Source organism: Scyliorhinus torazame, chromosome 22 (assembly GCF_047496885.1).
Source record: "Scyliorhinus torazame isolate Kashiwa2021f chromosome 22, sScyTor2.1, whole genome shotgun sequence".
Classification (NCBI taxonomy): domain Eukaryota; kingdom Metazoa; phylum Chordata; class Chondrichthyes; order Carcharhiniformes; family Scyliorhinidae; genus Scyliorhinus; species Scyliorhinus torazame.
Window position 1 is genome coordinate 73999261 of NC_092728.1, and position 246878 is coordinate 74246138.

Consider the following 246878-nt stretch of genomic DNA (forward strand, 5'->3'; position numbering starts at 1 on the left):
CCAGTATTAAGTATTTGAAGGTAAGCTGAAACATGTGAATATTAGGTATGAAGGCTGATTGTTAGAGATTGCTGGAAGGTCAGTGATCAGGTGAATTGAAGAGTGTCTAATTTTTTAAATAATCTTTATTGTCACAAGTAGGTTTATATTAACACTGCAATGAAGTTACTGTGAAAAGCCCCTGGTCGCCACATTCCGGTGCCTGTTTGGATTCACAGAGGGAGAATTCAGAATGCCCAAATTACCTAACAGTACGTCTTTCAGGACTTGTGGGTGGAAACTGGTGCACCCGGAGGAAACCCACGCAGACACAGGGAGAACATGCAGACTCTGCATGGACAGTGACCCAAGCCGGGAATCGAACCTGGGACCCTGGCGTTGTGAAGCAACAGTGCTAACTACTGTGCTACAAGCTGAGCTAGTGGCGCAGTTGGTACAATTTGCCATTTGAAGATGCAGTCAATGACCGTGACCACTTATTGATCTTTTTGCAGCACTGCATCGAGGTCCGTTAGGGTTTGAATTCTTGCTATCTGCTCTCACTGCCTTTTTAACCTAGAGGGTCTTACCCCTGCAGATTCAGGACCTCTCTGTTACTTTCCAGATCCTCTGCCAAAATCTCCAATGCAGCATATAAAATCCTTGGAACCCACTTTCTCCCACCTCATGTCAATCCTCACTCTTTTCCAGATCAGATTCTACTCAACCATGACTCCCAGCACCTGCTCCAGCCACGTTGCAGCTTCCCTTTAAGAGGTGCAGGTTACCTTTATGCAGTGCAGGCAAGCTTTAAGTGTTGCCAGCCACAAACAATATTGTCCCATGCTTATGTGGCGAGCCAATCAACAATAACACAAATACCCCGGCGAGACACCCTGCATTGCAGTCAACAAGCAATTATTGTTCATTACAATCCTTGCACCTCTTTTTAGCCCCACATTAATTTGAAAGTCATGGCATGCCTCTCGTCCTGGAGAATTCCTTGCAAGGTTGAACTAGGTGCCAAATAAAATATGTATTGGAGGTCACTGGTTTTAAATCTTCATTTTAAATATGCGTGACTCAGAAACAGCAGAACAATGAAGTGACCTGTATGTGAAATTTTAATTAGACACTTATTCCATTCAATTTCTTCTGTTCAAAAGATTCTTTAGGACTCCAAAACGGCCTCATTGAAATGAAAAGATAAATGGACTTCATTATGTAGCAACCGGAGCAAGAAAAGTTAAAGCAAAATAAACAATTATGATTGTCCTTTAACAAGGACATTTTCTAAATTAACATCAAATAAAATTTTGTGATTGTGGCTTTCATTTTCTGAAGTTAATTCTTTGTGAATTACTTCTGAAATAATGGATACAGAAGTGAGATCGAAGCTGTACACCAATGCAGAAGTACGGCACAGTTGCACAGTGGTTAGCACTGCTGCATTACAGCGCCAGGGACCCAGATTCAATTCTGGTCTTGGGTGACTGTCTGTGAGGAGTTTACACGTTCTTCCCGTGTCTCCATGGGTTTCCCCCGGTGCTCCAGTTTCCTCCCACAGTCCAAAGATGTGCGGTTAGGTGGATTGGCCATGCTAAATTGCCCACTCGTGTGTAGATTGGGTGGGGTTACGGGGATAGGGAAGAGCCTTGATAGAATGCTCTTTCAAAGGGTCGGTGAAGACTCGATGGGCCGAAAGACTGCCTTCAGCACTGTGGGAATTTTATGTATGTATTCTCTAATTAGGTTTGAATAATTTTAAGTAAACTGCAATTTCATAGCACTTAAATATAATATGGGAACATAGTCTAATTTTTAAATTTATCATCTTTATCTTGGCATCTCTATAATCTCGGTAATCAATATGTAAGCATTAGTGTGTTCACAAAAGCGTTTACAATATATGCAGTTTTCAGAATTCAGACTGATCTGTCGAAGTTAGAGTGTGCTCCAGCTGCATTGCCTTTCTTCAATCTTCTTTTTGGATTAACTGAAACCTTTCCTCCAGTACTACATTGCCTCGCCTCGTTATTATAAAAGCCATCCCTGTCTGAATTTTCTCGAATGTCTGTCTGCCTAATACTGAAACTGCGGCACGCATATCCAGCTCCAAATCCAACAGGTGGTCGTTTACCTGGACAGATATTCGGAGAGAGGCAATCTGCAGCGTGGCAAAGCAATTTAGTTACATGCACCCATCTTCAGCAGGCTGTTCCAGGTGGAGAGTCCTGGCTCTGGGCTGGTGCCATCCTTGGGTTTGCTGGCTGACCTGTGGTTTCCTATCTCTGTGGCTTTGCCCACCACAAATGCCGCACTGCCTTGGATCATCCTCCATCGACTCCGATACTCTGCTAGTTTGTGCAATCACGCCAAAATTTCAGTAACAAACTTCCCTGGGGTTCCCTCGGCCATGTTAAATTGATATCTTTGCACAATGACTGATGGCTTGGAGTCATGGTGGTTTGTTGCGAGCACCACTAGCTCTTCGAATGTCTTGGGGTCTGGGGCTGCAGGCTATGTTAGGCTCTTTATGACACTAAAGGTGAGGGCCCTACAGGTGGTCAGAAGAATTACCATCTGCCGATCATCCCCAACGATAGTGTTTGTCTTAAAAGAGATGCACATATAACCTTTTATTGTCACAAGTATGAAGTTACAGTGAAAAGCCCCTAGTTGCCACATTCCGGCACCTGTTCGGGTAAGCTGGTACAGGAATTGAACCCGCACTGCTGGCCTTGTTCTGCATCACAAACCAGCTATTTAGCCCACTGAGCTAAACCAGCCCTAATAGCTCCAAGTACTGAGCCCAGTCCTCTATTCCCACATTGAATGTATCGAGTCTGTCAAAGAGTGGCATTTTCATAATGTTGCAAAATTTATTTCTTTACGAAGAGAGGTGGCTGTATTCCAAATGGCTAGCGGCGCCGACTGAGGTTCCTCTTTATCCTCGTCACCAATATGGTAGTCAATGAGAAGTCTGGAAAGGTGAGTCAAAAAAGGTCTATTTCCAACCCTTGGTTTATGAAAAGTACATGCAAGCAACAGTCCAAGCCCCAGCTCGGACTATTCTGGAACCTCTGGGGTGGGTTTTATCCTATCAAATTAATGAGCCCACTGAGGGGAGCGCATATTCCACGAGGCTCACAAGGAGATTCAACGGGTAGTCCCCGTGGGTCTCGTGGAGCTTATAACATTAAATGTCAGAGTGTATTTTGGTCCTTCTTGCCGTGAATGTTTTTGCCTTTCTTTTAAGTTAATAAATATTATTTATTAATTGTTCACATAACAACTGGACTGTTGCTCACTGAGTTGTACATCGTTCCTCACATAATACCAAAGAACACACACCACTATGAATGATTTCTCCAAGTTACACTTCTGGGTTTTGGGATACTCTTGCATTTAACATCAACGTGGTTCATAACAGTGGGAGGGTGTAGTTTGGAGGTGAGGAAAAAAACTAAATTGAGTCAATGTGTTTTTCCAGGAGGTGGGATGCCAGCGCTGATGTTTACCCTCATAGCAGTGGCAGATAGCCATTTAGACCACGTAATAAGACAATTAGTCCCTATTGTGGAACTGGATCGCAATTTTTCTGAAGGGCCCTCCACTCTGTCAGGAGCCCAGAAATTGAGTGAAGGCAGCTCCACAATGGGAGGACATGCCCCTCAGCAGTGCCCATACTGTGAGGGCAGCCGGCAGTCCTCCCTGTGGGCCTTACCGAACGTACAAATTAGGAGCAAGAGGAGGCCACATGGCCCCTGTTCCATCATTCAATAAGATCATGGCTGATCTGATTGTAACTTACCTGACTACTCCTGGTAACCTTTCACCCCCCTGTTAATCAAAGGTCTATCCAGCTCTGCTTTAAAAATACTCAAAGATTCTGCTTCCACTGCCTTGTGAGGAACAGAGTTCCAGAGACTCACGACCCTCAGAGAAAAGATTTCTCTTCATTTCCATTTTAAATGAGTGACCCCTCATTTTTAAACAGTGATCCCCAGTTCTAGATTCTCCCACAAAAGGAAAGACCTTCTTCACATTCACCCTATCAATACCCTACAGGATCTTAAAGGTTTTGATCAAGTTTTTTAATCTTTGTCAATTCATGCACCAGGACACCCAGATTCCTCTGCATCTCAGAGCTCTGCAATCTCTCACCATTTAGATAATAAGATTTTTTCTATTCTTCCTGCCAAAAGTAGACCTTCTGCTGTTGGAACCCGGCCAACATTGCAAATTGGATGATAACGGAGATAATTTCTTAATTGACCACCTACAAGAAAATTGTGCTTGACATACTATCAAGGTCACTTTCGGGACCTTGATCGGGACCCACCTAGGGAATTTCAGCCCCTTTTAACTCTGCGGCTGCTTGATTTAGATGACCAATTGATGTGCCCCAGTGCAAACTCCATATTCCTCAGTAATGAGATGTTAATTCTTAATGCAGAATATCTGGTTGCACATAGTCTGTAATTCAGTTCTGAATGTCCTACTATGCTGGTCTTCTTTAACATTGACTTGTGAATACATCCCTGATAATGTACCCAGTATGAGGAGCTAAGTCTAACTGTGTAATATGCTAATCAGACACTATGTACATCATCACAGGAAGTGATGCAATGTCACATGATCCTGCTTGCTCTTATACAACCTTGTAGTAAGATGGTGCTCACAGTTCCAATACAGTAATTGTTTTTCTTACCTCAGCGGAATGCAAATATTCTGTATTGGCTTAACAATACCAAAAATATTATAATGCATGGGTGTTGCAGCTTTGAACTCTTGTTGTTTGTATTATTCAAAGTTTTTTTCCCAAATTAACATGCTTTTACTTAGCATTCCTTGACTGTACCTTGGGATCTTGCGAGTCACTTCTTGATCATAATTGGGCAACAATCCCATTCATACAATGGAAATAGTACATAATGCCACCTCCTTCACTCCATGTTCTGCACAAGTTGTCATGTGAGAGTACCTTTAAGAAATGTACCTTTAAGAAATGGGTGTTTATCTGTGATGTCAGAGTGTGGGTGGAGCTGGGCTGTCTGTCAGCTTTTTACTTTCGTTTTAGGCTATTTGCTGCAGGGTGTGTTTTAGTTTTGTTTTCAGTGTTGGATCTGAAGCCAGATAGAGCAGGTGTGCTGTTGATCTCTCTGCCATGAAAAGACTGTCTCTTGATCATTTGGTGAATTCAGAATTATAAATGTTCTGAGTAGTGACTTTAACCTAACGTGCTTCTGTTAAAGGTTATATTTTTTGTAAGTCTTCTGGATGTTAAAAGGACAGCGTACGCATCACTTAGTGTTGTATTCTTTGGGGGTTGTATTTGAATTAATGGTTGCTAAGATGTTCAGTATGTTTTAAAAAGGTTAACTTGAGTTCATAGAATAAACATTGTTTTGCTTAAAAAATACTTTTCCATTTCTGCTGTACCACACCTGTAGAGTGGGCCGTGTGCTCCCCATACCACAATCTATTAAAAGTTGTGGGTCACGTGAACTCCATGATACACTTTGGGGTTCTCTAAACCCTGGCCCAGAACAAAGTAAATATAAAATGAATCAGTAATCCTAATCGTATTCCATATTGTGGTGGCTCGAGGCAATACTGTGGAGACTTCCAGTATAACTAAACAAGCGGTTATTGAAAACAAGTCAAATGTAAACTATTCACAGGCACTGAGTAACTGAACAAGTCTTCACTCCCAGGCTCCCGGGTCCACGCTGCCTGGGCTAATGCTTCCCGGGCCCTGTACCTTTCCCCCATTGGTTGGGGTTCATGCGCTCCCATATGATAGGCCCTGAGCTGGTCACCTGGTCCGCGAGGGCTCACATCTTGAAGGTGCTGCACTACCACACATGGGGCGCGATTCAACGGAATAATTTCTGAGTGTCATTTTGGGTGCATTTGGTGGGGTGTTTCTTGACGGCTGATTTGGCGAGATTGTGGCCTGTATTCAACAGCGCTTAGACCACACAATTCTTACCATTAATGGCTGCCTCACCGTCTGATTCGTCAGACTCGCGCCTCATCTTCCCACCATCAATGAGAGGGAGCTGCTTTTAAATGCCCCCCTTACCACTCACACCCATATCAAGCATGGCAGCGCGCAGATCTGCTCCTCACTTTGGCGGTGCCGACCTCACAAGGCTTCTCAACCTGAGGGGGTAGGAGGACCAGCAGCAGGGTCAGCAATGCCACCTCAGGACACAGTGGCAGCGGCTATCAGTGCAGGCAGCATGACCAGGAGAAATGCTGTCCAATGCCCCCAACCCCCTCCTCCCTCCCCCCATTTTCCTCTTCCCCCCCTACATTCTCCCCTTCCCCTCCCAGGGCCTGCAGAGGGAGGGATAGGCTGTTTGATCAAAGAGGGGGCAAGGGGGAGAGTGGGGGGTGCTGGGTAGTCAAAGGAGTGGGAAGGGGATGGGGGTAGAGTGCTGGTCAGCAGGTTTCAGGGCTGAATGGTTTACCGGGGGCGGCCAAGCCCGGGCGTGCAAAGCATGCCGACGAATCGATCATGCCTGACCCTAAAAGAAGGGGGCAGTGCAGAGACCAGCCCCCCCATCAGGAGAGTTATTTGGAACGTGAGGGGGCTCATGAGCCCAGTCAAAAGATCCCGAGCCTTCTCCCATCTGAAAAACCTGAAAACCGACAAAATGTTCCTGCAAGAGACACACCTAAGGGCCAAAGATCAGATGAGGGTAAGGAAGAGCTGGGTGGGACAGGCATATCAATCAAATTTTGACACAATGGCAACAGGGGTGGCAATCCTATTGAATAAGCCGCTAACCTTTATGGCAGCCAACACAGTGACGGGCCCAAGGGCACAGTGCATATGGTGAGTGGGGTTCCGGAGGGGACTCTGGTGGCACTGGTGAACATTACGCCCCAAACTGGGATGACGCAGAGTTCATTAAGAAAACACTGGCGGCGATCCCCAACCACGGCTACCACCAACTGATCAAGAGAGGCAACTTTAACTGTGTCCTGGACCCGAGGTTGATTGGTCAATGAATGAATGACGAATCAACTGTGCCTACATGGAACAGATGGGGGTTAGACTCCTGGTGGTTTAGCCACCCGAGGGAGAGGAGCTCTCCTTGTTCTTGCATGTCCACAGGGCTTACTCACAAATAGAATTTTTGTTCTTGGGGAAATCGGTATTTCAAGGAATGGTAGGGACCGAATACTCAGCAATAGTGATCTCACACTATGCAACACACTATGCGGATGTGAGGTTGGAGACAGGATGGGCCCAGCACCCCCTGTGGAGGTTGGACACAGTCCTCCTTTCCGGCAAGGCACTGGCCATCAACAACTATGTGAGTTGCAACCAAAATGGAGAGGTATCACCCTCCACATTCTGGGAGGCACTGAAGGTTGTGGTCAGGGGGGAGATATCATACAGGATGTATAGGCTAGGGGGTAGAGGGCAACTAGACAGCGATACCATATTGGAGGTAGATCGGCAGTACTCTGCAGCCCTGACTTTGGAGCTGCTAGCGGAGAGGAAAAGACTACAAATGTAGTTCGAGTTGATCTCAACCAGTAAAGCGGTGAGCCAGCTCACCAGAGTATGGGGGACCTTTTATGAATATGGGGACAAAGCCAGCAATCCGGGAAGTCGCCAGAATCAGATGGATTCCTGATGGGCTTCTACAAAGAGTTTGAGGTGGTGCTGGCTCCACATCTGGTGGGGATGTTCAACAACTTGCTGTGGAGGGGGACCTTGCCACCCACATTGGCACAGGCTTCAATCTCATTGATACCGAAGGACAAAGACGCATTGGAGTGCAGGCTATACAGATCTATCACCCCCCTGAACACCGACGCAAAGGTTCTACCGAAGATTTTGGCAAGATGACTGGAGAGTTGCTTGCCAGAAGTGATTGCGGATCATCAAATCGGGTTTGGCAAAGGCCGTCAGCTATCGGCTAAAATCAGACGACTGTTGAACATGTCCCCACCCAGGGAAGAGATGATTTCCTTCGATGCAGGAAAAGCTTTTGACCAGGTGGAGTGGAAATGTCACTTTGTGGTACTGGAACAGTTTGGGTCAATGTTCACCTTGTGGGTGAAACTGCTGTACAACGCTCACATGGCAAGCACCACAAGCTCACAGAGGTTCGAGACAAGGATATCCGCTGTCCACGTTGCTCTGCTCTGGCAATTGAGCCACTGGCTATAGTGCCCAGGTCATCAGACGGTTGGAAAGGCAGTGAGAGAGTAGGCAGGGAGTACAGAGTCGCTCTCTCTATGCGGTGACCTGTTGCTCTACGTCTCAGACCCTCTAGCCAGCATGGAAAAGATTAAGGAGATTAACTCATGAGGGAGTTTGGAGCCTTCTCCATATACTAACTAAACCTGAGTAAGAGTGAAATCTTCTCTGTCAATCCCTCGGGAGGAGAGGCGGAGCCATTCAAGTTGGCCCAAACTAAGTTTAGGTACTTGGGGATCCAGATAACCCACAACTGGGTCCCCTCCATAAATTGAACTTAACCAGTTTGGGGGAAGGGGTGAAGGCGGATCTGCGAAGTTGGGACTCACTCCTGCTCTCCCTAGCGGGGAGAGTGCAGATGATAAAAATGAACGTTCTGCCAAGGTCCCGGTTCATGTTTCGGTCGCTCCCGATCTTCTTTCCAAAATCATTCTTCACCAAGGTAGACAAGCTGATCTCAGCCTTCGTCTGCGCAGGGAAGAAGCCCAGAATACAGAAAACCATCTTGAAGAGGGGACATCGCTCAGGAGGCCTGGCACTGCCAAACCTCCTCATAGACTTTACAGTGCAGGAGGCCATTCGGTCCATCGAGTCTGCACCAGCTCTTGGAAACCTACGCAAGCCAACACCACCCTATCGCCAAGCAACCAACCCTAAGGGCAATTTTGGACACTAAGAGCAATTTAGCATGGCCAATCCACCTAACCTGCACGTCTTTGGACTGTGGGAGGAAACCAGAGCACCCGGAGGAAACCCAAGCAGACACGGGGAGAATGTGCAGACTCCACACAGACAGTGACCCAGCCGGGAATCGAACCTGGGACCCTGGAGCTGTGAAGCAATTGTGCTAACCACTATGCTACCGTGCTGCCCTACTGTTCTACTATTGGGCAGCAATTGGGCCTTTACCTGATGTACTCTGTGGTGCTCATCAGATTGTTCCCTAGAGGCCTGTCCACTAATGCGCCCACAGAGGTGTATGTCGCTGTGTTAGTGGAAGATGCGGGTGACAGCTGTGATGCCTTGCCGATAGTCTCCTCAGAGCTTTCCTCAGAGTTGGTCTCTTGGGCGGCGGGGGGTACAGCTCCAGATGGCCTGGCCTCACCATATGGAAATCCTGCAGGTCAATGAACATGTGGTCAGTGAGAGGGAAGGATCATTTTGTCTGACATGAACATTAACTTGAGACAGGTCATCTGGGTGAAGGGCAGTGGATCCTCAACTCTCTGGCACAGGCCAACCTCGCTGTTGGTAACTGCCCTATCCTTGGGCAACTCCACAATTTCCAGGGACCTTTCCTCATAAGACTTGAATCCCTAAGATTTCCCCCCCCCTCCCCCCCCACACATCTTGACCCTTTTCCGTTTATTATTCTGGCTTCTCCTGCGGGGACAAAGAGAGGGCATTGTGAGCCGCATGGTTTGTGTGTCAAGGGAATCTACAGCTGCTGGCAGATCTGGACATGAATGAGTTGTGCTGATAGGTGCCAAGGGGTTCTGAGGAGCAAGCGTGAAGATTGGATGTTGGGGGGGGGGGAGACAAGGTGTCGATTGGGGGGGGTAGGGGGGGAGGAGGTGGGCCGTGGGATTTTATGGGGTAGCAGGCGGGACTAATGCCAGGAGGTAATTTACCCTTGCAGCTCATTGGTCTTCTACCGACATTGGACGGCGTTCCTCCTGGTCATGCTGCCCACACTGACAGCTGCGGCCACTGCCTCCCATGCGGCATTGCTCACCCTTCTGCTGGTCTTCCGACCCCCTCGGGGGAACAGGGTGTCCCGCCTCACAGCGTCAAGAAGCCTTGTGAGGTCGGCATCTCCAAAGTGAGGAGCAAGTCTGGGCGCTGCCGTGCTTGTGTGTGACTGGTAGTTATTGGTGAGCAAGCGCTTCGAAGCAGCTTGCCCTTGTTAGCGGCAAGCTGCTGAGGCGCAAGTCGGGCGAATCGGACGGCGAGGGAGCCTGTATTGACGAGAATCTCGTGTGGTCTTATTTTTTGGCACTAAGTGCGATTGAATACAGGCTGCGATCTCTCCAACGTGACCGTTACGAAACTCTCCGCCAAACGCGCCCAAAAACGGATCTTTACGTAAGTCCACTACTTCATGCTCACATTCAAAGAAACTTACAAAATGGCCATTACAAATGGTGCAAAGGTATTTAAGTTTTCTACATAGATCAAGTTGCACTCTGAGGTGCTTCAGTACAATTGTGATACATGTAATATTCACTGAGTACATTCAATGTCGTCCTGGACTTTGGAATGTGCCAGTCTGCAAGACTCAGTCAGGGACAACTCTTTGCACCACAACACCAGCAAGAGCTCCTTTCACCGAGTTGATGATCCTCCAGCAGCAGGTGATGTTTGCTTCAGTGTGCATCCCTGGGAACAGCCCCTAGAGCGCTAAGTCCTGTGTCACGGAGCTGATCGGGATGAACCTCGACAAAAAACACCTCATCTCTCTCCAGACCTTCTTTACAAATGCACATTTCACAAGGTGGACAACAGTCTCTTCCCTTGAGGGCAATGTGTATGCGGATGGGGTGAGGCTCCAGGCATGTAGGAAGGATCTGACAGGAAGGGCCTTTTTCACCATCAGCCAAGCTAGGTCTTGGTGCTTGTTTGAAAGTTCTGGTGCTGAGGCATTCTGCCAAATGATCATAGAATTTACAGTGCAGAAGGAGGCTATTCAGCCCATTGAGTCTCCATCGGCCCTTGGAAAGAGCACCCCACTTAAACCCACACCTCCACCCTAACCCCATAACCCAGTAACCCCACCTAACCTTTTTGGACACTAAAGGCAATTTAGCATGGCCAATCCACCTAACCTGCACATCTTTGGGCTGTGGGAGAACCGGAGCACCCCGAGGAAACCCACGCAGACACGGGGAGAACGTGCAGACTCCGCACAGTCACCGAAGCTGGGAATTGAACCTAGGATCCTGGAGCTGTGAAGCAGCTAACCACTGTGCTACCATGCCGCCCCAGACTTTGACAGTCTGCTCAGGAAACCATCCGACAGGATCCAGCATATCCTTTCCCCATAGGATCTCAAGGCAGACCACTGCCTGATGGACTACTGTTTCTCTACATAAATCCTTCCATAAGGGACAGGCGGTATGGCATGGTCCAACTACTTGGAGCTTTCCACAGCAGCGTGGCCAGACAGTGTCTACCTCATCTGTGTTCACAAATGAAAGTGAGTAAGGATCCCAATTTGGCCTCTTAGGATCAGTGTTTTTCCACGGCAGCGTGGCCAGACAGTGTCTACTTCATCGGAGTTCAAAATGAAAGTGAACAAGGATCCTAATTTGGCCTCTTAGGATCAGTGTTGTCTCCTTCGCTCCACCACTTTTCACTAACTTCAAATTGTTGCTCAAGACAATTCAATGCTATTGCAATCTGTGAGTGGGATTTCCTGCAGGCTCACAAAATCTCAGCCATCAAACGTAGTTATAACCAATTTTGTGAAACAGAGGAGATGGAAGTATGGAGATTTGTTTTTAGGGAATAATGCTGGGTTCTGTGTGCGTGTGGTGCAAGGTTTGTGGTTGGGAAGATAATGATCCAAACCAACTGCCCAGCATCAAGACACAAATGTCTCAAAACCAGCTCCGGGATATATAGTTTATATGCCTGACACAAGACTCTGGAAGCAACTGCTCTATTCAGAATTAGGTCACGTTCAGAGACTCTCAGGAAGACGGTGGAAACTACTCAAAGTATCGCTGACGAGGTTAAACATCCCTACCAACCCATAGGAGTCCTTGGCTTGTGACCAATTAAAATGGAAAAGGGAGGCACCAAACCCATCGATAGATTTCATCGGGAATGTGCACAGGTGGGAGGTTGAGATGTCAGACGAACCACGCTAACCTCCACCACAACCCATCTACCCAAGCTTTCAAGTACCACCTGCTCCACATCTGGCACAGTCTGCAGATCAGGATTTGGACTTATCAGCCATCTCAAACCCATTGAACAGGAGTGGAAGCAAGTCTTCCTCAATCCCGAGGTTGCCTAGGAAGGGGTGGGGTGTGGTCAAGACTGGCAATCTGATCACGTAAAGACTACCATTGTAAGATTAGGCAATGCAAGTCTGCCAGCTGGAACAGGAAGAGGTGTTGAGCCTCATCTTAAGCTGGAGAAAGGAAGAGAGAATGTCAGTTTGAACTGAAAGGGAGCGGGAGGATTGCCAGCATGAGTTGGAAGGGAATGGGAGAAGCGTGCCAGTGGAAGGAAAGTGTTAGTGTGAACAAGGAGGGATGACCCAAGGAAGGAGTGTGTGAATGTATAAACAGTTCTGTCAGAGCTGGAAAACAGCAAGTTTGCTAGTTGTTGAAGAACTAAGCAGTTTGTACTGGCCACCAAAGTGATTTTGCATCACAATCTTGTATCTTCAGTCATTGGCAATGACCTGAATAGTAAGTTGACATTTTAAAAACCTGGCAAATGGTAATTGTTTTTTTGTTATATGCCTTGTGATTTCTACACCTGGAGTCTTCTTGCACCTGTTTTATAATCACAGCACAGGATCTCTAAAAGATATCAAATATTTAGATTGTTATCAAAACTAAGCATGCTAAAAAAATCATTTAAGAAAATATTTAGATAGCTGTTTAGTTGGAAAAATATGGTTAAATATATATGACTGCCTCAATTTTTGAAAAAAGCTTCATTATTAAGGTACCATATGTTTACAGCAAAGGTGTGTTTTTCATCCATCCAGGCAGTCTGTTCTTTTCTCTTCTTCAACTTTTTTTGCTTAAATAGTTTATCCATCTTCCCCTAAAGACAGGATTGCCGTGGCTATTTAAAGGGTTTCAGCAAATATTTATGAGATAGGACTTTTGACAGAATAGAAGGAATTCCAAAAGCAAAGTGCTGTAGATGCTAGAAACCTGATAAACGTTCGCAGACCTGCAATATGTATTTTGTATCTTGAGGTACCCTCAATAATGATGCTTAGACATTAAACTGTAAAGAAGGCTTTATTAGACTAATAACTATGCTACAGCTATGGACGAGAGCTGACTGCTATATAGACCATGAGGCAGCCCTTTATGTATGGCTCCCAGATGGGCGGAGCCAGAGGCGGAGTCCCCAGGGTTCCAAGCCCAGTCTTAAAGGGGACATCACCTTACATGATGATAAGGCAGTAACCGTTCATCACATTCACCCCCTGTTTAAAAAGGAGTCCGGCGGGGGTGAAGTGCCATCATAGGTCCATCCGTCTCGGTGGCCGGATCGTCCTCCTCGACCTCCTCAATTCAGGCGGTGGTGCGGCGGGCACGGACGTCCCGGTTGAGGGCACATCCGGGAGCACAACGGTCGGAGCTTCAGTCCGGGTCGGGGCAGAGGAACTAGGCATGGCCGGGGGTAGCGGAGCCGGCGCCAGCGGGGTGTGTAAAGGGGGGGGGCGCAAGGGGGGGGCTCACGGTAGGAGCTCACCAATGGGTGGTAGGGCCGGAAGGGGGTGTGTTGTAGGGGGCGACGGGTCCTGCAGGGGAACGGCGCGGGAAGGGGCGTCTGTGGTGGAGGATCCAGCGGGCGCCAGATCCCGGAGGGAAACCGTATCTTGCCTGCCGTCAGAGTACTCCATTTAGGCGTAACTGGGGTTGGGGTGGAGCAGTCGGACATTTTCAACTAGGAGGTCCGTTTTGTGGCTCCTCGCGTGCCTCCGGAGAAGAACAGGTCCCGGAGCCATCAGCCAAGGTGGAAGCGAGACCCCGGAGGTAGACTTCCTGGGGAAGAGAAACAATCGGTCGTGAGGGGTCTCATTCGTGGCCGTGCAGAGTAGTGACCTAATGGAGTGTAGGGCATCGGGTAGGACCTCCTGACAGTGGGTGGTTGGGAGATTTCTCGACCGCAGGGCCAGAAGGACAGCCTTCCACACGGTCGCGTTCTCCCTCTCCACCTGCCCATTTCCCCGTGGGTTATAACTGGTCGTTCTGCTCGAGGCGATGCCTTTGCTGAGCAGATACTGATGCAGTTCATTGCTCATGAACGATGTACCCCGGTCACTGTGGATATAAGCAGGGAAACCGAACAGGGTGAAGATGCTGTGCAGTGCCTTAATCACCGTGGCTGAGGTCATGTCGGTGCAAGGAATGGCGAATGGGAAACGGGAGAACTCATCGATTACGGTGAGGAAATAGGCATAACGGTTGGTGGACGGGAGGGGCCCCTTGAAGTCCACGCTCAGTCGCTCAAAGGGGCCCAAGGCCTTCACGAGCCGAACCTTGTCTGGCCGATAGAAGTGCGGTTTGCACTCCGCACAGACCTGGCAGGCCCTGACCATGGCCTTGACCTCCTTGGTTGAGTAAGGTAGGTTGCGGGACTTGATGAAATGGACAAGCCGGGTAACCCCCGGGTGGCAGATGGCTTGCAGGCGGTCCTCCTGCGCGTTGGCGCATGTGCCGCGGCGGGACAGGGCATCTGGGGGCTCGTTGAGCTCCCCTGGACGATACTTGATATCGTACGAGTAGGTGGAGAGTTCGATCCTCCACCTCACAATTTTAGCGTTTTTTGTTTTGCCCCGTTGCGTGTTATCGAACATATAGGCGACCGACCGTTGGTCGGTGACGAGGGTAAACCTCCTACCGGCTAGGTAGTGTCTCCAGCGCCGCACAGCCTCCACAATGGCTTGTGCCTCCTTTTCGACTGCAGAGTGTCGAACCTCGGAGGCGGTGAGGGTTCGGGAGAAGAATGCTACTGGTCTGCCTCCTTGATTGAGGGTAGCAGCCAGGGCGATGTCTGATGCATCGCTCTCTACCTGGAAAGGGATGGTTTCGTCCACCGCGTGCATGGCGGCCTTGATGATGTCGGCCTTGATGCGGTTGAAGGCCAATTGAGCCTCAGCCGAGAGGGGAAAAGTGGTGGTCTTTAGGAGTGGGCGGGCTTTGTCCGCATACTTGGGGACCCACTGGGCGTAATAGGAGAAAAGCCCCAAGCACCGTTTGAGGGCCTTGAGGCTGCGGGGGAGAGGGAGTTCCTTAAGGGGGCGCATGCGGTCGGGGTCGGGACCTAGGACCCCGTCTTCCACGACATAGCCGAGGATGGCCAGCCGGGTGGTGTGGAAAACGCATTTGCCCTCGTTATAGGTCAGGTTAAGGGCTCAGGTGGTCTCGAGGAACTTTTTGAGGTTAGCGTCATGGTCCTGCTGATGATGGCCGCAGATGGTGACATTGTTCAAGTACGGGTATGTAGCCCGCAAACCGTACTGGTCCACCATTTGGTCCATCGCCCTTTGAAAGACGGAGACCCCATTTGTGACACCAAAGGGGACCCTGAGGAAGTGGAAGAGCCGGCCGGCTGCTTCGAAGGCAGTATAGGGGCGGTCTTTTGGTCGGATGGGGAGCTGGTGGTAGGCAGATTTGAGGTCGACCGTGGAAAAGACTCGGTATTGGGCGATCCGATTTACCATTTCCGCGATGCGAGGAAGGGGGTACGCATCAAGCTGCGTGAATCGGTTTATGGTCTGGCTATAATCCACGACCATCCGTTTCTTCTCCCCGGACCGGACTACCACCACTTGCGCTCTCCAAGGGCTGTTGCTAGCCTCGATGACCCCCTCTCCCAGTAAACGCTGGACCTCTGACTTGATAAAAGCCATATCTTGGGCACTGTAGCGCTGGCTCCTGGTGGCGACAGGCTTACAGTCAGGAGTGAGGTTAGCGAATAGCGAGGGGGGTGCGACTTTCAGTGTCGCAAGGCAGCACACCGTGAGGGGGGGCAAGGGTCCGCCGAACTTCAGTGTCAGGCTTCGGTGGCTGCACTGGAAATCCAGTCCGAGCAGTAGGGGGGCACAGAGGTGAGGGAGGATATAAAATTTGAAACGGGTGTATTTGGCACCCTGGATCGAGAGATCCGCAATACAGTACCCCGTGAATTTTACCGAGTGGGACCCAGATGCGAGGGCTATGGTTTGGGGTGCGGGATGGGTGCGTAGGGAGCAGCGCCTTACCGTTTCAGGGTGGCTAAAGCTCTCCGTGCTCCCGGAGTCGAAGAGGCATGCAGTGTCATGCCCGTTGACCTGGACCTGCATCATGGAATCTGCAGGTGTTTTGGCCGAGTTTGATCGAGGGTGATCGCATCCAGTCGCGGGTAGTCGGAGGCGTCAGCCGAATCGGACTCGTAAAATGGCCGCTGCTGTCGGTCGCACGTGTCGGGTCGAGAAGATGGCCGCCGACCAGATGGCCGCTCCCATGATTCGCACGAGGCTGATGACGCGACAGAAGAGGGCGTGTCGGGTCGGTGTGCTGCAGCATTGCGAGGCCTGCGGGCCTGATTTTCGGGCCGGCTGTTCTTTGTCTGGGTCTGGCCAGGCAGACCCTCGCAAAGTGCCCTTTCTTCCCGCAGTCGCTGCAGATCGCGGAGCGGGCTGGGCAGTGTGGGCGTGGGTGCTGGCCCTGCCCGCAGAAGTAGCAAGGTGTGCCCCCATGGTGAGCGGGTCGCCGCGTGGCGCAGGCCTGTAATACGGGTGAGTCTGAGGAAGTCCGGGGGGGGGCTGGCAGAGTCCGCGGGGTACGTACCCAAGTTATGTCGGGCCACCTCCAGCGAGGAGGCGAGCGTTAGCGTCTCCTGGAGGTCTTTTGCCCCGTTTTCGAGCAGCTGCTGCCGGATGTAGGTCGAGCAGATTCCGGACACGAAAGCATCCCTGATGTGCAGGTTCATATGGACTTCCCCTGTCACATCCTGATGGTCACAGTCCTTGGCCAGCGAGGTGAGTTTCTCAACAAACTCGTTGAGCGATTCACCCGAGCGCTGCCGGCAGGTAGAGAGCAGATGCCGGGCGTGCACCTCATTGACGGGTTTGACAAACCGCTTGCGGAGCAACTCGATCGCTTCCTCAAAAGTCGTCGCCTTTTCGAGCGTGGCGGAGATTCTGTGACTCACCCGGGCGTGGAGTAGACGCAGTTAGCGTGGCCCCAGGATGGGAGTCTCTGCTGAGTCCAGGTAGGCCTCAAAGCACCGCAGCAAGTATTAAAAAATTTCCTTTGCCTCCAGCGTTCGTGCTTCCAGATTGAGCTTCTCTGGTTTTAGGCCTGCGTCCATCCTGAATCTAGTTTAGTCTAATAAATTGAGGTACCCTCAATAATGATGCTTAGAGATTAAACTGTAAAGAAGGCTTTATTAGACTAATAACTATGCTACAGCTATGGATGAGAGCTGACTGCTATATAGACCATGAGGCAGCCCTTTATGTATGGCTCCCAGATGGGCGGATCCAGAGGCGGAGTCCCCAGGGTTCCAAGCCCAGTCTTAAAGGGGACATCACCTTACATGATGATAAGGCAGTAACCGTTCATCACATATCTTCTGTATCTCCAGTTTCATCCGGACTTGCTGAGTATTTTCAGCATGTTCTGTTCTCATTCCAAGGGATAACAGCCATGGACGGCATTACATTAGAGTGCTTCACAACCAACATTACAAACTTTTTGATGTATCTGGCTTGCTCCATCAAGCATAGCAGAGGAAAATTACACTGGGTTGCTACTTCAGGCACACCTCAGAGAACAGCTATGATAGAACATAGCCAAGCGGGTGAATGTTTCCTGGATCTTTAACTTGGCTGCAAGTGTGAACGGAGGTGGCAGACCCGAGGTAAGGTGTTAGAGTATCCAGCGTTTCCTACACCAAGTAATTGCCCAAGTTCTGCATGTCACGAAGTGTGTTCTCAGAACTGGCCACTCTTTCAGTTGGCCTGTCAAGGGCAGTTATGTAATGCTGCAAACTTATGTTTTGATCTTTTACCCTTGATGCCAGTTTGTGCTTCCAAGTGAGACTTCACTCCTTCAATCATTGAGTTTGTACTTCCTTTGATATTGATGTACCTTTGGTTATGCATGAAAGATAACAAAGAGGAAACTTTTGTTTACCATGCTTTGGCTATTGTTCTTATCCCTGTCTCCACAGGATCCTCCTCATGGCTTTAAACCCAATGTAATATATTGAATAAATGAATAAAGTGGCAATATAAATATATATACATATGTTTTATCTATATATATATATATATATTATTTATTGATTTAAACTAACAACTAATAAAGTTAATATAGCTTGTAACTGTATACTATCATGGAATGGTAAGATGCTATTAAAATTAATGTATTGTTTTTTTGCACAAGTAAAATCAAACTGCCATGAATTTTGGAAAACCAGGTTTGGGCAACAACTAAAAGAATGGGGAATAAGGTGTTCTTTGCAATTGATACATTTAGTAGTCACAGCTGCAAGCCAGAAAGCAGGTCAGTCACAGATGAGGTCTTGAAGGAGCAACATTGAGGGATAGGGGCAGCCAACCTCACGAAACAGCTCAGCTGGAGATGAAGTGCTGAAGGCAAAAAGCCAGTTTGTGCAAAAAGGTTGTCTTCTTCGCTGAACCGAAGACCATTCCCAAGTCCTGGTCACTTACGCTTAATAGTGTGGTAGGCACTGGCTAGATTTGACTAATAGATTTATGGTTGTTGTTTGGGAAACAAAGGGGTCTCATAATAGAGTTTAGGATTATGGGGGAAATAGATGCTTTGGGGTTTTCAGTCTTCGAGAGACTAAGTGCTTATTGTTAATGCACCGAGGTATAGAACAAAGAACAAAGAAAAGTACAGCACAGGAACAGGCCCTTCGGCCCTCCAAGCCCGTACCAACCATGCTGCCCGACTAAAGTACAATCTTCTACACTTCCTGGGTCCGTATCCCTCTATTCCCATCCTATTCATGTATTTGTCAAGATGCCCCTTAAATGTCACTATCGTCCCTGCTTCCACCACCTCCTCCGGTAGAGAGTTCCAGGCACCCACTACCCTCTGTGTAATAAACTTGCCTCGTACATCTACTCTAAACCTTGCCCCTCGCTCCTTAAAACTATGCCCCCCAGTAATTGACCCCTCTACCCTGGGGAAAAGCCTCTGACTATCCACTCTGTCTATGCCCCTCATAATTTTGTAGACCTCTATCCGGTCGCCCCTCAACCTCCGTCGTTCCAGTGAGAACAAACCGAGTTTATTCAACTGCTCCTCATAGCTAATGCCCTCCATACCAGGCAACATTCTGGTAAATCTCTTCTGCACCCTCTCTAAAGCCTCCACATCCTTCTGGTAGTGTGGCGACCAGAATTGAACACTATACTCCAAGTGTGGCCTAACTAAGGTTCTATACAGCTGCAACATAGAACATAGAACATAGAAAATACAGCACAGAACAGGCCCTTCGGCCCACGATGTTGTGCCGAACCTTTGTCCTAGATTAATCATAGATCATTGAATTTACAGTGCAGAAGGAGGCCATTCGGCCCTTTGAGTCTGCACCGGCTCTTGGAAAGAGCACCCTACCCAAACTCAACACCTCCACCCAACACCAAGGGCAATTTTGGACACTAAGGGCAATTTATCATGGCCAATCCACCTAACCTGCACATCTTTGGACTGTGGGAGGAAACCGGAGCACCCGGAGGAAACCCACGCAGACACGGGGAGGATGTGCAGACTCCGCACAGACAGTGATCCAAGCCGGAATCGAACATGACTTGCCAATTCTTATACTCAATGCCCCGGCCAATGAAGGCAAGCATGCCGTATGCCTTCTTGACTACCTTCTCCACCTCTGTTGCGCCTTTCAGTGACCTGTGGACCTGTACACCTAGATCTCTCTCACTTTCAATACTATCGAGGGTTCTACCATTCACTGTATATTCCCTACCTGCATTAGACCTTCCAAAATGCATTACCTCACATTTGTCCGGATTAAACTCCATCTGCCATCTCTCCGCCCAAGTCTCAAAACAATCTAAATCCTGCTGTATCCTCTGACAGTCCTCATCGCTATCCGCAATTCCACCAACCTTTGTGTCGTCTGCAAACTTACTAATCAGACCAGTTACATTTTCCTCCAAATCATTTATATATACTATAAACAGCAAAGGTCCCAGCACTGATCCCTGCGGAACACCACTAGTCACAGCCCTCCAATTAGAAAAGCATCCTTCCATTGCTACTCTCTGCCTTCTATGACCTAGCCAGTTCTGTCTCCACCTTGCCAGCTCACCCCTAATCACGTGTGACTTCACCTTTTGTACTAGCCTACCATGAGGGACCTTGTCAAAGGCCTTATTGAAGTCCATATAGACAACATCCACTGCCCTACCTGCATCAATCATCTTTGTGACCTCCTCGAAAAACTCTATCAAGTTAGTGAGACACGACCTCCCCTTCACAAAACCATGCTGCCTCTCACTAATACGTCCATTTGCTTCCAAATGGGAGTAGATCCTGTCTTGAAGAATTCTCTCCAGTAATTTCCCTACCACTGACATAAGGCTCACCGGCCTGTAGTTCCCTGGATTATCCTTGATACCCTTCTTAAACAGAGGAACAACATTGGCTATTCTTCAGTCCTCCGGGACATCACCTGAAGACAGTGAATCCAAAGATTTCTATCAAGGCCTCAGCAATTTCCTCTCTAGCCTCCTTCAGTATTCTGGGATAGATCCCATCAGGCCCTGGGGACTTATCTACCTTAATATTTTTCAAGACGCCCAACACCTCGTCTTTTTGATCTCAATGTGACCCAGGCTATCTTACACACCCTTCTCCAGACTCAATTCCTCTACCAATTCCTTCTCTTTGGTGAATAATGATGCAATGTATTCATTTAGTACCTCGCCCATTTCCTCTGGCTCCACATAAATTCCCTTGCCTATCCTTCAGTGGGTGAACCCTTTCCCTGGCTACCCTCATGCTTTTTATGTACATGTAAAAAGCCTTGGGATTTTCCTTAACCCTATTTGCCAATGACTTTTCGTGACCCCTTCTAGCCCTCCTGACTCCTTGCTTAAGTTCCTTCTTACTTTCCTTATATTCCACACAGGCTTCGTCTGTTCCCAGCCTTTTAGCCCTGACAAATGCCTCCTTTTTCTTTTTGACGAGACCTACGATATCTCTCGTTATCCAAAGTTCCCGAAAATTGCCGTATTTATCCTTCTTCCTCACAGGAACATGCCGGTCCTGAATTCCTTTCAACTGACACTTGAAAGCCTCCCACATGTCAGATGTTGATTTACCCTCAAACATCCGCCCCCAATCTGGGTTCTTCAGTTCCCGCCTAATATTGTTATAATTGGCCTTCCCCCAATTTAGCACATTCACCCTAGGACCACACTTATCCTTGTCCACCAGCACTTTAAAACTTACTGAATTGTGGTCACTGTTCCCAAATTGCTCCCCTACTGAAACTTCTACCACCTGGCCGGGCTCATTCCCCAATACCAGGTCCAGTACAGCCCCTTCCCTAGTTGGACTGTCTACATATTGTTTTAAGAAGCCCTCCTGGATGCTCCTTACAAACTCTGCCCCGTCTAAGCCCCTGGCACGAAGTGAGTCCCAGTCAATATTGGGGAAGTTGAAGTCTCCCATCACCACAACCCTGTTGTTTTTACTCTTTTCCAAAATCTGTCTACCTATCTGCTCCTCTATCTCCCGCTGGCTGTTTGGAGGCCTGTAGTAAATCCCCAACATTGTGACTGCACCCTTCTTATTCCTGATCTCTACCCATATAGCCTCACTGCCCTCTGAGGTGTCCTCCCGTAGTACAGCTGTGATATTCTCCCTAACCAGTAGCGCAACTCCGCCACCCCTTTTACATCCCCCCCTATCCCGCCTGAAACATCTAAATCCTGGAACGTTTAGCTGTCAATCCTACCCTTCCCTCAACCAGGTCTCTGTAATGGCAACAACATCATAGTTCCAAGTACTAATCCAAGCTCTAAGTTCATCTGCCTTACCCGCAATACTTCTTGCATTAAATCATATGCACTTCAGGCCACCAGACCCGCTATGTTCAGCAACTTCACCCTGTCTGCTCTGCCTCAGAGCCATACTGTCCCTATTCCCTAGTTCTCCCTCAATGCTCTCACCTTCTGACCTATTGCTCCCGTGCCCACCCCCCTGCCATACTAGTTTAAACCCTCCCGTGTGACACTAGCAAACCTCGCGGCCAGGATATTTATGCCTCTCCAGTTTAGATGCAACCCGTCCTTCTTATATAGGTCACACCTGCCCCGGAAGAGCTCCCAGTGGTCCAGATAACGGAACCCCTCCCTCCTACACCAGCTGTTTAGCCATGTGTTTAGCTGCTCTATCTTCCTATTCTAGCCTCACTGGCACGTGGCACAGGGAGTAATCCCGAGATTACAACCCTAGAGGTCCTGTCTTTTAACTTTCTGCCTAGCTCCCTGAACTCCTGCTGCAGGACCTCATGCCCCTTCCTGCCTATGTCGTTAGTACCAATATGTACAACGACCTCTGTCTGTTTCCCCTCCCCCCTTCAGGATTCCCTCTACCCGTTTGGAGACATCCTGGACCCTGGCACCAGGGAGACAACATACCATCCTGGAGTCTCTTTCATGTCCACAGAAGCGCCTATCTGTGCCCCTGACTATAGAGTCCCTTATGACTATTGCTCTTCTGCGCTTTGACCCTCCCTTCTGAACATAAGAGCCAGCCGTGGTGCCACTGCTCTGGCTGCTGCTATTTTCCCCTGATAGGTTATCCCCCCCGACAGTATCCAAAGGGGTATACCTGTTCGAGGGGGACAACCACAGGGGATTCCTGCACTGACTGCCTGCCCTTTCTGGTGGTCACCCATTTCTCTGCCTGCACCTTGGGTGTGACGACATTTATATAACTGCTATCTATGACGCTTTCCGCCACCTGCATGCTCCTAAGTGCATCCAACTGCTGCTCCAACCGAACCATGCGGTGAGGAGCTCCAGTTGGGTGCACTTTCTGCAGATGAACCCATCCGGGACGCTGGAAGCCTCCCAGACCTTCCACATCTCACAGTCAGAGCATTGCACCCCTCTAACTGACATTGCTTCAATTAATTAGTAAATTAAAGTTAAAAGTTTAAAAAAAGTTACTGTTAACTATATGTTTCCTAGCACTAGATTTCTACAATAAATGTGAATGCTAAATATAGTACTCTCCGATCTCTGGCTTATATACCCCTCTAAATTATAATTAAGTAATTATGTTTAATTAGTTTACCAATGCTTAATTTTTTTAAATTTAGTGTAGATTCCCAACCAGCCAATCAGGTCACAGCTTTTCTGTGATGTCACTTCAGTCCCCCCCCCCCCCACCCCCACACACACAATTTGATCAGGTAATGAAAGTAAAAATGAGTAAAAATCACTTACTTACCTTCTGAAGGTCTCAGATGCTCTCAGGTTCTCTCCCTGCTGATTAAAAGTTACAGGCCAGAAGAAAGAGAGAGAACAAAACAGTAGGGAAAAAGCACCTTCTCCCACTCTGCACAGAATTACCTCACTGCACCAAATTACCAAGTTTCAAATTCCCACTCTGGATGTGTCTCACTCACTCAGGCTGTGTCTCTTTGACCTGCGCAGGTTGTTCATTACCTTTCTTCTACTTTAATGTTTAATGAAAGAGAGGTTTGAGTTCTCACTATTTAGGCAAACATTTCTCGCCAATATTCAAAAAGAAATACACCACACAAAACTAGTGTTTCAGTTTGGAACACACTCGCACGTAACTTCAGCGGGGTTTCGTAACATAAATTGGGGACTCAAATTGGAAAAAAATAACTTTTACATACATAGCTTTATTATGTTCTCATAAACCAAAGAAGCATACCTGTATATGATTAAATACATTTTGTCAGAGGCTCTATTCTGACAAAACGTTTTATCATAGACGCCAGCTCATACTGTAAATTCAATATCCTGGGTCCACAATATGTATCTATTTAATACATCTTTGAGTAGCAAATTGGCTAATTCTGCAGATTTTCCTGGATTGAAGTGGATGCATTAAATTTTAGTGCGAAGGTAACCTTGACAGTCAAGATGCAGTTTTGTTATGGATCCTTGCAATAGATGGCATGGCTAAGTCTGTGGAAACATTTCTTTTACATCACTGACAGAGAACCACACCAGGATCTATAGACATGAAGCAAGATTTTTCACTTTTTGTCAGTGCCCGGATGTCGGGCCAAATGGGGCTCACAACCTAACACTTGTGTAGGGAACAGTCAGCTGACAGTGATTTACCTCAGTTGGCCAATTAATGGCCAGAGAGTGAGATCACCATTTAACTAAGGATGATGGGTCTTGAAGCGGAAGAGCCAATAGGTGACCCTCCAGTATTGAAGAAGCGGTAGGCTGTCTTTCCAGGAAAGAAAGAGGGCGTCTCCATCTCTTCTCTCCAACATTTTAATATATTTCAATAAAGAATTTCCTTAGCTGCAGACTGTCTTTGTGGAAGGCGGACCCTTCTACAATGTGACCTGTGGCTGCAGCTGAAGCTAGGTAGGCAGTGTTGCTCATTTTAGCCTTAGTTTAATTGCTCTTGTTCTGTCACCTTTGCTCGAGTCGCCAGGTATCTTTCTGATACCGCCACGTGGTTGAAGTCCGAGTAATGATCAATAATCCAACACACCGCTTAGTAAGAGTTAAATCAACACACATTTATTATAAACAGTAATCAATACTTATCCATTAATTCTACTTCTAAGCTACTTCCTACAACTAACAGGCCAATACTTAACTTTAGAAATGGCCCACCAGGTCAGGGAAACGAATGGCCTTTCGTATGGGTTCTGAGCCTGCGGGATTCAAAGCTGGTACAGGTCGATAGTCAGGAGTGCCTATCTTGTAGCGAGCGTTGGAGTAAGACTTACTATTTCTTGCGGCTGTTGTAGAAGGTCAGCAGAAGGATCTCGAAGGGTGCGGGAGGATGGAGAGAGGAAGAGAGCGATTTGACCTTGGACTCTATTCTTATAGTCCCCAGGGGCTTCCCGCCTTTCGGGGCGGACCCTGTACCTGGTTCCAAGTGATTGGACTTGGTCCTAATCACTTGGTTTGATATTCTCCAATGCTGGAGCAATTCCTTGATCGATGGGCGGTTTCGGGGTGATCATTCACCTCTCTTTGTGTAAGCTCCTGCTGGCGCCAAAAAGTCTGGGTTGGCTTTGTGTTTCTAATTTGTAGCATATTGTTCCCGGGGATTGCTACTTAATATGCAGATGGCTGGTGTGTTGTTGTGTTGATGGCTGCAGGTATCGATTCTGTCTGGCTTCCCCAGATGTGAATACACTGTTTTACCTGCAGCTGTCTGTTTGAGACCTGTTGCCTGATTTTCCCATCAGCCTCTTCCGTTCGCCATTTTAAATCGGGGTTTGGCCATTCTAATCGGGAGTTAGCCATTTTACATGGCTACATTCCCTCCTTCACGCGAAGCGTGAAGGATCACATCATGATTGTTACCTTCCATTCCCTGACCATGGGGGACACCTCCTACATGGCCTCTGCACTGACATAGCTATGCACAAAAAATTTTAACTAACAATTCTAAGGGCACTATATCAGACAGGGACATGCATTACAAAACAACAAACTTGGAACCTCTAACTTATCCTTAGTATACTGCACTTGCTAAACATTCCATTATCCTACCTTCCTCAATTATACAACAAAATCACAGCATTTCATACAGTCTTTCCTGGCTTGGCAGTCAAGCTCAGGATCATACAATTTTTGCTCATGAAAAAGTTTTTTTACATCTCTTTATTTACAACGACAATAAACGCAAGTGAATGCACTTTATTATTTTATAATAGATCGCGGGGGTCGGGGTTCGGGGGTCTGGTCGTAACCGAACATAGGGGATCTGATCCTATATACCGGGGTTCGAGCGCGGTAGGCTCTCCTTCTCCATTTACGTAGGCGCATAGTCTGCATTACACAGCAGAGTATCGCCAACGCTAATAGTGTTTCGATCACATAGGACAGGGAGTACCAGGTTATGAACCTGGCACACCAGGATGATGCAGTGTCGCTGGTGACTGGGCTCTGGGTACTGCGGGGCAGTGAAACATTAACGGCGGGGGGGTTTGAAGTCATGGGGTTCGCGGTCACGCGCAACCAAATGTCCATAAACAGTATGTTGATCACGATGAAGGAAGTCCTCATGGCTGTTCTCTTTTCTTCTCTTCTCTTTATTTTCTCCGGTCCTGGAGCTTCTGTAGAAACAAGCATAGTATCTGTAAGTATCTTTGTTTAATATCTGGTATGCCAGTGTGTCTGTCCTTTGGTGCCAATTATTCCCTTTATAATTGGTCACTATGTGTGACTCCCTCATTTTTTTTTGCAAAATACAAATTTTAGGACACGGCACACTTCCCAATCATGAACCAGTGCTGATTTACTATCCAAATGTTCCAGGATGGAAATAGCAGATGGCCGGCAACCTAAGGGTTACCTAAACAAACAAAGCTTTTTGAAATGAAAAATGCCAAATGAGGTGTGTATGGGCCGTGACGGGTAAGATTTGGATGGAGTCCCCGGGTAGGATGGCTACCAATGCCGTATCTCCCCTACCCGAGCGTGATTGACCAGCGGGGGGGTCCCCAGGCAGGGCGGGTCTCACGCCGTTTCTCCACTGCCTGAGCAACCGACAAGAACGGACAAAAATATAGTCATCGTGGTGGGGCTGCCGTAGTGGTTCTATCCTTCGAACCAGAAGGGCAGTTACGATCGGGCGTCTGATACCCGAACAAGTATCAGCTGAAAAGCTAGTTCCTCTGAACAAGCGTGTGGCAACGGTGGGTCTCTTGACCAGTCTCTGCAGACAAGCTAGTTCCGCTGAACAAGCGTGTGGCAATGGTGGGTCTCTGAGGGCAATTGCTCAGAGATTTCAGGTGAATGGGCGTGTGGCAGTGAGAAAAGATTCTCCTGTCAGACATACAACATGTAACAAACTTACAAAACAACATAAAACATTCTGCAGGTTCCATCAGAAAGGACAACACTTTTCCCAAGCGGTTCCTTTTAAAACATCATCTGGACACCTCAGTTCTCGCTTGCGAACAGGGTCGCAAAGGGGTTGGCGGTTTGGGAGTCAGACCCAAGGTCGTCCTCTTCTCCCGGGTGCCAAACTCTGGAGTGGATTAGGGCTGAAGGGGCTGCATGGTGTGAGTTGGGGTTGCTCTCATCGTTGCGGACGAGTCGGTATGAGTTGTCACGGTGCCAGTAATTGGTGTCAAGTTGTGTGGGGACAAAATCGGGGTCATCAGTGTGGTTCGGTGGTCGGTGGTGGGGTTTGTTCAGAAAAGTGATCAGGAAGGGATCACTTGGATCGTAGTCGGAGTCGCTGGGTGTGGGTCCGGTTGCATGGGGATAGTAGGGAGGCGTGCTGTGGCTATCGTCTGAGTCACAGTCGCTGTCTCTGCTACTGCAGTCTGTGGGCGTTCCGGGGTGGAGTGTATATTTTGGGGGTGGAGTCGAGGTCGAGTCCGTGGCTGGGCTGGACGTGGTGGGGTTGGTAGGGTTACGTTGGCTGTGGGCGGGGTGTGGTCTGCTGCGTCAAGCATGTCGTGGAGTGCGTGGTTCGACGGTGTTCCATAAACATTTAACTGGTTAATATGAAACCACGCAGACTTACCATTGGGGTACTTTATTTTGTAAACGGATGGGCTTACTTTGTCCGCAGTGGAATACGGACCTGAGTATTTAGGTGACAGGAATGTGCTGGGGTTATATACAGACAGCATCACTTGCTGTCCGATATTGTACTCAGTCGCATGCACTGTCTTGTCGAAACAAGCCTTGCTCTGTTTCTTTTTGGTGCCCAATTTTACTGCGGCTGCTAACTGAGCCGTTTTAACATTTGCAACTAATTGCTCCACGGCTTTCTCGTGTGTGAGGGTCGTTACTTCGGGGCTGGTCAGGTCTAAACCTAACAGATATTCTGTGCCTTTCATGGGGCGTCCGGTCATGAGGGTGTGTGGGGTGTAACCTGTGGATGTAGAAATAGTGTTATGCAAAAACATCAGCGCAAAAGGGAGGACTGAGTCCCAAGTGGTGTTGTTCTGCTGGACCATTTTTCTGAGGATGGTTTTTAGGGTCCGATTAATGCGCTCCATGATACCACTCGACTGTGGGTGGTATGCTATGTGGAATTTTTGGGTGATGCCAAATATCGTGAGGACGTTCTGCATGACACGTCCTGTAAAATGGGAACCTTGGTCGGATTCAATGCTGCGGGGGAGTCCCCATCTTGTAAAGAGGTGGTGGGTTAGAATCTTGGCTGTGGTTTTTGCAGTGTTTGTGCGGGCTGGAAATGCTTCCACCCATTTTGTAAATGTGTCTATGACCACAAGTACATATTTATAGCCATTCCTGCAAGGGGCTAATGGACCTATTAAATCTGGAGGTTAGTCCAGGGGCCATTAACAGGTCGGGTGTGGCTGAGTTGGGCTTTTTTGGCATATCTGTCGGGGTTATTCTGTGCACAGATAAGACAATTTTCTATGTAATGGCTTACATCTTCCTTTAAATTTGGCCACTGACAAAGCTGTTTGAGATGGGCTGTAGTGGGATCGATTCCCTGATGTCCATGACCGTCATGGAACAAACAAATCAATTGGTTCCTGTCCTGTTCAGGAACCACATAAAGGGTGTCCTTTAACACCACACCGTCATGTGTGGTCAGTGTATTTCTAAACCTCTCGTAAGGATACTTTCCTTTTACAATCTCCGAGAGATTGCTGTCCTGCTTCTGGGCCTCTACTAGATCCTCGATTCCAGTCTGTGTGACCTGAACTGCACTCACTGGCGCGCTTTCGGGGGGTTTCCAAAAATACCCATGTCTGGAACCTGCCTTAGCCAGTGCGTCGGCTTTTACATTTCCAGGGGGTGAGGAACGATGGTGGCTGCGGACTTTGATGATGCCAAAAGTCCTGTTCTGGGCCTTTTCTAAAATATGGCAGAGCAATGGGGCTGAGGGGAGGGGGTTTCCCATCTGTGGAAACAAATCCTCTTGCTTCCCACAGGAGCAGAAATTCCTTAAGGCTGTTACAGACATAGAGGCTGTCCGTATATGTCTGCTGGGCTGGGGAAGGAATCTGGGTGCTCAACTATATATGCAATGGCCGCAAGCTCTGCTGCCTGCGCGCCTAAGTGTCCGGGTAGTTTCAACGATATTTCCTCGAGGGCGCGTCCCTGCGCGTCCTCAACATAGATCCCACAACCTGTTATGCGCTGCCCATCCAAGACTGTGGAAGATCCATCCACATAAATCTTAATGGGCTCACACGTGTCCGTGTGCGGGGGGCACTGAGTTGAATTATCTATCTTTCTGGGGGGGTGTTTTAGCGATAAAGCGGCCTGTGTTGTGGTGTGGAGAGATAATCTCACATTCATGGGGGGTTCCGGGGTACTGTAAATTGTCGGCTAAGTAGGTGTGTGTCTTTGTCCTTTTCACTGTGATGTCCCTGCAAGAGAAGGGTCCATCTAGCTGCTCTTATTTGGCTTACTGTACCGTCCTTGAGTCGTCCGTCCAGTAAAAGTTGGGTGGGGGGGGTGTTCGGTCAGAATTGTGATGGGGTTCAGTCCGGTAATATATGAAAAGTACTGGACTGCCCAGAAAACTGCGAGCAGTTGCCTCTCACAGGCTGAAAATCCCTGCTCCACAGCATCTAAGATTCTGGAGGCATAAGCTACGGGCCTTAACTGGTCGTGCCGTTCCTGGAGGAGAACGGCTGAAAGGGTGCGGTCTGTGGTCGCTACCTCTATGGCATAAGGGGAAAGCCTTGTAGTGCGGGGGCTGCTATGAGTGCCTGTTTTAAAGAGTCCACCGCATCCGTATGCTGCGGAAGTCATTCCCAGGGGGCTCCTTTCTTTAGGTCTGAGAGGGGCGCTGCCTTGCTGGCGAAACCGTCAATGTGGATTTGGCAGTAGCCAACCAGTCCTAAAAACAACCGGAGGGCTGAAACGTTCTGGGGAAGGGGCAATTTAGCAATCGAGTCAATCCTTTTATGCTTGATCTCGCGTTTACCGTGCGTGATAATTGTTCCCAAATATATCACTTTTTCTTCCAAAATCTGGGCCTTTTTGGGGTTTGCTTTACATCCAATTGAATGTAATAGTTCCAGAGTTCGGACAGAAGCTCAATGTGCTCTTTCTTGGTGTCTGTCTGCAGTAGTAGATCATCTACATACTGTACCAGGCATTCGAGGCGAGAGAATTTTGCTAATCCATTTGCCAGCTGTCGGTGGAAAATGGATGGGGAGTTGTGGAATCCTTGTGGCAGGCATGTCCACGTGTACTGCTGTGCTTTAAAGATGAAGGCAAATTTGTGCTGGCACGCCTTTGCCAATGGAATGGACCAGAATCCATTACTGGTGTCCAAAACCGTGAAGTAGCAGGAATTGAGTCCCTGCTTGAGCATGGTCTCGGGACTTGTTGCTACGGTGGGGGCTGCTGCGGGGGTGACTTTGTTGAGCTCCTGATAATCAATGGTCAGTCGCTATGATCCATCGGGCTTTCTCACTGGCCAAATCGGGGCAATATTAGTGGAGGCTACTGATCTAAGTACGCCCTGCTCTAATAAGCTCTCTATTACTTTTAAGATTTCTCCCTCTGCCTCTTGGGGAAATCCGTACTGTTTTTGGGGTCTAGGGTCGGGTCCTATTACTTGTACTGAGCCAGTCATCCGTCCACAGTCGTGCTTGTGGGTCGCAAATGCTGCCCTGTTCTTTTGCAGGACTGCCCTAACCTGCTTGTCCGTGCTAAGCGTGGTCGGGTTGAACCAAAATTTGCCTACGGCGCTAATTTTGTTCATATATTCGCCTATGTTGAGCGTTGCGGGGGCTCTTGCGGATTTCGCCATCTTCCAGGCACATTGGTTGACTGGATCGAATGAACGGTGGTGGGAATTCATGAAATCAATTCCCAGAATGTGTTCTGCTGTGTGGGGCAGGTCAACTAAAACCACGGGGTGCTTTGTGGTGATGTTACCAATTTGAATGGGTACAGGGGCTGTGATGTGTCCCTGCTGTGAGCGGCCTGTAAAGCCGCTGAGGGTGATAGTGGCTGTAGTGGGCCATGTGTCTTTTTGCAATAGGGTGGAGGAATTTATGGTGGTGCGGGGCCCTCCTGTGTCCCAGAGAAATTCGATAGGCTGTCCCCGAATTTTCGCTGCAACTACGGGTCGTCCTGACCTATCCCAAAGGGTGTCGCAGACCCAACTGGGGGAGCCCGTACACCGTCAGTCCGTTCCGGTCAAGTCCGTCTGATCCGAACGGGCGCTAACGCTATGGATGGGCTCTGTCTTTTTCTTAATCAGAGTGCCTGTCTGTTGGGCTCTCTGTGTTTTAGGGGCATTGCACTCTTTGGCGAAATGTCCCAACTGTCCGCAGTTGTAACACTCTTGTGACTTGGGTGGGGGGCTGTTCTTTCCCTCATTTACCCAGGCGGGGTTGTGATGTGTTGCTTTTACTGCCTGCATGTCTGCGGCGGCCTGCTTTTCTTCGGTGTTTTTAACTGTGGGTTTACTCTGAACAGACTGCTCCCAAACGCGGGACAATCTTTTCACTACCCACTTCTCGTTATGGGCCTCCTCTGAGGGATCATAACTCGTACAGGCTTTCTGTCCTGCATCTGTGGCATGGGAGATAAGGGTGCGGGTCCATTTGGCCATGTTGTCTGGGGACAAATGGGCACGGTCTACGTCTCCGAAGACTGCTGCGAAGTGAATCCAGAGGTGTCCAGCGAACGCTGTGGGGTGCTCAGATTTCTTCTGCCTACATTTATTGAGGCCATCTACGGGGTCACCCCGGTTAGACCCGATCGCATCCAGGATCGCGGTATGCATTTCTGCAAGGGTGCCTCCTCCTACATTCTGTGGGTCGGGAAGGGCTGCTGCTACCGACGGATCTAAACTTAAAACTATGAGCTTTACATGCTCTCGCTCATCCAGGCCGTACATGTTCGCCTGATGTCTAACTGTGGCAAAGAAATGGTGGGGGTCTGAGGCGGGGAGGAATGGTGTGATGTTCTCGCACGCGTCCCGTAATTGGGTCACTGTTAAGGGGGTGGAATATAGATATTCCGCATCGTCTGAGGTGGCTGTGCGGTGGGTGGTTACAGGGTTCATTGGAGCCTGAAGTATCTGCTGTGTGGGGGGTTGGGGTGCTTTTCTCTTTTGGGGCTTTCCCTGTGCACATGTTCCCTGAACATATGTCTGCGCTGTTTCGTGTAACTCTTCCCAATCAGGGCCGTCTTCCTGGTCTAACTTGTCCCCAAAGGTTTCCTGAAAACCCTTTTGAACAGAAAGCAGTGATTGCAGCTCTGCAATCTGCTTCCGGCACTTTGCATGATCTATGGTGCTCTGTCTTTGTTCTGTGGTGGCAGCGTGGAGTGCTCTTAATGCTGCTTTTAGATCGCTACACTGTCTCTGTAACGCTTCTACCCGTTTTTCTGTTTCTTCTCTTACCAGGACTGCATGTTGCGTGTCCTGATAGGCCTTTTCATATTGCGACTGGAAACTGCTTAAATGCGCCAGACAAGACAGGTGACCCCGTTTGGCATCAGCCACTTCTCCATCTTTTGCTGCCAATTTCCTCCTTAATTCTAAATTCTCTTTTTCAACTTCGCTTACATCGACTTTACTCATCCGATGTATGCCCTCAACTTTTATGAGGAGCGTCTTGACGACCTCCTCTGCGCCTCGCAATTGTGCCAAACAGGACACGATTGCCATCGGCTTGTGAGCTTTTCCCAAGCTCTTTTTGTGTATCTCGCTCAGGTTCTCCCACAAAGTATGCCCTATACTTCCGGGACCTGATTCCTCATTATTGCAGAAATCATTCCACAGGGACCATCCTTTGCCCTGGAGATATTTCCGGATTTCCTCCTCCCAAATGGGACACTGTCCCACTCTACTTCTGCTGGTCGCTGCGACCGCAAATTCCTCAGGGTTCATGAGGCGCTGCATTGCCTGCATGGCCATCTTTCCTATCCGACTGCTTCTTCTAAATTTGGAACAGGGGACTCAGGCGGTGTTGTAAATGCGGGTACGGCTTTCGCTACTTTCCAAAAATACAGACTTCCGACAGTTTTGACGCAACAAAAATCTATCAGTTTTACCTTATAGCCCTTTTGTTACGCATGCATACACACACTTCCGAATTATGTCTATTGATCAGAACTGCTTGAACACTTGTGGTTTTCTGTTTCCAATTGGGTTTCTAATTCAAATTTCTTGGGTTCTCCCGGAGTGATTTTCCACTTCTAGATCGGGTCCCACCAGAGTCGCCAAAATGTTGCTCGTTTTAGCCTTAGTTTAATTGCTCTTGTTCTGTCACCTTTGCTCTTGAGTCGCCAGGTATCTTTCTGATACCGCCACGTGGTTCAAGTCCGAGTAATGATCAATAATCCAACACACCGCTTAGTAAGAGTTAAATCAACACACATTTATTATATACAGCAATCAATACTTATACATTAATTCTACTTCTAAGCTACTTCCTACAACTAACAGGCCAATACTTAACTTTGGAAATGGCCCACTAGGTCAGGGAAACGAATGGCCTTTCGTATGGGTTCTGAGCCTGCGGGATTCAAAGCTGGCACAGGTCGATAGTCAGGAGTGCCTATCTTGTAGCGTTGGAGTAAGGCGGCTGTTGTAGAAGGTCAGCAGAAGGATCTCGAAGGGTGCGGGAGGATGGAGAGAGGAAGAGAGCGATTTGACCTTGGACTCTATTCTTATAGTCCCCAGGGGCTTCCCACCTTTCGGGGCGGACCTGTACCTGGTTCCAAGTGATTGGACTTGGTCCTAATCACTTGGTTTGATATTTTCCAATGCTGGAGCAATTCCTTGATCGATGGGCGGTTTCGGGGTGATCATTCACCTCTCTTTGTGTAAGCTCCTGCTGGCGCCAAAAAGTCTGGGTTGGCTTTGTGTTTCTAATTTGTAGCATATTGTTCCCAGGGATTGCTTCTTAATATGCAGATGGCTTGTGTGTTGTTGTGTTGATGGCTGCAGGTATCGATTCTGTCTGGCTTCCCCAGAAACGAATACACTGTTTTACCTGCAGCTGTCTGTTTGAGTCCTGTTGGCTGATTTTCCCATCAGCCTCTTCCGTTCGCCATTTTAAATCAGGGTTTGGCCATTCTAATCGGGAGTTAGCCATTTTACATGGCTACAGCAGGAAGGACTTAAAACATGTGTGGATTGTTGGCCTCTGGGTCTGCCATCAGGAAGCTGCCTCCACATAAGATGGCGTAGTCCTTTAAACATCAGGCCACTCAGAGGTTGACTGCAAAATTCCAGTTGGTCTTTGACAGTAGGCCCTGAACTAGCCTTAATTAGCTATCCTTTGTTTGTGATGTTTTCCTCAGTTACATTTATATTGTTTAGCTGTCTTTTCTGTCTCCACAGGATCCTCTATCCCACCTCTGGGAAAATAGCTTGAGGGGTGGGCTGATGCCAATGGCATTAATTTCCAAGCTTGATACCTCTCTACCCACCCCCATTGGGGTCTAAATATCTACCCAATGTTTTTTGTCAGAATGCTGAATGCCTCAAATCTGTACCTGGTGCACTCGGAACTCCTTGGCAAACCTTTGTTCTACTTCAGTTAACACATGAAATCCTATGTCAGGAGAACACAGAACATAATCTTCATAATTTTCAGTTTAATGGCAGGAGTCTGGGTGGCGGGTGGGGTGCTCCAATTAGAGGTGCTTCCTCACATCTCTCTAGGATGTTATAATTCAGTTCCGCTACCCAAACAATAATGTCAACGATTCACAGAACCACCACATGTTTGAGAGGTAGACAACTATTCCCCTGGGTTATTGCTAGTGATAATGTACTGTTTATGGGCCATGTTTAATGTGAATTTGGTACAATTCCATTAAGTTTGTCACAACCCTAAAAAGATTTTATGCACGTTTTTAATATTGAAAAGGCAGAAGGGCCTAATAAAAACATCAATTTAACTCCCTTGTATAAATGTGTTTAAAGAAACATAATACAACATTCTGCACAATTCTTGAAGAAATAAAGCATCACTACCATCTTCTTATTTTTTTACATAAATTTAGAGTACCCAATTCATTTTTTCCAATTAAGGGGCAATTTAGCGTGGCCAGTCCACCTACCCTGCACATCTTTGGATTATGGGGGCGAAACCCACGCAAATACAGGGAGAATGTGCAAACTCCACACGGACAGTGACCCAAGGCTGGGATCGAACCTGGGACCTCGGCACCGTGAGGCAGCAATGCTAACCACTGCGCCACCATGCTGCCCACTACCATAGTCAATGTGATATCTTTCTGGCTTCTGCAAATTGTACAATGTAGTGAATGAACTGTTTTAAAAAGGTTTCTAACAATCACATATTTTAAATAGTCAATAGATACAGACCCATATTTCATCTGTTAAGACAGGGCTTCCCAAACTTTTCCAGCCACGGCACCCTTTTGACCTCTCAATACTGAAGGAATCCCTGAGAAACATTCTTATTGTGTTGGAGCACCAAATCACAAAACAATTATTGTTTTCAAGCAATAGGTTCAAACGTAGCAAAATGTAATTTATAGAATCTTTTCTATTTCTTATATGTATCACTTTACGAAAATTAAAAATTTCCCCGATTAAAAAATGTACTGGTACCGTAACTTTTAATCATGTTTAATGCGATGGGTGTTGCTGCTCCTTCAGTTCAAATGGGAAGAATGCTGCTGGAAAGCTGGATTTTCACACATTCATCTCTTACATGCACACTCATCCCTCACACACATTCATCTCTCTCACACACTCATCTCTCCTTCACATTCATCACACGTGCATCCCTCACACTAATTTCTCTCACACATACTCATTTCTCCTTCACTCATTTGTCTCACATATTCATCTCCATCTAACACTCATCTCTCACACACATATTCAGCTCCCTCTCTCACACATACTCATTTATCCTTACTCACTCATTTGCCTCGCACACATCACTCACCTCTCACTCACTCACCCATCCTCATCTCTCACACTCATTTCACTCCAAGGCCCATACCCCCTCTGCTCTATTCCCAAGGTCCGAATCTCTCTCCTCCAATCCTTAAACAAAGCTCAAAATCTCCGGCTCCTTTCACAAGGCTCAATCCCCACTCCCCACTTATTTCCTAAGACTCAAATCCTCCCAATCCTTTGCAGGCGCTCCTCTTCCCACTTTACAGCCCTGGTCTCTCGTCCACGTCAACTCCCCTCCCAGGTCCAGCTCCCATGTTCATAGGCACCACTGTTCGCCTCTCGCAGGCCCTGCTCTCCTCCCCCCACTTACAGGCTCCGCACGCCTCAACCCCTTCTGTCGCACAGGCCCTGCTCTCCTCTTCCCACCTTCGGGATCCTGCTCTCCCCACCCCTTTATAGGCCCCCATTCTTACTTTCCCCCGCCACCTGACGGGCCCTGCTTTGTCCCTGCTCTCCCCGTTGTGTCCCTAAAGATCCCACTCTCCACCCCCTGCACGAACACTGCTCCCACCTGTTCACCTTCTCGCCCTCCACAGGCCCCACCCATTCTTCCCTTTCCCAGCTGCCCCCCTCCTGGTCGTTCCCCCTCGCCTTTTGTGGTCCCTCCTACACCCCCTTGAGTATCCATGCCCCTTACGCCCCCCACCCCTCCACAGCCCCCTTCTTCTCCCCTTCCCCCACCCCAATTTGCCCACAGAAACTGGTTTTCAGAAGTCTGTATCAGTTGTTTTTCAGAAACTATAAACGGGATCCTAACACTGCTTGCTCTGCACTAGAGTGCTACTTTGAGCAGTGTAATACTGGGAGGCAGGAGGGCGGCCCCTTTCTTTTTCTATCTCCAATAGTTGACTTTTGCTTTGGTACAGGGGATGGACCTGATTGGTGAGTAACTGGTAAGTTATTCTACTTATCATAAATTACTTTTAAAGTTATGGTATGGCAGGTCAGCTCAACCAAGTCGAATGTACATCCTGTGACATGTGGGATTTCATGGATGCACCATTTGTCCAAGTTGAACACACCTGCAGAAGCTTGAGCTCCAAATTTCAGAAGTTGAGCGGCAGCTGGAGTCATTGTGGCGCATCTGCAAGGCAGAGAACCACGTGGATAGCCTGTTTAGGGAGGTGGTCACATTGCAAGTTAGGAGTGTGCGGGCAGAGAGGGAATGAATGTATGTCACGCAGTTGAATAGAGCCAGGTAGGTACTGTAAGAGTACCTGAGCATATCTTGCTTGCTAATGGGACTTGAATTTTGGATTCTGATAAGAGTGATGTTTCCTCAACTCTGCAGCTCCACGGGTGGCTCAGTTACTTGGGAGGAGAGGAAGAGCAATAGTGATGGGGATTTGATATTCAGGGAATAAGAGAGGCATTTCTGCAGCGTGACTCCAGGATGGTGTGTTGCCTCCCTGCCAGGGTCAGAATGTCCCAGAGTGGCTGTAGGACATCCTTTTGGGTGAGGGTGAATAGCTAGAGGTTGTGATTCACATCAATGACATAGGTAGGATGAGTTCCTGAAATATTTTAGGGTGTTAGGAAGGAAATTAAAAAATAGGACCTCAAAACCAGTAATCTCAGGATTACTCCCAGTGTCACGTTAGTGAGCACAGGAATAGGATTGAGCGACTGAATACGTACTGGAGAATTTTGTAGGAAGGAGGGCATCAGATTTCTGAGGCATTGGGACAATTATGGTGGGACCTGTACAAGATGGATGGGTTACACCTTAGCAGGATTGGGGCTAAGAAATAGCAAGGCGCAACAAATATGGGGTGGCACAGTGGTTAGCACTGTTGCTCCACAGCACCAGGGTCCCCAGTTCGATTCCTGCTTGGGTCACTGTCTGTGCGGAGTCTGCATGAACTCCGTGTCTGCGTGGGTTTCCTCCGGGTGCTCTGTTTTCCTCCCACAAGTCCTGAAAGGCGAGCTTGTTAGGTGAATTGGACATTCTGAATTCTCCCTCAGTGTACCCAAACACGCGCTGTAGTGTGGCGGCTAGGGGATTTTCATAGTAACGTCACTGCAGTGTTAATATAAGCCTACTTGGTGTTAGGTAATGGGTTAAGAGACATTGCAATTAGTTGTCTCATTTATGTTAAGTATCCATTAATTGACACTGATATGTAATGGGGTTTCAGGTGGCCTCTGTCAGGTGATGTATAGTGAGAGTTTTGTGCAAAGGCTGTTGGAAGGAAATAAATGTGTGTTTGTGAAAAAGGAACAGAACTTTAGACTGTTCATATCACAGCAACTAAAACGTCTAACACTTGGCACAATAATAAAGATTATTATTATTGTATTGGTGGGAGTTGTTTAAAGGTCACCAAACAGGAATCAGAAGATTTGAGAAGCATGTAGCACAGCTAATAGAGTAATCATGGGTGATTGCAATCTGCACATTGAGCACTAATGTTGTGGAGGACAAGTTTCTGGAGTGTGCCAGGGATGGTTTTCGAGAGCAGTATGTTTCGGAACTGGTGAGAACAGGTTGCTTAAGATCTGATATTATATATTAAGAATATCCTAATTAATAAGCTTGTTGCAAAAGAACCACTAGGGATGAGTGACCATAATATGGTAAAATTTTACATTATGTCTGAAAGTGTGGTAGTTCAATCTGAAGCCAGGGTGTAAAATTTGAACAAAGGAAATTATGAAGGTATAAGGGATAAATTGGCTCAATTGGATTAGAAAAATGCATTAGAAGGTACAACAGTACACATACAGTACAGAGGACCAGAGGGACCTTGGGGTGCCTCCACAGATCCCAGAAGGCAGCTGGACAGGTCGGTAAGGTGGTTAAAAAGGCATATATATACTTTCCTTTATTCGCTAAGGCATAGAGTATACGAGCAAGGAGGTTATGGTGGAGCTTTATAAAACGTCCATTAGGCCACAACTAAGGTATCTAAGAAGGATGGGATTTGCACTGGAGACGTTGCAGAGAAGATTCATCAGGATGTTGCCTGGGCTGGAGCGTTCAGCTATGAGGAGACACTGGTTAGGTTGCGGGTGTTCCTTTGGAGTCGAGAAGGCCGGGGGAGGACCTGATCAAGGTGTACAAAACTGAGGGACATAAAAGTCGATAGGAACTTTCCCCTTAGTAGAGGGGTCAATAACTAGGGGCACAGATTTAAGGTAAGGTGCAGAAGATTTAGAGGGGATGAGGAAAAACTTTTTCACCCAGAGGGTGGTGGGAATCTGAAACTCTGCCTGAAAGGGTGGTAGAGGTGGGAATCCTCGCTTCATTTAAGAAGCATTTAGATGAGCACTTGAAATGCCATAGCATAAAAGGCTAAAAATGGGATTAAAATTAGCTAGATGGCCCACGCCTAAGGGCCTCTTTTTTTGTGTTGTGTGTAAAACCATATAACTCTATCTCTGCTCTTCTTCAAAATAGTACCATGGGATCTTTTTAGTCAACCTGAGAGCAGGTAGGACCTTGGTTTAATATCTCATCCGAAAGACAGCACCCTCTGACAGCTTGGCACTCCCTCACTATTAACTGGTGTCAGCCTTGATTTTTTGTGTGGTTTGAACCCAGAAGTTTTGATTTGGTGAATGTTACTAATTGAGCCATACATAGGTGAATTAACTAGGGAGTTTTCTTGGCATCCAAGAATGTGGCTTATTATACTCTGAACATTGGAAGGCAGGAGATGATATTTCCAGAATGAATGTTATCATGGCTCCCACTATTGACAATCTTCAATGTTCTTGGTTTTATTGGACTGCCTCCATTTTATAGTCATTACACTGCTTTTGCTCTGCACCACAAATTACAGCCACCTTTCACTTTGAGGATGATTTCTTCAGATTTTCTTGAGCAATTTTTGGTTCTGTTGTTTTGTGTTACCTCACCTTCTCTGCCACAATTACTGCTACTAATTAAGCAATAGCAACAGACTTTGGAACTGTGCCACGATCACATATGCCAGAAAGTTTTACATGATTGGTTGGTTCACTTTCATTCAAAACATACTCCCCTCCCCCCTTCCAGTCAGCAGTTGGTGCATAAGTTGTGTTTTTATCATTTACAGTTATTCTTTATTTATCCTATTACCACCCATTTTCTTGTGCAGATCTTTTGTCATTCCTGCCCTGCCAAGCGACTTTCCCGTCTCTGTATTTGCTCATGAACGGTTAGATCTCTAATGATGAACGGTAGTGGTCCTGAAACAATTTAACTCCCGTTTCTTCCGAGACGCTGTCCATTTTGGATTTTAAGTATTGAAAATATTTTGGTTTAGACTTAGGATGGGAATAATGTGTCGGTCGGATGAGATGAAGAGAGGAGGCTGCCGTGGGGCAGAAACGCCAGCATCAAGTAGAGTGGTTTTGGCTGCCTCAGATTCACGGGTAATGTAATCCTACATTGGAGAACTTCTGAACGACTTCTGCAATCCTCACATTGGACTGTTGTTTAATTACTTTCCGGCGGTTTCCAGTATCCTCTGTGCAAACAGGGAGCTACTTCTTGCCTCGTACACCCGAGTGGCTGCGGCAAGCAAACAGGAGCAGCACTGAACACCTTACTAATGATTCCCAGCCGAAGTCAAAGGGAATAAAACGAATTCATCCCCAGATACCGAATGTTTCCGACGTTTTCTTTTGCTTCGGGTTTCCCCAACTTTCTGCAACCTTGGTTGAAGTCGCTGAAGTGCGTGCAACCTCGGCTGCAGCGCGGCGAATATACTTTTTTGGATCGCCTTTCTGGACGACAGGATTTTTAAAAAAGGAGGAATATGGGTTGGTCGAGTGCAAACAGGGAGAAAACCTCGGATCAACCTTCGCCACAGAAAGAGCGCGCAGCCGAAGGAACCGTTAACTGTGGCCGGCTCCCCAGAGCACGCGCGAGCCCCTCGCGTTCTCTCTCCACCCCCCACCTCGGAGAGAGACAGGGCAAGCAACTTGTCTGAATCACGTGGGGCTACCTCAACCGCACGCGGATTGGCCAGATTCGCGCGTGACGTTCTAGCCGGCGGCGGCGGCGGCAGGCGCGCGCGGGCGGCGGTTAGGCGGCCATTTTCCGTTTCCGGAGTGGGTTCGCCACCAAACGCTTGTGGCGGCCATTTTCCACTGGAATGGTCAGTATTCAACCTCGGCACCGTTAGAGCATACCTGATTTTCTGCGCTCGCTGCCTGCGTTTATTTGGACATTTACCCTCTGACCAAGGAGAAGTTGTTTCCCCCCCCCCGTGGGGAGCGGTGGCCTCCGCTGTGTTAATGAGAGGAGTTGATTTGTGCTCTGTGCAGTCTCATGGTTGGCCAGCGCCCCCAACCCTCTAAACACCTCCTCCTCATCATCATCATTCCCCCCTTCGGTGATGTAGTTCTGAGAATCGTTGCAGATTGAGGCTGCCCCAGATCTGGGATTGTGATGAATCTACCGTAAGATGAAGGGAGCCAGCGCTTTTTACGTGCAGCCTTTCATCTAGCCAGCCACCGTCTCTTTATTTATCTACACGGGAGGGCTAGCGGACTCGCCGCAAAAGTGTTAACGCTCTCGGGGGCGGGGGGTGAAACCTGTGGCTCGCTGTAATTCCACAACCACACCAGCCTCATCACCATCTCCCGGGGAGATTGATTGCGTTCCAGCTGCTAAGAGTTCAGTTCAAAGCCACATGAACCACATAAGCTGCATACAGATGAGGTAATAAGAGGGTACACAATTATTTGCACTGTTTATTACAACAAAGGAGGGGTATGTTGCATTCAACATGCAGTATGATACTGAGAATGTGGCCTGATTGCTGCACATACTACTCGGTGCTGTGTGCGTTTGATTAAGATTTGAGATGCCACGGAATGAGTGCAAACTGATCGTAAATGTCTAACGGGGTCATCCTACTAAAAAACCGAATATAAGCTTCGTGTGTAGTTTACGAATGGTTAGTTTATTTGAATGCCTTTTTGAATTAATGAAATCCCAGGTGTGGAAATGACCTCGTTTTTTCCTTTTATGCTGGCCTGTCATGGACCTAGTATAATATGAAATATTGCAAGAATTGCCGGGCAGGAATATCGGTAAGACCCAGTTACATTTTTGGGAATGGACAACAGAAGCGACCACTTTACAGTATGATGACTGTATGATGTGTTGATTGTTGTTTTTTTGAGGCTCCAGTCCGGCCTCAGTTACACTGGATATTTTGGGAAAGGAACTATTTTGAAGGAAGCATTTATGTATTTCAATTTGGAAAACAACAGCAATAAAAACTTAAACGTGTAGTTCTGATGCTCCATTAGAATAGTTTATGCAAGTTTCAGATCATCAAACGTTTCTCTTTAGCAGGTGTGGTTTTCCTAAAGAAGCTGCAAATAGGTAAATGATTTAATCCTCGAATAACTTTTTCCCTTTACTGGTCCCCTGCTGAGTTGATTTATGACTGGATGCCAGTTTCTTGCTCACTTGACTATTATGGCACCAGTGAACCTTTCAGACTGCAGATGGCATCACTGCCAACCCAACCTTTGTGTACTTTCAGCACAAGTCTCTAGAAAGTGACCAAGAGACCTAATAATTCTCCTGTGTCTCTCTTCGCCCCCCCCCCCCCCCCCCCCCCCAGTTAAGGACCATAAGGCCAATTATAGCACCAAGATTTGAGTAGGTTGCTTTACATGGCCTAGGGATTTAACATGGAGCCTGTCATTAATATGGCTGTGCTACTTTGACTGAATTAGCTGAGCGTGAATGTTAGGAAGATTGTAACAGTGCTTTCATTTAGCAATATTGATTTGGATGACTGACTAGCTGGAATTGGGTCAGTTGTGATTACAATTGATAAACCTGCTTATCTCAATGAATAAATCACAAAGTATTCACCAAACTACTTACCAAACTGGCATTCTGTGTCTGGTTGTTCTCCGCTGCAGAGTAGTAAATTGCAGTAACTTCATTCCAGTGTTAATGTAAGCCTACTTGTGACACTAATAAAGATTATTATTAAAATTTCTATTAGTAACCGACTACTAGTTTAACTTGGGAATGTTGGATATGTCACTTGTTCAGCCTACTTAACTGTAAAAGTTATTCTCCCTTTCTGCAGCAGACTGAGTATAGAGCGATCATCTTGATTTGTAGTTTTCACGAGAAATGGGTGTAATTGTGGAATATGACTGCGATATCCTAAGTTGACATCACTTGTAGTAACTGAGAAACTTTCATTCACCATGAGCCAGAAGAAACCAGTGGCCTTAATTACAAATAGACGGATAGAGTTCGTGAAATCTAAAAGTGTTGATTCCTTTTAAATACATTAGTCTGAGTAATTTATTTTAAAAGTACTGGAAATACTCAGCACATTAATGAGCATCTGTAGAGAGAAACAGAGTTAACACTTCAGGCCAATGACCCTTCATGAGTAATTCGATTTTTTTTTTTTTTTGTAACCACAATGAAGGTAGAGCAGTCTTGTTGAGCTCTTGTGACGAGGATTGGAAAGCTTTGAGTTCTGTAAAGTTAAAGTTCCTGCCAGATTATATGTTGGGGATGCTTGATATGAAAGATTTGTTGTGGGAAATTAATATAGCTGCTTCCATTTCAGATGCTCTTCAATCAGTGTTAATATAACTTATTGACCCAGGTTTTCCAGAGGATTTGTGACCTGTGACATAGGAACCCTTAAATGGCACAAAGGCAAAGGGAAATTCTGGAATAAGTGATTTACGGTAATACACTCTTCCCACTTTATTTCCTGGAACCTTTACGCTGCTCTCGTTACCTTTGCTGAAAATAAGGTTATTCTGGCTCCATTATAATTAGTGGTAATAACTTTACTGTGTTTAACCAGATTTTGCAAATGCAAGAAAATATGGGTAAACTATGAGGTAGGCAAGATTGTTGCAATAGATGGCATAATTTATGCACATCGTCATTGAGAAAAATATGGGTTATTGTAAATCTTGGGAGGGGATACATGTTATAGAGGAGCAGAACATGAAATAATTTGCAACTGACCCAAGTATTGCAGAATAAGTAATGACTGCACTGCTTGACATGCGATAGGTAAATTAAGTTTGTAAGACAGCAGTAGGAAGTTGCAAAAAGGTAATTTGAGTAAAAACAAATTTTATAAATACTCATTTGTGATCTTACTAGTCAGCCAACAACCTGCCAATTGAGTCTTGTTCATTATTGTCAAAGGCAACTGCAACATTAATTATTTCAACATCACTTGTCGAGTAGTGAGATGGAGGATCAGCCATATTGAATGGAGTAGCAGGCTCGAAGTGGCCTAAATGGCCTATTCCTATTTTCTATGTATCTTTGGCATCAATATTTTCTCCAGTGTGCAGTATTTTACATGTTGTCAAATCAAATGCTTTGTCCACTTACAAATTCTGTCCAGCTCATACTGTAATTTCTGAGCAGTTCGGATTCCAGTGTACCTCTTAGTTTGATATTTTAAAATCTGATCAAGTACATTGAGATTCTGAATCCCAAGTCAAACCAAACGATTTTCCAGTTGAGATCCCTGCAGTGTCCCAGTTAGCACTTCTACCAAACCCTCCTCTCCCCTCAACCCATCCCCAACTCCATACCCTCTGACAAGTACCAGTTTTTTCTATTCCGCTAATCTCTTGTCCATTCCCAAAATGTATTCTGATCCCTGCAGCTTTTGAGCATAATTAATACCATAAAAACAAAATGTCGTGGATGCTGGAAATCTGAAATAAAAACATAAGGTGTTGGAAATATTGAGTAGCTCTGGCAGCATCTGTGGAGAGGGAAATTGAGTTAACATTTTCAGAATATGTCTCGTCAGAACCGAAGGAAGGTAAACGTGATGGGTTTTGTTAAAAGTATTTTGATTGGAATTTTGTAAAATAACTTTGGAAAGATCTCAATGGAAAACACTTTCACTGTTGTCTACAGGTGTTGGAGATAATTACATACGCAATAGTTTGTGTCCACAGTCTAACAGAAAATTCTTAAACAATGCGGTGCTTAGATTTTAATATATGGCATTAAAGTAACTAGCAACTGATTTTGACTTTCGAGTGATGAAGATTAAATAATTTGGGAATTAACTGCAGAATTCATGGTCCTTTATGTTGCGATTGATCATATTAATATAGATTCGAGGCACATTTATCAATCAAAACTTTCTAAAAAAGTGTGTTTTTTTTTTTGCTGCCGCAAGTAGCAAAACATTTTCAAACCATCTTGTCAAGTCAACCTTATTTTTACAGAATGGATCAACTCAAAAGGCAGCACGGTAGCACTGTGGTTTCACAGCACCAGGGTCCCAGGTTCGATTCCCCGCTGGGTCACTGTCTGTGCGGAGTCTGCACGTCCTCCCTGTGTCTGCGTGGGTTTCCTCCGGGTGCTCTGGTTTCCTCCCACAGTCCAAAGATGTGCAGGTTAGGTGGATTGGCCATGCTAAATTGCCCTACGTGTCCAAAAAGGTTAGGAGGGGTTATTGGGTTGTGGGGATAGGGTGGAAGTAGGTCGATGCAGACTCGATGGGCTGAATGGCCTCCTCCTGCACTGTATGTTCTGTGTTCTAATCTTAAATTCATGCTCTTGACTTGTGCATTTCCTGTTTGAGTATGAGAGTAAACTGCTTGTAACAGGTAAATTTGGCTGTCTGGATACAGAATTGACTGGCCGAAAGAAGACAACGAGTGGCAGTGGATGGAAAGTATTCCGCCTGGAGGTTTATGACCAGTGGTGTCCCACAGGGATCTGTTTTGGGACCTCTGCTCTTTGTGGTTTTTATAAATGACTTGGATGTGGAAGTGGAAAGGTGGGTTAGTAAGTTTGCCGATGACATGGAGGTTGGTGGAGTTGTAGATAGTGTCGAGGGCTGTTGCAGGTTACAATAGGACATTGACAGGATGCAGAGCTGGCCTGAGAAGTGGCAGATGGGTTCAACCTAGATAAATGTGAAGTGATTCAATTTGGAAGGTCGAATTCGAATGCTGAATACAGGGTTAAAGGCAGGATTCTTGGAAGTGTGGGGGAACAGAGGGATCTTGGGGTCCATGTACATAGATCCCTCAAAGTTGCCAGCTAGGTTGATAAGGTTGTTAAGAAGGCGTATGGCGTGTTGGCTTTCATTAACGGGGGATTGAGTTTAAGAGCAGCGAGGTTTTGCTGCAGCTTTATAAAACCCTGGTTGGACCACACTTGGAATATTGTGTCCAATTCTGGTCGCCTCATTATAGGAAGAATGTGAATGCTTTGGAGAGGGTGCAGAGGAGATTTACCAGGATGCTGCCTGGACTGGAGGGCATATCTTATGAAGAAAGGTTGATGAAGCTAGCTTTTCTCACTGGAGTGAAGAAGGAAGAGAGCTGACTTGATAGAGGTGAGCAAGGTGATGAGAGGCATGGATAGAGTGGATAGCCAGAGACTTTTCCCCAGGGTGGAAATGGCTGTCGCGAAGGGACACAATTTTAAGGTGATTGGAGGAAAGTGAAGATCCTTTATTGTCACAAGTAGGCTTACATTAACACTGCAGTGAAGTTACTGTGAAAAGCCCATAGGGGAGATGTCAGACATAGGTTCTTTACACAGAGGGGTGGGTGCGTGGAATGCACTTCCAGCGGAGATGGTGGAGTCAGAGTCATTAAGGACATTTAATAGGAAGATCGGCAAGAGCTGTGCTGCAGCAGGAGACAGCATGGCCGAGGATCGGACCCCTGGGCTGTCGGCGCAGCGATCAACAGAGTAGTTGATGCAGGTCATCCAGGACGGCTTTGCCAAGCAGAAACTGGACTGTCTGGACCCGATTAAAGAATCGGTTGATCGGCTGGAGCACAGATTGGATGCACAGGATTGGGCGATCCAGAAGGTTGAGAAGGCGCTGGCTGAGCAGGAGGAGCATCAAACAGCGGTGGAGCTGGAGGTGGGGATGCTGCGGGACCAGCAGAAAAGGCTTCTGGAGAAGGTGGAGGACCTAGAGAATATGTCCCGCCGGCAGAACTTAAGAATTGTCGGGCTCCCGGAGGGAGCTGAGGGAGTGGATGCTGGGGCATACGTAGTGGTTATGTTCGAAAAGCTGCTGGGGAAGGGGGCATTTCACGACCCTTGGAGGTGGACAGGGCGTATAGAGTGCTGCGAGAGGGGGACCCTCCGAGGGCAATGGTGGTGAGATTCCACAGGTTCCTGGACAAAGAATGTATTCTTCAGTGGGCCAAGTGAACGCAGAGCTGTAAGTGGAACAACAGTACCCTGCGGGTGTACCAGGACCTGAGTGTGGAGGTGGCTAGGAAAAGGGCAGGCTTCAACCAAGTTAAGTCAATCATCTTCAAGAAACAGGTGAAGTTTGGACTGCTGTATCCGGCTCGTCTTTGGCTCACATATGAGGACCAGCATCATTATTTTGAGTCGCCCGAAGATGCGCTGGACTTTGCTAAAAGAATAGGACTGGTGGTGGGCTGAGAATTCTCGAACTTTGATGCAACTTGTTGGCTTATATTGGGTCTCCTTTTTAAAATTTGTTTTTTCTCCTCTTATTTTTTTCTCTCCTGTTTTTGAGTTCTGTTTAAGAAAGGGTGGGGGGAAAGTTTTTTCGTTTTCGGGTTTTCTTTTCGGTGGATGTTGGCAATGTCTTTTTCGTTGATGTGCACTTTTGTGGGTGGAGACGTGCTTGTTTGAGTTTCGGTGGGTGGTGTTTTTTGTTTGCAGCTGAGTGATTGTGTGGGGATTGTTGGATGCGGGAATTCGTTTGTACGAGCGGGGGGGCGGGGAGGGGAGCGAGGCAACAATAGGTGGGAGAAATTTGGCGGTGGGGCCCACCAAGCTAGCTGGGTGAGCTCGCTGACGGAAGCGCAGTGGGGTGTGTGCATATGTTTAGTTTACTATATGGGTTAGGTTTTAGAGTAGTGGTGCTAGGGGAGGGGGGGGGGGAGTGGTTCTGCTGATGAGGGAGGGACTTCGGTGGAGGGGCAGTGAGGAGGTCGGTGGCGGGGGCTGCCGGGGGGCGGGGTGGAGGAGACGTGGCGCAGGGTCTGGAGGCGGGCCCAAGAAAGGGGATGGCTGATCGGGGGAAGGGGGGGGCATGTTGCCCCCAACTAGGCTGATCACCTGGAATGTTCAAGGAATGGGCCGGTTAAGAGAGTACTTGTGTTCACGCATCTTAGGGGACTGAAGGCAGATGTGGTAATGTTGCAGGAGACGCACCTTAGAGTAGTGGACCAAGTTAGAACAGCAGAGTTCTATAAAAAGTTCTCTGGAATATTGGGACCGGTGTTGATGAAGGTGTTTAACGAGGCAAGGGAAAGGGGGGTTCTGCCCCAGACGATGTCACAGGCCACAATTTCGCTTATCCTGAAGCGGGACAAGAACTCAGGGCTATGTGGGTCTTACTGGCCGATTTCCCTGTTGAACGTAGATGCCAAACTGCTGGCCAAAATTTTGTCTTTGAGGATTGTGTGCTGAACGTCATTGTGGAGGATCAGACGGGGTCCGTTAAGGGTAGGCGGCTGGTGGCCAATGTAAGAAGGCTGTTAAAAGTGATCATGATGCCCCCGCAGAGTAGGGAGGTGGAGGTAGTGGTTGCGATGGATGCGGAGAAAGCTTTTGACTGGGTTGAGTGGGATTATTTATGGGAGGTTCTGGAGCGGTTCGGATTTGGGAGGGGCTTTTTTGACTTGGTCAGGTTGCTGTACCAGGCTCCTGTGGAAAGTGTACGGATGAACAGGACGACTTCGGACTATTTTAGACTGCACCGGGGGACGAGACAGGGATGACCCCTGTCCCCGCTGCTGCTTGCGCTGGCTATAGAACCGCTGGCAATTGCTCGGAGGGCCTCAAGGGGCTGGTCCGGTGGGGGGGGGGGGGGGAAAGGAGGAGGGGGGGGGCAGGAGGAGGAGGGGGGGGGAAGGAGGAGGGGGGGGGAAAGGAGGAGGAGGAGGGGGGGGGAAAGGAGGAGGAGGAGGAGGAGGGGGGGGGAAAAGAGGAGGAGGAGGAGGAGGAGGGGGGGGGAAAGGAGGGGGGGGAAAGGAGGAGGAGGAGGGGGGGGAAGGAGGAGGGGGGGGAGAAAGGAGGAGGGGGGGGAGAAAGGAGGAGGGGGGGGAGAAAGGAGGAGGGGGGGAAAGGAGGAGAGGGGGAAAAGGAGGAGGGGGGGGGAAAGGAGGAGGGGGGGGAAAGGAGGAGGGGGGGAAAAGGAGGAGGGGGGGAAAGTAGGAGGATGAGGAGGAGGGGGGGGAAGGAGGAGGAGGAGGGGGGGAGGAGGAGGGGGGGGAAGGAGGAGGAGGAGGGGGGGGAGGAAGGAGGAGGAGGGGGGGAGGAAGGAGGAGGAGGGGGGGAGGAGGAGGAGGGGGGGAGGAGGAGGGGGGGGAAGGAGGAGGAGGAGGGGGGGGGAGGAAGGAGGAGGAGGGGGGGAGGAAGGAGGAGGAGGGGGGGAGGAGGAGGAGGGGGGGAGGAAGGAGGAGGAGGGGGGGGAGGAAGGAGGAGGAGGGGGAGAGGAAGGAGGAGGAGGGGGAGGGGAGAGGAAGGAGGGGGAGAGGAAGGAGGGGGAGAGGAAGGAGGGGGAGAGGAAGGAGGAGGAGGGGGAGAGGAAGGAGGAGGAGGGGGAGAGGAAGGAGGAGGAGGGGGAGAGGAAGGAGGAGGAGGGGGAGAGGAAGGAGGAGGAGGGGGAGAGGAAGGAGGAGGAGGGGGAGAGGAAGGAGGAGGAGGGGGGGAGGAGGAGGAGGAGGAGGGGGGGAGAGGAAGGAGGAGGAGGGGGAGAGGAAGGAGGAGGAGGGGGAGAGGAAGGAGGAGGAGGAGGAGGAGGAGGGGGGGAGGAGGAGGAGGGGGGGAGGAGGAGGGGGGGGGAGGAGGAGGGGGGGGAAGGGGGAGGAGGAGGGGGGGGAAGGAGGAGGAGGAGGGGGGAGGAAGGAGGAGGAGGGGGGAGGAAGGAGGGGGGGAGGAGGAGGAGGGGGGGGAGGGGGGGGAGGAGGAGGAGGGGGGGGAGGAGGAGGGGGGGAAGGAGGAGGAGGAGGAGGGGGAGGAAGGAGGAGGAGGGGGGGAGGAAGGAGGAGGAGGGGGGGAGGAAGGAGGAGGAGGGGGGGAGGAAGGAGGAGGAGGGGGAGAGGAAGGAGGAGGAGGGGGAGAGGAAGGAGGAGGAGGGGGAGAGGAAAGAGGAGGAGGGGGAGAGGAAGGAGGAGGGGGGGAGGAGGAGGAGGGAGGGGGGGGAGGAGGGGGGAGGGGGGGAGGAGGAGGGGGGGGGAGGCGAGGAGGGAGGGGGGGGAGGAGGAGGAGGGGAGGGAGAGCACAGAGTCTCGCTGTATGCGGACAACCTGCTTTTGTATGTTTTGAATCCAGTTGAGGGGATGGAAGGAATTATGGGAATGTTAGGGGAATTTGGCCGGTTTTCGGGGTATAAGCTTAATATGGGGAAGAGCAAGATGTTTGTGAACCAGGAGAGGCAACTGGGGGAACTGCCGTTTAGAGTGGTAGGGGACAGTTTCCGGTACCTAGGTATCCAAGTGGCGCGGTATTGGGACGGCTACATAAATTGAACTTGGCCCGGTTGGTGGATCAGAGGAAGGAGGATTTCCAGAGATGGGATACGCTCCCGTTGTCTCTGGCGGGCAGAGTTCAAATGGTGAAAATGGCGGCCCTCCCGAGATTCCTGTTTCTTTTTCAGTGTCTCCCCATCTTCATCCCACGGTCCTTTTTTAAGTGGGTCAATAAAGTTATAGCGGGCTTTGTATGGGGGGGACAAGTCCCCGCGAGTGAGGAGGGTTATGCTTGAGCGGAGTCGGATGGGGGGCGGGAGAGGACGGGCTGGCGCAGCCGAACGTTAGCAATTATTACTGGGCGGCTAATATAGCCATGGTTAGGAAGTGGCTGGTTGGGGGAGGGGGGGGGTCGACATGGGTGTGTATGGAGGCGGCTTCTTGCAGGGGCTCAAGTCTGGGGGCGCTGGTAGCTGCGCCTCTCCCGTTCCCGCCGGCGTGGTACTCCACCAGCCCCGTGGTGGTGGTGGGCTTGAGAGTCTGGGGGCAGTGGAGGAAACATGTGGGAGCATCGGTCTGGTCCCCAATCTGCGATAATCACCGATTTGCCCCGGGGAGGATGGACGGGGGGTTCCGAATTTGGCGGAGAGCGGGGATTGAGAGGATGGGGGATATGTTTATAGAGGGGTGCTTTCCGAGCATGAGGGCTCTGGAGGAGAAGTTTGCATTGGCGGGGGGAAATGAATTTCGATATCTGCAGGTGCGGGTCTTTCTGCGAAGACCGGTGCCAACCTTCCCACTCCTGCCACTAAGGGGGATTCAGGATAGGGTGGTTTCTCGAAGATGCATAGGAGAGGGGAGCGTTTCTGACATTTATAAGGAGCTTATGGGATCGGCAGACCGAGGAGCTGAAGCGGAAGTGGGAGGAGGAGCTGGGGGGGAGAGGGCCTTTGGACGGACGCGTTGAGTGGAGTCAACGTGACTGCGACGTGTGCCAGGCTCAGCCTGATTCAATTCAAGGTCGTGCACCGGGCTCACATGACAGTGGCCCGGATGAGCAGATTCTTTGGGGTAGAGGACAGGTGCGCAAAATGTGCAGGAGGACCGTGGAACCATGTCCACATCTTTTGAACATGTCGAAAGCTATGGGGATTTTGGCAGGGGTTTGCGGACGTCATGTCCAAGGTATTAAGTACAAGGATGGCATTGAGTCCAAAGGTGGCGATTTTCGGGGTGTCGCAAGATCCGGGAATCCAGCAGGAGAAAGAGGCAGACGTTCTGGGCTTTGCTTCCCTGGTACCCCGGAGGCGTATATTACTCGCATGGAGGGACTCAAAGCCCCCGAAGTCAGAGACCTGGCTATCGGACATGGCTGGCTTTCTCTGCCTGGATAAAATTAAGTTCGCCATGAGAGGGTTATTGTTAGGGTTCGCCCGGAGGTGGCAACCATTCATCGACTTCGCAGAGAATTAATCGTCAGCAGGAGGGGGTAGGTTAGCGTAGAGTAGGGGGGGGTTAAGTAATGGTGGGACCTGTGGGGGAGGGAGGCGGTATTTGCACTATGTTTATATTTTTATGTACATTGTTTATATTGCTGCTGTTACAATGCCCCAAAAAAATTCAATAATGTTTCTTAAAAAAAATGCTCCAGAAATGCTAGGGAACCAAGGATCTAGTGGGAAGGAGGAATTGAAGGAAATTCATCTTGCTAAAAAAAATGCAGGATAAATTAATGGGACTGAAAGCCACTAAATCACAGGGCCTGAAATCTGTACCCCAGGGTATTAAAGGAGGAGAAAGCAATGGAAATAGTGCATGAATTGGTTGTCATCTCCCAAAATTCTGTAGATTTTGGAACAGTCCCTGTTGATTGGAGGGTGTCAAACAATCCTGCTATTTAAAAATGGAGGGAGAAAATGGGATTACAGACCAGTTAGGCTAACCAGGTAGGGACAATACTAGAGTCAGTTATGAAGGATGTGATAACAGGACAAAATATCAATGGGATTAGACAAAGTCAACATGGATTTATGGAAGGGAAATCATAATTGACAAACCTGGAATTTTTTTGAGGGCATATCAAGCAGAATAGACGAGGGTGATCTGGTGCATGTGGTGTATTTAGATTTTCAGAAAGCTTTTAATGGCCCACAATAAGAGGTTAGTTTGCAAAATTAATGCACATGGGATTGGAGGTAATGTATTGATATGGATTGAGAATTAGTTAGCAGACGGAACAGTGAATAAATGGTCCTATTTTCGGAGTGGTTCTTGGGGTCCCTCAGGGATCAGTGCTTACATCAATGATTTAGATGAGGGAACCAAATGTTATATTTCCAAGTTTGCTGATATGCAAAAGTTTGTGGAAATGTGAGTGGTGATGCTTCAAGCTGATTTAGACAAGTTGAATGAGTGAGCAAATACATGGCAGATGCAGTACAACCTGGATAATTGTGATGTTATACACTTCAGAAGGGATTCAGAATGGCAGAGTATTGTTTAAATGGGGCAAAATTGGGAAATGTTGAAGTATGAAGGGGCCTGGGTGTCCTTGTACACCAGTCACTATGCAAGTACAGCAAGCTGTTAGGAAGGCAAGTGGTATATTAGCCTTCATTGCAAGAGGACTCGAGTACAGGAACAAGGATGCCTTACTGCAGCTGTACAGGACTTTGGAAAGACTGAACCTGGAGTATTCTGTGCAGTTTTGGTCTCCTTATGTTAGAAAGGATATACTTGCCATTGAGGGAGTGCAGCAAAAGTTCACCATAGACTGATTCCTAGGATAGCAGGATTGTCGCATGAGAGATTCGGCCAGCTTGGCCTATATTCGCTGGATTTTAATGAGAGGGAATCACATTGAAATGTATAAAATTCTGAAAGGCCTGAACAGACTTGGATGCAGGCATGTTGTTTCCTCTGGGTGAGGGATGTATAACAGGAGTCACAGTCTTTGGATACATTTAATAATAATCTTTATTAGTGTCACAAGTAGGATTGCATTAACACTTCAATGAAGTTACTGTGAAAATCCCCTAGTCGCCACACTCCAGCGCCTGTTCGGGTACGCTTGAGGGAGAATTCAGAATGTCCAATTCACCTAACAAGCACACCTTTTGGCATTTGTGGGAGGAAACTGGAGCACCAGGAGGAAACCCACGCAGACAGGGAGAACGTGCAGACTCCGCACAGACAGCGACCCAAGCCGGGAATCGGACTGAGATGAGGAGAAACTTCACTCAGGATGATGAACCTGTGGATTTCTCTGCCATAGAAGGCTGTGGAGGCTAAGTCACTAAGAAGTGAATAATAGATTTCTCAACTCCAAACATGTCAAGAGGTATGGGGAAGATAGCAAAAGGATGGCGTTGAGATAGAGAATTAGCCACGGTCATATTGAATGGTGGAACAGAGTTGTAGGGTCGAATGGCCTCCTGTTGTCTATGTTTCTGTTCGGGGCTTGGGCTTTGAAAGTTGTCTCAAGTTTGAAGCTTGATCTTCTGTTTCGTGTGAAGGAGTAAGGAGTCTTCTAATAATTTATTTTTCTTTGGGATTTTTTTGTCCCAATTATTATTGAATTAAGAGATCTGAGATGTTGTTGACCTGGGTTAATATCCAATCACTGTATATTGATGCATTTAAAAATGAGCTGAATGACTGACTATTAGCTGGACCACAGTTTATAGAGATTAATATAGCGAAGTCAAATACTACGTGGAACATGATTCTTGTATAAATGTGGAATATTCTAGAGTCTTGATTGCCTTTGGAAACTGGCTGAAATTGTAAATATAGAAAGATCTGTAGAGGGAACATGACGCTGTAGAGTTTACATGAACTATAAAACAAATTTGTTTATATATAGGCCAACATTTAAGCGAGGGATGCTCCCCCCAACGATGTCACAGGCCTCGATTTCTCTCATCCTGAAGCGGGATAAGGACCCGGAAGAATGCAGGTCTTACAGGCCAATCTCCTGTCTAAAAGTAAACGCCAAGCTGTTGGCCAAGATCCTGGCCTCGAGAATAGAGGATTATGTGCCGGGGTGATGGGGAAGTTCCAGACGGGGTTTGTGAAGGGGAGGCATTTAGTGGTGAACATTAGAAGGCTGCTAAATGTGATTATGGTGCCCTCCGAGGGAGGTGGATGTGGAGAAGGCCTTTGATCAGGTGGCGTGGGAGTATCTGTGGGAGGTCCTGGGGCGATATGGGTTTGGGCAGGGTTTTGTGGACTGGGTCCAGTTGCTGTACCAGGCACCGGTGGCGAGCGTGCGGACGAACTGAGTGAGCTCAGATTATTTTAGGCTGCACCGGGGGACGAGGCAGAGATGTCCACTCTCCCCACGTTGTTTCCCTTGGCTATAGAGCCACTGGCGATGGCGCTGAGAGTGTCAAAGTAGTGGCAGGGGATTTTACAGGGGTGGGGGGGGGTGGAGCACAGGGTCTCGCTATACGCAGGTGACCTACTTTTGTATATTTCTGACCCGCTGGGGGGGGGGATTGGCGAGATTATGCGGATCCTAGGGGAATTTGGCTGTTTTTTGGGGTACAAATTGATTATGGGCAAAATTGAGGTCTTTGGATTCAGACGAAGGGGCAGAAGAGGAGATTGGGGGGGATGCCGTTCAAGGTGGTGGGAGGGAGCTTTCGGTATTTGGGTATCCAGTTGGGGCGGGAGCAGCTACATAAACTGAGTTTGGCTCAGTTAGTGGAGCAGATAAAGGGGGACTTCAGAAGATGGTACATGCTTCCGTTGTCACTGATGGGAAGGTTGCAGACGGTAAAGATGACTGTTCTCCCAAGGTTTTTGTTTGTATTTCAGTGCCTGCCTATTTTTATCCCGAAGGCTTTTTTTAAGAGGGTGAACACTGTGATCTCTGGGTTTGGATGGGCGGATAAAACCCCGCGGGTAAAGAAGATGCTGCTGGAGCGGGGTCGAGGGGAGGGAGGGCTGGCCCTACCGAATTTCAGGAATTACTACTGGGCGGCGAACATAGCAATGGTGAGGAAGTGGGTAGTGGGGGACGGGTCGGTGTGGGAGTGGCTGGAGGCGGCCTCATGTCAGGGCACAAGTTTAGGGGCACTGGTAACGGCACCTCTGCCGGCTCGGTACTCCACAAGCCCGGTGGTAGTGGCAGCCTTGAGGATGTGGGGATAGTGGCGGAAGCACATGGGAGTGGAGGGGGCGTCGGTATGGACACCTATTTGTGGCAGCCATGGGTTTGCATGGTGGGGTGGTTGGCTGGGGGGTTTCGGAGGTGGCAGCGAGCTGGGATAGAGCGGTTTTGGGACCTGTTTATTGACTGCAGCTTTCCGTGCTTGGAGGACTTGGAGGAGGAGTTTGAACTGCCCTTGGGAATGGGTTCCGCTACCTGCAGGTGAAGGACTTTGCATGGAGGCAGGTTTCGACCTTTCCGCACCTACCGCCCCAGGAGATACAGGACAAGGTAGTGTCAAAATGGGAGTGGGGGAGGGGAAGGTCTTAGAAATTTATAAAGAACTCCTGGAATGGGAGGGAATCCTGATAGGGGGAAGGTGTTGGGTAAGGAATTAGAGGTGGGATTGTGGAAGGATGCCCGGAGTAAAGTAAACGCGTCCTCGTCGTGTGCCAGGCTTAGCCTGATACAATTCAAGGTGGTCCACAGGGCTTGTACTGACCCATATGAGCAAGTTCTTTGAAGGTGTGGAGGATAGGTGTGGGAAGGCCCGCAAATCATGTCCACATGTTTTGGGCATATCAAAACTATTCCGGCAAGGATTTGCCAATGTCATGTCCTCGGTATTGAAGATACGAGTGGTTCTGAGTCCAGAGGTGGCGATCTTTGGTGTGTCGGAAGACCTGGGAGTCCAGGGGGTGAGAGGGGCAGATGTGTTGGCCTTTGCCTTCCTGGTAGCCCAGAGGTGGATCTTATTGGTGTGGAGGGACTTGGGAATTGAGGGTATGGGTCAGTGACATGTCCAGGTTTCTCAGGCTTGAGAAGATCAAGTTCGCCCTGAGAGGATCGATGCTAGGGTTCGCCCGGAGGTGGCATCCGTTTATTGACTACTTTGGGGGAAATTAAACTGTCAGCAGATATCGGGGGAGGGAGGGGGGATGCGGTTGGTTGAGGTGGGAAATGGGGATGGGGGAACTGTGTATGTAAGCCACATTGGCTGGGTCTGGTTTTTGGGTGGGTGCTATTTGTTCTGTTGTTTTTTTCCTCTTGAAAACATTGTTAAAAATTATATATGCCTGAATAAAATATTTTCAAAAAATAAACATAGGCCAACATTTCTTGGCCATCTCTAATTGCCCTTGAGAAGGTGGTGATGAGCTGCCATCTTGAACTGCTTCAGTCTATATGGTGTAGGTGCGCCCACAATGCTGTTAGGGAGTTCCAGGATTTAGACCTGACGTCAGTGAATGAATGGTGATATTTCCAGTCACGATGGAGTATGGCTTGGAGAGAAACTTGCATGTTCCCAGGCATCTGCTGCCTTTGTCCTTCTAGATGGTGGAGGTCATGGATTTGGAAGGTGCTGTCTGAGGAGTCTTGTGTGGGTTCCTGCAGTGTGTCTTGTAGATGGGTGCATGCTGCAGGTAGGTACATGTTGCTACCATTATTTATCAATGGTGGAGAGTGAATGTTTGTGGTGAAATGCCAATCAAGCAGGCTTTGTCCTGGAGGGTGTCAAATCTCTTGAACGTTGTTGGAACTGCACTCATCCAAGCAAGGGGAGTATTGCGTACAGCCTTTGGGGGTCAGGAGGTGAGTTATTCACTGCTGGATTCTTAGCCTTTGACCTGCTCTTGTAACCACAGTATTTATAGTCCATTTAAGTTTCTGGTCAATGTAACCCCCAAGATGTTGCTAGTGTGGGATCCAGCAATGGTGCACCAATGAATGTGAAGGGGTGATAGTTAGATTCTCTCTTCTTGGAGATACCTGGCACTTGTGTGGCACAAATGTGACTTACCACTTGACAGCCCAAGCCTGAATATTGTCCAGGCGTTGCTGCATTTGGATATAGACTGCTTCAGTCTCTGAGGAGTCGCAAATGGTTCTCATCTTTGTGCAGTCATCAGCGAACATCCTCATTTCTGACTTTATGAAGAAAGAAGGCCACTGACGAAGCCTGGAACTGAGATGATTGACATCCAACAATCACAAAAATCTTCCTTTGTGCTAGGTATGACTCCAACCAGCAGAAACGTTTCCCCTGATTCCTAATTATTCTAATTTTGCTAGGGCTTCTTGATGCTACACACGATCACATGCTGCCATGATGTCAAGGGTAGTCACTCTTGCCTCACCTCTGGAGTTCAGCTCTTTTCTGTTTTGTATTTTTGTGATGTATTGGGAAATCAAGCTTTATTTATAACCCACCATTTTCCATCTGCATGTACATGAAAGTGCAGTTTCCCCGATTTTTTGCTTAAGTTGTCTGAAATTTGCTGGGTGGTTGCCATATTAATAAAAAGCATGAGAACTGAGGATTGTGTGCCGCAGATAATCCATGAAGACCAGACGGGGTTTGTGAAGGGGAGACAGTTGAACGCGAATGTGCGGAGGCTTTTGAATGTTATCATGATGCCGGCGAGGGAGGGGGAGGCAGAGATAGTGTGGCGATGGACGCTGAGAAAATCTTTGATAGTGTAGAGTGGGGGTACCTGTGGGAGGTGCTGAATAGGTTCGGGTTTGGGGAGGGGTTTGTCAGGTGGGTTAGGCTGTTGTATGAGGTCCCGATGGCGAGTGTGGCCACAAATAGGAGGAGGTCCGAGTACTTTCGGTTGCATCGAGGGACGAGACAGGGGTGTCCCCTGTCCCCCCTGCTCTTCGCACTGGCGATTGAACCCCTGGCTATGCACTGAGAGAGTCGAGGAACTGGAGGGGGTTGGTGCGGGGTGGGGAGGAGCATAGGGTGTCGCTTTATGCGGACGTCCTGCACTGAGAGAGTCGAGGAACTGGAGGGGGTTGGTACGGGGTGGGGAGGAGCACAGGGTGTCGCTTTATGCGGACGTCCTGCTGCTGTATGTAGCGGACCTGGTGGGAGGAATGCCAGAGGTAATGAGGATCCTTAGGGAATTCGGGGACTTTTCGGGGTACAAGCTCAATATGGGGAAGAGTGAGCTGTTTGTAGTTCAGCTAGGGGACCAGGATAGGGGGATTGGCGAGCTCCCACTAAAAAGGGCGGAGAGGAGTTTCAGATATTTGGGGGTCCAGGTGGCCAGGAGCTGGGGGGCCCTGCATAGGCTTAACTTTACAAGGCTGGTGGAGCAAATGGAGGAGGAGTTCAAGAGGTGGGACGTGTTGCCGCTGTCCCTGGCGGGTAGGGTGCAGTTAGTCAAAATGACGGTGCTCCCAAGGTTTTTGATCCTGTTCCAGTGCCTCCCCGTGTTTATACCGAAGGCTTTTTTCAGGCGGGTTAACAGGAGTATAATGGGGTTTGTGTGGGCGCGAGGGACTCCGAGGGTGAGAAGGGTGTTCCTGGAGCGGAGTAGAAATAGGGGGGGCTGGCGCTGCCCAACCTCTGTGGGTACTACTGGGCCGCCAATGCGACAATGGTGCGCAAGTGGGTGATCGAGGGGGAGGGGGCTGCATGGAAGAGGCTGGAGACGGCGTCCTGTGTGGGTACGAGTCTGGGGGCGCTGGCAACAGCGCCGCTGCCGCTCCCTCCAAGGAGGTATACCACGAGCCCAGTGGTGGTGGCGGCCCTCAATTTGGGGGCAGTGGAGGCGGCATGGGGGGAAGTTAGGGCCTCTGCGTGGAGCCCATTACGGGGGAACCACCGGTTCGCCCCAGGAAGAACAGGTGAAGTGTTTTCGGGGTGGCACAGGGCAGGCATACGAAAGTTGGGGGACCGTTTGTGGACGGAAAGTTTGCGAGCCTGGGTGAGCTGGAGGAGAAGTACGGGCTCCCCCCAGGGAACACCTTCAGGTACTTACAGGTAAGGGCGTTTGCCAGATGGCAGGTGGGGGAATTCCCACGGCTACTGCCACACACACTGCAGGACAGGGTGCTCTCGGGGGGGGGGGGGGGGGGGGGGGGGGAAGAGTGGGGAAGATCTCGGAAACTTACCAGGTGATGCAGGAGGAGGAGGAGGCCTCGGTGGTGGAGTTGAAAGGTAAGTGGGAGGAGGAGTTGCGAGAGGAGATCGAAGAGGGGACGTGGGCAGATGCCCTAGGGAGGGTGAACTCTTCCTCTTCAAGCGCGAGGCTCAGCCTCATACAGTTTAAGGTGCTGCACAGGGCACACATGACCGGGACAAGGATGAGCAGGTTCTTTGGGGGTGAGAACAGGTGTGTTAGGTGCTCAGGGAGCCCAGCAAATCACACCCATATGTTCTGGGCATGCCCAGCGCTGGAGGAATTTTGGAAGGGCGTAGCGAGGACTGTGTCGAGGGTGGTAGGATCTAGGGTCAAACCGGGCTGGGGGCTCACAATATTTGGGGTGGCAGAGGAGCCGGGAGTGCAGGAGGCGAAAGAGGCCGGAATTCTGGCCTTTGCGTCCCTGGTAGCCCGGCGAAGGATTCTCCTTCAGTGGAAAGATACGAGGCCCCCAAGCGTGGAATCCTGGATCAGCGATATGGCAGGATTCATTAAATTGGAGAGGGTGAAATTCGCCTTGAGAGGGTCGGTACAAGGGTTCTTTAGGCGGTGGCAACCGTTCTTAGACTTTCTGGCCGAACGATAGACATTGGTCAATGGCAGCAGCAGCTCGGGGGGGGGGGGGGGGGGGGGGTTTACTTTATTTTTGTTTATGTTATTTACACTGGAAGGGTCTGAGGGGGTGTATACACCTGTTGTGTTAAGTCGGGGTGTTAATGTTAATTTATTATTTAGGTACGGGGGGGAGGGGTTTGGGGGGTTGCTTTTTTGAGATTGTGTTTTGTGCTTAACCCTGTTGGGTTCTTTTTTTTCTTTCTCATTTTGTTATTGATATTTTATGAAAACCTTTAATAAAAATTATTTTTAAAAAAGCATGAGAACATAAATGTGATATCACATGTGCTTTTGGTGCAATCCATAAAGAGAATCGAAAGAGAAAATGCTGGAAAATCTCAGCATCTCATCTGAAGGGAGAGAAAAGAGCTAACCTTTCGAGTGCGATGAATCTTTGTCAAAGCTGGTAATTTGCTTTTATCCATAAAGAGAATGTTTAATTTTGGACCATGATTTTTTTTTCTGAGATAGAAAACTAGTTAATTTTAGGTCTATTTCAAGAATTGGATCCTGTTCTCCTGCCTTCGTAACTAAGTGCACCAGCAATGTGGATTAGGATACAAAGACCAGTAAAGTGCCTTGTCTGATGGCAGGTCTGCTGAAGCAGCAGACCGGGAAGGTGGATTAGCCATGGTGTCCCTAGACCAGTGGGGTAAATCAGCTAAACCTTATGTTGTTAAATTCCATGAAGGACCTCTATTCAGTTTTTCTGATATGAGGAAAGGAAAGAAGTTTGTACTCAGTCATGTGGGTGATAATAGAGTGCTTTGAGTGCATCTTGTCTTCATCCCAACTTGAGTTTATGCTTTAAGTGAATGTGGGCAAGAAAACTAATAAAATATTACTTTTAATAGACTGCGTGCTTTACAGTAACTACATTTTAATTATTATTTAATTTCTGAAGCATCCTCACAGGATTGGTCAACATCACAGTCAGTAATAGTTTTTTTTAACATTTGGAAATATGCAACAATAAACTGTTCTCAGTCCAAGGTCCCATGCTCAGGGTTGTGAGCCAAGGCCAATGGCGGAGCTTGGGAACTTTTCACAGTGGTTGCAGAAACGCGGGAACCTCGAGGGACAAATGGCTGCTTACAGGCAGAGGATCCTTTGGGAAGAATTCCTGTGTTTCCTTTAAGCATAATTAATGAGGAAGGCAGCAGGAAACCACCGTGTATTCTTTTCCCTAGTCATATTGCTCATGGTTGACAAATATAAGATGAACGATGTAACTGGGACCAACAAAATGCTTTGTATTGCGTCTGGCTGGGGGGAAGCCCTTTCAGATCAACAACATGCAAAATCCTTACTGAAAACTGGCGAGAAAAGGGATGTGGAATGTAAGGACATGATGAGAAGGGGAAGCTTGAAAATGTTGAGACAAATGGCAAGGTATAGCCTGGCCATTTACAGAAGTAATATGGAGAGATTGTGATAATTTTGAAAGTGATGATATAAGAGTTATTCATGCAGGTGGTGAACCGAACCAAAGAGACATCGCTATAATGTTGCCTAATGTCAGTGTGATGAGAATTGACCAACACAGTGACAGACTGCTGAAGGTGGTTCTCCATGCTGATCTAGTGGTGTTATTATAAGCACTGTACATGTCCACATCAGAGCATGTGGATGAAGTGGACATGCGAGTACCAAAACTAGAAGAACTAATTAAAAAAAGAAAACATCTTGGCGCTTATGGATGCTGTAGTCAGTGAAGGCAGATGTGGAAAAGAAATTGGAAGCCATAGACAGGATTTCAGAAACCAGAGGATGTTGAGTTCAATTCCTTTTAATTTATTTTCCATACGTAAATTCATTTTGGGTACATGGCTTGTTCAATAAAACATATAAATGAATATTAACATTCAAAAGAAAATTAGCCTGTTAGAAACTTTAATTAAAATATATTTAAAACCATTCCAATATGTTAAATAATCAGCCAGAGTTCCATCATGATATCCTCCTCCATACATCAAATTCCTGTTAGAGAACAACAAAAACGAGTTTAAGAACCTGCTAAGGGATTGTAGCCTTTTTGCTGAACATAACAACAGTAATTCTCATAATGTTCATAACATTCTTCACTTCATAAAAATTATTCAAGAACAAATTTTCTCAAGAAAGAGCTGCTCGTCAAAAACCCTTCCTGCCTGATTGAATAATATATGCACCATGACAGCATCTACTTTTATAAGACAACACTGCCAGGAGAGACATCCAGCAAGGATGGGGCACTCTACAGTTGTGTAGAAGAGTTTCATGATTGTGGGATCTGCACGAAAGATTGACTGAGATGGTGTGCGTATCCCGTGACTACATTGTTGCCCCAATTCGGCTTATTCGTACTTGATACCTAGATACTTGTACCTGGTAAATATTTCCGTATCCCCATCATGAATCTTCACAGGAACAATATCATTAACTTTCCTAAAGCCTATAACTCATTGTTCCACCTTTTCATTCAGTTTAAGAAAATGATTGCATTATTTTACAGACTTCTACACTGAGCTCCTGTAGGTTACTTTGTTCTTCGATTAGGCCGAAAAGTACCATATCATCAGCAAAATTTGGGATCATTAGGTCGTGTGCTCTGCTTGACAGTCATTCGTGTAGAGGATGAAAAGCAAAGGTGTAAGTACATAGCCTTGGGGAATCCAGTATTTGTTAACATTGGCTCTGAGTAGAACCCAAAGACTTGATACCTGTTGGATGCTGATGTGAAGGAAATCACTGGTCCAAAGTAGGAGAGTAGGATTAGCATCCAGATTTTTCAATTTCTCAATCGCTTAAATGGCTGCATAGGTATACAAAGCTGATGGGAAATCCACAAAATTAGCGTGAACATAGTTGCCTAATCTATTAAAATGCCGTTGGATGAAATGGATCACCGGTCATATCAGCATTTCCCACTGATCTATCAGGTTGATAGGCAAACTAACTGATCAATATGTGGAACAAGAGGATCCAAAAGATGCTTTGATAACAATCCACTCAGCACTTCATGACAACTGATGCAAGAGCAACTGGTGGGTAATCGTTCAGCTCAACAGGCCATGATTTAGCACCCGGAACAATGAAAGCTGATTTCCAACAGCAAGGAATATATGCATGCCAAATGATTTCTGAAAGACCAGAGAGAAAGGAACTACTAACTGACGAGCACATTATTTCAAAATTTTTCTGCTAGTCTTATCTGGGCTGCATGCTTACCTCGGAATTCACACATTTGAATTGCTTCTCTACCTCCCATGTGTTGTTGATAACAACTAATTCATGAAATAGAAGCCTACTGAAAAATCACAAGTTCCTCAAATTCACCATTGGCTAAAATATCTATTCCATTCATTCACAACACCATGAGGATTGTTTGCGGACAAAAAAAAAGTAATTTTTCTTTAGTGTAATGCTTGACATTTTATGGGATTATTTGTCCTAATACAATTATGTAGCTTGTCTCTGTACACATCTTTCATATTCTGGACTTCCGTTCTCACTTTGATTTTTAATTTAAGTTTGTCTTGGCCCCCAACATTAAATACAATTTGTCTTTTCTCCATGATTACTTTTAAGTCCTTTTGTAATCTAAGATTTCTAGTTTAGATAAATCTTAATTGTTTTCGTTTGGACAGTAAACTGTTTGCAAAAGATAACAATTTATATTATCTGTGGTGCTGTTTTTTTCATCCTCCATAAAAATGTATCCCAATTCATGTTATCAGAGCAAGTTTGCAGATCTTGAATCGCCACATTATCCTAAACTTTAATCACATTCCTGGCATTTTACGTTTTTGTTGATATTTAAGGAGGAAGAGGCACAATGTTTAGGGAGGCCAGGTATGACATTATGTAAAAGATGGAAGGTACATTTGACATGTGGCTCAAGTATAATAGAGGAAACAGGACACTTGGAAGTCACCTGTGGATCTGAAGAGGTACCAAATTATTCTTGTCAATCTGCAATATTGAAATAGTATAAATTCCTGTGTCTACCCAGGTGCAGACACTGAAACAGATCATAGTTTAGTTGTCATGAAAGTAATAATTCAACTGAAAAAATTAAGATGAGAAATCAAAAGCTTAAGTGGGATAGAAAATGGAGGGCTCTGAGGGATTAACTTTCATGAAGCCATAGAGAAAGCAATTGCCAAAGTCAGTGGGATAGATTAGGAAGTACTAGAAAACATTGATACAATAATAATAATCTTTAATAATCTTTATTGTCACAAGTAGGCTTACATTAATACTGCAATGAAGTTACTGTGAAAGCTCCGAGTCGCCATATTCCGGTGCCTATTCGGGTACCCAGAGGGAGAATTCAGAATGTCCAAATTACCTAACAGCACGTCTTTCGGGACTTGTGGGAGGAAACCGGAGCACCCGGAGGAAGCCCAAGGGGAGAAGGTGCAGACTCCTCACAGACAGTGACCCAAGCCGGGAAACGGACCTGGGATCCTGGCACTAATGCTAACCACTGTGGTTATAGGGAAAAACCATGGATCTTGGAAGAATTGCTGAAGAAAGTGGAAGAACGAAAATGCTAATGAAGGTAAAGAACTCTATAGCAAAGTAAACATTGAGCTCAGAGAGACTGACCCGGCAAGAGAATTGGTGGGGAGAGCAGTGCAGAGAATTGCAAGAAATATGAAAAGACAAATGGATACTCTGAGAAAATATAAGAATTGACTGGGGAAAGGAGAGCAAAGCAAGTGCAAAAAAGCAATTGATAGTAAAAGATGGAACACTGCTTATAGAAACTGAAGAAGTAAAAAATGGAAAGAGTACATTAAAAAACTATAAGACAAGGAAAGCAAGCCAACAGAACCATAACCAGCAAAATAAGTCATTTCCCAGGATGATTTAGGATCCGATTTCTTCTGGAGTGCGCCAAAGAACAAACCAGTAAAAGCAAAAGGATGTGCTGTAATCCCTGTTGAAGTGATAAACGGACTTGGAAAGAAGGCAACAAGAGAATTGATTAACTTGTTTAAAGTTATGAATAAGAAGGGAGAATGGCCAGAAGACTTGAGCAACACATTGGTCTCATTTGAGAAGAGGGCAGATGACCACAAAATGTGAAGCGCTTCGCACCATAACTTTGATTACATGTGCATCCAAGATCATATTAAAAATTGTACCAAATAAATTGGAAGCTAAAGCAAACTATTACACTGGCTGTGATCATTTCGGTTTTCGGAAAGGTTGTGCAGCTAGAAAGGCTAAAGCAATTAATCGAAAGAAGCAGAGAACACCAGCAAGCAGAGTAGACTTGCTTTGTGAATTATGAAAAAGTTTTTGACCGGGTGAACTGGCAAAAGGTGTTGAAAGTGCTGGAGACATCAGTGGTGATTGGGAGATGTGATTGTGGCTCTTGGTACATGGAACTGCCTTTTACAATCAGGACCATATGGTGACACTGAACCTAGTGTAATTGAATGCAGCGTGAGACCAGGCTCTTTCCATTGCTCTTTAACATGCAGCGTGAGACCAGGTTCTCTCCATTGCTCTTTAACATGTACATGGAAACCAGGATCAAACAGGCAGATTAATCACAGAAAAGTGTCAAAAGTAGGAGGACAATAGGTTGAAGGCATTCAGATTTTCAGACGACCAGGTCCCATTATAGCAAAAAAAGCTACACATACTAATGGATGGAATGAACGAAGCACATAGTACATAGAACATACAGTGCAGAAGGAGGCCATTCGGCCCATCGAGTCTGCACCGACCCACTTAAGCCCTCATTTCAACCTTAACCCAATAACCCCATCTAAACTTTTTGGACACTTAAGGGCAATTTAGCATGGCCAATCCACCTAACCTGCACGTCTTTGGACTGGGAGGAAATCGGAGCAGCCGCAGACACTGGGAGAACGTGCAGACTCTGCACAGTGACCCAGCAGGGAATCGAACCTGGGTTATGAAGCAACTGTGCTAACCACTATGCTACCGTGCTGCCACGGTAAGATGTTGCCGCATCTTAGCTGACGTTGTCCAGGAAATAGGTCACACTGAGCAGTATTTAACATTAATAGCTTCTCCTTGAGGGGTTCTGTGGCAGGGTTTGCCCGGAGGTTGCAGCCATTTATCGACTTTGAGAAGATGTCAATGGGGGTGGGGGGGGGGGGGTAAAATGGGGAGGCTGGGAAGTGGGGGGCAGGATGGTGGGGTATTTTGTTGAGATTGTTAATTGCAATTTGTTAATTTGATTTGTGATTATGTTTGTTGTGTTAAAATATAAATGCCTCGCTATTTTTCAAAACAAAAGGTGGGGGATGTTTGTGACCGTGTTTGAGGAGCTGTTTATTGTGGGGGAGGGAGGGGAAGAGGGGGAAAATGTTGTACAGACTACATAGTTGATTGCTGGGAAGTGTGTTTCCCGAGGTGTTTATTTGCTATAACCTGTTTTGATACATGTTTGTAATAAAATCGTTTTAAAAAAGAAGATGGCAAATGATATGTCGGCCTTCATAGCGACAGGATTTGAGTATAGGAATAGGGATGTTTCACTGCAATTGTATAGGGTGATGGTGAGGCTACACCTGGAATAGTGTATGCAGTTTTGATGTCCTTATCGGAGGAAGGATGTTCTTGCTATGGAGGGAGTGCAAAGGCGATTCCTGGGATGGCGGGACTGTCATTGGGTTCGGATTATATCAACTGGCGTGTAGAAGAGTGAGAGGGAACACTTGCGCCCAGAATCTTCCCAATTTTTCACAACCCCAAAACATGTGCACGTGATTCGCTGGCCCCTGCCCACGCCTCTCACACTCATCTGCTGTACCCTGAAAAACCCACTCCTTCTCGCCCGAATCGTATGCGCCCTGTGCACCACCTTAAACTGTATCAGGCCCATCCTTGCACAGGAGGAAGTCCCATTTACCACACACAACTCCCCTTCCCATTTATCATTTGCCTTCATTACTGCCTGCTTTACTTGCGTGCTTACTTTCAACGACTGATGGACAAGGACACCAAGGTCTCGCTGAGTATCCACCACTCTAAAATTTATGCCCATTCAAATAATAATCTGCCTTTCATTTTTTGCTACCGAAGCGGATAACCTCATTTATCCACGTTATACTGCATCTTCCATGCATAAGCCCACCCATTCAGTCTGTGCAAATTCCGCTGAAGCATCTCTGCATCCTCCTCCCAGCTCATCCTCCCACCCAACTTTGTATTGTCTGCAAATTTGGAGATAATACATTTAGTTCCCTCGTCCTAATCATTAATATATAATGTGAACAATTGGGGTCCTAGCAGAGAGCCCTGTGGTACCCCATTAGTCACTGTCTGCTAATTGGAAAAAGATCCATGTATTCCAACATTTTGCTTCCCACCTGCTAACCAGCTTTCCAGCCAGCTCAAGACACTACCCATAATCCCATGCGCTTTACAATCTGCTATGTGGGATCTTGTTGAATGCCTTCTGAAAGTCTAAATAAACCACATCCACCGGTTCTCTCCTGATGAGAGGCTGAGTAAATTGGACTTGTATTCTCTGAAGTTTAAAAGAATGAGGGGTGATCTCATCGAAACATAATTCTGAAGTGGCTCAAGAGGGTGGACGTGGATATAGTTTCCACTAGCTGGGGAATCTAGAGCATGGGGACACAGCCTCAAGATAAAGAGCCAATCATAAGTGATCGAGGTGAGGGGAAATGTATTCAGTTAAAGGGTACTGAATCTTTGGAATTTCTCTACTCCAGCTGGTTATAGATGCTCCTTTGTTGAGTATATTCAAAATCAATTGAGGTTAAGTACTTGGTGGAGGGCATTGATTGGATGGCTATTTAAGCACACATCAAGAGACATTGACTGACGCAGGTTTAAAATGGAGTCAGGAGCTATATACCTGCTACATTTCATTGTGAATAAATCTATTCCAGAATTAAAAGTCTGGTTCTTCCTTCACCAACGAGCTACCAGGAGTATAACGATGGGGGCAGGTGGGAAAGTGGAATTGAGGTAGAGATCAGCCATGATGGTATTGAATGGCGGAGCAGGCTCAAGGGGCATATCTTTTACTTCTATTTTTTCATATTACAATTTTTGATTTCTTTTTACTTAAAGAAATGGATAAAAGTTGTTCATTGTTCACTGTGTTAAGTGCAGTTTAGTTAACAGTAGTTAGGTGTTTGCTGAAACAAAAGAATGTATACGATTTGTGTCTTGACTTGTGTTCATTGTCACATTGAGAAGCCACTAAATAAGCCAGTTTTGATGAAAGATGTGGATTAATGGAACAATAGGATGGAAAGCAAGATGGTGTTTTGTTTTGACGGAAAGACATCCTTTCTCGGGGGTACTTTACAATAACACGTGCTATGCCATTATTAAGTATCAGCGATGGTGCTTGTGAGAAAAGTCTTAATGTCTAATAGAATCAGGATTGAACAGGAACAACAGCAATGTTACAACTCCACCCAGGGAAAGAAAACATGGTACTATTGTTTATTTCTCTGATAAACATATATTTTATCTGCTGCTTACATATATTTTGTCTGTCTGGCCTTGGTTGAATAGAAATAAACAGATTTGTTGCAAACCATATTCTGGTTTCGGAAATCAAATATGGCAAATTATAACATTAGTTGCATTGCTTTTCTTTTCACTTTCTCCAATGATTTGTTGAATTTCAGAACCCAGTGCGTATGATTTGTTTATTTGCATGCTAAATATACACCTATGCTGAAGCCCATGTTAGTTTTCCTTGTTTAGATTTTATGGGCCTGTGCACAGTAGCACAGTGGTTAGCATTCACAGTGTCTGGGTCCCAGGTTCGATTCCTGGCTTGGGTCACTGTCTGTGTGGAGTCTGCACATTTTCCCTGCATCTGCGTGAGTTTCCTCCGGGTGCTCTGGTTTCCTCTCTCAAGTCCAGAAAGATGTGCTATTAAGTAATTTAGACATTCTGAATTCTCCCTCCGTGTACCCGAACAGGCGCAGTAATGTGGCGACTAGGGGCTTTTCACAGTAACTTCATTGCATTGTTGATTTCATAGAAATTTCATAGAATTTGCAGTGCAGAAGGAGGCCATTGAACCCACTGAGTCTGCTCTGGCCCTTGGAAAGAGCACCCTACTTAAGCCCCACGCCGCCACCCTATCCCCTTTATCCCCATAACTCCACCTAACCTTTTTGGACATTAAGGGCAATTTAGAATGGCCAATCCACCTAACCTGCACATCTTTGGACTGGGAGGAAACCGGTGCACCCGGAGGAAACCCACGCGCACACGGGGAGAATGTACAGACTCCACACAGGCAGTGACCCAAGCCAAGAATCGAACCTGAGACCCTGAAGCTGTGAAGTAACTGTGCTAACCATTATGCTGCTGTGCTGCCATTAGTTGCATCGCCTAATGCAAGCCTTAATGTAAGCCTACTTGGGAAACGCTGCTTTAGTGCTGTGGCTTCATTGTTCCAATTCTGAACTTATCCAACAAAATTTAAGTATCAGTGACTTATGCAGGCTAGTTAATGATGACGTGAATTATTTAAACATTGTGTTTAAATAATTCATGTCCACATTGCATACCGAAGTGCTGCACAAAAGTTAAAGGCTTGGGTACACCTGTTTTGAGGAACATGTGCCTGATAAAAGTCAAGATTTCCTTTTTCCTATTCTCTTTATGGAGAGTGGAATTTCTCCCATTCCCATCCTGTCAAGGACTTTGCTCCTTTATTTAGAGCCAAAACGTTTCCTCTGATATCCGGCTCAACTGTGCCTCAAAGTGCAGGAGGCCTATCAATCCTAAATTACTTAGCATCCAGGTTTTGATTGAGAGGAAGCACTGATGATTTTATTTTTCCTTGTGATCCCTGAGGTTAAGTTCACAGCTTCGACTGCTGGCTTACCTGAGATCAATACAAACCAGACCTGCAACCCTACTGGTTTTTGATTCAGTTACTTGCTGAACATTTCTGTGGTGGGGTGTATGAGTATGAGAGCCTCTTTAAATATAAGTTTAAAAGAAAAACGGTAAAAAAAAAGAAATCCATGCATTGTATGGCTGGATATTTCTGGTTTCCTTTCAGATAAACTTGGGAAAAGCAGTTTGAGCATTTATGGAACTATTTATTCAGTTTAAATGTTTGCATTAATCCAACGTGCATGTTAGTTTGGCTCAGTTGGCAATGCTCTTGTCTCGGATTCATAATCTTGTAGGTTCAAGTTCCATTTTAGGAATTCAGCACTTGATGTATAGGGAGGGAACGCTACATGATCAAGGACTTTCTTCAAATGAGACATTCAAGACGTTATCATTGCACCATTTGGCAAAATATGCAACACAGCTTTGTGGATGAGGGAGACCTAGGATAAAGGTGCTTGATACTCATTTCAATCATCCAAAGTTTAATGTGAACTTAGTAAAGGACAGAGATGAGCTTTCATCAATGGGAGCAGAAAACCTCCTTGGACATCATTGTTAAGTTGAAGTAAAGTCACCATAGTCCTAGATGACCACAGGCTGCTTTCCCCATTGAGGGGGGAGAGCTGACTGGTGGTGATTTAACCTGAAGATCATCACACCTCAGGCGGCACATTGGCAAAGTGGTTAATCCTGCTGCCTCACAGCTCCAGGGACTCGGATTCAATTCCGGCCTCTGGTGACTGCGTGGAGTTTGCACTTCCTCCCCGTATCTGCGCAAGTTTCCTCCCACAGTCCAAAGATGTGCAGGCTAGGTGGATTGGTCATGCTAAATTGTCCCTTAGTGTTCAAAAGGTTAGGTAGGGTTACAGGTATAGGGTGGAGGCAAGTGTTGTCGCCTGTGTGTGTAGTGTTTGTAATGTGCGAAGTTCTTGAGCCACGAAAGGGTGGCAAACTACAGTGGCCTCATGTTCTATTTATAGACTAACAACAGGGAGATGATGGCAGTGTCGCTGGATTAATAACCCAGAGACCAAGAATAATGCTCTGGGGACATAGGCTCAAATCCCACCAAGGCAGCTGGTGGAATTTAACTTCAATGAGCTATTCTGGAATATAAAGCATCAATTGTTGTAAAGTGCCATCTGGTTCACTAATGTGCCTTAGGGAAGGAAATCTGCCATCCTTAGCTGGTCTGGTCTTCATTAGACTCCAGATCCACAGCAGTGTAAATAGACACTCTTAAGTGTCTTCTGAAATGTTCATGGGCATTTACGGATGGGCACCAAATGTTTTGCCAACGATGTCCACGACCCATGAAAGAATACAGAAAAATAAACATTCCTCTCACCATGAGCAGAAAATATTTATTGCATTGCTGTGAATCAAAATTTGATGTGTGCAATTGTATATCACGTTTGTCTACAGAAGTCACTGTCCGCTGAAGTAATTCATTGTATCTGAAGTGCGTGCGTGTGAGATATATAATTTGGGTGCCGTTTCATTTTGAATCATCTTTTCATGATCTAAATATTTATCTGTAAACTTAAAAAACCGTTTCTCAGTTGTCTCTTCATAAATTTTCTTTTAGCAAATCTTGAAAAAGTTCTTGTGCTTAAATTAGTATGAACCCAGATCTGAAATTAGAGCTCCTGAAACTCAGTTTAAGGCTAAGGCTGGGATCTAGTAGAGTTGTTGTTCTGTGCCTGACTTTCCTCCATTTTACAAATGGAATAATTCTGGGAGTAATTCTCATTCACTCTAGATTGGGCCTTGTAATTATATTTGTTATTAGACTTTAAGGGTTGAAATTATGAATCCAGTGGGGACATTGACTGCAAGCTCACAGATGTCAGAAGTTCCATTCTTTTGTTCATACTGCTTCCCCATCCCAACACAATAGTATTTAGATTAATCTCAGAATATCAAAGTATACTGTTTGTTTGAATTTCAGCAGTAACTTTTATTTATCATAAATTTTCTGTCCTTTATTTCCCCTGAAGACTCCCTGTTGGGTTGTAGTTCCATGAGTCCACGTGATCTTTACTCATGCTAGTTTTGACAGTGCTTACCCCATGTCGGATGAATATTTGCAGCAAGGCTCACTACGTAGCAGTCAGGAGGTGGAGATCTGAGAGACATAGGCTAATGTGTGGTGTTGCCAGTTAAGATAACTTTCACTGACTCAGAATTTAAATTTCGATCTTTCGCAGCTCTGAGTGGTGAACAAAATATCGAATAATTTTGTCTTGTTCTCAAATTGATTTGTTAATTTTTAGTAGCAGAGTATCCTTGTATATTGTGAACAGTAAGAGCCACTTATTGTGGTTACACAATTGTGGTTTAAACTCCTAGTGTTTTTAAATGTTCTGTTTTTTTAAATGTTCAATTTACGCTCAATTTACTTTGGTCCTTGCATCTAAGGCAAATTACAAATGACTATTTTTAGTGATTAAATTGTGCTGCAAAATAGAACCTGTGTTATCTTGCACAGTAAAACGTGGCAGCTGTACGAATTTGGCACATTGAATATGACTTCAGCCAAATAAAAGCCATAATAATTCCATTTATGATCAAGGCAAGTGCCTTCTAATTAAATAATGCAAATTCTATTTTATTGCATAGGATTCCAGTACCTTTAGGAATATTTTTGAATCAAATGTCATGACTTGGTTCACTTTTCATGGAAAATGCAAACCAGTGGCTAGGTTGCAGCTTTACAACCAAAGATACTGCCTTGCTTTTGTCAAAATCAAGGCTGCATGATTGTTGCTGTTTTCGATTTTCCCAATTTGGAAGATGTTCAGAAATTTTGGCAAATGCTTTTAAAAGATGTGCAGGGTTGTATGACCTGCATTTTACTTCATAGAATTCAAATTATGGAATGGTTAGAAAACTTGTATAATTTTAAAATCCCATGTGGGAGTAACATGAGAACAAAAGTAGTTCAGTGCTGAATAAGTGAATAATGAGCAGTGTTGTCACTAAGAGTTCAGTAAAGACTAATGGCAGGTATGAAATTATGTGCGAAAACAGTGCATTACATTTCATTCACGATTTTTCTCCCTTCCAAATTTGTGTCTGGAGGACTTTATGAGCTTGAATGAAGAACTGATATTGACTGATGTTTTACTTTTGGGAGCAATTAAGATCATAAACTAAGAGCTGTTACTGTTTGGGCTTTCTAAACATACGTTTCTCATTCAAATGGACTGAAAATGTACATCATCCCTTATGATTTGAAATCTGTATCTATTGCTTGTCGTTGACCCTGATTGTAGTAACTTAAATGGTCATTATGTATTGAAATCATGGGCGGCAGGTGGCACAGTGGTTAGCACTGCTGCATCATGGCGCCAAGACCCGGGTTCGATCCCGGGTCACTGTCCATGTGGAGTTTACACATTCTCCCATGTCTTGCATGGATCTCACCCCCAAAAGCCAAAGATGTGCAGCATAGGTGGATTGGCCCACTAAATTGCTCCTTAATTGGAAAAAAAAGAATTGGGTACTTTAAATTTAAAAAAAATGTATTGAAATTAATTTCTGTAACTTCTACTCCCTAGTGGAGAATGATCATTTACCAAACAAAAATTTCCAGCAGTGTTAGTGGCTCTAGAAAAAATGCTTAGTACTTCAGGTTCTTCGTATATTTCTATACTGAAGTGTTATTTTGGCATCAAACTTCAAGGGTACAGGACATAGGAGTGACAAACAAGTTGGATGAGTTAATATCTTACTTATTGATCGTAGAAAATGATGAATGATGTGTTGTTGGCTTCCTTTTATATTTCACTCTAACTGGGAAGCAGTAGGCTGCAGAATACATATATTAGCATTTGAAGATGATGAGGTTGATTCAGCCCTATTTAAGAGAGAACCTTTACCATAACTAATTCCTGATCAATATAATCTTTGTTTTTACATTATATTGATAACCATCTTGCGGTTAGTAAATCCAATATTATATTTATTTTTATGGAGACCTTTTGAAAACATAACCAGAACAGGATCAAATTTGTATTTGTTTTGAAAGCATCACACGAGAAGTGTGTCAAACAACTTCTAGCAGCCTATTTTGTGACTTCAATGAATTGGTACCGATGTACCCAAAAGTTCACAGTAAATGAGCAGAGACAAATGTAAGAAGTGGAATTGAGAAATAGTTCTTTAGTATTAAAATAGTTATTGTGGATTCAGTTATATTCTTAAGCTAAGATTTAAGTCCTGTATTGCAGTGTCTGTAAGCAAGGAGGCACGTTAAGTGAGCTATTAGAAACATTTTGTGCAGTTTTAATAATTAGTTGCTTGAGCGAGATTAATTTATTAAAAAGAACTCATGGATAACTCTTGCATGTTAAGTATTTTTTTTTCATAGAATCCTTATAGTGCAGAAGGAGGCCATTTGGCCCAGCGAGTCTGCACTGACCCTTCGAAAGAGCACTCTACCCATGTTCGCTCACCCATCCACCCAGCCTAACCTGCAACCACATCCCTGGACACTAAGGGGCAATTTTATCATGAGGAATCTGCCTAACCCGTACTTTGGACTGTGGAAGGAAACTGGAGCACCTGGTGGAAACCCATGCAGACACGAGGAGAACATACAAACTCACACAGACAGTGACCCAAGGCTAGAATTGAACCCGGGTCCCTGGCGCTGTGAGGCAGCAGTGCTAGCCACCGTGCCGCCCATAAAATATGCACTCTCCCTGATATACTGACAATTATTATGTACTTTTTTAAAAGAGGAATTAGAGGACCTAAATGTTTTCTGTTTCACCAGCTCTTTTCAATACATCATTTGAAAGCAATCATGACAATTTTTAATGTGTCGAGAGGAAAAATCTACATTGGTCTTCCTATAAGTTATTCATATTTGTCTTGATGACTTATTAGAACATTTAGGGAAGCTATTTCGGGATTAAAATAATAGGTACATTTTTTTTTCCCGCTATTTGCGATAAAGGAATACCACTGTCATAGGAACATAAGGATAAGGAACATGCCATTCTTTCTTTTGAATCTGTTCCACCATTCAGTGAAATCATGGCTGACCTGGTTCTGGTCTGTCTGTCTTCTCTCTTTCCCCCCCCCCCCCCCCCCCCCCCCCCCCCCGGCCAGTACTCTTGACTCCCTTGTCTATCAAAAATCTGACAAACTCTGCCTTGAATAAATTCAGTGACTCAGCCTCCACTGATCTCCGGGTAAGAAACTTGCATATAACTAACAACCATTTGAGAGAAAAAGATTCTCCTCATCGCCATCTTGAAAAGGAGACCTCTTATTTTTAAACTGCGTTTCCTCGATCTGGTCTCCCCCTGGATCTAGTCTCCCCCACAAGTGGAAAATCCTCCTGATGTCTGTGCTGTCAAGTGCCTGCAGGAAATTTTATGTTTCGATAAAATCACCTTTCATTCTTCTAAACAACCTGTTCAACCTTTCTACATAGGATAAGCTCTTCATCATTGGAATTAGTCAAATAAACCTTCTCTGTACTGTTTCTAATGCAGCTATATCCTTTTTCAAATAAAGAGATCAAAATTTCACACGTCCAGATGTGATCGCACCAGTGCCCTGTATAGCTCAGGTAAAACTTAAACAAAATTTAGAGTACCCAATTCATCTTTTTCCAATTAAGGGGCAATTCAGCGTGGCCAATCCACCTCCCCTGCACATCTTTGGGTTGTGAGGGGTGAGACACACGCAAACAAGGGGAAATGTGAAAACTCCACACCACACGGACATTGAACCAGGGCTGGGATCGAACCTGCTAACCACTGTGCCACCGTGCTGCCCAGCTCCAGTAAAACTTACCTACTTTTATATTTCATTCTCCTTGCAATAAACTTCAACATTCCATTTGCCTTCCTAATCGCTTTCTTTACCTGCATATTAACCTTTTGTGATTCGTACCAGGGTACCCAGATGCTTCTGTATACTGCTTTCCTATTCTTCTGCCAGTGGACAAGTTAACATTTTCCCATGTTATACGCCATCTGCCAATTTTTTCCCACTCACTGTATGCTTTTCCAGATACTCTACTCTTGACAGCTTTCTTACCTAACTTGATGTCATTGGCAAATTTAGCTACCATACATTTGGTCTCTTCGTTCAAATCATTGATATAAATTGTAAATAGTTAAGGCTGCAACAGTGATCCTTATAGCACTTCACTAGTTGTAGCTTGCAAACCTGAAAATGACCCATTTATCTCTACTTTCTGTTAGCTAACCAATCCTTTATCCATGCTAATATGTTAGCCGATGCCATCTGCTCCTATCTTGTGTAGTAACCGTTGATCTATCAAATTCCTTTTGGAAATCCCCTAGAAATCCAAGCATATCACATCTACACGTTTCCCTTTATCCACCTTGCACACTATTTCTTCAAAAAATGAATAAATCTCCCTTCCACGAAGCCATGTTGACACTGACTGATCACATTATGATTTTCTATGTATCCTGCTGTAAGCTCTTCAGTAATAAATTCTAGTCATTTCCCATAGACTAACTGACCTTTTTGTGTCTCTTTTCTCCAATAAGGATGTTATGTTAGCTATTTTCCATTCCACAGGGACCCTTCCAGAATCAGGATTTTTGGAAGATTAGAACCATTGAAATTACTATCTCTACAGCCTCTTTTAAGACCCTAGGATGCAAGCCATCTGATCTTGGGGACATGTCAATCTTTAGGTCAAATAGTTTTCCTGGAATATTTTCTCTCGTGATGGTGATTAATTTAATTTATTCTCTCCTGTTCACCTTTTGATTTTCAATTGTCTTGTAGAAGTCTTACAAAATTTACCAGTGAACACAGGCACAAAATACCTGTTCAACGGCGCTGCCATTTAATTGTTTTTCATTATCAATTCCCTAGATCCCTTCTCTAGAGGACCAACACAAGCTTTTAGTTAATCTTCCTATTTGCATACTTGTAGAAATTCTCCCTTGTTATTCTCTTTTTAGTCATTCTTTTGCTGGTTCTTAAAATCTGACAATCTACCACAAATCTTTGCACATTTGTACATTGTTTCTTTCAATTTGATACACTCCTTAACTTTATTCAACCATAGATAATGTATCCTTCTCATCGTCTTTCTTATGGAGATAAATCTTTGCTGAGTTATTAAATATCTCCTTAAAAGTTTGTCAGCCAGCTCTGCTGTTCTACCTTTTAAACTAGTTTCCCAGTTCACATTAGTTAGATCTTCTTTCATACCCTTATAATTATCTTTAGTGAAGTTTAAAACACTAATTTTAGATCCACACTTTACAACTGGAATTCTGTCATGTTACAATCGCTATCACCTAAAGGCTCTTTTGCCATGAGGTTAATTATTAACGAAGGAAGAGGGTGGAGCTGCCATGGGGTAGTGAGTTCAGGTATCTACAGGTTTGGGACTTTGCACGAAAGGACCCTAGATTGTCGGGATTCACCCTGCTGGAGCGACTGCTACTTCCGGATGTGGAAGTAGAGGGAAGAATTGGGGATATATATAAGTGGCTGGGGGAGCAATGAGCTTAGCTTGAAAGAAGCAAGACGTGGAATCAAGTTGGGTACAGTTAAGAAATAGAAAAGGTAAGAGGTCACTAGTGGGACTAGTTTAAAGGCCCTTGAACAATAGTTACACTGCAGGATAGAATATACAGGAGAAATAAATGAGGCCTGCAAGAAAGATACCCCAATAATCATGGGTGACTCTGAACCTCAGCAGAATATTCATTTTCAATATTTTTAAGAAAGAGATAGATAAATACATGATGAGCAAGTAAGTGAAAGTTTATCGAGGGTAGATGGGAATGTGGAGGTGAGGTTACAATCAGATCAGCCATGGATCTTTTTGAATGGCAGGGCAAGCTTGAAGACAGAGAGCCCTATTTCTCCTAATTTGTATGTTCCTGTTTCATTACTTATTACCCGGTCTAGAATACCCTGACCTCTGGTTGGCTCTAGAATGTACTACTCTAATTGTCTTGCGTAAGAATTCATTTTCCAGGCTACCTTTGCCAATCCGACCCTGCTACAGAGGCAGAGGCAGCAGGGGGGGTTGGCATAGCCAAACTTGCTTCATTATTATTGGGCGGCGAATGTGGACAAGGTGCAGCGGTGGTGGGAAGGAGAAGGGTAGAGTGGGTTAGGATGGAGGAGGAGACTTGTAAGGGGTCTAGTTTGAGGGCTATGGTGACGGCACCATTGCCAATGGCTCAGAGTAGGTATTCAGGGAGCCCAGTGGTGCAGTCCACAGTGAAGATATGGAATCAGCTGAGGAGGCATTTTAGGGTTGAAGGGATGTTAATCACAAAGCCTGTTTGATCTTCTGCAACCACCCCCAGGACACAATCCTCCATCCTCCCCGCCAACAACTTAGCCAATACTTTCACATCCATGTTCACTAGTGATATGGGTCGATACGACCCACATTCCACCGGATCCTTCCCTTTTTTGGGGATTAGTGTGATTTCTGCGTCTAACTGCTTTTTAAACGACTACATTGTACCCGCATCTACCATTGCCTCTGGTAGCCCTTTCCAGATGCTCACCAGCCTCTTGTCAAGAAATTTCCCCTCTGGTCTCTTTTGTGTCTCTCCCCTCTCACCTTAAACCTATGTCTTCTAGTTCTAGACTCCTCTATCCTTGGGAAAATATGTCACTGTGCAGAGTCTGCAGGTTCTCCCTGTGTCTGCGTGGGTTTCCTCTGTATGCTCCAGTTTCCTCGTACAAGTCCCGAAAGACGTGCTTTCCTCCTACAAGTCCGAAAGACGTGCTGTTAGGTGAATTGGACATTCTGAATTCTCCCTCTGTGTACCCGAACAGGCACCGGAATGTGGCGACGAGGGGCTTTTCACAGTAACTTTGCAGTATTATTTAACACGTTAGCACTGTCACTTCACAGCTCCAGGGTTCCAGGTTCGATTCCCGGCTTGGGTCACTGTCTGTGTGGAATCTGCACGTTCTCCCCGTGTCTGCGTGGGTTTCCTCCCACAAGTCCCGAAAGACGTGCGATTAGGTAATTTGTGCATTCTGAATTCTCCCTCTGTGTAACCGAACAGGCGCTGGAATGTGGCGACTTGGGGCTTTTCACAGTAACTTTATTACAGTGTTAATGTAAGCCTACTTGGGACAATAAAGATTATTATTATTACTTGGGACAATAAAGATTATTGTATCAGTATTAAATGTCGTGAAACACCTGGGGGCTATATGACAGTTTGGGGAGATATTGCAGATAGTTGTGGAACTTGAAAGCTGTGAGGCAGTCTGGAAGCCCATGTGCAATAGAATCACAAAATAACCATCCAATCCTTGCATCACACAAAGGGCTGTAACTGTTTCTCCTGAAAGTAAGTGTGATAATTGATATTCCCTTGACTTGGTCAAGTCCCAAGAATTCATCAAATTATTCTGACCCCAAACTTTAATACAGTTTACGTACCAATAATCATGGCTGTATCAGTCTATTCTTATTGCATGCACATGTGTGATAAAATGGTGCAATCAGTTTTCTAAATAAATTTATTTTTAAAATTTCTGAGATGCAGAACTTGGAACCAAAAATATAAAATGTGTGATCAAAGTTCTCTGAAGTACCTTCAAACATTAATGTGTGTGGATTTCATCAAGGACTCTTTACAGGAATGAAATATTTCTGCAATTTAGTGGAATTGATTCTGCATTTTAATTTTTTTTTTTGACCACTGCATGGCCTGAGGATGCCAACACACGGCCCCAATCTCATTAATCTGCCAGCATTCAAGCTTGCTTTCTGTGTTTGGGAAATGCATGAGCCCTGTCCTCAGCTGCTTCTCCGACGTGCAACCTGCAGAGCTATCTGAGCAGAAGACCCTACGCTGAGCCATTTTCCTGGTGCCACATCGGGTTGCATGAGTGACTGCCACTGATGGAGAATGGCTGGATCAACTCTAACAATTCAAGGCCCCGTTACGGACAGAGCGACTCGATCACACTCCGACTGCAACCTCCTGCTCGGCTTCAGGCTCTAGCCCCAAGATGAGGGAGAATCCAAACAGCCGCAGTCTCATTCCACCCTCCGTTTTCTGCAACTGCTGACTAGATCTACTTGCAACCCTGACACTACCCAAATGCCCTGTGATCAAGGAGGCGGCAGTCCCTGGCCTGCCGGGGTCTCAATCCCAGGGCCCTGACTCCTATCCCCTGGAGAGGGGGCTCACCTTTCCTGGCAGTGCAGATTTTAGAGTTTCTTGCTGACGAGGTGTCGCAGCAGCCCACCGACAGGTGACTTGAAGCTGAGTCTGGGAAAGGTGGAGAAATCCGGTTGGAGGAGGAGGGAGGGAATTATAGAATGGGATGTGTGAGCGGGCCTGGGTGCGGAGGCAGGGAAGACTGACTGAGAAGCTGAGTCCTGGGGGGGGGGTGGAGGGCAGAGTTAGTGATGGGAGAGAGTTTGGGAAGGGGCTGCTGAGTGGATGTAGCGGTAGGTGGATTGGGAAGAGGGTGGGTGTGCATGAGAGAAGTTTTCTGTCACCGTAGAATATGGAGAGCTTGACTGAAACCTATGTGGGTGTGGTAGACACCACTCGTGGTATATTGTATGTATTACGGCACTGCCCGTATATTACAGGTACGACGGTAAATCCCTGCCTGCTGGCTCCGCCCAGCAGGCGGCGTATAAAAGTTTCCATTCTGGTTCCAGCTGCGGGAGGCACAACATCTTGTGTAATAAAGCCTCGATTGTTTCACCATTCTCATCTCGTGGTAATTGATGGTACATCAATTTATTGCACAAGATTTTAAAAGATGGATCTCCTAATCATGCCGGATCGCCTGCAGCTGAGCCCTCACGCAGCCAACGCCACATCTACCTTCGACCACTGGCTAGCCTGTTTCGAAGGCTACCTCAAAGCAGCCACTGAAGAACCCTCGGACTCCCAGAACCTCCAAGTCCTCTACTCGCGGGTGAGCCCTGAAATTTTCCCCCTCATCCGGGATGCGCCCACCTACTCCGAAGCGATGACGCTCCTAAAGGGACATTACGTTAAACCGGTGAACCAAGTGTATGCCAGGCATCTCCTGGCCACGAGACGGCAACTCCCCGGGGAGACTCTGGATGATTTCTTGCGGACCCTACAGATCCTCGGCAGGAACTGTGACTGCCAGGCAGTTTCGGCAGTCCAACACACCAAACTTTTAATCAGAGACGCTTATGTCACGGTCATGCAGTCTACGTAGGTTTGTCAGCGACTACTGGAAGTGGGTAAGCTCGATTTACGGAGACTCGGCAGCTTGCAAATTCACTAGAAGTGGACTCCCGTAACCTGGAGTCCTACACCCCCGACCGCGCGGCACCATCGTGGGCCCCACCAGCTGCCGACTCCAGCTCATCGCAAGCCTGCACGGCAGCCAGTCAACTCTGGGGGTCCCAAGTGTTATTTTTGTGGACAAAGCAAGCACCCAAGACAGCGCTGCCCGGCGCGGAGAGCGACCTGCAATGGGTATGGGAAGAACGGACACTTTGTTTCTGTTTGCCAGGCCCGATCGGTCGCCGCTGTTTCCAGGCCCGGCATTTCTACACCACCCCCACGTGCGACTCGGGGGCGGCGCCATCTTCTCCTCCGCAAACCACGTGCGGCCCGTGGGCGCTGCCATCTTTCCCACCGCAAGCCACATGCGGCACGTGGGCACCGCCATCTTTGATGCTGCCCGCCATGTACGCCCCGTGGGCACTATCATCTTCGGCACCATTTTGGACCGCACTTCAGGACCCCGGCTCGTCTGGCCATTCGATGCCTACTGCTACCTCCGCCACCACTGATCAGCCAGGGACCTCGCAACATCTTCCGCAGCTCGCCTCCTTCACCCTGGATCAGTCTCGACCGTTAAGACGACGGTGAAGATCAACGGGCACGAGACAACCTGCCTCTTTGACTCCGGGAGCACAGAGTTTCATCCACCCCACTACGGTAAGGGGCTGCTCCCTCCCGGTACACCCAGTCACCCAGAAAATCTCCCTGGCCTCCGGATCCCATTCCGTTGAAATCCGGGGGTACTGTATCGCGACCCTCACCGTCCAGGGCGTAGAGTTCAGCAACTTCAGGCTCTACGTCCTCTCCCACCTCTGCGCTGCCCTGTTGCTCGGCCTGGATTTTCAATGCCATCTCCAAATCCTTACTTTGAAATTCGGCGGGCCCTTGCCCCCCCCCTCACAGTCTGCGGCCTCACGACCCTTAAGGTCGATCCACCTTCACTGTTTGTGAACCTCACCCCGGACTGCAAACGCATCGCCACTAGGAGCAGACGGTACAGTGCCCAGGACAGGATCTTCATCAGGTCGGAGGTCCAACGGCTTCTGCGGGAGGGGATTATTGAGGCCAGCAACAGCCCCTGGAGAGCTCAAGTAGTGGTGGTGAAGACTGGGGAGAAGCACAGGATGGTCATTGACTACAGTCAAACCATCAACCGGTACATGCAGCTCGACGATTACCCCCTCCCACGCATATCTGACATGGTCGATCAGATTGCGCAGTATCGAATCTTCTCTACAGTAGACTTGAAGTCCGCCTACCACCAGCTCCCCGTCCACCCGGAGGACCGCCAATACACTGCATTCAAAGCAGATGGCCGCCTCTATCAATTCCTCCGAATTCCCTTCGGCGTCACCAATGGGGTCTCAGTCTTCCAGCGCGTGATGGACCGAATGGCTGCCCGGTACGGGCTGCGGGCCACCTTCCCGTACCTAGATAATGTCACCATCTGGGGCCACGATCAGCAGGACCACAACGCAAAGCTCCAAAAATTCCTCCATACCGTCAAACGTATTGGAAAATGGAGTCCTAGGGCCCAACCCCGACCGCATGCGCCCCCTCCTGGAACTCTTCCCCCACTGCCCCAAGGCCCTGAAACAATGCCTGGGGTTTTTCTCGTATTATGCCCAGTGGGTCCCTAATTATGCAGACAAGGTCCGCCCACTCATCAAGTCCACAGTTTTCCCCCTGACGGCTGAAGCCCGCCAGGCCTTCAACCACATCAAGGCGGACATCGCCACGGCCACGATGCACGCGGTCGACGAGTCTCTACCCCCCCCCCCCCCCTTCAGTTGGAGAGCAATGCATCGGATGTGGCTCCGGCCGCCACCCTCAACCAGGTGGGCAGACCCGTGGCCTTGTTCTCCCGCACCCTCCATGCCTCCGAAATTCGGCACTCCTCTGTCGAAAAGGAGGCCCAAGCCATTTTGGAAGCTGTGCAACATTGGAGGCATTACCTGGCCGGCAGGAAATTCACTCTCTTCACTGACCAACGGTCGGTTGTCTTCATGTTTAATAATACAGTGGGGCAAGATCATGAATGATAAAATCTTGAGGTGGAGGATCGAGCTCTCCACCTATAATTATGAGGTCTTGTATCGCACGGGGAAGCTCAACGAGTCCCCTGATGCCCTATCCCGCGGTACATGTGCCAGCGCACAAGTGGACGGGCTCCGGGCTCTCCACTATGACCTCTGCCACCCGGGGGTCACCCGGTTCTTCCATTTTGTCAAGACCTGCAACCTGCCCTACTCCATTGAGGTCAGGACCGTCAGCAGAGACTGCCAAGTCTGCGCAGAGTGCAAGCCGCACTTCTACCGGCCAGATAGAGCGCATCTGGTGAAGGCCTCCCACCCTTTGAACGCCTCAGCATGGACTTCAAAGGGCCCCTCCCTCCACCGACCGCAACGTGTACTTCCTCAATGTAATTGACGAGTACTCCTGGTTCCCTTTCGCCATCCCGTGACATGACTTCTGCCACGATAGTCAAATCCCTGCATAGCATCGTCACTCTGTTTGGTTTCCCCACCTACATCCACAGCGATCGGGGATCCTCGTTCATGAGCAATGAGCTGCGTCAGTTCCTGCTCAGCAAGGGCATTGCCTCGAGCAGGACGACCAGCTTCAACCCCCGGGGAAACGGGCAGGTGGAGAGGGAGAACGGGACGGTCTGGAAGGCCGTCCTGCTGGCCCTGCGGTCTAGAAATCTCCCGGTCTCCCACTGGCGGGAAGTCCTCCCCGACGGGCTGCACTCCATCCGGTCGCTCCTCTGCACTGCCACTAATGAGACCCCTCACGAACATGTGTTTGCCTTCCCCAGGAAGTCCACCTCCAGGGTCTTGCTTCCAACATGGCTGACAGTTCCTGGACCCATCCTCCTCCGGAAGCATGTGCGAAGCCATAAATCGGACCCCTTAGTCGAGAAAGTCCACCTCCTACATGCAAACCCGCAGTACGTCTCCGTGGCACCAAGACACGCTCCCTCCCTTGCACCTGCTGGGTCCCCACCAACGACCCCCGACCTGACACCGCTCCCCCTCCCCCGGTTGCCTCATTCACCCCTGCGCCACCCACCCTCCCACCAGTGAACCTCACCGCAGCCCCCACCCCAGCGGGATCCGTCCTCCCACTGGATTCACTCAGGGATGACGAAGACGAGGACAACAAACTCCTGGAGTTGCAGGTGACCATGTCAGCGCCCACATCACCACCAGGACTGAGGCGATTACAGCGGAGGGTCAAAGCTCCCGACAGACTTAATTTGTAATGTTTTCGTCACCCCCGCCGAACTTTTTTTTAAACAGGGGGTGAATGTGGTAGACACTACTAGTGGTATATTGTATGTATTACGGCACTGCCCGTATATTACAGGTACGATGGTAAATCCCTGCCTGCTGGCTCCGCCCAGCAGGCGGCGTATATAGGTGTATGCTCTCCTGTGCTGATTCCATTCTGGTTCCAGCTGCGGGAGGCACATCTTGTGCAATAAAGCCTCGATTGCTTCACCATTCTCATCTCGTGCTAATTGACGGTACATCAGTGGGTACATAAGTTAAATTTTGCAAAGTTTTTAAAAAAAGAACAACCTGATTTTCATATTTATATTGTGATGTGTGAATATCAAACAATATACCAAATGTTCCTATGTGTGTGTGTGTTGCTGATTATCCTTGAGAAGCTAGTAGCAAGTTGAATGGAGTCAGATTGGAAAATGGTTTGTCAAAGCACTGGTATACATACTCCTTTGCATTATATGTGCATAATTCATCAAGGTCATGTATCTGTTAGTATGGACTTCATCTTATTACATGCATCAACTGCATTGAATGCTAAGGTCTCTATGGTGGTTTTCTACAAATGCATTGGTCCACAGTGTTGACGGTATAGAAGGTAAACAAGGAAAAACTCAATTTTCTACCCACTTGAAGTCTAATAACTTCACTTTTGAAGTGGCCTAGAGGTATTTGCACTTAATACGATCATTAAAATGTTCTATAATTACATGATTTCTTGTCACAATGTTTCTGACCTTCTTATGACCACTCTCACCCCGGTTCCTTTTGTGGCCTTTTATTCAAGTGGTGTATTATCTATTACAATTTTTTAGCTGCAGAATAGTTGTAAAAGTTGAGGCAGATTCAAGCAAAGACGAATGCTCTGTTTTATAAATTAGAAAAACCAAATTGGGGAATAATATCAAGTGGACTAATAACAAGGCAGCTGTTAAACAATTGTATTTGTGCCAGGAATTGCAACACAGAATTTTAATGAAGGGTGAGAAGTATTACTGTTGTATTTTTAAAATTAATATTTAACCAAACTTGACACTGATCCAGTGTTTCTCATTGACAATGTAACATTTAATTCAGAAGATTAAAGGAGCAGTAAAAGGTCCTGCCTTCACGAGGAATGTTTGAGGAGGTTTTTAACCAGTGCTTCCCAAACATCTTTCCACTGTGACCACATTTTAATGCTTTTAAATTGGCATGACTTCAGTGTCGGGGTGTGTATGTAACTTGCACTGCCTTCAGGTTGGTTGTAAATGATGTGACCCAAGTTTTGTAAAGGCTTCATGTGATGTGGTTTGCTGGTGTTCATGAATCTGACAAATTAGATGCATTGTTACACCATTTTTGCCTCATAACTGTGCTAACTTGGACAACATCATCTATCCTTAAAACAGTGACCCCTGCCAGCAGACTAGCTGCTGGAGCACTGCAGAAGCAGAAGGAGGCCATTCATCCCATTGAATCTGCACCGGCCCTTGGAAAGACCACCCTACTTAAGCCCACGCCTCCACTCTATCCCCGTAACCCAGTAGCGCCACCTAATCTTTTGGACACTAAGGGACAATTTAGCATGGCCAATCCACCCAACCTGCACATCTTTTGACAGTGGGAGGAAACCGGAGCACCCAGAAGAAACCCACGCAGACACAGGGAGAAAATGTAAACTCCATACAGACAGTCACCCGAGGCTGGAATTGAACCTGGGGCCCTGGAGCTGTGAGGGAGCGGTGCTGATCACTGCGCCACCATGACACCTTGCTCTCTGCATAAAGTGGCAGTGTAAATTTCTGTTCCAGGGGCTCAATAGGTTTTGTGCACTAATTGAACCACACATGGACATATTTGACAAAGGGCTATATCTGAGCACGCTTGCTGTCTTGCTCCACATATAAATGCACAATAAATTAAAGAATGCACCCAAGAGAATGGGCAGTTAAAATTGGGACTGCAGTGTATTCTAGCGGTACCTGTAACAGAAACATAACTGCCTCCCTCCTACTCTCCAGCCCTGTTGCTTGTTATATCCTTCCTGACGAATACTGCTGATCAAATTTGTGGCAACAGAAATGGAGGCCTGCTCCAGCAGATCTCTCAATTACCAGCCAGACACTTGCCATCGAGCAGACAAAGGAGCTGTAGTTCTATCACAGTTGCCCAATGCAAGAGTTTCATTCGGCCACCCCACGGCTGTCTACTGCCTTGGACTTTGCAACCCTAAAATTCTGTCCTGCAATCCCATTAGCGATCCAACCCACGGTTTGGAAATCCCTGTTTTTAAGCATTGACCGTTGCCTGGGAGCCTAATTTTTCATGATCTCTAGGTTAAAAACAAGGATATAAGAACATAAATCTGATTTTGTTTAGGGTATAAAGATTTGCAAAATTTGAATGTTGTATTAATAGTGTGATAGCTCCTAAATGGGTTTGAAATTGTGAAGAGATGTGATGGTTATTAGGAGCTATTTGACATGCAAATTTGGCAGATACCTTGCTGGAAGGAATAGGGAATTTTTAAAGGAGCATTTGATGGCAGAAACAAAAATGAGATATTGCTCAGGATATATTTGTCTTGCCCAAATTATCAGTTGCTTTCTACATATTTTGATAGTTCAGATGTGTTACCCGTAAGATATGGCAAAATGGTTATATTTTAGTTCTATTTATTATACATTTATAAAAATTAAATTGCAAAACATGTCTAATTCTTCTGGATGTAATGCCGTAGGAAAAGTTTGTTTTGACATTTCCTAATAGAAACTTTTGATTTGAATTGCGTCGATAACTCTGTGTGTTTAGCCAGCAATCGGCTTAATCTCGTAGATGAAGGAGGGCCCAGATTTAAGCTGAGATCTCTGCTGAGTAGACGACTTGAGCCAGAGTGGCAATAGAGTTGTTAGAATTGGCTTTTAGGTTAAATTTGAGTAAATTAAATATGGATTCCATTTCTGCTTGTGGTCCAGGTAGTGTCTAGGGATGTCTGTTGAGAATGGGATAGGGGTTAGGTGTCACATTCTGTGTTTACATGGCTTGTTAATGTGCATATAAAGTCTTTGGAAAGTGCCTGGTGCCAGGAAGTAGAGGTAGTTTTAAGTGATCCTGGTAGTATTGTGTAGATATTAGAAATAAGGTATAGAAATTAGGGTCCTCGGTTTGATTCTTGCTTGAGTTACTGTCTGTGCGGAATCTGCACGTTCTCCTCGTGTCTGCGTCGGTTTCCTCCGGGTGCTCCGGTTTCCTCCCACAAGTCCCGAAAGACGTGCTGTAAGGTAATTTGGACATTCTGAATTCTCTCTGTGTACCCGAACAGGTGCCGGAGTGTGGCGACTAGGGGATTATTATTAGATGTAAGTGAATTTAATTCAGTTTTTCTGTGTAAGAAAGTTAAAACTAATTAGATTCATGTTAAGCAGAGGTGTCTGCATTGTGTTTGGGGAGTTTATGACGTGAAAGGTAAACAAGAGCATTGGAATGATGCTCAGCAACCAGGGGCACCTTTAGTACAGAAAGGCCGTTTGAGTTTAATTTTAGCTGAATTCATAGCAGATGGAGCTAGGAAGTTAGAGAGAGAACAGCTCTCTCAGCTCTGCGGAAGCAGGACATGTGAGCTTCAAAAAGCAGATTTGCAAAAAAGGACACCAGAAACTAAATTACAGCAAGTTATGAAAACTAGAAAACGAAACGTGAAGTTTCCAGGAAGATTGAAATAGAAAGGAAACCTGGAACTGGAGCAGGGTACTGTTCATTTGAAGTCACAGACAGAACTGGGAAGTGCAGAGTTGATGAGGTTGGCTAGCGAAACCAGAGATATGCAAAGTGTCATGGGAATGTCCCTTTAAGAAAGATTTTTGTCTTATCACATGGTTTAAGTGATGTCATTTTGTGGGTGGAGCTGAGCTGTGGCTAAGCTTTTTTTGAGTTTCACTTTCGTTTTTGACTGCTGTGGACTACAGACAGAGAAAATAAGTATTTTGGCATGTTTCTGTCATATTTTCATTTCAAATACCTGTTCCAGTAAAAATCATCTTGCTTTAGATATAGTTTGCTTTCTGGAAGGGTTTAAACCTGCTGGTGAGATGGGGTCAGAGTCTTGGGGCAAGCCAGTCTTATTCAAGTGGGAATGCAGAGTGCTGGGCCACAACCTTGGAAAAGGGTTTTTGGTTTATGGGATTTTGTTTTTGAATTGGAACAGTTAAGGGGGAATTCATTAAGTGTTATACATAGATTACTGTAGCTGTGTGGTGTCTCAATGTTCGTAATTGATAAAAATTCTTGCTGTGATTTTATAACTAAGTTCTTAGAACAAAGCTTATTTTGTTTAAAGTGCCCAGGAAGACTGTTGAATCACACCTGAAAGGAAGGCTCTTGTGCTCATCCTAGCCAAATTCAACATAAAGATTGTAAGTCAGGTGGACTTCATAATATACTTTGTAAGATATGGCCCATAACAAAAGTAATTCTAATGTTGGTGATATGTTGGTGAATGGATAATGTTGGTGAAGCGTTGCGCAGGTCAAAGAGACACAGCCTGAGTGAGTAAGACACATCCAGAGTGGGAATATGAAACTTGGTAATTTGGTGCAGTGAAGTAACCAGGAAAGTGACGTCAGAGGGAAGCTGTAATCTGATTGGTTGATAGCAAATCTGCCCCAAATTTAAAAAAAAAACACCGCTAATCTCGTAAATTGAAATTAAACTAATTAATTAATTAGAGATGGCCGGTCAGGTGATGTGCTTGAGCTGTTGATGTGGGAGCTGGCAGATCCCATTGCGAGCTGCAGCGACCACATCTGCGGTAGGTGTTGGCTGCTCGAAGAGCTCCGGCTCAGAGTTGATGAGCTGGAGTCTGAGCTTCAAACACTGAGGCACATCCGGGAGGGGGAGACTTACCTGGACACTGTGTTTCAGTAGGCAGTCACACCTGTCAGAGTAAGTAGTTTAAATCCTGCCAGTGGCCAGGGACAGCAGGGTGTGACTGCAAGTCAGGCAAGTAAAGGGAACCAGCAGTCAGGAACTCAGGAGCCTCAGCCCTTGACCCTGTCCAACAGGTATGAGGCACTTACTCCCTGTGTGGATGGCGAACAGGGCTTCAGGAAGGATGAGTCAGCTGACCAAGGCACCATGGTTCAGCAGGCCATTCAAGGGGAGGGAGTAAATAGGCAAGTTATAGTTGTAGGGGATTCTATTATCAGGGGGATAGATAGTATCCTTTGTGAGCAGGATAAAGAGTCCCGCATGGTATGTTGCCTGCCCGGTGCTAGGGTGCGGGACATCTCTGACCAGCTTGAAAGGATACTGGAGAGGGAGGGGGAGGATCCAGTTGTTGTGGTCCATGTCGGTACCAACAACATAGGCAAGTCTAGGAAAGAGGACCTGTTTAGAGAGTATAAAGAGCTAGGATTCAAATTAAAAAACATGTCCTCAAGGGTCATAATCTCCGGATTACTGCCCGAGCCACGTGCAAATTGGCATAGGGAGGCAAGAATAAGGGAAGTTAACACGTGGCTGAAAGAGTGGTGTGGGAAAGAGGGGTTCCTTTTCATGGGACACTGGCATCAGTTTTGGGACAGGGGGGACCTATACCGTTGGGATGGTCTCCACCTGAACCGAGCTGGGACCAGCTCTGGCGAAAAGAGTAAATAGGGTGGTCAATAGGACTTTAAACTAGAGATTGGGGGGGGAAGGGAAAGTCAGGGAACCAAGAGGTGAAGTAATCAGTGGGAAGCGTAGCTGCTTAGGAATACAAAAAAGCACGAAAAGACAAAACTCAGGAGAGGTTACGATAGTCCCCATCCCACAAAATATGACACAGTGTATGGAAAGGCTCAGTAAACCAAGGTCCCCCACACTAAGAAAACAAAAAGGGACGGTCAATAGAGAATGAAAGGTGCTATATTTAAATGCGCGCAGTGTACGGAACAAGGTAGATGAGCTTGTGGCCCAGATTGTGACTGTCAGGTATGATGTGGTAGGCATCACAGAGACATGGTTGCAGGGGGTTCAGGACTGGCATTTAAACATCCAGGGATTCACAACCTAGCGAAAAGACAGAGAGGTGGGCAGAGGGGGCGGGGTTGCCTTGTTAATTAGGAATAAAATTAAATCAATAGCACTAAACGACATAGGGTCAGATGATGTGGAGTCTGTGTGGGTAGAGTTGAGGAACCACAAAGGCAAAAAAACCATAATGGGAGTTATGTACAGGCCTCCTAACAGTGGTCAGGACCGGGGGCACAAAATGCACCACGAAATAGAAAGTGCATGTCAGAAAGGTAAGGTCACAGTGATCATGGGGGACTTCAATATGCAGGTGGACTGGGTAAATAATGCTGCCAGTGGACCCAAGGAAAGGGAATTCATTGAATGTTTACAGGAGGGTGTTTTGGAACAGCTTGTGATGGAGCCCATGAGGGAACAGGCCATTCTGGACTTAGTGTTATGTAATGAGCCAGACTTGAATAAAGATCTTAAAGTAAGGGAACACTTAGGAGGCAGTGATCATAATATGGTAGAATTCAGTCTGCAATTTGAAAGAAAGAAGGTAGAATCAGATGTAAAGGTGTTACAGTTAAATAAAGGTAACTACAGGGGCATGAGGGAGGAAGTGCCGAAAATCGACTGGGAGCAGAGCCTAGTGGGAAAGACAGTAGAACAGCAATGGCAGAAGTTTCTGGGAATAATTGAGCACACAGTACAGAGGTTCATCCCAAAGAAAAGAAAGGTTATCAGAGGGGGGATTAGGCAGCCATGGCTAACAAAGGAAGTCAGGGAATGCATCAAAGCAAAAGAGAAAGCCGACAATGTGGCAAAGAATATTGGGAAGTCAGAAGATTGATTGGGAAGGCTACAAAAACAAACAGATAACAAAGAGAAATAAGGAAAGAGAGGATCAAATATGAAGGTAGGCTAGCCAGTAACATTAGGAATGATAGTAAAAGTTTCTTTAAATACATTAAAAACAAACGGGAGGCAAAAGTAGACATTGGGCCGCTCCAAAATGACGCTGGTAATCTAGTGATGGGAGACAAGGAAATAGCTGAGGAACTAAATAAGTACTTTGCGTCAGTCTTCACAGTAGAAGACATGAGTAATATCCCAACAATTCAGGAGAGTCACAGGGCAGAGTTGAATATGGTAGCCATCACAAAGGAGAAAGTGCTAGAGAAACTAATAGGTCTAAAAATTGATAAATCTCCAGGCCCAGATGGGCTACATCCTAGAGTTCTAAAGGAGATAGCTGAAGAAATAGTGGAGGCGTTAGTTATGATCTTTCAAAAGTCACTGGAGTCAGGGAAAGTCCCAGAGGATTGGAAAATCACTGTTGTAACCCCCTGTTCAAGAAGGGAACAAGAAAAAAAATGGAAAATTATAGGCCAATTAGCCTAACCTCGGTTGTTGGCAAGATTCTAGAATCCATTGTGAAGGTTGAGATTTCTAAATTCTTGGAAGTGCAGGGTCGGATTAGGACAAGTCAGCATGGATTTAGTAAGGGGAGGTCGTGCCTGACAAACCTGTTAGAGTTCTTTGAAGAGATAACAAATAGGTTAGACCAAGGAGAGCCAATGGATGTTATCTATCTTGACTTCCAAAAGGCCTTTGATAAGGTGCCTCACGGGAGACTGCTGAGTAAAATAAGGGCTCATGGTATTCGAGGCAAGGTAGAACAAAGAACAAAGAAATGTACAGCACAGGAACAGGCCCTTCAGCCCTCCAAACCCGTGCCGACCATGCTGCCCGACTAAACTACAATCTTTTACACTTCCTGGGTCCGTATCCCTCTCTTCCCATCCTATTCATGTATTTGTCAAGATGCCCCTTAAATGTCACTATCGTCCCTCCTTCCACCACCTCCTCCGCTGGTGAGTTCCAAGCACCCAGTACCCTCTGTGTAAAAAAACTTGCCTTGTACATCTACTCTAAACCTTGCCAGTCTCACCTTAAACCTATGCCCCCTAGTAATTGACCCCTCTATCCTGGGGAAAAGCCTCTGACTATCCACTCTGTCTATGCCACTCATAATTATGTAGACCTCTATCAGGTCGCCCCTCAACCTCCGTCGTTCCAGTGAGAACAAACCGAGTTTATTCAACCGCTCCTCATAGCTAGTGCCCTCCATACCAGGCAACATTCTGGTAAATCTCTTCTGCACCCTCTCTAAAGCCTCCACATCCTTCTGGTAGTGTGGCGACCTGAATTGAACACTATACTCCCAAGTGTGGCCTAACTAGGGTTCTATACGGCTACAACATGACTTGCCAATTCTTATACTCAGTGCCCCGGCCAATGAAGGCAGGCATGCCGTATGCCTTCTTGACTATCTTCTCCACCTGTGTTGCCCCTTTCAGTGACCTGTGCTCCTAGATCTCTCTGACTTTCAACACTCTTGAGGGTTCTACCATTCACTGTATATTCCCTACCTGCATTAGACCATCCAAAATGCATTACCTCACATTTGTCCGGATTAAACTCCATCTGCCATCTCTCCGCCCAAGTCTCCAAACAATCTAAAGCCTGCTGTATCCTCTGACAGTCCTCATCGCTATCCGCAATCCCACCAACCTTTGTGTCGCCTGCAAACTTACTAATCAGACCAGTTACATTTTCCTCCAAATCGTTTATACATACTACAAACAGCAAAGGCCCCAGCACTGATCCCTGCGGAACACCACTGGTCACAGCCGTCCAATTGGAAAAGCATCCTTCCATTGCTACTCTCTGCCTTCTATGACCTAGCCAGTTCTGTATCCACCTTGCCAGCTCATCCCTGATCCCGTGTGACTTCACCTGTTGTACTAGTCCACCATGAGGGACCTTGTCAAAGGCCTTACTGAAGTCCATATAGACAACATCCACTGCCCTACCTTCATCAATCATCTTTGTGACCTCCTCGAAAAACTCTATCTTTAGTGAGACACGACCTCCCCTTCACAAAACCATGCTGCCTCTCACTAATACGTCCATTTGCTTCCAAATGGGAGTAGATCCTGTCTCGAAGAATTCTCTCCAGTAATTTCCCTACCACTGAAGTAAGACTCACCGGCCTGTAGGTCCCTGGATTATCCTTGCTACCCTTCTTGAACAGCGGAACAACATTGGCTATTCTCCAGTCCTCCGGGACATCACCTGAAGACAGTGAGGATCCAAAGATTTCTGTCAAGGCCTCAGCAATTTCCTCTCCAGCCTCCTTCAGTATTCTGGGGTAGATCCCATCAGGCCCTGGGGACTTATCTACCTTAATATTTTTTAAGACGCCCAACACCTCGTCTTTTTGGATCTCAATGTGACCCAGGCTATCTACACACCCTTCTCCAGACTCAACATCTACCAATTCATTCTCTTTGGTGAATACTGATGCAAAGTATTCATTTAGTACCTCACCCATTTCCTCTGGCTCCACACATAGATTCCCTTGCCTATCCTTCAGTGGGCCAACCCTTTCCCTGGCTACCCTCTTGCTTTTTATGTACGTGTAAAAAGCCATGGGATTTTCCTTAACCCTATTTGCCAATGACTTTTCTTGAACCCTTCTAGACCTCCTGACTCCTTGCTTAAGTTCCTTCCTACTTTCCTTATATTCCACACAGGCTTCGTCTGTTCCCAGCCTTTTAGCCCTGACAAATGCCTCCTTTTTCTTTTTGACGAGGCCTACGATATCTCTCGTTATCCAAGGTTCCTGAAATTTGCCGTATTTATCCTTCTTCCTCACAGGAACATGCCGGTCCTGAATTCCTTTCAACTGACACTTGAAAGCCTCCCACATGTCAGATGTTGATTTGCCCTCCAACATCCGCCCCCAATCTAGGTTCTTCAGTTTCCGCCTAATATTGTTATAATTAGCCTTCCCCCAATTTAGCACATTCATCCTAGGACCACTCTTATCCTTGTCCACCAGCACTTTAAAACTTACTGAATTGTGGTCACTGTTCCCAAAATGCTCCCCTACTGAAACTTCTACCATCTGGCCAGGCTCATTCCCCAATACCAGGTCCAGTACCGCCCCTTCCCTAGTTGGATGCTCCGATTGGATTGACGATTGGCTGTCAGGCAGAAGGCAGAGAGTTGGGATAAAAGGTTCTTTTTCGGAATGGCAACCGGTGACGAGTGGTGTCCCACAGAATTCAGTGTTGGGGCCACAGCTGTTCTCTTTATATATTAACAATCTAGATGACGGGACTGGGGGCATTCTGGCTAAGTTTGCCGATGATACAAAGATAGGTGGAGGGGCAGATAGTATTGAGGAGGTGGGGAGGCTGCAAAAAGATTTAGACAGTTTAGGAGAGTGGTCCAAGAAGTGGCTGATGAAATTCAACGTGGGCAAGTGCGAGGTCTTGCACTTTGGAAAAAAGAATAGAGGCATGGACTATTTTCTAAACGGTGACAAAATTCATGATGCTGAAGTGCAAAGGGACTTCCTAGTCCAGGATTCTCTAAAGGTAAACTTGCAGGTTGAGTCCGTAATTAAGAAAGCAAATGCAATGTTGTCATTTATCTCAAGAGGCTTGGAATATAAAAGCAGGGATGTACTTCTGAAGCTTTATAAAGCACTAGTTAGGCCCCATTTAGAATACTGTGAGCAATTTTGGGCCCCACACCTCAGGAAGGACATACTGGCACTGGAGCGGGTCCAGCGGAGATTCACACAGATGATCCCAGGAATGGTAGGCCTAACATACGATGAACGTCTGAGGATCCTGGGATTATATTCATTGGAGTTTAGGAGGTTGAGGGGAGATCTAATAGAAACTTACAAGATAATGAATGGCTTAGATAGGGTGGACGTGGGGAAGTTATTTCCATTAGCTGGGGAAACTAGGACCCGGGGGCACAGCCTTAGAATAAAAGGGAGTCACTTTAGAACAGAGTTGAGGAGAAATTTCTTCAGCCAGAGAGTGGTGGGTCTGTGGAACTCATTGCCACAGAGGGCGGTGGAGGCCGGGACGTTGAGTGTCTTTAAGACAGAAGTTGATAAATTCTTGATTTCTCGAGGAATTAAGGGCTATGGAGAGAGAGCGGGTAAATGGAGTTGAAATCAGCCATGATTGAATGGTGGAGTGGACTTGATCGGCCGAATGGCCTTACTTCCGCTCCTATGTCTTATGGATATCTTACTACATACAGCCTGTGAAGTAAAATGTTGAAAGCTATTGTGAAGCAATTGGTGGCTGGCTCCATGAGAGATTGTGCGAAAATTTGAAAGCTCCTGGCTATTCAAGACAAAGGAATAATGAAAGGATCTTTGGGAAAACCTGGAGGCAGATCCATGCTGAAAACAGCTGAGGGAAAACATTGTTTGTGAGAAGATTCTGAAGTATGTTTTTTGAGAGTGGAGTTTGGAAATTTTCATGTGACAATCCTCTGGGGGAATTTGAGGAGAAACCCACATGTTATTCTCAAAATCTGTACATTTATGAAGCTAAGTGGGAACGGAGGAGCGTTGTATTATTGTCAAACTTTTCATGTTTAATAATTTTTGTTGTTGTTCAGTGCTAATTGGGATTCCTGTGATTGCATCCACGTTTTCCAAAAAGAAAGCAAACGTTATGAGCCAGTGTTCCATTCTGGGATCCTGAAATGAAATGAAATGAAAATCGCTTATTGTCACAAGTAGGCTTCAATGAAGTTACTGTGAAAAGGAGTAAGATCAACTGAGATTCTTACACTGGTGCTGGTGGCAAGGAGTCAATGATGCAAGAAAAGGAGAAAATTAAAATTTGAGGAGGTTGAAAGAGGGCCAGAAACATAGGAACAAAGTGATTTCAATTTATAGAAGTCGCGACTGTTAATTATAGAAAAGGGTGGAGGGCATTCATTAGATGATTGCTTGCGCACATATAAAGAGGCATTTATTGACATTGATATGGGCTAGTAGAGTTGGAATCTATGCACTTTATTGGGCTGTAGCTCCTGAGCTCTCCAACTATGTATTGGGGATGGGGTGTCCCGAGGATGCGCTGGGGAATCCCCTTTGGAAGGTTCACAGGTAAGGTTTGAACGGCAATTGCCCAGAAGCGCACACCTCCTCTGGGCAATTGCCCTCCGCATCCAAAATTGTGATTTGAAGTTGCAAAATTCGGATAATTCCGATTGAGTTACACCAATTGTTACCTAGAAACAGTTAGAAGGATTAAATCCACTTCTAACTTCTGGGTAACTATTATACTGATTCAGACTAACCCTCCAACCTACTTCAGGTGCTCCGCCCATACCCTGACCCACCCTGGGAACTCTATATCCCAATTACTGTTCGGAAACCGCCACACACCTGAACTCCGCGGTGAACTCTTCCACCCGGACAATCACCCAGGCCGAACTGGACCCAACACCTTGCCCCAACTCACCCCTTGACATCTGATCCCTATTCCCTCCAGCCTCTTACTCCCTGACCTCCGGAAACCCCCCAGCCCCCAATCCTATCAACTTCCCTTAACTTTATATTTCAATGGCTCTTCACTTAACTTACCTGGTTTATGGCAACCAGTGCCCCAAAAAATCAGAGGGGCCTCCTTAATTTCAACTCTGCTGGGCATTGACACAGGCCACAAGGCTGCGCTGCACTGCCTGGATCTCCCTTGCCCTGAGTTGCAAGGTTGGGCGCAATAGTATCAAAAAGATATTGAGATAAGTAATTTGGCACGGAGCAACAATTATCATTCTGATTAAGTTGAAGCCTAATGTTTTGATTTGTGAATAAATCTTAAAAACTAGGTAAAGGTTGACTTCTGGTCTCCTACTTCAGGCAGTTTACCAGTCACCTGATTTAATTGTTTTTGTCTCTTTTTTCATTAAACCTTTATGCTAAGAGTATGTTTGGTTCCTTTTTGAATGCTCCAACGGAGCTAGCATTTACTAGGTAACAGTTTTTACCACTCTTCAGTTATCATCTAATTTCTTTGAAGTTTCCAAATGCAGCTAATGTGGGCAAATAGAGCAAGCCTTTCCAGGACGCTGATGTTCTAACAAAAGGTATATTGCTCTTTTAATTGGTGCAACAAAATATTCTACCTCGGCTCAGTCATCATCAATTATTGACAGTGTGCTGAGGAGGAGCTAATAGCTACAAGGCCAGTTTATTAACAAAGTTCTAATTACAGTACAAATAGCATGTGATCACAAAGCATGGCTTGACAAACATGCAAAAGCATCAACAGCTTAAAGGCTTTATGCACTATAGTGAAGCAAGATCATTTCCCTATATATTCCAAATCTCCCTGATAATTTTGGTAGACTATAAAGCCTTTCTGTAATCAACTGAGAAAATTAGACTTGAGATATTAATATTTGCTGAAAATTCAATATCCTTGTCTGATCGCACCACAATATGAAATTATAACATGTGGTAACCTAGAGCTTAAAATTGAACTTTCTCTCAAAATTTGTTCATTTTCTAGAATGCTTTAAGCTATAAAGTGAAATCATCCTCTATTTATTACTTTGCCTTGCCGTGAGCGCTGAAATTCAATTTCCTGCTGCCTATTCAAAGGGAATTTTCTCATGACAAAGGGAAGAGGGGTTGCTTAAGAAAATAGCTTGCAAAAATTCAAAATCTAATTTCTGAAAATTAGCAAAAACAATTGAGATATTGCTTTTGCTGTTACATATTTTTGATTTCTGAAAGAGAACATCCCCAACGTTGCATAGTAAATTACAGTCGACATTATAACAGCATTGTATAGCTTGGTTTATTTTCATGAGGATAAGAGTTAGAAAATGGGATATTGTCCTTAATTTCATCACTGCTTTTTGGACATGCATCAAACATGATCCAAGATCTGTGGCGAACCAGTCTCCAGTATTTATCCTTTTTGAATGCTTCAACTGAGTTTGCATTTACAAGGTAACAGTTTTTAACCATTCTTCAGTTGTCAATTCATTTTTTAAAGTTTCCAAATGTAGCTAATGTAGACAAAGAAAGCAAGGGCACTGATGAAACAAAAAGTATATTGTTCACACCAAATTCAGGAAATGAGAATTAACTTTTGTTTAGAACAAAGGCAGGGGTTCAGTTGTAGATTTTTGCCCACTGGCTTGCTGTTTGATGTTATTATCTTGTGAAGGGCAGCTTAATATAAGAAAATAAGAACATAAGAACTAGAAGCAGGAGTAGGCCATCTGGCCCCTCGAGCCTGCTCCAGCATTCAATGAGATCATGGCTGATCTTTTGTGGACTCCGCTCCACTTTCCGGCCCGAACATCATAACCCTTAATCACTTTATTCTTCAAAAAACGATCTATCTTTATCTTAAAAACATTTAATGAAGGAGCCTCTACTGCTTCACTGGGCAAGGAATTCCATAGATTCACAACCCTTTGGGTGAAGAAGTTCCTCCTAAACTCAGTCCTAAATCTACTTCCCCTTATTTTGAGGCTATGCCCCCTAGTTCTGCTTTCACCCGCCAGTGGAAACAACCTGCCCACATCTATCCTATCTATTCCCTTCATAATTTTATGTTTCTATACGATCCCCCCTCATCCTTCTAAATTCCAACGAGTACAGTCCCAGTCTACTCAACCTCCCCTCGTAATCCAACCCCTTCAGCTCTGGGAGTAACCTCGTGGATCTCCTCTGCACACCCTCCAGTGCCAGTACGTCCTTTCTCAAGTAAGGAGACCAAAACTGAACACAATACTCCAGGTGTGGCCTCACTAACACCTTATACAATTGCAGCATAACCTCCCTAGTCTTAAACTCCATCCCTCTAGCAATGAAGGACAAAATGCCATTTGCCTTCTTAATCACCTGTTGCACCTGTAAACCAACTTTTTGCGACTCATGCACTAGCACACCCAGGTCTCTCTGCACAGCAGCATGTTTTAATATTTTATCATTTAAATAATAATCCCTTTTGCTGTTATTCCTACCAAAATGGATAACCTCACATTTGTCAACATTGTATTCCGTCTGCCAGACCCTAGCCCATTCACTTGGCCTATCCAAATCCCTCTGCAGACTTCCAGTATCCTCTGCACTTTTTGCTTTACCACTTATCTTAGTGTCGTCTACAAACTTGGACACATTGCCCTTGGTCCCCAACTCCAAATCATCTATGTAAATTGTGAACAGTTGTGGGCCCAACACTGATCCCTGAGGGACACCACGAGCTACTGATTGCCAACCAGAGAAACACCCATTAATCCCCACTCTTTGCTTTCTATTAATTAACCAATCCTCTATCCATGCTACTACTTTCCCCTTAATGCCACGCATCTTTATCTTATGCAGCAACCTTTTGTGTGGCACCTTGTCAAAGGCTTTCTGGAAATCCAGATATACCACATCCATTGGCTCCCCGTTATCTACCGCACTGGTAATGTCCTCAAAAGATTCCACTAAATTAGTTAGGCACGACCTGCCCTTTATGCACCCATGCTGCGTCTGCCCAATGGGACAATCCATCCAGATGCCTCGCTATTTCTTCCTTGATGATCGATTCCAGCATCTTCCCTACTACCGAAGTTAAGCTCACTGGCCTATAATTACCCGCTTTCTGCTTACCTCCTTTTTAAAACAGTGGTGTCGCGTTTGCTAATTTCCATTCCGCCCGCACCATCCCAGAGTCTAGTGAATTTTGGTAAATTATTACTAGTGCATTTGCAATTTCCCTAGCCATCTCTTTTAGCACTCTGGGATGCATTCCATCAGGGCCAGGAGACTTGATTTTACCTTCTCACCCTCCATCTGTATTTTAAATTCCACCATATTGTGATCGCTCCTTCCGAGAGGATCCCTATAACTATGAGATCCTGAATCAATCCTGTCATTACACAGGACCAGATCTAGGACCGCTTGTTCCCTCGTAGGTTCCATTACATACTGTTCTAGGAAACTATCGTGGATACATTCTATAAACACCTCCTCAAGGCTGCCTTGACCAACCTGGTTAAACCAATCGACATGTAGATTAAAATCCCCCATGATAACTGCTGTACCATTTCTACATGCATCAGTTATTTCTTTGTTTATTCCCTACCCCACCATAATGTTACTATTTGGTGGCCTATAGACTACTCCTATCAGTGACTTTTCCGCCTTACTATTCCTGATTTGCACCCAAATGGATTCAACCTTATCCTCCATAGCACCAATGTCATCCCTTACTGTTGCCTGGATGTCATCCTAAAATAACAGAGCTACACCACCTCCCTTACCATCCACTCTGTCCTTCCGAATAGTTTGATACACTCGGATATTTAACTCCCAGTCGTGACCATCCTTTAACCATGTTTCAGTAATGGCCACTAAATCATAGTCATTCATGATGATTTGCGCCATCAACTCATTTACCTTATACCGAATACTACGAGCATTCAGGTAAAGTACACTTATGTTGGCTTTTTGACCTCTGTTCTGAATCTTAACACCTCGATCAGTAACCTCTCCTAAGTTATATTTCCTCTTAACCTTTCTCCTAATTTTCCTTGTCGTTGAACCCATACCTTCATGTAACAACCTGCCATGTCGCTTACCATTAATGTTTTCACTTCCCGTTTTATTCCTTTTAGTATTCCTGGTCCCATTCTGAGCTCCCCTCAGTCACTGTACCTTGTACTGTCGCCCATTTTGATTTTTGACTATGGCTTCCCTGCCTTACACTTTCCCCCTTCCTGCCTTTTGTTTCTGTCCCTGTTTTACTACCTTCCAACTTCCTGCATCGGTTCCCATCACCCTGCCACATTAGTTTAAACTCTTCCCAACAGCTCTAGCAAACACCCCCCCCCCCCCCCCCCCCCCCCGGCCAGGACATCGGTTCCAGTCCTGCCCAGGTGCAGACCATACAGTTTGTACTGGTCCCACCTCCCCCAGAACCGGTTCCAATGCCCCAGGAATTTGAATCCCTCCCTCTTGCACCATCTCTCGAGCCACACATGCATCCTATCTATCCTGACATTCCTACTCTGACTAGCCCGTGGCACTGGTAGTAATCCTGAGATTACTACCTTTGAGGTTCTACCTTTTAGTTTAACTCCTAACTCCCTGAATTCAGCTTGTAGGACCTCGTCCTGTTTTGTACCTATATCGTTGATGCCTATGTGCACCACGACAGCTGGCTGTTCTCTCCTCCCCCCCCCCCCCCCCCCCCAAATGTCCTGCAGCCTCTCCGAGACATCCTTGCACCAGGGAGGCAACATACCATCCTGGAGTCTCGATTGTGTCCGCAGAACCGCCTGTCTATTCCCCTTACAATTGAGTCCACTATCACTATAGCCCTGCCAGTCTTCTTCCTGCCCAGCTGCGCAGCAGAGCCAGCTACGGTGCCATGAACCTGGCTGCTGCTGCCTTCCCCTGGTGAGCCATCTCCCTCAACAGTACCCAAAGCGGTATATCTGTTTTGCAGGGAGATGACCGCAGAGGACACCTGCACTGCCTTCCTACTCTTGCTCTGTCTTTTGGTCACCCATTTTCTATCTCCCTCAGTGACTCTCACCTGCGGTGTGACCAACTCGCTAAACGGGCTATCCACGACGTCCTCAGCATTGCGGATGCTCCAAAGTGAGTCCATCCGCAGCTCCAGAGCCGTCAAGCGGTCTAACAGGAGCTGCAACTGAACACACTTCTTGCACGTGAAGGAGCCAGGGACAGTGGACGTGTCCCCGAGCTCCCACATCGCACACGAGGAGCATGACACGGGGCTGAGATCTCCTGCCATGTCTTAAACCTTCGGTTAACTTCAACAATATGTGATCATTGCTATTCCTCACAACTGTAACATAGTAATACAAAGGTTTCTGCTGGCATTCATAAAGTTTTCAGAGACGATTTTGCCAAATTCCAATGAGAAATTATGGGATTTGTCATGTTATTTTCAACTACAAGAATTTGGATTTCACCACGAAACATCACTTTGCTGAGGTCTTCAGGGTTTGCTATGAAAATCAGCACCAAAAATCTCACTTAAGCAAAGCTGTTTATTCTGTCTCAATAACTGTGTCAACATATTTTGTATATGCTTCTTACAAAAATATCAATATCCATATCATTAGCTTTAGGAGTCCAAAAGATCAAACAAATTTCATGACTTGCTAAAATTTGGATTTGATTTGAATTGCACACTGAAATGTCTAACGATTTGGAATATCTCCAGAAAAGTTCTGTGGTGCAGTGCCGATATCTTGTGCAGTTGCATTGAAAACAATTATCACAATTATAGCTTATTAGAAATGTACTGCAACAAACTTTCTTAGAATTGCCATGAATATTACAAAGTTTATTGTGCTCTGCCAATCTCTGCTGCCTTTGGAACTGATTTGAGAAGTCATTTTGAGCTGCTATTGTTGTGAGCAAGCTGGTGAATTTCATGGGCAAGTTTTGTTCTGCTTTTGTTTTGTTTCAAGTTTTTATTATGGCAGGGATGAACATTCTAATAATCTAGTTATTTAAATTGAGCAGTTTAAGTTTAACAAAATGTCAGCCAGTTTTTGCATGTTCAGTTTGGATTAACAGGTATTTTGAATTAAGAGGATTGACCTGTATATATAAATTCTGTACTTGCTAAAAATGTTTGCATGCACCTGCTGTTAATCTTTGTCATACATTTCTGTCAATGTTTTGCTATTAAAAATTCCTGTTTCTGTATCTGATGCTTTGCCAATATAAACTTGTCACGCTATTATTATAAAAAACAGACCTTTTTCCACAAGATTTTTGAAATCCTTTCTGAAAATGTCTTATGAGGTCCCAGTTTGCATTTGCACTGTTCAGTCAGTAGTCCTATTTCACCTCAGCCATTTTCCAAATTGAAAGAAAAGTTAGAGAAGATTTTTCAGAACCTTCAAGTGAAATTTATGCCAACTTTTCTTTAAAACGAAGGGAGTGCAGGACCCAGATTTTCAGACTTCTGGAGACTTTGGATCTTCCAAATGGCAGACGGACAACTAGTGTTAATCTATCATCTTTAATGCAATAAAATGTCCCAAGATACTTCACCGAGGCATTATAAAACAAGATATGATATCGAACTACATAAAGAGGGCGGAATTCTCCCATTTTGAGAGCAAGTGCATTGGCAGGGATAGAAAAATGGAGTGTTTACTGCAGCGGAGGCTGAGGGGAAAACACTCCAAATCATCCAGCCCCAATCTCCTTCATTATGCACCCGGATGTTTTACACTGTATTCAGTGGTGGCACCTAGTGCACCAAATGTCCCTGATCCACTATTGAAGAAAGAAGGTGGATCGCAGACAAATGAAGATGGTCCTCCAGGAATACTGAGACTGGAAGATGGCCACCGAATCTGGAAGGTCCACCTGAAGTTCCAGAGTCTAGAGTTGCAGACTGCCTCCACTCCGAACTCCAGAGGCAGCCGCAGGCATTGTTCAGATGAGTCCCAGTACACACTATTCCAAATGTGTCCTGCCAGCTTGTTTTCCTGCTGCCATCTTGAAGTGTGACTTGGGCCTTTCTCTGCATCCCATTAATGGGATACAAATAAAGTTCCTGCCAGCCTCTGGCGGGGTTTCCAATTTTCCATGGCAGGCACCAATAGAAGATCCCACTGTAAATTCCCGGCATGTGAAAATGATTTCTGGGCCCTCCACCATATTCTCCTCGCCATCAAACCCAGCGATGAGAATTCCGCTTGAGGATTCAGGGCACATAATCAAAATGCTTTGGGGGCATCGTAAAGGAAGAAAGAGAGTTAGAGAGCTTTAGGGGAAATTCTGTAGATTTACAGTCTAGGCATTGAGGAAATGACCACCAATGGGGACAGTGAATACCAAAGATGTTAAAGAGACCATAAGATATAGGAGCGGAATTAGGCCATTCGGCCCATGGAGTCTGTTTCTCATCCCCATTCCCCTGCCTTCTCCCAGTAACTCCTGATCCCCTTGTTAATCAAGAACCTCTGCATCTCTGACTTAAAGACACTCAAGTGACTTGGTCTCCACTGCCTTCTGCGGCAATGAATTCCACAGATTCACCACCCTCTGGCTGAAGAAATTCTTCCTCATCTCGTGTTTTAAAGCATCGTCCCATCAGTCTGAGGCTGTGAAGAGACAAGAATTAGAGGAAAGCGCATATCTCTAAGGGTTGTAGGGTTGGAGTAGGTAGGAGTAAGGACAAGGAGAGATTTGAATCTGAATGAGAATTTGAAAATGAAGGCATTTCTTAACAGCAAGCCAAGGAGGTCGGTGAGGACAGGGGTGCTGGGTGAACTGGATTTGGTGCGAGTTAGGGCACAGACAATAGTTTTGGATGACAAGTCTATGGAAGATGAAGTCTGAAGGTAATAAAGGCATGGATGAGAGTTTCAACAGCAAAAGAGCTGAGGTGGGGTAGAATCAGGTAGAATCAGCAGTAAGAGGTGGAAATGGGGTAGAGTTAGCAAATATATGTCACTGAAAGCTTATGTCAAATAATAATCTTCATTTTCACAAGTAGGCTTATATTAACACTGCAATGAAGTTACTGTGAGAAGCCCCGAATCGCCACATTCCGGCACCTGTTCAGGAGCACTGTGGGAGAATTCTGAATGTCCAAATTACCTAACAGCATGTCTTTCGGGACTTGTGGGAGGAAACTGTAGCACCCGGCAGAAACCCACGCAGACACGGAGAACGTGCAGCCTCTGCACAGACAGCGACCCAAGTCGGTAATCGAACCTGGGACCCTGGCGCCGTGAAGCAACATTGCTAACCACGGTGTTACTGTGCCACCCATTATTTCACACTGTCTGCAGGTGTTTTATGTTTTTAAATAGTGGGCTGATCAACTTCATGCTATGTGCTGACTGATATTAACTTAACGCACCATGATACCATTTCTTGAATTTCCAATTCTTATTGAATTTGGCAGGAAATGCACATCAGCCATTTTATGTAAGGTTGTGGGACTCTTTAACATCCTTGGCAATGAAGGATACTCGTTACTCACAGTATAAATAGTTAAATACATTCTGATTTGAAAAAGACGTGTTCTTATGAAAAAGAAGCTTAAACCTTTGTTGTGACTAACCAACGAGGTAGAATAGAGAGCAACCAGTTCATCCTTCTCACCTGGTAATGAAACTGAGGGCTCGTGCCTGGGATTGTTCTGACGGACTGATTAAAGAATTGGGAGGGGGAAAGCAAATTGTTCCTGCAAAAGGCTTTCTTGGTCTGTAGTGCTCCTAAACTGCCCACTATCTATGTAATACTTTCATAGGACAGGAGGAGATAATTGGCGAAAGTTTCAAGGCACTGTCCTTGGAAGAATTAAAAAGTGTATAAGATGTGGTGTTCTCCCTGAAAGCCAGAAATACTGAAATTTTAAAACGGGTAGTGCAACACCTAAGATCTAATTGAGGACACTGAAAGAAATTAAGATTGGCACAGTGGAAATTGAAACTGGAATTTGAGGAAGGGGAAAAAGAGAGAGGCTGGAACACAGGAGAAGAGAAATGCCAAGGAAGGGAAATTCCAGGGAAGGAAAAGCGGATTAAATTAAATTAAATTAAATTAAATTAAAATTTTAATTTTAAATTTATATTAAAACCATTATAGAGCTTGGAAGGAATGATCCCACTGTGCCGATTGAATGTGTTCCTGGTGAGGGAACCACCTGTAGCTCAGACTTGAGAGCTGAAGTATTCAAGTTTGACCAATTAATACCAAAGTTTGATGAAACAGAGGTGGAGGCACCACCTTTTATCTTTTTTGAAAGTTGAAAGGTTAGCACAGTAGCTAAGTATCCAGCCCAACACTGGTCCCTACTTGCCAGGAGAGTGCAACAAATTTGAGATGGCAAAAAGGAATGTTTAAAATGTGTACCAGTTTGTGCCACAGGCATGCCGTTAGAAATTCCATACCCTGAGGAAATGTCCTGACCGACAACCTGGAATTTGACAGCTTAAGCAGCTCACTTTTGACCAGGGAGCATGGGTGCTTAAAATTGAGGTCACCTACGAAAACCTTTGTGAAATAACTCCTTGAGGCATTCATAATCTCCATACCTTTCCTGCTTGGAACCCTCATAGATAAACAGAGTAACAGGGAACCAGGCAGATGACAACCGTAGCTTATGACAATGAGCTTGTCCACAAACCATCGTCCCAAAGAAAACCCTTCCCTAGTTACCCCTAACCAACTGAGAAGAATAGAAGGCGGGAGAGTGATTAGAAACTGAGCACCCATGCGAGAGAAAGGGCAATTAATAATACAAGAAGCCCTCAGCCCAGAAAGGATGGTTCTGAGAAGAGGTGAGGCCAAGAATCATGTTTGCTTTAACTGCTACAAGGCATGACACATTTCTGCTGATTGTTGGAGGTTACCGGAAAAACCCTTGGGATTTGTTGGGACACACAAATCCTGTGCAGAAAATTGAAGTCAGAAAGAGAACATAGAGCATGCTATGGCTCTAACTGGCAGCAAATCCCTGTAGAGACACGACTGAGACCATGGGTGAGTTTCTAAAAAAAATCCTGTAAGTTACAAGGATTTTGTATCAGAAGGAAGAGTGGCCACATTTCCCCAAAGTGAGGGTAGTAAACCTATAATGAGACTCCAGGATATATGGGCCAATCAAATCTTACTGCTGGCTGACTTTTCCACCAAAGGGTGCAGGAGGTGCTAATGTTTTGGTAAAGGGTATTGAAGGATGGTACATACCACAACCCCTTACACCAGGTGCACCTGGAATGCATCCTTGTGTCAGGACAGGTGATCGTGGGAGTCTGGTTGACCTTCTCAGCGATGACAACATGGAATCAAAAGTGATAGCATCCACTGTGGTCTTGAGAAGCCAATCAAAGTCAGGGAGATGGAACAACTGCAGGACAAAGTGCCTGGCATTTTCCCAGCTGTTTGGTAATCAGGTCTATGGTCAAACAAACTCTCATTGGAAGAGGCTGAAGTGGAACTGCAGACCGATTACCTTTGGTCTCATTATCTGAGACCCTTTTCGGGAGTCTAGAGGACCCTGAGAAGATAATAAGTGGGTCTTCCCTAGTTGAGACGCAGCAAGCTGATCCATTGTTCAAAAAAGTTTGTTCTGGCTGCCCAAGCTGAAGCAGAGGCAATCCCTGAACATTACAGAATTAAAAATGAGGTGCTGATGAGGATGAGGAGACCCCTTCACAGACCTGCAAATGAGGAGTGGACAGTGATCCACCAGGTAGTGGTGCTGCTGTGGTACCATGGGAAAACATTATAGCTAGTATATGCAATCCTGATGGCTGGGCATGTTGGTATACAAAAAAGTCAAGCCTGCAACAGCCAGTGTTTTTAGTGAACACACCTCCATAAGGATGTAGTAATGTTTTGCAGAACCTGCCACACTTTCCAGGTTATGGGGAAAACCCCAACCTGTAATAAAACCTGCAACTATGATTTTGGTGCTGAGGGCAGCATGGTGGCGCAGTGGTTAGCACTGCTGCCTCACTGCGCCGAGGTCCCAGGTTCAATCCTGGCGCTGGGTCACTGTCCATGTGGAGTTTGCACATTCTCCCCGTGTTTGCGTGGGTTTCACCCCCACAACCCAAAGATGTGCAGGGTAGGTGGATTGGCCACGCTAAATTGCCCCTTAATTGGAAAAAATGAATTGTGTACTCAAACTTTTTTAAAAAATGATTTTGTGCTGGATTTTGAGGAACTATTCAGCAAAGGGCTAGTGGACTTTTCCCCAAACCGTAGCATCATAGATGTGGCTACCTGCTTCCCAGAGGCCATTTACCTGAGTGCCACAACTGCCAAAAGAGTGATGGGAGAATTAATCCAATTCTTTACCTGGTATGGACTGCCCACTGAAATCCAGTCAAATTGGGGCTCAAATTGCATGTCCTGAATATGTCAAGAAGTCATGGGCAACTTGGGTGTGACCCAGCTGGAGTCCTTAGTGTATCACCGCAGGCGCAAGGAGTGCTAACTTAGGGGTTAAGAGGAACAGTGAGGATTAATTGGAGGGAGATGTGGGTGATGCCTACATTGAACCCCATTGTCCAGCTAACAAACACAGAAATTCTAGCAAATATTCACCCACTTAAGAGTCCTCTCTTTTTACCCTGTGCGAGAATGTTTAACTCCTCTTGGTCTTCTAGGGTATAGAGAACATGTGTAGTGAAGTAACTCTGGATGGAGGGTGGCAGAAGATGAACAAGTGGAGTAGGAAAAGGTGTGCAGGCGAGGAAATGATGGTCAAGGGAGTGAAGCCCTTTCCGATTTGCAAATGTAGCTGGCTGTTCCCAGCGAGCCCTAACAGCACATGTGCTCATTCGATTATACCCGGTTCCTCTGGGAACCGTGCTATAGCTAGAAAGTCAACTGTTCTCATAGCCTGGACATTAGCATCTGTAGCTAGGGCAGCATGGTAGCATTGTGGATAGCACAATTGCTTCACAGCTCTAGGGTCCCAGGTTCGATTCCGGCTTGGGTCACTGCCTGTGCAGAGTCTGCACATCCTCCCCGTGTGTGCGTGGGTTTCCTCCGGGTGCTCCGGTTTCCTCCCACAGTCCAAAGATGTGCAGGTTAGGTGGATTGGCCATGATAAATTGCCCTTAGTGTCCAAAATTGCCCTTAGTGTTGGGTGGGGTTTCTGGGTTATGGGGATAGGGTGGAGGTGTTGACCTTGGGTAGGGTGCTCTTTCCAAGAGCCGGTGTGGACTCGATGGGCCGAATGGCCTCCTTCTGCACTGTAAATTCTATGATTGACAATCTTATAAATCTGTTGGCCCTTCTGAACATGGGATTACGTTCCAAGGATGCCACACATGACCCCTGAAATGAGTCACTGGTGCAGAGGATTAGGGCCACATTTGTTGAGGGCAACTAGCATGGAGTTCCCTCCAAAGCCATGGGGCTGCAGGTCTTGTAGGAGTGTGCGCAGGTCAGTAATGACTCCCAAGAAAACCTTAACCATCTATGATGCCAGACATCTGGATGTAGTGTGTGTTTGGAACACACTGACATGCCAATCCTCATCTGTAATGAAAACAGCCCTGATTAGGTTCCTGCTGACATCCCTCCTCCTTTGTGCCAGCTGATGGCCTTGTGGCCTCTGCTGCTGTATTGACCATGGCCCTTTTCTGGTGAATCCTCTCTTCCACCTCCTGAGGTTATTAAGAGTTTGTGTGTATGACACCCATTGCAGATCCACAAGCTGAACTGTGAAGAAGGCAGGTAGTGATGTGTTAAATATGGCTTTCATTCCTGCATTATCAATGGGAATGCATGACCCTCTCATGGGCTATACACTCAAAACTACTCTCATCTGCAAGTGGCCTTCTCCCACAATAATTGAGCAAGTGAGCGATTGCTGCAAGAGAGTTTTAAATTGTTTTATTAATGGTACTGCAATTATCCTGCAGACATGAAAGACCCAGATTTGTTAGCCTCGATGTCCTAGTTTTTTTGTTTTAAGAGAGATGTTTTGTTGTCTTCCTTACGTCCCTAATTTTGTTTTAAGCAATTTTTGACCATTTTCTCATTAAGGATTTGAGAAAAGTTACTTTCCATGTTTCCCCTGAAGCAGGGCCGGTCACATTTTTAGAAATGGAAACATCGTGAAAGCTATATCCCCATGGACGATGAAACCGTGAAATCAATAATTGATGAACACTTTTATTTGAGGATGTTCCTGATTCTGGTGCCCGAGCTGGGGTATCTGGCAGATTTTTTTTTCTAGCTCTAAACTAGGGAAAATTTATTAAAAAGGAACAGACCTCGGCAGTCAGGACTAGCTGAGTAACATTTGCTGGGCAAGTTTTGAAGCTGAAAGCTTTGAAGCAGTTGGGCTCAATACAGGTAAAAATGCTGAAATTATTTTGTTTGGCAAGCAACTTGATACCTGATGTCAGGAAGTGTAATGTGTTTATTTTTACATTATACAAAGCCAAGTACCAATTGAAATAGGTGATTCTGATGTATGTTCCTTTGCTGTGAAATTAAGCAGTTTAACCATTTGAAAAGATTTCTCGAACAAAAAGCCTAACCTCCCTGATCATATGGCATCAGAAACCAGAATCTTTTGAACATGAGTGAGATAGAAAATAAGTGTTTTAGTTATTGCCTTTCCCCAGGAACTTGAGCATTTTCCTCGAGCAAAAGGACCAGAATAATACTACCGAATATTTTAACTGAATGTTTGCATTGCTAATGTTATTACAAAACTCTGCAAATCCCTCTTGAGAAAATCTTTGCCCTCCCCATTTTTTAACTTTGAATAGCTCCCTATAAATGATTAGGTTATAAAGTGTCACAGTCACTACCAGGCACTGCATATTCCTCCTCCTGTCCAATTCCTTGATGGATAATCTTAACAGTTATCTTTTTGTCACCTGGAAAAAGAGTACAGCGCAACTTTTAATGGAAATTTGATTGAAATGTTCACAATAACCAGCTGATCGGCTTAAAATCTGTAACAGCTGGATACATTTATTAAGATATTGTGACTGATGTAATTGAGTTGCTTTAACTGTTGTGTAATGTTGAGGCATTTTTCAAAGATTAGGAAAATGCTACCGGTGTCCTCAAAATCAATGTCTTGCCAGAGATTATAAATAATAGGAATTGTATCCTTGATTTATTTGTTCCGTTCAAAGTTGCAAGTGATGATGATCAGTAAAAAACTAGCAGAGTAAGTCTGCTAAGTTAGAATTGCGTTAGAAGCGGGCAGCACGGTGGCGCAGTGATTAGCACAGCTGCCTCACGGCGCCGAGGTCCCAGGTTTGATCCTGGCTCTGGGTCACTGTCTGTGTGGAGTTTGCACATTCTCCCCGTGTTTGCTTGGGTTTCGCCCCCACAACCCAAAGATGTGCAGGGTAGGTGGATTGGCCACGCTAAATTGCCCCTTAATTGGGAAAAATGAATTGGGTACTCTAAATTTATTTTTTTAAAAAGAAATGCGTTAGAAATGCAGTGGCAGAAAGCAAACAGGAATAACTGGAGAAAACATGAAACCTTGTGGGAAATGGAAAGGATCAATGCATCGAAAGAAAAATGTTATTGCAGAGATAGTATAGAGCCAGCAATATCAATGTCATATCTCCCATGGTGTAGTTCACAGTCAACCCGAGCTAAGTACTAATGTATAGAAATGAAAGGCAGGAAAATGTCAGCTGGATTCTCAAGCATACTGTACATGACAATGATTCAGCCATCATGACCAGTTCTCCTCTTTTCCCCTTCTTGCTGCCCCAACCTACTCCCACAGCTATACAATCCATTAGATGAGGCAAAAAAAAGTATTCTGGAATTCCTCTCTGACCCCCTGAGATGCCATTCCAGAAGATCATATAATGCTGTGTGTTTCCTATGAAGACACTCTTTCTTTCCATGTGATGCAATCTTCTGGTCTAGTCAGGAACGAGTTTGGCTCCCTCTTGAAATCTGTTTATATGAACAAAATCCCTTTTGTACTCGGTATATACATTTCTGTAACTATTTTAAATGAATTAAGTAATGTGAAAAAATCCACTCTGCCTGTTTGTAGGGAAAATGATCACTTAAAATATTTCCTGTCAGAGCTTATTTCAGGAAACGTTCCAGTTGATTCTGAGAATGTGGAAAAGCTAATTCCCTAATTGTTAAAAGTCTGAGAAAGAATACACTTGGAATTGCTCAGGTGTTGACCGGTGCATAGCAAGAGATTTTGAAAAGCAATACATTTTGCACATTGTACACAATATTACGATCCCCATAGAAACTGATAATGTTTTTTGCTGAGACAGCGACCAACAGAAATAACCAAAGGACAGGATTTCACATTTTAAGATTTTTGCTTTAACAAATGAATTATAACCAAAGGACAGGGTTTCACATTTTAAGACTTTTACTTTAACAAATAAATTATAGACTAAGTACTACTTTTAAAAAAATATATATATATTTTTATACTCCTTTTTCACATTTTCTCCCACATTTACACCCATCAACAATAAGCAATAATCAACAAGATGTGTCAATCCCCATAATAACAACGATCCCATCCGCCCACCAACCCCCAAACATCAGCCCGCATGTTTACATAAACAAATGACAAAAAGGAATCAGGGATTACCTGTAGTCACCCTTAATCTACACAGCCCCCCACCCACCCACCCCCCCCAACTAATGTTCGATGTTATCCAGTTCCTGAAAGTGCATAATAAATAGTGCCCATGACTTGTACAACCCCTCCGAGTTTCCCCTCAGTTCGAACTTAACCTTCTCAAGGGTCAAGTATTCCAACAGGTCCCCCGCCACGCCAGGGCACTGGATGGAGAGGCTGCTCTCCATCCCAGCAGGATCTGCCTTCGGGCGATCAATGAGGCGAAGGCTACGATATCTGCCTCCGCTCCCGTTTCCAATCCTGGCTGGTCCGACACCCTGAATATGGCCTCCTGGGGACCCGGGTCCAGTTTCACACGCACCACCTTGGAAATTATCCTAAACACCTCCTTCCAGTACTCCCCTAGCCTTGGACAGGACCAAAACATATGAACGTGATTCGCGGCCCCCCCCCCCCCCCTCTCCTGCAACACTCACACTCATCCTCTACTCCTTCAAAAAATTGGCTCATCCTCGCCCTCGTGAGGTGCGCTCTGTATACCACCTTAAGCTGTATCAGCCCCAACCTCTCACATGAGGTGGAGGCATTCACTCTCCGGAGCACCTCACACCAGACCCCCTCCTCTATAACCTCTCCCAGCTCTTCCTCCCACTTTGCTTTGATCCCTTCCAGTGGTGCCTTATCCTCTTCCAAAATAGCTCCGTACACCGCTGACACTGCCCCCTTCTCCAGTCCCCTTGTCGTCAACACCTCCTCCAGCAATGTGGAGGCCGGTACCTCTGGGAAGCTCAGTATCTCCTTCCTGGCAAAATCCCGAACCTGCATGTACCTAAACACTTTTCCCTGCTCTAGCCCAAACTTCGCTTCCAGCTCCCTCAATCCTGCAAACCGACCCCGAAGAAACAAATCTTTTAGCGTCTTAATCCCCTTCTCTTCCCATTTCCGAAAACGTCCATCGCACCTCCCTGGCTCAAATCTGTGGTTCCCCCGAATCGGCATTTCCCTTGACCCTAAACCCAACCCAAAGTGTTGGCGAAACTGCCTCCAGATTTTCAATGAAGCTATTATTACCGGACTCCCTGAATATTTCCCCGGAGCTATCTGGAGCGGCGCTGTTGCAAGTACCTTCAGGCCCGACCCCCTGCACAAACTCTTCTCCATTCTGACCCACTGAGAATCAACCCCTCTGACCCAGCTCCGCACTTTCTCCACATTCGCCGCCCAGTAGTAGTACAACAGGTTCGGGAGACCCAAACCCCCTGCCTGCCTTCCCCTCTGTAGCAGCACCTTTCTCACTCTGGCCACCTTCCCTCCCCATATGAATGAGGTAATCCTTCCCTCAATCTCCCTGAAAAAAGACTTTGGCAGGAAAATCGGTAGGCATTTAAAAATACACCGAAATCGCGGCAACACATTCATTTTAACCGCCTGTACCCGACCCGCCAGTGGCAGAGGAAGGCCATCCCACCTTGCCAGATTGGTTTTCACTCTCCCCACCAAACTAGTGATGTTGCACCTGCGAAGCCTCCCCCATTCCCGGGAAACCTACACTCCCAGATACCTAAAATGAGTCCCTGCTCTACGGAATGGGCAGCCCCCCCCCCCCCCCCCCCCCCCCCGGCCGAGACACCACAAAGTACTCACTCTCGTCCAGGTTCAACTTGTACCCGAGAAAGACCCAAATACCCGCAGTAGCTCCAATATTCCTCCTATCAACGCACTCGGCTCCGACACATACAGCAGCAAGTCGGCGGCATATAAGGACACCCTATGCTCTATTCCCCCCCCCCCCCCGCACTATTCCTTTCCATGCTCCCGAACTTCTCAATGCGATAGCCAATGGCTCAATCGCAAGTGCAAACAGCAGGGGGGCCATAGGACATCCCTGTCTCGTCCCACGGTGGAGAGAAAAGTGTCTCGAACTGATATTATTTGTGCGGACACTCGCCTTCGGTTCCTTATATAATAGCTTTACCCAGTTCACAAACCTTGGTCCAATCCCAAACCGCTCCAGCACTGCCATCAGGTGCCCCCATTTTACCCGATCAAACGCCTTCTCGGCGTCCAATGCCACAACTACCTCTGTTTCCTTTCTTTCCGCCGGTGCCATAACAACGTTCAAAACCCTCCTAATGTTCGAAAACAGCTGCCTTCCTTTCACAAACCCCGTCTGATCCTCCCCTATCACCTTCGGAAGGCACTCCTCCAGCCTACTCGCCAGTACCTTCGCCAACACTTTTACGTCCACATTCAGAAGTGATATGGGCCGATACGACCCACACTCCGTCGGATCCTTTTTTTTTTTTAGTAGCAGGGAAATAGATGCCTGCCCCAAGGTTTGCGGCAACACCCCCTTCCCTATCGCCTCCTCAAACATCCCCACCATCAGGGGTGCCAACCTATCCTTAAATTTTTTATAATATTCCACCGGAAACCCATCCGGCCCTGCCACCTTCCCCGACTGCATCCTCCTAATTGCATCCTTTATCTCCTGCTCCACTATTGCTCCTTCTAATGTAGCCCTGTCCCCCTCCCCTAGCCTCGGGTACCAACCCATCTAGAAATTCCTGCATCTCACGGTCTCCCCCGAGTGGCTCTGACTTGTACAACCTCTCATAAAACTCCTCAAAAACCTTGTTAATCTGCACTGGGGCCACCACCAACTTCCCTGCCCTATCCTTCACCTGAAGAATTTCACTTGCCGCTGCCTCCCTCCGGAGCTGACCTGCTAACACCACCTTCCTGGTGGACAGTCGGTCGAAGCTCGCCTGTAGTTCCTTCTTCTTTTCTAGCTTTGCCGGGTCCCCATCCCCTGCATTCCTCCTATCTACCTCCAACATCTCATCTATTACCCTCTGCCACTCCAACCTCTCCTCTTTATCCACCCTGGCCTTAAACAAAATTACCTCACCTCTCACCACCGCCTTTAGAGCCTCCGAGCCGACTGCCTTCGACACCTCACCCGTACAATTGAAACCTAAATATTCCTTAATTAGCTTTTCAATTTTCTCACAGAATACTTGGTTCCCCAAAAGCCCCACATCCAGTTTCCACCCCGGTCTCTGTGCTGCCCCCTTCTCTAGCACCATATCCACCCAATGTGGAGTGTGACACTGCAATTGCAGAGTATCCCGACTCCTTGACTCCAGCCAGCAAAGCCTTCCCCACCACAAAAAAGTCGATCCGCGAGTATACCTTATGGACCGCTGAGAAAAACGAACACTCCCGTTCCCTTGGGTGCAGGAACCTCCCAAGGTTCCACCCCTCCCATTTCCACCATTAGCCCAGCCAGCGCCTTCGCCCCCCCCCGATGGGACCAGCGAGCGCGGCAGTGATCTGTCCAACCTTGGCTCCTGCACCAAGTTCCAGTCCCCCCCCACAATCAGCTCATGCGTGTCCAAGTCGGGAATAGCCCCAAACACCTTCCTTGCGAATCCCACATCATCCCAATTGGGACAGTATACACTTAACAGTGCCACTAATCTCCCCTCCAGTGCCCCTGTCACAATCACATATCTACCCCCCTGATCTGCCACCACCTTCTCCATCTGGAAGCGTACCCTTTTGCTGACCAGCACCACTACCCCTCGAGCCCTTCCATCAAATCCGGAGTGAAACACTTGGCTAACCCAGCCCTTTTTAAGTCTCACCTGGTCCTTCACCCTCAAGTGTGTCTCCTGTAGCATTGCTACATCGGCTTTCAAAATTTTAAGATGTGCAAGCACCCTTGACCTCTTGACCGGACCTCCTAGCCCTCTCACGTTCCACGTGATTATCCTTACTGTGGGGGTCTCTCACCCCCCCCCCCCCCCCCCCCCCCCCCCAACCTTTCTTATCCACCATCACCATACCACCGGGCCCTGCCCCATAAGCCTGACCCGCCCCTGTCCATTGTTAACATCGAACCCCTCCTACAAAAACATCCCCCAATATCCATCCCTCCACCCCCTCTTGCTCGCCTCGTAGGCCCATTGAAGCCTGCTATCAGGGCTCCAACGTCCGCAGTCCTCCTCTCACCTCACCCCCGTTCACTAACTGACTTTAGTTAGCTAGCGTGGGTGGCTCCCCCCGCCAGGACCTCTCGCCCCCTTCCGCCCAGTCCCAGAGAAAGAAGCACCAAAACAAACCCAACAGTCCAACCCCTACAATTCACTAACATAACATTTAACCGTCGCAACACAGAACGCCATTAACTTGAACTCTGTAACAATGCAAAGAGAAGTAAATTTCAATACAAATCAGTAAAAAGAAAGTTGTAACATTTGTACATTTTCCAGCCGCTCAAACACAGTCCACAGTCTCTCTTCCAGTTCCGCTCTTTACGTCTGTCCCAAGCCTTCTGCCCTCACGAACACCTCAGCCGCCTCCGCTGTCTCAAAATAAAAGTGTTTTATGTGTTATATGTTATATGTTACTATATGTTATATAGTTTTGGTGTTATATGTTACTCTCAACTTCGCCACACCAAATCGCACCCCCTTCTTGTACAAAGCCGCCTTCACTCGCCCAAAAGCCGCTCGTCTTTTTGCCAACACCACCGTCCAGTCCTGGTAGATCCGAACCGCAGTACCATCCCACAGCACCTCATGCTCCTGCTTCGCCCAGCTTAATACTTTCTCCTTCATGTAAAACTTATGGAAGCAGATAATTACTGCCCTTGGCGGCACGTTCACTTTGGGCTTCGGCCTTAATGACCGATGAGCTCGTACAGGGTGGGGCTCTCACCCTCCCCCATCAGCTCCGTCAACTTCTTAGCGAAGTATTGTGTTGGCCTTGGGCCCTCTGTCCCTTCGGGCAAGCCACAATTCTCAAATTGTGCCTCCTTGAGTGGTTTTCCAAGTCTTCCAGCTTTGCTCGGAGTCCTCTGTTAACCTCCCACCACCCTCCGCAGCTCGTCCCCCATCGAGGTGACCTGGTCGCTGTGTCGTGTCACGGCCTCCTCCACCTCCTTCATCTTCTCGCCCTGCTCTCTCACCTCGGCCAATGCCTTTGCCACCTCCACCCTCATCGGGCCGATTGCCTCCTCCAACAATGACCTCAACACAACCGCCATCTCTTTCCCCAGGACCTCCATGTGCCTCACCAAACGTTTTTCCAGCCCCACCACCATCACCTCGGTCATCTTCTCCACCGTAGGTAGTGCGGCCCCACCTTGCAGTTCGGCTTGCGCCATCCTGTCAACACTTTTGCTTTTGCTCGTCTTCTCCTTCGGCGGCGAACCCACGTTTCCTCCTTTCTTCGACGTGCTTTTCGCATCCTTTAGCGGCTTATTGTTTTTTTTATCTTCTTTCCTTTCTCCTCTCTCCCCCTTCATCCTCCTGCTCTTCATCAATCTGACATTCTTCTTTTTTGAAAAAAAAACCTTTCACCAAACTTCCTTAAATCTTCTTTCTTTCCCCTCTACATTCACCTGGGACCAGGCTTCAATCTTCTTTCTTCTTCCTAGGTGGGAGCCATCCGACGTGGAGCACCCTCCCTACATGGCACCCTGGCCTTGGGCCTGCCGCCTCGGCCTCCTCTTAGCTCCGCCCCCGTTGCTCTGATCTGCCGGGGCCGGCGCCTCAGCCCCCACCGCCTGACATCCGCGCGGGGTTCTTCGGCGGTTTTTAAACCGGCCCCGCTGGCTGCTCGTGGCGGCCCCAAAGGCCGACGATAGTCGGGGAGTGCGTGAGGACTCGGGGATTTCCCTGAAATCGCCGCGAATCGCGGCCACCGGCGGGAGCTCTTGTTATTGCTGCTGCCCTGCTCGCCCACGCCACCGGAAACCGACTAAGTACTACTTAACAGGCAACTAATATACCAAGTTAAAGAAAAGGTGCTTTCACATTAACAAATTGACATCTGCTGTGCAAAATATTTTTAATGTATGCCATACTTCTGGCGCAAGGGTCATAATCTTGTATTGCTACATAAAATTAATCTCAGCATTTTTGGCTCACTTCTCCCTGCCACACCAGGTCGAATCTTCCAGTGTCCTTCAAAAATCATTCGGTCTGAGTACTCCAGAACCAACTTCCACCAACAAGGCCCACCTCAGTAATTCCTTCATTAAATCTACAAAATACCTGAATATCCCATCCTCTTCAAAATAGCGAACCAGTTATCACTAGTATCCTGCTTGGTTGCTTACAGGTTTCCCCCCCCCTGCTCTTTACAACAGTATCTGTTGCTTTTCCCGCACAGCAGTAATTCATTTATTTCCCTCCAAAAACAGATGTACCACCTGTGTCCAGATGCAAAAACTGTCACTTAATTTGTGATAGGTTTATTTCCTCATAACAACCAGATCACATGGGCTTATCTCCGCGGAGGCAGACCTTTAGTGGGACCTCCATCCCCACCAGATCATCTGTTTCACCTTAAAATAAAGGAGACAATTTAAAACATAAAATGCTTCCATTTCCCTTTTAGATCCTACCTTGTTTACACCTCCATCCTCTTTAGATACACTCTCATTCTGCAGCATCACCCAAACATTTTCTGCACCTTCAATACTATCCAATCCTAAGAGCGTCAACCGTGGCCCAGTTGGTAGGACTCTCTCGCCTCTGAGTCACAAGGTTCTGCTTCAAAACCCATTTCAGGGCTTGAGCATAGAAATCTACACTGGCAATTAATTGCAGTGCCAAGGAAGTGCTGTATTATTGGCGGGCCCTTTTAGATGAGATGGTAAGCCAAGGCCTGATCTGCTTCTTTGGGTGGATTTAAAAAGAGCATGGAATTTTCAAGAGCAGGGGGTTTATGGTGTCCTGGCCAATTATTTAAAAATTTAAAGTGTCAAATTCTCTTTTTTTCCCAATTAAGAGACAGCTTAGCGTGACCAATTCACCTACCCCGCACATCTTTGCATTGTGAGGTGAGACCCTTAGCGTGACCAATTCACCTACCCCGCACATCTTTGCATTGTGAGGTGAGACCCTTAGCGTGACCAATTCACCTACCCCGCACATCTTTGCATTGTGAGGTGAGACCCACGCAGATACGGGGAGAATGGGCATACTCCACACGGACAGTGACCCAAAGCCAGGATCAAACCCGGGTCCTCGGTGCCATGAAACAGTAGTGCTAACCACTGCATCACCGTATCGCATCTACCTGGCCAATATTTATTGCTTAGTCAACTTCATACAAAAAAACGATTATCTTGCATTATCACATCATAGTTTGAGAGTTTGCTGTGTGCAAATTAATTTTGCAATTCCTACGTTCCAATAGCTATCATACTTCAAAAATACTTCATTAGCTGTAAAGCACTTGAGACACCCTGCGATTGTGAAAATGCTAAGAAATGAAGTCTCTCTTTTTAATTTTAACATAACTGAAATGTTGCCTGCTCCAGAGTTGAAAACAACATTTAGCGTTCAAAAATTTAGATGAGGCAAAAGGGGATTGCAAAACCGGTGGTTTTCTCATTAAAAAGCTAAAGCTGTAAAGATAATTTAGTAATTCGCAAGGCCATGCGTAGGCAGCAGAAGTGGAGAGGCAAGGTAATGGAGAAGGATGGGTGATGGGGAAAAAGATGGGGATTTGGAAGGAAAAGGCTAAGGTGTGTGTAGGTATAGATGCAAAATTAGTGAAAGGAAACATATTAAATTAAAAATAAAGCTTGACACCAAAGGGAAAATTGGATGCAAAGCAAAGTAACAGGCAGACCTGTTTTTTTTACCCACAGCATCATCTAACGTTGGGAGAATTGAAATGTTTTTGCAACTAAAATTTGCATAATATTAAATCGTATCACATCTCCTTTACCATACTGTGCATTCAGTCGTCTTCTTACAAAAAACTGTATAGTTATAACTTTATTTGATTACGTTTGTTCTTGCCTTCAACCTCCTTAAGCAATGCCTGACAGCATTTTGGCTACCAGCTACTTGCGGTGCAGTTTTAAAATAATAAAGGAAAGTATTTGCCTTTCAATTCTCTTTGATTTTTTCTTTGCTCAGATTTTACAGTCTTAGTATTATAAATGTGTTCAAAGATTCATGTTTTTTTTCCATACTCCTGGTAAATAAGAATTAATGTTCTGCAGTTTTGGTTGTTGCTGTGTGTAAAATATGTAAGTATATCATTTTGAGCTTTACAAGAGGCTTTGAATCCTTTTGATTGTCTTTCATCTGCTTTGATTTTATTGCTTGCTGCCTTAAATGTGCCTCAAGCTTTCCCCATGTTTTATGGTCTCAAATAATTAGTGTTGCAACATTTTTGCTCCCGGCTACTTTGTATGTTTTTAAAAAACATATTGGGAGCCTTGCAGAGTTTTATTACTGCTCTGATTGCACAGTTATTGTAACTTTATCAAAGTCAGGGGTTGCAGTTATATTTCTGCTGGTGAAGAGATCAACAAATTACAAAATTTGCTACCAGTAGTGTCATAAAAGGCAATTGAAGAATAAACCCATGTGATCTGTAGTAGCAACACCAGATGTAAAAAAAAAACTCTTCTGAGATGATGCCAATGAGATCTGTTAAGGACTGTTAAAGGATATGGGTCATGGTATTCATAAGTTCCATCATTCATGGATCAACATTTTTCCACAATAAATTCCCTTTGTTTACTTATGTGAAGTTGTAATTGCATCCAGTTTCACTGTTACCCATGCCTCCATTCCACATCTAGCTCCTCAGCTTGTACTGTAGAGAAATCTTTGTTAGAATCAATTCTACTTCTGTAGATTGTAGTTAATTTTAACTTGTGCAACACCATGGCAGATGGATCTTGGAAAGATCTGTATATTGAACAGTTCCTGTCGTCACACTTCAGGTATCATATTTGTTACACACACAAAAATGATTTGAAACCACAGATTGTGTGCAGAGGAACTCTAGAAACAGAAAATACAAGACTCAATGTCTGCAGCCTGTTAAGTGACCTTACTTATGTGCATTTATAAAAAAAAACAAAGCCATAGTTGTGACATGCAGCCTGAATAATGATTAAACTTTGAATGAACTTCCTTAATGTTTACTTAACAGTTGTTAGGTTTCATCGGTTTTGAGGGGCACCACTTCATCTTGTCAGCAGAATAATAGAAGTTATAGTGTGTCTGACATGAAACAAAATCATGACTAGCCTGAAACCGAAGTCATGGAGGAGACTTGCAAGTAACATTAAAGCAGCATATTAGTATGCATTGGTGCCATGCCTTGTTACAATTATAAATTACACCAAGCTGCAACCCAAAATCCATAAACATATTTTGATTTTTTTGGGTTGCCTCAACAAGTGCCAGTTAAATTCACAGTGGCCTGAGGCTGTCTTTCCTTGAAACAATTAGAACTTCAGCCTTAAATATAGCTGTGCCATAGCAGAATATTGCACAATATATGAATGCTCCTCTTATTAAATAATGTGCCATCTAGTTTAATGAGCAGTGTCACAGGAATGTTTTGCACTGTAAAATAAAAAAAATTAAGTGTGTGTTACTATAAGACTGCTTTCTTAAATGAATAGTACAGTCGGTTGGAGGTCAAGCTGAAAGCCAGGTTGGAGAGATTTAATTTTTGAAAAATATTCTTATTTAATGTTTTTACACAAACCGAACCCGACTACCACTTGGCAGCAACCAGGTCTCCAAAGTGCAAAATGAACAACCCCCATCTCTGGTGGAACCCCTCATCTGCTCCTCTCAGAGCAAATTTTACCTTTTCCAAGGTCAAAACCTCTACAGGTCCCCCACCATGCTGACCTCCACCCCTGCAAACGATCGACGAGGTGAAGGCTAAGGCGTCTGCTCCTGCTCTCGTCCGCAACTCCGGCCAGTCTGACACCCTGAATGTGGCCTCCAGGGGACCCCATTCCAATTCCGTACACAGAACATATGACATGGTGTGAAAAAACAATCCTTAATATCTCTTCAACTTCGGGCAGGACCAGAACATATGGACATGGTTGGCTAGGCCCCTCCCACACCACTCACAACTTCCTCCACCCCCTCAAACAACCGGCTCAACCTTGCCTTCGTTGAGTGTGCCCTATACACCAGTTTTAGCTGAATCAACCTCAGCCTCACACATGAGGTCGAGGCTGCTTCGCAGTTCTTGGTGTCATAATTCTTCTTTTAGTCCCATCCCCAGCTCTTCCTCCCACTTGGCTGTAATCCCTTCTATAGACTCCTTATTTTCCTCCATAGATCGCTGAGATAATCCCACTCTCCAAACCCCCGACAGCATCTCCTCCAGCAATGAGGAGCGAGGAGATCAGTGCCATCTGGGAAACTCTTGCAAAATTCCGTACCTGCGTATACCTAAAGCCTTCCTCACACTGCAGCCCATACTTCACCTCCACTAAACTTGCAAATCTCCCCTTCAGAAACCGATCCGTCATCTCCTTCACCCCTTTCTCCTTCCATCCCTCGAACCTCGCATCCATCTCCCCGGCACAAACCAAGATGATTCCCCACTTATCGGCAACATCCTCAACCCCATTTCCAACTTGTAAGTGCTGTCAAAATTGGCCAGATCCTCCGCGTGGCTACCACTACCAGATTTCCAGAATACTTCCCTGGGGCTAGCGGCACCGGTGATGTTGTCAGTGCCTGCAACCCGATCCCTTAAAGACCTCGACTCCATCCGCACCGACAAAGCTTCCGATTCCTTCCTCCAGCCCCGCACTTGCTGCCCAATAATAGTGCAACAGATTCGTAAGAGCCAATTCCCCCCCGACTGCTGCCCCCTTTGGAGCAACGCCTTCCTTATCCTCGCCATCTTCCCTGCCCACACAAACGACAAGACCAGCTTATCCACTCCTCGAAAAAAATGCCTTTGGAAAAAAGACCATTAGACACTGGAACAAGAACAAAAACCGTGGCAAAATATTCATTTTGAGTGGCTGCACCTGGCCAGCCATCGACAAAGAGATTATCCCACTCCCCTTATCCTCCTTCACCTTCTCTACCAGACTTGTGAAATTGAACTTACGGAGTCGCTCCCAGTCCCATGCTATCTTCACCCCCAAATATCTAAAGTGAGTTGTCGCCCCCCTAAATGGCAACCCTGCCACTCCCGTCCCTCCACCCAAAGGAGACATGACAAAACACTCTTCCCTAAAATCAATTTCTACCCTGAAAACACTCCAAATTTCCCTAGCAACCCGATTATGTCTCTCACTGAAGAGCCCGGGTCCATGATACTCTAAGTCACGAACAGCACTAAGTCATCTGCGTACAGAGACACCTTGTGCCCGATCCCCTCAGCGCAATCGGCAAGGGCTCAATCGGCAATGTGAAAAAGAGGAGAGACATGAGGCACTCCTGCCTCGTTACCCAGAACAGTGGGAAGTACTCCGACTGCGTCTCATTTATCTGCACACAATCCTTGCCTGCAACTCCTTCCACCTTACCAACAGCTCCGGCTCTGGATCTTCCACGTATCTACTATCCACATCAAAAATCCTTTTTAACAGCCGCTGCTGCTCCTCCTGTGCCTCTCGACCCACCTTTGCCTTAAAATGACCTCCCCCCTCACTACCGCCTACAATGTCTCCCAAACCACTGACGACAAGACCTCCCCATTTTGATTAAACTCCACATGCTCTGCCATCACCCTCCCCATCTTGATGCAAAAGTTTGGGTCTGCCAACCAGTCCACATTCAGCCTTCACGCCGGTCTCTGGATCCATCCCTTCTCCAAGACCACATCCACCCAGTGGCGCATGATCAGATATCATGATCGTTGAGCACTCTACCTTCTTTGCCCCCATCAACGAAGCCTTCCCTACCACAAAAAAGTTGATCCTTGAATATACCTTGTGTACCAAGGAGAAAAACAAATACTCCCTGTCGCATGGATGAAAAAACCTCCACGGCGAGGCCAAGACCCAGCAATCCCCCCCCCCCCCCCCCCCCCCACATACCACCAACCACCACCACCCATTTTCAGCTGTGATGTGGCTGCTAACACCCTCATACCAACCCTGTGTTGTCCCAGTTCAGGGCATACACGCAGACCAACACCACCAACGTCCCCTCCAGCGTCCCCTCCAGCGCACCCATCACTATCATGTACCTGCTCCCTTGATCCACCACCACCTCACCCGCTTACTCACCAGTATAGCCACATTCCGTGCCTTACTGTAGAAGCCAGAATGGAACACATGGCTCACCCAGCCCTTACTCAGCCTTACCTGGTGCTTTACCCTCAGATGGATCTCCTGTAACAGCACCACATCTGCTTTCAGGCTTTTCAGATGTGAGAAAACTATGCCATCATATCGGCGAAGTGTTCTGTAGCCTCTGGCCCTCCACTCCTCCGGGTACCCCCACAATCCTCAGGTTATGCCTTCGCAACCTGTTCTCCAGGTCTTCCAACTTGGCTCTCAGCCCTCCGTTGATCTCTGCCACCTCCATAGCTCCTCATCCACCAAGATGAAATGGCCACTATGCTGTGACGAGGCATCCTCCATCCTTTTCATTTCCTCTCCCTGCTCCCACATTGTCGTCGAAGTTCTCACCAACTCTTCTCGAACCTCATGGGGCTGGTTTAGCACAGTGGGCTAAACATCTGTCTTGTAATGCAGAACAAAGCCAGCAGCGCGGGTTCAATTCCTGTACTGGCCTCCCTGAACAGGCACCAGAATGTGGCGACTGGGGCTTTTCACAGTAACTTCATTGAAGCCTACTTGCGACAATAAGCAATTATTATTAACCGAGGCAAGGGTCTCTCCCACCCACGCCTTAAATGAGGCCATCATCACCTTCTGATGCGTTTCGAAATGCTTCGAGAACAACCGTTCAAACTCCCCAGCTATCACCATGATGGGTGCGGCCCCACCTGACTGGCTCTCTCCTGCCATCTTTCCTTCTGTGGCACTCCTGACAACAGTCGTCGGCGGACTTTTGCTCATTGCCTTCTTCCCTGGATGCTTCTTGTCAGTTTTCGACATTCTCGACCGCCCCACAGTTCCTCACAAGCAAATCTTCACCAAAAACCCGACTTAAAAAGGCCATTAAAAAACGCTCTGGTAGGAGGCACCAAACATGCGATGTCCACTTAAGTGCCACAACTGGAAGTTCCAGGTTGGAGATATTAAAGCAGGTATTTCCTTATAGCGAGGGATCTCGGATGCAACCAATATAAATATTGCATCTGTCAGAAAGTTGTATATGTACTCTTTGCTATATTTACACCTCTCTTAATCTCTGTTGTTAAATTGTTTGTAGATTGTGTTAACTTGCTTGGCCTCCTGAATTTCTGGCAAAAGTCAGGATTAGGTCAATCATGTGATGGAACCAACCAATCAGAGGTGAGCAAAATACATTTTGGTAGATTGAGATACGTTTGGGGGCATTGTAATAGAAGTTGTGGAAAATCTGTTTTTTGGTAGTAAATTTGATCCATTAACCTGCCCCATGGCCTTTCCACAATAATTTGGCTGACCTTAAGTTGCATAGTGTAAACAGTAATTCTAGTAACCACCAGTAAAGGAGGATAGGATCATGGTGATTCCATAATCTAAGCAAATTGCAGTCATAGTAATAATTGTTCGAATCCAGAACACCAGTTAGTGAAGTAGAGCATATAAGGCAATCCTGATATGTTTTTATGTTCATTTACAGAGTAACCTATTGCAAGGACTATGGGACACACTTTGGATAAGAGATGCTTGGGTGGGTGGGGTTGGGGGGGGGGGGAAGAGAGGATAACGCAGCATGGTAATGATCGAGAAAATGTTACCTACGTGGGTGGTGGATCAATGAGAGACAATTAATGTTTCTTTTTAAAGGAAATTGGTTTAGCATGGGAAGGGAAATAAACTTGCAGGGCTGAGAGTCGGGTAATGGGACTAATTGAATTGATGTACATAGAGCTGATATGAGCTGGATGGGTGAAATGGCTTCCTTCTGTTCTATAATCAATTTGCCAGTGACTGCGAACCATACAACCACCACAATTTTTGTCTGTGTCTATTTATAAGGAGTTCAAGTAAATCCTTAGCTAATGCCCACCACCTGTGTACTGTTAAGGACAATTAATATACAATTAACAATAATCCCATCTCTTACAAAAAAGGAGATAAATGATTGAGAACAGATTGGGAGAAACGGGATAGCATGAGTGAAGCCCAAGACAGAGGGAAATCAGGAAACAAAGTGACATTGGAGCAGAGATTAAGATTAACATAGAATAGTAAAAAAGCTAAATCAATGGGAAACATATCATTGAAAATAAATTGGGGACAAATGTGGAATAAACACTTTGGTGGCATAGAGGCAGACATCTCAACTAAGTCAGAAATCTGACAAATGGATGAGATTTAGAAGGGTAGAGGGATCCATGCAAAGATTGTCAAACAAAGAGGAAAACTTCAATGTCACAGTTATGTATTAGTAAATATTAACATTTTGAGAGCATAGCAGTGCTTTCTGTTGTGTTTTGTTGCAGGAAGTGAATATCCAGCCCACAATTGAGCAAAATTGTCAGTTTTGTTGAATGAATATTCTTTTGTCATATTGCTTGAAAGAAAATGAAACACTTAATGTAAAGCGCACTTTTGTCTGAATTTGCATGTAACTGTTAGCACATAGCTCTTTGAGGGCAATTAGCTGAAATAAAAAGTATTGAATTAAATGATAATGCAGTTAATAAATCCTAAGATCTGTTTGACTTTAACAGTGATACGATAATGTATAATTAAATAGTTAATTTGCCAGGACATGACATGTAAATGTGTTCCATATTCCTACCTCTTGCTAATCTTTGATCCTTCTGGAGCTTTTCATAGCTATTAGAAATAAATTGAACCCATTTTAAAGAGTATTCCTGTGATCATGATGAAATTAGACTTTCCTCTTTTAATAAAGTCTGGTAACACTGACGCATTGAAGTTTTGACAGTGTTGCAAAATTGTATGGTACAGTAATTTAAATGGTTTCCTCCCATTTCATATTTTGTGACTGTAAAGTGTTATCGATTGCAGCAACTAATTTGTAAAACTGGCTGCAAGATGTGAAAGGACCACTATTTTCCATCCTCAGTGGTTAAACACCTGCCTCTGCCCAGCTGTTTGGTATAGTAACTGAGGTGGGATCAGGAACTTGTTACAGGTGGGAATCTATTATGCCAACACTAATCCTTATCATTTATAATTGTTTAAGGTTGATTGTGTTAGGAAATACCGTCGCATATTCAGACCTGAATACTCTTTGAAAATGAAATGAAAATCGCTTATTGTCACAAGTAGGCTTCAATGAAGTTACTGTGAAAAGCCCCTAGTCGCCACATTCTGGCACCTGTTCGGGGAGGCTGGTACGGGAATTGAACCGTGCTGCTGGCCTGCTTGGTCGTCTTTAAAATCCAGCGATTTAGCCCAGTGTGCTAAACCAGCCCCTGAAACTTTATGTAGGTTGCACAGAACAATGAAAATATTTTCAGATTTGGTTACCATTTGATTGATCAATATGGAGATAAACTTGAGTGACTTCAGATTTTTGAAGAATTTTCTAAAATTCTCGTTGGATGCATGTGTAGGGGAAATAATTTGCAATCTGCGATGTTGTGTATGCCATATGTAAGTTGCTATATTTCTGATTGTAGCCATGCTTTGAGGTTTTAAGTAGGAGGACTATCTTCTTATTGGATTAGCAGCAGTTGAGATGTTCTGCTGTAACCCCCAAGAGGCTGGCTCAAAAACAAAATTGACACAGGTTGCCAATCATCATTTGTGAGAACAACATGCCATTTTTTAAACCTCAATCTACAGTCCAACAGCACCCTATGAATTATCAGACTTGATGGATCCTTAATTACAAAGTTTGTTATTCTGATCCTAAGTTTTAAATTGTATTGCAAAAACTAATTGGTTCCTTATTTTCATGCAACTCACGAAGTTGAGTATGTAATAGAGGGACATATCAGATGCCTGATCCGGCATGCAAACATGAGTTCATATTAGGGATGAACCAACATTTTTGTATCTTCCTGCTTTTAGACATGAGCATATCTAAAATGACATATGAGTTGAGGGGATAATGATTTTCGAAGAGTGCTAATGGGCCAGATTTGCAGATTCACCCCTCACCCCCCAAGTTTGTAAGCGGTGATATGTTAGGACAGGAATTTTACTTAATTGGTTGTGACATGAAAAGTTTTTTCAAAAGACATGCAGACTTTTTCTAATATATCAGGAAATTATTGTTATTTTGTGGGAATGAAGAAAGTCTTGATGAATAGAGTGATATATTGGGTAAATAGGTAGAGGCAAGCAATTTTGCTATTCTGCTTTGCTACCAGTTTCTAATATAGAATCCTTGCACTGCAGAAGGAGGCTATTCGGCCCATCAAGTCTGCACTGACCATCCGAAGGAACACCCCACCAAGGCCTACACCATGCACACCTTCTGAGCTGTTCCCCTGCAGGGTGAATTTGTAATGTTTTTCTTTCTGTGATCTGCTCTTGTTGAGCCTGATCTCTTGTAGGGATGCTGTATCAATGTTCAGCCTATTAATTTCCATGTCGATTGCAACTGCAAGTTGTTTGTTGGGCCATGTGCCTTTCTGGTTTCCAGCTTGCTAATCAGAACAGTTGGTATCTTCTTGGTTGTTTGCCTGGTGCAATGGAGTCCATCCACTTGCTGAACAGGAACTCTCGACTACAAATATCCATTGAAGCAGATGGACTGTGGCAGTGTCAGCATCTTACTAGCCTGACGCAGCTGACCAGTGGGACACGATGGTTCTCCCCTTGGAGTTGGGCTTGTCATTTGTAACTGCTGTCTCCCATGTTATGTTAGTGCTCTGCAGTGAAACTAGAGTGTCCTCTGCAGGATGCAAGCCTGAGCAAAATATATGAAGACCCTGGGCTCCCCAAACAGCAGGGTCCCTCTCTTGACCTCTCCAGTTGAATCCAATGGAATGCAAAGGACTATGTTTGGCGGCAGCTTGGCTGGAAAGATGACCTATTTAGACATCAGCCTGCCTTCGGACTCCTCCAGATTTTTTTGTCAGGATTTACTTTGTTAGTCTTCAGCTCTGAGATATCCACAAGGCTGTGGAGTAATCTGCCCATAGCTGGGAGTTTGTTTCATGAGTGCTAGGGTGTGTTCACCCGTCAGTGGGCCTTCACACTGCATGCCTGGGGGACTAAACCTCCTCCGAGTTTCTCTGAATCTTTAGCTTGGGGCCACGAGGGCCCAAATATGTGTCACCCTGAGGAGGCACAGCTGAAGACTTGCCAATGGAGGAGCTGTATCTTGAGAGGGAGAGCCTTGCACATTTGGCTCTCTTTTTTGCGTTGCTGCGAGCCAGTAGTGTGGGCTGAAAATGAGCAAATTAGAATACACAAGCAGAAAGCACACTAACTCTTCATCCACATCACGTCAACTTGTTACAGTTAATAGGGCAAAGAAAATGTTGAGAAGATTAGGATGTTGGCAAACAACATTCTGTTATGTGGCGAAAAGTATTGTACAGATAAAGAAAACTTGGCAATATATCTATCCCGCAAATATAGTTGTAAAGTTTCCGTTTTTCTCTGTATTTCATGTTAATAGACGGACTTTCTCCCCTTAATTTTGAGCAAGATTGACACAATCATGATAAATATGTATTAGTGTGATTTCACTAAACAGTATGGGTATGCGCAGTTTTGTTTACTTGGCAACTGGATGTTAAACCTCTCTCAGGTGAAGGTGGAGACCAGAAGTCAGTTTTACTTAATTTTCAATTTAGTCACAAAGTGAAACATTACAAATATACAGTTCCTGCGATCTAACATGTTATGCGATATGGATGCTGACTTATCCATGACTGCCCACAGGAGTTCCCAACCATTGCCTCTTGGGGTATATTTTTAGAGCATTGGAAGGGAAAATGGGAAACAATTCACTCACGGCCACATTGTTCTCCCATCTTACAATGGAAATGAGTCACAAACATATGCTTCAGTTGTGAATACTGTGAAACATGGGGCTTCGAAAGAGCAAACTTGTGTAAACGCAAGTAAAGCTTAGATTAAGAATTGGAAAGCTAAGAATTTTGTAAAAAGTCTCACACCAGGTTAAAGTCAACAGGTTTAATGAAATCATCAGGCTTTCAAATAAACCTGTTGGACTTTAACATGGTGTTGTGAGATTTCTTAAACCAGGTGTTGTGAGATTTCTTACTGTGCCCGCCCCAGTCCAGCGACGGCATCTCTTACATTAAGAATTTTGTCATGAGACGATGGTAATACTTTCATTTGAAATATCCAGATAATATTGTGAATGAGCAGAACTGTACGGAATGAGTGTTGCCAACCACAAAGATTTGTGTCAATGACACTAATAAAGCAATCATAGAACCATCATAGAATCACTACAGTGCAGAAGGAGATCGTTCGGCCCATTGTGTTATCACTGACCCTCCGGAAGAGCACCCTTTGTTTTCACATTGACTGAACTTTCGTCATTGGGTCAGCATTGCCATTTCTAAACTATGACTTGTCTTCAGCAAATAATTTATTTTTGGTAACTTAAAATATCCTGGTTTTTAGAACTATTGAGAACTATTTGTTAAGCAGTGCCTCGAATATTTAGAATCATAGAATCTCTCAGCACAGAAGGAGTTCATTTGACCCATGAGTCTGCACCAACCTGGAAAGCACTCTCTACCTAGGCCCACACCCCTAAATGCTTAGCACACCCAACGCAGCAAACATTACACTTTTAAGTATGTAAGTCTCTTTTTAGAAAATATGTCAAATGACCTTGATCAGATTTTGCAGCAGCTCTATGTTCACTGAATAATCACTACAGTTGATGATTTTGCATTGGATGTCTTAAATGGACAGCATTGGTTGATTATTAAAAATCCCAACTGTGCTACAGTCCCTAGACTACCTGTGAATAATGGCAGGGGACATTTCTAGTAAATAACTGTTTAATATTTAACGTAAGCAGCATCTAGAATAAAAAGGATAGCCGCCTGTAATAAATTAAGACTATTCTATTTGGGCGGCAAGGTGGTACAATGGTGAGCATTGCTGTCTCACATAGGGGACCGGTTTAGCTCAGTTGGCTGGACAGCTGGTGTGTGAGCAAGCCAACAGTGCAGGTTCAATTCCCATACTGGGTGAGGTTATTCATGAAGGTCCTGCCTTCTCAAACTTTCCCCTCGCCTAGATATGGTGATCCTCAGGTTACATCACCACAATTCAGCTCTCCCTGTCAAAGGGGAAAGCAGCCTATAGACTATGGGGACTTTGCTTACTCACTGCCTCACAGTGCCAGGGACCCGGGTTCGATTCCGACCTTGTGTGACAGTCGGTGTAGAGTTTGCACATTCTTTCTGTGTCTGCATGGGTTTCCTCCGGGTGCTCCAGTTTCCTCCCACAGTCCAAAGATGTGCAGGTTAGGTGGATTGCCCATGCTAAATTGCCACTTGGTGTCCAACGATGTGTAGGTTAGGTCAAGGGATTATTGGGATAGGGTGGGGGAGTGGGCATGGGTGGAGTGCTTATCAAAGAGTCGGTGAACACCTGATAGGCCGAATGGCCTCCTACACTAGGGATTCTATAATTCTATAAAGGAACATTATGATTTCAAATTAGGACATAATTTGTACATAGCCTGGATACTGTGAAGAACTCAGCATGCAAGACTGCCCTCTCTTGGAAGCAAGTGTGATATATTTTTCAGTCGTGTAGCTGGGGAAACATTTATATTTGGGTGTCAAGGTTATCAATCGAGTGATTGGAAATGATAACACCAGCAACGGGTCTCTCAGGTTTGATCGCCACAGTCACAATTTGAGCTGTTTCTCCTGTTCAACATGTGGAAAAAGTGGCCACATCAACCCTGGCCCATCCTCAAGAGTGGGAAGTTTAAACCTGGGACTTTACACATTTGTGTTATTTACCAGAATGCTGTTGGTGATGTTTTCAGTCAGCCAGGAACCATCAAGAGGTGAGGCTGTCATCAGTTTGTAGTGTGTACTGTGTGTTTCAATAGGGGCTACAGGATTTCATTTCAGTGCATGGTGCTTTTTGAAATCCTGTGCCAATGGGAGAGCTTTGTTCATTGTCAGTTGGTGTTCTTGGAGGAGGATACATTCCCTGTGGACGTCGAGGTTCAATTTGTGCTTGCATTGAAAGCCAGTTGAGTTGCATTGGGCTCACCATTCCAGAAATGATCTTCATGACTTCCCGGAGTTGGATGTTTACCAACTTTGTATGGCAGCTCCTGAACCTTCGTAACTCACGCCGGCCGGCATTCGCGACCCACCATTTTCTCTTACCTTTAATGCGAGAGAAGAGCCTGCTTGGTCCTCACGATCTCGCTCCAATCAGGTTCCTGGGAGGAGAGGGCTATGCACATATATATTGGGTGCAGGATTCAGTCGGTATCTTTGTGCCGTCTTCATCTTGTGAGGACAGAAAATCGAACCCCTCACATGGAGGTCATTGTGAAGGACAAAAGCAACAAAATGCTTGTTTTACTTAGCTCTGGATACTGGCAGTTTTGTTGACTTGTATACAGTATTTAATGTGCTGCCAAAAGCTGAGGCGCAGAAGTTCAGTCGGCTTCATTTGGAGTCGGGCTTGCCAGTCCATTTACAGTTTCCTTACTAATGCTATTTTCTTCGATATGTCGAGGCAGTGTGGGGAATATGTAGTAATTGTGGCTTTCCATTCACAATTGCCAAACTTTCAATGAGTTTTGGAAAGCTGCGATTTCTTCGCAGTGCCGAAAGCAATCATCATCTTCCCTTGCAATTTGACATGCAGTTTATTTAGAATTGAAAAGTTGATAGTTGGCATCCAAGTTTCATCAGCAAATGATTCAGCCAGAGAGGACAATGTCTCGAGGAGGAAAGCGTGGATTTCGTACCTCAGTTCGTAAACTCTGAGTAGCTCCCCTGTTGAGTAACCATTACAGTAACTCTTCAAGTGGATGAAGTCCATCGTCATAGGGATTGACTGGTCACTGTTTCGATTCAATGCTTTAATGTAGTCTAAAAGGTCAGCAAAAAACATATACCCATCCTTCAGTACACAGAGGGCGACGATTTGATGATTTCCCATGGCTTTCATTATACCCATGCCAAATGTTCAGTCTGTCCATGATAAAACCATGAGGAATATATACTCTCTCCAGATCATTTGAGTAATGTTTAGGGATGCAGAATAAATTGAGGTCATAGCCTTATTCATAATCGGTGATCACCACGCAGTCAGCCGCCACCATACAGCTATCGCACTTTGACCCCAGGTTCAGGTCCCAACACTCCCGGGCCACATGCGCACTGATGAGCGGCCACGCATGCGCAGTCTGACCGTATTTTTTTTAAGCTGGTCGTGGCCGCCATTATTAAAGTCGCTCGCAGCCGGCATTGTTAAAAGCCTGCTGCTGCAGCTGTTGCACGTGAATTCCTGCGGGTTGCGACCCCCACTTTGAAAATGCCTGCTGGAGACTCCCCAAGTAATGTAATCACACCTTTTCTGTCCCTTTTGTTCTAGCCAAATAGATTATGTCCTTGAAGCCTCCGGGACACTGCTCTTCTTAATGCTGCCATCCCTGTTGCTTTTCTTCCTTTCCTGTCTTAATGCTGCCATCCCTGTTGCCTTTCTTCCTTTCCTGTCTTTCCTGAACACCTTGGAATCAGGAACTGGTCCTGCCCTTGAGCCAAGTGTCAATCTGAGCTCACCAGTCTTATTAACCATACACCTGTGCATTCATTTATATATGCACTATAATCCTGATTCATATTATTACTTTCTCCCTTACTCTGCACCTAATGTTCCCTATTGTAGTGTTATCTCTCAGTATATTGTGCACCTGGTATTCCTCTCTGATAATATAGCACCAGCATAACACCCACAAAGAATTCAGTCCCACCTTTATTTAGGTGCAAACCATCTCTCCCAGAGCCAGTTTCCAATGTCCCAAGATTCTCACCATCTTCCAGGCACAGCATGCATCGGCACTATCATCCTCTTTCCATACTTGCCTGTAGTACTGGAAGTAATCCGGAGATTACTACTTTTGAGGTCCTGCTTGCTAATCTTCTGCATAGCTCCCTAAATTCTGACTGCAGGACCACATTTGTCTCTACCAAGTTGTAATGAACAAAACATCCCTTGGCACTTGGAAAAAGAGCAGAAGAGTTCTCCTGATGTCTTGGCCAACATTTGCCCTCTTCCGCCATCAGTAAAATAAATTATATAGTTATTCATCTTATTACTATTTATTGGACCTTGCGGTGCACAAATTAGCTGCAGCAATGACTGGGATCTTTGCATGTCCTGAACAAATGTACTGTATAAATCCAAACTCGCTTTCACATCTTTTCCTCATGCACTCTTCTTTTATGAAGACCTATGTGCATTCATGTAGGCAAATTCTTGCGCCTCCCAGTCTCAGAAGAAGTTGGCACACACAAAAAAAAGTTGAACATAAAAACGATCCTGCATTTGAGTTGTGCCTTTTGTGATCTCAGGCTGTCACAAAACACTTCACATTCAATAACGTACCTTTGATGTGTCGTCAGTGTTCTAATGTAGCAGCCGGTTTGTATTGAATAGGGCCCCACAAATGGTAAAGAGGTAATGGCGAGATCACCTGTTTTTGCGATGCAGGTTGAGGTATAATTATTAGACAAGAAACAAAAAAATCTTCCTTGTTCCTCAAAATTAGTGCTATGAAATCCTTGATGTTCCCCTCGGAGGGCAGAAGGAGCTTCAGTTAAACATCTCAACCAAAATAATGCACCTCCCAAAGGCTGCACTAAAGTAATAGTTAACTTAGATTTTGTGCTGAAGCTTCTGACATGGAATATAATCTAACAAACCTAATTCTAACCATATCTTGGTAGATATGAGGGAAAGTATGTGGAGGTTATTCTTTTTATTATATGAATCAGAAATGGTCAAGACACCTCCCCTCCTCCTTTTCCCCTGTCCAGTTTGATGGTGGTGGTTCCTGTCTCTCCTTCTCCAACCCCCCACACCCCCCGTCTACCACCGCCACTTAGTTAGTTGCTGGTCACGAACAGGTCCTTGAAGAGGCTGGTGAATTGTTTCCATGTATTGTGGAAGCCTCCTTCTGATCCTCTGGTGAATTTCATAATTTGAGGAATTCCGCCAGGTCAGCCAGCCAGTCAGCAGCCTTGGGTGGAGCTGTTGATGTGCTGAGCAGGGGTCTCCAGCGGTCGATCAGGGCGGCAAAGGCTAGGGTGTCTGCCTCACTCCCGTGAAGAGCTCTGGCTGTTCCGACACCCCGAAGACCGCCACCAGTGGACATGGCTCCACCCTCACTCCTACAACTTAGACATGGTTTCAAAAGCACGGTCCAATACCCGAAAAGTTTCAGGCAGGCCCAGAACATGTGAGTATGGTTGGCCAGACCTCCCTGGCACCGTTCACATTTGTCCTCCACCTCTGGGAAGAACCCACTCATGCATGTTCTGGTCAAGTGCACCCTGTGTGCCGCAATAGGATCAGCCCTGCAAATGAAGTGGAGTTTATCCTATCCAGCGCTTAAATCCAGAGTCATCCCCCCCCCCCCCCCCCCCCGTTATCTCCAAGCCTAGCTCCTCCTACTTTTCCCGTGTCTCGGTCCAGCGGGGCCCCACCTCCTCTAACAGTTGTCCATACATGTTGCCGCGGCATGGTAGCACAATGGAGGATGCTGGGTCCGGCCTGTCTCCAACCTCCCGTCTATGCCATGTGGCGCGTGGTCCGAGATTACTATTGCAGATTATTCTTCCCCTACTACCCCTGGAAGCACTGATTTACCAACTACAAAGAAGTTGATACGGGAGTAGACTTTGTGAACGTGGGAGAAGGAGACTTCTCCCCCTCGGATGGTTGAACCTCCATTGGTCCACCCCTCCATCTGCTCAATAAAGGTGTTCAATTCCTTTGCCATTCATGATTCTTTCGCTAATCTGGGGCTGGTCTTGTCCTTCATTGGGTCCTGTTGCTTCACAGCGCCAGGGTCCCAGGTTTGATCCGGGTGCTCAGGTTTCCTCCCATAAGTCCCGAAAGATGTGCTTGTTAGGTGAATTGGATAATCTGAATTTTCCCGCAGTGTACCCGAACAGTTGTGGAGTGTGGCGACTAGGGGATTTCATAGTAACTTCATTGCAGTGTTCATGTAAGCCTACTTGTGACAATAATAAAGATTAATTCGCCCAATGCTAGCAGTCTGTCCAGTAAGGTGTGACTGGGTAGCCGGGGGAATGTTGTGGTCTCCTTGCAGAGAAATTCCTCAGTTTCAGGTATTGAAGTTCGTTCCCTTGCGAGATTTGTAGCTCCTCTGTTAGTTCCCCCAGGGTCGCTACTCTGTTGTCTACGTAGAGGTCCCCTCCTGTCAGTACCCCTCCATACTGTCTCCACGTTTTGAAGGAGGCGTCTTGTCGCCGAGGTGAATTTATGGGTTTTGCTGATGGGGCTTTCGCGGTTGGTGCACCCAGAGTAAAGGGATGCTTGAGCTGGTTCCAAGTTTTTAGTGTGGCCACCACCACTGGGTTTCTTGAGTACTTGCCTGGGGAAATGGGCGTGGGGCCATACCAGTGCTCCCAGGGATGTTCCCATACACGCGATCTCCATTTGCACCCAGGGATCTGAACAGGGAAGAGGAATCTTGGCATTGGGTTCATTTTTATTGTCTGCACTCTTCCCACCATGGAGAGTGGGAGTGAGTCCCACCTCCGCAGGTCACTTTACCTCTTCCACTAGGCTCAATAGGATCCGGGTCCCGTTGTGGGCTATCTGGACTCCCAGGTATTGGAATTTTGTTTGGTTCAGCTTGAACGGCAACTGCCCCAACTCTGATGCTCCCCACTAGGGGTTCACGGGGAAGATTTTGCTCAGGTTAAGTTCGTAACCTGAGAAAGCTCCGAGCTCCCTCGGGAGTTCCATTATTCCTTTCATCCTGGCTAGGGGTTTTGAGACATTGAGGAATGGGTCAATTGCATCGAGCGAGAATCTGTGCTCTCCCCCTTTAAATGCACTTCCACCTCTTCGACCTGATGGTGATGGCCAGTGGCTCGATTGCCAGAGCAAATAGCAGCGGGAACAGTGGGCATCCCTGCCTTGTCCCTCTGTGCAGCCGCAATTATTCAGAGATGGTGGCTTTGTCCGTATACTCATCATGGATGCGCTGTTCAGTAGTTTCACCCACAAGGTAAATCGACTCTGTCAAAGGCCTTCCCTGTGTCTAAGGCGATAATCACTTCTAGTGTTTCCTCCCCGGGTGGTGTCATAATCATGCTCCGCAGGTGTCTGTTTGCTGTTAGCTGTGTGCTCTTGACAAACCCAGTCTGACCTTCCACGACTACTTCTGCCACTAACTCTCCATTCGCCTCGCCAGGACTTTCGTGTGAGTGTTCAGGAGTGAGATGGGTCTGTGTGACCTGCATTCCTTCGGGTCTTTTTGTTTTTTTGGGATCAGCGATATAGAGGCCTGTGGGCAGCGGGGCCCACCTCGACAGCGACTCATTGAACATCTCCCGCTGCCGCAAATATTTTCTCGAAGTCCACCGGGAATCCGTCTAAACCTGGTGTCGCCCCCGACTACATGGATTTGATGCTCTCCATGACCTCCCCTGTCCTAGCGGTGCTTCCAGTCCCTGTTACTTTTTGTCCCCCACAACTGGTATGTCCAGCCAATCAAGAAGCTGTTATTTCCCCCACTCCCCCAACCCCTTTATCGTTGCCTTCAGCATCTTGCAGGATGTGGAGGTTGAGACATCCCCATTCTGGTTGCAGGTGCCTTCAGCATCTTGCAGAACGTGGACGGTTGAGACACCTCCATTCTGGTTGCAGGTTACCTGCCTGTCGATGGCTTCTGATATTTTCTCACAGAACGCCTTGTTGGCGAGGAAGGTTGTGCCCAACATCCTCCATGGAGGATGCTGGGTCCGGCCTGTCTCCAACCCCCCGTCTATGCCATGTGGCGCGTGGTCCGAGATTACTATTGCGGATTATTCTACCCCTACTACCCCTGGAAGCACTGATTTACCAACTACAAAGAAGTTGATACGGGAGTAGACTTTGTGAACGTGGGAGAAGGAGACTTCTCCCCCTCGGATGGTTGAACCTCCATTGGTCCACCCCTCCATCTGCTCAATAAAGGTGTTCAATTCCTTTGCCATTCATGATTCTTTCCCTAATCTCGGGCTGGACTTGTCCTTCATTGGGTCCTGTATACAATTGAAGTCTCCCCCATGATGAGCTGGTGGTAGTCATGGTTGGGGATCTCCACCATTGTTTTTTTTATGAAGTCTGCATCATCCCAGTTAGGGGCATATGCGTAGTTTATTCTAAAATTAATTATCAGTAACTTGCTGCAATCCACATAGCAGACACATCTTTTTAAAAGGTGCACTGTTTCCATCAAAATAACCTAACCATTTGCAAGAATCTGATGGCTTTCCAACCAGACCAAAACAAACACTTGAGATTTAGTTATATATTCCTTTCACTAAAATATAAAATTAGTCAGGAAGACTAAATATAGACATTAATATATATTTTTCCCCTAACAGAAATTGAACAGTGCAAAGGATTGTTGCAGTTACTCCGTCCGATTATCACCAAAATTTAAAGAAGTATAAGAAGTACTGGATAACGGCCATCATAATGAGTTCCCTTGATGCAACAATAAAGACTGAAAATAGAGATGATGAGAGTGAAGTGCATACTGAGTTGTGGCAAGATGAATCCAAAGATCACAAGAGCAACAAAAACACCCATGAGGTAGCGGAGATCTGTGTTGTGATTGGTGAGGATGGGGCTCAACGGTGTTCTGAACAGGATCAACCCAATAATCGATCTAGTGGTAAATATTAACGTTCAAGTCTACCTAATATATTTTAAGAAATCTTGACCAAATGGCCCCTTTTGTTGTGTTGTAGATTTTATGCAATTCTACATTTAATCTAATTTCTGTGTTGCATTTTATTATGAAACCCGTATAGCAACACTCACAATGGAAACCCAATTTAAATAGCTGATAATAGGAAAATCAAAATAAATATTTCACAATCAATTAACTAATCGTTTAAAATCTCCTATTTCACAATAGCATGATTCAACTTAGCTATTATTCTTTGTCCTTCATTAAAGTCGTTACTTTGAAGCCTCAGCTTCTTCCTTCTTGCCCAAAGCAAGTGACTATGTGATCAGGGGAGATTCCCCAGTCTGGTCTAATACACCATGCTGAATTGTCAAGTGACATTGATAGTATTTAAGCTGGACCATATCTGTGATGGAATGCTTTCTTTCAGTCTCTTGCAAAGTCTATTCAATCGTTTGCCAAAACTATTGAAGAAAATTTCGAATACAGATTTCAAAAGTTGTATGTCTGTCTGTCTGTCTGCCTGTGTTACTTACCTATTGTACAACATTTGAAATATATTCTATAAGACTCGGGAAGCATATTAAGGTGAGGTGGACTGCATCTTCATTCTAATTTTAATAATTAAAAAAACATTCAGTTGACTTCTGTAACCAAACCAAAAAGCCATAAATGGCAGTTTGTCTTTTGTTCATTGAAAATGTATGCAGTTTAATTATTGGCACCGACGTGATCGAGGAAGAGACATACAGAACACAGAATTTACAGTGCAAAAGGAGGCCATTCGGCCCATCAAGTCTGCACCGGCCCATGGAAAAAGCACCCTACCTAAGCCCACACCTCCACCCTATCCCCATACTTCCACCCTATCCCCGTAACCCAACCTAACCTTTTTTGGACACTAAGGGCAATTTAGCATAGCCAATCCACCTACACCGGCACATCTTTGAACTGTGGGAGGAAACCGGAGGAAATCCATGCAGACACGGGGAGAAAGTGCAGACTCCGCACAGACAGTGATCCAAGTTAGGAATCGAACCGGGGACCCTGGCGCTGTGAAGCAATTATGCTAACCACTATGCTACCATGCCGACCAGAGACCGAGAGGCAGCGTCTTTCCTAATCCAAATTCATTTTAATTTGAAAATAGTTAAGTAAGTTGAACTTTAAGATTAAATTTTAATGAACTCACTAAATGTTAGTGTAAAACACACCTCTTGTTGTGAAGCAGTATATCCTCAGGTTCGTCATGTTCCAAGCAATGGGATCTGCTGGTTTAATCAGGAACATTAATTACTGCTTTTAGCGAAGAAAATTGTCCTACCTGGCTCTCCTCAACCACTTCGAAAGTAGCAGATGCAAAGAGCTAAAAGAAAAAGAATTGAACAAATTAATACACTTTTAATCAGCTGACAGTCAAAAACCTCTGAATCTTTGGAACGGTCTACTCCAGAGGGCAGTGCATGCTCCATCATTGCTCATATTCAAGGCAGGGATAGATAGATTTTTAATCTCTCCGTGAATCAAGAAATATGGGAAGTCTATGAGAAAGTGGAAGCGAGGTAGAATCAGCCACGATTGTATCAAATGGCAGAGCAGGTTTGAGGAGCTATTCTTGTTCCTTCTTGTTCTTAAAACCAGTATATCAATTGATACAAAAGGGGAAGTTGTACGTTCAGGAGCATCATTTTGTGATCCAGCAATAGCAGCTGTTACCAGAGTACTGGGTGCGTTTCAGTGTGCTGGGGCCATTCTTCTCAAACACTTTTATTATTTCCCACTTGATCATTATCCAGAATTTGCTGCCTCCTTCAAAATGCGTCACAATAATTGTAAAAAGGTTAAAAATATTGAGGCATACTGGAGCATGGTGTGACAAGCATGGCGATACACTAATAGTAGACACCACACACACCCACCCACCCACATATGCACACATACAGTACTGTGGGTGTACCCACACCGTGGGGACTGCAGCGTTGAGAAGACAGCTCACCACCACCTTCTCAGGGACAACGAAGGAGGGACAATAAATCCTGGCCTAACCAGCAATGCCCATGCCCTGTAAATAGATTTTTAAAAAGCACACACACTAAACAAAACAAATACTGAAATCTGCACACACTTCCAAATGCTGATAAGTTGCAGATCAAATAACAAAATTTCCTTTTTGGGAGAGGAGTGAAAAAAGGGTGATGACACTTTCAGACCGCCACAACAGCTCTATGAAAAATGATTTGATCAGCAGAGTTCACTTTCCCTCTTCACTTTCTAAATCCATCACCGCAAATAATTGTACTCTGTCCATCAGGTACCCCCCAATGCATTATACATTTAATGGAATATTTTGGGTATAGCAGAAGCTCAAGTAATGAAAAGTTCATGCCCCACTGCAGTCTTATTGTAGCTATTTATTTTTCTACGTTATATGCGAGAGCAGTTTCAGGATTCATCCAAACGTTTTGTGGCTAGATATAGCACGTGGGGAGAATAGGATCAAAGGCTATGGGTAGAAAACAGGATTAGGCTATTGAGTTGAATGATCAGCCATGATTGTGGTGAATGGCGGAGAAGGCTCGAAGGGCCAAAAGGCCTCCTCCTGCTCCTATCTTCTATGTATCTATGTACTGCTGGTTTCATCATGTACAGTATGGTTACTATTGACTTCCATACAGTATCTTTATTGGTTTGGTTAGAAGTATCATGCTGTAATCTTTTCCTTCTTCTGAATAGTGTCATCCAAGTTGCTTAATCTGCTGGTTGCGTGCTTGTAAATTTCACCTAATGAGACCAATTGAACATAAGCAATAGATGTATCTTTCAAATTGAAAATTGCATTTTTGCTAGACTCTTTTTCAACTGTTCTGTTTTACTGCACAGTCCAACAACAAGCAAAAGAAATCTAGGATTTATTTTTTACGAAAAGCTTTGAGCTAAAGAGATTATGCAGTGGATTGATTTGCAGAATGGTTATGGTAACTAGGTACTTTACAAAATTGTGTTAGTTGGAATGAGATCTAACTTTAAAGTATATTTCATTGGTGACTTGAACCTCCCATAATAGTAGCTTTAGGCCCAAACAGCCCAAAACAACCCAGGTGCAGATCTGTCACTTGGTCAGAAAGTTTTAATGCAGCTTGCTCAAGGGCCTTGAGTTACTGTCCAGAGGACACCAACTGGTGATTGTCCAGAGAAATTTGACCAGAAGATCATGTGCCCCAGGATCAATGGAGCTGTTGAAAAAATAAATTTCCTTTGTGGTTGTCGTATAGTCATACTTGCCCTTGGATCCTTTGACCTGTCGCAGTCTGGCTGCAAGCCGTAAGGCCATCTTCTGGGCACTCCAGCATTTAATTGTCTGTCCTGACAAATCTGAAGGAAAATTAAGTAGATAATGGACAATTAAATAATGGAAACCAAAGTTTGGTTGCACCAAGGATCATCACTCTTCCTGATTGTCATGGCTTTGAGCAAGTGAGATAGGAAATGTCATGATCATTGATGTTTGTAGATGACTTTGAACAATGTGGTGGGAACGATGAGAGCATGAATGAGCATTTGGAGAACTGTACCAGAACTCTCGAAGACGGGTATGAACATCAGTAGATCAAAGACCCAATATATGCACTGCCAGTTTGAACCTTGGGAAATAAAAAGACTGAAGCTGTAAAGATTACGATTGATGACTTGGAGAAAATGATCAGTTACAAGTTCTTGGGGGGTCAGTGATGGTAAACGATGGAGGGCAGTAATGAAAATAAGCAACAAATTTAACTCTGGTTAGAGTGTTACGATACCATGGGCTAGTGTGTGGTTGATTCCAGCCCCACAAACCCCGCAGCCCCAGCTCAAGTGAATTAACCAAAAGTTCATATGAAATTTGCGGAATCTTTGGCCCTTGACTGCTCAATAAGTTCTAGCCACCAGGTTTGAAAGTTCAAAACACTGAACTGTTTATTTATAACAGGAACAATGTTGAAACATGCAATAACTGCAACAAAATATCAGCCAGCTGATCTACTCCCTTTTGTCATCCCACCCTCCAACCAAATACACAGAGGAAGGGAAAGGGGTAAAACAATAGGAATTAAAATGGAAAAAGAGTGTCCTTGTTGCTGATATTGAAGTTGTTGTAGCTGGCTATCTTCCCAGGACATGGGAGTGTTGAAACCACAAATTGGATTGCTAACAAGGGTCTTCTGGTAGATGCATTTAGTCAGAACTCCCAGCCATGTATTCCATTGGGGAGTCACTTTCACTTTTATTAACCTGGGCCTTCACTCAAAAGCACAGCCTCAGGTTTGTTTAATTATTCTTTTTCCAGCTCTGCCAGAATGACCAACAGCTTGTCTGAGATGAGAACAGAGTTCCCCAATCAAGAGTTTAAAAGGGTTTTAAACAGCTGACGTGGCCTGCAGCTGGTGGCTTGACTGGATATCCTTAAGATTTTCTTTGTCTCCCCTCAAAGTCAGTTCTCAGCCTGGACTGTACTCTTTCTTGGTTTGCAGACTCATTAGAAGTGTTTCTCAAACTTTTTTCTTGGGACCAACTTTTACCAACCGGTCGATCTTCGTGGCCCCTCACCGGCCGGCTTTCGCGGCCCCTCGTGGCCCACCATTTTCTCCTACCCTTAACACGACAGGTGAGCCTGCTTGGTTGTCATGATCTCACTCCAATCAGGATTGCAGGAGGGAAAGGCAATGCGCATATCAGTTGCTGTGTTCAGTCTTTTACTTTGTGCTGTCTTCATCTTTGTGAGGACGGAAAATCCAACCACGCACGCAACGGTCGTTGTGAAGGGTAAAAGTAACCAAATACTTACTTAGCACTAATACTCCTGAGACGCTACTCCAGAATGCTGATAGCCTCATTGACGTTTGTGGCACAGTTTTAATGTGCTGGAGTCGGCTGTAAGTTAATAATTGACTGAAAAGGATTTTTCACCCACCGCTTCTCTCAAAATCTGAAACTTTTCCTCTGGAAAGTAGGGACAAAACTGTTGATCAGCACACCCAGATGCGACTGAATAAGGCTTGACAGCCTATTGACAGTTCCCTTTCCAACACTTTTTCGATGTGTCGTAGCAGTGTGGTGAACATGTAGTAGTTTTGGCTTTGTACTTGCACTTGCCAAACTTTCAATGACTTTTGGAAAGCATCTATTTCTTCAGTGCTGAAAGCAATCAACCTTCCCTTGCAATTTGAGGTTCAGTTCATTTAGAATTGAAACGATATCTGCAAGCTAAAACATACTTAGCATCCAAGTTTCATCACCAAACAAGTCAGAGGGACGGAGGGGACAATTTCTTGAGGAAAGTGTAGATTTGATACCTCAGTTTGTAAACTCTGATGAGCACCGACCCCATGACAGCCAACGTACTTCTGTGTGGAACAATAAATATGTGCGCTCATCCCCCATATGGGAGCAGAGAGCCTCAAAGCCTGCTATTGAGTGCGCTGGGTTTAATGAAATTCAGAACTTACTCAATTCCTTTCAACGCCACTTCAAGATCGGTAGGAATTCCTTTTGATGCCAATACTCATGGTGAAAAAAATGATTCGAAGCAATGTCCTAACCAGCTGCCTTCCTAATCCTTATTATAACTCCGTTTTCCCCAGTTATGTTGGCTGCTCCATTGCTTGTGATTGCTCTGCAATGAACCCAGTTGAGCCCGCACTTTCAACCCTGTAACTATTCAATGCTTCATAAATCTCATGTTGGTTGGTAATGTCAGGCAGCACAGCAAATCCTCAACAAATTTATTGTGCCAAACATACCTAACATAAACTAGCAAGGTTACACAATCTGAAATGTCTGTACTTTCATCCAGTTGCATTGAGAACTCCTGTGCTGACTTTAAATGAGAAATAAGTTGGTCTAAATTCTCAATAAATATCACACATTCTCTAATATCACAAATTCGGCAAGCCACTGTGTTATCACGAAGTGGGATGCATTTCCGTTATTCGGCTAACCTCTCATCTCGGACCGTACAACTAGGTCTATTGTTGCAAGGAGAATTAATCTCTCTGCTACAGTGTGGGTTATTTTTTTCTTTCGCTAAAAGGTAAGCTACCATGTTAGATGCTAATTGTGGTTTGTCATTCAATGTAACATTTCTGCTAAGCTCTTCAGCTGCTGATTTAAGTTCTCACTGCATTCTTAGAAAAAAAAATCAAGAGGTATGTCCACAAACACGCCAGGCTTAGTCTTTGAAGTTCTGAAGGTGTTATGGGCCAGGGTTTAGAAAACCCCAAAGTGTATCATGGAGTTCATCTGACCCACAACTTTTACGAGATTGTGGTATGGGGAGCACACGGCCCACTCTACAGGTGTGGTACAGCAGAAATCGAAAAGTAATTTTTAAAGCAAAACAATGTTTATTCTATGAACTCAAGTTAACCTTTTTAAAACATACAGTGAACATCTTAGCAACCATTAATTCAAATACGACCCCCAAAGAATACAACACTAAGTAATCCTTAATAAATTCCCGAACAACATTCCGAAGACAAAAAAGACCCTTTTAACACAAAGATCAGGTTTAAATTCACTATTTGAGAGCAGTTACCACTTTGAAAATCCCAAATGAACATTCATAAGCTTGCAGAGATTCATACACAACCTGCTGTGATTTCAGCTTCTCCAAACCAAAATGAAACCAAACCCACCCTGCAGCAAAAAGCCCAAAGCGAAAGTAAAATTCTGACACAGCCCAGCTCCACCCACTCTCTGACATCACTGCAGTAATAAACACCCATTACTTCAAGGTACTCTCACTACAGATATTTATATACACACCCATTTATAAGCACCCATTTCTTAAAGGGACTCTCACATGACACCTCCCTCCAAGAAAGAAAAACAAACCATCAACTTCAAGATGGTTTCATTTTTCACCTCTTCACTATCCTTTACGAAATGCACGCAGTAAATATACTTTTTTGTTTAAAGAAAACCACACGCAAACAGGTATAATATAGTCCATTTTTTTTCTTCCTCCTCCAACTGGAATCCTTCTTGATTGACAGTCTCTTTGAACAAGAAAGTCTCTGCACGATCCATCCATTTATCTACGCCTCGGCATTTCTCTTTAAAGTCAGATACTTTTGTTCAATCTGATCACAGAGTCCCTTGCAATTCTCCAACACAGGAGCATTGGTTATCACAGCTTTCAGGCAGTCAAATGCCTGTTCTACGTCCGCTGTCCACTGAAATTTTCTATGTTTCTTCAGCAAGTCTATCAGTGGAGCAACCACGCTACAAAGATTTTTCACAAATGTTCAATCAAATCCACTCATGCCAAGAAATCGCATCATTTCCCTTGGTCTTGAGGGTATCGGAAACTCCTCAATAACTGTTGGTTTCACATCCCGTGTGACCATTTGGCTCTGTCTGATTGTATGGCCAAGGAAAGTGACTTGGGCTTTTCCAAATTCACTTTTGGCTAGGTTTATCGCCAAACCCGCAGCCTGAAGTCGATCGAATAACTCCATCAGATGTTTTAAATGTTCTGTCCATATCTGACTGAAAATTACCAGATCATCGATGTATACTGCACAATTGGGTAATCCTGAAATGACTGTGTTAGTTAACCATTGAAATGTGGCTGGGGCGTTTTTCATGTCAAATGGCATAACTATGAATTGGTATATACCATCTGGAGTCACAAAAGCTGAAATCCCCTTCGCCCTTTCGGATAAAGGTACCTGCCAGTAACCTTTAAGTAAATCCAGTTTCTCAATGCAATCCTCCAGACGTGGGATAGGATAAGAGTCCGTTCTTGTAACTGCATTAACCTTTCTATAGTCCACACACAACCGTTGGGTACCATCCAGTTTAGGTACCATCACTCTGGGTGAGCTCCATTGGCTGCAACCCACTTCAATTATGCCATTTTTAAGCATGCCCTCAATCTCTTTGTTAACCTGTGCCAATTTTAAAGGGTTAAGTCTGCAAGGATGTTGGAACATCATTTCCCACATCTATATCATGTATAGCCATTTTAGTACTTCCCAATTTATCTCTACAAACTTGCCCATGTGATATCAGTAACTCTTTCACGTCAGTTTGTTTTTCCTCTGGAAGGTAACTCAACAATTTAACCCAATTTTTAAGAACATCCTCATTTTCCAATTTAATTTGAGGTATGTCAAATTCACAGTCATCTGGATTTGGTTTCGTCATTTTGAGTTAGAATCATTAAAACCTCCTCCCTATTCTCTCCTTCCCTTTCAAAGTACCCTTTAAGCATATTCACATGACACACTCGGTGAGTCTTCCTTCTATCTGGTGTTTTTACCACATAGTTCACCTCACTTAATTTCCTTTCAATCTGATAAGATCCACAAAACCTTGCTGTTAAAGGGTCACCTACCACTGGTAACAACACTAAAACTCTATCTCCACTGGCAAAACTGCGAACTTTGGATTTCTTGTCCGCTACCCGTTTCATCACATTTTGTGCAACTTTTGAATGTTGTCTAGCCAATTCACCTGCTCTATTTAATCTTTCCCTAAAATTGTGCACTTAATCCAATAATGTAATTTCAGATTTCTCACTCACCAATTTTTCCTTAATCAATTTAAGTGGTCCTCTTATCTCATGACCAAAAATTAGTTCAAAAGGACTGAATTTGGTTGACTCATTAGGTGCATCCCTAATTGCAAACAGTATGAATGGAATTCTTTTATCCCAATCCTCTGGATAATCTTGACAATAAGCCCTCAACATTGTCTTCAATGTCTGATGCCACCTTTCTAACCTGCGATTCTGGATGGTACGCAGTTGATTTAAATTGTTTTATTCCTAAGCTATCCAGAACTTCTTTGAATAACCTTGAGGTAAAATTTGATCCTTGATCCGATTGTATTGAAGAGAAAATGCTGGAAAATCTCAGCAAGTTTGGCAGCATCTGTAGGGAGCGAAGAGAGCTAACGTTTCGAGTCCGATGACTCTTTGTCAAAGTTAACAGACAGAGAAAGTGGGAAATATTTATACTGTGGAGTGAGAATGAAAGATGAGTCATAGCCACAGAAACCCAGGGAAACTGGGTGCTAATGGCCACAGAAACCAAGGGGAAAGAGTGCTAATGGCAGTCCCCAGAGAGGACAAAAGATGTGAAAGGTCAAACAGCAGGGAAACTAACATCAGAGGATGAACTGTAGATGTGGGGGTAGGGGAATGGGGAAGAAAAGAGGAGAAAGATGAAGCAAAGGTGGATAAGATTGCGGTGGGAGGAGGGGGGGGCGGATTAGATATATATTAAGAAAGAAATGGTAAAAGACAGTTAAAATGAAATGAAAACAAATGGGTCGAGGTGGGGTAGAGCTGATCACCTGAAGTTGTTGAATTCGATGTTCAGGTCAGAACCTATACCCTAGCGGCAATACTACTTAAAAGAACAAAGAAAATTACAGCACAGGCCCTCCCAGCCTGCGCCGATCCAGATCCTTTATCTAAACCTGTCTTCTATTTTCCAAGGATCTACTTCCCTCTGTTCCCCACCCGTTCATGTATCTATCTAGATGCATTTAAATTATGCTATCGTGCCTGCCTCTACCACCTCCGCTGGCAAAGCGTTCCAGGTACCCACTACCCTCTGCGTAAAAAACTTTCCACGCACATCTCCCTTAAACTTTCCCCCTCTCACCTTGAAATCGTGACCCCTTGTAATTGACACCCCACTCTTGGAAAAAGCTTGTTGCTATCCACCCTGTCCATGCCTCTCATAATTTTGTAGACCTCAATCAGGTCCCCCCTCAACCTCCGTCTTTCCAACAAAACCAATCCTAATCTACTCAACCTTTCTTCATAGCTAGCACCCTCCATACCAGGCAACATCCTGGTGAACCTCCTCTGCATCCTCTCTAAAGCATCCACATCCTTCTGGTAATGTGGCGACCAGAACTGCACGCAGTATTGCAAATGTGGCCTAACCAAAGTCCTATACAATTGTAACATGGCCTGCCGACTCTTGTACTCAATACCCCGTCCGATGAAGGCAAGCATGCTGTATGCCTTCTTGACCACTCTATCGACCTGCGTTGCCACCTTCAGGGCACAATGGACCTGAACTCCTAGATCTCTCTGTACATCAATTTTCCCCAGGACTCTTCCATTGACCGTATAGTCCGCTCTTGAATTAGATCTTCCAAAATGCATCACCTCGCATTTGCCTGGATTGAACTCCATCTGCAATTTCTCTGCCCAACTCTCCAATCTATCTATATTTTACTGTATTCTCTGACAGTCCTCCTCGCTGTCTGCAACTCCACCAATCTTAGTATCATCTGCAAACTTGCTAACCAGACCACCTATACCTTCGTCCAGATCATTTATGTATATCACAAACAACAGTGGTCCGAGCACGGATCCCTGTGGAACACCACTAATCAACTTTCTCCATTTTGAGACACTCCCTTCCACCACTAATCTCTGTCTCCTGTTGTCCAGCCAGTTCTTTCTCCATCTAGCTAGCACACCCTGAACCCCATACGACTTCACCTTTTCCATCAACCTGCCATGGGAAACTTTATCAAACGCCTTATGGAAGTCCATGTATATGACATCGACAGCCCTTCCCTCATTAATTAACTTTGTTTTTCCTCCAAGAATTCTATTAGGTTTGTAAGACATGACCTTCCCTGTACAAAACCATGCTGCCTATCACTGATAAGTCTATTTTCTTCCAAATGTGAATAGATCCTATCCCTCAGTATCTTCTCCAACAGTTTGCCTACCACTGACGTCAAGCTCACAGGTCTATAATTCCCTGGATTATCCCTGCTACCCTTCTTAAACAAAGGGACAACATTAGCAATTCTCCAGTCCTCCGGGACCTCACCCGAGCTCACAGATACTGCAAAGATATCTGTTAAAGCCCCAGCTATTTCGTCCCTCGCTTCCCTCAGTAAACTGGGATAGATCCCATCCGGACCTGGGGACTTGTCCACCTTAATGCCTTTTAGAATACCCAAAACTTCCTCCTTCCTTATGCTGACTTGACCTAGAGTATTTAAACACCATCCCTAGCCTCAACATCCGTCATGTCCCTCCCCTTGGTGAATACCAATGCAAAGTTCTCATTAAGAATCTCACCCATTTCCTCTGACTCCACGCATAAATTCCCTCTTTTGTCTTTGAGTGGGCCAATCCTTTCTCTAGTTACCCTCTTGCTCCTTATATACGAATAAAAGGCTTTGCGATTTTCTTTAACCCTGTTAGCCAAAGATATTTCATGACCCCTTTTAGCCCTGTTTATTGCGCGTTTGAGATTTGTCCTACTTTCCCAATATTCCTCCAAAGCTTCATCAGTTTTAAGTCGGCTAGATCTTATGTATGCTTCCTTTTTCATCTTAGCTAGTCTCACAATTCCACCCGTCATCCATGGTTCCCTAATCTTGCCATTTCTATCCCTCATTTTCATAGGGATATGGCTGTCCTGCACTCTAATCAACTTTTCCTTAAAAGACTCCCACATTTCAAATGTGGATTTACCCTTAAACAGCTGCTCCCAATCCACATTCCCTAGCTCCTTCCGAATTTTGTTATACTTGGCCTTTCCCCAATTTAGCACACTTCCTTTAGGACCACTCTCGTCTTTGTCCATGAGTATTCTAAAACTTATGGAATTGTGGTCACTATTCCCAAAGTAATCATCGACTGAAACTTCAACCACCTGGCTGGGATCATTCCCCAATACCAGGTCCAGTATGGCCCCTTCCCGAGTTGGACTATTTACATACTGCTCTAAAAAACTCTCCTGGATGCTCCTTAGAAATTCTGCTCCATCTACGCCTCCAACACTACACGAGTCCCATTCAATGTTGGGGAAGTTAAAATCTCCCATCACGACCACCCTATTGCTCCTACATTTTTCTATAATCTGTCTACATATTTCTACCACTAGTTCACGCTCGCTTTTGGGAGGCCTGTAGTAAAGTCCCAACAATTTTACTGCACCCTTCCTATTTCTTAGCTCTACCCATATTGCCTCAGTGCTCGAATCCTCCATCGTGCCCTCCTTAATCACAGCTGTGATATAATCTCTGACCAGTAATGCAACTCCTCCACCCCTTTTACCTCCCTCTCTATCCCTCCTGAAGCACCTGGGATATTTAGTTGCCAGTCTTGCCCTTCCCTCAACCAAGTCCCAGTAATACCAATAACATCATATTCCCAGGTACTAATCCAAGCCCTAAATTCATCTGCCTTACCTGCTACACTTCTCGCATTGAAACAAATGCACCTCAGACCACCTGTCCCTTTGCGTTCATCATCTCTTCCCTGTCTACTCTTCCCCTTAGTCACATTGAGTTTATTATCTAGTACCTTACTGGCTTTAGTTGCTGCCTCTTTACTGACCTCTAACTTCCTAATCTGGTTCCCATCCCCCTGCCACATTAGTTTAAAACCTCCCCAACAGTGTTAGCAAAAGCAACCCCTAGGACATTGGTTCCAGTCCTGCCCAGGTGTAGACCATCCGATTTGTAATGGTCCCACCGTCCCCAGTACCGATTCCAATGTCCCAAAAATCTGAATCCCTCCCTCCTGCACCATCTCTCAAGCCACATATTCATTCTGACTATTCTTGAATTTCTACTCTGACTGTCTCGTGGCACTGGTAGCAATCCTGAGATTACTACCTTTGAGGTCCTACTTTTTAACTTATCTCCTAACTCCCTAAATTCTGATTGTAGGACCTCATCCTGTTTTTTTACCTATATCGTTGGTGCCTATATGCACCACGACAACTGGCTGTTCACCCTCCCCCTTCAGTATGTCCTGCAGCCGATCTGAGACATCCCTGACCCGTGCACCTGGGAGGCAACATAACATTCAGGAGTCTTGTTTTCGACCACAGAAACGCCTGTCTACTCCCCTTACGATTGAATCCCCTATGACTATAGCCCTGCCAGTCTTTTTCCCGCCCTTCTGTGCAGCAGAGCCAGCCACTTGATGAACTTCTGCCCACTTTTCATCCGCCTGCATATGTAAAGGTCTCCATTTTCTCATCAAGACATCACTTTTACGGTAATAACACTCTGGTATACACTCCGATTCCTCTTCCGTATATGCTTTCTGATACATCCGTTTTATTTCTATATCTTTCTATTGTAACTCCGTGAATTTTCCTAAACTAGAAATATCTGCCTCATCCTCCACCTGTTCTTGTTCTTTTTCAACCATCTGATCAAAAATCGTTTCTGATAATGGCACTTCAACTTCATCTTCACTCTTTGATTTCTCCTCTTGTCTTAACTTGTGACTTTGCGACCTTGTTACTACACAATCCAGAAAAATCCCAGGATATTTATTCTTCAACACTTCAGTTGTCTGAGTTTCCACTGGCTTATCCACCACAGTAGGCATCACTCCCACCTGCAATCCAGCTCTATCATTACCCAAGATAAACTGTATTCCTGGACAAGATAGTTTGTCTATTACTCCGACTACTACTTCACCACTCTTCACTGGACTTTCCAACCTTACCTTATATAATGGAACACATATTACCACCTTTTCTGGAAATATTCTTCCAAAACTACATAACTCCTCATCTCTTACCATTAAAGATTGACTAGTTCCTGTATCTCTTAAAATTGTGACTTCTTTACCTGCTCCTCCTGATACACATGAGTAAACTTTACCCACACAAATAATTTCTTTAAAGAGATCTGGCACCTTCTTATCAATCACCTCTTGATCAGGCTGTACAATCTTTTGCACCTCCTTCGCTTCACTTGGGCTTTTCTTTACAACTTCAACAAACCCCACTGTCTTATCCTGTTTTACCACATCAGCCTTCCCAGTGCTTTTCTTCAACCACCAACACTGTGACTTTACATGGCCTGGTTTATTACAGTGAAAACATTTGAAACTTTTCACTTCTTTTCTGCCCTCCTGGATTTCTTTTTTAACTTGAGGTACACTCTCCTCATTATCTCCCATCAGATCACCGTTACCTTTGCCACTTGAGTATTTCTCATGTCCCCAGCTTCTATCCCTCACAGGCTGAAATTGATGTCGGAAACCAAGCTTTGATTTGTGAACTAATTCATAATCATCTGCCATTTCCGCTGCTAATCTCGCAGTTTTAACCCTCTGCTCTTCCACATGAGTTCTCACTACATCAGGAATTGAATTTTTAAACTCCTCCAAAAGTATAATTTCTCTGAGAGCTTCAAACGTTTTGTCTATTTTCAAAGCCCTTATCCACCTATCAAAATTACTCAGTTTGAGCCTTTGAAACTCCATGTATGTTTGACCAAATTCTTTCCTCAAATTTCTAAACCTTTGTAAGCTTCAGGCACTAGTTCATATGCACCTAAGATGGATTTTTTCACCTTGTACGTCCCAGATACCACCTCCGGTGGTGATGCAAACACTTCACTAGCCCAACCTATCAGCTTTGTTTGTATCAGTAATACCCACATGTCCTGTGGCCATTTCATTTGTTTAGCTACCTTCTCAAATGAAATGAAAAAGGCTTCTACCTCCTTCTCATCAAACCTTGGCAATGCTTGGACATGTTTAAATAGATCCCCACCAAGCCTACGACTATGACGCTCTTTCTCACTATCCTCATCACTATCCTCCAACTGTACGTTTCCCTTTACTTCTGCCAATTTTCACTGACTGTCATGTTTCATGGCCATTTTCTGAAGTTCAAACTCTCTTTCTTTATCTTTTTCCCTGATCTGTATCTCCCTTTCTCTTTCCTTTTGTTCTGCTAAGGCTATTCTTTCTTTTCTCCTTTCTTCTCTCTCCTTTTCTTTTTCCTCCCTCTTTCTTTTTCCTCCCTATCTCTTCTTTTTTCCTGCTCTTCCTTTTTCCTCTCTTTCGTATTCAAACTGCTTTAATTCTTTCTCGTGTTCCATTTGTAACTAAATTTTTGCCAATTCCAATGAATCAAACTGTATCTCAGGCAACTTTAAATGCTTTGCCACCGCCATAATTACCTCATCTTTTCGCATTTTGTCAGGTAATGTTAACTGCAATGTTTTTGCCAAATCTAATAGTCTGCTTTTCATCTCTGTCCGTAAGGTACTTCGTGTGACCGTCTCCACCCCCAAAAACTTCACAGCCTCTGAAAGAGCCATTGTCCACAACACACACCCTACTTAAACTGGAATACCACACTTGAAAAGCAACCACAATATGCTCACCCCTCACTGTCTTTTAAGTTCACAAAGCCAATCCAACAGATTTGTTATGGGCCAGGGTTTAGAGATCCCCAAAGTGTATCATGGAGTTCACCTGACCCACAACTTTTACTAGATTGTGGTATGGGGAGCACACGGCCCACTCTACAGGTGTGGAACAGCAGAAATCGAAAAGTATTTTTTAAAGCAAAACAATGTTTATTCTGTAAACTCAAGTTAACCTTTTTAAAACATACAGTGAACATCTTGGCAACCATTAATTCAAATACAACCCCCAAAGAATACAACACCAAGTAATCCTTAATAAATTCCCAAACAACATTCCGAAGACAAAAAAGACCCTTTTAACACAAAGATCAGGTTTTAATTCACTATTGAGAGCAGTTACCACATTGAAAATCCCAAATGAAGCTTGCAGAGATTCATACACATCCTGCTGTGATTTCAGCTTCTCCAGAACTAAAATGAAACCAAACCCACCCTGCAGCAAAAAGACTAAAGTGAAAGTAAAAAGCTGACAGACAGCCCAGCTCCACCCACTCTCTGACATCACTGCAGTAATAAACACCCATTTCTTAAAGGTACTCTCACATGACAAAGGTTTTAAACTTCCATTTGCCAGTAATACCCTGCATATAACACCATGGGCTTTGCACCCTGATTTGCATTGGCACAATTAACAAAGCCATACCTCAAGAAGTCATCTTCATACTGCTGTGTTCTTAATGGATTGTTCACCAGGGGCCCTGGAACTCACACCAACACTGCTTTGTGCTGGAGTGGACTCTCCTGTGCAGCTCTTACCACTGCTTTGACCTGCCGTGGAATACTGATCAGCTCTCCAGATTTTTTGAATACTACTTTTATTATTGAATTTTTAATGTATTATAACAAAGGAGAAACCATTACATTGTGCAACAATACCCACACATAAATCAGAAAAAGAAAAAATACGCAACAACACTTAAGTAATCCTTAATAAATTCCCAAACAACATTCAGAAGATAAAAGACCCTTTTATCACAAAGATCAGGTTTTAATTCACTATTGACATGTACATGTCAACTGGTTACACCAGAAGATAGTTGTAATACCTGTGACTAGAGATGTTTTGAAGGCTCCAACAACTATAATTCTGTCCAGAATAATCACCCCCTCCCCTCACCAACCTCCCCCTTCCCTACCCCTCTACGAACACCTAACAGTGACCATCTCTTTAAAGTGTAAAATGGACGGCCGCCATCTACAATAGAAGCTGTCAATCGACCCTCTTATCGTAAAATTAATGTTTCTGAGGTATAAGAATTCCATAGATCACTCAGTCATGCTTCAGCACTGGGTGGCATCACCTGCCTCCAGCTCAGCAGTATTCGTCGCCTTGCCAACAGCGATGTGAATGCCAAAGCATCGCCCCAGCCCCTGTACTCAGTTCTGGTTGGTCTGATACTCCAAATATAGTGCCAAATGGGCAGGGATTTTTTAAATAATCTTTATTGTCACAAATAGGCTTACACTGCAATGAGGTTACTTTGAAAAGCCCCTAGTCGCCACATTCTGGCGCCTGTTCGGGGACACCGAGGGAGAATTCAGAATGTCCAAATTACCTAACAACATGGGCGGGATTCTCCGTGAATCGGCGCGATGGCCCGAACCTGGCGCCAAAAACGGCGCAAATCACTCCGGCATCGGGCCCCCCGAAACGTCGCGAATTCTTCGGCCGGGAATGGGCCAGTAGCGGCCTGACTCCATCCGCGACGGTGTCACCCGTCACAGACGCGTGCGTGCGTGCGTGCGTCACGGCACAAAAGACCCCCCCCCCCCCCCGGAGAGCCAGCAAAATGGCCACCCGCCATGCAGCGCCAAGTGAGACCCCCCACTGCCTTTCCACCTTCCCCCATATCCCCTTTCCCCCATATCCCCTCCTATCCCCATTCCCCCCCCGATCCCCATTCCCCCCCTATCCCCATCTCCCCCATCCCCATTCCCCCCATCCCCATTCCCCCCTATCCCCATTCCCCCCTATCCCCATCCCCCCCTATCCCCATCCCCCCCCTATCCCCATTCCCCCCTATCCCCATCCCCCCCTATCCCCATTCCCCCCATCCCCATTCCCCCCTATCCCCATTCCCCCCTATCCCCATTCCCCCCTATCCCCATTCTCACCTATCCCCATTCTCACCTATCCCCATTCTCACCTATCCCCATTGCCCCCTATCCCCATTGCCCCTATCCCCATTGCCCCCCTATCCCCATTGCCCCCCTATCCCCATTGCCCCCCTATCCCCATTGCCCCCTATCCCCATTGCCCCCTATCCCCATTACCCCCCTATCCCCATTACCCCCCTATCCCCATTGCCCCCCTATCCCCATTGCCCCCCTATCCCCATTGCCCCCCTATCCCCATTGCCCCCCTATCCCCATTGCCCCCCTATCCCCATTGCCCCCCTATCCCCATTGCCCCCTATCCCCATTGCCCCCTATCCCCATTGCCCCCTATCCCCATTGCCCCCCTATCCCCATTGCCCCCCTATCCCCATTCCCCCCCTATCCCCATTCCCCCCTATCCCTCTTCTCCCACATCCCCCCCTTCCCCCGTATCCCCCCTTCCCCCGTATCCCCCCTTCCCCAGTATCCCCCCTTCCCCCGTATCCCCCCTTCCCCCGTATCCCCCCTTCCCCCATATCCCCCCTCCCCCATATCCCCCCTTCCCCCATATCCCCCCTCCCCATATCCCCCCTTCCCCCATATCCCCCCTTTCCCCCATATCTGCCCAAGCCCCGTTCCCCCATATTCCCCCTTCCCCCCCATATTCCCCTTCCCCCCCCATTTCCCCCCCATATTCCCCCTTCCCCCCCATATTCCCCCTTCCCCCCCCCATATTCTCCCTTCCCCCCCATATTCTCCCTTCCCCCCCATATTCCCCCTTCTCCTCCCCCCCCCCCATATTCCCCCTCCCCCCCCCCCCCCCATATTCCCCCTTCCCCCATACCCCCCATATGGGGGGGAAGTGGGATATGGGAGGGAGGGGGGATATTGGGGGAGGGGGGATATCGGGGGAGGGGGGATACGGTGGAAGGGGGGACAGAACCGGCCCATCAGGCATACGACTCCCCCAGGACGTTCCAGGGCAGTCACGAGCCAGGGACAGACCCGGAGCACCAGGGGGACACCGCCCACATCTAGTGCGAGTGCAGCGACGCCGGAAGGCCACACCCAGCGACGAGGAGGGCAGCCACAGCAACAGGCCCCCGTTGCAGCTGGCCCAGGGCACTGACGCCCAGGGCACTGACGCCCAGGGCACTGACGCCCAGGGCACTGACGCCCAGGGCACTGACGCCCAGGGCACTGACGCCCAGGGCACTGACGCCCAGGGCACCCACACACACGACACCCACACACACGACACCCACACACACGACACCCACACATACGGGACGGATGGACAGGAATCACCACTCCAGGGGACCCCGGACTTCGGGTTGAATGAGGAGCATGCCATTACGCCACTGCTATCTCCTACACCCTCCACCATCGCAGAGACACTCACCTCGGTTGGGCACTTTAGCGATGAAGCATCTGGGGCACTAACTGGTGCGCACAACACAACCGTCCCAGTACAGCAGGTGGAGGCAAGAGCAGCTGAGGGGCCAGGCAGTCAGACGGCAGCCCGGCGTAGGCAACCAGCTGCCACCCAGACAGGTACCGGGTTCCTGGAGTTACCACACCCACCCATAGACCCGATGCAGTCACGGACCAAGGGACGACTGAAGGGGGTGAAGGCCGGCTTGCGGCAGCTGCAGACGAAGGTCTGCGGGAGCAGGTAGTGGTGCTGATCATGCATTCCCCCCCCCCCCCTCACTTCCATCCCAGGTGCATGTGGTGGGCAATGGGCAGGGCAGGCTGTCAGCTTGCCATCCTAGTCGCCCGAGCCGCAGCCGGGCCGCCCCAGGAAACGGCCGCCAAAGGGATCCCTAGTCACAGGGCAAGAATCACAGGAGTCCACCTCCAGTTCTGCTTTACTGTCTGGGGCAGACATTGTCCAACTATGTAGAGCCTAGAGTTCATCGCAGGGCGGGTTGTCATCATCCTCCAAGGCCTGCAATAGACCGTGTGAGCCCGGCCCGTTGTGCTGCAGGTGGCAGTGCAATGGAGGAGTGGAATGCCTGCGGGTGGGGTACGGGTGGTTGGTGTTGGGTGGGCGGGGTGAGGGTGGTTGGTGCTGGGTGGGTGGGGTTAGGGTGGTTGGTGTTGGGTGGGTGGGGTGAGGATGGTAGGCTGGTGCCGTGGTGTGCAGTCTGTGCCCATACTTGGCGATTCCCACGCCCCCCTAGTCCATAAACCGGGTGGCTATCAGCCAGACCCGTGCCCGCTGGCCCAGCTGGTAATGGTGGGTAGCCTCCCGTCCATGTCCACCCCATCTGTCCTGATATTGCCCCCATCCTCCTTATCTGGGGAGGCCTGCGCCTCGTCTTGCTGTTTCTCCCCTTCCCCCTCCTCTGCCTGCAGCACATCGCCCCTCTGCTGGGCTATGTTGTGCAGGATGCAGCAGGCCACAACGATTCGCCCGGCCCTATCTGACGGTACTGGAGGGCCCCTCCAGAGCAGTCCAGGCACCTGAAGCGCATCTTCAGCAGCCCAAAGCACCTCTCAATCACGCTGCATGGGCATCGTTGTAGCGGTTCTCCGCGTCAGTCTGTGGCCTCCGTATAGGCGTCATCAGCCATGAACGCAATGGGTAACCCCTGTCGCCCAGCAACCAGCCCCTCAGCCGGGGGGCGGCGTCCTTCGAACATGGTGGGGATGAATGATTGCGCCAATACGAATGAGTCATGTACACTGCCCGGGTACCGTGCGCAGACGTGCAGGATCCTCATGCGGTGGTCACCGACCACCTGCACGTCCATGGAATAGGTCCCCTTCCTATTCGTGAACACGGCCCTGATATCCGCAGGTGGCCGCACGGCGACGTGCACACCATTGATCGCCCCCTGGACCATGGGCATACTGGCCACGACAGCGAAGCCCGCTGCCCGGGCTTCCTGGCTAGCCCGGTGCACAGGGAACTGGATGTAACGGTCCGCAATGGCATATAGGGCGTCTGTCACTGCAAGGGTGCACCAATGCTTGCGAGAGTCCGGAAAGGTCCCCACTCAGCGCCTGGAATGATCCCGTGGCATAGGCGTTCAGGGCCACCTTAACCTTGACGGCCACGGGGAGACGGTGCCCTCCCCCAGTGCCACACGGTGTCAGGTGTGCCATCAGGTGGCAGATGTGTGCCACGGTTTCCCGGCTCATCCGGAATTTCCTCCTGCATGCCCGGTCCGTGAGGTCCTGGTATGACGAGCAGGGCCGGTACACACGGGCCCTCATCGGGAGTCTCCGTCGCCGTGGCACCACCACCACCACCTCCTCCTTGTCCTGTTGTGCGGGCGGCTGTCCAGCCTGGGCGGCTGCCACATGCCTCCCTGTGGCACGTTCCTCTGTGGCACGTTCCTCTGCGGCACGCTCCTCTGCGGCACGCTCCTCTGCGGCACGCTCCTCTGCGGCACGCTCCTCTGCGGCACGCTCCTCTGCGGCACGCTCCGCTGCGGCAGCCTCCGCTGCCTCCCTGGCACGCTCCTGCTCCAACTCCCCAGGGCAACATGTAGAAGTGCGGCTCCCGCCATGGCGGCCAGCATCGCTGGGTGATGACCAAACATAACAGCCTGCAGGGTGTGGGGGGGGGAGGATGGTCGACACGTCACCATTGCCCAACCCCCCCCCCCCGCAGCTAGCTGCCATGGGGCTGCATGGTCGCGACTGTTGCCAGTTGGTACATGGCCAGACGGACACCCCCTCTCCTTCCCGGCGCGCACTCGCCCCAAACCCTTCCCCTCTCCTTCCCAGCACGCACTCTCCCAAACCCCACACGGCACGCACCCTTCCTGGAACCCCCCCTCTCCTCCCAGGCACGCACTCTTCCCGGACCACCCCCCCCTCCCTGGCACGCACCCTCTACACCCCGGCACGCACCTTTCCCAACCCTCCCTGGCACGCACCCTCTTCATCACTCGCCCTCCCACGCCCCCGCCTCTCCTCCCCGGCACGCACCCTCTCCATCACTCGCCCTCCCCGGCGCGCACCCTCTCCTCCCCGGCGCGCACCCTCTCCTCCCCGGCGCGCACCCTCTCCTCCCCTGCACGCAGCCTCTCCATCACGCACCCTCCTTCCCCCCCCCCCAGCCCCCTTCCACCCCCCTCCCCCAGCTCCCTTCCACCCCCCTCCCCCAGCTCCCTTCCCCTTCCCCCCCCCCAGCCCCTTCTCCCCCCCCCCGAGCCCCTTCCCCCCCCAGCCCTTTCCCCCCCCCCAGCCCCTTCCCCCCCCCAGCTGCTTCCCCCCCAGCCCCCTTCCCCCACCCCTCCCAGCCCCCTTCCCCCCCCCAGCTCCCTTCCCCTTCCTCCCCCAGCCCCCTTCCTCCCCCAGCCCCCTTCCCCCCCAGCCCCCTTCCCCCCAGCCCCCTTCCCTCCAGCCCCCTTCCCCCCAGCCCCCTTCCCCCCAGCCCCCTTCCCCCCAGCCCCCTTCCCCCAGCCCCCTTCCCCCAGCCCCCTTCCCCCAGCCCCCTTCCCCCAGCCCCCTTCCCCCCAGCCCCCTTCCCCCCAGCCCCCTTCCCCCCAGCCCCCTTCCCCCCAGCCCCCTTCCCCCCCAGCCCCCTTCCCCCCCAGCCCCCTTCCCCCCCAGCCCCCTTCCCCCCCAGCCCCCTTCCCCCCCCAGCCCCTTCCCCCCAGCCCCCTTCCCCCCAGCCCCCTTCCCCCCAGCCCCCTTCCCCCCAGCCCCCTTCCCCCCCCAGCCCCCTTCCCCCCCCAGCCCCCTTCCCCCCCCAGCCCCCTTCCCCCCCCAGCCCCCTTCCCCCCCCAGCCCCCTTCCCCCCCAGCCCCCTTCCCCCCCCAGCCCCCTTCCCCTTCCCCCCCAGCCCCCCTCCCCCCCAGCCCCCTTCCCCTCCCCCCCAGCCCCCTTCCCCTTCCGCCCCCAGCCCCCTTCCCCTTCCGCCCCCAGCCCCCTTCCCCTTCCGCCCCCAGCCCCCTTCCCTTCCCCCCCCAGCCCCCTTCCCCTTCCGCCCCCCCCAGCCCTCTTCCCCCCAGCCCCCTTCCCCTTCCCCCCAGCCCCCTTCGCCCCCCAAGCCCCTTCCCCCCCAAGCCCCTTCCCCCCCAAGCCCCTTCCCCCCCCAAGCCCCTTCCCCCCCCAAGCCCCTTCCCCCCCCCAAGCCCCTTCCCCCCCCCAAGCCCCTTCCCCCCCCAAGCCCCTTCCCCCCCCAAGCCCCTTCCCATCCCCAAGCCCCTTCCCATCCCCAAGCCCCTTCCCATCCCCAAGCCCCTTCCCATCCCCAAGCCCCTTCCCATCCCCAAGCCCCTTCCCATCCCCAAGCCCCTTCCCATCCCCAAGCCCCTTCCCATCCCCAAGCCCCTTCCCCTCCCAGCCCCTTCCCCCCCCCCAGCCCCTTCCCCCCCAGCCCCTTCCCCCCCCCAGCCCCTTCCCCCCCCCAGCCCCTTCCCCCCCCCCAGCCCCTTCCCCCCCCCCAGCCCCTTCTCCCCCCCAGCCCCTTCTCCCCCCCAGCCCCTTCCCCCCCCCAGCCCCTTCCCCCCCCCAGCCCCTTCCCCCCCAGCCCCTTCCCCCCCCAGCCCCTTCCCCCCCCCAGCCCCTTCCCCCCCCCAGCCCCTTCCCCCCCCAGCCCCTTCCCCCCCCAGCCCCTTCCCCCCCCCAGCCCCTTCCCCCCCCCAGCCCCTTCCCCCCCCCAGCCCCTTCCCCCCCCCCAGCCCCTTCCCCCCCAGCCCCTTCCCCCCCCCCAGCCCCTTCCCCCCCCCAGCCCCTTCCCCCCCACCCCCAGCCCCTTCCCCCCCACCCCCAGCCCCTTCCCCCCCCAGCCCCTTCCCCCCCCCAGCCCCTTCCCCCCCCCCAGCCTCTTTCCCCCCCAGCCCCTTCCCCCCCCCCAGCCCCTTCCCCCCCCCCCCCCCAGCCCCTTCCCCTCCCCCCCAGCCCCTTCCCCCCCAAGCCCCTTCCCCCCCCCCCCAGCCCCCTTTTCCCCGGCCCCCTTCTCCCCCCACCCCGGCCCCCTTCTCCCCCCCCCCCCGGCCCCCTTCTCCCCCCAGCCCCCTTCCCTCCCCAGCCGCTCGCCCAACACAGCGCCCATCTCCCCACCCCAGCCGCTCGCCCAACCCAGCGCCCATCTCCCCAGCCCCTTCCCCCCCCCCCACCCAGCCGCTCGTCCCCCCCAACCGCTCGTCCCCCCCAGCCGCTCGTCCCCCCCAGCCGCTCGTCCCCCCCAGCCGCTCGTCCCCCCCCAGCCGCTCGTCCCCCCCAGCCGCTCGTCCCCCCCCAGCCGCTCGTCCCCCCCCAGCCGCTCGTCCCCCCCCAGCCGCTCGTCCCCCCCAGCCGCTCGTCCCCCCCAGCCGCTCGTCCCCCCCAGCCGCTCGTCCCCCCCAGCCGCTCGTCCCCCCCAGCCGCTCGTCCCCCCCAGCCGCTCGTCCCCCCCAGCCGCTCGTCCCCCCCAGCCGCTCGTCCCCCCCAGCCGCTCGTCCCCCCCAGCCGCTCGTCCCCCCCAGCCGCTCGTCCCCCCCAGCCGCTCGTCCCCCCCAGCCGCTCGTCCCCCCCAGCCGCTCGTCCCCCCCAGCCGCTCGTCCCCCCCAGCCGCTCGTCCCCCCCAGCCGCTCGTCCCCCCCAGCCGCTCGTCCCCCCCAGCCGCTCGTCCCCCCCAGCCGCTCGTCCCCCCCAGCCGCTCGTCCCCCCCAGCCGCTCGTCCCCCCCAGCCGCTCGTCCCCCCCAGCCGCTCGTCCCCCCCAGCCGCTCGTCCCCCCCAGCCGCTCGTCCCCCCCAGCCGCTCGTCCCCCCCAGCCGCTCGTCCCCCCCAGCCGCTCGTCCCCCCCAGCCGCTCGTCCCCCCAGCCGCTCGTCCCCCCCCAGCCGCTCGTCCCCCCCCAGCCGCTCGTCCCCCCCCAGCCGCTCGTCCCCCCCCAGCCGCTCGTCCCCCCCCAGCCGCTCGTCCCCCCCCAGCCGCTCGTCCCCCCCCAGCCGCTCGTCCCCCCCCAGCCGCTCGTCCCCCCCCAGCCGCTCGTCCCCCCCCAGCCGCTCGTCCCCCCCCAGCCGCTCGTCCCCCCCCAGCCGCTCGTCCCCCCCCAGCCGCTCGTCCCCCCCCAGCCGCTCGTCCCCCCCCAGCCGCTCGTCCCCCCCCAGCCGCTCGTCCCCCCCAGCCGCTCGTCCCCCCCCAGCCGCTCGTCCCCCCCCAGCCGCTCGTCCCCCCCAGCCGCTCAACCCCCCAGCCGCTCGTCCCCCCCAGCCGCTCGTCCCCCCCCAGCCGCTCGTCCCCCCCCCAGCCGCTCGTCCCCCCCCAGCCGCTCGTCCCCCCCCCAGCCGCTCGTCCCCCCCAGCCGCTCGTCCCCCCCAGCCGCTCGTCCCCCCCAGCCCCTCGTCCCCCCCCAGCCCCTCGTCCCCCCCCAGCCCCTCGTCCCCCCCCAGCCCCTCGTCCCCCCCCAGCCCCTCGTCCCCCCCCAGCCCCTCGTCCCCCCCCAGCCCCTCGTCCCCCCCCAGCCCCTCGTCCCCCCCCAGCCCCTCGTCCCCCCCCAGCCCCTCGTCCCCCCCAGCCCCTCGTCCCCCCCAGCCCCTCGTCCCCCCCAGCCGCTCGTGTCTCCCCCCCCCGCCCCCAGCCGCTCGTCCTCCCCCCCCCCCCCCCCCCAGCCGCTCGTCTCCCCCCCCCCCCCCAGCCGCTCGTCTCCCCCCCCCCCCCCAGCCGCTCGTCTCCCCCCCCCCCCCCCCAGCCGCTCGTGTCCCCCCGTCCCCCCAGCCGCTCGTCTCACCCCGCCCCCCCCCCGCCGCTCGTCTCTCCCCCCCCCCCCCCCAGCCGCTCGTCCCTGGTCCCCCCCAGCCCCTCGGTCCCCCCCCCCGGCCCCTCGTCCCCCTCCCCCAGCCCCTCGTCCCACCTTCAGCTGTATCAGCCCCAACCTTGCGCACGAGGTGGGGGCATTCACTCTCCGGAGAACCTTACACCAGAACCCCTCCTCCATGTCCATTCCCAACTCTTCCTCCCACTTTGCTTTGATCCCTTCCAGTGGTGCCTTCTCCTCCTCCAAAATAGATCCGTAGACCACTAACACTACCCCCTTCTCCAGTCCCCCTGTCGCCAGCACCTCCTCCAGCAATGTGGAGGCCAGCTCCTCCGGGAAGTTCTGTATCTCCTTTCTGGCAAAATCTCGAACCTGCATGCATCTAAACATTTCCCCCTGCTCCAGCCCATACTTTGCTTCCAGCTCCTTCAATCCTGCAAACCGACACCTAAGAAATAAATCTTTCAGTGTCTTAAACCCCTTCTCCTCCCATTTCCGAAAATTTCCATCCCAATTTCCTGGCTTAAATCTGTGTTTCCCCTGAATCGACATTTCCCTTGACCCTGCCCCCAACCCGAAGTGTTGGCGTAACTGCCCCCAAATTCTCAATGAAGCTATTATTACCGGACTCCCTGAGTAGTTCCCCAGGGCTATCGGGAGCTGCGCTGTTGCTAATGCTTTCAATCCCGACCCCCTGCACAAACTCTCCTCCATTCTGACCCACTGGGAATCAGCCCCTCTTACCCAGCGATGCACCTCCTCCACATTCGCCGCCCAGTAGTAATCCATCAGGTTCAGAAGACCCAAACCCCCTGCCTGCCTTCCCCTCTGTAGTAGCACCTTTCTAACTCTGGCCACCTTCTCTCCCCATATGAACGACGTAATCCTTTCCTCAATCTCTCTGAAAAAAGCCTTTGGCAGGAAAATCGGCAGGCATTGAAAAATAAACCGAAATCATGGCAACACATTCATTTGAACCGCCTGTACCCGACCCGCCAGTGACAGAGGGAGACCATCCCACCTTGCCAGATCAGCTTTCACTCTCCCCACCAAACTAGAAATGTTGTACCTGCGGAGCCCCCCGTCCCACTCCTGGGCAACCTGCATCCCCAGGTACCTAAAGTGAGTCCCTGCCCTACGGAATGGCAGCCCCCACCCCTGCCCCCATACCCGGCCGAGATACCACAAAATACTCACTCTTGTCTAGATTCAGCTTGTACCCCAAGAAAGACTCAAACACTCGCAGCAGCTCCAATATTCCCCCTATCGACACACTCTGTTCCGACTATAACAGCAAATCATCGGCATATAGGGAACCCTAATCTCTATTTCTCCTCCCCCCCCCCCCCGCACTCTTCCTTTCCATACCCCCGAACTTCTTAATGAGCTGGCCAACGGCTCAATTGCGAGTGCAAACAGCAGGGGGGATATAGGACATCTCTGCCTAGTCCCACGGTGGATAGAAAAGTACCTCGAGCTAATGTTTGTGCGGACACTCGCCCGCGGCTCCTTATATAGTAGCTTTACCCAATTCACAAATCTTGGTCCAATCCCAAACTGCTCCAGAACTGCCATCAAGTACTACCATTCCACCCGGTCGAACGCCTTCTCAGCGTCCAATGCCACAACCACCTCTGTTTCCTCCCCCTCTGCCGGTGCCATGACGACGTTCAATACCCTTCTAATATTTGAAAAGAGCTGCCTCTCTCTCACAAACCCCGTCTGATCTTCACCTATCACCTTCGGGAGGCACTCCTCCAGCCTACCCACCAGTACCTTCGCCAATTCCTTAATAACCTTTTCAATTTTGTCACAAAACACTTGGTTCCCCCAAAAGTCCCACATCTAATTTCCACCCCGGCCTCTGCGCTACCCCCTTTTCCAGCACCATATTCACCCAATGCGGAGCATGATCTTACACTGCAATTGCCGAGTATCCCAGTCCTTTTAAATAGGAAAAACCCTTGCTCACTTTACAGGCCCCACATGTTCCAGGTGATCAATCTCGTTGTGGGTTTGACCCCCCCCCCCCTTTGCTTCGAGTCGGCCATTTGCACTGTAGTGCAATATCTCTAATTCCCCCCACCCCTTTTCTAGGCCCACAAACTGCCTGGATGTACCCCCACACACACACATATCTCGCAAACACAAAACTATAGCCGCCATCGCCACTCCCCTTTGCTAGCTTCCCCTCTCCCTGTAGCTAGCAAAGCAGCTCCCAAACAAGGTCCATTAACAACTACATCCACCAATACGTCCCTTCCCCCCCCCCCCCCAAACCGTATCCATACCCCAACAAAACTCTCTCCCTAAGAATAAGCAAGGAACACCTACCAAATGCCCTATATACAAACCCACCTTCCCCCAACAGAGCAAAAGCGAAACCAGTAACAAAACAGTGACATATCTACATCACACAACAACCGTCTTCAAAAACAAAGCCCAAGATGGGCCTCGTCACAACGGACCCGAATTCTTCTCTAGGATGAAGGCCTCTGCTTGCTCCGTTGTGTCGAAGAAGTAGTCCTTTGAGTTCATTGCAACCTGTAAACATGCCGGGTACACCACTCCAAACCTCATGCCCTTCTCATAAAACACCACCTTCACCCTGTTGAAGGCAGCTCTTTTCACCAACTCAACTCCCAACATCCTGATAAATTTGAATCGTATGCTCGTCGCAATGGATGCGCCGAGCCCTTTTTATCCACTCCCAAGACCCTTTCTTCTGTAATTACGGAAGCGGATTATAACTGTTCGCAGTGGCTCATTTGGTGTTGGTTTTGGTCTAACCGACACATGTGCTCTATCCAATTCCAGAGGAGAGAACGCTTCAACCCCCACGAGCTTAAGAGAACATTTCAGAAAAATATTGGATCGGCTTGGAACCCTCCGCTCCCGCCAGCAGGCCCACCAATTAGCTGCCATGACCTGTTTTCGAGGTTCAGGTTTCAGGTTTTCCAAGTTTCAGGTTTTTGTTTTCTGCTACCATCAACAACTCTGCCTCCATCGAGGCAAACTGATCCTCTTGCCTCGACAAGGCCTCCTCCATCCCTTTTAATGTCTCTCCTTCTGCCCTAACCTCGTTCGACATTTGCACCAGTCACAGTCAGCACATCCTGTCAGATTTTTTTTTTTTTTAAGTTAAAGGTGAAGTCCACCTTAAAAGTGTAGATCCCATTAATTGTCCAGGTACAAAAATTATAAAAGCCAAAACAAAAGTAAAGAAAGGGAATAAACAAGGGGCAAATGGGGTTAACAGGGGGATCCTTACAAGAAGTGTGGTGGAGTATTATTGCGGATATTGAAAGGAAATATTTCCAAGATAGCTGACACCACCCTTGTATATAGTGCTAAAACCCAGGCAACATCAAGACCAGAGGAATAGCAACTGGGTACCAATAAAATGCAGATACTGAGATGGATGTGTGAAGCGACAAGAAAGGACAAGATTAGGAGCCAGTACATAAGGGAGTTGGTGAAGATTGTGGAAGCATCGAAGAAATCAACCAAGATTGTCATAAATTGCACAGAGAGAGACTATGTGGTGAAGCGAGTGGTAGAGATGGGACTGCGAGAAGAAGAATGTGGCGAGAGATCTAAACACAGTGGAATTGGAAAAAGAATGGGTGACTGACTGAAGGAGATCAGAGTGATCAATCTGCATCGGTGACCCAAATAAAATGGAAAAAGCTAAAAGAAATAGTAATAGTGATGAAAGATAATTCAACAGGACCAGCATTTGAATGAAATATGTTATGCACCAGTTTTTAAAAATCTCTACTCTCGTATCAGTTTATTTAACCATTGCTTCCATAATATGAAACATAATCATTTATTGGATAAAAGGCCTGCAGTTATAACTTCTCCTGACATTTGATTCTACTAGAAAAAAATTAGTTTGAAGTTTCATCTGTTAGTTTCCTTAACTTATTATTGGAATTTCTTGTTCACTGATTTTGAAAGGGAGCATCTTTACTGCCATATCTGTTTTCTGCATAATTTTGAACACTTTGTATGTATGCCCTTCTTGTAGTCTTTTGTATTGACAGCAAGTAGAACCCTTCCAATTCCGTGCTCTTAAATGTAAATTGACAACAAATTGTTGTCTACTTTTAGACAACCAGTTTCAGTGGATTGACGTGTCTTCAAATGAAGGTTATAAAGAGATTTGTGAAATTCTGGCGTTCATTGATGCAATTAGTTGTTTCTCAGATTTTGCTAATGGGATTGTTGGCAGCTGCTGTGGAAAGCAAATAAAGACATAATTAGAAGAAAAGTCTTGTTCGACTCCACTTATGTCCAAAATTATGCCCAGTATGAGTCTTCACCTTCAAGAAAGGTGAGGTAACCGATCGCTAAATCTAGTTGCTTTGTTTTGGGAAATAAAACTTTTCAAATACTACTGCCACCAGTGGAGAAAACCTACCACAAGCCGCTTGTATTTGTATGTGGAAAGGAGGAAGGAGGGTCACCAAGTGGGAAGCTTCTCGAAGGAAAAATGTCCCAATTGTACATGTACAGTGAAGTTAGGCAATATCATCAGGATTGGAAATCTTGATCATTTTGTAATTTGATATCTCATAGGGCAAATGTTTAAATCATCAGAGTTCAGCCAAGATGGAAGCTGGGAAATTATGTCTGGAATATATTACCCAATTTGTGCAGTATAAATGTTTGCATGTTTTTAAAGCTTGAAATACAGTAAGTGCTCTCCGTTCTGAATTGTTATATAATTTTTGTACATTGGTAGAAGAAAAATGCCAAAACGCTAGCCTAGGGCTTTTAAAAAATCTACAGTAATGGAAATTTTGACCACAATTTGATTTGGGAGAATACCACAACAGATAATTTATATATTACTTTGCCAAATAGTTGGTAGAGGGGGAGGGAAAATGACCAAACTCATTGCTAATCTTCACATGTAGATCATAAGGAATGTGAACCTGGGATGAAAATTACTGCGAGTTGTTTATTGGTGGCAAAATGTGAGAACACGCACCTGTATTTAATGTCCAGTCACAATTTTGATTGGGATGCCCTGGATTTCTCAGTAACTTGGATTGGAGATCTTAAAACATTGATGACCTCCAAACTTGTCAGTTATGCAGGTGACCAAAAATATTTGGAATTTATTGTTTTAACATGGCAAATCTCAGATTTCACAACTAGCTTTTTCAGTTATGAACGAACTGTGGTGCATCTATTGTGAGCAAGAAGTTTCTCATGCAGTTACATTCTTTTCTTGGTCATCAATACCAGTGATAACTTCTTCACCCTACAATATTACGTCTGCTTTGTTTCAAATTATCACTTATGGAGAGTTTTGCTACTTAAGCGCAGATAACACAAGTATATTTTTGTATGACAAATAGTTTTCCATGTCCGATGGGCACACACTTAATTTGACACCAGTTATGGTTGTTCATCAAAAGAATCTCATAAGAATGCGATAACGGTTACATCCCTTTTTTGTGGCAAGAATTTTGGTTACTGAAAAAAGGGCACAAGTTCACAAAAATTAAATCAAGAATGAATGTATCCAATGTGTCAGCATTGAGATCAATGAAAATAAAGTTCAGGAAAGGTTTATGCAGGTCAATCAATCCAAATTTAATCCCATCACCAGTATCAATAAGAATTAATACAACCCCAAAGATGCTTTCATTTCCGTTTTCTATCTTGACAGATTATTAATTAGGGAAAGCACCTTGGTGCTTCCTGAGAATTGGCATGGAGCAGGGGTGACAGCAGGGAAAGGAGGGAAGAAAAAATACTTTTTCTCCTTTATTTTCTCCTATCTGCCATTTTACTTTATTTTCCTCCCACTCAATCTCCTCAACTCAACAGCTGAGAACCAAACACATTTCTTTTGGCATTCTACTAGTTAATTATGCCCTGTTGTTCCAAACATGACCCTTTTATTAATAAAAGCAAATCATTGCGGATGCTGAAATCTGAAACCAAAAGAGAAAATGCTGGTAAATCTCTGCAGGTCTGGCAGTATCTGTAGGGAGAGAAAAGAGCTAACCTTTCGAGTCCAGCTTTGACAAAGGGTCATCTGGACTCGAAACATTAGCTCTTTTCTCTCCTGCCAGATGCTGCCAGACCTGCTGAGATGACCCCTTTATTCCTATTCTCCTTTTTTCTTCCATCAGTTAACCAATTCTCAATCCGTTATATATTGGCCCAGATCTTCCGGCCTCTGGATAATTGGAGATCAGAGATAACGCAAAAGATACCAATGCGGCCCACTTGAAGTCCTGATGTAAGTATGTCCCCAATACTTATGCAGGAAGTTTAAAATTCCGATTGTCAGTTTCATCTTGCCCAGATTGCTTCATGATTGGCCAGAGCGATGAAGACTTGGGCTGTTTGCCCTATACTTACCTATAAAAATCCTAGTGTTTATGTGGATTTACTTTTGAGGTTTTCATAGTGTGTATAAAACCAGTGTAGCTCTAAGTAAATCAGGAGGAGTGTCAAAGCACTCCAGAATCCACAGCAATGTTCATCCCACCATCTGATTTACCACCCCACACCTGACTACTTGAGCCCCCGATTGGCCATGCCACCTGATCCCTCCTCCCGACACACTTACCGTATGCATTTACTTACTCTCTTGTCAAAGTGGCTGGGTCCTTGAAACTCAGCAGTTTACTGCAAATAGTGCTGTAAAAAGGGGGCCTGGCTTCACTTTCCCAGCATTACTGCACTGCACAGAAAGGGTTCCCGAGTTGCTGCTTTGCACATTTCTCAGGAGGCCGTGGTCAGATGTTCTGTGACATTATCTCCAATCTTACGAGCACAAATCTTGTGTCACAAACTTTTGTGTAATAACTAATGGAATACCTTCTGAAAATCCAAATGCATTACATTCACTGTGTTTGCCCCTCTCTCTCTCTCTCTCTCTCTCTTCTCCCCCATCCCCATTATCTCTCCTACTCGTTACAACTGCAAAAATCTCAAATAGATTTGCCCAACATACTACAGATTTGGAGTTACTGGAGTCAATTTTACATTATTGCAACCAAGTCTCAGACATTGATTTCTTTATTACTTCCATCAGAATTTGATGAGCCGCCGGGGAAACCAAACCAAGTGAATGACAGAGAAGAGAATATGGAGTGGAAACCACAGCAGCAGGCTTCACTAAGTGAGTCACAAGAGTCCAAATGTTCTTATTACTAAGCTGCAATTCATGCAATTTTGCACCTACATTAGCACAACTGGTTGGTCCTGCATTTTTAAAAAAGTTTGCGATATTCAAAGAATATGCGGTTTTGCCATAATTAGGATATTTTCTTTATTGTGAACAAAATATTTTAATCTGTTACTCATTCATTATTTGAGTCAGTTGAAAGAAAAATGTTGCTTATGGTGTAAATATGTAAAACAAAATGAACATTAATCCTTTTACAGCACCATAACAAGTTAGTATTTTGTCATTCTATATATAATAGTTTTGATAAATCATTCACAATTTAGTGCCCAATTTGCTGTGCAATATTTTAAAACAACCTTTTAGCCTGCAGTGTTTTCTTTGTGGCCTATATAAAATAAGACTTATGTACTTTCTAACAACATGAATGCAAGATTACTTATCTATGACTTATCTTGTTTTCTTGCTGACATCTGTATTGTTTAGTCAAAATAGCAAACATGTGCTGAGTAACTATAGGCTAATGATTCTAGAAGTGAGTAGACATTCAATGTAGGCTAGAAATTCCGAGTAGATCAAAAACTACCAGAGTACAGCAGTACTTATTTTCACGACAGTACTGTACTGGAAACTTGGTGATTCAACCACATGTATGAGGGAACTATAATTCATGTTCATAGTTTCTTTAAATGGTAACTCTGGCATAGCATATTATTGAATGGTATCAAGCGCCTCCTTTTAAACTAAAAATAATTTGCATTCATACAGCACTTTGTTTCTCAGAAATGTTTCACGTATGATGATTTAATTTTGAAGTGCAATTGAGTGTTATGCAAGTGAATGGGGTAGCCACTTTGGACACAACAAGATTTCACAAGTAGCAGTGAGCCGAATTACAAGTTTGGCCAGAGCACTGGACAGTTCCTTGTTCTTTGTTGAATAATTTCTGAACCAAACTTAACACTGTGTGAACCTATTTTGTGACTAGCTGGGTCATGTGACATAAGAATGTTCCAAATTCAATCTCAAGCCTGTGTGTAGTTAGCTGGTTTCAACTAACTGTTGGTAGGCAGGGTTTTAATTTGACCACCTCTGGGCTTATGATGATGGAGTGGGAGAATCAGGACAGTTTTTCTGCGTCTGAACACCTTTTCAGTGTGTCCTGTTGGAAGTGGATGTGTGTGGACATCAGATGAGACCCAGGTTTGGGACCTATGATCAATGTATAACTTTGTGATGTTGGTTTTATACAAGTGTTGCGCCAGTCATGGTTCTGAATTTATTAACTTCTCAGTCTGGCAGTTCATTATCCTGCCTGTACAGTTGAGCTGTAAAGGATAAAACTTATTTCCTGCACAACACATGTTCACTGAACATAGAGCAAAATTGGTGTTAAGTTTATGAGAAGGTCTGCAGCACTATCATCTGCCATCCTAATCAAAGGAAAGAGTTCAAAGGTGAGATTTCATAGGGTGCATAATCTAGATATATTTCAAAAATTAGGTGGATTGATTCATGCCTATTTCTACTGAAAATGACACACAAGAATTTTTAAGCACAAAGTTGCTTCTAAATGGTGTGTATTAAAATGTTCAAGTCCTAGATGAGTTCAAAATCTTAATTCAGATATGAATCCAAACAATCTTTTCTGCTGCATCCTAACTGTTCTGATGGTAATGCCCGATATTGATCTCATCGGTGTAATGCTGACATCTTTCTGTAATTACCCTTTTTGAAGAATTTAATAGAAGAATGCATTAAGTATGTGGTGAACAGTTTTGACTTTGGTCAGTCTCTTGACCAGGAATTTTGGTGCTAATATTTTTCCAGCAAAATAATTCACATATTTCAGCCTGAAAGAACTTGGTCACAGTATGACGATGGATAGTTAACCCTCTGAGTACCGAACACCCTGTGCCACTTTTTAAAACCCGTGCTCCAAAACGATACAAATTTATATAATAGCTGACAAATTACCATTATAAAGAAACCTTTTGAAGTATGGAACATTTCTGAATCAAGAACTAATTTTGTACGTTTTTATTTGGTGTGGAAATGCTGGTATATTCCTAAAAGGTTAAATATATCTATTGTTGAAAAGTTAACTCCCACAATAGAAGTTGCTTTGCTCCAATAACCATTAACACTCAATTAGTGGCACAACAGCGTGGCTGCTATTTGTATAAAAGTTAAAGCCCTCTTTGCAGGATTTTAAAAAATTTCTTTATTAATGAGGAATGCATAAATAATGCCTGATATTTAGGGGAGGGTTCAAATTTTAATAATTGTCATTTTGAGCACTAATGAGTCATTTTTGCATTCAGTATAATACAGTTATGGATTTATTTCTCTGAGGCATAGCACTGGTACAATAAACTAAGAAGGGCCTTTGCTGAATTGATGCAGTTTACTGGGCCAATTCCTAGGATTATGGTTACTGTGACAACAGTCAGCATCTTTGGAGAAAGATCAGATGCAGTTTAAGGTAAAACTCTTCATTCTCGCACAAAAAAGGGGACGAGAACAGAGGGAAAGGAGGAACAAGTGAGCAAAGACATGAGAAGTGTGACATGTAAGATGCTTTAAAGTAAAAGTAAAGCAGGACATGTCTAGATGGAAGATGTGATCTTTACAAGTTGTAAAGTTAATAAAATTAAATTTATGACTTAATGGAAACTGAGACCGCCAGAAGTGAATCCAGTTTAAAATAAAGCTAGACAATACCAGGTCCAGTTCGACAGTCTGAATAATGGTCCAATACCAAAGATGTAGATTTATTACTTGCCATTGCGCAGAGACAAAAGGCCTCAAGTGCCAACCCTTTTTTTTTTCCTCTCTCTCTTCCCTCTAATTTTGTTTGAACTCTCGAATGTAGAAGAGAGTGCACCTTTAAACATTGTGCACTAGATTAGAGAGAGTGCCTGAACTAAAGAATGTACTTCCAATCCTAGTACATTTATTCACTGCTTATGGTGCAGTGTCTGCACACTGAGAAAACTGAGCATATGTTAGGTAAGCACTTTTCCAAACGTTTCCATTCTAATTGCACGTATAATCCCAAGCCCCCCCCCCCCATCTCTCCATCTCTTCCAACCTGAATTCCCAGTCCTGCTCATTGTCTTGCCTTTTCGTCTTCGGCTTTTGCTCTGTTCCGTTGAAGCTCTGTACAAGCTCAAGGAATAACTCTGACACCCTTTGAAATTAACATGGATTTGAATAATTAAAATTGTTAACTATAGCTGGCATAGTTCATGTAGAGGTAACTGGCAATGTAAGATGGTTATTATTAGTACTGAGGGTGGGGAGAAATATTGGTACTTGAATTGATTCTTCTTTTGGCTGTTGGATCCTGCTATTTTATTAGCTTTCCCTTCCCTCTTGTGCTCTTTCCTCCCCTCTTCTCTTCTACTTCCCATTGCTAAGCTAGTCATATGCTCTTTGTCTGTCTTGTGCAGCTAATTCCTTTCATTGCCCTTCATGATATTGTCTATTTTAAGGATTATCTCGACCATCTAAATGTCTGCTGGTTACTCCACCCATATTTCCTTTTTTTCACCTCCATTCTGATTCTATTTAAATACTTGCTCATTTTCTGTTCAGATGAAAGGTGACACACAAAGTGGATCTATTCTCTTTTGTAGATATTGGCTGGCCTGCTGTGTTTCCACCATTATCCGTTTCTTTTTGTTCATTTCAAGCATTTGCTATTTTTACTTGTTCTTTTTACTGCTGTAAAGAAGACCTGTTTCTTTCATGATCTTCGGCACCACAACTTGATCTGATTTTAACAAATTTTAGCAAAGTTAAAAGCTTTTAAATCCAAAGGACAGGACCATGCTATAGTAGAAAAAAAGGTATAGAAAAAAATCATATGGTAAGGTTGGAAAAGAAACTGGTCCCCATTCATTGCTGCACAAAACAGCATTACAGCCAGCGAACTGCACTGCTTGTTTTTATTGAATTGGCATGCATCTTTACTGCAGCATTATGCTGTATCTGCAGCCATGATGCGTATTTTGTTTTTTTCTATCACTTTGGTACTGTGAATCCGTTTGCATCAGGAAAGGAAAAAATGTGCCCAGTAAGAAGCAGTGTACATGACTTAAGATAACTGTAAGGTACTTTATGAAATTAGTGGCTGATATTTTTCACAATAAATAACTCTTGCAACTTGGCCTTTTTTTTTAAAGAGAAAATTATTTCTTACCTGAACAGTGAACAGCCACTGCATATAGTCTGACTCCTTCTTTGTTTCAGGGGCCTATATATGTGGTGCCTGTGGGAAGAAGTACAAGTACTACAGCTGTTTCCGGGCACATGTGAGAGCACACCTAGGTACATGTTTATTTTTTTAAGCATTTATTGGTTTAACCCTTTGAGTAGTGACATTTTTCTTTACACTTTCCAAATGTGCACAAGCTTTGTCATCTAACATCTTGAAAGCTATGGCAATCAAATCGTTAACTATTAGAGGAATCTATGGAACCTGACAGCATTTCTTCATTTACAATGTTTGTTGAATAAAATCAAAATGTTGTAAACCCATTACTCATTTTGAAGCAAAAGTTCTCCTATAGTACTCAAAGGGTTAACTATAGTAATAGTGTAGCTTTGATATCCATCAGCCAGACTGCTTCAAAATGGCATACTGCAATACATTTATTGTTCTGTTCTACATGTATGGTATTTGACCAAGTAGATGTTATTCAGCAGTTCATCTTCCAAATGTTTATAAATATAGTTTGGTGTAATAAATAATTAGCCATATTATGGTCGGACTGAATTTAGAATATTTTTTAAATGTTTTCCTTTTCACAGAAAATGAAACTTCCTCTCCGTCAGCTGAAACCTCCCCACAGACAAGTAAGTACTCCAAGCACTATATCTTTCATTCTTAATAATGTTGTTTTGTCTCTACATATGAATGTCTGACAATATGGATTGTGGAGAAGATATTGTATCAGCTGCGCTCTATTATAAGGTCAGGGTCAGCGCACTTGCATGCTGTGTTTAAGGCCGGAATGTGGCGACTAGGGGCTTTTCACAGTAACTTCATTTGAAGCCTACTTGTGACAATAAGCAATTTTCATTTCAAGAGCATTAGAAAAGATAACATTTGCAGGCATAAAACTGTGCTTTGAACTTAACGGTTTATTTTAAAACAGGATTTGGTTGACCAGATATATTAATAATGAGACCAATGAGATTTTAAAAGAGTATTAGGACGAACGTGGAAGAGAGTACAAGAGATCCATTTGGGCGATGAGAGAAAACCAAAGGCAAAGTCTGCTGCACTAAATAACAAAACTGAAATCAAGTAAAAGCCAAAAGTTCCTCAAAAGAAATGTGCACAAGTCTACGACACATAGACTGGCCATAAAACCTAACCCGTTCATGTCACATGAGCGAATAACTCTATTCACATTCGGTTTAATATTCATTCAACTTTTTTTTCTCTATTCACCTATCAAATTCAACCTTAAATATTGCTGTAGCTTCAGATTCAACCACTCAATCTGGAAATGAAACACAGTCTAATTTCTGCACTCTGTTTTAAATCTCTTATGTTTAATCTTGTATCTGGCCCCTTGCTTTAGAGCCCTCAATTACTGGAAACAGTCTGCTTCTATCTACTGTCTAACAATTGAATTCTAAACATTCTCTGTTTACTTCCTTTGTAGCCAATTTTTAATGCAGTTTGCTATCCCTGAAAGTCACTTCACATAACTCAAGACCTTTTGAATGAAGGGCAAGTTGTATAAATAGAGAGAGGAATTAAGCAAAGAAACAGGCTATACACAAATATTTAAGCGCAATAAAAACTGCAAACTAAAAATAACTTTTCCGCAGTCTATTTTCAAAGCCGGAAGTATGTTTAGCTGACTTGTCTTAGCTTAAATCCTTCTGTTTGCCTTGGCAACTAGTCACTCCTGTGAATTTTCACATAAGGGTGATCAGAACCAAATTTGCTCTACTGATGAAGAAGTTTTAATGGGAAGGAACAATACACAGAAGGAATTTTATCTGTTTCAAAATGTAGCATTCCTCATTTTGATATATATTCCATTATAAATTTCTTTGTTAACCATTATAATAGGAATTGCTTTTGCAATCAGGCAACACATTTGCCACATCCACTCAATAATGGTGGCACAGCTGAAGGATGGAAGATACATAAAAAACATGACAAACATAGATTTGCTATTTTCATTGTCAGTGCCGACAAAGAAATTAATAATGTGAAACATTGGTTAGAAATATGCACAGACATTAGATTTTTATCTTACCCCCTTGTAAAACCTGAACAATTTTTCTGCTACATCAGTTCAGTTTAGTGAGTCAATATGTTCACACAAACTTGAGAGGTACAGATAATCTTTTGCTTCAAAAATTGGTCAGTGCCAAATTAATTTTGAGGGTTTGCAGGATGACAAATACATTTTGTAGATGTGCACTCGATCCTTTTGGTCTTGGAAATCTACAGCGGTTATACCTTTACATGATTCCCGGAATGAAGAGAACAACTTAAGATTTTGTTTTGAATTTGTTTAGCTGGGTAAGGGCAAAGTTGCCTTGAATTCACAGAATAACCTGTTAATAAAATTGTTGCTCTCCTCCATATATCTCTATATCATGTGCCATATTATTTATAGTAGCTACTTGTTGTAACATTCTTGCTTTTTATTATCTCTTCCTGTAACTAAATGATTTCATGCTGTGGCGTGGCTGGAAGACTGTCTAGTTTTCAAATTTATAGTTTTCTTAATAGGTCCAAATAGGGAAAATGCTTTACAGTATAACCTCTTGCATTTTTTGTTAAGAAGCCAAATATGTGACTTTCAAATGGGGCACAATGGAATTACCCCCAAGTATGTATTGTTATTAATGAACAGTGCTAGTTGCACCATTAAAATAAATCTTTCTGTGTCACGGGGTAAAGAAGTATCTGTTACTATCCAACATCACTCAGGGTAATGTAGTATATCAAGCATTGAAGTTTGAATGTAATTCAACCAGTTTTGGATGAGACCAAACTATCCAGCTCTTGTTGAATAACAGGTCTGTTACATCAGGGTAACATTATTCAGAATGTTTCCTTTTTTTCCCCAATCAAGGGGCAATTTAGTGTGGCCAATTTACCTACCCTGCGCATCTTTGGGTTGTGGGGGGTGAAATTCACGCAAACATGGGGAGAATGTACAAACTCCATACAGACAGTGACCCGGGGCCGGGATCGAACCTGGGTCCTCACCGCTGCGAGGCAGCTGTGCTAACCATTGTGCCGCCATGCTGCCCAGATTCAGAATGTTTTTGTGTTAATTTTTGCTCATTTAAACTGCTGCAGTTTTATTTTTATAATCCTGCTGGTATATTGGGCAGGATTCTCCACAGGTTCTCCTGGGCTTGTCATTGTCAGCACTGAATGAACTCCCACTACCGAGAAATTCAAAGTGGGGTGCGCCGTGGGCGGGGAGAGAATCCCGCTGGCATGAACGGCCCTCTTTTCCTCTCTCTCTCTCCCTCCCTCCCCGTCATCTCGAGGGGGGTTAGGATGGTCTGCCTTCCCGGTTTGGCAGGTGGGAGAAGGATCCGTGTCCTCTCCTGTGAAAGGCCTTCCTCCCTTTTCCTTCTCTGCTGTATGAGAGCTCCCTTTCTTCCAGGCGGTGCTCCCTGCCCCTGCCCCTAGTTAATTACTGGTTGAGAACAGGTCTGAAAAGAGGTTTGTGAACTTCTTACAGATGCCTTGGATCTCTCCTTGGATCCCTTAGAGAATTTCATTTTTTTCTACATTCAGGAACTCGGCCAGGCCTGAGAGCCACTCTGAGGCCCCGGTTGGCACAGCCGACTGCAGCCTAGCAGAACTCTCCACCTGGTGATCAGCGAGGAGAAGGCCAGGGCATTGCCCCCTTCCCTGTCCAGAGCTCAAGGTGCTCTGACACCCCGAATACCACCTCAGATGGGCACGGCTCCAACCCCCACCATCCTGGACATGCCTTGAAAAAGGCCACTCAGAACTCAGTCTGGGCAGAATCAAAATACGTGGTGTGGTTGGCCAGGCCCCCCTCCCCTCCCCCCAGACACCGTTCGCACCTATCCTCCGCCTCCGTGAAGGACCCGCTCGTGTGACTTAGTAAGGTACGCTGTATGCACCACCTTGGTAGAGTCGATCCTGTGCAGCCAGTCAATCCGGTGTCCTCCCCATCTCCATGCCCAGCTCCTCCTCCAATTTCCATCGGGTCTCTACCAATGGGGTCCTGACCTTTTCTATGAGACGTCCATAGATGTCGCCATATTAATCGTCCCCTAACCAGTCAAGTCCTATCACCATGTCCAAATGTGTGCCTAGGTCTCTGGGGGAACGTTTTGTCTCCTTATGGTGAAAGTTGCACAGCTGCAGATACCTGAGCTTGTTCCCTTTCGAGAGTTGGAGCCTCTGAGAGTTTACCCAGGGTCACTAGTCTATCGTCTACGTACATGTCTTTCACTCTCATTGTTCCTCTGTCCTCCCTCATGTCCCAAATGTGACATGTATTCCCCCCCAGACGAGGGCCATGATTATTGGGAGTGATTTGAAAACAAAGAGGAACCTTGGCAGCACATTCATTTGGACCCTCTGTGCCCTTCCCGCTAGTGAAAGAGGGAGTGAGACACATCTTTGCAGGTCCCACTTCACCTCTTTCACCAGGCTAGAGAGGTTCCATTTGAGGAGCTTCAACCAAGTTTGGGCTATTTGGATCCCCAGGTACCTGAACTTGGTTTGGGTCACTTTAAACGGTAGTTCTTCCAGCGCTGCTCCTCTCTCTCTCGGGGGTTTACCGGGAAGATTTCTCTCTTTCCTGGTTGAGTTTGTAACCTGAGAAGGCACCGAATCAACTAAGGAGTCCTGTTATCTTTCCCATGCTGGATAGGGGGTTCGACAGTCGAGGAGCAGGTCATCCACATAGAGCGAGACTCTATGCTCTCTGCCCCCTTTCTGAATGCCCATCCACCACTCCGCTGATCTAAGGGAGATGGCCAGTAGTTCGATAGACGGTGCGAACAGGAGCGGGGATGCCAGGCACCCCTACCTCGTTCCTCTGTGCAGCCAAAGGTATTTGGAGCTGGTGATGTTCGTTCATACGCATGCCGTAGGAGTGCAGTACTGGAGCTTCACCCAGGCAGTGAACCCTGCTCCAAACCCAAACCATTAAAGTACTTCAATGAGGTCCCTCCTTTCTACTTGATCAAAGGCTTTTTCAGCGTCCAGGAAGACAATCACCTCTAGTGTACCCTCCCAGGATGGGGGCATTATTGCATTCACCAGGTATCTGATGTTCGCTGTTAGTTGCCTACCCTTGACAAAATGGGTCTGATCTTCCGCGATCACTTCTGGCAGGCAGCCCTCCAGGTGTCTCGTCAGTGCTTTCGCTAGGACGTTTGCATCAGTGTTTAGGGGTCTTTGTCCTTTTTGGCAATCAATGAGATCGAGGCCTGGGCCAGCACGGGCAGCAGGGCCCCCTTCGACAGTGAATCGTTGAATATCTCCCGCGAGTGCGGGGCCAGCGCTGCTGCAAATCTTTTGTAAATGTCTACCGGAAACCCATCCGGTCCTCATGCTTTCCCTGACTGCATGGAATTAATGGATTCCACGATTTCGCCCAGCTCTAGCGGTGCTTCCAGCCCTTGTTTCCTATCCTCCCCCAGCGGCAGTAAATCTAGTCTGTTGAGGAACTGTTCCATCACCGAATTCACCCCCGGGGGTTCGGAGGGTCTAGCCCTTGGTAAAAGTTTGCAACGGTCTCGTTAATCTTGTTTGGGTCTGCTACATCCTACCATTTCTGTCCCTAACTTGTGCTATCTCTTGTGGCTGCTTGCCTTCTTAGCTGGCATTCCAGCATGCAGCTAACCTTGCCTCCATGATCATAGAAGGCCCCCCCGTGCCTGGTGGAGCTGGTGGACTGCCTTCTTTGTGGAGAGCAGATCAAATTCCATCTGCAGCTTTTTCCTCTCCGCCAGCAGTTCCACGGTTGAGGCCGTGGAGTACCGCCAACCCACCACCTGTGTGGAGTCGATCAACTGCTGCTTGGCTGCTCTTTCTTTCTTGTCCCTAAGGGCCCTATGAGCCCTGATTTCGCCCCTGATCACCACCTTCAGTGCATTCCATAATGTGGAGGGTGAGACCTCCCAGTTCTGGTTGCAGGTTACGTAATTGTTGATGGCTTGGGATATCTTTGTACAGAATTCCATATCGGCGTGGAGAACTACGTCCTGACTCCATCCCTTCTCCAACTTCACGTCCATGTAATGTGGCGCATGATCGTAAATTACAATCATGGAGTATTCTGCCTTTGTTACACCTGGAACCACCCTTTTCCCTGAGACAAAAAGGTCTATACCTGAACAGGCCTTCTGTACATGGGAGAAGAAGGAGAATTATTTTTCTCTTGGGTGATTGAACCTCCACAGGTCTTCACCCCCTCTCTCCCCCCCTCCCCCCCCTACCCCAATCTGCTCCATAAAGGCATTTAATTCTTGCACCATACATTTCCAAGATTTCAGCTATCCTTTTTTTGGACAAATTCTGCATCGTCCAAGTTGGGAGCGTTGTATTTTCAAAGATTACCGGGGCCTCTTCCAGGGTCCCGTTGACCATAATGTATTCTGCCCCCCCCCCCCCCACTATCTCCACGTGTTGTCTGCTGCAGCTAGCGCTCTACCTGCTGCCCTCCCCTACCCCACCCCACCCCTCTGTTTCTCACCTGCCCTTTTGCGCTCCCTTCCTAGTCCCTTCCCTCCCCCCCTTGGCTTGTTAATTTTAACGTAAAAGCACAATACTACGGAAGCTAGAAATCTGAAATAAAAACAGATAATGCTGGGAAAACCCAGCAGGTCTCGCATCACCGATGGAGAAAATCTGTGATGCAAGGTCATCAATCTGAATTTTCTGGGTTTTTTTGTTGTTAAATTTTGTTGGTTTCGTTACTTTGATTGTTGTTAGTCTGCATCGGGTTTTTTAAAATACTCATGTTAAAAGGTTTTTTAAATTTATTTACCGTTCCTGCACCTAGAATTTAAATTAATGCTGGATTTTTAAACCTTTTTGTTTCTCTCATTTAAGTTGCTCAATTGAGTTGTGTGTAAATTTGGCAGTATTACTGCAGTTGAAATTGTAGTTCATCCTTATTAATATCTGTATCAAGTTGAAGACAGCAGTTAGATTTTAGAAATGTATTCATTTTTTGCCTCTGGAACCATTCTGGTACTAAACAACAGTGCTGATTGTATTGAATTCCCACATCATGTAACTTTATGTCACTCTCCCAGAGCACTTGATAATTCCTAAAATCATGGAAAGTAGTGAGAAAGGATGTGTTGCTTATTTTCCAGTGAGGCTTCAAAGTCAAATTTACATTAAAATCTCAAATCACAGGTATTTCAAGTCAGACAGAAAGTTGAGTAGAGGATCATGTTAGTCAGCCAGGTTGTGAGTTGATTTATCTCCTGGAAAGGAAGACTATTCTTCCGTGTACTGCTGCTTGCAATCAAGGAGCAAGCTATATTGTTGCCTATGCGTCTTTTATATCTTGACACTAAGTTGGATCAAGTATCGATTCTGCAGATGACCAACAAAAAAGCAGATTAATCTGCAGGAAGACGATGGGAATGAGAGCTGGGCTTTTCCCTTCAGTATATGATTTAAATTAAGGGGCAGCACGGTAGCCTTGTGGATAGCACAATTGCTTCACAGTTCCAGGGTCCCAGGTTCGATTCTGGCTTGGGTCACTGTCTGTGTGGAGTCTGCACATCCTCCCCGTGTGTGCGTGGGTTTCCTCCGGGTGCTCCGGTTTCCTCCCACAGTCCAAAGATGTGCGGGTTAGGTGGATTGGCCATGATAAATTGCCCTTAGTGTCCAAAATTGCCCTTAGTGTTGGGTGGGGTTACTGGGTTATGGGGATAGGGTGGCGGTGTTGACCTTGGGTGGGGTGCTCTTTCCAAGAGCCGGTGCAGACTCGATGGGCTGAATGGCCTCCTTCTGCACTGTAAATTCTATGATAATCTATGATAAAATTGCTTGCATTACAATTAGTCTGTGGCTGGCTGTTTTGTACTGAATGCAGCCTGTTTTGGGTCAGATCAATTGAAAGAAGAAATTAAGCAGGTTTTTGTATGTAATAGCATTTTCAAACCATAGGCAAGTATAATTTGATCAGTTGTAACATGATTAAAAGAACTTGATCGGGTTTCCATGTCCAACAAGACTGACAACCCTACCCCTCCCGCCAAGCCAGCATAAAATGTTAATGAACAAATGTAAGCATGGAAAAGAACTAGTGCAGTAGTAATTGCAAAACATTTTCTGAAGTATAAGATCTTAACTCCCTCATATTTGGCTTTGTTTTTTGATGAAGGAAATGGAAATCAAGCCAAATTTATTGATGTATTTTCTCACTTTATTTTCAGAGAATTTTAGATATATGTGTGACATCTGTGGGAAGAAATACAAATATTATAGCTGTTTCCAAGAACACCGGGATTTACATGCAGTCGATGGTATGTATTTGCAAAGTAGTTGCTTCATTTTATTATGGATTAGTACAGATACATACAGCTTGTTATGACCAGGTGAGAAGGAGTGAACTGGCTGTCCTATATTCAATTACCTCAGTTGGTCACAACAAAGCTTTAAGTTGTTTTTTCACAAGGATGTGTCTTTTTCAAATCAGAACAGATGCTCTGGTTTTCTCCCACAAGTCCCGAAAGACATGCTTGTTAGGTGAATTGGACATTCTGAATTCTCCTCAGTGTACCTGAACAGGCGCCAGAGTGTGGCAACTGGTGGATTTTCACAGTAACTTCATCGCAGTGTAAGCCTACTTGTGACACTAATAAAGATTATTATTATTTTAGTATTTATGCTGTGAGCAATAAGAAGCCAATCAAACAAGGGTTTGATTAAGTTAAAGAAAAAGCACATTTATTAACCACAAAACCTGAGGGGACAAAATAATAAAAACGTGACATCACACACCATTAAGAGCCCAATATGAGGTATAGATTGTTAAACGTTGCAGCCAATTTAGATTAGCTGGTTTAATGGATGCAGTCTGATGTCATAGAATCATAGAATTTGTGCAGAAGGAGGCCATTCAGCCCATTGAATCTGCTCCGGCCCTTGGAAAGAGCACCCTACTTAAGCCTACGCCTCCATTCCATTCCCGTAACGCAGTAGCACCACCAAATATTTTGGACACTAAGGGGCAATTTAGCATGGCCAATCCAGCTAACCTACACATCTTTTGACAGTGAGGGAAAATCGGAACACCCGGAGGAAACCCACGTAGACACGGGCAGAAAGTGCAAACTCCACACAGTCATCCAAGGCCGGAATTGAACCTGGGACCCTGGAGCTGTGAGGCAGCGGTGCTAACCACTGTGCCAAAGTGCAGCCCAGTAGAAGATGTTGCAATTATTACTGATCTCGTTTTGCTGTTTCTTATAGTTGACTTCTCTAACCGGGTGATGTGCATTTTTTCCAAAAGAGAGAGAGAGGGACCGACTACAGCTTTCCAGCCTGTTTCCTCGGCTGAAAGTTTTTCTAACACTACCTGTATCATTTGCAATCTCTCTGCAGTGTCTGCAGCCAGCCCTGTTTTTCTTCACCTGTTATCTATTACCAAGGGCTTTTGGCCTGGTCTGTCTGGCAGCTGTTATTTCAATGGTCCTGACTTATGTGAAAATGTGATTTAAATTGCTAACTTTGGATTGCTCTGCTGGGATTAGACTCCACAACAGTTGAAAAAATAAAACATCTTCTAATATCTGGCTAAGTTTTGTAACGCCCAGACCGATTTCTCCCCACCCAACCTGACTTCTCCCCACACCCCAATTCCATCCACTTGGCTTGGACACTTGCCTTTTTCCTGGCCTATCTATTTCACCGGGCCCTTGAAGCAGAGCTGCTTTACAACAGTCAGTGCAGTAAAAAGGGTGCATGACCTCCTTGAATCCACCGGAGCTGGCCTGCGCTGTGGCCTGCGAGTCTTTCAATGCAGACCCCAAGCAGCTCCAGCCATTGGAGGTTTCAGCATATTATTCAAGAGCAGATAAGTATGCTTAAATCTTCCAATTCCTGTAGGCCATCTCTTTCCAACACCAGTCGGAATATCCAGTACTTTACATTTTAATATCTCTTAGACAGTGTTGAAATTTGATGGATCTTTGAATTATTGGAAATGTCTCTCTCTTCACACTCCCCTAAGGGTGTCTTGTTTGCTTTTCCACATTCAGCTTGAAAGGTGCCTTGCGTTTTTAAGTTTGTCCTGTCTCATTTCAACTTGCAAAATTTCCAGTCAGTTGAAAGTTGAAAAGTCGTATTTTCAAAATTGAATGCCTCGTGGCAAACTGATGATAAATGATAAAATAAGTTCCATCGAGAATTTGCTAACTTATTAATTCCACTGGATACTAAATCAAAACATTTTATCAGTAATACAAGCAGGAAAAGGCGAAGATCCCTGAATGACATATTTTGCAACAAATAAGTGAGGCCTTACTTAAGATGGAGAAATCATCAATATTCCCTTGAGGTGCACAGATGCATAGTAACTCAGAAGGCATCACACAGTTGTCCTATTTAAGATGCTGTGCTTATTAATAAATAAGTTGCTTATTAATAAATAAGTTATTTTTTAAAATAAATTTAAGACTACCCAATCTTTTTTTTCCAAATAAGGGGCAATTTTATAGAATTTATAGTGCAGAAGGAGGCCATTTGGCCCATCGAGTCTGCACCGGCCCTTGGAAAGAGCACCCCACTTAAGCCCACATCTCCACTCTATCCCCGTAACCCCATAATCAGTAACCCCACCCAACTTTTTTGGACACTTAAGGGCAATTTATCATGGCCAATCGACCTAACCTGCACATCTTTTGACTGGGGGAGGAAACCGGAGCATCCGGAGGAAACCCACACAGACACAGGGAAAACGTGCAGACTCAGCACAGACAGTCACCCAAGCCGGGAATCGAACCTGGGACCCTGGAGCTGTGAAGCAACTGTGCTAACCACCATGCTGCCCATTTCGTGTGGCCAGTCCACCTAACCTGTACATCTTTGGATTGTGTGGTTGAAACACACGGAAACACGGGAGAGTGTGCAAATTTCACATAGACGGTGACCCGAGATCGAACCTGGACCCGGTGTAGGCAGCAGTGCCGCCTGCTCGGTAGCACAGTGGTTAGTACTGTTGCTTCACAATGCCAGGCCCCAGGTGTGATTCCCGGCTTGGGTCACTGTCTGAGCGGAATCTGCATGTTCTCCCTGTGTCTGCGTGGGTTTCCTTCCACAAGTCTCGGAAGGTGTGCTGTTAGGTAATTTGGACATTTATAGAATTTACAGTGCAGAAGGAGGCCATTCGGCCCATCGAGTCTGCACCGGCTCTTGGAAAGAGCACCCCACCCAAGGTCAACACCGCCACCCCATCCCCATAACCCAGTAACCCCACCCAACACTAAGGGCAATTTTGGACACTAAGGGCAATTTATCATGGCCAATCCACCTAACCTGCACATCTTTGGACTGTGGGAGGAAACCGGAGCACCCGGAGGAAACCCACGCACACACGGGGAGGATGTGCAGACTCCGCACAGACAGTGACCCAAGCCAGAATCGAACCTGGGACCCTGGAGCTGTGAAGCAATTGTGCTATCCACAAGGCTACCTTCTGAATTCTCCCTCCCTGTACCCGAACAGGTGCCGGGAACAGGCGGTGGATGTGGGCTTTTCACAGTAACGTCATTGCAGTGTTAATGTAAGCCTACTTGTGAGAATAAAGATTATTAATTAAAAGACGTTAAAAGATACCTAGAATTGAACTGGACAGATGAGCACAACATTTTTGTAAATAACGAAACACAGGAATCATCGGCAACTAGTACTTTAATTCTTAAAAATTTTTAAATGCATTACATTGCTTGTCAAATCCTACTGAGTCTTAAATTCTCCCTGAATAGCAAAATAAAATGTGTATTTGATAATTTTTGTACTCCTGTCCAGTAAGAAAAATAATTCATTGTCTGAGGTATTTTGGGTGTGCTAATGTTTTTTAAATGTTATACTTTACAGCTATATAATAGGTCGGGTGAGAGTACTTGGGGGTGGCAAATAAAACTTATTGCACTGCTTTAAGTGCAACTTGTTTATGTACCATTTTTTTATTTGGCGTATTGATATCAATATGCTAAAGAGAAATCCAGGAACAATACTGGAAATCATAGCTGGTTTCTAAATATCTTTCCTTCTAATCACTCATGAAACACTTCTGTGGGTAAAAAAGTGTAGTGAGGTTAACACAAAGGCCTTTCACCTCCAGGATCCAAGAGATAACGGTATCCTTCCTCTTCTGACTCTTTAAGATAACTCTTGTCTGACATGTTTTTATAATCTTGTTCAATTTCCTAATGCGTATGAGCTTGCAGCACAAAACTGTCTGCAAATTAGCAGTCTCACTGCAAATTGAGGGTGATTGGTGTGGAAAATGTAAATCTTTACTGCTGTATTAAGCAATAATCTTCTTCATTTGAGGCTGAGGCACCATGTTAGACAGTGTAAAGTGAATTTGTAGTGAATATTATATAGGTCCTTACCTGTCACCAAGAGAATCAAGTGCCTTTTGCCTTATTCACGAGATGCGTCATGATTGTAAAATTATTTAAACAGAAAATAACAATTGTGTGGACCGTGGAGTATATGAATATAGTTTAATTAATTTTGCTCAGTAATATAAGGATTTGAATGGATAACTTCATTGTTGAAATCCGTTCACCTGTACTACTCCATCAAAATTTGATTGTTTAAATCTTCTTTGCTAGTCAACAGTTTACTGGGCTCAATGGCATATTTGATCTTACCCAAACCAAGCTCTGAATCAGTCAAGTGAAGGTGACCCTATTCAGCTTGCCCTGAAAGCTGCTAATTAAATCTTGACATTTACCTTTGTAGGTGTAGTTGATGTCAATCTGCAGCGCTGTGCGCGCACAACTAAGACTCTTGGTTTACATGTAAACTAAAATTGCTCATCTTAGCAATGAAATTAAGTAGGACTACAGTGGGATTCACTTTAGTTGCTTTTATTAATCAGTGAGTTCAGGATACATTACTGTCACGTAGGGCTCATACTGGAAAACCACACCCTAGCAATGACATCCAAAGTATACTTTAAACTGTAAGGAGAACCTAATTCTTGAGAGGTAGGAAAACTGATGTATAAATTAGTGCTGTTCCTTTGGCACTGTAATGTTCTATAAATTAATTAACCTGTTTTTAAATTATAGATCCTTATGATCATGCAGTTGAGACACCAGCAGAAGTGAAAACTGAACAAGTGGAAGAAACGGTCCGCAGCCCCGGATCAAGTATGAATGACCTTTTAATAGGAAAATATACAATGCGTTTTGGGAAGTCTAGATGCAGTTCCATTACGTGGTACTTTTACAGTGACACAGGAGGTGGTGTAGCCAAGTGCACATTGAAACCATGTACTTTGGAAGGGTAAGGGGAATTGGGAGATGGGCTTCATATTCAGCCAAAACGAGAAAAGTTTAGCCTTTTGGCTAAGACGTGAGACTTTTGGGGGAGAGAGAGTTGCCTTAGGTTGTTCGCACATATGGAACTTTGACAGAATGTAAGAGAATCTTTCATAGGTTATCTCCTTGTTATTAGCGTGAAATCTACAAAAAGGTTCCAGACTGTGTAGTACTTCCATGCCTTAGTACATGCATTAAACTTTGACTAGCATATGTCCAGCATACATGCTAAGTAGGATGCTGGTGTTAGGCAGCTATTATTGACACCTTGATTAACTTGTCAGGGTTCCCAGGGGAGCTCTTTCTCCAGTGGCTAGACTTGTGCAGGAATTAAGAATCTCATGTAGCATCCAATGGCGAGAATATGTGTAGTGCTGTGATTTTCTGTCCAACAATGTTCATCGTACAGTCATTCCACAGAGGAAGTGAAATTTGTGAGGCATTGGCAGAAGTTAAGTTCAGTTAAGCTGTCATTTCCACTTATTTTAACTGTAAAGTGGTATTTGTGATGGTTTGCTGACATACCTGCATACATTCTTCCTCTATAATCTGCTCACCCACATCACATTCCCTAGTTTTCTCATATGATTTCTAAATACCTAATGTGATGTGTTGGTGCATTATTGAATAATAATGACGGTGTCACTAAAACAAAAGCCTTTGATGGCACCATTAATATCAGCGGTTAATGTAAAACATGGATTGCAAGCTTAAGTATAGCTTCTGTATTCTAATATTTTCAGTGACACTAATGTAGAAGTTTTGTAGGACAACATTGAGAATTACTTATATTCATGTTGTTTACAGGTGATCTTGAAATATAATGTGAGTAAAATGGATAGCAAGTTCCATTATTTTTTTAAAAACGCATTTTATTCAAACTTGTATCACAGTAGGTTACAGCAAATAAACACCCCGGGAAACATTCTTCCCAACAATCAGCTATACAGTTTGTACAGATTTTTCTCCTTTTTCAGCCCCCCTTCCCCATCACCCACCCCCCCTGCGACGAACAGCTCCTCAAACACGGTCACAAACATCCCCCACCTTTTCTCAAACTCCCCTGCTGAGCCCCTTAACTCATACTTTATCTTCTCTAACCGCAGGAATTCATACTGGTCACCTAACCATGCTGCTACGCCCGGTGGCAATGCCGACCGCCACTCCAGCAAAATTTGTCGCCGTGCAATCGGAGAGGCGAAGGCCAAGAGATCGGCCTTCCTCCTCTCCATGAGCTCTGGCTTCTCTGAAACCCCAAATATCGCCACCAAATATCTGGGTCCACTCCCTTCTCCCCTATCCTGGATAAGACCGGGAACACTCCCGCCCAGAATCTTCCCAATTTTTCACAACCCCAAAACATGTGCGCATGATTCACTGGCCCCCGCCCACACCTCTCACACTCATCTGCTATCCCCTGATAGAACCCACTCATTCTCGCCCGAGTCATAGGCACCTTGTGCACCACCTTAAACTGTATCAGGCTCATCCTTGCACAAGAGGAGGTCCTGTTTAGCCTTCGCAGTGCCTCACTCCATACTCTCCAATTGATCTCCATTCCCAACTCCGCTTCCCATTTATCCTTGATCTTCACCACCCGCTCGCCTCCCTGCTCCCCCAGCCACTTGTATATCTCCCCAATTCTTCCCTCCCCTTCGACATCCGGAAGCAGAAGTCGCTCCAGCAGGATGTATCCCGGCAATCTCTGAGCCCCTTCCAGACCTTTCATGCAAAGTCCCTAACATGTAGATACCAGAACTCACTACCCCTCGGCAGCTCTACCCGCTTCCTTAGCTCCTCCAGACTGGCGAACCCTTCCTCCAAATACAAATCCCTCACCTTGACCAGCCCCACTTCCCTCCACCTCCTGTATACACTGTCTCTCTCTCTCTCTCTCTCTCTCTCTCTCTCCCCCCCAGCACCCACATACCTTCCACCCTAAAATGCCTCCTCAGCTGATTCCATATCTTCACCGTGGACTGCACTACTGGGCTCCCTGAATACCTACTCTGAGCCATTGGCAATGCTGCCGTCACCATTGCCCTCAAACTAGACCCCTTACAAGATTCCTCCTCCATCCTAACCCACTCTACACCTTCTCCTTCCCACCACCGCCACACCTTGTCCACATTCGCTACCCAATAATAATGAAGCAAGTTTGGCAACGCCAACCCCCCCTGCTGCCTCTGCCTCTGTAGCAGGGTCCTCTCCCCACCCTCGGCACCTTCCCCGCCCATACAAAGTCAGAGTTGATTGTGTTCACTTTCCAAAAAAAGGCCTTTGGTATAAAGATTGGGAGAGTCTGAAAGATAACCAAGAACCTCGGCAGAATATTCATTTTCGCACTTGGACCCTCCCCGCCAACGTTAAGTGCAGTGTATCCCACCTCTTAAGATCCTCCCTGGCCTCCTCCACCAGCTTCGTTAAGTTCCACTTATGGAGCCCCGTCCATTCCCTCGCTACCTGAATCCCCAAAAACCTAAACCTATCCCTCGCTACCGTGAATGACATCCCCCCCTAAATTAGCCCGCTGTGCCAGCTCATTCACCGGAATACCTCGCTTTTCCCTACATTCAGCTTGTATCCTGAGAACCCTCCAAACCAAGGCCCATAATCCTTCCCATACTCTCCAACGGATCTGAAACATACAGCAAGAGGTCATCGGCATAGAGCGACATCCGATGCTCCCTCTGTCCCCTCATTATCCCCTGCCGACCCCCTGAGAGCCATCGCCAATGGCTCTATGGCCAGCGCAAACAGCAGCGGCGACAGCGGACATCCCTGCCTCATACCCCTGTGTAAGTCATATCATTCGTCCTCATCCTCGCTTTTGGAGCCATATACAGCAACCGCACCCATGCCACAAATCTCGGCCCAAACCCAAACCTTCCCAAAACTTCGAAGAAGTACCGCCACTCCACCCGATCAAATGCTTTCTCTGCGTCCATGGACACCACCACCTCCAGTACCAGAGCCCTCGACGGATTCATCACCACATTCAACAGCCGTCTTGTATTACTCGCGGGCTGCCTGCCCTTCACGAAGCAGCAAGTTCCATTAATGTCAGATCAGCGAAACCTTCTGTAGTATTTGGATGTATTTGCTTCTAGATGGTCTATAATACAGTTTTAAATGTGAAAACAAAAAATTGCAGTGAGCACCAGTGCATTTCCTAAGACCTCACTGAAATATTTTGATTATGCAAAATTACGGTTACTTTTAGCTGTAATTGCCTGGATGTAATTTTCTTTGGAACTTTCCAATTGGAATGATGAGATCCAACACATTTTGCAACAGGTTAGCTCAGTCTAATCCACTAAATTCACAGGAGGAAATAATTAATTTATTGCAATTTACTAAATTGTTACGATGTCACATTGCCTTGATTTTTATTGATGTGGAGATGCCACTGTTGGATTAGGGTGGGCACAGCAAGAAGTCTTACAACATCAGGTGAGTGACCTGATGAAGGAGCAACGCTCCGAAAGCTAGTAATTCCAAACAAACCTGTTGGACTTTATTTAATCTGGTGTTGTAAGACTTCTTACTTGATTTTTATTAGTGCTGCATAATGTCAAGACAGATTTGAACAGAGGTTCATGTGTATGTTTGGCTATTGGGAAGAGAACAGGATCATCAAAACATGATCCCTCAGTGTAGCAGTAATGTTTGAAATGATTTTCCAAAAAAAAACTTAGAAGCGCTTTAGCTCAACTTTTATAATGCTGAGCATTGAACTGGAAACTGCTGCATGATAATAGTTGAAAAAATGCAAATAGTATGTAAAACAAGGGAAAGTAAACTAAGAAATCTCTCCAATGACGAAGTTTATAGCAAAAGTAAAATTAGATTTAAGATTGGGCCAAGAACATAATGGGCCGAATCTTCCAAGGAGTGGCAATCACAGTCAGATTGCCACTCCGCTCCTCTTTATTTGTCATTCACCGGAGCCCAGTCACCCAAACCATGCCTCCTGAGAAATGTGGAGCGAACCTGCTCCAACAGTTCTTCCTTCAGATGCAGGAGCTTTGGGGGAAGCAAAGCCATACACCCTGGACGAGATTCTCCGCTCTCGCGACTAAGTGCCCACGCCGTCGTGAATGGCGTCGAGGTTCACGATGGCGCGAAACGGCCCCGATCTAGACCGATTCAGGGCCTGAAAATGGGCAAGGATCGGGGCCGCGAGGGGGGGGGCGTGTCGCTAAAGCAGCGTCGTCAGCGCGCGCCGGGCATTGGCGCCGCATGAAAGCGGCGCCGCATCATCCGCCGCCGGGTTGGCCGGCCCCAGCCGGCGCGAACCCGCGCATGCGTGGTTGCCGTCCTCCCCGAGGCCGCCCCGCAAGAAGATGTCGGATGGATCTTGTGGGGCGCGGAGGAAAGGAGGTCCTCCTTCAGAGAGGCTGGCCCGCCGATCGGTGGGCAACGATCGCCGTCGTTTTGGGCAGGCCGCTCGGCCAATCCGGGCCTGAGAAAAGCGGGGGTGGTGGAGAATCGCCATTTTGGGTGTCTCGGGCGATTCACCTGTTGCTAACTTTTGGTTGGTTCAATTGGCTCTGTTTTATAACCTTTGCTCTAGAGTCGCCAGGTATCTTTATGATACCGCCACGAGGTTCAAGTTCAAATAATGATCAATAACTCAACACACCAATTAGTAAGATTCAAATCAATACACATTTATTATACACAGTAAATCGCTACTCATGCATAAACTCTACTTTTTAGGCTATTTCTATAACTAACAGGCCTATACTTAGCTTCGGACTGGCCTACCAGGTCAGGGGAACAAATGGCCTTTCGTTTGGGTTCTGAGTCTGCGGGATTCAAAAGCTGGTATGGACTGGTAGCTAGGAGCGCCTATCTCGTAGCAAGCGTTGACTTGAGACTTACTTTCTTGGAGGCCGCCAGACAGTTCACTCTCAGGGGTTGCTGAGTGACCCTGTCAAGAAGAACAATTTGAACTTGGGGGCTTTACTTTATAGTCCCCAGGGGCTTCCCGCCTTTCGAGCGGGCCTCGTACCTGGTTTCAAGTGATTGGACTTCGTTCCAATCGCTTGTTTCGATTTCTCCAATACTGGAGCTGTTCCCTGATCGTTGGGTGGTCTTTAAGTGTCCGTTAACCTCTTTTGTGTTGGCTCCTGCTGGCGCCGAGGAGACTGGCTTGGCCTTGTTTACCTTAAAATGTTTCGATTGTTCCCGGGGATCACTCATTACTATGTAGATGGCTGCTACATTACTATGCCGATGGCTGCTTTTATCGATGCTGTCTGGGTTTCTGCAGAGTCTAATACACAGTAAACTTGCACCTGCTAGTTTTTGCCTGTGTTGGCTGAATTTCCCTTCAGCCTTTGCGGTTCTCCATTTTAAGTCGGGAAGTGGCCAACTCAGGTGGCTACACACCGGACTGTGCCGCACAGAACTAGATAGTGCCGATCTCGCCGCTTGGGTGCATTGTGGGAGGGCGTCGGACCGGTGTCGCGTGAAAAAATGGCGCCCCAGGCGATTCTCCCAAACGGCGCATCGGAGAATCGCGGCCCCTTTATCTGGCTCTAGCTGCCTATACTGGTAAGTTCAAATGTCTGAAAGCTACTTTGACAAGCTAAACACAGAAATTTTGTGAGGGAAAAGGGTGGCAGGTAAATGGGTTAGTGGGGAGGTGGGCGAGTGGTGATGAGGTTAGCCAGGAGGTGGTAAGGACAGTCAGGTGCTGCAGTGCTACATGCTTACTGTCCTTCCATCCATCTAAATCTATCTTTTTGCAGCTTTACTGTCCTTTGTTGAAGAAGTGCAGTTTCTTAGAAGGATATTTTTATTGCTTGGCACCATATAGCTTCTTTACTTAAGTGCTGCAGGAAAAAGAGGTTCTTGATTGTTTTTTCCCTTCTCATGTTCAACAACAAACTGGTGGAAATGTAATTTGCCAACCAGGGAAAGTTTGTAGATGTCAGCCATGATCATTATTATAACTCGCACCAAAAACAATAACAGAGTATTGCTGAAAAAAATAGTTTTTTTTTAATCTTGTTTTTTGTCTTGCATTCATCAGGACATTTGCAAGATTACAATATAAGGGAATTCAGCAAATTTATACTGTATGAGAAGAGAGTGCTGATTGATTGGCAAGTGGACTCTTGTAAAGGCATTGCCACGGGGAATACAGCAATTGATGGTGACTGACAGTTAACTGCCAATCTTTGTTTGAAATTTAAACCAGACAGCTGACTCTGGTCAAAGCATTTCCCTGAGGAATTAAACAGTAAATGGCTGTAACTTATTTTGTTTAGCTGTAATGGACGGAAAGTGTGGACATGTTCTTTCTGTCTGCAAAGGACAAGGCCCTGAGCATTAATATATGTAGCTTCCAGTACACACACACAGACACACGCACGCACCACACAGCAGACCCAACTGGCAATGTTTGCTATTCACGTATAATGTTGCTCACTGTGATTTGAGTTTTGCAAGCACGGAGTAGTTGGGCACATTGTGAACAGTAAAAGGAACATGCTGTTTGATGTGATCTGCCAATCTTTGGGATGTACAGCCTACTAGCATCACACTGGCACTGAACATTTTCCACATACATGATGAAGGATTCCTTCACATTTGTAAAGCCCATACGGGACTTGCATATTGAAAGCAATACTGTGTCCATGTGCTCATTTGACATTACTAGCATATTCACCAGTGTTCCACTTAAGGAATAAATATTTGCGCTGCAATACTATATCATGGCAATTTATCATGGTACCATCATGGTATGAATAAGCATCCATCGAACTTGTGAATTTGGCAACTTGGGCAATTGAGCCCAAATTAATGGTGTTGCCATGCGATGAACTGTCTGCACAGTTCTCGCAAACACCTTTGTTGGGTTCTATGAGAAATGTGTCTTTGATGGAATGGCACCTAATCTTCTACCTTGCATATTTCCTATGCGTGGATGATGTGTTTGCTGTGTTTAAATCTGCAACAGCATGTAATAATTTCCTTGCATGTCTTAATGAGCTCCAGCCTGCGCTCAAATTTACCTTTGAAATGAACTCCCTTTCCTTCTGTACTGGGTGAGAAATCTGCTGGGTTTCCTTGCATGGTCTACTGCAAGCCTGCCTTCACTGGTCAATACCCGCGTTACGATTCTTACAGCTCCAAATGCTATAAGATTGGCCTTATTGGCAACTTCGTGAATAGGGCAATTTGTCCACCATGCAAGCTTTTAAAAAAATAAATTTAGTGTACCCAATTACATTTTTCCAATTAAGGGGCAATTTAGTATGGCCAATCCACCTAGCCTGCACATCCTTTGGAATGTGGGGGTGAGACCCATGCAAACACGGGCAGAATGTGCAAACTCCACACGGACAGTGACCCAGAGCCGGGATCGAACCTGGGACCTCGGCACCGTGAGGCTGCAGGGCTAACCCACTGCGCCATCATGCTGCCTTCACCATGCAAGCTTGATGCTGAAATAGACTAATCAAAGGCATCCTATAAGACAATGACTACCCTGATCAGGTTAGTTTGTGCTGTATATGGCGCAAGCTCCTGAACGGGCCTAAGGTTGGCACTGGAAAGTGCCCAACTTACCTCCAGTTACCCTGGAAGGGCAAGGTATCTCAAAAATTTGATTAGCAGGTGAAGCTAGCTGCTTAATACTGCTAGTGTGCAACACAAGTGGTATTTGCCACTAACAGGATGCTGCTGTCAAGCCAAAAAGGTGTCTGCTCATTGCACCAAAGGATGGTGTTGACATGAGATACACTCTTGGCCCAGCTCTCTCAAACGTCTTTGTTGGGTTATGAATTACGGTGCAAATACGATGCTAAATGTGCAGGCTGTATGTTCCAAAGACTGTTGTGGATAGCACAATTGCTTCACAGCTCCAGGGTCCCAGGTTCGATTCCGGCTTGGGTCACTGTCTGTGCGGAGTCTGCACATCCTCCTCGTGTGTGCGTGGGTTTCCTCCGGGTGCTCCGGTTTCCTCCCACAGTCCAAAGATGTGCAGGTTAGGCGGATTGGCCATGATAAATTGCTCTTAGTGTCCAAAATTGCCCTTAGTGTTGGGTGGGGTTACTGGGTTATGGGGATAGGGTGAAGGTGATGACCTTGGGTAGGGTGCTCTTTCCAAGAGCCGGTGCAGACTCGATGGGCCGAATGGCCTCCTCCTGCACTGTAAATTCTATGATGATGGTGGATCTTATCAAACAGCATGTCCCTTCTGCAAGATAGAGACCATACCCAACCAGCCTATGCTTGCAAAATTCAGAACGCATTGTTCAACAAAAGGTGCGATTCTGCAATTGGACATTTGCTAAATAACCCTCGGTATGTTAATTATACTGACCACAATTTAATATGGTCAGCCCTGCTTGCAGTGTGCACATGTGCATACTGGAAGCTACGTTTTATTAATACGCAGGGCCTGTAACCAGAAAGAACATGTACACATTGCGCCTGATGCAGCCAAACAAGGCAAGTGACAGCCACTCGCTGGTTCATTTCTCAGGCAAATGCCTTGGCTATTCATAGTTGAGATGCCTGCTTCAAATTTCGAATGGTGCAAATCAGGTAACTGTCAGTTACCATCAATTGGTGATTCTCCAAGGCAATGCCTCTATCAGCGTCCACTTATCCACTTCTTATATAGTATCCATTTGTTGATTCCCCTTGCATTGTATTTTTGCAAATGTCTTGATGGCTGAAAATGAAAAGCTTCAACAAAAAGTTATTTTTCAGTGGTACTCAATTTCTGAAATACAAAATGACTTTTAATAACTAGAAGGTTGTGTTTTTTAGTTCTAACTATTTTGTTTCACTGTTCCAGAAACCGGTAGCTACATCTGTGAATACTGTGGAAAACGTTACAAATATTACACTCCCTACCAAGAACATGTGGCTTTACATGCATCCTCTGGTACGTATTATGATCCAAAACAAAATCTCTTCTTGCTATAAGTAACACACAAAACCAACTGAAGTGTAACTTCAGGTAACTTAAACACCCTATGAAAAGGATTAAGAATGCGCACACACTTTCACTTTGCAATTCTTCTCCAGCAGCCTCTCCCAATCTCCCATAGGCATGCTCTATCTCCAAATGGTCTGTTCTGCATAATAGTTTCTTCAAGATAACTAAAACGCAAGAATAACTTTACTTTTCTTATTCCCACTGCCAATTCTGCCGTTAAGTTTTCTTCTTTAAACTGTCCCACACACAACTAAGTTATAATCACCTTTCCTGGAAACTGCAAGTGTTTAATTTTCAGTTAGAGACTGACTTTAAAAATACAGGCATAGAAACAAAACAGGAATAGAAACCAAAGTCAGTGTAGACAACAGCATACACCAGTTTGTCCCTTTTGAGCTCGCAAACAGCAGATTTCATCATATGATTCATTCTCGTCGCCCCTTACTTCACTTCTGGAATTCATCTGTTTAATTTATGTCTGGACTAAAACAGTAATGATATGTGGAACCGAGTAGCTCGAGTTAACCAAATCAGAACATTGTGAACAAGTGTCACTTGATAGCAGTATCCACTGCACCTTCAATCACTTTGTTGATGGTTGAAAATAAGCTGATGGGATTCGATTAGTCCTGCCTTTTGTAAACAGGACATACTTGGGACAATTTTCTGCTTTGTTGGGTGGATGGCAGTGTTGAAATTGTACCGGAGTAGCATTGCTAGAGGTGTGACTAGTTCTGGAGCACAAGTCTTCAGGACTAGAGCTAGGGTGTGTCAAGGTCCAGCCTTTGCTGTATACAGTGGTGGACAGCTGTGATATCACTTGGAATTAATCAAATTAGTTGAAGGCTACCTTGCCATTTGCTTTCACATGCTGAATTGTTGACGATGGGGAGGTTTGTGGAGTCATCCTATGGTTAATTATTTAATTGTCCGCAACCAATCATGACTTGGTGTGGCAGAGCTTTGATCTGTCCCATTGATTGTGAGGTTGCTTGACCCTATTTCTTTTGCTTTTTAGCATTGTTATGGGCCAGGGTTTAGAGAAGCCCAAAGGGCATCTTGGAGTTCACCTGACCCACAACTTTTAATAGATTGTGGTTATGGGGAGCACACGGGTCTACTTTATAGGTATGATGCAACAGAGATCTAAAGTACTTTTAAAGCAAACCATGTTTATTTATGATACCAGTTCACAATTTATAAACCCACAGTAAACACCTTAACAACTATCAACACCAATCATCCCCACAGATATAATATTCTATAAGTGACCCTTAATCTTTCCTTGCACCATCCATAAGACAAAATACCCTTTTTAACACCGAGATCAGGTTAAAATTCTCTACTGAGAGCAGTTATCACTTTGAAATCACCCAAATGATCTGGAGACGGTCTTTAGATTGCAGAGATCCCTATACAGCTGCTCGCTTTTCCTGCAGCTATCCAGCTCTCAAAACGAAACTAAAACCCACAGGCACACACCTGCTTTTGTTCAAAGTGAAAGACAGCCAGCCCAGCTCCACCAACACTCTGACATCACTGCAGCTATTCGATAAATACCCATTTTTTAAGGGTACATCCACGACAGCTATTTAATAAACATCCAGTTCTTAAAGGTACTCTCACATGACAGCATACACGTACTCCTGTGCTGTAACTTTGACACCTCATCCATTGATATGCCTGGCTCTACTCCTGGCATGCACTTCTGCATTTTTCATGGAAGCAGTATTGGTCCCCTGGCTTCATGGTAGAGTGAGGGCTATGCGGGGCCATGAGGTTACAGATTGTGGTGGTTCTAGCCCTGCTACTGGTGATATTCATATTCTACAGTTCCTCATGGATGCCCAATTTTGAGCTGCTAGATCTGTTTTAAATCTATCCCTTTTAACACGTTGGATAGTACCACACAACACAATGGAGGGTATCCTCAGTGTGAAGTAGTACTTTGTTTCCACAGGAAATGTGTAGTGTCACTCAATCAATGCTATAATGGATAAACGCACCTGTGACAGGTCGATTGTGACAGAGTCAAGTATGCTTCCCCCTCGAGTTAGTTCTGTCACTGCCTGGCAGATATGTCCTTCAGGACTCTGCTAGCTCAGTCAATACTGCTGTTACAAACATCCGTATAACTTAGGAGCAGGAGTAGGCCATTTTGCCCTTCGAGTCTGCTCTGCCATTCGATAAGATTGTGGCAGATCTGGTTGTGGTTTTCCGTCTGTCCCCGATAACCTTGAATCCCTTGTCAATCAAAAGGCTATCTAACTCAGTCTTGAATACACCCAAAGACCCAGCCTATGCTGCGCTCTAGAGAAGAGATTATCGATGCTCAAGAAACAAAACTCCTTTCCATCTTAAGAGGGAAACCTCTTATTTTAAAACTGTTCCCTAGTCCTAGTCTCCCCCGCAAGAGGAACTATCCTGTCAGTATCCACCTTATCACTTCCCCTCGGGATCTTGTATGATTCAATAACATTGCCTCATTCTTCTAAACTCCAAAGGATATGAGCCCAACCTATTCAACCTTTCTTCATGAGATAAAGTAAACCCTTCAAGGAATGAGTCCAGTGAACTTCCTCTGAAATGCTTAATGCAAATATATTCTTTTTCAAATAAAGAAAACCGGACTCTGTATTCCAGATGTGGTCTCACCAATGTCCTAGACAACTGTTGTAAAACTTTATTTTGTACCATTCCCCTTGCAATAAATTCCATTTGCCTTCCGAATCACTTGCTGCAGTCAACTTTGTGATTCTTTAGAAGTGGAGAGGTTCATATTTTCACTCCATCCCCAAATTTCTCATTTAACCTATGTATATCTCAATCTTCTCAAAAGATCTTGATGTTTAGCTACCATACATTCGGAAACTTCATCCAGCCATTGATGTAAATTGTCAGTAGTTGAGGCCCTAGCATCTGGTAGTGTGCCTTGCCAACCCGAAAAAGACCAATTTATCCCTGCCTTCTGATTTCTTTTAGCAACTCAATTGTTTGTCCATGCTAATATGTTACCCCCTACACAATTTTTGGAGCAACATTTGATCTGGTCCTTGTCAAATACCTTGTGGAAATCCAAGCACATCAAATGTACTTGCTTCCCTTTATCCACCTTGCTTGCCACTTCCTCAAATAAATTAGTTGAACGCTATTTTCCTTTCGCAAAGTCATGTTAACTCTACTTGATCCTATTATGATTTTCTAAGTATCCTGCCATATGTTCCTTAATAATGAATTCTCACAATTTTCCCGTAATGGATGTTCGGCTAACTTTCCTTTCATTTGTTGTTTTCTGCCTCCCTCCTTTCTTGACTAAAGGTGTTATATTAGCTATTTTACAATCCACTGAGACTCTTTAGAATTTAGGGAATTTTGAAAGATTGTAAACAATTCCTCTCCTATCTCTGCAACCACTTTTAAAATCCTAGGATGCAGGCTGGGGACTTGTCAACCTTTGTGTCTAATAGTTTCTCTGGCGATAGTGATTGTTTTAAGGCCTTTTCACCACTTACTTTTCAAGTATCTTTGGTGAGTTTTTTAAGTGAAGACAGACACACAATACCTGTTAAATGACTCCACCATTTCCTTGTTTCCATGATCGAATCCCTAAACTTACTTTCTGGAGGAACATACGAGCTGTAGTTCGCTTTTCTGTTTCAATATTGTATAAGCTCTTACTATTTTTTAAAATATTCTGGGCTGGCTGTCTCTTGTACTCTTTCTCCCTCTGTTATTTCTCCAGTCATTTTTTTGCTGGTTCATAAAATCTGACCAATCTTCTGACCAACTATTGGTGATGACCATTGTCCCCTACCCAGAGTACATTGTGCTGTTGTTCTCTGTACTTCTTCCAAATGGTGTTTAACATGGAGTACTGAATCATGGGCTAATGAAGGACAATAGGTAGTAATCAGGAGGTTTACTTGCTCATGTTTGACCTGATGCCATGAGTGTAGATGTATATTAGTGGGGGCTATATTATGGACAGAACATTTGATTTGGTTACTGTTGAGATGAAGTCTCTATAATGCTGAGCATTTAGAGAAGACCAGCTTAAATTGTTTTTCAAGGAAATATCAGTCCCGGAAGTAAATGGAAAACCTGCTTTATTTCCTAATTTGATATGTTTGTTTTGATCTTAAGGTGTATTTATACAGGGTACAACCCTTTTCCTCTACTAAAGATTAAACGTTAAAGAAAAAGATATGTCTTCAAATTACAAAGATTTTTATTCAGGACATGATTGTTTTCTACAAAATAAACCTGATAACATTTCTGGAAAAATGTGCAGATGCGGAGAGTCCTCTTGGTAAAAGAAATGAAGCTAAACTGCCAAATACATGTGAAGAAAATAACAACAACTCACAGAATTCTAGTGGTATGTATGATGCACAAAATAAATCTGTAGCATGATCATTCAAGTGATGCATCATTAAAGGCCAAGGAATCTGTACACTGTTATTGAATTTCTAACTTTGAAAAAGTAGATACTTTTATTTGTTAATTGCATATAATGTTTAAGTATTAAAACATGGATTCAGTGATCGGTGGTTTTGGTTCATGCACATGTGCATGTTGGTGGGAATAGATAGATAGAATTTACAGTGCAGAAGGAGGCGATTCGGCCCATCGAGTCTGCACTGGCTCTTGGAAAGAGCACCCGACCCAAGGTCAACACCTCCACCCTATCCCCATAACCCAGTAACCCCACCCAACACTAAGGGCAATTTTGGACACTAAGGACAATTTATCATGGCCAATCTACCTAACCTGCACATCTTTGGACTGTGGGAGGAAACCGGAGCACCCGGAGGAAACCCACGCACAAACGGGGAGGATGTACAGACCCCGCACAGACAGTGACCCAAGCCGGAATCGAACCTGGGACCCTGGAGCTGTGAAGCAATTGTGCTATCCACAATGCTACCATGCTGCCCTAATAGTGTGTGGCGATGCCAGAAAATCACAAGTTCTTCAATTCCGAGCTTTTACACGACCAGCATTGCATGTGAAATTATAGTCTTGTTTCTTTTGTGGCTGTGCACTCTAAATGACCGAAGGTACAAGACTGTTATTAGCTAAGCAGATTAATTCATCATACAGGAAGTTTGAGGCCTGAAATTCTCCCTCGTATTGTGGGCAAAAAGGCAGCTGAAATGAAAGTGTTTAAATGAGAGTCACCTTTGTTGCACGAGGTGGGTTGTAGTGTGGGCAGGAATTTAAATAGGGTAGTCAGAAAACACAAATGTCTAATATCGAGAATAATCATTCCGTAAGTGCAGTGATGTAATACTCTGTATAATGTTTACCCTCTTTTTTGCAAACTGATATTTTCACGCTTAGTATTTAAATTGTTTCACACTTCTCTGGGATCATTCCTAAAACATAATACCAGTTAAAGCACTACTTTTTCCCCACCAAGTCCACCCCAGCATAGCTAGTAATAGAGAGGTTGGTGTCAGTACTAATTTAGCACAAACATGCTTTAAGATTTTTGTGGCTTTGACTGTGGCACATTCACAGCTCATTACCCCCAACATGGAAATTCATCACACTGCCGTTCCACAAAATAATAAAAACTGGACTTATAGACCTATGACTAAATAGTTTCCAGTGATTTTTGTTCCATTTTGAAATTACTGGTTTGTATTTTAATGAGTTTGTTCAATAAGCAATCCAAAAGAGGCAGTATAATAGCTGTATTCACATTTGTTATAATATTTTTAGAAGTATAGGTTAGTGGCCAGTTAGCTCAGTTGGTTGGACGGCTGATTTGTGATGCAGAGCAATGCCAACAGCGCAGGTTTAATTCCTATATCGGCTGAGGTTATTCATAAAGGCCCCACCTTTTCAATCTTGCCCCTTGCCTGAGGTGTGTTATAGAATCATAGAAGTTTACAGCATGGAAACAGGCCCTTCGGCCCAACCAGTCCATGCCGCCCAGTTTTTACCATTAAGCTAGTCCCAGTTGCCCACACTTGGCCCATAACCCTCTATACCCATCTTACCCATGTAACTTATCTAAATGTTTTTTAAAAGACACAATTGTACCCGCCTCTACTACTACCTCTGGCAGCCCATCCCAGACACTCACTACCCTCTGAGTGAAGAAATTGCCCCTCTGGGCCCTTCTGAATCTCTCCCCTCTCACCTTAAACCTATGCCCTCTAGTTTTAGACTCCCCTACCTTTGGGAAAAGATGTTGACTATCTACCTTATCTATGCCCCTCATTATTTTATAGACCTCTATAAGATCACCCCTAAGCCTCCTACGCTCCAGGGAAAAAAGTCCCAGTCTATCCAGCCTCTCCTTATAACTCAAACCATCAAGTCCCAGCAACATCCTAGTAAATCTTTTCTGCACTCTTTCCAGTTTAATAATATCCTTTCTATAATAGGGTGACCAGAACTGCACACAGTATTCCAAGTGTGGCCGTACCAACGTCTTGTACGTGTTGACCCTCAGGTTAAATTATCACCAGTCAGCTCTCAAAAGGGAGAGCAGTCTCTAGTCCTCTGGGACTGTGGCGACATTTACATTCATTTATTAGCAGTATAACAAGAAAAACTTGCTTGTATTAACAGAACGACAATCGAGAATCATGCATATACAGCATTACTCGAAACATAAATTGCTGTACTTGGGTTCGCTTTGCCTATTTGCATTGTAACTGCCTCCTTAAAGTAAATGTGCTCATCTCCTTAAAATGTTTTCCAGGAGGTACCAGTGTGCAGAAGTCAGGTCTGTCTTCTGTCAAAAGTAAGTCAGAATTAATCTCTGTCACAATCGGTCTTTGTTTTAACTTTTAATGAAAGCTTGATATTTAAAACAAAAGCCAAATGTATACGTACAACATAAATAAATCCTTTTCATTTCCAAAAAATGTTGACGTGAAAATGCTTGAACACAACTTCTGTAATAAAATTAATTTTGTTTCTGAAAACTTATGGCCTGTTTAATATTTGCAGATGGCTCCACATGTCAGAGCTGTGGAAATGAACATAAACACTGCACCTGCTTAAGACAGCATGCACATAATAGCAGAGGACGAGGTAATTTATGAAGTATTTGCTGTACAAATTAGAGTGCTAAAAATGCAAATGTTTAACAACTAAACCTTGTATTCTTCACACCTCAATTATTCAGTGTAACAATGAAATACCTGTTTATTTACACTGCATGTTTATATATAATCAAGGTAAATCATTACTTTGTAGGATTAGTCTTTGCCTAGATATCCTTTTGAGACCAAAGCATGGGTTAAACCACCATGGCATGAAAGTCATGGGCATTGCTAATGATTCATTGTGATATATTATATTGCTAGCATTAGTGTAGTATAAAGCTACAGTTGTAAACTAATCACTGCGATTGTATCATTGTAATTTTTTTTTTGAATGATTCATTCAGGGCAGCACGGTAGCGTGGTGTTTCTCACAATTGCTTCACCGCTCCAGGGTCCCAGGTTCGATTCCCGGCTTGGTTCACTGTCTGTGCGGAGTCTGCACGTTCTCCCCGTGTGTGCGTGGGTTTCCTCCGGATGCTCCGGTTGCCTCCCACAGTCCAAAGATGTGCAGGTTAGGTGGATTGGCCACGCTAAATTGCCCTTCGAGTCCAGAATTTCCCTTAGTGTTGGGTGCGGTTACTGGGTTATGGGGATAGGGCGGAGGTGTGTGCTTGGGTAGGATGCTCTTTCAAAGAGCCGGTGCAGACTCGATGGGCCGCATGACCTCCTTCTGCACTGTAAATTCTATGGTATGATTATTCTGGTGTGTAGTCACCCCTCTGTTACTGGATGTGATATCTTGCTTTATGGTATGAAAATACAGATTAACATTGTGGGAGGAAATCTTTTGTTCCGATAGCTACCACCAAAACCATTAAGCTGTCTTTTCAGATTTGAAAGGACCTGATGGTGATATGAGCATTTTTGTATTTTGTTGACTAAGATGCGACTACACATTAGAATTTATGTTGAGCGCTAACTTCTGAGCTCCAGGGCTTCACGTCGGGAAGGGAGGGGGGAGACAGCCCCTGAAGATGAATTGGAGAATCTCGTGTGACATTGACAGGTGAGGTTTGCACAGCAGTTGTCTGGAAGTTCAAACTTCGTCAGAGCAATTGCCCTACGCTGGAAACAATCCAAATATGCAATTTAAATTGTAAACTTCAGCTGATTCCATTAGGGTTACACCAATAGTTACCCAGAACTGCATTTCGACGCTAGGCCCCGGCGTCGTGCTGCACTGCCTAGATCTCACCCAGTATGAGTCAGGAGATTGGGCATACAGGCTAGGGTAAAAAATTAAGGTAAGAAAACTGGGAACAAAGTTGAAATCTAATGCTAATTGCCACTCCAAGGAAGCTGAGGCCCATTAATTTATGTTCTTGGGTGTACTTGCTCAGTTTATTTCCCTCAAATTTAAAATTAATATTTGCAATCTAGAAACCTTACCTCACATTCAGCAAATTTATGAACTAACAGCAGAAGTGCAAATCAAGTTCTTAATGATTTTTGCTGCACAAATGGATACCATACCAGAGGGGAAAATCCTATATATTTTGCAGGAATATTTAGAAAGATAAAAGCTTGCAGTTGGTGTCTCCCATGAAAGTCAGGCCGTGTGCTTTTTACATGCTTAACTTTGACTGCATACGCTGCTTTTTCAGGTTTGGTTTGCATGTGCTGGTTGATAATATGCAGGGTGCCTTTCATGAGACACTTGTTCCCAACTAGGGGCAGGAAGGTGCAAAGTGCTGCAAACTTTAAAGCCTTCAGCAGAGTAAAATTAAACTGCTAATTTGTTGAGTTGTGAAAACAGCAACTAAATGGCCCAATTCACCTCCGTGCAGCCCTGCCTGTAATGAACTGAATTTGCTGGTTTCAGCCTTTTAGATCTTCAAGTCCTTGTATATAGCCCCACAATACCTATTACCCAGGTTCATGGGTGGTCATCAGGTCAATTGCCTGCTGAGCAGTGTGACCAAAAATATTATGCTGGGGTGTTATGATGTCACTTCCAGCCAATCCATTGAGCAACAGGAAAGTCGTGTTAAATGGAAACTTAGATTGCAAATTTGCATCCCTCTTTCCTGTCTCCAGCAACCCAGAATTAAGAACATTAGGCATAAAAATTGTTTGACACGTTGAAAATGGCTGGATTGTAAAAAGCTCTCTGACTGGATCATTCTTGTTGATGGATCCTGACCAAATTTACATTATATAGCAAGTTATATTAATAAGAAGTTGTCATCATTTGGAACTAACATCTCATCAGTACTTGTATTTTTCAGCTTCAAAAAACTTGGGTATTATTTGAATCATTTAACTTAATGCACCTGTTTTTCCAAATAATGAAAAATGAAAATGAAAATCGCTTATTGTCACAAGTAGGCTTCAATGAAGTTATTGTGAAAAGCCCCTAGTCGCCACATTCCAGCACCTGTTCGGGGAGGCTGTTACGGGAATTGAACCGTGCTGCTGGCCTGCCTTGGTCTGCTTTCAAAGCCAGTGATTTAGGCTCCAACCAATGATTGAATAACCCAGAATATAGTTCCAAAAACGACTTCATGTCATGATTCCTTTCTTTAACTTAAGTGCCTCAGGGATGCAATTTCTAGTGTGCCAACATGCTGTTTCACAGACCAGTAAAACACTGGTTCATAGCTTTATTCCTGATGTGCTACTGTTCTGCTCTGAGAAAAAGCATCCCCTCAGCAAGAGAAAGCAGAATGAGTTCCTTCAAATAACATTTGCATACATCCTGCTAATCATCTACAGAGAACATTGACTGTGACCTACCTGCCATGATGCTCAAAAGGATGGAAGTCACAGACAGTAACATAAAGGAGGGATTGGAGGGTTGGTTAAAACGAACATCAATTAAATATAATGTACCTTAAGATCAAAGGCATTTCTGCAAGTGTCTGAGTAAAGCTGTAGGTGGCTGAGTCTCACTTAAATCTATCGTGAATGATCAGGATTAAGTCAGTGCCAGAAAACTATGCATCAAACAATACAGAACGTCGCCACAGAGCAATTCAAACATAACCATGACTTCTATTTTTTGTTCAGCTGTGACGCATTAGAAATGTAATATAAATAATAAATTTGTGCGATCATGTCGGGAGAATATTGATGGCGTAAATCAGTGGTTCACAAAATGTTCTTCATCTTACTGTATTGTTGGAATTGAATTGTATTTGTTTTTAACTTAATGCACCTGTTTAGTATTAAAATTCCAATTGCTTCTCAAGATTTTAAATAGATGGTACGTGTATTTTTGAGAACATCTCTCTGATGCTGTGACAAAACAGTGTAATGCTTATTGCATGTTTGGATATTGCGTGATGGGGTGTGGGTTTTCAATACCAGATTTGGTTTGTCAGTGTAGGCATTTTTCTTAACAAAATCTTCCATCTGGTTTTAATTTTTAATTTTTCTAATATTTTCTTCTTCTAATATTTTCTTCTTTCCTCCATCCATATTAGTTCATTCATCCATGCTATCTTTGGTTAGAAGGGGATGTCATCATTCACATGAAGAATGGTTTAAGGGAAACTTACCTTGGAGGATCTGTTTAAGAACTGATTAATCTTGCCCGTAGGAAAATGTAATGGTCGTAGTTGAAAATTGAATTTGGTATTTTTTTTATGGAAGCACAATACTCCATTGTTGCATTGACTTATCGTTTCTGATTTTTATCTTTTCTGTTCCATTTAAGAGCAATACACCTGTGGGGCATGTGGAATTCAGTTCCAGTTTTATAACAATCTAATAGAGCACATGCATTCCCACACAGGTAAGGGTATTTTTTTCCCTAACAATTATGTTGGTTCATTTGGTTATTAAACACTCTTCACTACAAAGAAATTCCATTTATTGTGCTTGTATCAGGAATTTTATTGTATGTTGAGAATACAGGCATCTTTTAAGCTGTAATACATTGCTACAAAAAGTTATTTAATTGCCTCATTTCACTTGCATTATAAAAATGTATGCACAGTAAAGGTCTACATTGAAAATTAGAGCCACGGTAATCGTTATTGAGGGTCTATAGCTTCCATTTATTTTGCTTGTTTCTGCTATGAACAGTATTTTATAAATGGAGGTAGAATTCTTTCTGTAAAAACACTACTACACAAGGGTCTTGCTGAAAAAAGAGTCAAGCTGACAAAATGTTTTTGTCATGCACTCATCAGGAGAGAAGCAAGAATGCCAAAGGGAACAATAATTCATACTGCGAAGAGTTTGGATTCGTTGGAAGATGGACTCTGATTGTTAGAGGCATTGCCAAGGAGAATGCACCTGGGAACAGATATCCCACACGCTTTTGCTTAATTTGAAAAAGGTGCAATAGTTAGATATATTCTTGCTGTTTGCAGAGGGCAGGTCCCAGCCTAAAAATATATGTAGCTTCTAAGTGAGCTACTTTGCGAGTCCAACTGAGGACCTTAAATTGGCTGTTACAGTAATTCTTATTACACTTGGGATTGTTGCTGTCCAGTCTAACAATAGACATGATGTTCAGAGTAGGCATGGTCTGCACTCTGCATATTGCAAAAAACTGAAGGGACATGCTATTTGATACGATCCGCTAGTCATTGGGACAGAAAGCTGCACACCTGGCATGGCATCGGCACCAAATTAAGAATGTTAGTTAGGCTTGCAATGTGACTTAATTTTGCCAGAAGCCACATTTATTCATAAACAGAGACCTATACTTTGCAGGCATTCTCAGAGACACTGCCTTGACCAATCAGAATTGTCTTGCCAACGAATTAGCACCCTTATCTCCTGCTAAATTGTTGCTCCCTCCGAAATTTGGCATTCTTCCATCTTTCCTGATGAGTACAAGATGAAAAGTTTTGACAGCATGTCCCTTTTTTAGCAATTCACAAGTTCCGCACTACTAAATGACTATTACAGAAGAGTTTAAATTATATCATACCAAACACATCAGATCTTGATGTCTATTAAATGTAGAATTATGTCTATTATTTTACAGAATTCTGAGAGGCCTAGATAGAGTGAACTTGGAGAAGATGTTTCCACTGGTAGGAGAGATTAGAACCCAAGGGCACAGCCTCAGACTGAAGGAACGGTCCTTTAAAACTGAGCTGAGGAGAAATTTCTTAAGCCAAGAGGGTGGTGACTCTGGAACTCATTGCAGCAGAAGGCTTTGGAGGCCAAGTCACTGAGTGTCTTTAAGATAGATAGGTTCTTAATTAATAAGGGGATCAAGGGTTATGGGAAGAAGGCAGGGGATTGTGATGAGAAACATATCAGCCATGATCGAATGGCAGAGCAGACTCAATTGACTGAATGGCCAATTCTGTTCCTATATCTTATGGTCGTATTGATGTATCATCCCAAGTATGAAAGCTATTCTGGAGATCACATTTAAAAATGTGCATAAGTGCACATTAGCTGCAAATCCAATTGAGGTAGTCCAAGTTATATGTGGATTGGGAATTATCAGCAAACCATTGTGCCACTTTTCACAATCCTCTTGCTTCAATTTGATAGATCATCCTTGGTTGTATTGGTTGATAAAAGCAGTGTATAAAGTAATTGAGGTGGATCACTGTACAACAGGGACACTTGCCTCTTTGCCACAAGTTAATACGTCTTTAGTTCAAAACACACTCATGGAAAACCACGCGCAGCTGAGGCTAGTGAGATTCAGGTGCGATTTGCTAATAAACATGGTTGACATTCTGATCATGTGGTACATATGAGCATCTGATTCCTGTCATAAATTCTATTCAAAGTTTCTTTGAGTCAAGAAGTTAGCACCTAAGTTTTACCTACATTCTTGGTAATTGGATCGCCCTTGGAACAGCAAGCATTTTTTTTTAAGAATGTATGAGATTTCTCCACCAATCCAGGCAGTTTTATATGGTCAGGAATGCCAAACTGTTCTTCAACCCTGATAAATTCGATCCTTGAAGCCTAGCAGCATAACTTGTATACTAAATCGGAACGTCAAGATATGTATGGTCATTATTTGTGTGAACATCCATTTAAGAGATCCATTTATGATCCCGGAGGTTTCATGCTGCTACTCACTCTTGATAGCTCCTTGTTCACCTCTTGTGTGCAGAGGATACAATCTCTTTGAGAAAGATTGTGTTATTTATATTCATTCTTGGCATGCAAGCATGGCTGGGAAGGCCCGGATTGCCCTTGAGAAGGTTTGGTGAGCTTTGAGGCATCTTTGTTCTTCCAAGGGACACTTTCCACACCACGACCCATGCCTTGGGGATTGGAGTGGATACAAAATGGTGTAGTACCAGAAATAACGAGTGTACAATGACACCAAAAAAGTGCATGACAAAACATCTTGAAAGGAGCTGGTACTTTTTTTTTTGCCTTGCCCTATGCCTCACCCCAATCAATATGGCTCTGAAGGTCAGACTCTACTTGTGTGGGGAGTTTGTTCTAGACAACTGAACATCCTATAAAGTTGCTAATCTTTTTCATTCTACTTAGTCTTGTAATCCACATGACTTCTTTTATTCTAGCTGATAATGAAAACAGCTTAGCGATTAAACAAGTACAGACACCTCGCACTGCTGCTGCCACTACATCTACTTCTACTTCTGCTACTGCTACTACTACTACAGCTGTTGCTGCTGCTTCTCCAGAGAAGAAGAATGCACATCGCCAGAGCAACTGCACAAATGATGGTATGTACTATATTGAAGTGTTGGACAATTGTGGGAAAAAATGATTTCTAAAATGAATATATTAATATTGCCTGAGCTTGGATCTGGGTTTCTTTTTCTAATTTTAATTCTTACCAAAACAAAACGTCAACTGTGCGAATAGCACCATAGGAAATGGGTTTGTTGTAAGGTTCAGTTTAGCAGCCTTGTGGGGAGAAGTAGGAAGCGACCATTTAGCACTTGCCTCAGAACATTGTTGATACAGGAAAACACAATGGAAAGGTAAATTATTCTCATTTAGAATTCACATACGTGCTCACCTCAGTATGTGAAAATGGCTGGAATATTTTTTTGCAGAGAAAATCAATTGGAGGGGTGTTCATTTTTTTTTTTGCAAGAGCCTGCTTAATCAATGAAGTACAATGAGCTTCAAGTAAAATGGAATCATAGAATAAATAAGCGAGTCATATGGGTGCTTGATTGGATTTCTGATTTTCTTTTTCAAATCTGTCCCAAAAAATGTATTTGGGAATCAAATGAAGCAAAGCAATAAATACTACTTTTAGTCAAAACACTGTGTATACTTGTGTATGAGCTGTCTTGCATATAAGATAATACCTTATCTTCCACTTTCAATCTAAAAGCCAAGCAGAGAAATCTTGTATGAGATATACAAGAGGTTTAGCATAATGCAGTACTGAAACTTAACAAAACTTTGTTCATGTCAAATTTTAGTTCGGATATTTTTCAAGAATGTGCCATGTAATGGAACAGTTAGGTTGCCAGATCTAATGTTCACGTCATTGTGTTACGATTCCAGTTGATATTATAACTGGATGGGAGATCCTGGCTTAAAAGACTGTAACTTTTACTTTTTTTAATAAAATGTGGAGGATCAGAGACACAGACCGCAAATTATTTTTACCAAGAAAAGAACATTTATTAAACCTGGAATTTTTGAATATTATACAATACTCCTTTACTTCTCCCTTAACTTAACAATACACAGGTTTTAAAATTATCATGGATTACAAAGTACATCATAAGCTACAATGGTCTCATTAATCCCTTTTAAGCACATAAAGATGACTGTGGTCAAATACACACCCAGTTCTGAACCCAAGTTAGTCTACGATTTTCTCCTCTGATTTCCCGCCCAGATGATGATCACAAACTCTACTCCCAAAAATGTGCTTTAAAATCATCACTCATAATAATGCCTTCCCTTAGCAGTTTGTGTTCTGAAATCCAGTCCAGGATTTAAACTTTTAAACAAACCTTCCACTCCACTTTTAACAGCGAATCCAGTCCACAATTTTATACACAGCTTTGTTTTAAATGCTGTGAAAATGACTCACAATTGCTTTAACTTTTAATTCCCAGATGTTATCGACATTTCTTCAAACTATCTCTGAAGTCTGCTGTCCCACTTTAAATCTCGTTACTGCGATTGTCTCTCTAACTCAGAACACTTTATTTACTCTTCATTGAATTCTTCTGAACAATATCTTGGTCTCCGTTCATGAAACTCCAGACTCTTGGGGCACAATCCTCCTGCCGCAAGAGCACAATGCGGCCGGAGAATCCCGGGAGAGGATTCAGCGAACCTCCCAACAGCCTCCGCGCATAGCGGGATTCACCAAAGTCCCACGAGACGTCAGAGCTCCGCCCACAATGAGCAGGAACAAATGTTGCTCACAGAAGTAGGTTGTTAACCTACTTACAACTTACCTGCCCGGGATCTACCAGCTTCCGTCGATTCTCTGGCCTCTCCAGGATGCCGATCAGTGCTGGTTCACACAAACATGGACCATGTGGAATGGCGCCCTGGGGTTTCCCGGGCCATCGGAGACCCCTGGGTGATCAGGATAAGTGCAGGGTGGCTCCTTGGCCCTCCCCCTGGAACCTGGGCACCTTGGCACTACCCAGAAGGCACCTTGGCACTGCCACCCTGGCAGTGCCAGGATGCCCAGGTGGCACTGTCAAGCCGGCAGGAGCAATGCCTGGGTGCCAGGATGGCAGTGCAAGGGTGCCCAAATGCCAAGGTGGCACTGCCAACGGTCAGGAGCCAAGGGCAGCCATGCCCATGAAATTAGGGTGGGGTGGGTTGAAGATTGGGGGAGTGCAATGCAGGTGATTAGGGGTCTCTGGGAGGTTGGAGGAGTGATGGGTTGGAGTCCTGGAAGGGTGGGGATGCTGTAAGGGGACTTGGTGGGGATGGGGGCTGAGGGGGTAGGGTCTTGAAGAGGGGGTATCCTCAAGAGGGGAATCCTCAGGGACCCCATAGGGGGTGTCCTCACTTAGTGTGGGGTAGTGTACATGTGTGTGTGGCGGATGATATTGCCCATGAGTGGTGGGTGTGGGGGACACACAAACTCACTTAGGGATCAGGGCACCCTTTCAAAATGACAGCCCGACCTCCGGGTTCAGCTCCCCAGTGCTAAAAAAAATTCTGTGTGGGCTAAACCGGCGAGAAACTCCCCAGGGCCCCAAAAAGTGACTGTGTCATTGAATAGTGGTGGGGAATTGCCTCAAAAACCCGCCATAAATTAACTTTGAGATTTTTCTGGAAAATCGCACCCTTAGACACTGTTCCATTCTCTGGTTATCTGGACTGTATCTTGTCCCTTAGGAAGCTTGCATCTTTGCAACTCCCTTGTCCTGTCCAGCTTTTCCTGGCAGCATTAAGAGTTGTTCACTCCTCCATTTCCTGGCTCGAACTGCCCTGGCTTCCAGTTAAAAATTATGAACAAAGGAAAGCCCTTCCCTCTGCGAAATACGCCCCTGTTGCCAAGCAATGCTCCTGCTACTATTTATTCTTCACACCATAGCCCTCTAAGCACAATAGAAACACAGTTGGAACTTTCCGGATGGCACAGTGATCAGCACTGCTGCCTCACAGTGCCAGTTCCAATTCCAGCCTTGGGTGACTGTCTGTGTGGAGTTTGTACATTCTCCCTGTGTCTGCATGGGTTTCCTCTGGGTGCTCCAGTTTCCTCTAACAGTGCAAAGATGTGCAGGTTAGGTGGATTGGCCATGCTAAATCGTCCCTTGGTGTCTAAAAGGTTTGGTGGGGTTATTGGGTTACGGGGATAGGGTGGGGCCATGTGCTTAGATAGGGTGCTCTTTCAGAGAGCCGCTGCAGACTTGATGGGACGAATGGCCTCCTGCACTGAAGGAATTCTATGATTCTTAACCAACCCCATCACATACAAACACCCTTGTTCAGTATGAATCTAACTATACATTTTACCCTTCCAGGCACAGAAACATTACATTAAACACACTTAAAGCTATATCTTATTTCTAATGTTTACCAATATAACATAGACATAGAACATACAATGCAAAAGGAGGCCATTGAGCCCATCGAGTCTGCACCGACCCACTTAAGCCCTCACTTCCACCCTATCCCAATAACCCCTCCTAAACGTTTTGGACACTAAGGGCAATTTGGCATGGCCAATCCACTTAACCTGCACGTCTTTGCACTGTGGAAGGAAACCGGAGCACCCGGAGGAAACCCACGCAGACACGGGGAGAACGTGCAGACTCCGCACGGACAGTGACCCGGCGGGGAATCAAACCTGGGACCCTGGTGCTGTGAAGCCACAGTGCTACAGTGCTGCCCCCGGATACAAATATGAATCCCATAAAACAATCTTTATTTTCCCAACAAATCTGTGTGGGTTGAAAAAAATACTGGATGCCTAGTTGTGAGTGATCTGACAAAGTATTAGTTTAGTTTGCATTTTCATATTTAAATACAGAACATCCAGTGTATATCAATCTCTATAACTTAATCAAATTACTCCCCTGACTAAACAAGAATATGTGATAATAAAGTTCATCATTCCTTAACGCATGTTAAAAGAAGATTAATGGTAAGGAAGTAAGAAAACATCTTAAACAAACAATATAAAGTTTATTCAGCTTTCAAAACCCTCATGTAACTCATTTGGCCGGATATATTTTAAATGAGTTTGGAGGATGGAATGTCCACAACCAGCTTTGGATTATTCTTCAAGACTTGGGGATTTCCTCAGTGGTTATTAATTCTTGTGTTTTTGAGATGTACTTTGCTTGCTGACTGTGCCACTTGAGATGTTTCAGTTACCAAGTTCTGTCTTTTCAGTGAAAATTTTAAATTTCTGATCTCTTACGGTGATCAGCTTCTTTAGGCATGTTGGCAGGTAAAATTTTGATGTCTTTTAAAATCCAGTTGGGTGATGCAAACAGAATTCACATTTTCTGTGGTTTGAGGGGCTATCTTGTTGATCACATTTGTTCTTTGGTTCCCAGTAAATTGAATCCTTTAATTTTAACTTGTGCATATCTACTGTGTTGCTAATATCTACTTTATTAATGAAGTTTCACTCTCCACAAAGATTATTGCCTACACTCCCTCTGCCTCTTCCTAACTACTGCCATCCATTCTCCCATTTAAATCTTTGAACAGCTTATATGCAAGTATACATGATTCCTTTTTTTGTTAACTTGATGTAATAGTCGGGCATCACGGTGGCTCAGTGGTTAGCATTGCTGCCTCACGGCGCCGAGGTCCCAGGTTCGTTCCCGGCTCTGGGTCACTGTCCGTGTGGACTTTGCACATTCTTCCCGTGTTTGCGTGGGTTTCACCCCCACAGCCCAAAAATGTGCAGGGTAGGTGGATTGGCCACGCTAAATTGCCCCTTAATTGGAAAAAATGAATTGAGTACTCTAAATTTATTTATTTTTAAACTTGATGTAATAGTCGAGGTAAATGATTAAATGGAAAGGCTATGACATAAAAATATTGGAGCCTTGTGTAGCTGTCAGGAAGAATCTTTATAATTATGTACTGCAGATGTTTGCATAATTATTTATTCTCATTTGCAGTGAATAGCTCAGTCCTTGAAAAAGAACGTCAACTCATTGCTGAAAAGTTGCTCAGAGTGATGTGTTCTGATCTGAGCGCACTGACTGTGATAAATGGAAAAGACTTCGTCAAACTTGCTCAGACGCTTGTTGATGTTGGTGCACGTTATGGATCCTTTCCTGTCGCTGACGTCCTTGGGAACATGAATACACTTGCTCTGAAACATCTGCCCAGAATGTACAATCAAGTGAAAGTAAAAGTTACATGTGCACTTGGAAGCAATGCATGCTGGGGAATAGGTGTCACCTGTCATTGTCAGAATGTTGGCTCGGAATCATACTACATTTTAACAGCACATCAGGTAGAGGGATTGCAAATGAAGAGATATGTCCTAGGCATTAAAGAGGTAGATGGCAAAGAAACTGGTGAGCAGGTTCACCAGTGGGTATTGAATGTACTGTCAGAATTTGTCATGTCAGAGATGCGAACAATTTATGTTACAGATAGCAAAGTCAGTTCAGCCACACTGTTGAAAGCTGGAATGTGCCTACGATGTTCAGCTTGTGCATTAAACTCAACAGTAAGGAGTGTACTCAATGAAAGGACATTACAGGCACAAAACATGCCAGAAGTTACTGAACTTGTGAGTAACTGTATACAATTAATGAGCTCGCTGGAACAAGGTACCGTCACTCCAGAGTTATCCAGCCTTCTTGAAGGGCAGCAGGTTCCTTGTTGCTGGAATTCTGTTGCAGATTCTCTCCTCCTTGTACATGAGAAGTATGAGCAGTTACGAGAATTAATCAGTGGAAGGAAGGAACTCAAACACCTCCAAAATTGCAATAAAAGCTTGTTGAGCAACCTTACAGCCATTTTAGCTCCAGTAAAGCAGGCTGTAATAGAGCTGAGTTGTGAAAACAAACCAACATTACAGCTTGTGCTCCCAACCTATGTAAAATTAGAGAAACTTTTCACTTCCAAAGCTAATGATGCTGGCACTGTAAGTAAACTGTGCCACCTTTTTCTGGAGTCTTTAAAGGAGAACTTTAAAGTGGAGACTGCCCACAAAGTAGCAATGGTCCTTGACCCACATCTGAAACATTTGAGGTCTGTGCCACACTACCACCAAGAGGAAGTAATCAATAGAGTTTGTGAAATGATTTCAGACATTGGACAGTCTTGTGAAGATGCCATTGATTTTGAACCTGCGAGAAAGAAAATGTGTGGGATTAATGAAAACATGAAAACATCACCAAAGAAAGAGGTGAACCAGGATGAGCGAAAAGATGAAGTATTTCAATATTTAAAGGAACCTGTGCCCAATAAAACTGTAGATCTGTTCAGTTACTGGTCGAATGCCACTCAAAAGCATCCGAAGTTAGCCAAACTTGCCTTTTGGCTTTTGGCTGTGCCAGCTGTTGGTGCAAGAAGTGATTGTATGAATAATTTTGGGGAGATATTTTCAGGAAAGCAAAAAGGCCAGCTAACACCTGAGGTGGTGAACAAACTGATGTTTTTGAGATCAAACTTGCAATAGCTGCCTCTCTGTCTGATATATTGGTGCTCTAAAGCAGAACTAAACCCAGGTGGTGAAGTCAGTTTTATTACATAACTTTTTCTTACTGTGATAATTTTTGTCTTATTTCTGTGGTCAGGCCACACTGTATTTGTTAAGATGTTATGGATGAGCGGCCCCTGTTGGCTTACTGAGTTTATTCAGTAAGTGGCTGAACCATGCAGACCAGGAATGGCCCAGATTTGATCCTTTGTCTGTGCTGAAGTAATAATAGAATGAGCTGTAACTGCTTTTTGAGCTATGTTACTATTAATCTAAATAAGTAGTTAGAGTGTACTGATCATAAAAATGTTTTATTGAACTAAGCATTTCAGTTTATCGATTGCATAATTTGTAACAAATTGGTTAAATTTACATTCTAATTGAAGCCATCACGCCAAGATTAGAGCATGCATTAAGTTGCGGGAAATTTGTGGTTTGTCCATTTTGTGCTTCCAGCAACCACCAGGGTCAAATCTGTGTGATCTCTGTTTTTGTTACTGTTGTCTCTGGCTATACCCTGTTTATATGTACCAAATGCACAAAGAAGAAAATAGTTCCAATCTTAACTGTTAAAAATATAACCGATCATGAGAGACGAGAAAATTGATTCCCAGCCAAAGTTTGAGTCCTCCATGGTTCTACACCCAGCCTGTGCTCTCCTGGCTTTGTATTTTGGCCATCTTTAATATAGGCAGTTGTCTAAAATTACAATGTATGCAGATGGTGCTGTTGTATATTACTTGTCTAATTCAGTGAGATACGTCTCCTGTTTCAAACGTGTTTATCTGACAGTCATTTATATAATTAAAATGTCACGTTCTCTGAATAGAAAGTTCCCAGACAATGAAATTTGATGTCCAAAGTAGTGGAACTTGATGAGAATTTAATATTAAATATTTATCTAGATGAAACTAGATGAAGTCTGACTTTCAGATATCTGCTAGATGTTTTGAAGAAAAATATTGCACCAAAGTAGCTCCTTTTGAGACATATGAGGGACATTGGAAAAATACTGAACACTTGTTTCATTTTGACTGGTTTTATTTTAAACTAACAAAGCCATATACTCAAAAACCAAATAGTAACATACAACAATCCAAAAATACATAGTGTGACAGTACTGTAACAAACGTGATTAAAACCTTGAACATGAAACACAACAACTGACCAAAAAAAAGCATATGAGCAACTCCTCACCCCAATGTATCTGACCCTTGAATCTAGGGTAAAGGAAGGTTGAAGCCAATGCAAACTAACAGATGGACCAGCATACATTAACCACACATTGGTAAATCTCTACCAATTCAATATAAAAGAAAAAAATTACAATGATGTTCAAAATTTACAAAATGGCTTTCTGCAACTCCTCCCCAGGAGCTATTAAGAGCCATTTATAAGTCCGTGTTGTAGCAAGGCTATTCATCCTCCCACTGACGCATGGTCCTTCTCCTTCCAATAATTATCCTTGCAAATGTTTGTGCAAGCTGCTGTGAGCCTGACAAAGGAATCCTTCAATATCATCAATATTACCCAGTAGGAGATTGCCATTGCACCTAGAAGTCTCTATTTGACAATGTCTGTATTATTCAAAAGGACTTTCAAATAACTCTTTGAACCTCAGATATGCTACCAAATATGGGAGATCATACCCATAGACTAATTACATTCATGATGAAAGTATTTGGTCATTAACCCAGTTGTCCAAAGTCTGATGTCCCAAAATATTTATGAATAACTGAACTCTATTCATAATATTTGGATCCATATAACACACAAATATAGTCTACAATTTTGTGTATTCCTCAGATAAAATTTGTATAAAAGAATCCTTTTTCCAAATTGTCCTATGATCTCTTGCTGTCACACAGATTGTGTCAGACTTTTTCAAAACATAGACACAAATATTTTACTATTTAGGATATGTAAAGTTATGTTCTTAAATGCAAAGGCACTGTGTAGTCGCATTAGAACTCTGAATAGGAAGTGATATTTAAGCTGGAATTGTTCACAAGAGCACCACTTACTTTGAATAAATTGTTATTAATCCTGTGCAGCCCAATCTTTAAAACAGCCAGGCTTCTTGTTGATCTGTATATATGAATTAAACTAAAATGGTGACATGTTGGACTGAAATTAATTGTCTTGTTTCAGCATTTTCACAAACTTTCCCCTTGGAACTAATTGAATCCAAAGCCATTATGGCACATTATTGGCCCATCAAGTCCATGCTGTGTCGAACCATCCAGTCAAGTTTCATTTCCCTGCTCTATCCATATAACCCTCTAATTTCCTTTTGAACTTGTTGTTTGTCTCTGCTTTCACCATCCTCCTAGGCAAAGATATCAAGGTCTTGATGCATTAAATAGTTTTTCTTGTATCTTTCTTCCCATCCACCCCCTCATCTCTAGCCCCAAACCTTAATTCTGTGGCCTCTAGTCTTTGTATGATCTACTAATGGGAACAGCTTACCATCGTCCAAACCTGTCATCATCTTGTTCTTCTGTATCAAATCTCCCTTCAATCCCCTTTCCTGCAAGGAAAACCCAGCTTTTCCAAACTAATCTAATCCCTCATCTCTGGAACCATTCTGCCTTGGGATTAAATGTAAGATGTAATTTCAAGCTTCATATTAATTATGATTTTCAAGGAAACTAATCAAAATACCACCGCTTGCAAGACCTTTGGTAATACCATTGTCATGCTTGAGCAGGGTCCACCTGCCTGTTTATGGGCAACTAACTACACATTCATAAATTTTTAATGGTTGGAATTGAACAACGTGTTTGTAACCCAAGCAGTTTAAATGGAATCGGTTTCACCTCTGCCGTAAGAAAAGTTATGCAGTTAAGATCCAGAGTAAGCATCCCAAATAGAAGCCTTAATTTTCACAACCATTTGGTATTTCTATATTTTCTTGCTCTGGTGATGTTCAGAAACCAGGAAGAACCTGTCTGACTGGGCTAATGTTTTCTATGCTATGTGAGTACCATTAAAATAAAAAGAGAGAATCTATTTCCACAGTGTTTGTAGAGATATAAGAATTGAATAATTAGCATTTATCGTGAGCATTACATAATCTTGCATTAATAAAGACCCACTGATTATAAGTAGAATGTGCTCACTGAGCTTGGCATACAAAGGCCACTTTTATTGTATTGTGTGTGAATAACATGCACGCTGAAAATTTTGTTTGGCATGTTCCATCCTGCCTTGGGCTGGTCTCTCTTAGCCCAGTAGCACTGATTGAGGGCTCCACATGTGCTTGAGGTGTTGGTTTGCCAGGATTGTGGCTAAATGTGTGGTCTTTTTGAGTTTCAGCCTTAGTCCATGCAATAGCTGATTGGATTGCCAAATGCCTTCCAAGTATTTCTCATTTTTGCTGGAAAGTTTCAAATATAAATCGACAGTTTTTAATCGCAAAAAAATCCCTAGCTTTATTGCTTGCTAGATGAGGTATCTGCTCCTATTGCCTCTATTAATGAAATTAGAAGAATTCACCAGTTTCTCAATGACATACTCTCTGTTGTCCTTGTACAATTTTTAACATTTATAATCCAAAGGCTCATAACTCTCCAAAAAAAGAGTTGAATGCTAGAGGTGAGGTGAGAGTGACTGCCCTTGACATCAAGGCAGCATTTGACAGAGTATGGCATCAAGGATTCCTAGTGAGTCAGTGAGAATCCGGGGGGAAACTCTCCTGGCTGGTGTCATACCTAGTACAAACGAAGATGGTTGTGGTGTTTGGAGGTCAATCATCTCAGCTCTTGGATGTTACTGCTGGAGTTCCTCAGGATAACTGTCCTAGGCCCAACCATCTTCAGCTGCTTCATCAATGACCTCCCATCATGAGGTCAGAAGTAGAGATGTTCGCAGATGACTGCAAACAGGTGACTGCACAAATGTTCACCATTCGCGATTCCTCAGAATGAAGTAGTCCATGTCCAAATGCCGCAAGACCTGGACAATATCCAGGCTTGGGCTGACATTCACACCACACAAGTGCCAGGCAGTGACCATCTCCTACAAGAGTGGATCTAACCATCGCCCTATGACATTCAGTGGTATTACCAACACTGAATTCCCCAAATCAACATCCTTGGGCAGACTATTGATCAAAAACTGAAGTAGACTAGCCATATTAATACTGTGGCTACCAGAGCAGGCCAAAGGCTAGGAATCCTATGGTAAGTAACTCACCACCTCAACCCCAAAAGCCTGTCCACCATCTACAAGGCACAAGTAAAGAGTGTAATTGACTACTCCACTTGCCTGGATGACTGCAGCTCCAACACAAGAAGCTCAACACCATCCAGGATAAAGCAGCCGGCCTGATTGCTACCCCTTCCACAAACCCTCCACCACCAATGAACAGTGGCAGCCGTGTGTACCATCTACAAGATGCACAGCAGTAACTCACCGAGTTCCTTAGCACCTTCCAAACGCTACCATCAAGGACACGAGCAGCAGATACTTGGGAACTCCACCATCTGGAGGTTCCCCTCCAAGTCACTCAACACCCTAACTTGGAAATATATTGTTGTTCCTTCGCTGTAATTGGGTCACAATCCTGGAACTCCCTCCCAAATAGCATAGTAGATGTACCTACACCACATGGATTGCAGCGGTTCAAGAAGGCAGCTCACCGCCACATGAAGGGAAACAAAAGATGTGTAATAAATGCTGACCTAACCAGAAACACCCACATCTCATAAATTAATTTTTTAACAAGGCCTCTTCAGAACCAACAGTTCCAGTAAGTATATCATTGGAGCATATACAAGAGTCTGCAGCCCACACTCCTATTTTTTTAGGAATCATTACAAATTTTCTGCTGCGGTTGTGTTGTGATGCATGCTTCTATTAAGACTCAAAGCATTTCTTTTCATTTCAGGACTTCCATATTTTCTCTCCCTGAACTGGAAGAATTTAACCAATTTTGGTTTCAAATTTCTACCCTTCTCTCATCTTCATATTGTTACCTGACAAATCTTCCCCTCCTTTCCTTTATTTCTCCATTTTTGGGTATAGGTATCTAACCAATATTCATTATAAGCCCACTGATGCCACAGCTCCTTACCTACACTTCATACCATGCACCTTCTATCGACTCTGTTCCATTCTCCCAGGTCTTTCATCTTCTGCACATCTGTTCTGATGATGCAACCATCCATATTAGTGCTTCCAATATATTTTCCTTTTGCCTCAACTGAGAAGTCATATGCCCACTGAGTGGCTGGTCCCTCAAATGTGCCTGTTTCATTTAATACACTTCTGCTTTCTCCCTCCCAGAACCATGATAGAGTTCCCATGTCTTCATTTTGCACCCGCAAATGCTTCCATATGCAATGAATCATCCTCTGCCATTTTTGCCATCTCCAGTGTGATGGCACCACAAAACATCTTCCTTTTTGCTCTCTTTTAGTATTCTGAAGGGACTGTTCAGTCTGGAAGTGTGACCCCAAGCCTCCAGTCACCTGTCATTTAATTATTAATCTTCCTCCCAATCAGAGCTCCCTGTTTTTGGCCTCCGATAAAGCCCAATGCAAGTTTGAGGAATAGCATCTCACCTTCCGAATAGGTACTTTACAGCCTCCTGACTCAGCATGAAGTTAAAGCATTTTCAGATCAAAACCTCTGCCCTGATTTTGTTTCCTTCCACTGGTTTTGGTTTATCTCATTTTTCTCCTCTTTTGCTTTTCATAATTTCCTGAACATATCTCTTGTTTTTATACTTGTCCCATAACCACTTCCAATTGGCTTTGGCCGCGAGGAGCCCATCTGTCAGAAACTACCTTCTTTCCTATCATAGACATTCCCTTTTTATCTTTTCCACACTTTCCCCGTTTCACTTAAAATCTATTACATCTCTTAATTTTTCCCAGTTCTGAATAAAGGTCCTTGACCTGAAGTTTTAACACTGTTTCTCTCTTCACACATGTTGGTAGACCTGCTGAGCATATCCAGCATTTTCTGGTTTTATTTCTTTCAATGTTCATTTCTGTCAATACTGATCTCCGTGCCAAGATTTTATTTTTAAGATGAACAATATATCAAGTATCAGCTGGCTTCAGTTCACAGCACTGCAGGTCAGAATTTTATAAGTTCCATCTTTGTGTTCTAAGCTAATAATTCAGTGTAATAACAAGGTGATGCTGTATTGTCTAAAGGTCTTGGCTTTCAAATGAAATGTTAGAATTGTAAGCTCACCTGCCTTTTCTGCAAAAGATTTAGAAAAGTGATGTGATAATTTTAAAATGGCTACTAAGTTAGTGAGGAAACATCGCGGATAAATGTCTTCCTTTCAAAGATTGTTTGAATATGGATGCCTTTGCCATAGGGATTATTTTTAAATGGACCATTTTTTTAAGGAAGTTAGGATAAATGAGGTAGAGGAAGATATTAGGTTATGGGAAGAGCAGAGCAATGATGTAACAAGAATGCAACAGAACAAATGGTCTTCTTTATGCTTCTTTATCACAAATATATCTTGAGCATCAGCATCTAAAGTTTCGGACTAATGGATTGCCAAGGAGGCCTTTTTCAAAATTAATTGTTTTACAACATTTTCATTAAAAAAAATAAAACACTAACCACTGCTATTGGGATAAATAAATCGTAAAAGTAACTTAACATTGGGGATTTGGATCTAATAGCTAAACATGCGTCTTGTCCCGCATTTCATACACAATCTTCAAGAATGCTATCCTCACCTGATATTAATTTTGGTATTAAGGAAAGCTGTTTTGTGATGTACCTTAATATTATTTTCATAAGCCGCCATTTAATCATTTTATGTATAAAACTGTGCACTGCTGTTATTTGACAATATGACAAATGTTCTTAAGTTATTTATATACTATATAAATATGCTTGTAACTTCACAACCGCATCTTCTAATAATATTCTGAAATTAAATAGTGAAATTAGAACTTGCAGTAGCCAGTGCTGCAGTTCAAACTGTTGTCCTAATTACAGGATGCAACGTCAACTCAGTTCAGCTAAATTTGTTGAATAAATGTAGTTTGAAGTAGGCGCAATTCTTAAATCTTGTGAACATAATGGAAAATGTGTTTAGAAAGTACTCTTTATGTATTTTCGTTGAACTCCGACATGCATATATATATGTCCTCCATTTATATAATATCTAAATTACTAACTCCTTATAAATTTTGCTACTGCTGCTCAAAAATTAGTTTGAACTAAGTTGCCTGTCATTATTTGTGTTTCCCTCTAAAATTATAATGAAATGCCCTGATATGGTATCTGAAAAATGTGATCCATTGTGTGAAAATTCTATTTTTAAAAGCAGATTATCGTCCAATACTTGGGTTTCAGTTCAGTTTACTAAAAGCCTCAGTTTAGATCCATTTAAAGCTTGCACAAGCCACAGCAACACAATTTTTCACAAAGTGAATTATTTGGGGCAAATTAATATATTTTTGTTCTTTTTAAAAAGGTGGATTATCCACTAAAATTACAGTAGCTATAATTCTTATTTTGTTGCTAACTTTTGGTTGGCTCTTAATTCGTAATTTGCTCTGTTTGTTTAACCTTTGCTCTAGAGTCGCCAGGTATCTTTAGGATACCGCCACGAGGTTCAAGTTCAAGTAATGATCAATAACTCAACACACCAATTAGTAAGATTCAAATCAAAACACATTTATTATACACAGTAAATCACTACTCGTGCATAAACTCTACTTTCTAGACTATTCCTATCACTAAAAGGCCTATACTTAGCTTCGGAATTGGCCCACCAGGTCAGGGGAACAAATGGCCTTTCGTTCAGGTCCTGAGTCTTTTAGCTAGGAACGCCTATCTCGTAGCGAGCGTTGACTGGAGACTTACTTGGTTGGCGGCAGCTGAGATAGGTCACTCTCACAGCTTGATTCAAGTTGCTGAGTGACCCTGCCAAAGAAGGACGATTTGAACTTGGGAGCTTTACTTTATAGTCCCAAAGGGCTTCCCGCCCTTCGGGGCAGACCCCGTACCTGGTTCCAAGTGATTGGACTGCGTTGATTTCTCCAATACTGGAGTTGTTCCCTGATCGCTGGGCGGTCACTAAATGTCCGTTGGCCTTCCTTTGTCTTGGCTCCTGCTGGCGCCGAGGAGTCTGGCTTGGCTTTATTCACCTTAACTGTTGCAATTGTGCCTTGGAATTGCTCATTACTATGCAGGTGGCTGCTGGTTTCAGTGCTGTCTGGTTTTTACAGGTTTCAATACACATGATTTCTGTACTTGCTAGTCTTTGCGGTTCTCCATTTTAAGTCAGGAAGTGTCCCACCCAGGTGGCTACACACCCTCCTTGTGATCCCTAACGCGAAGCATAAGGATTACATAACTGCGTTGTCTTCATTCCCTGACCCAGCGAGCACTCTTCCATGGCCTCTACACTGACCATAACTATGCAATGAAAATTTTTAACTAACATTCTAAGTGGCGCTATGTCAAAACAGGGACATGCATTACAAAGTTTTTTTAAATAGGAACCTCTAACTGTCCTCAATAAACTACACTCACTAAACATTCAGTCATATTAACTTCCTAAACAATACAAAATAATAGCAGCATTTACATTTTTCCTGGCTTGGCAGTCAAGCACAGGGTTGTACAATCTTTCTGTTGTAAATGAAACACATTTTTTTTTTTCCATACAAAGAATGCAAACGAATGTCCTTTATTATAGATCGAGAGGTTCGGGGTCCTGGTGATAACCGAACATAGGGGATCTTATTCTGTATACCGGGGTGCGAGTGCGGTAGGCTCTCCTTCTCCATTTCCTCATGCGGATAGTCTGCACGATGCTGCAAAGTATCGCCAATGCTAATAGGGATTCGACTACGTAGGAAAAGGGAGTATTATGAGCTTACCCATGTTATGAGCTTACCACATCATGATGATGTGGTGTTGCCTGTTACTGGGCTATGGGGAAGTGAGTCATTAACGGCCGGGGGGCTTGGGGTCAGGGGGTTCGTGTTCGCGCGCAACCGAATACACATCATAATGGTGGTGATCAACACGGAGGATGTCCTCATTGTTCTTCTTTCTCTTTTTGTCTCTTCCTTTCCGTTTCATCTCTTTTCCTGGAGCTTCTGGGGTTCTATGGATCAAGCATAGTGTCTGTTACTATCTTGGTTAATATCTCGTCTGTTAGTATGTCTGTCCTTTAGTGCCAATTCCCTTTACAATTTATCACCATGTGTGACTCCCCCATTTTTTAAAAACCGAATATTCAGGACAAGACACACTTTGAAAAAATACTGAAACAGTGCAAGCCGTCTCGCAGGCTTTGCGATTTGCCATCCAAATGTTTGAGGATGTAAATAGCATAGGGATGGCAACATAAGGGTTGCCGGAAAACAAAGCAAAACTTTTTGAACCAAGAGTGCCGAAATGAGGTGCGTATGGGCCGCGACGGGTAAGAATTGGATGGAATCCCCTGGTAGGACGGTGACCGATGCCGTGTGCTCTACCCGAGCGTAGCTGACCAGAGGGGGGGGGTCCTCAGGCAGGGTGGAGAACAATGCCATTTCGCCACTGCCTGAGCAACCGACAGGAACGGGCAAAAATGTCGTCATCGTGGGGGGGTTGCCATATTGGTTCTACCTTCGAACCGGAAAAGCAGTTATGAAACGGGGGCTGGCAAGCTCTCAGTGGTTTCTGCAGATGAGCGTGCTGGCAAGTTCTCATAGGTTTCTGCAGACAAATATGGCATGTGGCCGTGAAAAAAATTTCCGATCTTGCGTACAACACACAATAACAGTAACAAACAAACATTAAACAACATGCTGCAGGTTCCATCAGAAAGGACACCGTTTTCTCCCAAGCGGTTCCTTTTTAAAACATCATCTGGACACCTCAGTTATCATTTGCGAACAGGGTCACAAAGGGGTTCTCGTTTTGGGAGTCAGACTCAAAGTCGTCATCTTCTCCCGGATGTCATACTCTCGAATGTATAAGGGCTGCATGGTGCGATTTGGGGTCCATCTCGTTGTTCTGGACGAGCCTGAATGAATTATCGCGATGCCAAAAGGTGGTGTGTAGTTCTGTGGGGACGGAATCATCATCGTAGGGCGGTGGGGTTTGTTGAGGAATGTGATGAGGAAGGGATCACTCGAATTGTGGTCAGATTCGCTGGGTGTGGGTCCTGTTGCCTGGGGATAGTAGGGGAGGCGTGCTGTGGCTATTGTCTGAGTCACAGTCGCTGTCGCTGCTGTCTGTGGGCGTTCCGGGGCGGAGTCTAGAGGTCGGGGGGTGGAGTCGAGGGCGAGTCTGGCTGTGGGTGTGGTGTGGTCTGCTGCGTCGAACATGACGTGATTTGCGTGGTTGGACTGTGGGCCATATGCCTTAAGCTGGTTAATATGGAACCACGCAGTCTTTCCGTTGGGGTACTTAATTTTATAGACGGCGGGGCTTACTAAGTCTGCAATGGAGTACGGACCCGAATACTTTGGTGACAGGAATGTGCTGGGGTTGTAAATTGAGAGCATGGCCTGCTGTCCTACCTCAAACTCAGTCGCATGCACTGTCTTGTCGAAACAGGCCTTGCTCTGTTTCCTCCGTGTGCCTAATCTTACTGCGGCTGCTAGCTGAGCCGTTTTTACATTCTCAACTAGTTGTTTTACTGTGTTCTCATGTGTGAGGGCCGTCACTTCGGGGCTGGTCAAGTCCAATCCTAATAAAAATTCTGTGCCTTTCATGGGGCGTCTGGTCATGAGAGTGTGTGGGGTGTAACCTGTGGATGTTGAAATAGTATTTCTCAAAAACATCAGCGCAAAAGGGAGGACTGAATCCCAAGTGGTGTTGTTCTGTTGGACCATTTTTCTGAGGGTTGATTTTTAGGGTCCGATTCATGCGCTCCACGATACCACTTGACTGGGGGTGGTATGCGATGTGGAATTTTTGGGTAAAGCCAAATATCGTGAGGACGTTCTTCATGACACGTCCCGTAAAATGGGAACCTTGGTCGGATTCAATGCTGCGGGGGAGTCCCCATCTCGTAGAGATGTGGTGGGTTAAGATCTTGGCTGTGGTCTTTGCCGTGTTCGTTCTGGATGGGAATGCCTCTACCCATTTCGTAAAAGTGTCTATGACAACTAATACGTACTTGTAACCATTCCTGCAAGGGGGCAATGGTCCTATAAAATCAATCTGGAGGTTAGTCCAGGGGCCATTAACGGAGCGGGTGTGGCTAAGTTGAGCTTTCTTTGCGTATCTGTCCGGATTGTTCTGGGCACAGATAAGGCAATTCTCAACGTAGTGCGTTACATCCTCTTTTAAACTTGGCCACCAACAGAGCTGCCTGAGGTGGGCTGTAGTGGGATCAATTCCCTGATGTCCATGACTGTCATGGAACAAACAAATGTGCTGATTCCTGTCCTGTTCAGGAACCACATAAAGGGTGTCTTTTAACACCACACCGTCATGTGTGGTCAGTGCATTTTTAAATCTTATCATAGGGTGCTGGAAATTTTCCTTTCAAAATCTCCCTGAGATTGCTATCCTGCTTCTGGGCCTGCACTAAATCCTCGATATTAGTCTGCGAGACCTGAACTGCATTCACTGGTGCACTTTCGGGTGGTGTCCAAAAATATCCATGCCTGGAACTTGCTTTGGCCAGTGCGGCAGCTTTTACATTTCCGGGGGGGGGCGGGGAGGGGGGAGGAACAGTGGTGACTTCGAACTTTAACAATTCCGAATGTCCTGTCCTGTGCTTTCTCTAAAATGTGCCGGAGCAATGGGCTGAAGGGAGGGGTTTTCCGTCTGCGGAAACAAATCCTCTTGCTTTACACAGGGTTAGGAATTCTGTAAGGCTGTTGCTGACATAGAGGCTGTGCGAGTATATGTCTGCTGGGCTGGGGAAGGAATCTGGGTGATCCACAATGCTAGTTCTGCCACCTGCGCGCCTAAGTGGCCTGGTAGCTTTAAGGAGATCTCTTCTAGGGCACGTCCCTGCACGTCCTCGACATATATGCCGCATCCTGTAATGCGCTTCCCTTCTAATACTGTGAAAGAACCATCCACATATATCCTTAAAGGTGCACACGAGTCTGTGTGCTGGGGGCTCTGGGGTGAACTACCTATCTTTCTGGGGGGTGTTTTTAGATTAAAGGGGCCTGTGTTGTGGTGCGGTGAGATGACTTCACATTCGTGAGGGGTGCCTGGGTACTGAAGGTTATCGGCTAAGAAAGTGTGGGTCTTGGTCCTTTTAACAGTGATGTCCCGTCCCTGCAAAAGAAGGGACCATCTAGCTGCTCTAATTTGGCTGACTGTACCGTCCTTAAGTTGTCCGTCCAGTAAAAGTTGGGTGGGGGTGTGTTCTGTGAGGATTGTGATGGGGTTTAGTCCGGTTATGTAGGAAAAATACTGAACCGCCCAGAAAACTGCGAGCAGGTGCCTTTCACAGGCTGCAAATCCCTGCTCCACAGGATCTAAAAGTCTGGAGGCGTAAGCCACGGGTCTTAATTGTTCGTGCCGTTCCTGGAGGAGCACAGCCAAAGGGTGCGGTCTGTGCTAGCTATCGCTATAGCGTAGGGGGAAAGCGGGTCTGGAACTTGTAGTGCGGGGCTGCAATGAGGGCTCTTTTCAAAGCATCCACAGCATCCATATGCTGCGGAAGCCATTCCCAAGGGGCTTCTTTCTTTAGGAGTTCCGAGCGGGGTGCTGCCTTGCTGGCGAAACCGTCAATGTGGTTTCGGCAGTAGCCAACCAGTCCTAAAAACGACCGAAGGGCTGAAACATTCTGGGGAAGGGGAAATTTGGCAATCGAGTCAATTCTTTTGTGCTCGATTTCGCGTTTACCGTGCGTGATATTCGTACCCAAATATATCACTTTGTTTTCCAAAATCTGGGCCTTTTTTGGGTTCACTTTGCAACCAATTTTCTGTAGGAGTTCGGCCAGAAGCTCGATGTGCTCTGCCTTGGTGTCTGTCTGCAGTAATAGGTCGTCCACATACTGGACCAGACATTCGGGGTGAGAAAAGTTTGACAAACCATTTGCCAGCTGTCGGTGAAAAATTGAGGGGGAATTGTGGAATCCTTGTGGAAGGCATGTCCACGTGTACTGATGATTTTAAAAAGTGACGGCAAATTTGTATTGGCACGCTTTTGCCAATGGAATGGACCAGAATCCATTACTGACGTCCAAAACCGTAAAATATCGTGAGTTGAGTCCCTGTTTGAGCATGGTCTCGGGACTTGTGGCTACCGTGGTGACTTTGTTGAGTTCCCGGTAATCGATGGTCAGTCGCCATGATCCATCGGGCTTTCTCACTGGCCAAATCGGGGCATTATTAGTGGAGGCTACTGATCTGAGTACGCCCTGCTCTAATAAGCTGTCGATCACTTTTGATATCTGCCTCTGCCTCTTGGAGAAATCCGTATTGCTTTTGGGGTCTAGGGTCCGGTCCTGTGATTTGAACGGAACCAGTCATCTGGCCACAGTCGTGTTTGTGGGTCGCGAATGCTGTCCTGTGCTTCTGCAGAACTGCCCTAACCTGCTTGTGCTAATCGTGGTGGGTCAAACCAAAATTCATCGACTGCGCTAATCTTCTTTGCGTATTCACCTATTGTGAGCGTTGCGGGGGCTCTTGTGGATTTTGCCAACCACATTGGTTTACCGGATCAAGTGAAAGGTGGTGGGAGTTCATAAAGTCAATTCCCAAAATGTGTTCTGCTGTGTGGGGCAGGTGGACTAAGACTATGGGGTGCTTTGTCGTTGTATTGCCAATCTGAATGGGTACAGGGGCTGTGATGTGTCCCTGCTGTAGTGGCCTGTGAAGCTGCTGAGGATGATGGTGGCTGTAGTGGGCCACATGTCTTTCTGGAATATGGTGGAGGAATTGATTGTGGTGCGGGACCCTCCTGTGTCCCAGAGAAATTCGATAGGCTGTCCCCGTATCTTTGCTGCAACTACTGGTCGGCCGGACCTATCCCAAAGGGTGTCGCAGACCCAACTAAAACACCATCAGTCCATTCCGTTCAGGTCCGTCTGGTCTGAACGGGTGCTCACTATGTATGGGCTCTGTCCTATTCTTATTTAGAGTGCCTGCCTGCTGGGCTCTCTGTGGCTTTCGTGGGGCATTGCATTCTTGTGCAAAGTGTCCTAACTGTCCACAGTTGTAACACTCCTGTGGCTTTTGTGGGGTAGCTGTTCCTGCCTTATCTACCTTAATATTTTTTAAGACGCCCAACACCTTGTCTTTTTGGATCTCAATGTGACCCAGGCTATCTACACGCCCTTCACCAGACTCAACATCTACCAATTCCTTCTCTTTGGTGAATACTGATGCAAAGTATTCATTTAGTACCTCGCCCATTTCCTCTGGCTCCACACATAGATTCCCTTGCCTATCCTTCAGTGGGCCAACCCTTTCCCTGGCTACCCTCTTGCTTTTTATGTAAGTGTAAAAAGCCTTGGGATTTTCCTTAACCCTATTTGCCAATGACTTTTCATGACCCCTTCTAGCCCTCCTGACTCCTTGCTTAAGTTCCTTCCTACTTTCCTTATATTCCACACAGGCTTCGTCTGTTCCCAGCCTTTTAGCCCTGACAAATGCCCCCTTTTTCTTTTGACGAGGCCTACAATATCTCTCGTTATCCAAGGTTCCCGAAAATTGTTGTATTTATCCTTCTTCCTCACAGGAACATGCCGGTCCTGAATCCCTTTCAACTGACACTTGAAAGCCTCCCACATGTCAGATGTTGATTTGCCCTCAAACATCCGCCCCCAATCTAGGTTCTTCAATTCCCGCCTAATATTGTTATAATTAGCCTTCCCCCAATTTAGCACATTCACTCTAGGACCACTCTTATCCTTGTCCACCAGCACTTTAAAACTTACTGAATTGTGGTCACTGTTCCCAAAATAAATAATGTCATGTCTATTTTGTGGAGAAGATCCTAAATTTAGGCTTTTTACCTCTTCAGTGAATAATCTACCTGCCCTTTTTTAAATTCCCCTGGAAGTAACATCTCTTGGATTATGGTTGTATTTGCCAAGAAATAGGAGAAAGTAAGTAGCTGAACTTGCTGATTTTAGTACTGTTACTGATGCTTGTAAATATCCAAATAATTATTTGGAGCTAAGAATGATTGACCAATCATGATTCCTTTCAAGGCCAGCACTACAAATCTTGCCACATTTTAGCCTCAAACTTGAATTAAGGATGTGTTTTGAATTCAGGCAAGCATTAAAGGACACCCGAGAGATCTATTCTATCTGTCACTGTGAACTTTCAGTTATTATGCACTGAATCCCCCCAAACCTCAACATTTAGAGACCAATTACATGGAATGTTTTTTAACAGCAACGGTGACCACATGACAGCTTTTTGATCCTTCCTATTATAACGGTCTCAATCAATGAAGTTTAGATGTTGAACTTTTTTCCCGTGACAAAGATCATGCCAGTCAAATCTATTCCTTCACAGAGATGGTCTGATTTCCTTCTCCGCAGTGAAGATTGAACATGAAGCAAGATGGCTGTGCCTTCAGTTACAATGTGAACCTTCATTCACAGTCCTGCATCTGTAAGAGTATTCCTTTTGGAGGTTTTGTGTCTGAATGTACTGTATCTGTTTAGATGACTTCATTCCTGCTTCTGGTAGACTGAGTTCTTGGTAGAGGATATGGATGTATTTATGTATCTGTTTAGATGGGCTAATTCTATCTTTTATTACCATCAATGCTACAATTGGCTTGTATTTTTATATATTATTGGGGTGTAAGCAACATTTTACATACAACCATGATTGTCTTGCCTTTGTGTGACAGAACCATTAAGTGGTTACAGCACTGGAGGAGGCCATATGTGCCCATGACATTTCTCTGCAAGGTCACCTCTACTAATCTGACACCCCTGTCCATTGCCTTTCTCTTTTCGCTTCAGGTGTTTATTTGCCTCCACTGCAATTTCAGGTAGTGAATTCTAGATCCTAACCACTCAACCTTGCTCTGAAAGAGTCATTTTGTTACTGCTTCTTGCATCTAGATTAATCATGGCCCCCTTGTAGAATTCTAGGAATTTCAGCACAGGTCCAACACCTGATGCTAGTTCCACTTTGGACCTGCCCTCAAGTCAATTTTCCCTAAATCTTTCAATATTTTATTCTTTGTGTTTATATTATTCTCTTTGAAGTTTGTAATTGATTCATTGTTTGTGATAATACATACTATAAGAATGTATTACAGGGAAAATAGCAACTTTACCCTGCAGAAGCTTGTAGTTTGGGGCATTCATTATGTTACAGACACCATAAGAATGTATGCTGTTGAGTCTTCAACCCATATTTCTAAATGGATCTCGACAATTATTCAAAGAATTTTGACTGTGATTACCTGTTTAAGAATGAAAATAGCCATAAAATCATTACATTTGCGAATAGGGCCACTATTATGATCCTATACCTTGAGATGTATGAGCTTCTACTTTCTGAGTATCATCATGGGGTGAAAGCCTCCAGATATCCTAGGGTCCATGAGTGTACATGAAGCACCAGCCCTGTCTACGGTCTTTTTTGGGAAGTCTGTTTAGATGGCTGTTGATTCTATTCGCCATTTTTTCATTCTGGCAGGAAAGCAGAGAAACACTCCATGCAGGAAAATTGCCCAGACCACTTGAGCAGTATCCCAAGGGGGACTAGGTTTGCTGTAATGACCAAGGATTGTGGGCTCTATTTGGGAAAAGCTATCTAATCTGTCTTGATGTTCATTTGAGGTCACAGTACCAGTTGACTCTTGATTTGTAGCGTTATCTTGTGATGGAAGAACCCTTAATGTGATGTGAATATGCAAAATGAGTTGACTCTTGTGCCATGTATATGGTTTCTTGCACATAATTGACATCAGGAGGAAACAAGGAGCCCAATTGAATGAGAAATTATAAGATTCTTGCCTTACTGCATTTGGCCTCTCATTGCAATACTGCATGGCATTAGCATACTAAAGCTTATCAGAGACATATCTTCTGGTCAAGAAAGAAAATACCATTATGGGTACAATTTTGAAAATGCTATCCATTCAGAGAAGATTGATTCTTGGGAATCTTAAACTGTGGTTTTGAAAACTATCCAGCATTTATGTACTGCTTTATGAAATTACTCCACATTTGCTGTGCCGTTTGAAATGGACTGAGTAAAACTGGTAGCTAACTGCTCAAAATTATGGAAATGCAAGAAAATGATAACAGTTGGAGAACAGAGCTGAGCCGGTATGATGCAATGCTAATGAACTTATATATTGCTCCATTAGAAGAGAAATTGGAAATATGTTTTGGGGTCATTCCAATGTCAAATCGTAAAGGCACTTTTGCAAATTGGCCCATTTTAGAGCTGAGTGGGTGATGTTGGCAGAGACCTGAAATTGGAGTTGCAGTAGTAAACAACAGGCAGACATTATCACCAAAATAAGTCTCCTGGTGATACAGTGCACAAAAGCCCGTTGAGTTTTACTTGAACATGCACCAGTGTTCCAGGAACCTGGTGTGATAGTTTCAATACCGTATAACCATTTCATATATATAAAATTTCAAGTTTGTCTCCTTTGTGCCATTCAGATAAAGGTCACCGGGCAGGATTCTCCATCCCACTGCACCGTTTTCTGGTGTGGCGTGCCCCTGCGCGCCAATGAGATTTCCCATTGTGGCCACCCCCGTGCTGTCGCGAAATTCGTGGGCGAGTGGGCTGCCGGCGAAGCAGAGAATTCAGCCCACCATGTTTCCTGTACTTTCAAAATATTTTAAGAACACAATATGCAGTTCAATTTTAACATATTTAAATATCTAAACTTCTTACTTTAGGCATTGAATATTATTTAAAATTTAGGCAAAAATGAACTACATCGACTGTAGTCATGGCAGCCAGATATATGTCCCATAAATATATATATATACAGTATTGTCAGGATGTATTACAAAGCTCTATGGGGTCCTGATTTGTTTTTTTTAAACCAATACATTTCATATCATTCATCAAAAATAAGTATATTTGTATTCGAGAACAGGATGTGCTACATTATCCATTTCTACATTTTAAAAATTGCTGGTCTTGCGCATTATTTGTTAAATAGCACCAGTAAGAACTTAATTTGCAGTGAAAGGTGAAGAACATCAGACATTCAGTATCCGAAATCCAAAGCAAATAAAATCTAAAGCATAAGGTTACTTTGGCAAATGTGGCATTTGAATTGTGTATCTGTTAGAAATTGGAACAATATGTTAACGTAATGTTCTTTCACAGGGCCTTTAGGTGGGGTGTATATATTTGATTTTGTTAACTGTAATAATTATTTTCTTTTTAAAAAAAAAAAACATGGTTGCTTTATACACCTTTGTATGGAAATTCATCTTCATATGCCTGTCATACAAACATTTGAGTTCAAATCTCTAAAATACTAGTTACATTATCTGATGTGACATTGAGGGCATCCAAGATCTAAGCAGATGCCAGATCCAGTATTGTGTCAAAAATAATGTCTTATTTAGCCATTTTTTTTACAGCAAATCTTGTCGTCCAGGCCTGATGACTGTTGCCTATTTTATTACTTTCTCTGTGTAATAACACTTTACCAGTTTTTAAAGTATTTTGTATCTTTTCTGAGTTATATAATCGGGTTTTATGCGATTATAAATGTTACCACATCCATAAATTGTTAATCCATTTGATTGTCTTCATTTGTTGCTTTCATTCATATCTTTTATTAAATTAACGTTGGTATTTTTAAAAAAAGTTTACTTTTTACTGGTGATGATTTCAGTATTTGTCTAGATTTAGATCTGCATTTGAATACAAGTTGGCTTATGGTGAAATGATAGTAATAGCACGATAGATGTGTACAATTTTTAATCTATTCAAAGATTACTTTATCAAAGCTTTTCAAAGACTGAAAATTTTGTATGTAATTTAGTCACAGTAATAAATGGGTACAGTTTAATATACAAAATATTGTGTATTCCTGAATCCAGCCTGTATAATTTATAGTTTTTAGTGTCTTGGTCTGGCCAGAACGCTCATGAAGAGCTGTTAGTGATCAAATTGCTTGTTAATATTTGATTAAGTTTGTTCTAAAATAGAAGTTAAATGTATTATTTAGTGTGAGAGGACTCCAACGCTGTGCCACTGAGTGTTAGGACATGCGATTCTCAACAGGAGGAATTCCTAATCCAGTACATTCTTTCATAGCAAAGAACTAACTAGAGACTAAGCATTTTGTGAAGATGCAAAGGTGGGCTGTAGGGTGGGGTGGAGCTGGGTGGTTGGAGGATTGGTAAGCAAATTAGCTGTGGCTGTAACTAGAGTGATGCTAACTAAGACCGGGAAGCAGCCTAACTCTTCATCAACAAAATCTGAAAATGGTGCTCAACCCAGGGAGAGCTAAATAGGTGGGCAGGAATATATGCATTGTCACAAGAGTGCATGATTCTGGTAACCCTATCCAGCTCCTGCATTGAAGGGCAACTGGAGAACCTTCTCTTTCAAATTGCTAATTTGCTAATTTTGCTTGAAGAGAACATTTTAAATCCTAGGATAATGCTTCGTGTTTTTTTTAACTGAATGTATAAAATATTGTCACAAGATTCAGATATTGCTATTGATCTCACTTCTACTAAACTAGGTGAAACTCATTCTGTCTGCAGTTATAAGTTGCTGATTGTATGTTAAAGCAGAGTTATAACTGTGTCGTACAAATCAATGTGTTATATACATATTTGTGACTGAGAAACATTGTCAGTGCTGGAGGCCCTGCACAAAGACCTTTTGAGAATTTTAGTTTGCATTATGGATGATAAAACCGGTTGTTCAGAAGGCAACGTATGTTACTTAGTATGGTTGCTACACTGCCTTAATGAAATGGCAGTCATTTGCTGGCACTATACAATAATGCTGAGGTCTGCCTTTGATTTGCAAACTTCCTTTGTCTTGATAAGTTGCCTTGCAGCAATTGTACAATGCATCTGTCATAACCTTGCATCTTTTACGTCAAAATAAAGTTGCATATCTCCCAATATGAAATGAAAATCACTTATTGTCACAAGTAGGCTTCAAACGAAGTTGCTGTGAAAAGCCCCTAGTCGCCACATTCCGGCGCCTGTTCGGGGAGACTGGTACGGGAATTGAAATGAAATTAAATGAAAATCACTTATTGTCACAAGTAGGATTCAATGAAGTTACTGTGAAAAGCCCCTAGTCGCCACATTCCGGCGCCTGTTCGGGGAGGCTGATACGGAAATTGAACCGTGCTGCTGGCCTGCCTTGGTCTGCTTTAAAAGCCAGCGATTTAGCCCAGTGTGCTAAACCAGCCCCAGTCGTTTTATGTAGCGAGGCATTTTGGTAGGAAAGCTGAATAGTTTTTGTAATTTATTTTCAGGTTTGAAATACCTGAATGTAAATGGAAACTTGTGACTGTTGAGTGTCAGAAGTCACAGATATTTACAATATCTAGTAAAACTGCCGATTGAGAACATCCATTTTGAGAATAACGTGGAAAAATGACCTCAGTTTCCAGGTAAGAATGCTGTTGGTGACATAGCTAAATAAGAAGAAGTGCTTTGGATATACATTGTTGCATGATTCTGGTTGTTTCATTAGACTCTGGAATATATAAAGCTGAGAGTTACATCCAGGAAAGTTGGTGATATCCATTCGAGATTTTCATAGAATTATCAAATGTTATTTCATAGTAACAGGCCATTTTTCCCATGAAGTCTGCATATGTTAGTTTCCATATGAACCCACTTGGCTCCCAAAGCTTTAGCAATTCAATTTTTTTCAAGCAACAATCTCATCCATTGAAGAGAATTAAAAGTCTGCTTTAACATTATTCTTAGCTAGAATGTGTAGTATGGAAATATGTCATTCAGCCCAACCTGTCCATGCGTATAGATTGGGCAAATCAAATTAGTAACAATATACTAGAGGAGGAAGTCCAGGAGTGTTTACGGGATAGTTTTCTGGACCAATATGTTGAGAAACCAACTAGAGAATAGGCAATCCTAACCTGGATATTGTGCAATAAGAAAGGAATAATTGGCAATCTAGTTGTGCAAGGCCCCTTGGGGATGAGAGACCATAATACAATAGAATTCTTCATCAGGATGGAGAGTGACGTAGTTGATTCTGAGAATAGGGTCTTGCATCTAAATAAAATAAACTACGATGCTATGAGGCGCAAGTTGGCTATGATGGATTGGAAAACGTTATTCAAACATGACGATGGACAGGCGAACTGCAACAATTGTTCATTTCTGTCTGGCACAGAAGTAAAACAGGAAAGGTGGCCAAACCATAGCTTACCAGGGAAATTAAAGATGGTATTAGATCCAAGAAAGAGGCATACGAATTGGTCAGATAAAACAACAGATCTAAGGATTGGGAGCAGTTTAGAATTCAGCAAAGGAGGACAAAGGGATTTATTAAGAAGAGGAAAACCGGGCACAAGAATATGTTTTCAGGGAATATAAAAACTGACTAAAAGCTTCAATAGGTATGTGATGAGAAACCGATTGGTGAAGACAAATGTAGGTCCCTTAGTCAGAAAGAAGAAAATTTATAACAAGGAACAAAGAAATGGCTGACATTTTGGTTAGAATCCATTGAAACCCTACAGTGCAGAAGGAGGCCATTCGGCCCATTGAGTCTGCACTGACCCTCTGAAAAAGCACTCTACCTAGGGTGACTCCCCCGCCCTATCCCTATAACCCCACACATTGATCATGACCAATCCACTTAACCTGCACATATTTGGACTGTGGGAGGAAACTGGAAGAAATGCATGCAGACACGGGAAGAAGGTGCAAACTTCACAGTCACCCATGGCCGAAATCAAACCCGGGTCCCAGGTGTTCTGAGACAGCAGTGCTAACCACTGTGCCACCCTCAAAGATGTCTTCATGTAGGAAGTCACAAATAACATACTAGAAACGTTGGGGAATGCAGGGTTTAATGAGAGGGAAGAACTGAAAGAAATCAGTATTGGGGAAATGATGTTGGGGAAATTGATGAGATTGAAAGCCGATAAATCCCCAGGGCCTGATAATCTACATTAGAAATAGTGGATGCATTAGTGGTCATGTTCCAAAATTCTATAGTCTGGAACAGTTCCTACAGATTGCAGGATAGCTAATGTAACCCTACTATTTAAAAGAGGTGTAGTGAGAAAACGGAATTATCGACCAGTCCGCCTGACATCGGAAGTAGGGAAAATGCACTTGGGAAAACAGTTGCAGAATCGGGCAGAGTCTGAATGGAGTTACGAAAGGGAAATGAGGCTTGACTACTGGAATTCTTCGAGGATCTAACCAGTAGCATTGATGAGGGTGAACCAGTGGATGTGGTTTATTTGGACTTTCAGAGGATTTTGTGAGGGCCACGAAGAATCCAGCAGAGTTTGTAGAATCAAACAGAAAGTAACTTTATTTGCAACAATTGTTATGGGTCAGGGTTTAGAGAACCCCAAAGTGTATCATGGAGTTCACCTGACCTACAAATTTTAATAGATTGTGGTATGGGGAGCACACGGCCCACTCTACAGGTGTGCTACAGCAGAAAAGGACAAGTATTTTTTCAAGCAAAACAATGTTTATTCTATGAACGCAAGTTAACCTTTTTTAAAACAAAGTGAACATCTAAGCAACCATTCAAATACAACCCCAAAGACTACAACACTAAGTAACCCTGTAAGCTGTCCTTTTAACATCCAAAAGACTTAACAAACCTTCAAACAGGAGCACAGTAGGTTTGCATTCAATACGGAGACCTTTTACAATTCTGAGTTCACCAAATGATCCATAGAGTCTTTGGATGGCAGAGATCAACTGTACAGCTCTTTGTCTAAACATCAGATGCAGCTCACTGAAAAACACACACCCAAGCTTTTTCTCAAACTGAAACTAAAAAGCAGTAGAGCTCAGCTCCACCCACACTCTGACATCACTCCAGTAACATGAGTAGCTCCATTTTTTAAAGGTCCATTTCTTAAACACCCGTTTCTCAAAGGTACTCTCACATGACACCTCCCCCCAAGAAAAAAAAACCCATCAACTTCAAGATGGTTTCATTTTTCACCTTTGCACTATCCTTTAAGAAATGCACACAGTAAATATACTTGGTTGTTTCAAAAAACAACACATGTAAACAGGTATAATAATATAGTCCATTTTTCCGTTCTTCTTCAACTGAAATCTTTCATGATTAATAGTCTCTTTGAACAACAAGATCTCAGCACGATCCGTCCATTTCACTATGTCTCGGCATTTCTCTTTAAAGTCAGATACTTTAGTTCAATCTGATCACAGAGTCCCTTGCAATTATCCAACACATGCGCATTGGTTATCACAGCTTTCAGGCAGTCAAATGCCTGTTGAAAGTCCGCTGTCCATTGAAATTTTCGACGTTTCGTCAGCAAGTCCATCAGTGGAGCAATCACACTACAAAATATTTGCACCAATGTTCGATCAAATCCACTCATGCCAAGAAATCGCATTATTTCCCTTTGTCTTGAGGGTATCGGAAACTCCTCAAGGAAAGTGACTTGGGCTTTTCCAAATTCACTTCTGGCTAGGTTTATCACCAAACCCGGCGCCTGAAGTCGATCAAATAACTCCATCAGATGTTTTAAATGTTCTAAACCACGTCTGGCTGAAAATTACAAGATCGTCGATGTATACCGCACATTGAGTAATCCTGAAATTACTTTGTTAGTTAACCGTTGAAATGTGGCTGGGGCATTTTTCATGCCAAATGGCATAACTTTGAATTGGTATATACCATCTGGAGTCACAAAAGCTGAAATCTCCTTCGCCCTTTCGGATAAAGGTACCTGCCAGTAACCTTTAAGTAAATCCAATTTGGAAATAAAAGCGGACTGTCCCACTTTTTCAATGCAATCCTCCAAACGTGGGATAGGATAAGAGTCCGTTCTTGTAACTGCAATAACCTTTCTATAGTCCACACACAACCGTTGGGTACTGTCTGGTTTTGGTACCATCACTATGGGTGAGCTCCATTGGCTGCAACCCACTTCAATCATGCCATTTTTAAGCATACTCTCAATCTCTTTGTTAACCTGTGCCAATTTTAACGGGTTAAGTCTGCATGGATGTTGTTTGATCAGAACAGCATTTCCCACATCTACATCATGTATAGCCATTTCAGTACTTCCCAATTTATCTCCACAAACTTGCCCATGTGATATCAATAACTCTTTCAGGTCAGTTCATTTTTCCTCTGAAAGGTAACTCAACAATTTATCCCAATTTTTAAGAACATCCTCATTTTTCAATTTAATTTGAGGTATGTCAAATTCACAGTCATCTGGATTTGGTTTTGTCATTTTGAGTTAGAATCATTAAAACCTCCTCCCTATTCTCTCCTTCCCTTTCAAAGTACCCTTTAAGCATATTCACATGACACACTCGGTGAGTCTTCCTTCTATCTGGTGTTTTTACCACATAGTTCACCTCATTTAATTTCCTTTCAATCTGATAAGATCCACAAAACCTTGCTGTTAAAGGGTCACCTACCACTGGTAACAACACTAAAACTTTATCTCCACTGGCTAAACTACAAACTTTGGATTTCTTGATGGCTACCTGTTTCATGACATTTTGTGCAACTTTTAAATGTTGTCTAGCAAATTCACGTGCTCTATTTAATCGTTCCCGAAAATTGGACACGTAATCCAACAATGTAATTTACGATTTCTCGCCCACCAATTTTTCCTGACTCAATTGAAGTGGTCCTCTTACCTCATGACCAAAAATTAGTTCAAAAGGACTAAATTTGGTTGACTCATTAGGTGCATCCCTAATTGCAAACAGTACGAATGGAAATCCTTTATCCCAATCCTCTGTATAATCTTGACAATAAGCCCTCACCGTTGTCTTTAATGTCTGATGCCACTTTTCTAATGCTCTCTGCGATTCAGGATGGTACACAGTTGATTTAAATTGTTTTATTCCTAAGCTATCCATAACTCTTTGAATAACTTTGAAGTAAAATTTGATCCTTGATCCGATTGTATTTCTGTGGGTAGTCCATATCTAGTAAAGAATTTAAGTAACTCCACAATCTTTTTAGCTGTAATATTACGTACTGGAATGGCCTCTGGAAACCTAGTAGACACATCCATTATAGTCAAAAGATATTGATTCCCACTTTTTGTTTTAGGAAGCGGTCTTATGCAATCAATTAGGACCCTTGTAAAAGGTTCCTCAAATGCTGGAATGGGTATTAAGGGTGCTGGTTTTATCACTGCTTGAGGTTTCCCTATCACTTGACATGTGTGACATGATTGACAAAATGTAACTACATCTTTATGTAGTCCAGGCCAATAAAAATGTTTCTGGATTTTAGCTCGAGTTTTCCTTATCCCCAAATGACCTCCCACTAGTACCTCATGTGCAACTCGCTAACCTCCTTTCTATACCCAATCCACATACCCAGTCCACACAAGATCTTTGTAAACCAAAGTCACTAATTTTTTTTCTGTTTTTTGTTTCTAAGTTGCAATAATTCACATGTTGGAGGTTGACAAGCTGACCAATTTTTGTGTGATACCTGCCGTTTATTTAAAAACAATTTGAAACCGGCAATACTACTTAGAACATAGAACGATACAGCGCAGTACAGGCCCTTCGGCCCACGATGTTGCACCGAAACAAAAGCCATCTAACCTACACTATGCCATTATCATCCATATGTTTATCCAATAAACTTTTAAATGCCCTCAATGTTGGCGAGTTCACTACTGTTGCAGGTAGGGCATTCCACGGCCTCGCTACTCTTTGCGTAAAGAACCTACCTCTGACCTCTGTCCTATATCTATTACCCCTCAGTTTAAAGCTATGTCCCCTCGTGCCAGCCATTTCCATCCGCGGGAGAAGGCTCTCACTGTCCACCCTATCTAACCCCCTGATCATTTTGTATGCCTCTATTAAGTCTCCTCTTAACCTTCTTCTCTCCAACGAAAACAACCTCAAGTCCATCGGCCTTTCCTCATAAGATTTTCCCTCCATACCAGGCAACATCCTGGTAAATCTCCTCTGCACCCGCTCCAAAGCCTCCACGTCCTTCCTATAATGCGGTGACCAGAACTGTACGCAATACTCCAAATGCGGCCGTACCAGAGTTTTGTACAGCTGCAACATGACCTCCTGACTCCGGAACTCAATCCCTCTACCAATAAAGGCTTGATGAACTTCTGCCCACTTTTCATCCGCCTGCATATGTAAAGGTCTCCATTTTCTCATCAAGACATCACTTTTACGGTAATAACCCTCTGGTACACACTCCGATTCCTGTTTCGTATATGCTTTCTGATACGTCCGTTTTATTTCTACATCTTTCTGTTGTAACTCCGTGAATTTTCCTGAACTAAAAATATCCGCCTCATCCTCCACCTGTACTTGTTCTTTTTCAACCAGCTGATCAAAAATAGTTTCTGATAATTACACTTCCGCTTCATCTTCACTCTTTGATTTCTCCTCTTGTCTTAACCTGTGACTTTGCGACCTTGTTACTACACAATCCGGAAAAATGCCAGGATATTCGTCCTTCAACACTTCAGTTGTCTGATTTTCCACTGGCTTATCAACCACAGTCGGCATCACTCCCACTTGCGATCCAGTTATACCATTATCCAAGATAAACTGTATTCCTGGACAAAATAGTTTCTCTATTACTCCTACTACCACTTCACCACTCTTCACTGGACTTTCCAACCTTACCTTATATAATGGAATGCTACTCCTCTCGCCCTGAATTCCACATATGACCACCTTTTCTGGCAATATTCTTCCCAAACTACATATCTCCTCATATCTTACCATTAAAGATTGACTAGCTCCCGTATCTCTTAAAATTGTGACTTCTTTACCTGCTCCTCCTGATACACATGAGTAAACTTTACCCACACAAGTAAATTCTTTAAAGAGATCTAACACCTTCTTATCAATCACCCCTTGATCAGGCTGTATAATCTTTTGCACCTCCTCCGCTTCACTTGGGCTTTCCTTTACCACTTTAACAAACCCCACTGTCTTATCCTGTTTTACCACATCAGCCTTCCCAGTGCTTTTCTTCAACCACCAACATTGTGACTTTACATGGCCTAGTTTATTACAGTGAAAACTATTGAAACTTTTCATTTCCTTTCCGCCCTCCTGGATTTATTTTTTAGTCTGAGGTACACTCTCCTTATTATCTCCCATCAGATCACCTTTACTTTTACCACTTGAGTATTTCTCATGTCCCCAGTTTCTATCCCTCACAGGCTGAAACTGATGTCGGAAACCAAGCTTTGATTTATGAACTAATTCATAATCATCTGCCATTTCTCCTACTAATCTTGCAGTTTTAACCCTCTGCTCTTCCACATGAGTTCTCACTACATCAGGAATTGAATTTTTAAACTCCTCCAAAAGTATAATTTCTCTGAGAGCTTCATAAGTTTGGTCTATTTTCAAAGCCCTTATCCACCTATCAAAATTACTCTGAGCCTTTCAAACTCAATTTCTAAACCTTTGTCTGTAGGCTTCAGGCACTCGTTCATATGCACCTCTGATGGATTTTTTTCACCTCCTCATACGTCCCAGATAGCTCCGGTAATAATGATAAACACTTCACTAGCCCTACCTACCAGCTTTGTTTGAATCAATAATACCCACATGTTCTGTGGCCATTTCATTTGTTTAGCTACCTTCTCAAATGAAATGAAGAAGGCTTCTACCTCCTTCTCGTCAAACCTTGACAATGTTTGGACATATTTAAGTAGATCCGCACCAAGCCTTTGACGCTCTTTCTCACTATCCTCATCACTATCATCCAACTGTACGTTTCCCATTACATCTGCCAATTTTAACTGACTATTATGTTTCATAGCCATTTTCTGAAGTTCAAACTCTCTCTTTCCCTTTCCTCGCTGTCTCTTTTTGTTCTGCTAGGGCTACTCTTTCTTTCTTTCTTTCTTCTCTCTCCTTTTCCTTTTCCCTGATCTGTATCTCCCTTTCTCTTTATTTTTCCCTCATTGCATATTCAAGCTGCTTTAATTCTTTTTCATGTTCAAGTTGCTTAATCTGCAACTGGATCTTTGCCATTTCTAATGAGTCAGACTGTATCTCAGGCAACTTTAAATGCTTAGCCACCGCCATAATTACCTCATCTTTTCGCATTTTGTCAGGTAATGTTAACTGCAATATTTTTGCCAAATCTAACAGTCTGTTTTTAGTCTCTGTCCGTAAGGTACCGTCTCCACCCCCAGAAACCCCTGAGCCTCTGAAAGAGCCATTGTCCACAACACACACCCCACTTAAACTAAAATACCACACCTGAAAAGCAACCACAATATGCTCACCTGTCACTGTCGTTAAGTTCACTAAGTCAATCCAATAGATAGACTTTTATCCCCCTCTCGAGCCCCCAATTGTTATGGGTCAAGGTTTAGAGAACCCCAAAGTGTATCATGGAGTTCACGTGAACAACAACTTTTAATAGATTGTGGTATGGGGAGCACACGACCCACTCTACAGGTGTGGTACAGCAGAAAAGGACAAGTATTTTTTACAGCAAAACAATGTTTATTCTGTGAACGCAAGTTAACCTTTTTTAAAACAAACAGTGAACATCTAAACAACCATTAATTCAAATACAACCCCAAAGACTACAACACTAAGTAACCCTGTATTTTTAACATCCAAAAGACTTAACAAACCTTCAAACAGGAGCACATTAGGTTTACATTCAACACTGAGACCGTTTACAATTCTAAGTT

General features: G+C 45.2%; 1 protein-coding gene across 15 annotated transcripts; it reads left to right on the plus strand.

Moving 5' to 3' along the window:
- The first annotated feature begins 41013 nt into the window (after positions 1-41013).
- On the plus strand, positions 41014-220238 carry znf618 (zinc finger protein 618). 15 transcript variants are annotated; one of them, XM_072488335.1, is made up of 16 exons: positions 41114-41135; positions 125703-125785; positions 127460-127586; positions 139009-139301; positions 171404-171490; positions 175754-175831; positions 176315-176359; positions 183938-184027; positions 188810-188890; positions 197883-197972; positions 202318-202404; positions 204745-204786; positions 204996-205079; positions 208752-208829; positions 211555-211719; positions 216577-220238. In XM_072488335.1, the coding sequence occupies exons 4-16, from the start codon at positions 139103-139105 to the stop codon at positions 218091-218093; spliced, it is 2643 nt and encodes an 880-aa protein (XP_072344436.1). In that variant the 5' UTR covers positions 41114-41135; positions 125703-125785; positions 127460-127586; positions 139009-139102; the 3' UTR covers positions 218094-220238. The 15 variants fall into 15 exon arrangements, with proteins under 15 accessions (XP_072344444.1, XP_072344449.1, XP_072344438.1 ...); XM_072488336.1 differs by lacking the exons at positions 41114-41135; positions 125703-125785; positions 127460-127586 and adding exons at positions 41142-41701; positions 43596-43719; XM_072488337.1 differs by lacking the exons at positions 125703-125785; positions 127460-127586 and having other exon boundaries at positions 41036-41135.
- The last annotated feature ends 26640 nt before the right edge of the window (positions 220239-246878 follow it).

What these genes read in the sequence shown, in the direction of transcription:
- znf618 (XM_072488337.1), top strand. Translation starts at nt 139,103, where the DNA reads ATGAGTTCCCTTGATGCAACAATAAAGACTGAAAATAGAGATGATGAG. An exon ending in GGATTTACATGCAGTCGATG is followed by an intron (nt 184,028 to 188,809) that starts GTATGTATTTGC and finishes TTTAAATTATAG; the next exon opens with ATCCTTATGATCATGCAGTT. An exon ending in GGTCCGCAGCCCCGGATCAA is followed by an intron (nt 188,891 to 197,882) that starts GTATGAATGACC and finishes TCACTGTTCCAG; the next exon opens with AAACCGGTAGCTACATCTGT.